We start from the raw sequence: 288,358 nt of genomic DNA, 5'->3' as shown, positions 1-288,358 counted from the left end.
TTGGAACGTATTGAAGAAAGATATATATATATGTATATATGTATGAAAAATCAACCAATGCAATTTTCACTTTTCTTTCATTTTTTCTTCCTTTCCACTTACACATCTGCTAAATCGGTGGTGCTACTGCTTTAGTAGCATCATTCTCCCCAGTGGCTGTCTGCTGCTGTGATGATCCAGTGCTGAGCTGATGATCACCTGTGAGAAGAGAGAAGAGGAGAGCTGTGTGCTTTGCCACAATGTGTTCATCAAACGCTGGGAGTCCTGGAGTGGGGCGATATAGAGAGGAAAGAGAGAGAGAGAGAGAGAGTCGGACTGCTCAAGTGCTCTCATGGTCTATGAGATGATTTCTCAGAAGAAAACTCTTCTATTTCGGAGGCCAGTTTCAGCTGCTTCATTTCAACTGCTAAAATTTTATGCAATATTCAGTTTTATCCATATCTATGTGTTCACTCTTAAAAATAAAGGTGCCAAAAATGGTTCTCTGGAGCTATGCCATAGAAGAACCACTTTTGGTTCTCTAAAGAACCTTTTAGTGGTTTAGATATTTGTAAATCAGAAACTACTGTGTCAATATGAAGAATCACTTTAAGGTAAGAACCTCCACATATAATGTAAACGTTCTATACGTATCTATATTGAAGGACTTCCCTAGAACTGCCCATCCAAGCCAAGAACCATTATGAAATCCCTTTCTTAAGAGCAAGGGTGGTTCTTGAAATAAGCTTTTTGTTTATTGCTGAAACACAGCTGAGGGTGATTGGCTGCTTCAAAGGGAAGACACTGTAGAGCCCTCCTCTTCACAGCTAATCATTTTTTCCTCTATCTCTTTGTGTCTTTTACTCTCTGTCGCTCAGCCTCTCTCTCTCCTCTACTCCCCCTCACTGCTGAAGGGTATCAGTCGATACTCTCTCTCTTTCTCTCTCTCTCTCTCTCTCTCTCTCTCTCTCTCTCTCTCTCTGAGCAGGGGCTACAGATGAATGATTGCCTGGGCTGAAAGTACATGTTTCTCAAGGACCTCTGATGGGCGGCGATAATAAAAATGATGTCGCTGCTGGAGGAAGTGTTTTCCTGGCCCCTCCCCTGTCATAATCACAGCCCTCCCCGGCCCATTATCCTGGTCACCACGAAGCCTGAGCAGCCACTGCTGGAGAGAACAGAACACCACACTATGCTTTAACACATGCTGCAGAGTACAGCTGTTTCACTGTATGTAAGACATGGAAAGCTGGTCAATTTGAGCAAAACAGGAAGCAAATCATAGTAGATATATAAAAAAATTAGAACTTTTGTAGGAAAACAAATGAATTATACCACATATTGTCAGTCAAATGGAATGGCACATTTATGGACTTTATTACCTGAACATAAAAAGCATTTGTAATTAATATCACCATAGTTTCAGTTTCAGTAAGTCAAACAGCCTCTCGGTTCAAAAGCCACATTATTACATAATAAGTGCATGTTTTTTGTTAGCTGAATAAAGAGCTCCGGAATCAGCAATATTATAGTTATTATAACTATAACTATAACAGATATTAGAGTTAAATATAGGATAGTTTAAAACAAGTTTAAAATCAAGTTATTCATCTCAGAATAATGTTATTTGCAGAATATTTCCTTCAATTTTACCCAGTCCCCCTATTGGTGTACAGTAAGTTTGGGTGCCCCTTGTCAAATTTCATGTTTTGTTGATTTTTTTATGTGAAAATAAGTCAACAGTTCCTCTACAGAGAACACACTTCTGCAGATTCTGACACAAAATTATTGTTTATTAACTGAATGTAAAAAAAGCATTGGCCCGTAATGGCACATTTTACATTCTATGTTTTGTTTTGTTTTTTTCAATGTGTTAAACACAGCAATAAATAGAACTTGTGCACTAAAATTTACAGAAAATCTGTTTGTTACCTGTAGAGGATGTGTTGCCTTTATTTTTACTTAGAAAATCAACAAATCATGTCATTTTGACTGGGGTGTTCAAACATACTACTGTTGCTAGCAAGCTGTTGAGCTAGCCAAACTTAATCAGTTGCATAAATAAACAGCCCCGAAGTAAATAAATTAATGAATAAATTAATTAATTTAAAAAATGTTATTTGCTTGTTTACTTGCTATGGTTAGGTCTCAGACAAGTTAATGTCATACTCCACCCACTAGCATCACATGTCAACCCAAATGTTTATATCTGGCCACCTATGTAAGATTTTAAAACTATAAATTATGAATGTCTCTTACTATATCTAACTTTGTTTAAGCTATTTGTTGCTTTATTTTATTTGATATGTCCATTTCATTTGTATTTATTTGTTTTTTTTATTTATTGATCAGCCACTTCTGATGTGACATAGGCCATATGAACATTGTTATTTCCAATCAGTGGTGTGATATTTTTAGATTTTAGATATAAATAAAACACATAAAAGGCACTTTTGCATTTTTTTTTTTTGCAAAGGTATTGACATTATGGTTAACAAATAATCATGTAGATAACATTGTTCTACTTTTGGTGTGGTAAGCATGCTGAACACACACATATGGAAGTCTGATAGGCCTCAACAATAATGTCATTGATTGTGTGATTACCCAATTATATTCTAATAAGTTGTAATTGGAATACCTCTGAGGGCTGAGCTAAACCCTGCTCTGCTGGTATCCTATAGCACAACAAACAACAATCAGACATTAGAATAAATTACTACCAGACGTTTTTCCAGCGATCTGTTCATCCATCATCAAACAAATGAAAAGTTAGAAGAGGTGATTTTCAGCTGAGATTTTCCTTTGCCTGAAAGCAATATGCTAATCAACAAGCTTCACAGCTGTGGAGTGGAGTTCTGTAGAGGTTGATGTTCAGTTGTACCCGGCATTACAGCTCATCAGTCCACATCGCTGGTATCATACTGTAGGCCAAAAGGAAACTACTTGATTGGGCTATTTTGCTTGACTTCCTCTTGATTTTGTGTATTTTAATTGTAAATAACATGTTTTGTTTTTGGCTGCCAGCTTGAAAGCCAGTTTGAAATATTTAGCTAGCATTGTGGTGTCCAGGTGAACTGGCTGGTAATGTTTTACAGCAGTTGTGTGGACATTTGTTAGAGGTGGGTAGAGTAGCTCACACTTATTGTTAGTTTGGTGAAATAATGACTCGAGTAGAAGTAGCAGTTAAAAATACTGTATATATGCTATGCTATGTATTATTCATGTGTGTTTGTGTGTAAACATCCTCCACAGACAATCTGTGAGATTGATTGATTTGTTTGGCCTGCATTTCTCTTCATTTCATCTTCTTTAGCTGCCTGCCTGAATGCCTGTTTGAATATTTAGCATGTGACATCAATGCGTAATGGCTAATAATGGCTCGTGTGTATAAATGATTATATGTGGGGGTTATTTTGTTTGAATTCTTCTTGATTTTGCTAAATAACTAGCTGGCTAAATGCTAAAAAATTATGTTTTGTTTTATCCCACCTGCCTGAATGTCTGTTTGAAATATAATGTTAGGACTGTCCAGGGTGATGGCTAATAATGCTTTCTAGCAAATGTGCACACATTTATTCCACATTGTTTTGATGATAGGATGCATGTTAATGCTAATATTTGACAGGCAAATGCTAAATTTGACATGATTTTCTGATATTCAGTGACCCTGAAAAATATTTTTATACTTTAGTGAAGTTTGTTAGGTAAACTTTACACAATACTGAACAAAAGAAGATCTGTTTCAAAGAAAACAATTTGAGCACAAGATCAGACTGATGATACACTCTTTGTGTGGAAAAAGCCTGAAGAAGAATTCCGACCAGACTGCACTGTGTACTGTAAAGCACAGAGGTGGAATTATCGTAAGCAGAAGTAGAAATGTATGGCAAAAAATGTCCAAATACTTTTGGGGGCCACTGAACATATGAATTGCAAGAAAAGTGTGTCCCCCAGTAGAATTCCTCTCACTCCAATTCCTCCAAAACCTAGCTTATCTAGCAAGAGGACATCAAGAGGAATAAATGAACCTATATGCTAGCCAAGTAACCTGTGTAGATACACCTTTAAATAATAATAATAATAAGAAGAAGAAGAAGAAGAACAATAATAAGAATAAGAATGACAAATTAATAAATAAAATCAGAAAAAATACAGTAAAAAGTCCATCAGACAAAACTAGTTTAATGGTAAAAGTATGTTTTCTCACAGGTGATGAAAATCTGCAAAATTACTGACATTTAATTTCTACTACCTTTTACTATAATTTAACAGTTTCACTATTTCGACTAGTTACTCTGACAAGCAATATTTTACCATAATAGTAAAAATAACCACTATTAAAATAAACACAAGCGTCTGTGAAATAAAGGTGATGATTTGTTTTTGAGAACTGACATTCTAATTCTGTAAACTATCAACAGCAGTGTTAACATTTAGTATATGTTTGGATTTAACCATTTCTTAAAGTAAAATATGGGTACTGACCAATAAATTTTATAGTACTTTGACAGGAAAAATTAATTTTTTTACAGTGTTTTTATACGTATGAAGGCATACTGTATATATGAGAGGCAAACACTGAATTTGTTTGACTTTCTGATACAGAGCTACATATAAAATATGTGTCAAACGTGATTTTGTATGTGCTTGGGCAGTGTGTGTGGGGGGGTGTAAATGTCCTTGTGTGCACAGTATGGAGTATGCAGATCTAGCTCTCTGCAGCAGTAGCACTAGAGAGCATGTCTCTGTGGAGAAAAGAAGCAGGTCAGTTAGGGAAAGAGGAGAGAGAGAGAGAGAGAGAGAGAGTAGCTGAGCAGGGCTCCAGGCCCGTAGAGGATTGAGCTGGCAGAAGGGGGTTCGCTGCAGAGCGATGTGGGACTAAACGCCAAATGTGCCAGCTCTCCTTTAGAGCTCTGAGGTCAAGCGTCCCACTGAGGCTCTTTCACAGAGGGCAAAGTTCTCCTTAAATACTGTCTCACAGCCAGACTCCGACTGGCCCCCTGCCTCGCTACACCGCCTACACATGTGTCCGCATGCTTCTTGCTGCTTTCTCCTTTCAAGCCCAGCCTTGAGATCCTGGCTCTTGTAGTGTCTGGGTCTCTGCACCCACCAACTGGCTGCAGTCCACTCCATCTGAAGAACAAGCGCTGTTCAAAATCCATGTTGAATTGCTTTCATTGGCTGCTTTAATACAAATAATCAGACAAATGGTCACACAGATGACTAAATACTCATCCAACGTCCATTTTTTAACACTACAGTCAGTCTTGCCTCCTTGAGTCAAACACCCAAATATGCTGCTCAACATCTAGTTACTGCTTTGGCCTGTCATTCAAATGTGTATATAAACATCTTTATATCATACATCTATGTGGACCCAGAGGAGCCAAAAAAAGTGCCTATATTATATATGGCCTTTTAATCTCTTCTTTTCTGTCAATAATGTGATTTCTCAGTGCTATCATTGCATTTATTTATATTTAAGGATCATGATCTAACAAACTGTTTTTTAATTTTCTGAAACAATATATTTCACACATCAGTAAACTTTTAACATTCCTCTAATGAAACAAATCAATGACAAGCTGTTAGCAATGTGAATTTGTTCTAATGTGTGTGCACAGTTGCAGTACATCCAACAATAAAGGCAGAATGGAGCTTCTTTTATGCAGTAGTAAACACAGTAGCACACATAAAGCTCCAATTTCACATGCTGATCCATTTTACTTCCCAGCACCGACATTCATGCTGCTCAACTGCCGGGGAAAAGATTTTAATGAGTTAAAGAGGACAAATTCATATTCTTTGAATGTTGTGCTGCTAAAACAGTAGGTAAAATAATCCAGTAACAGTAATTTAATCCATCTAAATATATCACTCATACTTTTCAAAGTTAACTTTATATCCTTTTTTTATTTTACCTCTGCTGGTCATTTGGCTTCTCTCTTATCCTAATTTCCCTGTTCATTGTTATTCAGTGTTTTATATATTTTCAGTATAATCACTCTAAATGAGGTCTATGGTGCGATTATAAACATAAACATTCTTTGGGCTGGAGATTCACAATCAGAAGTCATACTGTTAAAAATATTTATTGTTTTAAGGTGGCATGTAACTTATTTTTACATTGAATTCTTGAGGCAGATTTATACATACATGATGCACATAAATATATCATTGTTGAGGGTTTATGGGTAAGTGTGCCTGGCAGAGGCTTGAATCGATCTAAAATCTCAACTACTCATACTCATTATGTGAAGCTGTTCGTCAAGCAAACTGTTGCTGGACGGAGCTCTGCTGGTGACATCCAGTTGAAATAAAAATAATTAGTGGCCACTTAGTATTAACGTGTAGACTTAGTAAGGCATGGGAACAAGATAGTTAAGTCACGACCACAACTTAGTAAGGCATGGGAACAAGATCATGCCTTATTAAGCTGTGGTCAAGGCTTAATTATCACATTCCCACGGCTTACTAAGTCTTGGCCAGGCATTAGGATCTCGTTCCAATGCCTTACTAAGCCGTGGCCACGACTTAATTATCTCTTTCCCACGCCTTACTAAGTCATGGCCATGCATTATTTTTATTTATACGGGATGCCACCAACAAGGCTCTGTAGTGCTGTCGGAAGCATGCAAAGTAGAAGCATGCGAAAATAAATAAAATAAAACAAAAATATCTCTTTAATATAATATTCCTTTTAATGTAATTTATTATAAAGAGATTTTATTCCAAGCAATTTTGGAGCATTTAATTAATCATGAAATTGTCACACAATGTTAAGGGCAGCTTCTGTGTTAAATGTAGATGTAGTGATGTAGGAAAATAAAAATAAAAATGAAAAAAATACAGTGATGAAATGCTGATTGGCTACCAGGTGGTATTGGGGGTTGGATGAGATCCAAATAATACTCAATACTGAACTAGAACTAGGACAAAATCACGTTCGTATTACGGTAAGTGCGCTTGCAGACACCTTTTTGTGAACGTCTGCATGACGCCTGCACATGTTCGCAGATGCACAGGCATAGAAGTATGATTCAGCTGTTACTCTACAACAGAGTAATCTGAGCTCAGGAAGCGATGGCTCAAAGCTCAACGTTGTAGCCATCTATTCAAAGTCAGTACCCAGCCACGAGGTGGAACAGTGACTCTTAACACAAGACTGTGTATCTAGCTTTACGATACCATCCCACGAACAGGGGCTGGGGAAACAAACATTTTAGTTATTAGCATTTTTTCAATTATGCATAAGACAGAGATATGCACATTAAAAAGATGAAACTCAAATGCTCATTAAATTTACATAGAATGGCATCTAAACAGTGTGGGGTGCGTGTGCGAGTCGTTTTAATGGACTCTGATAAAACCGCATTAAAAATCAAGAGCTTGGGTATCAGTGTTCACAGAATCACACTTTATCTCGCACCATCACCCTTCAAAAGCCAAATTAATATAATTGACTTTTAATTAATCCCCTTGATATTTGCATCAGCACATCTTAGCAACAGGTGTTCTGTTTTGAGCCTATGCATTATTAAAGGCCTATTAAAACAGTGGGTGATTAAGGTGCCCATGTCTCTGCTTGTGTGTGTCACATCATAATGGCAAAAGCAAGAAAAGCTGTGGTGTTTTTCTTTTTCTTTTTTATTGTTTCTTTTGCTCTAATCCCAGTGGTGAGCTGGAGATACGAACACAAGGGCAGGCATTGTTTTAGCAGCTAAAATGTAAGGCCTTATTACAGTGAGGAATCAATTCAAAGTCTTTGGATTTCATATGTTATATTTGTATGCAGTTTATGAAATTTTCCCAGTGATGTATCAATCTTCTCTTCTGCTTTGTATTTAACCATCTCCATGGCATGTGAGAGCACCTCTTTTTACAGTTTGTTTATTTCTCACTCAAACCTCATTGTCACAAAGAAATTCTGTTTAAAATGTGCACTTTAAACTTTAAATCAATATCAAATGTATGTTTGTAGGTAGAAGAGAATGTATTTTGCATGTAAGTTATTGTTATGTGTAGTCTTGTTTCGTATAAAGAACAGCAAACACATTAGATATTTTCCATGATTTTGTCATTTTTTGACACTGAAACAAAGAAAAAAGTCCAGATCCAACAACACAGAATATAAACTGAATGTAAACCAAAGTAATTATGTAACTAACCCTGTAAATGCAATTTAATAACATGTAATAGATATAAATCATGATAAAAATAGGTATGTAATGTTAATCAAACCCCTCCCTTTTACTTCCACTAACTAGCCACTTTACTAGAAATACCCACACTACTCACTGGCCACTTTATTAGAAACACTTACCTTGTACTTCCACTAAGTGGCCACTTTATTAGAAACACCTACCTTATACTTACACTAACTGGCTGCTTTGTTGGAAACACCTACCTTATATCTACACTATGTTAATCAAACATATAGCAAAAATTGCAGTACTAACTGTAGACTTCCAAGGGTTAAACCACTTATATAACAAAATTATAAGCAAATTTTTGAGTACCCTGGTCAAATTGATGTGTTAACTAAAATAAGTTAAAACATCCACTACAGATTACATACTTTCACACATTTCAAAGCACATTTACTGTTTATTTGCAAAATTTAACATATTGGGAAAAAAAAATAAGACATAAAATGTGACCTATTTTTTTTTTCCAACATGTTAAATATTTGGTAAATGCATTGCTTATAATACTAATGCTACTACTACTACTACTACCACTAATACTACTACTACTACTACTATTAGTAATAATAATAATAATAAATAATAATAATAATAATAATAATATAAACAATAGTAAATATTTTGAAATTGTGCACTAAAATTAGCAGAAAAATGCCATTTATGCCTTACTTTGTAAATCAACAAAACATAATATAATAACATAAAACATATGATAATGTTATCAAATTAAAATTATGCTGTTTTGTTGATTTTTGGGTTAATGTACATCTTCAAACAAAGCTAAAATCTCCTTAATTCACATGTGCTGCCTCGAGGGGAACTTATCACTAACATTTACACACATTTCTCTGTTTGACTGACATGTCCGCATGCATTGGACCATGCTGATGGATGTTGATACCAACCTCGAAGGCCTTTGAGAAGGGCAGCCAAAATAAAAACTGAATAGTCATGATGCACTTAGGAAAGACATGCTTCCAGCTGCCACTGAGTCATCCTGATGCTCTGAATGAGCTTGAGTCTTTTTCCTGTGCCCTTGGGTAGGTGATGCCAGTGATGGAGAGATGGAAAGAAAGAAAGGAGAAAAAAGAGAGAGGTGATGTGATGGGCACGTTTCAGCTCCATGCCGACAGCTTTGTCAATAGCCCCAGGACGCCTCCCCGCCCAGACGCCTGCCTGTGATTGACAGCTAGCAGGTGGCAGCTGAATAGAGATGTCAGGCCGGCTGCTGATCAGGCTCACTTTGGCGCAAACGACGGAAGAGCAGGCCAGTGCAGCTACACAAGGTGATCTCTTCTTTTATGAGCGGGAGTCGCCTGCTGAGGCGCTAGCACCACAGCCACTGCTGTGTATCCCCCTACACTGTGGGGGTCCAGCCTAACAATACCATTCCTATGCGAGGAGAGAGAGAGAGAGAGAGAGAGAGAGAGAGAGAGAGAGAGAGAGAGAGAGAGAGAGATAGAGAGAGAAAGAGAGAGAGTGAGGAAGAGAGAGAAGAGAGTGAAAGAGAGAGTAGAGAGAGAGAGAAGAGAGAGAAAGAGAGAGTAGAGAGACAGAGAAAGAGAGAGAGAGAAAGAGAGAGACAAAAAGAGAGAAAGAAAAAAGAGAGAGAGAGACAAAGAGAAAAAAAATAAAGAGAGAAAGAAAAAAAAGAGAGAGAGAGAGAGAGAGAGAGAGAACGAGAGATAGGTGAGCATTGTTACCAAGTTACTTATTTTAGAAGAAATTGATCTTTTAGTCAAAGAATTTAAGTTTTCAGTAGAGAAATTTGTAGGTTTAACTCAAAACGAACTGGTTTCCCAACTGTTTTTAACACTATTCTTCAAAGCTGTGTGAAAAGAGTGTAGATTTGACTGCCTTTAATGACATAGCAACTGCTTTGCATTTCATTCATGAAACTTTTGGAAACGTGGAAACAAGCAGAGATCAAAGCTCAAATGATGAATCAGCTTCGGCGTGTGAAAACAAGTGCAAGTCTACCAGCATCTCATTTACCTCATTTATTGGAGGGTACCACCCCAGTGACAAGAGGGGTACTGCCCCAGTGACAGTTTCAGACCTTTATTTCTGAGAGTGTAGGGAGCTAATAAAAAATGACAGCATTCAGCATCTCATGAGCCAGTGACTGTGCTTGTAGCTGGAGTTTGAGGTTCAGCAGTGAGTGCACTGACCCGCTGTACTGACCAAACTTTAAAGTGTTAAAATAATGATGAATGGAAGAATAAAATGTGAAATAAACAAAATGTCTTAGCTTTTTAAAGATGGTAGAATGATGTGACTGTAATTTTCTTAAAATAACATATTTAAATGCTGTATTTTTGCATTGTATTAGATGCTTATATATAGTGGCACATTGTTCAAACCAGTGTGCATCCATTTTTGCACTAGATTCCCATGTGCATAAATTATTAGCACTACTGTTATTTTCTATTCTTATTATTGGTGTTTTAGACAATACTGACAATAGTTTTGGTAAATGTGATAAAATTTGATAATAGTTCACAGACAGAGTTTGACAGGCTTTTTAATATTTGACACCTTCTTGTTGCAGATTAAATGTATGAGGAAACCAGCTGGAGTGCTTATAAATGCAAAAAAGTCCATTCATCTCCAAATTATCAATGTTCATCTTAAATCTTTCTTTTTGCCTTTTTGTTAGCTACTAGCTAGGTGAGATTGTTGTCTGCATTGCTATGTGACCAGCAGTCTGTGTGCCAAACGTCAGGGTTAAAAGTTGCTGAATTAACAGACATAGGCTACGTTAACTTCAAACTATGTTAGAATGATCAGCAGAGCTTTATTTTACTGCAAAGGGGGATCATTTCATTTTTATCTAAGAATTTCAAATTCTGCTGTGGAGCCGCAACAGGGTAGTAAAAGAGCCACATGCATCTCCAGAGCCGCATGTTACCGACCCCTGTACTACAGCATGTTGTGGCCTGGTTGTGGATTTAATTTAATGCAGTAATAGAATGATGCTGAGTGGTGCAGTGTGGTGGTCACAGGCATTGAGTAGTGCTAGTCACCCAAGAGCCATGCTCAGGTTTCAGTGTCAAAAACAAGGTTTTCAAATGTCTTTCATCTGGAGCATCTAGAGTGCAGTGGCCTAAAGTTGAGCAATTTTGCCCACTCCTATGCTCACCTGAACATTAACTGATGCTAGAAATGCCTGATTACATCACACACTGGAGTCCTCTAAAGTATGTTTTGCTGCAATGTACGATTTGTCGAAAGGTAGGAGGAAGTTTTATTTTATTATTGTTAGTATTTATTATTTTATTAAATAAACTGGAAACCAGCAACTCAGCACAAGTCATTGGATTCTAATGCCATAAGGTTTAGATGGTGTCATTTAATCACTGCTTGGTTCAGATTCTACACATAAGATCTATATTTTCTACTCTAAATGAAAACAAGCCCCTAATCTCCTTCACTGTTCTCTTCCACTTTCATCATGTTGCAAGCCACCCTCACAGATTGTGCTACGACAGGAAGGAAGTGAATGAAGAATTAGAATCCAGCCATTGATTGAGTGCATGACCTCTAATATTGTCTAAAAAGGGAACTTCAACTGCTCTTCATGCACAACATAGCTGTGCTTTTGAAATATTAATTAAACTCTTGAACCAAAACAACAACTGGCTTTTTTTAGCCTTTATCCTTTCAGGGAATCTTTGTTTTGATACCTCAAATGAGAAGCGGTTTTTCGGTTAATGACAGTAATTGGAACCGGAGACGTCTGCCTCCACTAGATGTGTTAACTTGTGTATAAATGAGTGCATAATTACATATTAATTATCGGTACTTAAGGAAGAGTTCGAGTTACATCTGTTTTAATTACCCTGGGTAATCATATGATAGCGCGCTTGCTTCACACTGTATGCAAATGGCAACCCAGCGCCTTCGCTTTTCGGATGGGAGTTTTACGGGGAGCTAAATGGAGTCATGTGATGAAAACTACAATCCAGAAAAAATGCCACAGCAGATTGCTTTGCTCCTAGCTAATTTCCATATGCACTCAGATCTGTGCATGTTTCTGTGCTTAGCCAATGTTTAAAAGTGGTGCTTTGAATTCACTTGATTCAAATGTGTCAATCAGTTGAACATGAATAAAATGTGTTCACTGTTCTTCAAATGCCATCCTTTAAGGAAAACTTCACCATTTTTTAAAAAATTCAGCCTACTTCTATCACTGAGAAGTAAAGGAAGTTAATCAGAGTGGTTTGACATGAAGTTGTGCACTAACTCAGATTGGTGATGGAAACCAGGGTCGCTTTGTCTACAGCATAAATATAGGCTTTTTATTTGCTACCCAAAATCATCAGTGAACCTAAACATGTTCTCTACATTTTTTTGTAATGTTGATGATGGTTAGATAGTAGGAAAAGAAAAGTAAACTTTCTTTGGGAACTATTTTTCCTTTTGCCCTTGCATCCTCCACCTCTCCACCATGAAAGTATTTTTAAAACTCATTCTAGGCCCAAAACCTGATCTCAAAACTATCATAAAGCAATGTCTCAGGCATGTGTAACCATTTCACGTAACAGCTTTCTGTAAGGTATCTTATAGAGTCGTTAAATGCTTCAGACATCTGGTTCCTATCACCACCACTGTGAACAATTCTGACTCAGTAAGTTTCTCTAGAACAGAACATTTCACATCAAACCACTCTGAATGAACGTTTACATCTTAACCATTTAATTGTGCAGAAATGAAAAAAGTATTCCTCTTTAACCCCAAGCTTAAATGTCTATAGCCATACTTCAGTGTGGGGCAATATTTTTTTGATATTTTAGCAAGCATGCTCACGTAATGTAAGATATTGCACAGAACAATAACTTACATAACAATGAATTTAGGATAAAATGTGAAAAAGCCTTTCAATGCAAAGGCAATAAAATCGCTATTTATACCTTTTAATCTACTCCTCTCCTTTCATAATTGTTTTCTCAGTGCTGGCATCATATTTATTTTGATTTGTAAAGAATATGATGTAACCAAGAAGAAAATCTTCAAATAAGACCTTTATTTTGTTTGTGCTAAAACCTACCATTTTGAGCGAGAAAACAAATAGAATATACTTCACATGTCAGTCATCTTTATTTGCTACTCTGATTAAACGAATCAATATTATATCTTAGCATAGCAATGTGAATTCTGTACTACTGTAGGCACCTGCTCACTATAACACTATTGCAGTGGAGCCAACAATAAGGGTAGCATGGATCTTCATTTACAGTGATAGAAAACACAGTAGCACACAGAAATTTCCATATGTTGATCTTTGTTATAACTTTGTTATAGAGAACAAAGTCCGTCAATGTGCCTTTAACAATATATTAGATGCTTTGTAATTTAATAACATGTACAGTACCATGCAAAAAGTCATGCTTCATTAATTTAATTTCCACAAGTTATTCATTTTTTCATGAGATATTTCTGAGGAGATTAGATGTAAGATGATCCCGGGAAAAAGGAAATAGAGAAAACGTACGAAAATTTGCAAATCAAACAAAGAAGCAGCTGGTGTTCTCAGAACACTGAACTGATCACCACTTAGTCCAGACCTCACTATCAATGAATGTGTTTGGGATTACCTGGATTGTGAGAAGTAGAAAATGCAACCAACTTCTAAGACTAAATTTTGAAGGAGTAGAAAAATATCTCTGCAGATTTCTTTTGAAAAACTGAAAGCAAGACTCCTGAAAAGCATGAAGGCTGTTATAAAGGCATGGGTGGACACAGTAGACTGAAAAAGTGTATTATATTTAGTCGTTGAGACTTTTCTGTTAAATATATGATTTGTGTTTGTTTATGTTTTGAATGGAAATTGAATAAATGAAGGGGGGTGTCTGAGTTTTGCACAGTACCGTATATTTATTTTCACTGTTGTTTCCCTTCAATCTTATTTTATTATCCCTTAGTTTTTGTAGTTAGGGTCATTACGCACAATGAAAGGTCATGTCAGTTAGAGGCCTGCTCTATCTTACAGGACGCCGCTTTGACCAGTTCTCGGCTTTGATCTACACTTTGCAATCTGAACATGCTGGACAATGACTAGTCACTGTGTGCAGCAACACACACTCACACATGCACATGTACACTATTCTCACACAATCTTACCTTCAGACTCTCAAAGTCACTCATAACACAAGCACATTCTTGGTCTTCTTATGAAATAATCACAAAAAAGCTGTGGGAAAGGACAGTTCGAACATATATTTCCCTGCTCAAACATGCCAACCAGGTTCAGTAGGTGATTTAAATGAAGGAAATCAATAGACTGGACACCAGACATCAGCCATTAAATCTTACAGAATATGACTGCTATGCATGTCAAAACATAGAGGTAATCTATCCAATGTAATTTACACATACCTTGTGGTAAATGACAATCATAACCAATAGCCAATTTGTTATTTGGGTTTGTGTACCGAAGAAGTCATGATTTATTTTTTATATGACAATTTTTCAATCAGATTGTGTCATTTGGTCTGAGATATGTAAAGTACTTCTTTTCTAAACGCCTCCCTTGTACTATGCCTTTTCGGGGGGGGTTGGCACTTCTTATGACCTATGTAGACTGAGTAGGTGAGTATATGTAAATATATACATATATATATTTTTGTGACATCATAAAAACAATACATTCAAAATTAGGTGTTTTTCCAGCTTAGTCTCCATGTAGACTGACTGGGAAGTGAATAGCACATTATGAAACTTTAATGATGTTTACATACAATATCAAACTCTTTCCCATGATATGGGCCCTTTAAACAGATATGCCTTTTAAACTGAAGTCTGCACTGCAGCATTTAGAATGGACAAGTGCAGGAAAGATAGGAAAACTTTCTAAAAGCCTGAGACCCATTACTCATTTATTTTTGTCCCTGAGCTGCTGTCTCCTGCTCTCTCTCTCTGTTTGAAAAGTTGTTTTGATATTTTTTATTCACATATTTGGGCCATTAATCAAATAGGAGGGTGGGTGGGAGGGGAAGAGATGAGGGCAACTGAGCACAATCTATAGCAGATTTTCTGCAAGGTACAGATCAATCTAACCCACTTCTGTTTAACGGACACCTCATCTTACTCAAAATTCACATGGAAAAAAAAAATGTTAATAAATAAATAAATGTAGTTACTGCCATTTCAGTTCTATGACTTCTTCATTCAACAAATGATTGTTTAAAGCATAAGTGAAAAGCAACACAGTTCCACACACACACACACAACACACACACACACACACACACACACACACACACACACACACACACACATACATACACAATGACAGAAGTAAAAAGACAGCTTTGCACCTAAACATCAATAAAAAGAGGCTGTACTAAAAGCACATTTGAAATTCTTAGCAGTGTTGGGCCTCATTTGGGAAAGCTGAGGCCCTGCACTCTTAAAAGCCAGTGATATAAATCAGAGCTGCTGCCTGCTTACCAGAGACCTCAATAAAAATGACTGGGTGAGTGCTGTTCACCTTGAGCACATTTTTAAGTCCTCTGAGTCAATGCATGCACATAACTATAGCTCTGATTGGTCACGACTGCATACCTAACATCAGGGATGAGATTTAGCATTTAGCATGATTTAAGCTAATGCAAAGTAGTAGATCATCATTGATTGACATTTAGTTTTGTGTAAATTGACAAACAAACACACAAATATACATATAAAAATACATACAAAAATACACAACAGATAAAAGAAGTCTAACTCTGATACATGCACACAAATATGGCTCTGGTTGGCTGTGACTGCATGCCCAAGCATCAGTGCTGATTTTTTATTATTTAGCAGTTGGCAGGACTTAAAGGAATTTTTACTGAAAAATCTAATTTACACAGTCTTACACTTATTTACTACATACTCAGATTTAGTTCATCAGCCAGATATATTAAAATTTTGCTTCTTTAGTTTAGCACTGGAGCTATGAGGCTAACGTTGATAACAAACACTAGAAGTCAATAGACACCCAAATCTTTTGGCATAACATCTGTTGTCTAGAATGGCTGCCTACTGCATTTGACTACACAAAAGTTTTGTTTTCTAGTTTACAGTAAGCCATGATGTGTCCTAAAGCACTTTGACAAGTCTATGCTACCATAATAAAGACTTGGGTTTGGTTTTGAAGAATTTTTTTATGGAAAAGATTTGTGTGACTATTGACTTCTAGAGTTCTTTTGTTACCTTCATAGCCCCAGTGCTAAAGAAGCACAATTTGGATGCCAAACATGTCTTGGGTGATTGACTACATCTAAGAAAAGTGGACAATTGTGTACATTTAATTTCTTGATAAATCACTTCTTATCTCAGTTCTTAGATAATGGACAGAGATCCATAGCAACTGAACTTCTATTTATTTTATGTGTGAAAAGTACGTGAACAAGCATTCCACTGATGAATTGAACTAGAAATAAAAATATATGTACATTTACATCACATATATTTACATATACATATAACTTTGGTTCTGATTGGTCATGTCTGCATACCTAAGCATCAAGGATGAGTTTTAGCATCTAGCATTTAGCATGGTTTAAGTTTGGGGGTTTAAATAGAAACAACAAACATTCTATTTATCAAATAATATATAAAAAAGAAGAAATAACACTTCATCAGTGGTGAATTTTAGCTTTCAGCATAATTGAAGCCTATGATTAAATGAATTTGGGCTCAAATAAGTAAATAAACCAACATTTAATTAATTACTTTATTTATAAATAGAAAGATACCTTACTTTTCTAACGTGTTCTGATTGTCCATGAGCATGATTTAAGCTTTTAGATACACATACAGATGAAATGATAATTAATGTTAGGATTAAATAAATAAATAATGCTCAACTACATTAATATATAAATAAAAACATACCTAACTTTTCTGAAACAGCTGTAATTGATCTTCATACCAACCATCAGCCGGCGTTTGTCAAACGGCTGAAAAATACCCTCATCTCTCCAATTCTCTCTTCTCTCTCTCTCTCTGGTCAATATCCCATCAGACAGATGACAGGTGGAATTGTCTGTTGACTCTTAAAGTGATTGCAGCCCTTCAGCATTGTCCACACACACACTGAGCAGAGCCTTAACGATGGACACCTGCACAATCTCAGACACGCTGGTCGATGGTGAAAAAGACCAGAGAGCTAACAATACAGCTATACTATCAGCGTCCATCCCTCACTTTGAGCTTGATATTCCGGCAGCGATGCTTACTTCTTAATCCACACATGCACACGGACACATGCTTGTCACCCAGCATCGGGACAGCGAGGCTCACTGGGACCGGATGGGTGGCGTTTTTATTAAGCTTTGTTTCTGCAGCTAGTGCGGGATGCTAGCATATTAATGGAGTGTAATTATATATCTCAGACTGCGCTGTTCCCCTGTGCGATATACAGTCTGCATGCCAGCGAAGTCACAAACTGCAGCATTCTACCCCATTACATCTGCAATGATTAGAGATGGGGGGAACATCTGGCATCTAAGCTGTGAGAGAAAGCAGCATTCTGCACTTTAATGGATATCTGCAGGCCAAACTGATCTGATATTTTATCTGGCAGATTTAACTCTATACACACCAGGCAATGGGCTGTGGAAGAGAGCTGAGATTTGTCACGTTAGTGACTCTAATGTTTTACTGGGTCTTCATCACACGGTCATTGAGCAACCCTACGTGCAGGTACGCTAATGGTATAATGCTATAAGACCATGTTGTCTTGAATGGTGGTCTTCATGCATATGTCCAAAATACCCAGTGTACCACATATGGTCTCACTGCTCTAGAGTAGGCCTTGTTTTGATGTTCTGCAGGGCTGGATCTGCTGCACTGGCTAAGCTGACTTCAGATGGACTGCAGACAGGCAAGGTTGCTCTAGGCTAGTTTACGCTTAATCCGAAATATCTGTTCATTTGAAGATTTTTGCTCACTAGAAAAAGTGGTGCAGTGATTTTGCTTGATTCAAATGTGTACATCATTTCCACATCAACAACATATCGTCACTGTCTGACAAAAACTTTTTATCTCCAAAATGGTGGCTTTTCAGCGGAAGGCAAAACAATTCGTATCTCTCAGTTGAAGTTAATCTAATCATTTATTATTAGACATTTGGTCCATTTTTATTGGTCCTTTTATCATGAAACTTTCAAACAATGTCAAGAGCATCTGGTCTTTTTAAATTACAGCCATAAACAAAACCTCACACAAAACAGCCTTAAATGACATGTTTTGCTGATTTTCTGAAGTGAAAAAGTTAACACATTATCTACAGGGAACAAACTTGAATATGGCATTTTTTCTGCCTATTTTAGTGCACATTTTCTATTTGTATGCTGCGTTTAATATATTGGGAAAAATTAAAATACAGTATTATAAATAATATTAAATGTGTCAGAACTTTTGCCAAGGTCTAATTATATGCTTTATTCTCTTTTTTCCAATGTTGTAAGTTCAGCAAAAAATAAATAAATATAAAAAAACAATATGTGTACGTGTGTACAAAACATGTGATTTGATTGGGGGGCCCAAACTTTTGCTTACAAACTGCATATAACTTTTTGCATAAAAATGAGGTACAAGGTTTTGTTTCGATACTGATAATATATATTATCACGCCAATTTTTTCTTTCAGTTTATTTAAGCTTGATGATAACTATTTTTATGTAATTTATTTTGTTCAGAATTCAACTTTTTTTAAACACCAACCACAATGCAAACAAGTAACAGTATATTCAGCCACAATATTTATGCATTAAAACTATGCAGACTGGAAACAATGCAGTTACCTTGTGTTGTTCATGCAAAAAAAAACAAAAAACAACCAAAATATCCTTCACTGACAAAGACATTCTCACAAAACTGGCAAATGGGACACTACTAGCTACCTTCCATTTTGGAAGAGTGAAAGTAGAACGTAGAACATCATCACTTCACCCAGGAGCTGAAAATGCTCCTGCATGCTTTTGCCATAGGCCACTCTGAGAGGCTTTTGGAGACACTCGCAACACAAGTGACAAGGCCAAAAACTTACGAACTGTGCTGGGACACAGATGATCCATCATCTTGGTCGTTGCTATATCAACAGCAGAGACAACAGTGATTGGTTGAGTGATTTGTTTAAAAGTTTGCAAGTAAGATAAAGTTGCATTGTTGCCATCTGACAAATGACCTTTGGTTTACAAACTATCATAATTTATACATGTTTGAATTCAATTACTGACATCTGAATAAATCACACACAGTGTGTAAAAGTCTTAAAAAGGAGATCCATTGATATTTGAAAATTCTGTGTTATTAAGATCATTCAAAGTGTTTTGATGTGAAATGCTCCACTCTAGAGAAACAGAGTCAGAATTTCTCACAGTGCTGGTGATAAGAATCAGACACCTGAAGAATCTACTGCCTCTAAAAGCTTCATTATAGAAAGTTATTACATGACATGGTTAGGAAAACCATGATGCTTGAGATGTTCTTTTATGATAGTTTTTATTTAATGTTATTCATAAGTTTTGAAATAAGGATTTGGCACAAATCATATGTTGTAAGGTGAAATAGTACCCGATGAAAAAAAGACATGTGAAGGTCCACTGGTTGTTTTGGCTATATTTGTATTGTAGACATCATGACCCCAGTTTCCATCACAACTCTCAAATTATTATATACTAATCAAAAGAAAAAATAAGACCTCAATGAATTACAGACATTACAATCCAACAATATGAGTCTAGCAGCATGTTTACGGTATATTCGGCATCTTGTACTGTTACTAAAGTGCTGGCTCCACCTCAATCTCAGTCATACTGGCACTAATTAAGGCAAGCAGTTGAAAGTCTACCTTTAAGACTAAGGGCCGTTAATGAATGCTAGCAGTAATTAAACAGGCTGGTAACAGAGCCTTCCCCTGCCAAGGGAGTTTCAATAACGACGAGGGAACGTGGCTTCAGAAAATGGCTGTCCTCGTCTGTGATTCAGTGGAAAAAAAAGATTATAATTGGGCAACCGCAGGCTCAAATGATGGCCTTTGCCAAGTCGTGACAAAACAGCCATAATTAGTAGCGTGTGGCCTCAGGAGGAGACCATAGTGAACTGATCTCTGAACAGCAATGTTAGATTAGAGCCATGAGGAACCTGCCTTGAACTCTGCTGTAGAGCTTTGTCCAGATAGCATGACCACTAACATCACAGCTAATCTGCATAAAACATTTTTTTATGGAACTGTAAAGTCATAGTACTCTTGATGGACTGAGGGTAAGTCACATACTCTCCTTAATAATGAAGATTTGAGGTGGCTCAGCCATGTTAATATTGACTGTGGTTTACTGTTTCTGATGTACATCACAAATGACCTTTAAAGGTCTGTGATATATATATATATATATATATATATATATATATATATATATATATATATATATGAAAAAGTTCATGTGGGACAAAAGACTGAATAGTTATTCAGGTTCCTAAGAGATTAACTGGAACATAAATGAAAAAAATTGCTCTTTCATGCACACTTACACAAACAGGCACACTAAATTTAGTATTTTCATTTAAAGAATGACTCAAAAACAAGCATAACTTGTGTTTAACTGCCTCTTTGTGTTAAGATAGTTGCTGGTTTGACCACAAAAGGAGGAATCTGGGGGAAATTAGTCAATATATTCTAAAGAGAAGAGGGAAATATCACCTTAGGAAAAGCGGTGAGTAATGTACATTCTTCCAGTGTTTATAAAGAAATCGAGATCACAATAGGCATCTTATTTTTCCCCATGTTCTCATAATTACTCATAAATTAATAAAACCTGACTGCGAGGCTTTATTAGTTCGGATACAGACCTCCCAACTTTGGAAAGGGAGTGGAGAAAAAATATGAAGGGTTATACAGCGAACAATCTCTCGATAATTAACAGGAAGATAAACAAAACATAAATTTGGATATTGCGTTTATTTGGACTACCACTCAAATATGTGTGAACTGCACTATTTTAATTAAAAGATAAATCTATGTGACACTCTGCCTCGGAGTTAATTATTCAGTGTTGTATAATAGAAATAAAGGCCATTAAAGATGCCACACACTGTATTTCGCCATTAACAGTAAAAAGAGCTCGCACTGGGGACAACATTTCAAATTCAGGGCCTTTTTTAATATTTTATTTCATATTTCCCCTCCCCTTTCATCTGTTCCCTGTTCCTTCTTGCACTTTCTTTGTCTCGGAACCAGTTCTGTCAGGGAGGGAGGGAGAAGTAAGACCAGAGAATGCGGGTGGGTGGGGGTCTGTGTGGGGGTATACATTAGTTGTATGTGAGCGTTAAATTTTAACGATCATATTTTTGCATGCGGCCTGCGCTGATGACTTTGCGGGGCTTAGTGTTACAGGTGGCGCTCGTTACGGTTTATGAAAGCCATTTGATTTCATTTAGGCGCGTTCATGGCCCTCTTCGGTACCACACGTCACCAGACTATTTTTCAGTTTCAGTGCCTGCAAACCTTATGGGCGTCAGTGGCAGCCGCAGGAAAACTTCTGGGGTTTCAAACCAATTTGAACAAAGTTACTGTTACACTATGCGTCCAAAAGTTTGAAGACACTTGTTTGTCTAATGTTTCTTCTGAAATGAAGGGTATTAACAGAGAGTATGTCTTCACATTGCTGCAGCAACAGCCTCCACTTGTCTGAGAAGGTGAGGACTTGACTGCAACCACAAGACCATTAGTGAGGTCAGATACTGATGTTGGATTATTAGTTCTGGATCACAAATGCCACACCAATTCATCGCAGACGAACTGAATGCAGCTCCATCTCTTCAGAGCTCTACAGTCCAATGCTGGGGGGCTTTATACCCCTTAAGCCAATTGTGTTTACATTCCATGCATTTCAGTTGAGCAGCAATAGAAAACTCTGCCCCCACTAGTATCAATGGCTCTAAAAAAAACTCTAAAGAAAAAAAAATGTGTTTATAATAGATGTATATATATATATATATATATGTATGTATATATATATATATATATACATATATATATATATATATATATATATATACACATATATATATATATTTATATATATATATATATATATACATATATATATATATATATATATATATATATATATATATATATATATATATATATATATTAGAGTGATTGCATGAGTTTTTTTAGAGCGCCGTTTTTGTAAGAGCTTATTATTGATATATTTAATCATAGTAAAAATAAAACACACTGATATGTGACTTTATTAATGTTCTTTTTTTTTGCTCTGAATGGTTCTTCAAGGGTTCTGTGGTAAAGGCCGTGTTTCTATATAAAACCATGCAAGGGTTCTTTGCATGGTCAAATTGTTCCTCTCAATTATGAAAACCCAGTTGTATATGGGTTGTATACCTTTAAAGAACCCCTTTGAAAATGGTTCTAAATTGTACCAAAAATGGTTCTACACTCTTTAAAAAGACAGTTCTCCAAAGGATCTTTAGTAAAGAAAATGGTTCTATACAGGGTTCTTCTATGGTTACAAGCTCATATCAAAACAATAGCAGAACCCTTTGTGGTGCTATATAGAACCCTTTTCAAAAGGTTCTGTATATAACCATCTACAACACATTTGCAAATAACCCTTTAATCAAGCAGAGGGTTCTCTGAGTGTTCATGGTTCTATATAGAACAGTTTTCTTTGTATATGGTTATATACTGAACCTCTTTTGCTAAGAGTACAGTTTATGACACAAGATATATAGAACCCTTTTCAAAAGGTTCTGTATATAACAACACATTCGCAAATGCCTTTAATCTGGCAGAGGGTTCTTAGAGTGTTCATTGTTCTGTGTAGAACAATTTTCCTTATTAAGAACCTATGAAGAACCATTTTTAAGAGTGTGCTATTGTTATGTTCTTTACATATCAAATAAATACAACAACAGCATTGAGAAATCTCATTAATGGAAATAAGTACATGAGACAGCACAAATAGCTGCTTTTTGGCAAAAACTGGCTGAATTCTCTAATTAGAAGGGGTGTCTGGATACTTTTGGTATGTGTGTAAGCTTGCTTAGGCTTGCATAAGTTTAATACACTCTTCAGAATTATCCAAATAGTCACACAGCGAATGGTATTTCTTTTTTTTTCATTCATAATAACAGAGTTATGGAATTAATGAACTGATAATTAAATATTTTGGCTGTTGCAAGCACACATAATAGTTGCAATACACAAATGCACGTCCTCCACTACGAGCACTGTGCTGTGTGTGTGCGTGCGCTCAGCTCCTCTCATAAGGAGCCAATAAAACAAGTCATAAAACCGGTGCGAGGAATAAGGCAAAGGGCGCATTTTCAGAGGTAGAGGTTTTATTGCGTAAAACACTGGATAAAACTGTACTGCTCCAAAGACATTAGAACCTCTAAACAGCAGAAAGAAAACAGTCATTGCTGAAATAAAAACAACTTGTTGATACTTTATCAGAACAGTTTGTTTGTTTCTTCTTCTTCTTCCTCTCTCCTTTTGCCAACAGATGCATAATAAATAATGACTGAGAATAAATCCTTAAATACAAAGTCATCTACATGTTATGAGCATATAGTATAGCAACAAAATCCTCTACACTCTTCATGTCCTCCTCTGATATAGAAATATTCTTCATTTAGGAATGTTGGACAGTAATAATAATGATGAACAGGATCACATACTATAGAATATTATAGAGAGAAAAAAAGAACATCTTTTTTTTTTTTCCTTTTCCCAAGACAATACTTTTATAGATTTTAAATATGCAAGTGGCTGTATTGGCGACTTGTTGGAAACACAACCCAGTTACATATTCTCCGGGGAAGATTGCAAAGAGTAAATAGACTTTGTGAGGGAAACAGGGAAAATGTTAGCACCTGACTATAAGGGATGGACAAACACTATACAGAGAATGGCAAAGAAAGAGATCTTCCAGTGTCACAAATAATATTATTGCCTGTCTCCGTGCTTGAAAAGTGATCAGATTGGAAAAAAGTGCCATGAATAGAATGTCTTTTTGTGTTTTACTTTTCTTGTTTTGTTTTTTTTTTCCTCTTTTTTAAAGTTTTAATTACTGTAATCTATTTAAGTTGGCGCAAATGTACATAAACACAGAAAAAATTAAAATAAAATAAAAAAGCGACTGAAACAGTCACCAGAAAAACACAGTAGTGCGTTGAAACCCTGCTAAAGCTCAATACGGTACATACTTACTTCAAATATACAATGATGTGGCCCTTGGTAGAACAAACAGTTGCATTAAACTGATCAACTTGATTTAATAAGGCAATGAGAACTATCTTTAAAAAAAAAAGAAAATAATCTGACCAAAAGATAACAAAAAAAAAGTATGTTCTTCCTTTATGGCTGAAAGATCTTAATTACAGGACTGTAACCATTACAAATAGCAAATAAGCCCAACCGTTCATTATCTGCATTAGAAATAGAAATGCACTGCTACTCTGTATCTCTTCTTTACTGTCCTTCTCTTTTTTTCCTATCCTAGCCTGAGATGTGGCTTCTGCTCTGGGTTTTAAGTTTTGTTTGCTGATTAGTGAGGAGTGGGTTGGGTATTTGCGAGTTGGGTAAACTCCTTTGGGCAGAAGTGGAGCAGCCTTAAGGCCCTGGGGTTTAAGTGTCGAGCGTCTCCCCTCGCTGAGCGGGAAGATATCGACTTTCTTAAAGTCGGGATCATTTCTCTTTATCACAAAACATTAATATCCCCACCCACTCCCCCCACTCTTTCTACTCTGTCGTCAGACAATAAAAAAGCCCCATACTCTATTTACCTTCTTACCCCTGCTAGCCTTTAACAAAAGGAAGTACGATGAAAGTTGATACACTTTATTTTGCCCTTTAAGAGGCTTGATTTCACTGGAACTAAAGTCCATGTGTCGTTAATCTTGTTTTTTTATTTATTTCTTTTTTTCATTTTCCTTCCATGGAGAGACATTCAGAACAACGAATGCACAACAAAAATAGGAGGAGAGTGGGACTAGAGTTTGTTTTGGAAATCCAGACAAAATGCAAAATCTAAATTGTACAAAACACTAATTGAGGGGAGAGTTGAAGGTTTTCCAGCACAATGTGAATCATCCCGAAATTTCAGTTAGGGACAGGTAGCAGGGAATATGATTATCTATATACTTCATATCTACAGTATCTCCTCTTCGACCGCTTCATAAGCTCTCGGTTAGGATAGTCCTGCTGCAAGTCTTAAAACTCTTCAGAGCTCTACTTCTCCAGAGTTATACTCAAGATACAAAAAGAGAAACACATTCAACCTCTGGCTAAAGCTAGTGAAGGTTTGCTCCCTTTCGATGTCTTCAGATATGCACGCTTCATATATCCACCTTCACTCTGGCCAATTAAAATGACACGTTCCACCGTTGTCTAACAAGGAGTAAAGTGGAGAAAAAAAGCACATTCAATGTATCGCCTCGATCTTCCCCTCTCACATTGCCCCAAATGCGATACTCGCACAAGTGACACAGTGTAACTGCACAAATAACACACCTTCTGACTCTAATGGGGCCTGTAAATACACTTCATTGATTTTTTTTTCCTGTTGGTGGTCATCTTGACTTTTTTTTTTTCTCATGAGGGAGGGCTGACGGGTGGTTGCTGGGCAGTTCTAGGGGCTAACTGACCCCTTCGCTGGCCCAGCTGCAGCAGACGACTACAGTTTCTCTTGAAGAGCATCGGGGGGGGCGGGTTGGATGAGGGGGGGTTGAATTGATTTCCTCTGCGATGACAGCTCCAGTCAGGCTGGCACCAAGGCTCCCACCTCCTCCCCCTCTCCTCTCCTCCCTCATCCCTCCTTCCACCCCTCTGTCCATTCCCTGCATCCTCCCACCCGCGTCAGTGGCGCTGGGCAAATGGCCACCGGTGGTGTCATGTTCTTGAAGGGTGTGTTCAGCAGGAGCTCTCTTCCATCTATTTTTTTTCCCTCCCCCCACAGTCCGACTATCGCCGAATCGTTCACGCGGATCGTTTTTCTGATAAAAGCATTATTTTTGGGACGAAAAAGTCACTTGAAGGATTTAATGACTGTCTTTTTTTCCATTTCCATTTTTTATATCTTCAGTAAAGTCCTTTCAACTATCATTTCAGGTAACTACAGTAAGAGCTACGTATTACATTTCATACTCGTCAGACAATGATTTATATGATTCATAATTCTTCCTAATCTCGTTCTTGTCTGAAGGAGCATCCTCGCATCCTCTCCAAGCATGCTCCGCAGCACACCTGCTGACTACAGTGTACTGGTATGGCTAAAATACTGTGGAATGCTAGTTTTAGTCGCTAACATTTTAGCAGACGCTTTTAAAAAGTAAATGAGTGTGGTGTTCGATAACTGATGGTCCTTGATGGGTAATGATGTCACTACAAGCCCCTAAGGCTTCTGAGAAATCCTTGGATGAAGCTTGGGCCTTGTCACTCATGAGAGTGAACAGTGTCTCCGGATAAGCCTTCCCCCTTGCTTCCCGGGCCAGACGAGGGAGGGTTCCCATCCTCAGAGTTGCCGGAAGCTTCAGAGTCGACACGCGAGCGCTTGAAGCGGCGGTCCGGGTACTGGCTGTTGTCGAAGGGCATACGGTGGACACACAGCACGTGGGTCTTCAGGTTGCCCTTCTGCGAGGCACTGTACGGGCAGTACTGACACTGGAATGGCCTCTGACTCCCATGACCTGTGGGATACAGAGAGATCAAGTCATATCATCAGTCATGAGGAACTGTTTTGTCCTCTATCAAAGTCATCTTTGAAAAAGTCATTCTCCATTATAAACTTCAGTTACAGCTCTGATAGTGAACTCAGTATCTAAATGTCCTTTCACGATTGAGAAGCTATTTAGAGGCTAAGATATTTTTTTCCTATTTTACAGTTTTACAACATTTGAAAATGCTAGCTTTCCTTCACACAGTCTGGAATTTTGAAAAGCAAATCTTTCTGGGTTACACTAAAGGGCTCATACCTAGAAAATCAATTTTGCCACAATTTTTTAAATAAGAAAGTTTCACATATCTGTTTTAAAACATACCATTCACTAAGCAGAAGCTAGCCCAACTAAGCTCCAAAAAGGCCCATTTTGAAATAATTGACTTTGTGAGGTCACAAACACATATTAATATACACCGATCAGGCATAACATTATGACCACCTCCTTGTTTCTACGCTCATTGTCCATTTTATCAACTCCACTTACTATATAGGTGCACTTTGTAGTTCTACAATTACAGACTGTAGTCCATCTGTTTCTCTGCATACTTTGTTAGCCCACTTTTACCCTGTTCTTCAGCGGTCAGGACGCCCACGGACCCTCACAGAGCAGGTACTATTTGGGTGGTGGATCATTCTCAGCACTGCAGTAACACTGATGTGGTGGTGGTGTGTTAGTGTGTGTTGTGCTGGTCTGAGTGGATCAGACACAGCAGTGCTGCTGGAGTTTTTAAACACTGTGTCCACTCACTGTCCACTCTATTAGACACTCCTACCTTGTCAGTCCACCTTGTACATGTAAAGTAAGAGACGATAGCTCATCTGCTGCTGCACAGTTTGTGTTGGTCATTCTCTAGTCCTTCATCAGTGGTCACAGGATGCTGCCCACAGGATGCTGTTGGCTGGATATTTTTGGTTGGTGGACTATTCTCAGTCCAGCAGTGACACTGAGGTGTTTAAAAACTCCAGCAGCACTGCTGTGTCTGATCCACTCAAACCAGCACAACACACACTGACACACCACCACCACATCAGTTTTACTGCAGTGCCGAGAATGATCCATCACCCAAATAGTACCTGCTCTGTGAGGGTCCACGGGGGTCCTGGCCACTGAAGAACAGGGTAAAAGGGGGCTAACAAAGTATGCAGAGAAACAGATGGACTACAGACTGTAATTGTAGAACTACAAAGTGCACCTATATAGTAAGTGGAGCTGATAAAATGGACAATAAGCATAGAAACAAGGAGGTGGTCATAATGTTACGCCTGATCGGTGTGTATTCCGCTATTCAGCCTATAGCAGTTTAGTTCACCCACTCATGTTATAAGGAGTGTTTCAGCCTAACATGCATTTTGAATAAAGCACAATACCATGCAGCCAATCAGAACAGAGGCTATTTACATATATCATGTGTATCATTCAGCGACAATGAAAAGAGTCCTCATGTTGTACCCAGAGAGAACAAATGCTGGTGAAGCTCCAGTTTTGGGATTCATTTGTATGTATTGAAGATATTTCTGGATGTTCCTTACAAAGCAAACAACCTCAGCCTTTCAAACTGGCTTTGTGTAGCAGAGTTGTCCTGAAGAACTTTGAGCAAAGTTCTTTAAAACCAGCACACAAAATAGTTGTAGTTGGACCTGATCATGGCTGTGTTGTACACAATGGCCTTTAATAGCCCACGCAAGCCTGTTTGAGGGATGCAGATTACGTGCCTATCATATCAGCGCTCTCTTATCATCTCGGTCCACTTAGAGCCAAGCTAGACACTTTCAGCTGTGCACTACTTTAGGACATTAATAACAGTACATTTGCTCTCCATTTTGCTCAATTCAATTTGAAAAGCACTAAATCAAATTAACATGGGGTTTAAAATAGCAGCCGGCTAGGTCCACTGCATGTAAAGAGGCTGCATTAAAGGTGTGGCAGCAGCGCAATGTGAATATCAACCGATTGACCCAACCCCATCACCCCCCCAGCACACAATCACACACATATACACACGCACACACACAAACGCTGTGTGTGGCAGCAGAGAGGCAGGATTTATAAGCACTTTGTGTTTGGCTTTGGAGTCTCAGCGGCTTTCAAAGACTACAATGTCTGCTCAGGCTCCAGCACAAAGGGGATTGCTACAAGTTTTGGAGCTTTAGATGTTCCAGTTGTCTGAATTTTTCGATAAGCGAGCCACCGACACATACAATGCTGGTCCCCCTCCTTATTCATGCGCCCTTTAATTTCACACTCCCTTACATTACGCTAAGTCCAAGAGGCAGAATTTCCTCATCCCATTTTACACTTAAGAGAGAGCCAGCGTTGCCCCCAACAAGTCGACTTCCATCCCTCCTCCCCCTCATTCCCCTGCTTTCGGTCCCCCTCTTTCCTCTCCAGAAGTGCCAGCAAAACAAGGATTGAGCTTTTCGTTATTGTCATAGCTGGGTCCGTCTAAGGTAAAGAGCGCATCCATTTTTAATCCTGTATGAATAAAAGATCCACACGCACTGTATCCTGGCACGGGTCAGGAAGAGAGGGAGAAAGGGTGGGACAGACAGTGAAAATGGAAAAGGAATAGAAAGAGATAGTAGCAGCAGTAGTAGTAATAGTAGCAGTGCTGTTTGAATGCTTCTTTTTTAAGTAAAGGAATTGAAAGTAATATGTAAACATGGTTAAAGTTTCCAAACAAACCATTCACTGCCCAGTCCATAGGGTGAATATACAAAAACTAAGCTGTAAAAGTAGACTGTTTTGAATTCACTGTTTCTGTGATGTCAAAAGAACCAACACATTGACATACATCCACCTTTTTGGCCTACAGCACTTTAGCCCCACCCATTCCATTTTCTGGGACATAAAACCACACAATTGTATATGTGGCCCACACAAAAGATAAAAAATGCAATACAAAAACATTGTAAGACATGTGCTTTTAATGAATTGAGTATTAACTACATTCGGCCTGATCCAGTTCCAATCTACGTTTTTTTGTCATAACAGTGATGCAAACAGGCATTATCCACAAGTGAGATGCGTTTTCAAAAGTTAAAAAACAGATCTAAATGTCTGTAATGTAGAACTACTTTACAGTGGAATATGAAAACCTATAATATCTGCCAGTGCCAGTGTTTCCACTGTGTATGAGCCATGCTTTGTCTACACACTGTCATGTAAAATCTAAGTGAATGGCTATTACACTTCGAGTCTGTTTTCTGCCACTTACATCGCAGTATGCTACATACTACCTTCAGCATGTAAAAAATACATCCTCTCCATAATTATTAGAAAACAAAACTATTATGGAAACGTTCTGCTTTACTGGTGTCCATACCACTTCTGGTTTTAATAGTGCATTAAAACTTGAGACAAAGGAGCAGGCTACTGCAAGTATGTTAAAACAATAATAAATCATATATTTTTGTGTATTCATCATATTCTAAAATTATAATATAGTTCACAAAAATATGCCTTAGTGTATACCAATGTGTAGATGTTACTTTAGAGTATTAAGTTAAAGCTACTCTGTGCATGACTGGGGGATTTAGAGACCTCTCTAGTGGAAACGTGCAATTGCACACAACATCCAGTAGAACACTTTGTAGCAGTGGTTGTGCTTTGGGTTCCTTCCCTGAGCAGATGAATCTGATTGCAAGTGCATTAAAAGAATATTCAAAGAGAACTAAGCCAATATTAAAAACACTATAAAATGGCCAATTAAAAAAAAAAAGTATGCCAAAAACAAAATTGTATAAGTCCAGGATGTCACTAAAAAATATACTATTTTACAGTAGTATTAATTGGCAGACTGGTATATTTGACCTAAACTATTTGGCTGTATTATCTCTGAAAACATGAAGCTTTGATAGCCTCTGACTGGTTTCAGGCAGGGCTCAACATTACTTGGACAACAGTACTTGGACTGGAACATTCCTAATTATTATTAGTGCTGTTGGTGTTGTTATTAATATATTACAACATATTACTGTAAACTGTTGTCATATTTAACAACATATGGTGTGATACCAATACCAATTTATGCCAATAAAGCTATATATAGCTGAACTGAACTAATACAGTACAGAGATGAAAGCACACCACTCACTTGAGGATAGACACATCATTTGATCAAACTACATGCAGACTAGTACATTTCAAATGATCAGGGTAGAGAGAAATGCAGCATTAATCTGAATTGCATTCTAACAATCTATGAACTGAATTGCAATGATTTATTCACAGTGCTCGACAGTGGGCTTGTTCATGCTGTTCTACAAGGATATACAGACAGACAGAGAGACACTAGGAGCATAAGGAGTGAGAGATGTTAAATACCTTTACCATCTCTGTACCTCTCTGCTCATCTGTATACATTTTTTCTCTGTCTGTCTCAAAAAATGCACCTTTCCTTCCCCTTTGTTCTTTCCATGATGCACCACAGGGGTCATCAAACAGATTTACCAAATTCTCACACAAATACTCTTTGGGTCAGACCCCTTTTGTACCCAGTATACCCTGACACACAAACATGATACTTTAATCATCACTGACAAACTTCGACTGTTCAAACCAGAACTGCCATAAGTACTATGTAACTCAGTGTGAAACAGTGAATATACATCACTGTTAGCTTGGTGCTAACACTGCAAATGTCAGGAGGTCCTAGTGTAAGTAAGTAAGTAAGTAAGTAAAGTTTATTTATATAGCGCTTTTTACAACAGGTGTTGTCACAAAGCAGCTTTACAAGGAAATCAGCATTACAGAAAGAAACTAATGGAAACCAGCTTTGCCCCAAACCTGCTGTTTTATTAAAAATGCTCTTTTGTTTACTAGATACATTAAGAATATCCCCTATATGTGCTTATACAATTTAACAAGTCATGACAGTAAAACGGTGCTCAATGTTTTATCCTTTTTTGTAGATTACCCATAAAATTAATAGAGCTTGATGATCACTGACATATGATCTGTACTCCACATATATCCCAAAATATGGGGAATGAAACCCTTTAAATGTGTTTGCACTAGTAAAAACTCCATAATTCATTAGACATTACAAAAACGCATAAATATAGTAAAAAATAGCAATTTTGGGTTTTCAAAAAAGTAGCTGTTATCTTCTAAGGTAATACGAAGAACAAAGTTCCAAAAATCTCCTTGAAGCCCCCAGCAATCACTCTGATTTGTTAAATCCCATCACCAGCACACTTCATTTAACATAATGCAGCATTGATTAGCCAATCCAGATATTGGAAGTTAACTACAGATAATATTGTCTGCTATGAGGAGAGGTTTGGAAACGGTTAAACGAGCTGGTAGCACTTTACAATAAGAGCACATCTGTTTACGTTTCTTAAGAGACTAATAAGCATGACTAAATGGTTAAGTAATGTAGCAAACAACAATTAACTAATGGTAGAAATAAGGACACACATTTTACTAAGTAGTTTATAATCATTACTAAATGCTTAAGTAATGTCTCAATAATCAAAACCTAATGATAGTAATGACAACTAGCATATTATTTTAGATATTATTAAGTAGTTTATTACTGTGTTTATCAATGTGACAACAATAGGGACAGTAAAAACTAAGCACTAATGACTGATTTATTTGTTATAAGTCTATAATAATGTCAAATAAAGTCTTAAATATCTACCTTATGACAGTGATGTAACTAAGCTATTATGGTCCCCACTACAAAAAAATGTTTGGTTTGATTTCAAGTAATAAAAAAATTTTTGAAAAAAATATTTTATAATAAATAAACGTTCACTGCCCAGGTAAATAATTTTATATATAGTTCTTACAGTGTTGCCTAAGACTTGTGCACAGTAGTATGTATATTATCATACTGTTGTTTATTTACAATAAGAAGTGATTGGAACCTCTTAAACTGCATGGAATGTATCACATGAGACCATATAGCCTACCTTAATATGATACTCATTTAATAAGTATCACAGGATCAGTTAAACATTTAAGTGTAAAAAATGCTTCATTCTGTATGACACTTTGAATAAAGGAACATGTGAAGTTAAAGCTCAGTGATGCCTTTAATCTGCTTGTGCAGAAACTACAGATGTAAGTGTCTGCAGAAGGGCTATACATGATTGAAGACTGTACTGTTGTATTCTGTTTGTAATCAGATAAAGTGGCTAGGAAGCATAACCTGGGCTATTTCTGTAAACGAATGCTGAACGTGCCATTGTTAACGAAATCAGTTAGCTAGTCTGAAAATCAATAACAGAGATCATCGTGGTTGGTGGTGGATTAATTGATATTTCCTGATGGAGGTAAACAGCCTACAGTAGTGGCAGCTAATGAGATCAGGTGAGTAGAGGTGGCTAAATACTGACCTGTTGCTGTGTTGCTGAATTACATATTCTGAGAAGACTCTCTCTTTCCCTCTCAGCTCCTCCCTTCTCTCCCCTTTTTGTATCTATTTAGCAAAGTTAGGAACACAAACTGCGAAGCTAAGTCTAGTTAACGTGCTTGCCAGCTATTTCTCTTCATTCATATACAGAGCAGCTGGCCTGGATGGTCTAACTGACCGGTCAAACTAGCAGTCAGAAAATTTTCTGGTACTCCTGATAGACAGTCTGTGGGTAGAGAGACCAATAAAAACATTTCGGGGTGGGTCACCACAGACCCCCCTCCACCATGTGACCCAGTAATATGGCACCTCCTGCCCCCACCCAGTAGTTATGCCACTTCCTTAGGTCTTTGTGAACACTTCATAAATGTATAAGAGCACAGAGTAAGCCTTATTAGAAATGAATATACTAGTTATAGTATATAACTAGTATATGAATATACTATGTTTGGTTCATGATTAACTAAAACATGATTTAATATAATGAACTAAACTCCTTCTAAAATAATATTATTTCATCTGTCTATCATTAGTCAATACTTAATTGTGACAATACTTAACCTCTTAGTAAAGCTTATTATTCTCTTAAGTACTGTTAATAGATACTTTTATTGTAAAGTAACTCATTCACAAACATAAAATCACTACTTATCATACTATTGTTATGTGTATTTATTTTAATGTGAGTGTTTTTCTGGGCAAATAAATGCTTACAGACCAGATAAATTGCTTTTTAAATTGAAACATGCCTAAAACATTTGTACAGTCTTCTACACGTTAAGAAGAATAACAATAAGAAAAAAAAAAAGTAAAATTCCAATAGACTTTCAGTACCTTCGGTGCTTGGACCCCAAAAAACAGTGGGTCCACATTGTCTGCCTTTGATAACAGAGCATACGTCACAGTACCAGCATGTTAATTCATACATACTTCACACACACATACACTACAAGCTACAAGTTCAGATTTGTTTGCAGTGTTCATGTATTTCTATGTTTATAGGGGTTAGAGTGAGTTCTGAATGTGTGTGAAGTGAGATCATCTGTGGGAGCCCAAGACGTGTGTGTGTGTGTGTGTGTGTGTGTGTGTGTGTGTGTGTGTGTGTGCACAGTGTTTAAAACAGCACAGTGAGCTACTGCATTTAGTCTCTTCATCTCTCTGTTTAGCAGCATTTGGAAAAAAAGTAGAATGAATAGACTCTCTTTCTCATGTACTCTTTAATTTTTACCCTTATCCTCTTTCTTTCTTTCTTTCTTTCTGTCACTCATTGTCTCTCACTCTAACTTTCTCTTTTTCTCTCTCATTCTCATTTTTACTCTCTATCTCTCTCTCATATACTAGCTTTCATTTTTACTCTCATCTCTTTCTTTCTTTCTTTCTTTCTTTCTTTCTTTCTTTCTTTCTAACCCATCCTCTCTGACTCATACTCTCTCACTCTTACACTGTCTTCCTTTTTTTCTCTTTCATTCTCATTTTTACTCTCCTCTCCTTCTCTCCCCCTGTTTCTCTCATTATCTGTCTCGTACTGTCTTTCTTTTACTTCTTTACACTGTCTTTCTCTTTCTCTCTCATTCTCTCATTTTTACACATTTCTCACTCTCTCTCTCTCTCTCTCTCTCTCTCTCTCTCTCTCTCTCTCTCTCTCTCTCTCTGGCACATATACATCCCACAGAAATGAACTGGCAGCATTATATTGTGAGGTGTTGAGTGACATAAAGCAGAATTCACCCACCATCATTATTTTTGAAATGCAAAATGCAAAGTTTATCGTGGCTGTTCAGTATTATATACCTGCTCATGAACACTAAACATGGGTACAAATAAAGACTGTAAATTAAGACTATATATGTTTTTCCCCAGAAAGCTAGAGATATACTTGCTCTACATTTTTCTGTTGCAAGTCTTGACTGGTAGTAAATGAAACTATTTTAAAACATTCTACTTGGTACTAAGGAGCAAGCTACTCTGTGCATGTTGGAGTAAACTGAAACAATAATGTATTCACAACAATATAAAATGATTAATTCAGAGTCCACAAAAACTAAAAGTAAAACTAAAGATATGAGTTCAGTGTATATCACTGTACATATTAAAAAACTGAAGTGATTTCACAGGAGACTACTGATGTAGCCTGATCATTAGGTAAGACAATAAAGTTCAATAAAAGCCCTGCACATGACTACCAAACCTGGATACCAATAAGATTATTTACCAAAAAGCTAAAGAGTGAATGAGTAAGAAAGAAAGAGAGAGAGAGAGAGAGAGAGAGAGAGAGAGAGAGAGCACTCATTTTCATTAGTGTGCTATTATCAGGACTGCCTAATTAACCCCTGAAGGCCTCATGTAGGGAGATCAGACAGTGGAGGAGGAGGGGAAATGAACGATAACGCCCACTTCCTCCAACAGCCCGCTGCCGTTTCACTCCATTTCTACCTCCCACTCTTTCACTCGCTCTGTCCCGCTATTGCGAAATGAGTGAGGAGAGAGAGATTGAATTGTTATCCATCCGCTTCTTTGATAGTCTAACCTTTCTGGGGAGTTTAACTCACATCAGTGCTGAAAATCTCTCTGTCTCACATTCTTTCTCTTTATGCTCCCTCTTGTGGTCTTCTTGATATCTCTTTTTCCCTCTCTCTTTCTCTCTCACACACACACAGACAGATGTACACACATACTTTGACAGACACAAGAGCACATGAGCTTATATACAAACAAATAAACATGATACACATGAAGGCATACAAAAGCCATACAAAAGGCATAAGCTCCGGGTGTGTTTAGTGTTTGGTGTGATGGTATTCAAGCAAGCACACACACACACACACACACACACACACACACACAGGCACGCACGGCGGTGGTTTGGCATGTAATCAAAACCACTCTTATATAAATTCCATCTGATGCCAGAGTTACCATCTGTGAGAGAGTAGCTCTCACCTCCATACAAGAACAGCACAACAAAGAGAGAGAGAGAGAGAGAGAGAAAAGAGAGAGTGAGTAATGGGCAGAGAAAGAAAAGAAAGAGGGAGGGATAGAGATTGAGATAGAGATAGAAAAAGGAAGAGAGAATGATATACAGAGAGACCTACAGAGATAGACAGAGGCAGAGACAGAGAGAAAGAGAGAGGGAGAGGAGAGAGAGAGAGAGAGAGAGAGAGAGAGAGATTTTGATTTGATTTTTAACAGAGGCTTTTATTCAGTCATGTCAAAGATGTATCATAAGCACAGTAATTTACATATCGTCACTGTCCAATGAAAAACATGTATCTCCAAAATAGTCCCTTTTCAAGAGAGGGCAAAAACATGCTTAACTTTTAATGTCAGTTAAAGTAAATAGGTTGTATTCCAAGTGATTCTGGAGCATTTTCATCATAAAACTTTAACACAATGAAAAGGACAGACTCCATATTCAAATGATGTAGAAAATAAAGGTGGAGATACATTTTGTTTGTTTGTTTGTTTGTTTTTGTTTGTTTTTTTTTGGGGACAGTCACTTGGCATGGTCCAAGACGAGACGAAGGCTGTCCCAATCGGAAGGCAGCATCTTTCAGTTGTCTGCTAGGGTGCCTTATTTTGACCAAATTTGAAGGTAGTATCACATGTATCCGTCTAGAAGAAGGCAATCCCACATTACTGTTCACCGGCTGAGAGAGCTCCATCACTTCAATCGAAAAACATGGTGGACACAGTTGTCGTTTTTGCTGAGGAGTTTACAGATGTAAGTTACATTTTGACGTCTGCCTTTACTGTTTTGACTGATTGTTGTATTTGTGTAACATATTTAGCATACAGGTTTGTGATCGTTGTGTGTTTGTGGTTAAAATTCAAGAGTTTGCTTGTTTGATGCAACCTGACAGGCTGTGTTTGTAATTCATTAGGTGAAGCTAACGTTAGTTAGCTTAGCTAGTGGGCTAGCTGTGTAAATGTGCTGGATCTTCAAAACGAGTGCAGTTTAAAATATTGTGTAAAATGTTCACTGTTTAGTAGCACATTTTGTACATAAAATTAGGTTAATGTTGATGGCTAAAACTTCAGTCTAGGAGCTCATATGTCACGATTATCTGTATTTATCTGGGGCACCGAGCCTGTTCCTCATACACAATAAATTCCCACAACAGTGTCAATGCAAGAAAAACAGCTGCTGCAGGTTCAGGAGCCATCCTTAAACACTGAGGTAATCCACCTTTACAGTCAGAGGTGAGCGTAAGCTAATGAGTGACTGTGAGTAAACAGACAAAACACGTAAAGCGCAGTGAAAGTTATCACGTGTGATGGTTCTGAAACACTGTCCTGAATGCCTGCAAAGGTTCCTTTTTGGTTAAAATGCTGCCCAAAAAGAGACGGGCCTTTGAAGGCAGTGGTTAGTTAGGCAGCTGCCTCCAGAATGAAACACACATACTAAGTAATATGACTGACCCTAAACACGATCCAAGGACTGGCAAAGATCAGCTCACCCTCCACCAGAGTCCAAAAACCTCATCACAACACCATCTAATTCAAACAGTTCATCGCTTTTCAAAACTTAAACTCAAAACAGTTCAAGATTTCACTACAGCAATAAACAGAGAGGGGGGGGGTAGAAGGTAAGAGAGTGAGATTGAGTTAGAGAGAGAGAGAGGCAAAAAAAGAAAGAATGAGAAACAGTCAGAGATAGACAGACAGAGAGAGAGAGAGGGACAAAGAGAGAGAAGGGAAAAGAGAGAACAGAGAAAGTAAGAGAAAAACACAGATAGAAAAGAGTGTGAGAGAGAAAGAGATATAGAGATAGAGAAAGAGAGAGAGAGAGAGGCAGAGAGAGAGTATGAGAGAATGAGAGAGAGAGAGAGACAGACAGAGAGAGAGAGGCAGACAGAAAGAGAGAGAGAGAGAGAGAGAGAGAGAGAGAGAGAGAGAGAGAGAGAGAGAGAGAGAGAGAGGAGGTAGAAAATATGATTAATTTGCAGAATGCTTGTGATTTGCTCATATATTATTATAGCAGCTCATCAGCACATGACGAATCCCCAGCCCTGCACAGCAGAAAGAACCTGCAGGGCTTCAGCACTTTTGCACTGTGTGTGTGTGTGTGTGTGTGTGTGTGTGTGTGTGTGTGTGAGTTTTATGTGATTCGTCTGTTTGTAAAATAATAGCTTATGAGAGTGTCATGAGTGTCTGTGTGTGGCTTTCTGTAGTTTTGTCCCAGCATCAGTGTGTGTTTGTGTGTGTGTGCGTGTGTTTGTAAACTGGCACCTGACAAACTGCAGAACCTCTAATGACTTTCAGATGCTCGCAAACAGTAATTCTACCCTGAGAATGAATGAAAATACTGAAGAAAAGAGAGAGAGAGAGAGAGAGAGAGAGAGAGAGGGAGAGAGAGAGAGAAAGAGAAAGAGAGAGTCAGTCTGAGTGACTTCCGTTTTCTCAGTGTGTGTGATTAAGGCATATTCTCTTTGCCCACACTGCAGAAACAATTCCAGTCTGCATGTCCATATCCTTGGAAAATTAAGCCTTACAAGTCTAGAGTTATTACTGTTGTTACTATCACTATTTCAATGTAATTACACATTTACACACATGTAATTATTATGTAGTAACATACTAATACTATTTGAGTGACATTTACATTCATTCTACATTCTGCACTTTCAACCAAACATCTCTGCTTTTTAAATGAGCTACAATTATTATATAATTAATACATAGTTACAACATGCTTTTTGTATCAGTGGCAGTATTGGTGAGTTTTAAGGATTAAATACTTGCAATACGTAACATATAATCACCAATTTATATTCACAAGTCTTCAAATGGGGCACATAGAGCGAGGCCTGTATAAACAAACTCTAAAATCTTCTTTAGTTGATATATTTAGAGCAACAATGACCACAATGTATTTGAAGCCCCAGTTAATGCACTAATCTGAAGAGTTTTGGCAACAGTTGGATTTCTAAGAAGGGAAATGAAGACTAAGCCACTGCATTTCAAAGCACTGCCTAATTAACCTGTACAATTGGGAATTTACTTGTGTGCAGACAATATGGTGCATATATGTGCCCTTGTGGGAAGTTTCTGTAATAAACAAACAAACAGACAATTAAATAGATAAATAGCAAAAACTTCTCCCTGTAAAAAAAGCTAATTTCTCTTTGTGAAGCTTTATTCTCACCCAAGTATATGTGTGACTGCACGCTTTTCCTCTGTGTGTATATGTATGTGTGTCGCCCTCCTCTCTCTGAAGTGAGTGAAAAGAGAGAGAAAAACAGACAGAGTGAGAGAGTGTCTGGGGAGAGCACGAGCCACAGAAGGTGTGAGCAGTAAAATGTGATGCACCATCTGTCGGCCAATAATAACCTGTGTGTTATAAAGGCTGGGAGATTACTCAGCAAAGAGTGCCGTCCAAACATCCAAATCCCCCGCAACGCTCCAGCGCCACGCACTATCTCTCCCCACCTGCTCCCAAAACCCCGCTGAGGAAGGTACCATGCTAAAGCCGCACATTACACCCCTCCAAATCTGACCCCGCTGTAACAGTCAATACACTGTTACCAGTTTACAGCTACAGTGGGCCTTAATGCAGCTCCATTCACCGTCAATGCCATTCAAACACACTGCAAGTTTATAGTGTGAAGCTCGTACAATTTTCACAACAAAGAATTTTGTTAATTATGAATACCAATTTTAAAACCCAGACTTCCATATGGTAATCAATGAAGATCATCCATCCATCCATCCATCCATCCATCCATCCATTCATCCATCCATCTATCTGAAACAACATTCTTTGTTTGCTAGATATTTCACAGAAATCTAGGTAGTCTATCTATCTATCTATCTATCTATCTATCTATCTATCTATCTATCTATCCATCCATCTATCTATCTATCTATCTATCTATCTGTCTGACTGTCTGTCTGTCTGTCTGTCTGTCTATCTATCTGTCAATCCGTATATCTATGTATGTATGTATGTATGTATGTATATATGTATGTATGTATGTATCTATCTATCTATCTATCTATCTATCTATCTAAGACCCCGTAATTTACCTGACTGGAAGACGAAGGATCAAACTTTCAGTTGTTCATGTGGTAATTAGTGTTTCTGTCTTCCATATCAAACACTAAGGATTTTCTTAAGAGCAAAGCTACGACTGCACAAGGATCTGTTGATTTATGAAAAATCCTCATCCAGCATCCTCGGCACCGCTGGGAATTTATTTCCTTTTATTTTGATTTCATTTCTTTATTAGGAGCTTTTGTGCTGAACGCTGCTCTCATGAAAACTGGGCTGTGGATTGGGGAATTGGTGAAGTGGTCTCGCTTGCTGGTTAACTAGAAAACCAACACACAAATAACTCATAGGAATACTCACAGAGAGGGAGGGGAGGAATTGTTGTATCAAAAGAAAATCTCCAAAAGCCTCGCTGGGGAATCGGGTCCCATGCTAAATACTGAACTAGATCATTAATTGCTGCACCAGAAGGACCTGTTAACAACAGCTCAGAAATAGTCTCTCCTCAGTATTCTCTCACTCTGTTCTTTTCTCTCTGCTGCTCTCTCATGCTTTCATTAGGCTTTCTCTCTGTGTGTCTCTCTCTAGGTTGCATTTTTCTCAATTTTGAGTACACAAGTTATTATTGGCATCTTACTATACATTTCATTTACATCATTATTTTATATGCAGTTGCATCATTGCAATAATTAAATAGTCACATCATGAAATCTCTTTCCGTTAAATCTGTATTCTGTAACGAGGTTTTTCCATTTTTCATAAAATGACAAAATATGGCAAAAATATAAAATATGCTTATGTGTTTTGCAAAGCAAAGCTGCATGCAAAACTATAACCTCACCACAAACATGGTATCAATTGGAAGTTTAGGATCTGCACTTTCAATACAATGTATATGCTTGCTGCTTGTTGAGCTATAAGTGAGAGACAATTAAACCAAATGTAATAAGAAGTGTTTCAAAGCCTGTACGCCTCTTAAACTAGTAGAGATGAACAATGTCAATGTGCCATACAATGACATTTTATAAGCCTGTGTTGGTCGACTTGCTTCGTACTCTGTCTTGATCACTGTGCTTGTTACAGCATGCTGAAGACATCAAAGTTTTTATGGGAAAAGTTTTAGTCAGCACATCAGCACATCTTCAGCTGAAGAAGTCAAACCAAGAGCCTCCACAATGGACCCGAATCCAGCTCTGTGATTGGCCAAGAGTTCCAGGGGCTCATGGGTAAAGAGCAGTATATTCATCATGTGATGAGAGTTGTGTGTCAGCCGAACTCGACAGGACATGTATGTGTGTGTGTGGCCTAGGGATGTAGAGTTCATGAGTACTCGTCTTCAGCACTGTTTCTGCCTTGTCCATCCCAGCAGAGCTCAGAGCTGCACATTCTGCTGCTGACCTATCACTGCACATACATGATGGATGTCTGCAAGTGTGTGCACAAGTGTGCATGGGTGTGTGTGTGTGTGTGTGGTGTGAGGTGTGTGTGTGTGTTCATACATTTTCTAGACAGAAATGTCCTGATTTTGTAGGAAAACCAGTAGTAATCTACAATTACCTACTATTATGATCACTTTGTAAAGAGATTTTTACAGAACTTACATGTTTGAATTCTTAAAATTGATGGAGCAAAAGCTTTTCTCTTTTTCTCTTTTTCTCTATTACGGTTAAAAATTACACACATATATGTAAAACATCTGAAACTGAGAAACTGAGAACTGAGACTCATAAAAGGGCAAAATGTTTTCCTTTTAGTTAATAAGGGTAACGTTAGTGTTTAGCATTCTTTTAGCAACAGTATTGCACAGTATAAACAAGAATTAGTGGCAATAGCTAATAAAGTTTTTACAAAAGGTCCATGATTTATTGGAACTGATAGCGCAAAACCTTTTTTTTTTATACTGATTTTAAGGCTAGAGTTAGGTTTAGTGTTAGTGTATTATTATAGACACATTATATATAATACTTTCGGAACATCATTGCTGTCATTTTCATTTGTTAACAAAATGCCAGTTGCCATTTCCATTGTGAAAATGGACTAATAGAAATGGTCAAAATCACTGGGAATAAAATGTATTTTATATTAACTTATGTTGAAAGTTAAGAATGTTTTTGCTTCTCCTGTAAAGTAATCGTTTTGGAGACACAAAGCCCTGATCTGGAAGAAACAATATGTATAATGTAATAGGACATAGTAGTATTACATGTAGATATTTACAGACACACATCTGTCTGAACAAAACCTTGTATTCTTGCTGTTTTTTACTTTTTACACAATTTGAAACAACAGCTGCTGTTAATATTGTGTCAAAATTTCATGATGAACAAACATTAATTTACATTGATAATTAAGAACAAAAACTTACATTTTGGAAATATAAAGTTTTGTTCTGATAGTGAAAATATGCTACATAAAAGTAATGTAAAATATTTAAGGTCAAGACTTGTAACCCTGCAAAATAAATGTAAAAACAGCAATACAAAGAGCAATAAATGATAAATAATCACAAAAAGCAAACAAACACTATGACAAAAATCCATCTTCACACACTTCACACACAATATCAGGTTGTGGGGTCATACATATAAGTGCCTGTAAGTCATAAGAATTTTTAAAGCCTAAGCCTAAATCTAAGCCTGACAAAAACCTTAAGCCACGTTTCCACTGCACAGTACGGCTCAACTTGGCTCGACTCTGCTTGCCTCTACTCATTTTTGGTACCACCTACTTTGTTTTCCATTGCAGATATAGTACCCCCTCAACATAGCTGGTTGTCACAGTGAATTCACATGAAACTGCTGTGACATAAAGGACACAAATTTTATTCAGAAGAGGCTGACGGCAGCAAGACAAAACACTGCTAAAAAAAGAAAAAAAAAACAGGAGCGTTTGGGAAAAACTACAGTTCAGAAGACGAGATGATTCTGGTTGCTTAAAGGGGACACAAGAGGGTACGCTAATCTGGTAGCTAAGGTTAGCATATGTATTTAGGGTGATAGTGATGACTCTCTCCAGCAAATCAGTAGTCTGCAGATTTTCCACGTCACCTTTTGGTATCAGCTCAGCTCCCTTGGAATCTCAATGGAGGTGATACCAAAAACAGTACCAGGTATTAGGTTTGCCTAATAGAAAGCCTAAAAAGGAGAGTAGAGTTGAGTTAAGCTGGTACAATGCAGTGGAAAAGCAGCTTTAGTAACCCAGAATTTTTTTTTATCCTTTTAGTTTTAAAAAATGAAAACGCATGTGATGAAGTCATTGTTGGTGATCCTTGTTTGTCTCTGGATTTTCCTAAACATGTCCAAGAACCAGTACACACATACACACTCAAGCACAATAAGCACAATCTTTCTCAGTTTCTCTGAGAGAGAGAGCGAGAGAGAGAGAGAGAGAGAGAGAGAGAGAGAGAGTCAGAGAGTCAGAGAGTCAGAGTGCCCCTAGATAGCAGGTGCTCCTCAAGGTCTCTCAGCCAATTAAAACAGGCCAAACAACACCAGTCCACACATCCTCCTTTCCACTGGGCACAGGAGGAAAATATGAAGATATAAACAAAGATAAGCACGGGTGAGAAGAGGAATTCATGTGTATGTGTGAGTGTGTGTGTGTGTGTGTGTGTGTGAGAGAGAGAGAGAGAGAGAGAGAGAGAAAGAGAGTGGGGTCAGGTCAGCGTGAGCTGCTCACGTTGCTGTAACAGTTCCCCCTATCAATGACACACTGATTCTGCTTCCAGGCAGGAGAATTCACACTGCTCTTATAGGAAACACTGCATTTTACACTCCAGCACTGGAGCAGTACTGATAAGATTAGCTCAATGCAGGTGTGTAAATATGTGTGTGGATAGTGATGCATTGATTTTCCTTTACTCAGATGGGTACATCAGGTACATCATTTCACATGAATAAAACCACATCAACACAAATTTGCCCTTTCAGTAACTTACAGTTGTGATAATGCAGCAAGGATGTACTCTTGAATCAACACAGTGCGTAATTTTTTTAGTGGTAATGAAATACAAACACAAAATCAAGTAGTAAATTACATGCTAAAATGATGTATTTGAACAAGTAGGTGAAATATAACACTCAACAAATCAGATTCTGTCTGCTATTGTCTGTGTTGTACATTCCATTTTGCTATTCCACTCACACTCCACAATCCTCCTCTAATTTTTTGTTTTCCTTTCCTCTTCCATCTCTTCCCTTTCCAACATTTTTCTCTGTTTTCCTGCTGTAAGCAAAATCATTCACTTTGGAAGAAGTCAGCAAAGTGGACTTTAGAAGGTCCAGGTGAGAACCACCTGCAAATTAGCATTGACTGTGATGATGTAATATATTTTATTTATTATGCATTTATATACAGTACTATTGCTATTTTTCAGTGTCAGAAAAAGCAGAAAACATATAATATCAACTTTTTCAGTATTAGTGTGTCCACTCTTTGGCTGTATCACATCTTCCATCCCGTTTGGGAGACTTGCTTTTAGTTTTTCAGAGAAATCTACAGGAATATTTCTCCACACTTTCAAAGTTCAGTCTTAGACGTTGGTTGCACATTCTGTTTTTCACTATTCATGTAATCCTAATGATGAAAGGATACTTTTTTGACCATTTGCTTTTGCTAATTATTGGTTATTGGCCACTACATATCCTTTCAGACTCATAGCAACATCTGTGGATTTGAAACAAGAGTGGAGCTTGATTTTCTTCTACATTAAGCTTTAAGTACTATTTATCTGATGGGAACAGTTTTGGTGGTCTACCAGGTTTTGCATGGTGGTTAAGAGTCCCACTCTTTCTGCATCTCTTCCTTTTCTTCTCTTTATCACCTTTTCTTATCCAGTTTTGGAGTTTGATGTTATATATGACATTAATACTACTTAGAATTAAAGTTCTGTTAATCTATGCACTCTGCTTTCTTTTCTGACACTAAAAAAATGTTCTTCATGGCTGTTTTCACTGGAAATTAAATAAACAAAAGCACTGTACTTAACATTTCCAACACTTACCAGTGTGGTTAAGAATAAAATGTAACAGTGAATGATATTAAATGTTAAAATAATGATGAATTGGCCAGTAAATATGGCAAATATAACACATAGCAAATCAGACTCTTTCTCAATTGGTGTTGTATGTTCTCCTTTGCTCTCTCTCGTTCTTCGTTTTCCTCTCCTCTTCCATCTCTTCCCCTTCTTACTTTTCTCTCCGTCTGAGTCCTATTTGTCTGCTGTAAGTGAAATCACTCAATTTGGAAGAAGTCGGTGGAGAGGACTTTAGAAGGGGCCGACCAGGAGAGGGCCACCTCCAAATAAGTTCCATTAATCACTGCACTCACTCTAATGTAACTAATATTTTACAATTAGAGGAGACAAGATGGAGCTCACCGCCATCTATCTCCCTTATACCACATGATCATCGATTCATAAGCCCCTGCCTGAGAGCAAACACACACACATACACACACACACACTGTCTCTCACACACACACACACACTCAAAAGCACATCCCCACTCACGTACACTCACATATACAGCGAGGGAAAGGCAATACTAAGGGATCTCTCAGTGCTCCTGTGCATGCAACGATAATGCATGCGGTTACACACAGTGTATGTGTGTGCGTTTGTAGATTCCCGGTATTCACCCAGAACTCTTGGACGGTGATGGATGACCATTTCTGTGTACGTGTATACGTATGCGTGTGTGTAACACTGCGGAGTCGGATAAGATCGAATGCTGATTTCAAATGAAAAGAGATGAGAGTGCACTTCTATAGATGACCTCTCTTCCTGCATAGAGCCAGCGCACAGTGCACTATTGAGTCCCTCCACATATATCCAGATATTTTTTGAAGTATATTTTTTCTCACTTTCCAAAAAAATCTTTGTCCACTCCATTTGCATTTTTGGCAATCTCGCCGTACAACGACAATGCAAAAACAACTCAAAAACGCTTTCATCAGCATACGAGACCAGTAGAGGGCGATAACACCTCACATAGTTTGATGTAAAACAGGAATACTGTGACAAAGAACACTGGTGTATAAACACAGTAGGCTTTGGCCCGCAGGCTGTCAGACCTTCAGAATTTGAGATGTCTCACAGATTCAAAGTCTGATTTCTGCCAGAGAACAAAAGTTTAAATAAGTGAAACAAAGCCTGCTTGCTGACATGGGTGGTATACATTGCTATGGCTACATTGCTGTCTTTGAAATGTCCGCACAGTCCTGATCAGGCAGAGAAGGCTTGAGAAATTCTTTCCAGCTTTTCAGTACATTTGTATTATGAAGTTATGATTTTTTACATGTTGTGACCCCAAAATCACCCCCAAACATAAGCAACCCAATTGTGAACCATTTCAGACAGAGATCGTCATGTTTAATAAATGAAAAAAAGCAATACACATGCAAGTTAATGGTGTGATGTCAGCAATCTCCAACTCTGAGAGCGTTTACAAAATCTTTCATTTTCACTGACCACAAATGTCATTTTTGTGTGGACAGGAGGCCAAAATGCAAAGAAAAAAACTGCATTTTCCAAGAATTGTGGAAATCCATAGGGCCTTGGTTAATATACACAAAAATAGAGAGCAAATTCACATTTACTAGATATAATTCTGAGGATTTACATTCCATATTTATCAAAAACAAATGTATAACTGGGCAGGCTTACTATAAACAACAGCATTTGTGGTTTGAAACTGTAGGCTCTGTCATTTTTAAGCTCTTGTTAAAGTACAATACAGAGAGCATTCAGTGCACGCTTAAAAGTAATATATTGTACAGTATAGTCTCCCTTACCTACGTTCACATCTAAAAACTAAAAGATTACTCCAGCATTGTTCAACATAATGTCTATCTGAAGCATATGCAGCATATGACCAATTATTATGGATAATAATTTGTTTTTAAAAAAAAATATATTAACAGTACACTTACAACAGAAGAAAATAAGACAGTGTTTAAGCATCTGCCCACTGGTTTCTAGCATACGTAAATTTAATGTCTGAGTTTTCTGTTTTTTTTTTACCAAGTATGGAAAAAACACAATTTTCTTTGTTAACCAAGAGCAACAGATGAATCAGACAGAGGTTAGGCTGAAAGACACCAGAGCATTCCTTTAACAGTAGGCCTACTAAATATCAGCTTGTGTTTCCTTGTACTGCAGACAGAGCAGAAAGGAAAGTCAAGACAGAGCTCAAAAAAGGCATGAAATGGATTTCCTGGCCAGGCTCACGATAAGCTGGTCTGTATCGCCATCTGGTGGCTGTGTGCGTGAATTGCGGCCTGCTGGAGCCTGCCCTCCAAACGCAAGCGAAATGAAAGCCAGCTGAACAAATGAGCGTGAAGACAGGTTCAAGCGCAGGTCACCATCTGCCTGGCTACAAGTGCTGGCACACTGCAACCCAGCCGCGCAGTCATCTTAAACACATCAATCGCATGCATGCACACACAAGCATACACACACACACACGCACACACAGCTGCACAATATGGCGCCAGTGCAAGAGGACGAAATGGAGAGTGAGGTGAGGTGAAAGATGGGTGCAAGCTGCTGAACAGGACAGAAAGAGGGGGGAAAGCACACAGAGATTAAAGCCAGAGTGGAAGTGCCGAGATGCACATACAAACAAGCGACCACCTGGCCTACAAGAACGATTAGGCCTTCTGTGAGTTTCAAATGCGTTCGCTGTTGGCTAAACGCACAGTTTCTGTACGTACAGAAGGACTCTCTCTCCCTCTCCCTCTCTCTCTCTCTCTCTCTCTCTCTCTCTCTCTTTCTCTGTCTGCTTGAAGCTTATGCTGCCTGCACATTATCCAGTGATATTACGTCTCTTTTCTTATCCACTTCAACTTTATAGGCCCACACTTCACTTCCTCATTCTCTATACTACATAACATACATATTAGTTTCAGACAAGGTTAGGGAAAGTAAAAAAGTAAATAAAAGTATCAAAAGCCAAAAATATACATGAGTGAAAGAAAAAAATGCATTGACCTTCAAACATATGAAAGGAAACATTAATGATTTATCAAATAAATGTAAAGGTTTTCTTCCGACAACAGTGATATCACTGCTGTCAAAACAAAACCTTGTATCTCCAAAATGGTGACTTTACAGGAGAAGGAAAAAACATACTTTACTTTTAATGTTAGTCAATGGAACCAGATTTTTTCTGAGTAATTCTGGGCCATTCTTTTTGGTCCATTCTTCATGAACTTAACTCATAATGTAAAGGACAACATGCACTTTCTAATTATGTCAAAAACTAAACGGAAAAATGGAAAAAAAGGACATAAAGTACAATAATAATACATAAATAAAGTACAAAAATAGAGATATGAAGTAAAAATTAAATGTCTTACTACATGAATAAATTTTTTTTATTTATGCGTGGTACTAGGTCCAGGCAAAAAAACAAATTAGCATATATGTGAGCAGATTCATTTTACACTAGTGTTAATTTGGATGGATGTTTCAATAAAAACACTTTCAAATGTGCAGCAGCTTGGTGGTCAAGAGAAAAAAGAAAAACCTTATGGCTTTGAATTTTTTACTTCATACTGTATGTTTATTTCTCCTCAAATTATATTTGAGGTTTCAGTAACACTTGAGTAGCCCAAAGTAATACATTAGTACAATACTTGAGTACAATTTTGTACCCCTGCACTCATAGCAGTTAAAAATAAAGGTGGCAAACAGGGTTTTTTTGAGCAATGCAATAGAATAACCTATTTAGGTTACCTAACAAGCGCTTTAATAGATGGTTCTTCTAAGAACCCTTCTTAGTATTTGAAATGAGCAAATGTGAGGAACACTTTAAAGTTTAAACCCCTAAAATTACATCCTTATTAATACATCCAAGCTTGTATTCAGTAACTACAACTACAATCTAAACTAGGTGAATTAAGTTATAGAAGTGTGTAACAAAATTTTGAGCTTTTAGGACTAAGCAAGTAAAGAATGTCTATGGAAACTAAAGTTTCTATACCTACCGTCATACACAAATGTTTAAAACGCCTGCCAAATTACACATTTTGTCAATTTTCTACATAAAAATAATTCACTTCCTCTACAGAGAACACACTGAAATATGCCATTTTTATATTTTTGTGCATTATTTCTATTTATCTGCTGAATTTAAAGTATTGGAAAAAGATAAAACATAAAATATCAAATGTGTAATAACTTTTGCACCGATCACATTTTACTTTATTTATTTTTATTTTATTTTAGCTGTTTTATTTATGTTTTTACAATGCAAAAGGACTGTGTTATCGTAAAAAGTTCTAGAAGAACGAAAGTCTTAACCTGTGAAGGTTATTGGGTTAAGAGGTTAATGACATTACACCACGCTCAGATTTGGCTCTACTCTCACTCGAATGTATTTTGTGGCGCACCTCATAGTGTGGAGGCAGAGGAATGGAGGGAGGGCAAGGAGAGAGGAGAGAAAAACAGTTACATTTTTGCAGGATGTGAGTTTTATTGGGACCAGGCCCTTCTACATCTGGTCTAGTGTAGTTCATCCGTTTAAAAATTAGTCAGCCGTTGACCTCGGACGGCTCCCCTCACCGGGGTCCTGATGGAGGGTTTTAACCCAAATATGGATCCCATCAGACTAAAGGAGATCAGGTTTCCTCCCTCTGAGACCACAGTAACTCACAGGGAATGGAGGAAAATACATCAAAATAGGGCCGTGTGTTAGGGAAACGCTCCTATCAGCCACACTGGAAGTGATGTGTGTACAAGTGTGTATGTATTTAACTCTTTGTTGGGACCACATATACCCATGTTGATAGAAAACAAGTAGGGACATTTGGATGGGACTGGGTCGCTCCACCTATTTGATTCAGATAAAATTAATGTCCTCCACAAAAGTGCCAAAAGCTTTCCTTTGGGTAAATAAGTGAAGGTCATGTGCGTCTAAAATGGATAAAGGAAATATTTCTGAGGAGGTTAGATATAAGATAATCTACTGACATAAGCAAGGGGAAAATAAAGGAAAATTAGTGAAACAAGAACAAAAACAGAGCTTCCTCAACTGGAGCGAAAAAAATAAAAGATACAGAGAAAATGTGACTCCTAACAACCTGGTAGGCCACCAAACCCAGCACCATCAGATTTACAGTACAGTAGAGAAAATCAAGCTCCACTCTTGCTTCACGTGAAAAAATCCACGGGTGTTTCTGTCCATCCTTCCACTGTGAGAAGACAATTCAACGCTACACTCTCAGAAATAAACATACGAAACTGTCTCTGGGGCAGTAGCCCTCTTGTCACTGGGGTGGTACCATACATCTCGGTACCTTTAGTCAGGGAACGTAACTGCACCATAATCCACTGAAATCATATTTTCTAAGTTGTATTGACTCCACACACCCCGTCTCGTCTCCAGGCTTTTTATTTTATTGTTCTGTTTTAAAACATTAGGTTATAAAAAGATACAAATACACACTTTTCACCTGGAAAAACATATTCAAGGTGCACAATTGGACCCTAAAACCACTGTTGTACCTTTGAGGGTACATTTACATTGTTTGTACCTTGATGAAGGAATAATGTATCTGCACATAACCTTTATTTCTAACAGTGTATGAGTCTGGGAAAGATAAGTAGGAAGACGGTGATGAGAAAAGGAGAAAAGAAGAAAAAGTTTTGGCAGAACACCAAAAATAGAAATCTGAGGTGTGGAGAAAGGTTTTATGGTCTGAATTTATAATTTGTAATTGAGATTATTTGGACTGTAGGAAGCGGAAACATACAACCAACTTCTAAGACTGAAAGACATTTGTCCAAATTTATTTTAAAAAACTCAAAAGAATGGAAGCTTTTAATATATAACATATTTAATAACATATTTAATTTCTGTTAAATATGTGTTTTTCTGCATTTTTGAAAAATGAATAACTCGATGCACATCATGACTGGAGTAAAATAAATGAAGGGAGGTCTTTGACTTTTGCACAGTTCTGTATGAAATTTCATTACTGCATATAGGCACTTACACATATATAATACTTATGGGACCCCATATGACCCCATGCCTTAACATTGTAAAGAAACAAAACTGTTACAGTGTGTGTGAGGGTGTGTGTGTGTGTGACAGGAGGTAAAAGAGGATCATTTCCCTGCATTACAGTAAGAGAGCAGGCAGTTATCACTCAGAGTTATCGACACAATAGCCCCAGTGCCAGGGGGTGACAGTTATCCTTTGCCATTGGCCCATGTCAGAAACAGGATGAGTGTGTAAATCCCTCTGTGCGAGGCAGAGACAGAGCGAGGGAGTGGTGTCCTTGAGAGCTTTTCACCTACATACAGTAAATGACATCATAGAAGCATTAGTCTTGTCTGGTCATTGAAAATGGGCTCAGATGACTCAAAGCAAGTCATCGAGGGCAGAGATCAAACACTCCATCATAAGCTCTACGATGTCTATCTAATGCACTGCGCGTTAATGTTAGGCTATGATATCTGTGTAAATGTAATATTAGAGTATTACGCTACACTATTGAGACACTGTCAATACTTTTTGTTTCATTAATACTTTTTTTGTCTGGGCGAAGGTTAATTACAGTAGGTCTGCCATAGATCTGCAGTAATAACAGCAAATATGTACTTAATTTTCCTCCTATGAGACTAAAGTAAATGAATCATCATTTTTCTTCATGACTAACATTTATTGTAGTGGCATAAATCTGCAGCAGCAACATCTAATATGCACTTGATTGTCTCCCAGTAAAGAGAATAAAGATCATTTCCTGAAACTCTATTGTTATGACGGCTTGTGCAAGTGAAGTCTACAAATGTATTGTAAGTGTAAAAAGTATATGTAAATACTAGTAAAGAACTTTTTACAGTAAAGAACTAGTAAAGACGTTTTTAAGGACCAGGGTCAGTTCCTCTTTTGAGTCTTCCTTAAACTCTTAGGGAGTTTTCCTGCCACTGTCAGTGCTTTCAGTGTCACAGATTTTCTTGCCAGCCTCCGCCCCTTTCTGTCTCCTCCCCTGGCTTGCCTTAGTTCCACCCCCTTGTCATCTTAATTACTGGTGTTTAGTTGTTGTTACCCCCTTTACTCCTCAGATACAACTAGTTACCATGGAATGTTTGGTTCTACACCCATTCTCTGTGTCTATGTAAGTTATAAATGCATTATCAGCAGTAAACAAAGGTGACTGAGATGACACAAGGTGGAACTGAGGTGATGAGAAGACAAAGGGGTGGAGCTTGACTAAGGACACTGTAACATCATTGCCATTAAAATATATATATATATATATATATATATATATAATATATATATATATGTTTTGTTTTGTTTTTCAATTTTCAATTTTCTACTTTGAACACAGTTGCTGCCCTTTATATTAAGTGAAAATTTCATGATGAATGGATCAGTGGAAATGCTCCTAAGCAAGTTTTATTGCTTAGAATAAAACATTTTTGCTCTCTGCTGGAAAGTTGCCATTTTAGGATTACTTCTTTTTCTTTGGTCAGCGACAAAATGCTCCTTAAGACCACAAATGGTGGGTGGAGACAAAAGGGGCGGAGCTTGGTATAGGAAATGGTGACGCTCAGCTGTTCATTGACCCATGGTTCTGTAAAGCTGCTTTGTGACCATTGTAAAAAGCATTATATAAATAAAATGTAACTGGGCTTAGCAAGTATTGCATAGGACTACTGTTGGAAATTGTTTTATTTTGATGTATTTTCTAGTTTTCTGTTTACTTTGCTTTGCTTCAATTGTTATTCATTGTTAAACAGTATAAATGCTGAAGGGTTAAAGAAGCCATCTCCATTTCTGTTCTTGTGGTTTGAACAATTACACCAAATGGCCTTACAACACCCCCTAAGGAGGATGTGCTGGGGCAGAACACAGTAAGGTATTTACGACAGGATTCAAATGTCCCACGCTGTTCTGTATGACTCTATTGGGGGTGTGGGGTCAGTTGCATGGCATAAAAGCTGTGTGTCTGAGCTGCTGTTCAGATTGGGGTGACACTAAGGCAGGAATACTGAGCACTCTCTTTTTAATAAAACCATCGTTATTTCTGCAAACCCCGGTCTCCTGAATCTCTTCCATGGCAAGATCAAAGATTTACAACACTACATACACACTACGGCACAGTAACAGGTGATCCCTGACTGCCAGTCAGAAAGCAGAGAAGAGGAGAGTGTGGTTTGAGTTGTTGCCCGCAGTGGGAGATGAGCAGTGGCGTCTGTTGGGGTTTCACAGGTTTAAGTATTAACACTACACCAGCCCTGGGGCAGCCTGGGTAATATGAGCTGTCATGATCCACACAGCTATTACGCCTTAAACTCACAGTCTATCACTCTCTCTTCCTCTCGATTTCTCTCACTCTCTCATACACACATAGGTCTATATTCCTGTCTTTGTTCAGTGCATCAATTGACTTCACTGATTACTGTAGCTAAATGCTGCTCAGTCTCCATCTGTACTGTTTTATCTTGTTTTTATTTAATATGTATTGTTTTACATACGTGATTCGATTCTTTTTTGGATTTGATTGTGAAGTGTTTTGAGCTGCATTTTTTGCGTGAAAGGTACTATATAAATAAATCTATTATTATTAATATTATTATTAATATTATTATTATTATTTAATGCAGTTTAGCTTAGTTTTGTGTTATCTTGGGGACATTTGGTGCCTATAATGATGTAAATACAAGATGCTGAAAGCTTGTATGTTGGGTTTGTTTTCATAGATAGACAACAGGCAGAGAGATAGACAGATATTTGCATATGACAGTAGAGTGATGGATGAATGGATGGATGGATGGATAGATGGATGGACTGATGGATGGATGGATAAATTCTTTATTGTTCTCTAAGCAACAGTAAAAGCAAAAAGTATTTTTCACACGTGCTCCTTTAAGCCACTAAAGTATGCATGAAATTCACTTTTCACACCAGTGTGTAATAGTTTGAATACATTTTATTTTTATTATAAGTACAGATCAGTAGTTACAAAACAAAGCATCTGCCATGAGGGTACAGCAAACAAATAAAATTGTACAGCTCACAAGACAGTTCAGAGTTGTGGAATGCTCAAATAGTTCAGTTCAGTAAGACCCAGATTGATACACGCTGTGGTTTAGTTCCAGCTCGGTAGTACCACACTGTGGGATCTCTGATTGGTCAATATTTGCCCAATCCCAATGATCACTGAACCTCTCGTTTATAAATATCCAATCATCTTAAACATCCTTTATTGTTTCCTCCACTTGTTATACACTAGACACCTTTTATTTTCCAAACTTCAACTTTATGGAGTAAAGACTGCAAAAACTAATAAAGATTTTTGCACTGATATTTAGCTAAGAAACAAAGACACCATACTGATATCTGAATGGACTTGATTTGTTCTCTCCGCTTTGCCACTTTCATAATGTCTATACATGGTTATTTTGTGGTGAAAATACATTTGTATTTTTTTTTATTTGTTTTTTATTATTTTTTATTTGTTTTTTTTTCTCCTCAAAGCAACATGGAACTTGAGATGACCGTCACTGATGAGATCAGTCTGCCTGAAGGGACCTTGAGGTCCGCAGAGTCCACAAAGTAACGGAGAGAAACATTTCACAATGTCAAGGGACGCACAAACACACACACATACACACCTTCATTTTAGTTTAGTTAGCTGTGTACCGTATAGACTGGATTTTTAGATACTATCACAGTGCAAAATACGTGTGGGGGGAAAAAAGTCAATAGCCTCTCTATGCTTGCAAGAGGCATGGTTATATACTGTATGGGCATATGCTTGCAGCAACATGAGAAGATTGTCAGTCTCTTTTTTTAATGTTATCTTTACTTTACAATGTCGAAGGCAAAAAGTACAGTACTAGAAAAGAAAAATCCAATCTAAGGCCTACAATCTAAAACAGCTAGCTTTGTAGATGCAACAACGCATGACTGTATCTAAGGCTAGACAATATTTGTGTTTCTTGCTTATGTTTCTTTTTTTTAATCATTTTTAACAAGTAAATACATCAAACCATTTCAGTAGTCAGTAACACTCTGCAACATTGATTGGTGGCAGTATATTACAAATAGATTCTCAACACCTCCTTGAAGGAAGAAGGACTGAGATGAAAGTTTTGCGTTCTTTTCCAAAGTTCAAGGTTCACAATGTTTTTTTTTTGTTTTGTTTTTGTTTTTTTTTGCCAACTAGACCTGTTCTTCACCACAGTTGGGTTTTTGAGAACTTCTCAGCCTGTTTAGTGCTACAGTTCACTCCTGTTTCCCAGAGATCAGCTATGAACGCGTGTCCCGGATATGTTTAAGAACACAGAAAAGAAAAAAAAGGATAAAAACGTGGCTAGAAGCTCATGTAGCCAAGTCGTGGAGAAAACACCACAGTCCACCATTGCTTCCCTTTTTTTGTCTGGGGCTACCATGTGTCCATACAGCGTCATTTTCCCGTCTCCGGAAAGCACTGCATCGGCACACATTGCGGCACTGGCTGCATCGAAGAAGATGGTTTCGTGAGGAACTCTGCTGCACGTGTGCTTGGTCTCCACATCCATTTGAAGACTGGTCCAAAAGCTTGGAGATATGGTCCACGTAGGACTGTCAAGGGAGTCACATTCATGTCACGTTGTTTCATTGGGCAGTGTGAAAGGTGGAGAATTCCGTGAGAATTCCAAAAGAAAAGCTGAAAGTCCGCTTAGTTTTCCGATCTCCAGCCTGAAACTGTCTGGAAACTGTTTCTGGGTGTCGTTTTGGTTCGAGGAATGTGTTGCTCTAAGGAATAAAGTTTCTGTACAATCTGAAGCGAAAGAAACAATAAAAAAAAAGAAAAGAAAAACACAGAAGATATATCAGCTACACACTGTAGAACTGAACGGACATAAAAACACAGGAACCAAAGTCACTTTATCCTTGTTTTCACCCTGCTTCGCTTCATTCCCCTCAAGGCATCTTGCACAGGGAGCGTTAAGCCACATTCTGCATAACTTCATCTCTTTATCCTTCTGAAACTTCAGAGTTATATATATATAACACATAGAGTTGTATATATATAACACATTGTCTGTCATCTGTCATTGTCAACATCATCATCATCTTCTTCATGGTCCTCCTCCTCTTCGTCATCAACATCATCCCCCTTCTCTTGCTCTTGCGTCCAGTTGTTGAGTGAGTCCAGCCTGAGGGTGGAGGGGTGTGGGGGGGTTAGTCTCTGATTAGCGAGGCGTCCTGCATCTCAGAGTCAGTTAGGTTAGGCTCGGAGGCAAGAGCAGGGCCAAACCTTCTGGAAGCTTCCTCCTCCGCCCACAGATGAACTATGGTTGAAAGAACAAACGCAGATTAACACCAACGCCCGCTCTCTCGCACTCGCACAATGATACACTTACACAAGCTGACTGAGAATGCTTAGACACTTAACACGAGCACTGAAACAAAGGACAACAGAACATTCCAAATCTACTGTCGCTGCTTTGCTTTATTTGGCACTGAAGATTTTGGTAACACTAAAGTACAATTTCCTAGACCCAGATTAAGGCTAATCCTAGACTAAAAAGAATGTCCAATGGTGACTCACCACTGGCACTTCAGTTTAGTCAAAGAAAAGGCTGATGTCCAGGCACTAAATGTTCAGGCACAAAAGGCCAATTTTGTAGATTTTACCATTTTTATTATTTATGCTTGTTTATCTGTTTATTATTCACACCATGAAAAAATCAGCTGCACTTTACATTTAGTTTCATTATAAATGGACCAATAGAAAAGGTCTAAATTTACTTGGAACAAAATCTGTTCACATTAACATACATTACATTTAAGAAGAAAATGACTATTTATGAAATATAAGATTTTGTTACGATGAGGTTTTTAGTCTGTACTGACATTGACAGTCAAAGGTCCAATTAACAAATGCACAATGGACCTCAGTCACCAATATCTTCCCAAGCTTTTTCTTAAATTTGTTCTTGAGAAAGGTCCTGAGAAAAGGTTTACGTAAAATGAATGTCGTGTTCTTAAACCGCATAATTGTTCACACCTTTGTGTTGTTGAGTGCACATAGATTCTGTTCTTACCTAAGAACAAATCCCAAACAAGAAAACATGGGTGAATCTTTGTAAAAACTGTGTTAATGGGTTTTTAAAAAAAAACTCTTCTTAAGAACTGTTGGTGAATGAGGCCCAATGCTTTCTATTGCTGCAGCTTCACATCCTTAACCTGTCAACTGCAGCAACTGCTGATGACATTTGTAGTAACTGCAAATGATGTTCACCAATTGTCATAAAGATTCATGTGTGCCAAACAGATGCATTACTTAAGTGTTACCAAAATGTACATACACACTGATGACAATGGAGAAACATTGGTCGTGACTGTAATGGCACAAGACAAACACAAATCCATCATCATGACACTGCAAAGTCACAATGAATTATTAAGTGTCTTCCTACGGCTCATGTTACGGCTAATGTGGATCGGAATGCACCGGCTGATTCAGAATAAGGCCCATATTACCAATCGCAGTACAAGATATAGGTTAGGTCTTAGAGAGATCATCACAATTGCAGTGCCAATCTGATGTTAGGTTTAAATCAATGAGTATATATATGTACATTAAGCCCAGGTAATAAACATATTTGATGCAAGATTGTGCAATTTACATGAAGGTTATTAGAATATGACTTCTTCTCCAAGCAAGTTTGTGTGTCGGCTAAACAGAATGAGTTGCAAAAGACTGCAGAGGCATGCAGCTATTTGCTGAAGTTGGACTTGCAGTGAAATGCTTACCGTTTCTCTAATTATTCTCTACTGCAGTGAGAAGTGAGTAATACGAGCTGCTTCATTCTCCGTACAAGCCCGGAGAAAAAAAAAACGATTTGGCAATAAAACCTACACAGTGCATTTCCACGTCATGTTCTTTTAAAACGCCTCCATGAAAATGACAAAATAAAATTAAAACACGCGTTTTGTTTGAGAGGGGGAGGAGGAGGTGGGGGGAGAGGGGGCCTCGCGGAAGAAGCGTCATGGAAATGAAACGAGGAGTCGCTCCTCAGCTTAATAACGGAGTAACACATCGCCATTTAGACGGCGCCTAAAAGCAATAACGCTGACACCTCCTCACTTTGCATTATGTACACAGTCGTACCGTCACTGGCAAAGATCAAGATGTATATTTCTTAAATAGGCGCAGTTTTGAGGCTTTAGAAACTGCTGATGGAGATTAAGCAAAGAATTAAAGCATTTCCCCATCCGCGCGCGCTAATGTCAAGAGACGTGGCGATGTGAAAGGCTCGCTAACAACCGGAACACCAGTGATTAATGGCACTATTTCACACTTGAAACACCCTTTGCGCGGATTCACAAACAACATTTAAACGATCTTTTTCTGTGAAGCCACTTCTGAAGACACTAATAGCCTACTGCTGCCCTAATCTCTGAGAAATAGCCTAAAACTTCGGCTCGTCACTGAAAGAAAGGGCTCTTTCTGTGATAACCCCCCAGCTGCAAGACAACGCTCCGGCCACTAGATGGTGCTAAGAGACCCCGTATGAGTCGAGAGCTCAAGTTCACGCCGACAATGGCCTCACGGTGTTCAATGTCATCTCCCTCCAACCTGCAGATATTTCATGTAAACGTTGAGACTGAGTGCTTGTTATGTTTCTTGAGAATGTGAGGCGATTGGCAGTGCTTAAAAGGATAGGCTGCGGTCATGCTTTTACAGCTGTCTCAACGCATTTGCTGTAGTCCGAGAGGAAATGAAGATAATCATAACCATAATGATAATAAATCGTGTTCGCCAGCTTTCTTTCTTTTTTTATTTTTTTTATTTATTTTTTCTTTTTTTTTATTTTAACGCCAGTTCTCCCAAGGGCGCCTGCTCTTTGTGACTTCCCTTTAAAGAAAGTTCCAGTAATGAGTTACAGATTACGCCCCATATTTGATTTTCACTCTTCATTAACTAAGCCACCTGGAATGTTATTATTTAAGGACGCCATTCCTTCTCCCCAAACAACTGCCACTGCGAGCTGGAGACTTAACACATCAACTTTATAGTTCCTCTCGAGTCATTATGGGAAAGATTTTCTGAGTTGGTGGTTGATTTCTCTTCTCATTGGAAGACCTGTCTTTAAGAAACAGGTACATTTTGTGTGCAGTAAAAGCTTTTAGCCTAGCGCACTGCTATGTTGTGTATGTTGTGCTTGCTTTTGTGAATCTGTAACTTCGTCCATGTGTTTTCAGCGAAAAGATTACATCTAAATCCATTCCAGTGTGTAAAAGGTCAGAAAAGAAAGCACAAACTCTGACTTTAAGCTTGGGCCCCTTCTCTTACAGTCTCAGAGTTCAATGGAGAGCAAGCAGTCTAGCGCCCTCTACTGTTTCTTTCTCTTATCACACCTTGGGTGCACACAAGGCAGAGCGGGGGCCCTGGAAAGTAATACAAGACATATGGTAAGAGGACTCATAGCTCCAGGATCCATCTTATGTTAATACATGTGTCATGCTTAACAGAATGGCTAAATGAAGAGGCGGACAGAACAATAGCCCAGCACAAGGCTGGGAGCAAGCTCTGTTAACAAGGGCCAGGCCGCTCAGGGAACTGTCCCTGCTGTCTCGGCTCGAAGACCTGACATTTCACAACTGCCTCTTCTTATCAGTGCACCACACAACTAAGGCAAAGGAAAAAAAATTAAAAAGTGCTCTAAGGCCGCACGTAACCCTGCTTTATGCGCTGGGTGCTAAATAATTCTGTCTTTTTAATACATAATCAATTTTAGTGTATATCTAGCTTTGTCACAGTGGCACATTAATTTAGGAGTTTAGGAGCTCATTTTCAGATATCATTTTTAACCTAAGAGGAAAAGGAGAGGTAATTCTGTAATTATAGCCACACTCTTTTAAAAAAAAACCTCATAAAACCCTGAAATAGTAAAAACGTTCTTAACTTTTAATGAGGCAAGATTTTATTCAAATCATTTTGGAGCATTTCTATTGGTGTGTTTGTCATGAAGTGTTCTCACAATGTAAAGAGAAGCAATGATTTAAAAAAAAGGGAACATATTTTGGGTTTTGATAAGACGGTAATGATTTACAGTACTGTGTAAAAGTCAGAGACCACCTTTCAATTATTTAATTTCCAGTCAAAACAGCCATTAAGCTGAAAATGCAACCAACTTCTAAGACAAAACTTTGGAGGTAGAAAAAAACCCAAAGATTTCTTTGCAAAACTGAAATAAAGGCAAATAAAGGATGCAATAAAGGCAAATATTGAAACAAATGATATTATATTTAGTTGTTGAAGCTTCTGTGTAATTTTCTGTTAAATACATGTTTTCTGCTTTTTCCTTACGCTGACAAAGTAATATGTACTTAACAGCCGTTTTGACTCAAACTTAAATAAATAAATGAAGGGTGGTCTCTGACTTTTGCACAGTACTGTATGGAATGAATATGGATAGTGAACATGTCTTTTTTTAGTTACACTGCAGATTCTAAACTACAAATATGAGATACACATTTGCAAAGATGAAACACTTCTCCATTCAAATGCTGCTTTCGGCCCTGTCTGAATGAGGGGTACATGTAATTCACAGTATCCTGCTCGACGCTGAAAACACACGGCCCATACTGAACACACACCACACATACTGCCATGGAGAGTGGCTTTGTTCTCTCCCAGGCATCCGGCACTGTTGGAAAAGTGTTGTTTTTGGCAAAGGTAGGCCTCATTGTACAGACCAGTATTTATAAATATGTAAATACGAGTACACACACACACACAGGCACACAAACACACACATATGAACAGGCTGAGCACTAGGAAGTGCACCCAAATCATATTTTTAGAAGGTTTTAATGAACACAGGATGTTTATGAATACCATTTGCAGTGATTCACAAAGACTAGAAGGATCAGCGTGCACCACCCCCACCCCTCCCTCAAAGTGTAAAAGAAATCCAATGTTTCTGGGGGGAAACAGCACAATTGTGCTTCGGCGGTTGTGTGGGTTCAGATTGCCCTCAGATAAGCACACTGCAGTGCCGAAAGAACACAAAAGGAGCAGACAAAACTCGTACATGTGGCACTTAAAAAGGTCTCCTGCCTGCTGCTTTAACGCGGGGATTTGTGTATCCTTCTTTGTAAAGGGGAACTTGCGCTAGGTAAAACAAATAGCACATTTGTTATTCTCCTGAAACGCACCAGGCATAAGCCACACCGGATGACGGTGGGTTAGGGAACAGTACGATACAAGAGAGGAGAACTGGGGACAGGAATAGAACCGGTGCATATTCGATTAAATATACATAATAAAAATGCTTACAGCGGAACAAAATGACAGAAGCTAAAAATATAAAGGTTTCTCCATCAAAAGCCATCATCAAAAAAGAAAAGAAAAATAAAATGAAATGACAAAAGTTATAAACATAAAAGGATATCTATAGCTACAATCAAAAAGGAGAACAAATTGGGGATATCCATAGGCATATGGACATAAAATGCAATGTTTAATAAAGCTGTTGGATATTGCAATAATATTAGAAGTGATAAATTATGATTAACCCCTTACATACCCAGAAAGTTTTATGTACTTTTATAACCTAAGCTCAGCCAGTCTGCATTGAAGTCCCTTTAGTTACCGAATAATAGGCCTTAGTATGTAATAAAACTGGGCTTTTAATGGGTTAAAATAGTCTTTAAATATGCAACAAGTACAAACTCTTTTTTTGCTGTTAAATTGAAACAGAAATCTAACTAAACTCTCCTATGGTAAAATGCATAAAAGCACCATTCTCCACTGTGCGAAGAACAAAATTGAAATAAATACTAATAGCAACGTTTTCTTCTATGTAGCCCTCCAAAAAGCAATAAAAATATTTATTTTACTCCTTAAAAGCTCATTGTAGTGATGCAGGTTTGTAGTAACAGTATCCACTGTTGCGTCATACATTTTACACCCGATAGGATTAAGAATAGTCATCAAGTTTAAAGTATTGTTACAGGTTAGATACGGACAGAGCTGTATACATGTGTATACTTAGTAGTTCTATAGCAGAGTGGTTAAATCACTCTATCTTTACATTGTAGACAAGGGTTCGAGCTCATAGAAGCAAACCACCACTCTAATATTAGACTGTGACGTGATAATGTGTTCATCACAGACACTCATATCACAATAACGATAAAATATCGAGAAGGAAAAAACAAAATGAAGCAAGTTACAAATAAACTTAAGTTTAATAGCATCATCAAAAGGAAAACTAAATGAAATTTTAATGTGAAACAGTTCATTTCATTCTCTACTCTGGCATATAAACTATGCCAGAGGATCTTGGGAACTTACATAAAGATCACAAGTGAAGGCCTTGGACACCTACACTTCCTGTCTCTAAATCACACTGAGATGAGTCCATCTTGGACGAGGCCATGGACGATGGCTGGCAGGCTGGAGAGGTCTACAGAGAAAATGGAGGGAAAAAGAGTGCGGATGTGTCTGACTTCTTCTCTGACTCCATTTCTGGGGCAGAGATCCTCATACTGATAATACCTCCACAGAGCAATTTAAGCCCAAACACTGATGCTGCAATCTGTCTTCTGTGCCTGATAGCGCTTTCTCCTCTCTCTCGCCCAAATTACTTTCTTTCATATCTAATTATATTTGCTAATGATCTTATAAGGGAATAATGGAATGTGCTTGATCTATTACCTTTTTTTGCAATACATAAATACAATACAAATGGCAATGCGGCATTTGGAGGTTTTGCTCTTTTCCTACAGTTCACTGAAAACAGAAGAAGCAGAAGATATCTTATCTCAGAGAGCTACACTTACACTATGTACTGCCTTATGCTGTCAGAAATACATATATCATCACTGCTGTAAAAAAATAAATCTCTGAAATGGTAACATTCTTTACATCTGTTACAGTAACTTCTTTCTGTCAAAATTCCTGTTGTTCCATTTTTTGCGGAACGTTACAAATGCACAGTATACAAAAATAAACATAGGTTCTATGTCAATGACAATAAGTTACAGTTGTTGGAACTTAACCTCTAATCTCTTATTGGAAAATAACAAATTCTAAACTTTGATACACGTTAATGTGGCAAATTTTAATCCAAGTGATTTTAGACCATTCATCAAAAATGTTCACACAATGTAAAGACAGCAGGAAAAAAAATGGAATTACATGGTTTCTTATAACGGTGACTAGGGCCTGTTAGAAAAAAAGTCAGAAATCGTCCTCTTTTCACGTGCTGTCGCTTGCTAATCTTTAAGTCCATTACGTAGCAGGTTGTGGGCCGCTGTAGCAGAACAGCTCCACATGGGGGCGACCCTCGGGGTCACGACCTTAACCCGGACACGTGAGTCCAAAAGTGAGGACAGATGTTTTACATGAGTGCTTCACGACAAAAGAGCAGGCATACCTCATGGTCGAACCTGACCATGTCCCACTCACTGTGGAGCTTCTGTTTGTTTCTTTGCAACTCAGGCACATATATAGTTAATCTGTAATTGCAAATTTTTTATCTACAGTACTGTGCAAAAGTCAGAGAACTCCTTTCGTTTATGCAATTTCCAGTCAAAGCAGTCATTAACCCCTTAAAATCCCAGGTTTATTACCTGCTTGGCTTATTATCCAGTAACTAAGGGACTTCAATGCAAACTGGTTGAGCTATTCTTAGGTTACAGAAGTGCGTAATAAAACTTTGGGCCTGCTGGCGGGCCCTAACCATGTAAGAGGTTAAGTATGAGATATTTATTTTCCAGTGTGAGGGAAAAAAAGCAGGAAACATATATACTTTATGTTTGTACATGGAAACATACTACGGCCAAAAAACACCAAAACTAGACACCTCAGATGTGGTTTTATGGACTAAAGAGTCTTAACTTGTAATTTGGTTTATTCAGATTATAAGAAGAAAAACTGCAACCAACTTCTAAGACTGAACTTTGGAGGTGTGGAAAAATATCCCTGCAGATTTATTTGAAAAAATTGAAAGCAAGTTGTGATAAGCTGTATTAAGGAGCTGTAATAAAGGCAATCATAAAAACTTTGGAAAACATTTTATTTTAAGTGGTCCTTTTAGATGAAACAAGGGGCCAGGGTTAGGGTTAGATTTTGGATTGAGGTTAAGGTTAGGGTTAGGATTAGGGCCAGGGTTAGGGTTAGGTGTTGGGTAAGGTTAGGTTTCGTGTAATGAAAGTAACATTTAACAATACATCTACTTAATATAAGTAATGTATCAACAGAACATCTACAAGATATTTACTTTAATGTATTCAGATGCTGCACTACTGCTACTTCACTGATATGTTATTGATGTGTTACTGATACTCTGTTAAGAGTTTATTAATCATCTACAAAAGACGGCTCAAAGTGTTACCAAACTTCGATATTATATTATAGTTGATGAGGCTTCTGCGTAATTCATACTAAATACATGTCTTCTGTTTTACAACCTGTACTCAAGTTCCATTTCCACTGGAAATGAACTCAAGCACACAATTGATACATATTCACTGATTCATTGTCTATTCATCAGTCCCCCTAATCTCTCCTACAGGTTTTTGAGTGATGCGTATGTTCAACAGTTACCCCCTTCTTTCTCTCTCTCTCTCTCTCTCTCTCTCTCTCTCTCTCTCTCTCTCTCTCTCTCTCTCCTGTACTGCTGTGATGTATACGTCCCATTGCCCCCATGCCAAGTCCCACCCTGCTCTGTTCTCTCTGCGGTTCCCACAGGCCTGGCGATGGCCAGCGCATGACAGACGCTCTAAACCCCCCCGCATTAATGGAAGGAAATGGCATTCGATCTCCATTTGATCTCCTAATCATTTCTGCTGAAATGATAATTACCGTCCTCAGAATCCTCCCACTGAGAGAGAACCGCATAAAATAAAACCAAGCTCTTTCGCTCTGTACTGTAGAAATTACACCTCCATCAACACTCCGTAGTCCTGCAACAAATACATATTTCTTTCTGTGATCGCACCCATAACTGTGCAGGGTCTCTCTCTCTCTTTCTCGCTCTCTCTCTCTCTTTCTCTCTGTCTCTCACACGCATACACAGCCCCCTTGGTCTGCTGGCGACTGCTGTCTGTGATTCTTTTCAACTGACATAATCCTGATTGATTCGTTCAGCAGATAAAAACTCAGTCCACTTGTGCCCTTTACCGCGGGAACATAATACCAGGCTTTATTCTGCAACAATGTAACATAATGGCGTCGGAATGCGCGGAGGGGGAAAAAAAAGAGGGCCACGTCTTAAATGACTGTGACACTCTGTGGTCTAATGTAAAAGAAAAAGAGAGAGAGAGAGACAGACAGAGAGAGAGAGAGAGAGAGAGACAGAGGGAGAGAGAAAGAAGAGAAAAAATCATTAAGCACAGATTACCAGAGTGCCCCACTGCTAACAAGGTCAAAGCAGGGTTGCTGGTAAAAGTTGCTATTGTCTGTTTCTCTTAAACGCTGGCGCTTCACATTTCTGCTCTGATGAGATTTGGTTCGTGCAGCGCTCCAGATTCTCCTTCTCATGTCCGCCTATCACGGCAGCGACCCCCCCCCTCACTTTTTAAAAAAGAACCTTTTGTTTGACAACAGGAAGAGATGAGGTCACTTTTTGTTCATCAGGGCTCATTTGAGTATGAATCATGCTTTTTATTTTGCAGAGCTTGACGTGGGGTGAGCCGGGCTCCGCTTAAATAGGCCAAACACACTCACTTCCCCTACACACACACATACACACACAGATGGCTGTGAGGTTAGCCATGTGCCATGTTTCAGAAAAGTGTGCTCTGTGATCGAGGCATATGAAAAACACAGAAAATCATTAAAGAAAAGCAGAAAGAAGCTAATTGATGCACAAAAGTACAGCCGTTTTTACAGCATGTGCATGTGGGAAGCAAAGAGATATGCTAAGCATTTAATTTATGCATTCATGTTTTTAAATCAGTTACTAATGTTAAGGCTTTTTATTGTAACCATACCGTAAGTATTATGGATTATTCCTAACTACTATGATTTATTTAGTAACTGCTATGAATTATTCAGTAACTACTCTTAAGTATTCAGTACAGAAATATTCAATGCAAATCAACTGATATGATCTATTAAGTAACTGATTTGAATTATTCATTAACTATTATATTATTACAACTATATGGAATTATTCAGTAACTGCTATGGATTATTCAGTAACAAACATGAATTATTTAGCAACTGCTATGCAGTATTCAGTAACTACTGCACTATTATAACCACTATTATAACAAATTATTCAGTAACTACTATGAATTATTCAGTCATTCAGTCACTATTAAGATACTTCAGTAACTACTATACTATTATAATTAGTATTATAACTTATTCAGTTACTACAATCAAATATTAAGTCACTCAGTCACGATTAAGGTACTTCAGTAAGCACTATACTATTATAACTACTATTATAACTTATTCAGTAACTACTATTAAGTTTTCCTTAACTACGAAACAAATGTGCATGTTATGTAGTTGTGAGAGTTCAAGAATTCAAGTGTGGACCCACACACAGACCCTTGAACTCTAACCCTAATGGCTTAAAAAAATAAAACCCTACAAACTATGTCATGGACAGCCCATGTCAGACATGTTCCCATAGTAACACAGGGCATGTTCAGTAGACCTCCCTCTCTTTCCCTGTTTTTCTCGGTGTTTCTCTTTCTGTAGTATGTGTTGTATTTAATTGGGAGCTCTAATCTAGGAGAGTCGGAGTCCCAGGAGCTGTTGCTGGTATTATTCGCAGGAGCGTCACTCTCGCTCGCGTACTAATTTTGCTTGGCGTCGTGCTGCAGAGGGAACGCACCCCCAAACGCCATGTCTGAGTCAGTCAGCCAGCACCAGACGAGCTCCCCTTAGAGTGACACTGTCAGTCACTCACCACACAGAGAGAGAGAGAGAGAGAGAGAGAGAGAGAGAGAAAAGAGAAAGAGAGAGAGAGTAAAAAAGTGGGGGAGGGCCTTTTATCCCGCTCGGTGGGACCTGTCAGTGCCACCTTCTCTCAGGTCCCCCACCAGCACTAACACAGCAGCTATCAGAGGGAACCTGACATCCACACTCTACGTTTCCGGGGGGAGGAATCATAAGAGCGGTCCCACACAGGAGAGCAGCTACTAGCTACATACTCCCCTTAGATCACGCTCTAGAGACTTCCATAAGAGTAGTGACAGCGAGTGAGAGCACGAGCAGAAGAGAGAGAGATGTTAGAACGTTTTAAGTTAGGAGAATGTAGGTTGACAGACTTTTGCCTTCACAGTCTGTGACAAGTTAAAGGGAAAAAAAATGGTTTCCTTTCTATGTTCGTTTTAAAGTTTGGGCAGATATGAGTGACATAGCTTGTGTAGTGAGAGTGTAGGCTTTCCCGCAGATCTAAAAGCGCTTAAAGCTTCTATAGAGACATCATAAAGATGCCTTTTGGCATCTGCGATGCTCCATAGCCAAGCGGTGTGACTGTATAACTGTTCCCACTTTTTGGACCCTTAAACAGCTCTGAAGCAAATTACACACAGATTGACACACGCTGTCACTCAGGCGCACACACACGCTAACTTCTCAACGTCAGCGAGGGCTGCTGTGATGGAAAATCACGAGCACCTGGCTGAGTTTTTTTCTCTAAATGTGATTTCGCCTGCTTCCCCGCCGGTCTCCGATGATTCAACAGTTCCCGCTCCAACATCTGCTACTTACTCTTACTGGGTCTCAATTAAGACGGCACTATTTATGAATCCCCCCCTCCTTATTTACGTTCCGATTTTTCTGCATATGTGCCGCGAGTGGCGGCCAAAAACAGGCCCCTCTCCGCGCTCGGCTCACAGATGTTTCCAGAGAGGGGCCAAAGGGTGGGCGTCCCTCGCGCGCGATGCTAAAGGAGAAGCTAAAAAGAGAAAGAGTGATTTAGGACGACAAGATTTGCAGATCTCCTGAGCTGAGGAAGCACAGAGAAAGGAATGGCTTGATTGTGAGAATGGTGAAAGCAGAGCAGTGGAGGGATCTTCGGACAGGGCTGCTCCAACTGATTTAAGAGGCCTGTTTTAATTGACTGGAAATTCTTTCACTAACTCGACATCTGTACGGCACTTTCCAGGCACTGTGTGTAAGCCACACTCATACAAACACATTCACACAGATAGGTTTACCATACATCTGCTCTCTGAGTGGAAATGATACTGTTCTTAAAGCAGCGGTAAAGTCAGGCGTGGATATGTTATCTGTAATATATGGATCTTATACGGTCAATCAACTTTATAGGCCAAAAGGTCTGCCAAAGAGCACGACAGTGGAGGAAAATATTGATTTTCCAGCTAAGATGCAGGCCTAGGACCAATGGGCCTCATTCACTAACCTTTCTCAAGAAGACATTTCTTCTTAAAACCCACTTATGCAGTTTTCACAAAGATTCTGACATTCACCAACGTTTTCTTATTTGGGATTTAGCGCTTTAAGAACACGTTGTGAATCTGAAGTAGACTCTTTTCAGGACCTTACTCAAGAACTAATTTAAGAAAAAACTTATAGATATTGGTGAATGAGGCCCAGTGATATTAAGGATAATGAGATTTGCTAATGAATAATGGTGAAAAGTACTTAAATAGTTGTAAAACAAAACAGGTAATTCAGGTAGTCCATACAGTCCTTATATGAAAACTAAGCGACAAAACCAGCCTGTCTTAAATGAACTGTTTTCGTGATATCATGGAAGCCAACACATGCATACATCTGCCTATTCAGTCTACAGCAGTTTAGCTCCCCCATTCACGCTGAAGTTGTAAGTTGTGTTTCAGCCCAGGCTGCTTTCTGAATGAGATAGAGCCAATTAGAACAGAGCTCATTTACATACATCAACCTTAAATGCACAGTAACAAAAACAGCCTGATTAATTCTAGGGGATTAGGAAAGGTTGGAAAATGGTCATATAAAAATTAACATTTTTTCACTGTTTTTGGTACATAAACCCAAAAAATACAGTACAAGAAAGTATTATGGCCATTTTAGTGCTATTTTGGAAGATCTGTGCTTTACTCAACACTTACACTCTTGTTCAATTACACTTCCAAAAAAACTTTATAATCCTTCAATATTTATTCAGACCTTTAACTCTCAGATAGTCTTTTCGCAAGTCAAGATTTTTTTTTTAAATTTTCTATCAATGTAAATGAAACTGCTCATATATACAACTATAACTCAACTTTGTTCAAAAGCTGTTACCACACAGTAGTTGCACCAGACACAGAGTTTGCTGACACAAGTTAAAACAAGCCAGTCTGGGTCACGCAGAACGTGATCAAATTGTTCCCAGTATTAAAGTAACTTTAAAGGGCCAATATCATGGAGAACTGTGTTTTCCACGCTTTTATTTTTTAAATAAAAGAGTTTGGAGTAATATTGTTCCAAAATGTACTATTCACTACTCAGTCCATATGGTTCATATATGGAAACAGTCACAAACACATCCTATTTTAAATAAATTGTTTCTGTGATGTCACAAGACCAATACTCATTTACTTCTTTCTGCCTATTCAGCCTAAAGTAGTTTAGCCCTGCTCATTCACACTGACGTAATGTTTTAGCTCTGAGTGCTTTTGAATTAGACACAATAAAGGTTAGCCAATCAGAACAGAGCTCATTTATCTTATATTAGTCTTAAAGGTACACAGCTTGTTTAACTGTAAGGGATGAAGAGAGGTTGGAAAATGGTCACGTAAAAATATATTATGACCATTTTTGGTACATAAAATCACATAAATCCACACAAGTGGACCTCAAAGGAAAAAATAACAAGAAAATCTACATTATGAGCCTTTAATGAAAAAAAAGGCCTAATTTTATCTGCTAAAGCTTTACTTTTAACTACAGATTGACTTTAAATGTAGACGTTTGTAGACATCACACAATGCTGACTTTCACTCAAGTATGGTGTTGGTTACACACTTGCACTTTTAATTGGGTAACATTTAGATGCTATACTTTCACTTAAGTGCAGTTTTTCTGCACTTATATCACAATAAGCAAATAAATAATCAAGGCAACTTAGCTTATGTAGCACCTGTTGCATCTCTTTATAATACTTGATTCTGTGGCCTTGTTTGGTGAAGCCTGGGCCCTTTCTAATCCATAAACTCATGCAGCAGACACTTAAAGCCTGCTTTGTTAGTGACATAACACAGCACTCCCAGATCCTCTACTTAGCTCCCTTCATTTGGGTGTAATTTACAGGCTCGGAGTAGAAGAGTGAATGCATGTGGAATTGTATCACACATTACTCAGTGGTGAAAATATGCACTGGGTTAAATACAGGGCTGTGGGGTCGTTTAGTGGCGTACACATACATACACGCTCCCTTAAAATAGACAGAGCTTAAGAAGTGTGGAGAGGGTGGCACGGTTTGATTTAATAGTCCACGTGCGCAGTTAATACGTTCGCTTACGCACTTGTGGACTCGCCAACATGCCTGCGCAAACAATAGCAGACTACGATTTCAAGGTACAGAATAAACATCTGGTCATGTTGGAAAGGAAAAAATATGGAAATAGAACTAAGAAAGTACAAGCTTAAAAGGGAATAAGGAGATTTATATCCCCCCATCACCCGTGGAACCTGTTTACTTTTTTATTTACTCAAACTATGAGAGGTAAGACATTGTTAGAATATGAAATGTCAAACTATTTACGCGTCGGCGTAAGCACTTACGGCTATGACTCTTTGGGTTTGACACAACCATAAACAGCGCGAGATCAAGCTTCTTTGTCTAAGACCATCCTCCGTGAAGAGATGATGGATATGGCAGCCTTTTCCCAGGCAAAGAGGGATACATCCATTCAGGGAACACATGATTCAATCAAAGGCACTTTTTTTTTCAGAGATTTCCCAAAAGTGAAGATCCTTAATACAGAATGCAGCGAGGAACAACAACAGCTTCATCGCTTTCAGCTGCTTCATGAACTCTTACTTTTCAAGAACAATATCAGATGCAACACGCTGTCAAAAAGAAGTTATCTCAAATGTGTTTTTATTAATAATTCATCTGTGAAGGCTGTTTATGACATTGGGGAGGTGGTTCTAATAAGCACGGATGGAGCAGAATATGGCACGCACTGGCCAAGACTTTCTTTCTTTCTTTCATTTTTTTTTTTTTGGGGAGAATCATTACTTTGTGTGCTCCTCTAATTGAGGCTTCATAAATTACCCAGAAGGCCTGGTCTGGCTGCTGATTGCTCTCTGTCTTGGCCCACATTGTGCCCTTGGTGGAGAGACACGAACTACGAGTGTTCTCTCGAGCAGAGTGATTGTTTTGTGTACGTAGAGATGAGAGAGGCAAGAAAAGAATCACTGCTCTGGAGCTAAAAAGTGCCTAATTACTAACAATTAATTGTACATGGAATAAAAACAGCACCATCATTATTGCCCCGGGATATAATAATAATAATAATAATAATAATAATAATAATAATAGCTAAAATTGACCAATCTTTCTTGTTTCTCTTTTAGATTCCAGAGTGATTCCCTCAATTTTCTTCCTTTCTCACAACTCCCATTGTTTTTGGCAGGCGAATCTATAACATTCTTTTTGTTCCACTTCAATCTCCTCCTTTTTCCCAAGCCTGAGAAACTTCAGACATGAGAACCATTAGCGGCCTCTAATATAAAACCAGCAAAATTTACCTGGGATTATAAGTCATTGACAAATAACCTTGCTGATAGATGCGAACTAGATTTTGTTCAAAGCACTCCGACAGCCTCAAAAGAGATTAGCGGAGTTCTTATCAGGTCAGCGGTGTCGCGGGGGAAATGTGTTTAAAGTCACATTGATTTATTGAAAGATTTTCCAATAAGAATACCTCTCTCAACTCTCCAACAAGAAAGCCTGTGTCTGTGTGTGCGTCTAATGTAATGAGTGTGAACTTTGCAGTGCTACGAAATTACAACAAAAAGATTTAAGAAACGAAAATTGCGCAGAGAGAACACATTTCAGATGACCTAAATAAAGCAAGCATGAGAGATGTTTGATTGCTGGGAATGTTAACCTTCTCAAAACATTGTTTTCTTTCTTTCTTTCTTCTTTATTTACTTGTTCCTCGTCTACTGTTCGCAACTGATCCCGGTGAAAGCAATGATAGCACATCAGTGTGCACAAAGTCCTCTCGCATATACACTGACAGTATAATAAAGATCTTTTATTCCTCCAGACACTCATTTCACACTATTACCTTCTTAAGAGTAATTATGAATGCTTTTGGAGAGCTTTCTGTGGGAACCGGTGGACCTGACCGTTTTTCTCAAACGGATGAGGGAGAAAAAAAATGCAGGCTGTCACTCCACAGCCATGTCAGAGAAATGTCGTCTTTACCCCCCCTCCTCTTCTTCACGCCTTTCTCCCTCTCTCTCTCACTCCTGCTGCTTCGTTTGATCTCAGAGGTCCGCTGGAACCCTGGAAAGCTATCCCGGCATTCTCGGGCCCGTCGGAGCCCCGTGGTGAACCTTCTGGAAGCGGCCGTGTGTCCAGGCTGTAACCCTAGCCACCGACATCGCTAACTCTGCCGCGCAATCTGTCAGGGACTGCACCTTAACACACCGCGCTCAACTCACCGCAGATAAGCCAAGCCACGGCACGGCGGTAAACCGACACAAATCCCTGCCTAAGCTAGCGCCATGCTCTAGCCACAAGATCCTGTAGAAGGACGTGTGGTATCCTGGCCATAAAACGGTCCAAATGTGCGTGGAGTAGTGTGTCCACTAAGAGACACTGAAGATAATTTAGCGTTCCAGGTATATACACACATACAAATGTTATGAAAACATAAAAAGTTCATGGTACACTTCTCATTTACTGTAACAATATGACCAATTTCAGACACCTGAGAGGTCAAGTGAACACAGCTTACCTCCATAAATGAACACTACAGTGTTTATCTCCCTTTTTAGCATACAATCAATTATCACTGACAAAAATTTGGATACATTTCCTGCACTTAGCAAAAGAACAGAAAAACTGTTGACCAAAGCACCTGCCCACTGGTCTAAACACTGGGGCCTATATACCAACAAAAAAAGTTTTTTGTCATGTGAAAGTACTGAAACTCTTTTTTGGTGCTATAAAGAACTATTTTATAGAGCTGCATACAACAGTTTCTCCAGCATGGAGAAGAACCATTTAACAAAAAGAACCATTTAAAGCAGCACCGGAATGCACCTGAATGTAAGATATTTTTGTTCAAATTCTGCAAATCAACTTGTCAAACCCGAAATAAGAATCTGAAAGTCAGAGGTGTCAGGTTGGATTTTGTGGGTGTTTTTTGAACAATGTCTTTCTTCTTTACTTATTAACATCACAAACACAGGTCAAAAAGAAGGTCCAGCTCAATGTTTAAGTCTCAAATGCAAAATTAACATTATACTGATGAAGATATGATGAAAATAGAAGATAAATTCACTTACATCCATGTTCTTTACCAATTTTTGACTATGTTCTCTTTGAATACTCTTTCAACACACTTATACTCATCAGATTCATCCACTCGAGGAAGGGGCCCGACTCATAACCAACATTACAAAATGTTCTTCTGCACGTTGCATGCAATTACACATTTCCACCAGAGAGGTCTCTAAAGTTTCACAACTTACATAGTGTAGCTTTAAACATTGAGTTGTCATAGTTGTAAATATACCCACTGCTTTTACTAAAGATATATTTAGGGAAATTTCTGTGCATGGTTTAGCGTGTACAGATTAGGTTGAATTAGGATATTCTTTTAAGACCTAACTACTTAGTTACTGAATAATAGGTTTAAGATTAATAACTGAAAAATAAGCCTCCAATTTAAGATAACCCAGCTTAAGACAATGGTAAATTTTATCAACCCATAAACCAAAGCCATGATGCTTCACACAGCTCACTTCTCCACTTTCCCAGCATCATTTTTTCTCGAATCAAACCCACTAGATCAAACTGCCTTCCTCACACAGTAATAGCTATTCTCCAAGGTACTAGCACGGTCAACAACAGGAGCGGGATAATATTTTTATGTTATCGGTAACACTCCCACGTTTGTTTTCATAGCCACTCAAAGGCCGGAGCTTGGGGATGACAGGAAATGGCAGCGTTTGTTTGAATCCCCACACGCCCCCCCCCAAACACTCTCCCCGGCTGCAGAGGAACGTGGGAGGACCCGTCGTGCACAATGATCTCTTGTTCAGATGGAAGGGCTTTGTGCATTCATCTATAACTGCCCGCCATGCAAAGATAACCAGGCAGTCCGATGATCGATAAATAAATAGCAGACAGAGAGAATAAAAAAAGAACGAGAAAAAAACAATAAAAGGAGACGAATGGAGATAGATGGAGGGCTGTCTGACTCTGGCCTCTTTTTTTCGCTCTGTAGTAGATACTGTTGTATGAAAGTGAACACTTAATCAAAAAGCCTAATATTTCACCTTTGTCATTTATTTATAAGACACAAAATATTTACTCTGCCTTTGATGATCCGCTGTGGTTTGCTGACATGCACTGAGCTTTGCTGACTGAGAAACAAAAGAGCTAGAATGAATGACCTCACCAGCGTCCAGGAACGCCATTCACACATGAGGTCACTTCCAACACGTTTATCGAGTTACTCCATACTTTATACATCAGGCTAGAACAATACATGGCTTAAAAAACCCTCATTCAAAGACTTAAGAAAAAATACTCATTGAAGGGCTGCAGCCAGTGTAGTTTAATTTCAGTTAATAATTCAGCTTTATAAATAAGCTGCCGAAGGAAAAGGCTTTCCACGAACTCTCGTGTAGGCTTTGTAGTGGAGATATGGGGAGCACAAGTGCGAGCGTGAAAAGTGAATGTTGGAGCAGTTTGAAGTGCAGAGATGGAGAGCCTGGTTCATGGTGAGGTTATCACAGGCAGGCAGCAGTGGGAGCCGGGTGGCCGCTCTCCACACACACACACACACACACACACAAGCGTTTGTTTTTATGCCATGTTGAGACGTCTTTTTCCAAATAATTGTAGACCTTTTCTATGATATATATCTCCATAATAGTAACTTCACAGGAGAAGGCAAAAACACTCTTAGCTTTCAATGTAAATCAGTGTAAAGAGATTTTATTCCAAGTGATTTTAGAGCTTTTCTACTGGTCCATTTATCATGCAATTGTCACACAACAAGGACAGCTGGTGTGTTGAAACAATGCAGAAAAATAAAAATCGAGATACATGGTTTTCTTGGGACAGTGACGATATATACATGTGTGTTTGATAATTATATATTCCTAACATTAAACAACAAATATAAATGTAATCATACTATACTAATATTATTAAAAATGCTTCTAAGCAAGTTTGGATTTGGCTCTATTGGTCTATTCATCATTACATTTTCACATAATATAAAGGGCAGCTGTTATTTTCATTTTATGTCAGAAAAACATATACATATACATTTACATATACATATAAAACTACCTACATGTATTATATGTGTGTGCATTCTCAGATTAAAAAAAAAGGCACTGAACTGTTACTGGGGTGGTAACCCCCCTCATGTCACTGGGGTCATGCCCTCAAGGGTATGTGTTCGGTAGCTTTAGTCAGGGAACATCATTTTACCATATCACCCTGTTCTCCACGCTTATGTTTCTGTTTTAAAACATGAGGATGTGGATGAGGTTGTGAAAAGGTATAAACATGCCCCTTTTCACTGGGAAAGTGAATGTAGTGTACTTTTAAAACACATTTAAGGTACAAAATTGGATCACTGTTGTATCTTTGAGGGTCCATTTACATCGTTTACACTTAAAAATGATCTGATAATGTAACAACTTACACTGAATATGAATTGTCTAAGCCTAATCCTAGCTGTAAGCCTAATCTTAACCTCAGTAACCAAAGAGCAAAGTTTTTTTTTGAGGTTTAAAAAATGAAACACAGCTTTTGTGAAAAGCACTTTAAGCAAGCAGGAAAATTGTGTGGGGCCTGTTTATTTCCGGTTTTCCTACAAAGTCAGCAAAGTCAGATTTGTGTGCAAATGACAAAAGTCATTTGTGTTCTGATAATGTCTAACCCACCAGCCTGTCCCCCAAACCCCCACCCAAGCAAGCACACACATTCGCACTCACACATGCACGTATAAGCACAGAGGGAAAAACAGAGCCTCTGTACGGCTGTGTATCGCCGAGCAAACAGCGGCTTCACTGCCTCAAAGCCTGGCATCCCGAAGAGAGGATCAAACACACACGGCGTTTGGGTGAAACCACATCGACAGAATGTCAAGCACAACAGGGGCTGCAAGGAGGGGCTTTCTCTCTGTCTCCCTGCCTCGCTTTTCACACACACGCACTGCTCATAGTGACAATCAAAAAAGCAACACTACGTGTCTCAATATCTAATCACTCAGATGAATTGAGCCGGGATAAATGGACAGACAGGAGGTGGAGTGGAGAGGCGGATGACATTTGAGTATCTGCAATAAAAGAAATGACAGTGAACAGACACTTTCATTTCTGACGCAGTCTCTTTGCGAGGAAAGATGTGGATTTAGCAAAATTGTGACTATGCGTTATGTGGGAAAGTAGCTTTCAGACTCAGGATATGGTACACTGTTCCAAGCAAATATAATTTACAAAAAAGTGCTTGTATACTTGATATGTTTTAAGTCAAATCAGATATCAGGACCACATCGAAATCAGGAGAAAAAAAAAGATACAGCGGAGGTGAAAGTGCTTGCATTTGTGCCGCAGGGTCTTTAGAAGCAGAGACATGGATTTAGCCAAACTGTGGCCGAACGAACTCTACACAATATACTTGTGTGAGAAAATGCCTCCTTGACCCAAAACATAGTACTTTGTTCTGAGCAAATATAATTTGTAAAAACTGCTCGCACATCGGGGATGTTTTAAGTAAAATCGGATATCAGAACCACATCAAAATCAACAGTTGAAAAAATAAATGTGAAAAAAAAGAAAGAAAAAAGAAAAAGCCCACTCTAAACAGTGAGTCAGTGGTGTACAAATGATTTTGCGGTTCCACCCACCAGGCAGCCGCCAGCCCCCACACAGGGGAAACACAAATCCCCAGTGACAGGATCCGTACACGCTGGGCAGCAGTGCTGGAGCAGGCCGGAGTGGGCCTGCGTCTTGTCTGGAACCAAACATGCCCAGAGCTTTGCTGATGAGGTCCAGAGCTGTGTCACATCACGCCATGCCTGATTCTGCCGCTAACAGGACATAGGCCTGCTTCACTTCCATTATCAAATGGATAGGCTAATGTAGTGGTTCTCAGTTCCACTTCTTCGATGTCCAATCACGAGTATGTTTCACCTTGCTCCCTCACAGCTGGTCCAACTCTTTATTTGATTGACATGTCAATGCTCCGCCCACAAATGTTCTCTCATATAGCGATGTGGTTGGAGGTTGGTCAAGCTTTAGCACTCTTAGTTTTTGTCAAAATATAGACATTATTAATTTCAAATGATATTATTTTGTGTAAAATGGCTTTACCCATAAATACAGATCATAGTTTACTGGATTTATTTGTCATGTAAGCCATCTGAAAAAAAACTGCTTAATTTCGATTAACAACATAGTCTAGCTCAGTAGCACAGCATTTTAAACTGGGATGTTATATAGCAACTCCAATTGTCCAAGGCAAATAATTTATTTATTATTTTGATGAAATTTTGATGAGTATTTTGATGAAAAATTAGTTTTTCATTAGGCTCAATAAGATTAAACCTTCTCACAACCTCACATAAGTAGCTACAAAAGAATGCTGTCATGGGTGGAGCATGGATAGTTCAATTATCAAGCTTTTTAGAGTGGAGAGGATGCAAAAACGTGCAGTACTCAACTGCAAAGAAGTGACTACATAGGTGAAGGCTGGGACCTGCTGTTTCACTCCTGGTGGAGTGGAGTAGCACTGCCCTGCACAGTTTATCATACTTATTTTATAAATCACGGCTAAAGGTTAAACAAAGTCATTCAAAGTGATTTCATGTGAAATGGACAGTTCTGGATAAATGTACGTGGGTGAGAATTGTTTACAGCTGTAGTGATGATGTCTGAAGTGTTTGATTCTTCTGAAAGCTTACTCACAGAAATTTATTACATGAAATGGTTATAAATATACTGATTGATGTCTGAGACACTGTTTTAGTTCTGAAATAAGTCACTGGTGGTTTTGGGATAGTAAATAAAATGGCTATATTTGCACTGGTTGCAAAGAAATCTGAGTCAGTTTCTCTGCAATGAACCACTTCAAATTAAACCACTCTGAAAGGCTTTGTTTTCATCTAATCGATTTAATTACGCTGACATTTTAAAAAATCTGAGGCCTTCCTGAGTGGAGGTAGGTATGTTATAGCAGATGAACAGAGGAATATCAGAACCAGGGTTGATCACCACTGGTCAGATATTGCTCTGATGGAGTTGAACAGTCTTTACCAGCAAAGTAAGAGCTAACAAGTAGGGTAATGCTAATCATACAAAGTACCAATGTGTCTCCTTTTTTCTCCTCAAGGTCCTGCCGGTTATGGTCAGTGACCTGTAGGGGGAGCTGCTCTTTTACATGTTGTGGGGGTGGGTGTGTGTGTGGGGGGGTGTATTTGTGTGAGACAATAAAAACATTAATTTGCCCTGAAATCATTCCTGACGTAAATGTAAAATGGTGCCCATTGGAACCCAGTAATGAAGCATGCTGCATCTCTGCAGCTCCTAATTTGACTAGTTAAATGACTCCATTACGTGTCTAACAGACAGAGGCAAATCATTTCTGGTCAGTTGAGGCTCACTTACCCGCGTCGCGTCGCCGGGCTGGGGGGAGAAATGGAGAAGACGACGGGGCCTACTTCTCCTCTTTCCTCCTGCTGGCTTTTACACTTGGCATGTTATTCCAGCCAAACATGAAGTGGCAAAAGAACAGCTCCGAAATAAAGGTGTGCACAAGCAATGCCTTCTCTCTCTGTATTTTTTTCCTCCCTAAATCGCACTTTTTTCCCTCCCTCTCCCTCCCTGTGAGTCTATGTGTTCTCATGTGTCTCCCTCTTTGTGTTAATTACATGTCCAGTCTGAATGATCAAAGCATACATAAATAAAGAAAACAGATAAATAAATAAGTGGAATGCACATCAGGGTCTGCTTTTTTTCCTTTTTCCCCAGTGAATTGGACATTTAATGGGGATTTGTGCAATCATAACCCTGTCAGCGAATCGCATCCTCACTCTCAATGCAAAAGGGATGGAAAAAAATGATTAGGAAATAGTGAATTATTAAAGAGGCTGCCTGCTGTCCGTCACTGTCACTTAGCGCGGAGAGATGGAGAGAAATGCTACTAGAGGAGTGCGCGTGGACATCTGTTTCCAACGCAAATCCCCTCAGCTCTCCCAAGCACCCCCCCAAAAAAAAATGAACTTAATTAATTTGTTTGTTTGTGTCAATAGTTGCTAGGAGCACAGAGTCGAATGCACGCACATACCCTTCATTTGAATGATTATTCTGACACAGTGCTGATATACTGATGGGCAGACAAGTCTCTACATGATAAAGAATATCACTCTCAGTTGCTTTTACTTATCCATTAAAGTGGAAATGTCCAGAGACATGCAGTCTATAGCTTATGTAGACTCATAAAGTAGGGTGCAGGCCGTAGGCCTTTAAATAGACTTTTATTCTGGAGACAAGGACAATGTGTTGTTTAGGGAAAGGGCATGCAGTAATTACATAATGTAAAAGGAAGGATAACGAAGCAGGCTCATGCTGTCTGCTGATATAACTAATAAGGGATCATCCCCCTTTCTCTTCCTAAACACAGCCTCAAACGCATGCACACAAACTCAAAGTCTTAAGCGATGCGGTGGGGTGATAAAGGCATCTGCGTGTGTCTATGTGTGTGTGCCAGGCTCTCACACCACTGGCTTTAAATATGAGTCATAAGGAGTGGAAAGAGTTAGCGTGGACTCACTGCTTCCTGATGCCTTCACTGGCCTCCACAAGAAGACCTGCACGTGGCAGGCTGGAACGCTTGGGGTTGCTGCGGGGACAGTCACCACCTCGCTTTTGCTTTTCACATGGAATCTGAATTGAATGGTGACACTATGCTTGACCTGTCTCTAAAGACAGTGTCTTGCCCTTTACTCCATCCATTGTTTTCAAATGAGTGACCAACTATAAAAATCTATTAAATATTTATGTCCCAAGACTGTACTTTTTTTTTTAGGTGCATTTTTCTTTTTTCTAAAAAAAAGGCATCCAACGTGGCTTTATACACTTCTGAGTTTATGATCCCATTAATGAACACAAGCTTATCAGCATCATTATTAGAAAAAAAAATCATTAAATTTTACCATTAAAGTTATCAATGGCCAAATGTTTAAGGTTTCCTAATACTTTTTGGGTCACTGCAAGTGCCAGGTTGCTCACAACTAGTTAGTTTAAGACCCTTGTATTTACAGGGTTAAATCAAGGGAATTCAATTCAAGTTGGGACTTTGTGGATTTTGTCAATTATTCATTGTACAACTGCAAGAACAGAGCAAATCCATAAAGGACTATAAAATTGGTGACTCTCTCTCCAAATCATGCACATCAACACACACACACATGCTCTCACACGCTCAAAGGGGGTCTGGGACTTGTTGCCCCTGGGCACTTTTTCTGTGGCACTAATGCCCACAGCTGCTACATGCTGGCTTGTCGGCATGTGTGTGGGTGTGTGTGTGTGTGTGCTTAATGCGATAGGTAATTATGTAGTCTGATCTCACAGACGAGGGATTTAAGAGCTAAGTATACTGTACCAGCTCTCGCGATGTGACACATGTCTAGGCCTAATAATAGTCAAGAGTGATGAGCAAACAGATGGACAGATAAGTATGAAAGCACTAAGGTGAGGCTGTTATCAAGAGACTGACTGTAGCAAGTTACAGACTACCGCAAGGCTTGTTTTCTTGACACACATTAAGCCTACAGTTCAATGGAGAACTGACACCAACTCAGTTGTCTTAGAGAATCTTTTGTCACTCAGCCTGGCCAACTGCCTGCTTTGACAGGAAGGCCATTAACCAATCAAGAACTGTCAGTTTTGCATGGTATGTATAGGCAGGTAATTAAGAAAAAAAAACACTCAGGTAAAACAAAGTGTTGTACAATGGCTTAGCGGCCACCAAGAAATGGATAACTTCACAAGACCATGGCAAAATGCCATAAAGTTCACAAACCATTTTCTACATCTTGCTCCAAAAGGACTCATTCTGCAGATCAGGCAACTGCTTATGACTAGCATTTTAGAGCTAGCAGTCAGTTTGAAACATAAAAGTTTCTTGTCAAACTGATAAAACAGTGCAAAGCAGGCTACACATGCATACAAAAGTTACAGCTGCCAACTCAATCTGAGAGCAGTCTACATATGTTGTTGTTAAGAAATACAAAGAAATTGCATGGATTGAATTTTTGTAATTCTGGAGGCCTCAAGGTCAGTCCTTTAGGTTTGGCAAACCTAACAGCAGTCCGGAGTACTGACGAGAGCGTAACTGGCAAGATCCCGCAAGCTTAAGGCTTTTTAGCATACAGCATTCATCAGACAGTCTGTAGGCGGAGCTTCTGAGGCTGGAAGTATGTCCAGCGTAACAGGCCGCGTTCAGAAAACTGTCACTTAGAGCTTCACAGCCTTATAACCGAGGACTAGAGAGAGACTGCTGGGTTTGCCTTTAGGCAATATTGCCTCAGTGTCTGGTCTCATAGCCAGTAGAGCGTAAGTCAAACGCTGATGAACCCCATGCTGGGTAAGTTCCTGAAGAGTGGAGCTCCTTTTACCACGTTACTGTCTCCGCAACCCAGCCTTTTGTGGAACGACTGAAGTGGATTTGGAGTGTTTTTGTGCTCACTCGGCCCCCTAAGCGCTGCCCTTCCTTCGTCTCTACGTCTGCCCGCAGATTTCTGTCTGTTGATCCTCCTGAAGAGGACAGATCAAATATTCCACTCCAGTTGGAGGAGCACGCCTTTTCCGTTTTCGGGGGTGCCGATATGATTAGGGTTGACGGACGGGGCCGGGGGTTTGAAGTCTTAACAGACAGAGCGACTTTGATATCCGCTCGCAGTGTGTATCACCAAAGACACAGAGAGAGAGAGAGAGACAGAGAGAGAAAGAAATGAGTGATTGAGTGAGTAAGAGAGGGTAAGTGAGTTACAGGCAAGTGTGAGTGAGACAGAGAGAGAAAGAGTGAGTGAGTGAGAGAGAGAGATGAACAAAAGCATCTGTAGAGTGGTCAGGGCCAGCGGCAGCTTGTGTCGGAGGCTTTTTGAAGTTTAACCCCCCCCTTTCCTCTCTCCTCCTCCCCTCCTGTATTCCTACCCCCAAGGCCCTCTCTCCCTCGCTCGCGCTCGCTCTTCCTGCTCTTTGGGAGAACCCACTGGCGACATACACTCACACACTAGATGGTGCTGGTCCAAGAAAACAGTATGTGATCCAGCAGGCTAGGATTCTTTCACAACAAACGAAGCTGAAGATCACAAAGAAATGAAGCTACAGCGAGAGAAAACAAAACACACCTGCTTAATACTCTAATAATTAACACCTGGAGTCAATCCAGCGAGAATTCTCTTTATTAACTAATGCCTTTTAAAGCATTAACCCTTTCGAACCTAGGCCTAAAAGCGGCTGGCTGGGCATGTTTTGATGGTTTTGACTGTAACTTACACTGTTACACTATTATCAAGGGATCAGTATGCTCTGATTCAGCACAAACTTCTTATACCTTATACCTAAATAAATGTACAATAGTAAGTAGCCTGAGTTTTGTTCATAACTTTGTCATGGCATTTCCGAAAATGCTAAATAGTGGGATACAAGACTTGTTAACTACATTTCTATTACTTGTTAGCCTTGAAACACAACTGATTAAGCAAAGTGTGAAAACCAAACATGTCTTAGCCGATCAACTACATTTGGGCTAACAGCAAAGTTGATATAAATCTGATTTTTCAGCAAACTGTTCCTTTAAGGGTTTGAAATCTTGCACACCGAGCACGAAGCGAGAAAGCTGTGGAGATGGGAAGCGTATCTTTTAAAACGTTGCGCCACGCGGGCCATGCTTTGGAGCGGTAGGATGAGAGAAAGACTAAACAGATGTCGCAGCTTGGCGGGAGTGAGGGAGTTAACAGGCTTTATTTTTCCCCCTCTTTTTAAATGTCTCCCGTATAAACAGATTTTGTTGCCGCTTAAAGTGGGCTCAAAATTAAAGCATATCGTTTTACACACATATTGCATGCATATTAGCGAGCCCCAGCTGCCAGTGTCCTGTTCTTAAGAGCCATATGATTGAGTTAGGGGGCCCCGCTATCAGATAAGATTTAAGCCTGCTTTTCCCCCCTGTGCGCTCCCCCCTCTGCATTTTACTGCTAACTTATTAAATGGAGAGAAATGACATTATTTTTTTCTGAGTGTATGTGTAATTATTGTCACACACCTGTGACTCCCGCCATCTTCGGCAGGGGGAGAGGGAGGGGAAAAAAGGAAGGGAGGTGGAGAGGGGAGGGAATGGGAGAGGGAGAGAGGGAGAGAGAGAGAGAGAGAGAGAGAGAGAGAGAGAGAGAGAGAGAGAGAGAGAGAGAGAGAGAGAGAGGAAGAAGAGACCTCGTCTGCAGCAGCGGGAGTTCTCGTTTAAAAAAAGAAAAGAAAACACTGAGAGATAAAAAACAGAAAGCTTGTTAATCAGATCGTCTCTGTCACTGGCACTACACTGATATCCTAATGATTCACACAGCAGCTCCCACATCACAGTCCTACTGATGAGAAAAGACCCCTCCGCACCTCCACTCCATCAATTAAAACCCCCAAAAGCAAACAACCTTTTTACTTTATTACACTAGACAACAGCTCTTCAGACTGAGGGTCCTGAAAAGTTGTGCTTTTGTTGTGTGTTGTCTTTCAGCAATCTGCCAAACAGACTTCTTCCCTTCCACAAACCGGGCCGTGCTGGCAGCCCTCTTCGAACAAAACGGCTCGTCAAAAAACGCGCGGCCAAGCACGCTCTCTTTTCTTCCCTTTTCTTTTTTTTTCCTTTTTTCTTTTGCCGAAGACCACCCCGAGGAAGCAGAAACATGTGAAATAGTGCTCAGAAAGACAAAGGAAATTACCTATTAGAGAGGGAGAAATGATCTTCCTTTGCCCTCGCTCCAAAAAGTGACTCACGATGTTGTAATTGTTTACCTTTGACACTGGCCATAATTCTTCGCCGATTCACTGTAACAGAATATTTCAGCATCTCTTTTTCAGGCTCTCTCGCCCACTTTGTCTCTCTCTCTCTCTCTCTCTCTCTCACTCTCTCTCTTTTTCAGTCTCTCTTTATCTCTCGCTTTTTCTGTCTCTCTCTCTTTCTTACTCTCTTTTCTTTCTTTTTCCCACTCTTTCAGTTTCTCTTTTACAATCTCCCTCTCTCTTTTTCGGTTTCTCTCTCACCCTTTGTTTCTATTTTTCACTCTCTCTCTCTCTCTCTTCAGCTTATCTCTTTCTCTTTTTCCAGTTTCTCTCTTTTGAGTTTCTTTAAATCCCTCTGTTTAGCTTTCCTTCTTTTTTTAAGTCTCTCTCTTTTGGTCTCTCTCTCTGTTTCTTTTCTACTTCTCTATATTTCAGTCCATCTTTCATTTTTCTTTTCACTCTGTTTCTTTCTCTCTTGTTCAGTCATTTTCTCTTATTTTTTAGTTTCTCTCTCTCCTTTTTTTATCTTTTTTCATCCCCCCCCCCATTTCTCCTTTCAGACCCCCCCTTACAAATCAAGGCCTCAAATGTCATCAGACAACTCTGAATTTATTCCATCTTTGCTGTTCACTTGTCACACACATACACGCTCGCCCACCCTTCTCTCTCTCTCCCATCAGACCAGAGACCGGGTCACTTAAAACGTGACCTCCTCTCCTTTCGCTGTCTTGTGTAAACACGTCTATCGCTTTTATTCTTCCGCCGCCGCTCGGCAAAGGGGCCACGAATAAGAGCTAATCACATCGGGAGGTTTTACACTGTCACTCTTGCTTTCCTGGGCTGATCTAAAAGCGTGGAAATAGCGATGTTTTTTTGGGTGTAATGTTTTAATAGAAAACAGATGGCCACAGATGTAGGGCCGCGCCGAGCTGGGTGACATGTCTTTAATATTTTAGAGTGGTCTTGCTGTAAACGTAGAAGCAGCTGTTTCCTCCCGTTGTAAATTTGGAGTTTTTAATTCATGATTGACAGCTATTGGATTTACTGTAAATTACAGAAATGAATATGGAAGCGATGAAACCGGCAGGTTACGTGCGGGGAGGGTGTATTTGACGTTGTTCACGGCTGAATAGATTTATCGCCAAACGTGGGGCGCTTATTTTCCTTTACTTTTTCTCTTCCTCTTTTTTTTTGCCAAGGAAAAGTATAATTCTGTTTAAACGCACAGCTGTCTCTCCAGCTCTATATGCGGCTGATATTTAAATGTACATGAATATTAACTTAAAAAATGCAGATGCGGGGGTAAAGTGGGCTGCTGAGAGGGAGGGGGCTGCTAAAAGAGTTCCATTTCCATGTGTTTGTTTAGCCGCTGTTCGTTTAGTTTTAATGTCAGCCGCGAGTACGGCTCCCTTGACGCTTATGGTAGAGGTGATTGTCATCAATTCGCATCTTGGCATTTAAACCACCTGCTTCAAATACACATATTTGAAATGCAAATAAACTGCATATGCCCAGACAAATTAAAAAATACGGCGAGTAAACACTTTTGAAGTCATAACTTTTCCTCTTTTTTTCTTCTTTTTTCAGTGGGGAGTTGCACTGTCAAATGTTCTTTTTCTTGAGAAGGCAATGCCAGGCAGATAATGCCTTTCAGAGCAAACCTGCATAATACTAACTGATTATATATTTATTTGTGGTTTTGTTCACAAGGCATAGAGAGCGTGTATTTTATTTATTTATTATTATTTTTTTATCTTACCCTCAGCATGATTTGTGTGCCTCTGAGGTGTTTTCCATTAACCATTTCTACTGTTTCCTCTTATTTTCCCCCCTTTTGTCTGCACAAGTGAACATATAACAGTTTTTCCTCTCTCTTTCTCATTGCTAGACGCTACTGTTATTCAAACATCAATAGCCATATGTCTTCTTTAGCATTGACCCTCTTTCCTATTGATATTTGTATATGATCATTACTTTTCCTCTCCATGCTTTGTCTCCTTGCGTCAGCTCCAAGGTGTATTATCCGATACTGCTGTCTCTGCATTCAAAGCAAAAAGCCAATGGCCCCCAATGTTCCATGGGCCGATCCATGGCATTAGGCTGGACAGCTTTTTAATGAGCCGAGCGCATCATTTTTCATAAAGTGTCTATTTGGATATTATCATGTTGCACTAACCAAATCAGGCCGTAGCACATCTCTCTAACTTTTCCCTCCCCACCCTCCCCCTCCCCCATCTATTTCCGTCCAGACGGGTGTGTAAGTGAATACACTGATAAGCAAGAGCGTTTTAATCAGGCAGATGGGCAGCATGCTAAAACGTTGCTCCTGCGCCGTCTCATCATCATCATCCTCATCATCGTCACCGGGATAATCATCATCCTCATCATCATCATCTTCATTACCATCATCATCTTCCTCCTCATTGATGAAATGACAGCGGTTTCAAGTTGACAGTCTTTCAAATCGGAACTCCACAACTAAACATCGGCGCTTTTGAGAAGAAGAAAAAAAAGAAAAAGAAAGAAAAGAAGAAGAGCAGAAAAGCAAAAGAAAACAAAAAGTTCCCTCCCCGCTGCCTTTGCCCGCTCGTTCGCTCACTTTTGATAAAAGTTGCTGAATGTTGTTTTTCAAATTAACGAGAAGCCTTTTCATTTTGTCACATGAAGAAGAAGTTGAAGTGAAAGATGAGGGAGAAAAAGAGATTCATATGAAAATGCTTCATTAGTGTTAAGGACCCCCCTCCTACAGCAACACACACGCACGCACACATGCACGGGCACATCCACACGCTTTCAGATTCAGATTCACGTTCGAGAACTTTATTGTCTATCATCATATGATCAAATTCTGTCTTTGATATGCTGCAACATATTTACAAACACATACAAGCATTTCCATCCATCCACAGCAATCATCCTACATGAATGTGGCTGAATACAATAAATATACTAATGAGGTGCAGTACAAAGGTTTTAAATGTCCTGTATGCTTCATTGTGTATTTTTTTTTGTTTGTTTTTCTGATCTACTTATGATGCTTTTGAGGTTTAGTGTTCTACAAACAATTAATTTTTACATGGCTATTTTTTAAAAATCTCTTGTTATCCCTTTGTATTAAACAGGCTATATTCTTGTAACTGTTTAAGACTAATATATCACTGCTGTCTGAACAAAACCTCAATTTTTATTGTTTTTTTTAGTTTTTGTCATAATTCGAAAATGCCTGTTGTCCTTTACATTGTGTGTACATTTCATGCTCAGTGGACCAAAGGACTTGGAAAGAAGTCTGATCCCACTGACATTAAAAGTGCAGTATGTTTTTTCCTTCTCCTGTAAAGTTACCATTTTGGAGATACAAGGTTTTGATCCGACAGCGGTGATCAGTCTGGCCAGAAACACTCCTTATAACTTTACTGTCAGTGGGTGGGGCTAAACTGCTGTAGGCTGTATAGGTGGATATATGTAAATGTGTCAGTTTTCAGGATGTTACAAATACAATGAATTCAAAGTGAACCATTGTTACAGCTTAGGTTTACATATGGACTCTATAGACTGAGAAGTGAAGAGTACATTTTGAAACAATGTTTACACACTGTGTCAAACTATATAAAAAAAACAGTTTTCCGTGATGAGGGGCCTTTTAAGTAAAGGTCTTCTTACCATGTTTGTGTATATTTTGCACAATTAATTTTTTGTGTGAACTAATTAAGAATAATTTTAAGACTTACTTAATGAGTTTTACACTGTGACTGATATATAAATGACCTCTTTGCTGATTGGCAACCCTGTACTGTGCTTCATTCAAAAGGCATTCTGCGCTAGAACATTCCTTATAACTTCAACATGAGTAAGCCACCAAAAGCAGAATATATGATGATATACGCAAATGTGCTGGTTTTTGTGACATCATAAAATCAATGAATTCAAAATGTGAATTTTTGCATATATGGACTATAAAGAGTGAAAGGTACTTTTTGAAACTTTATATACTACATCAAACTTTTTTTATTTGATAAAAATGAAGAAAATTCAGTTTTCCAAGATACGGGCTCTTTAAACAGAAATGAACAAAGCCATGTATACGGTTATGATGTAAATATATCTCGGCAGAATGGTTTGGGCTGGAGAAGTGGGATGAGTTGAGTACTGGTGATCGGGACGTGTGTGCGTGTGGACAGGTGAGGGTGAGGATGAGAATCACCTGTCAGACACTTAACGAGCGCCTCATCAAGCATCTGCAACAGCGTGTGCATCGGCGACGCTGTTACCGCTAACGTTCACGCGCTTGTCAACCACAAGCAGACAGAACCCCTGACGAGGTGTTACCTAATTGTGTTTTAAAAAGCGATGACACCTCGTCTGATTCGTTCTCTCTCTCTCTCTCTCTCTCTCTCTCTCTCTCTCTCTCCCTCTCTCTCTTTCTTTCCTCCATGACACATCTCTTAATGCAATTAAACATTATGAAAAACAAGATATGGTGGAGTGCTGAAAGGGTGGGCGTTGTTTGGCTGAGGTAGGGGGGGGGACTACCTGCAGTGAACAGGCATTCAAAAGAGACCATAATAAGAACATCACAAGCAGGGGAGTATTGTCTCCAAGATGACAACGACGTTAAAAACAACAACAACGGAAAAAAAACTCAGGTAATTAAAACATATTTTGCGTTTTGTTATCATTGTTGAAGTGGCCATCATTGCTGAAGTTTTTCGCTCCCCCCCCACCCCCTCCCTGCTATAAACGCAAATAATGATTGGGGAAAGATTGTGGAAACATCAAGATAAACAATAGCAAGCAGGAGAAAAAATAATCAATCAAATTATTAAAATGAAAAGTTCTGTTCTCAAGGACACTGAGTTCTCGGGCATTCTGCTGGAGCTGTCCACCAGGAGGAAAAAAATAACAAATAATAAAAAAATAAAAACAAAAAAATGAGACATAACTTGGATGAGACGCCAGCAAGAGGGGAGGGAGGGTGTTGAGGGGGGGAAAGACACAGAAATAAACCCAACTCCCATCTGATGACCAGCTTGTCTATAATACTGAATCACCGCGCCGTGCCAAGATGCAGGAACAGGATAAGTCCAGATCAGAAAGATTTGAGGCAGTCGCGGGGCCTGTGAGCGAGAGAGTGCAACTTCTTCCACACCGTGAAAAATCACTCCTTCAACCTGCCCACACAGAGCTCCATCCAAAACTGATAAGAGCTTCGAGCAGAAAATCAGTCTGGATAAAAAGTACATGGCACAATACATGGCAAATATACATGGCATTCATCTTATCATCCCCCGAATCCCCCCACCCCACCCCTCAAAAAAGAAGAAAAAAAATACAGGACAGATGATGCGGCCATCTTGAGATCGTTTGTCAACTGTCAGCCTGAGTTGACCTTGCAAAAAACAAACAGGGAGCATGGTGGCAGCCATCGTCTTCTCTGAGAGAGTGGGGGAAAAAGAGAGAGCTGTTGTTTTTGCTAATAAAGAGACATTTTGCCTTCCATTTGCAGCGGCAGTTAAAAGCGCAACAAACATGGAAATCCATTATGGGACGCTACTTAAAAGTGTGACCAATCCTTGTGCAGTCAATTAGGGACTGGCGACTGAGTACGACGTTTGTCTGCCGCATTCCGATCAGCGTGGATTTGACGATGGAGAGAAGAGATTTCCCTTCTTTCCTCTCGTTTGGACAGGATGGATAGAGAGAGATGGAGGGATGGTGCGAGAGCGAGGGAGCGAGGCCAACGCAGCCAAGCTCTGCTTATCTCTTTTCTTCTTGCTTTTTTTTCTGCCTCTCTCTCTCTCTCTCTCTCCATTTACAAAAGCATTAATGTGCTCAGCTATGTGCTTGTCCATTGTTCTGTGTTTAAAAGCTTAAGGAATGTGTTTGTGTAGCTGGCAGCAGAAAAGAGTGGTGGATTGTCAGAAAAAAAGGCGCTGCGCTTAAAGTTGGAGGGAAAATGGGTCACAAAGGGTGATATAAAGTGGGTAATAAGAGAGCTTTCCCAGAATGAGCGGGGATGAAGTTACACATTAAAAAAGATTTATCTTAAAGTATGGTGTTAATCCACTGCTTAAGCCCTCAAACCTTTTTTTTTCCTCCCCCTGCCGGCTCTAATAAAAACTATAAACTATAAAGTTCCTACAATTTCTGGAAACTGCGGCGCACTGGATGTGATTTTACAAGAGTTGCTGCCCACTGAATCATGCCGAAAAATTCATCTTTGCTGAGCGCCTCGCCTTTCCAGGACAGATAATTAAACAGCAAAACAAGTTTTCCAAAGGAAGAGGACAGGAAGAGGAAGAGTAAACAAGGAATGATCACATGGGCATCAGGCGCCAGACAAATATTCATTTACTGCTTAGTGTTTATTAATTGAATTAAAGTAAGCAGTAAAAATTATTATTATTGTAATTATCATTATTACTGATCACACTGTATTTGAAGGCTACCTACACTGGGACTCCATAGCATGCATAAGTAATGAATAATATACTTATTAAGCAAAATTTATGCTTATAAAGCTTGTATCATTCTTCATAGACAACATTCAATGTTTTACAACACATTTATAAATGATGCATATCAGTTTTACAAATTATTATAATGTCCTCTAACTAAAATGGTATATTTACCATTTATTTCGCTTCTATTGAACTGTGTTCACTACTCACAATGGATTTAAAAATTAGTCTAAAATGAACTGCATGCATAACCCACACAAAAATAAAAGAAAGAAAGAAAATAAAAGGAACAAGTCATTACCGTCTATTACAACATGAAAGCACTGTAAGATAAACAACTCATGCCATCTTGTAAACACTGATTTAGGCTATACAGAAGCACTCTAATATTGCTTTTGAAATACATTATTAATGGTCACACATGTGTTATGAAGTCCCTCTATATGCAGTGTTACACTGGTGCTTACGTCAATACAGTGTCAGTTACATAAAACATTGGAGGTCATTGTGCGACTAATGGCATACACTGTTCATAAATACTCAATTTGTTGTTTTATACTTACGTTATTCATTGCTTATGCATGTGTTATGAAGGCCCTATGACTGTACTCTTCAAATAATGAGTTACACTTTAGTTTAAGATCCCTTATGTCAATGCAATGTAACTGACTTCATAAAACATCTTGGGTCATCTTGCAACTAATGGTTTTAAGTTGTGTATAAATACTCAAGTATTGCTTTATAAATTGTTATTCAGTGCTTATGCACGTATTATAAAATACATATAGGTATATAGGTATATATAGGTAACTTTCAAATAAAGTGTTACTCCTTTGTTAAGGTCCCTTGTCAGTACAATGTAATTTACTTCATAAAACCTTTTAGGTCATCTGACATAAGCTGTTCATAAATACTTAAGTACTGCTTTATAAAAATGTTATTCAGCGCTTATGCATGTGTTACAAAGTCCCTCTGTAGGTAGCCTTCAAACAGTGTCATTTCTTTACTGCGATTATTATTGTTATTATTAATATTAAAGATGATGATGATGATGATGATTATTATGAATATTATTATCACTCAGTCTCATTTCTAGTAACAGTCTTCTCTTTCTGTGTGTTGGAAATTCATCACATTAGCGCGCTGCCTGTAAACTGCAGCAGTGATGAAACATATGGGTGAATGCAGTCATCAGCCCACTTCATAAATATTTCATTCATATTTCCTGTTTGTGTGAGCGGGACCGCGCGAGTGAGTGCGTATGCATGTGTGTGTCCGCTCGTTTTTTTTTTTCCTTTTCTGTTTGTAATTAAATCTCACTAGATTTCCTTTGAAACTGCTAATCATACCAGTAAAACACATTCAGATTTATCTTTATGACAGAACCGAAAATAACATCTGAACGCTGTGCTGTGAACTAGAGCCAGGAGGAGGCGAAAGGTGAAAGACGTCACATTCAAAGAGCCTCTGACCGAGATCAGGAATCTTCAGCCTCAAATTCACTTCAGTTCTAATACCTTAAAGCGCCAGCGCTCCGTCACACTGCGAGTTTTCCTGTTTGTTTGTGTGCGAGTGCGTGTGTTGGTGAGGGAGTGAGCAAAGTAAAATGGGATTAAGAGCCAGTTATTGAGTTTGTGTGGACACAAAAGACCTTCTGTTGGAGGCAGCTAAAGCGGAGGCAGTTACTGTACCTTTCAAAACTAATATGTAACCATATCTGTTTTAAAAGGACGATTCATATTACTGTGAAAGCACGGGAAAAGTTGTTCCCATCTCCTAAAGCCCTGCGAAACTCGAGTCTCGCCCCTAATGGCCCCTCAATTGGAAGGTGGCCTTTTGTGGGAAGCATCACATTTGAAGAAAAAGAAAAAAAGGGACAAAAAAAGAGTCACATTAAATTTTTTGCAATGATGTAAAACATCTTCAGCTTTTTTGACAGCACAATGGTGCTTATTGTGCTTTATGGTCGCCGTGGCGACTCAAAGGTCATTTCGTACATGACTCGGCGGACAAGGGCAGCACTGAATGAAAATTAGGTTATATGTGATCAACTAAGTTATTAATCAGATTAAAATGGATTCTCTTTGCTTCCTATTTAACAAGGCTTGGAGAGAAAAGAGTGAGAAAGGGAAAGAGACAGAAATGGAGAGAGAGAGAGGGAGAGAGAGAGGGGAGAGAGAGAGAGAGAGAGAGAGAGAGAGAGAGAGAGAGAGAGAGAGGAAGAAACAATAGAACATTTTGTTTACTAATGCAAAGAAGAGTGGCATTGTTGCCAGAGCTGGCGTCATAGCACAGCATTTGTGGAGAATGCAGGAGAAAAAAATAAATAAAAGATCATTTTTATAAGCAATAAAATGCATAACATCTAGTTGTATGTGTGTATTTGTGGATCTTAAAGCATCTGTGTCCTTGCTGTGTCGCCTCATCCAGGTAACCTTTTCTAATCCTGATTAAATTACTGCAATTAGAACAAGAGCTCTCCCACCTCCCCCCATATTTCCCTAATAAACAATACACCATTCTAAATCCAGTCGACGGGATTTGCACGGAACAATGCGCGAGCGCGTGCTATTTATTTCCATCTCTACAGAGGAATTAAGTGCATTTTTTAACAGCTAATGGTATAATGTTTTTGGCTTATTTCTATATGCAGTTTTTTTCCTCCCTTCATTCTTTAGAGGAACTTTTTTTTTCTCCCCTTCTTCTCCTTTTGATGTTTAAATCAAACATGGCTTATTGGACCAGCTCTTCCTTTGCACGACAGCCAGTACATGGAAGCACAAGACACATTTTGTCTGTAATTGCTGCACTACCTCTCAAAACACACCCCTGTCGCTGCTGCCTCGGCTTCCGTGTGCTGTTTGTTTTGTTTTATTAACTTCGCGCCGTTCGCCTGCCATTGATGTGGAATAAAAGACAAAATAAAAGTTGACATAGTTGTGGTTTTTTTAGACTATGTTCCTGCACCCGCGCTTCCTCGCCGCATTGAAGTTGGGGCATATTCGCTCATTACTCTTTGGCGTGCGGTGTGTGCAAGCATGATTATTTTGTGTGTAAGTATGTGCGTGTGCCAGGTGTACCTGTGCACTGGCAGGAAGTGTTATTTTATCAGAACAAGCCCTCCGAGACTGCATCCTTACATCTAAGAGCGCCTGAGGAGTGGAGTCGCGGAGCTAAGAGGAATATTTCAAACCGAACAAAGTCGGCGGCGCCAGCGCTGGGAAAAACAAACTCGGAAATAAAGAGAGCAGCCGCTAAATTATATCAAACCGTAGTGGGTCACAGGGCCAGTCTGTGAAGAATAACTTGCGGGTGTCGCGACAAAATATTGCATCTCTGAAATAGTAACTATACAGGAGAGGGAAAAAATGCTGCTAGCTTTTAATGTAAGCCAATGCAACAAGATTGTATTATTATCTAAGTCATGTTGGACCACTTCTATTAGTCCATGTTCATACAATGTAAAAGACAGATGGCATTTCAAATTACGTAATAATATAATTCTTTGAAAAATTTGCAAGTTGCAAGTTGAAGTCTTTGATATGACACTGAAAATATGTTATTATATCACATTGCACTGCATACATATGTTGTCAGTGCTGTATTAAAACTTCATATATCTAAAATGGTAAGCTTACAGGAGAAGGAAAGAACCTTCTTAACTTCAGTGCATGTTAATGTAATAAGATTTTATATAAGGAGTAATTTTAGGTTTCTCTTGGTCCATTCATCGTGAAATGTTTACACAACGTAAAAGGAAGCTGACATTTTTAAATTACAAGGTTTTGATATGACAGGAATAATATGTTATTGTAATAACGCTACATTCATCCTAATTAAACCTCATATCTAACTGGCAACTTTCAGTTCAAAGGAAAAAACGTCCTTAATGCTAATGTACGTTAATGTGACGAGATTCATAAATTAATTCTGGATCATTTCTATTGGTGATGAGTTCTTGAGACAATGTAAAGGGGAAGTTTTTCCAAGGTAAAAAAAAATTATATATATATATGTTTTGATACCACATAAGGTGGTACGGTATTGATATGACATGACATCATCGATGATGTAAAAACCCTCATTTCTCTGAAACTGTAACTTTATTGGAGAAGGAAAAGCATTTTTAACTTCACATCTACATAATAATCCTTAACGCTAATGTACGTTAATGTGACGAGATTCATAAATTAATTCTGGATCATTTCTACGGGTAATGAGTTCTTGAGACAATGTAAAGGGGAAGTTTTTCCAAGGTAAAAAAAAATATATATATATATATATGTTTTGATACCACATAAGGTGGTACGGTATTGATATGACATGACATCATAAATGATGTAAAAACCCTCATTTCTCTGAAACTGTAACTTTATTGGAGAAGGAAAAGCATTTTTAACTTCACATCTACATAATAAGATTTTATGGCAGGTCAATTTTACTACTCTATTGGTCCATCGTGAAATATTCATACAATGTAAAGAGCAGCTGGTGTTTTACAAACTGCATAAAAAATATGAAACATTCTATTTGCATTCTATGCATAGTTGATCAATGTTACAACAAAACCTCATTTCTCCAAATGGTAACTTTATAATATGCTAACGTAACAAGATTTTATTACAAGTATTTTTGGACTATTTCTATTGGTCCATTCAGCTGACACTTTGAAATTATACAAAACATAAATAAATAAAAATAAACAAGGACAAGTCAGATCACATATCATTAATGTCATAACAAAACTCATATCTCACATTTTATAAAAGCGATTTTAACTCCAATGTATGTTAATGTACACTGTAAAAAGTGGAACAGGGCTGAAGCTGATTTAAAGTGCTTTTGAGGTTTGAATTGGTGTAAAGTATCACTTTTGTTCATCTAAACAAAAATGATCTTTGCGTCATTCAAAGTATTGACCTGAGTTAAATAAACCCAGTTACCACACAAAATCATTTTTAGGTTGAACTGGAAAACCATTTTTACAGAGTAACATGATCACATTATAAATAATTCTGGGCTACTTATATTGGTCCCATCATCATGAAATATTCACACAATATAAAGGGCAGCTGACGTTTATGAATGGTGAAAAGGAATTCTGACAGGCGATACATGGGCATCTACAACAGCATGCTGTGATTACAGTATCGGTGAGAATATTCTCTTTTCCCATCTCCCAAGGTCTGTTTTTTCCCCTCTAATATCATGAATAGCATAATTGTTTTGCTGTCATTAGCATTGAATATTCCTTTTCCTTTCTTTTCAGGGTGGAACCTGATACTTTATTCATTGACTTCTTTTTTTTCCCTCCCTGCCAGAAATGATGAAGCCCACATCATCAAGGTATTAGACAGAGTGAGAGAGAGAGTGAGAGAGAGAGAGGGAGAAAGATGAAGATTATGAGGCCTTTTTCAAAGGCTTTCACCGCCCCGGCAGAAGTTGATATCAGGGGAAATTAGCAAGGGAAAAATATTTTTAGAGCCTCGCACAGCTGCGGAGGGAGCGCAACAGGTAACCATCCAGTGGGCTTGACAACAGCTATTACAATTAATTGCTCTTTGAAACTAGTATTTGCTCGACTGAGTGACAAGGTGTTAATTCACCTTGGTGCTAGTTAAAATGGTAATATTGAACATGTGAAAATAGCGCCTTGCCTTCACCCGACAAGCGGCGCCTCGCACTCCGCACAATGCGAGGAGAGGAGAGGCACAAACACTGTCTGTCGCTTCAGAGAGAGCTGGAGAGAGAGAGAGAGAGGTTCCCTCTGGCAGTGTGCTGTGAGAAGGGAGAGGCGTGGGAGAAGAAGAGAACGGCCTGATGTGCCTTGTCAGGAGTTTGCCTTTAGACTACAATAAGAGTGTTTGACAGGTTTTAAATGTAGCACAATAGTCTGCTCTGAGGCTGACACTGTTCTTACTGGCAGACATGAGTAGAATAGGCTAAGGATAATGATATGACCAGGTAAGCGCTACTATTGTCTGACAATGCAGTAAAATAACTCCGTATCACGCTTTGTGACCTTACAAATTAAAGGGCTCATCCTTCATTTTTCTTGTATTTTATTTTTCAACTCCTGAAGTCTGTTTAAAACATTTGTGTGGTTTTATATACCATATACAGTCTAATTTATTTGTCTAACCATTTTCCAACCCCAATTCATCCACTGGAATTAAACAGGCTGGTTTTGTTACTGTGCCTTTAAGACTGATATATGTAAATGAGCTCTGTTCTGATTAGCTGATTTATATTGACTCAGTCCAGGTTGAAACTTTACTTCAAAAAGAACGGACAGGGGTAAGTTACTGTAGTCTCAAAGGGCAAATATATGTAATTGTGATGTCACAGAAACAAAATTCAAAGCATAAAGCGGTGGAGCTAAACTGCTATAATCTAACTATGTGAATATATCAATATGTGATGTCACAAGAAGAATATTCAAAACATTTATAGGTTGCCCAAAACTGCTGTAGGCTAAATAGGCAAATATACATAAATATGACATCACAAAAACAAAAATTCAAAACCTAAATCGGCAGGGCATAACTGCTGTAGCTGTGACATCACAAAAACTCAAAACCTAAATGGGCAAGGCATGACTGCTGTAGGTTGAATAAGTAAATATATAGTGTTTGCACGCTACATTTCTACAATATTGTAGTTTACATGCTATTTTTTTTTGTTTAAAAAAAAAAATCATGATACAGGCCCTTTAATAGTCACATCATATTTGCCTGTCACCCAATTGCAACCCCATTCTGACCTCAAATATGAGGAGATAAAGATTAAAAAACTGCCCATAGACTGCTTAACGCGGATTATGTGCACATACACATGTACTCACTGACCCTCAGGCCGCACGCATCATCAGTGTGCGACAGGCCGGTCCCAGCTCTCCGCAGTAGCCCGAGCAGTGGCTGTGTGGATGCTAGCACTCTAACACAAGCCATATTACAGCTAATTAGCCACCTGATGAGGACACTATTACTGGCAATTATCAAGTTGCATCCTAGCACCGCGTTTTAAGTCGCCGTATTTCTTTTCACCACGAGGGAGATGACAGTGAGAAACGAAGGGAAAATAAAAACAACAACAAAGAAGGAATCAAAAAATATCTTTGTTTTGACTCATCTCTCTTTCTCTCTCTCTGTCTGTCTCTTTCTCTCTAACAGCTCTACTTGTCTGTGAATTAGGAGACTGTGGTAATTACTGGGTAGTAAATTGAGCAAGCCGTTAAGATGACAAGAAGAGGCAATAATGAAGTTGTGTGTTTGTGTGTATAATTCAATTTCTGTACCTGTGAGTGCTTCTTTGCTTTGTATTTCTAGCTTACAGTACTGTGTATTTGTTATGCAGATACTGGAAATTTATTTGAATGTATGGCATACATACAGCCCTGTGCAAAAGTCAAAGACCACCCTTCTTTTATTTAATTTTCAGTCAAAACGGCCACTGAGTACCAGTTATTCGATTTTGAGGAATATTTCTGAAGAGATGACTGAGTGAAAAACAGGAGTTTCCAACACTGGAGTTCAAATAAATGGTTAAAAGATACAGAGAAAATGGGACTCCTAACAACTGTGCAAGACCTGGAGGACCACCAAAACTGTCCCCATCAGGAAAAAGCACTTAAAGCTTTCATCTTTGAAAAATAGGAGAAAATCAGATTCCACTCTTGCTTCAGTTCCGAAGGTGTTTCTGCGCATCCTTCCACTGTGAGAAGACAACTCAACGCTATGGGTCTTAAAGCAAACCAAAGAAAGAAGCTGCTGGTAACTGACCACCCCAGAGTCCAGACCTCAACATCACTGAATGTGTTTGGTATCAGTTGGATTGTGACAAGCAGAAAATGCAACCAACTTCCAAGACTGAACTTTGGAGGTGTGGAAAAATGTCCCTGCAGATTTCTTAGAAAAACTGAAAGCAAATCTCCTGAAAAGAATGGAAGATGTTGAGACTTCTGTGTAAGTATCTGTTAAATATATGTTTTTTTTTTCTTTTGTTCTGAAGATGAAAAAAGAATAACTTGTACTTAATGGCCATTTTACCTGGAAACTAAATAAAGTAAGGGTGGTCTCTGACATTTGCACAGTACTGTATGAAACAAGTATTTAAGTACGTCTCTCTCAACCAGCCTTGAGAGAGTGCTTAGCCAGTCAGCGCATTCATTCAAGTGTACTACACACATCCAAGTAATAGCGTTTGTGTGCACACTGAGCTGCGCATGTACAGTACAGCGTGGTGTGAATGTGTGTGTGTTTGCATGTGTGTATTTGTGTGCGTGTTTATGTGTGTGCGAGGCACATGTCTCTCTGTTCTCACTTCTGGGTGCGAGGAGAAAGTAAAGGAAGATCTAATGCCGCCTCTGATCCTTTGCATCTGTGAGCACACTCCGCCTGGCACAGGCACCATATGTTTTTAATTATCATAATAGCTTTAAAGGACCTGTTCAGAGGGACCTACACATATGAGGCTTTTAGTACCACATTCACTGAGTACTGTAAAAGACAGAGAGAGAGAGAGAGAGAGAGGGAGAGAGAGAGAGAGAGAGAAGAGCATAAAGTGAGAGATGAGGAGAGAGAAGGAAAAAAGAAATGAATGAGAGAGACAGGGAAGAGAGAGAGAGAAAGAAAGAGAGCTAGTGAAAGAGTGAGGGAAGAAGAGAGAAGAGGAAGAGAGAAAGAGAGAGAAGAAGAGAGAGGGAGAAGAAAGAAAGAAAGAAAGAAGTGAGGAAGAAAGGGTGAGTGAGAAAGAAAAGATAAAAAAGAGTAAAAAGAAAGAAAGAAAAAAGAAAGAAAGATTGAAAGTGAGGAAGAAAGAGAGTGAGTGAGGAAGAACTACGTGAGTGAGGAAGAAACAGGAGAGAAAAAGATAAAAAAGAAAGAAAGAAAAAGAAAGTGAGGAATAAAGAGGGTGAGTGAGGAAGAAATATGTGAGTGAAGAAGAAAAAGAAGAGAGAAAAAGAGAAAAAAGAAAGAAAGAAAGAAAGATAGAAAGATAGAAAAAAGAATGTATAATATATTTATATATATATATATATATATATATATATATATAAACAAACTGAACATATGTACAGTGAGAAAAAGACAATGAGAGAGAGAGAGAAAGAGAAAGAAAGAGAGAGAGAGAGAGAGAGAGAGAGAGAGAGAGAGAGAGAGAGAGAGAGACTAGAGGCTGACAGTCTAGCAGAAAACACAGCACTGTCTCTGACCTGCACCAGGCTGGGGTCGTGACCTGCAAAGGGAGAGAGTCTGATCCCACAGCCTCCTGACAGTGATAATTGGCCACTAGTGACACGAACACTGCTTACAAGTAAAGAGACAACTAACCACCGACCCCCCTCTGCCTCCCAAGACACACACACACATAAAAAGTAGTATGTGCGCTGGCAAGCAGATTGGCAGTATCGAGAAGCAAGAAAATGCCACAAATTCCTTCAGTACATTTACGCATCTGTGGTTTTCTACTTTTCCATTCTTCTTTTTTTTTTTACAGTGTAGTTTGTGGGCTTGACAAATGCTGTGGATTTACTGTCTCCTTTTTAGCGCTTGAGCTTTTGCACTGGAGCACTTGAACTCAGTAAGCGTGCAATGATGTATTCAGGAACCACTGAAAATTGATAAACCCAGAGAGAGATTCTTCTCTTTAAAAAAAAAAAGAGAGAGAGAAAGGAAAAGGATCCTTTATGTCTTTCCCAGTCTCACTCCTTCTCCCTCCTGTATATTAATGCATCAGTCTCTATGTCCCTCGCTCCCAATATGTCTGTCTTCTCTTGCATCTCCTATAACCCTTTCTCTTTTTACATGACTTATTCCCCCACTTTCTCTCTCCCTCTCTCTCTCTTTTTCAAGTGCGTGCATCTCCCTCCATCGCTCTCTCTCTCTCTCTCTCTCTCTCTCTGTCTTTCTCTCTCATTCACTGCTCATCTGTCATTCTCCTTGAGTGAACTGGAGAGAATGGGGACAGGGTTCACTGCTTTTCCACCAGGGGGTGTCATGGCCTTATGAACTAGGATCATTAGACAGAAGATACACCCCCCCAACCTGAGCCCCCCTTTGCTCTCTCTCTCTCTCTCTCTCTCTCTCTCTCTCTCTCTCTCTCTCTCTCTCTCTCTCTCTCTCTCTCTCTCTCTCTCTCTCTCTCTCTCTCTCTCTCTCTCTGAAGCCGTAGCTAGAGGAATGTCTTGATTGGGTGGCAAAAGTGGCACCTTCTAGTTCCTAGCGGTAAACATCTGAAAGTGTTCCTCTGATGGAGGTGCCAGGACCTCACACAAACTGTTAAAAAAAAGCAGCCAGTGCTTATGCCACAGCGTGCCACAGCAACTGACCTCATCCCAGACACAGCCTGAACCATCACCTCCACTTAGTCCTGACCTTACAGTGGAACTAAACATAAACCACTGAAGAACAGTAATGCACCAAATGTACTTGATTCAAATGTGATCCTTTCCACATAATCAGCAGAATGAAAAAATTTACAGCAACAAATTACATGTTTTGCTGATTTAATAAGTTATCACATCCTCTACGGAGAACAGAAAGGCATTTTTCCCAAAATGTTAGTGCACAATTTCAGAAGTTTAACATATTGGGAAAATATATGTAAATTTCACACCGAATGGACCAAAATTAATTGCCTAATTACCTTTTTTTACTGAGAAAAAAACTGAAAAGCTAAATTGTGTTGATTTATTATATGTTATAAATGTACATGTTTGAATCAAGCAAACACAAAGCATCACTTTTTGCAAGTCTAAGTGCCTCATTTGTTTCACAGCACTCACTCACTGTAACTATGCTGCTACTGAAGTGGAATTCACATTTTTTATAACATTTAAAAATTTCTGTGTGATTCAATTGCCAAGATGTAAAGTGATCCAGAGTGGTTTGATGTGAATTTGCCATTCTTGAGAATCTTATCAGGTCAGAAGTGTTAATAGTGTTGGTGATAGGAACCAGACATATGAAGACTTAATGCCTACAAAGTCGTCTTCATAGGGAAATGTATTACATTAAATAGTTATCATTATGCCGCCTGATGCTGGAGACACTGGTATACGATAGTACTGAAATAAGATTTTGGCATATGACATATTTTTTATAACACATTTTATATATAAAACTCATACAACACGTGTAGGTCATGTTGGATAGTTAATAAAATGTATTTTCGTTGTAGACATTGTGACCCGTGACCACCATTGTAAAGTAAATCTGAATGGGTAAGTTTTGCAATGAGTCTGCAATGAACCATTTCACATCAAACCACTCTGAATGATTTTCTTTTACATCTCAAAGACTGAATTATGCAGACATTTTTAAAAAAATCAGCAGAATTCTCCTTTGGAATAATATGGCATGTTTATTCTGCTCCTAGAATCCTATGATAGTTTGCCATAGAGAGATAAACAGCAACGTGACTGGTTAAACTTGAATCGGTGCAGAATCTAACCAATGACATTGAAGCATTACAAAGAAGCACTACAATTATAGTTTTAAGCCTGTAACAGAGGCATTCATGTAACACAATAATTAGAATAAATTAAACCAAGACAAGAATATAAATGCAGAACAGATTTGGATTTTATGCAGTCAAAGATTGGTGGCAATCCTTTGACCTACGTTTAAGAAACAGGCCGGACCCCAGGCCCTGTTCTGCGGTCTGTCCATGTGTGCCAGTACTTCCTTTACACACACACATACACTGGCAGAGTCAAGTGTAAGCGTGAGAGAGAGACAAAAGCAGGGGCATTTTTCACTGCGCCTAATGGAGCCGGCGAGGGCGAATCGAGATAACGGTTTACCTAGCAATCAACAACAACAGCAGCAATGACAACGACAACAACAACAGCGGCAGCGGGGCGAGGGCAGAGTGGCCTGGAGAGCTGCGGGAGAGGGATGGAGCTAGAACGAGTAAACACTGACACGAGAGAACACCAATGATCTCATCTGTATCTCTCTCTCTCTAACTCTCCATTGCTGTGAGTGGCACTTCACTATAACTATCAGAGATCGCTTTTTTCTGTTAGCCAACGTAGGCCACTTTGACGGACATAAATTAAGCCTAGTATTAGGCTAAACTGCACCGTGTCCACTGGGATTTTCTTTTAGTATAATGGTGGACCTCATTTGAGTCCTACTTACTTGTCACCTATAACAAATCTATGATATTTAAAGTGACTTGCAGAAGCCCTTAAATTTGAACAGGCATTTTAAACATGCTCTTTTTGCATTACTTGTTTTGTATTTTGTAATAAAATATATCAAAGTTAAATATGTCATACATGATTTGAATACTTTCCCAAGGCACTGTACAATTTTAATAATAAGAGTTCCAAAAAGGCTTTGTCTCACAATGCATACCATAGAAGAAGTGTACATATATATATATATATATATATATATATATATATATATATATATATATATATATATACACTTCTTCTATGGTATGCATTGTGAGACAAAGCCTTTTTGGAACTCTTATTATCTATATATAATATATATACATACACACACACACACACACACACACACACACACACACACATCACTATTGCCCTTTACATTGTGTCTAAATTTCATGAAGAATTGACCAAAAGAAATAGCCTAAAAGGACTTGGAAAAAAGTCTGGTTCCATTGACTTAAATTAGTAAAGCATGTTTTTTCCTTCTTCTGTAAAGTTACCATTTTGAAGATACAAGGTTTGCTTCTGACAACAGCAATACGCATCATATTAAAGGTGAGAATAATCTTATATATATAATCTTATGTACTCTTTCTCTTCACAGTGAACAACATATGCATACAGTGAACATTAGCTCCCTTTCTTATCTTCAAGCTTGGGTGAAATTTATTTATTTTAACAGCTGGAATCATTAACGCTCCAATCAGTGGCTCTGTGGTTTTGGCAGGCTTTTCGTTCATGCATCGTATTTGATATATGAGGTACCATATATCCTCATAGTATAAAAACTTAAAAATTATGAACTACTTGAGGTATAGTGGTTGTCATGTACAGAGTTTTACTTTAGACCCTAAACAAAACAAAAAAAGTTGCAGAATGTATACATAAAGATATACCACTGACACAATTGGGTATTGATTATATGATAGCCTTACACAAAGGCTCCCCAGCACAATAGAATGCAGCCATTAAAAGATCTGAACAATACATGTCTAATCGACTGGACTACAAATAGGCCGAGGCATCAGAGAGAACTCAGCACCAAGCTGTAGAGATGCTTTTGATTAATATGCTTCGTGTTATATATGAGGTGGTGTTAACAATTACCATCATCTAAATGCCTACTCACACAGAATGCATGCACCGGATGCAAATAAGAGAACTTCTCGTCTGCTTGCGCTTGTGCTTGTGTGTGTGTGTGTGTGTGTGTGTGTGTATGAGATAGAGAGCACTAGGGAGACAGACAGAGAGAGAGAGACCCATATACTATTAAGAAGAACACTATATAAGCAGCCTGCTGTATGATGTAGTATCTACTCTGCACATAAATGCAAAAATCTGAAGAATCACTTTAACGCCACTCAATTGCCTGCTAAGCTCAGACGTGGACACCTACACAGATCGTATTCAACATTTTCAAATATTAATGATGTATGGTCTATTTGCATACAAACTCAATGCAAAATCTCTTAGCTAATCACATTTTGCCTCATTTGAATTGAAATTTTAGAGAGGTTCTTATCCCCGCCTCTCTCCAAACTGCAAATAACTGCACCAGATAGGTTACACTTAATTCTGCGTAAGGAGCCTAAGGGGACTGCGGTCAGAGGGGTGAGTATCCATAGTCATCTACAATACATAATATCAGCCCACGACGCACAATGCAGAAAAAGAATATGTACAGAATACATTATATATATGGGTGTTTCTGCAACTACAGGCACTTTTATGTCCTTGCAATATTTTTTTTTAATTATTTGATATTTTGAGCATAGCCCAAAGAAAAATACGTTATTAGTGTTATAACACATTGAAATTGTTGCTAAATTTAATTAGCTTATTTAAAGCTTTTTTTGCGTCAAAATACCACTCTTATTCATGTCCCACACCTGTGATTTCAGGCTTCAAATACTTAAAAAAATACAAAAGTACATCTTTTTTAAAGCACTTTTAAATAAATTCTGTTGCTGATGAGTCATTTTATGTACTTTTTTCTATAAATATGGTCCCCTATTTAATGTTCTTACTGCTGCACTGACTTTTTTTTTGTTTTCACAAACCAAAGAAACGCATCTTAGGTCGAAACATAAGGTAACCAAAGACCAAAAGAACAAAAGTGTGGGAAACTAAACAAAGATGTCTGTGGATTTACAGAAAATTCATGTAAATTTTTAAATAATCAATATTTTTTGTATGTCCTTACTGTACAGATTATAATGTATGTTTTTTACAAACTTCACAGACTTCAAAGACAAACCATATTAACATTAAATGCAAATATATTAAAAGTTGTCAAAGCTGCAAAAGCTAATGTAACAGGCCGTGCTGTTTGACATTTATACTGAAAATCAGTGGAAGTGTCTTTACTGTGACAACACTCTGTAAGGTAAAGACATCATGGTAAAGACGGTTTCACTGTTTTGTCTAAAAATCTGGACAGCCAAAACTGCAAGTAGGGGCAGAAGCAACTGTACACTGTCACTGTTGTGAGAAAAGTCAACAGGAAAAGGAAAAAGTGACCTAACATTGACATCCGTTAATGCACCATTTCTATTGGTTCACTTGTGATTAAATATTCATCAAATGTAATGGGTAGCTAGCATTTCTAAATGGTGTAAGAACAAGCAGCACTGAAAAAAATGCTATTATTTTTACAAATTTTACAAAAAAAAAGTATTCACACCTTAGATATTTACAAGGATTATGTTATGATTGTTTTCAACCCAAGGCATTAACTGAGATAGTAATAAGCTATAGAATCATTATTTATAGGGTACTTTTGATTGGGAAAATGAAACCTTTATCTCAATGTTTTTTCCAATGTTGTTTTTTAAAAGATCATTTTGATATCTTTTAAAGTGAAGTTGAGAGATTTAGATTTATCGTGAGTTTCTTTTATATAAAAAAAGTTTTATTAAAACTGAAAATGCTGTCCCACATTTTCATGTCACTACTGGAAAACTTTAGTCCATAGGTGGAAACTTATTTTAGCCACACCCTTGCCTTTTAGAGCAGGAAGTGAGACTATATCCCGGTCCTTCATGGCCACATGGTGAGCAGTTAGATACTAGATATTGTTTTCGAGTAAATGTGTTCCAAAGTCTGAAAATCATCATGCTCAAATTTAGCTAAAATTGTCACAACTGAAACAGTCACTACCAAAACAGTCACTACTGAAACAGTCACTACTGAAACAGTCACTACCAAACCGTTTGGTAATTTCGAAATTACAAGATTGTGCTGCACTGTCAGAAATAAAGGTACTGTTCAAGTACATTTTTTGTTCTTCAAGGTACAAACAATATAAATGTGCCTTCAAAGGTACAACCATGGTTTTAAGGTCCAATTGTGTACCTTAAATAAGTTTCCCCCGGGGGAAAAGAACATATTTATACCTTTTTATAATCTGATGTTTTAAAACAAAACAATAAAATAAAAAAAGCCAAAGAGCCAAAACAGAGTGTGTAAAGTCAATACAACAATACAAAAAAAAAAAAATTTAAAAAAAATTAAAGCCTTACGGTACAAATATGTTCCCTAATTAAAGGTACTGAAGCTATACCCTTGGGGGGTCCACCCCAGTGATAGTTAAGTACCTCTTTTTTTCTGTGTACTAGTGACAAATTGGAATGTTCAATCATTTATTTTATCAAAACAAACAGAAATAGTCAGTTAATCAGTCCAAGTCAGTTAAAAGTCTGAAATACATTTTCAACTCTGAATCTAATAAAATGATCCATATATTCTTCTTATATTCTTCACTGTATATTTAGTTACGGTTCATATTGATTTACTTCTAATGCTTGTGGACTGTATAAGTGGAATACTTGTTGGTCAGTATTAAATGTCTATTGACTGTTGTATTTGCTTGCTATTGTGCTACTGTGGTCGAACCTTGTGAGATACGTCAGTGGTTTTGATTGGGGTGCCTTTGTCCAGCTTTGTCCAGCTGTGTTCGCTGGAATGAGTGATAGTAAGAGTGAGAGAGGTATATGAGGCACAGTCTGTCCTTCTATTTTGTTTTTTCTTTTACTCCCTTTCACACTCACTTACACCCACACACTGCAAAGCTGAAGTGCCAAGCCTATTGCTAACACTAGTACACATCTCTTAGCAATGAATAAACTGTGCCTTGTTTGTGCCTCTTGTTCTATGTGTTTACTGTATATATTCCTCAGACGTGCCTACACTGTGTCCCAGTGCACGTCACCACCACACGTGCCTCTGACCACCAGCACCAAATGGGCAGAGTCAAGCTTTTAAAAACGCTTGACAAAAAAACTTTTGTTCTAGAGACAAAGCCTTATCTCTAAAGGTCAGTCTCTCGCCGTTGCGGCAGGAGGAGTGTACGTCACAAGGGCACTTTTCAAATGTCTTTTGATTAAAGGAGGATATTACAACACAAGACATTCACCATGCAGACAAAAAACTGGCATTCATTTTCAGCCCAGTGAATGACCCCTTCTGAATATTAAAAATGCAACAGGTTCCTCCATGACAGACATATTTTCCATAATTGAAAGGTCAAAAGCAGCATTAATTGTTAATGTAAACTGTTTTGACGGAAGAAAATGAAACGCACACCACTCTCATTCCGCCGCTTTCCCTACTGTACAACACCTCCTCATTCGACATGAGAGACAACACTGACCTATCCACGTTCTCATTACTTTCCACACACCCTAACTCACTTTGAACCAAAAAAAAGACCCTTTCCTTTTGGAGAAACACATGGTCACCGCTCCAGTTTTTCCATCTGCTGCATGTCTGTGCATTATAACAACTCTGAAAGTTAGCTGTTGTCCTGTGATGTACTTATTGACTCAGAATCCCTGCCACTTCTACTGACGCGAGCGTGAGTGACTCACGTTCACTTGAAAGGAATGACGAATAGTGACCCAAATGTTACAGAATAACAAAACTCTACATGTAATCTTCACTTACATATGCTTCCTATATCAAAACACCTCTAATGAAGAACAATAAAGGGTGTGCAACAATGCTGGCATAATCGCTCCATTTCCGCCTTATATCGTAGTCAGTGTTGATTAATTCCTGTTTACTAATCAAGCACAATGCACAATACAAGCACAAAGTACAGTATCTTAAACAAACCATCCAATTGTTCCGAATTAAAAAGAACAAAAAAAGTATTAAGGCATATTTGTGCAAATGAAGCTGCTTAATAAAACAAGTCTCTTAGAAATATGCTCGGCTTTCTTCCCTTCTCCTTAATCTTACATCTATTTGCAGTAAGTTTCCTTGGAGCAAAAATAAAATGTCTGCCTTGCTCCTCCGTGTTTGCAGACTAGAAGCAATAACACTAATGTAAAGCTTCTAAACTAAGAGCATGTGTCTCAATACGCCGCTTGAAAATTAGACTCTGCTCTTAATGAATAATATATTAAGACAGAGAGCAAAATGGAATATACATACATTATATTGGCAGACAGTTTTATTCCGGCAAAATGAATAACGTTAACTGCTAGAAATACCTGCCTGATATTTGAGAGGGAAAAGAAATACCCAGAAGCAGAATTCCGCAGGCTGTAGTACTCACTTACCTTAAACTACTTCAGACCGACCTGCGCTACAAGTTCAATTCACCCAGTATTTTTTCATTTGCAGTTTTCTATCACCGAAATGTCTGAAAGGGCATAGTGAAACACGGTAGTCTCAAGGAGGGCCAGTAACGTTCGCAGAGTCATGAAAGCTGACAGTTCATTTTTCACAGGGCCATAGATCTTTGGTTCTTATAAAGTAATGGGCTTTAGGGAGAGGTCTTATGAAAGCTAAGATAGTTAAGTGCTGTGTGCCAGGGATGACACGGGAGCGGAGGTCCTGCTCGGCTCTGAAGCAGACACCTTTAATCCCAGTCAGGGGAGGGAGGGAGGGAAGGAGAAGGGCTGGAGCTCGGGTAATATAAAATAGTAATAAAGATTAATATGTTGCTGCTTGTCGGCCTGATGGTCTCTAAACTTGCTTGAAATAAGGTTGAAATCACTCAAAAGCAAATCTTGCTTTTCTACTGAGAGGGTCTTATTGGTTTGCTGGTGGCGAGAGGAGTGATATTGTGCATGAAGGTTGCTACGTGCAACCTTATGGTGCAAATGTACAACACTGCAATTTGGAATACACTAAGAAAACTATGAGGTGCGAGACAAAATGTGCCTAGCATATACTGTACTGCTCCAGAATGTGTGTCTATATAAACGTTCTGAGGCTATAAAGAGGGTGATGGATCACTCACCGGAGGGGTCACTTCTCTTCATGCTGGAGCTGCTTGCACTGCCTCCTCCGTTGGAGTTGCTGGTCAGGCCTCCGTTGAAGGCTGCAAGGTTCTCGGAGCTGTAGGCCCGCAGGACAGACAGCATGTTCATCTGGTGCTCTAGGTGGGCCTGCTCAGGCTTCAGCAGGCCAGGAGGACCACTGGCTGGGGAGAGAAGACCCAAACCAGGCTGCTGTTGCTGCTGCCACTGCTTCTCTACGGAGAGTGGCTGAGTAGGAGATGGACCAGGACCCTGAGCTCCCATGGACATCTTTGCTCTCGGAGCATCCTTTCCAGACAACGGAGATTCAGGATGCATCCGAATGGCCCCACGATCTTCATCTTCCATGTCTCCCACCTCCATCTCTTCTTCCTCCTCTGCCTCTTGTTCTTCATCATCAGAGCGTGTCTGTCGCTCTGTGGTGGTGGGGTTGGATGACGGCTCTTCGCGGCCTGGCTCATCATCCTCAGACTGACCTCCCCGCTCCTCTGATGCTTCCATCTCACCGCAGGAAGCCTTGTCAGAGAGCTCATCCTGACCACCCACATCACTAGCCTGATTTGTCTGCTGATCCAAGTATCCAGTAGGTCCCCTGGAGGTGCCATCATATATAGGGCCAAAGGGCTTGTAGAAATCACTGGAGAATGCACTCATGGAGGTTCCATGTGGGTTCTGCTCCAAGTGGTTGGACCAGCCAGCCTGGCTCTTTAACTCTCCAGACTCTGACTCTCGCTCTCTAGAAGGGGGGCCCTCATGCAAATGGAGAAGGCCTGGAGGAGGAGGAATCAAGCCAGAGCCTTTGCCTGTATGAGAAGATTCGCCTAGAAGGTGCTCTTTAGCCTCTTTGCCTTGGCTGTGCTTGGCTTTGCCTAGGTGGTTGGCTTGCAGGTGAAGGGCCATCAGCTCAACAGAGGCAGTGGTAAAGGAGCAGAACAGGCAGCCATGCCAAGCCACATTGTCTTGGATGGTGACAGAAGCTCCTGGTAGGGTTCCTGCATCAGGCCTAACTGAGAGGTCCAGTGGCTCGTACTGGGAGCGGCCACCCTCAGCCGGCTTGACATCACCATGATTCTCTTCCTGATTTCCATCACTGGCTCTCTTGATCTTGTGGTCAGTGTTTTCCAGGCTAAAGTGCTGGCCATGCAGCTGACTTTCCCGTATCTCTTTCTCCTTCTTCATGGAGTTTAGCACAAAACTGTCCATGAAGGCTTGCAGAGAGCCCTGGAAGTTGACTCCATTTCCCACCATGCTCTGGTAGGCTCGGCCCAGGTCTGAGAAGCTGGCTGGGCTGTCTCCTCCAGTGGTTGGTCCCTCAGGGCTCTTCATGTTCTCAGAGTTAGGTTCTGGTCCGTGGCGGTCTCGCTCCCTTTCACGATCTCTGTCTCTGGGGGAGAGCATACCAGGAGAAGCCCACTGGTGCGGGAGCACCTGGCCCCCTCGGAAATCAAGACTGGAGGGCATCATCCCTTTGAAGACCCCACGCAAGACATCAGGCCGTGCAAAGACCCCACTGCCACTGCTTGTCTTGCTGTGGTCGTCTTTGTGATCAGAGGATGGGGGGTGGTTGGTAGACGAGGCATTGCCATTTTGACGCTCACGATGGTGGCGTTCAAGGTGATACTTCAGGGAAGCAGACTGAGTACCAGCATAGTCACAATGAGGGCACCTGTAGGGCTTCTCACCTACAGAGAAAGAGGCAAGGGAAAAGAGACAGAGATCATGTAAGTATATTGCAGAGAAAACACCAAAGGAAGAAGAAGAAGACTGGTCACTGATTAAGAAGACAAGGACAATGTCCAATCATTCTAGTATCCTCTATCCCCACCACAACTCAAGAGCATCCATCACTCAGAAAACAGCCCATCATGCTCTTTGGGAGAGAGGGAGGGAAGGAGGGAGGATTTCAATACGGGTCGATCCAGCTCGATCCAGCTCCACCAAGTGAGCCATCACTCACGTCAGCGCCATAAAAAACATTTCACCATATGGTGCCTTCAGTCCACTACAGAGATCATATTTTCAACTGACAACACAACTGTCTGGATGTTATCTCTGTTCGTATGGGGGACTGGAGGCGAGTGGGGGCTGATGGTGGCTGCTTTCTCTCTCTCTCTCTCTCTCTCTCTCTCTCTCTGTCTCTCTCTCTCTCTCTCTCTTTTGGCCTTGCTTGCTGTCAGCCTTCTGCCTTGGTGGTGAGGTAGTGATTCCTTGGACATTCTCTATTTGGAGTTTATCATAGAGCAGATAAATCAAGCTCTGCAGAAGCTCTTCATTCCTCCCTGAGTGGAACTCTGACCCCACATCCCTGAAGTATAATGTAGTTATTATAAACAGCACCCATCTGAAACCCGAACACAAGTCAAATGACACAAATGCACACAAATGTGCATATGTGCAGCATATGAACATTCCTCTTAAAAGGCAGCTTTAGAATGAGGATTAAGGAAAGCCGAGCAGAATGGAATGTGCCGTAAAAGAAAGCATGCACAAGCATTTGCACTAGCACACAGCAAAATGGGAGAAGCGTGAGGCAAAATGGTTTCAATTGCATTTGCATGATCAGTTCAATATCTTGATATAAAATGCATCCTGCCAGCAATTATAATAGGCCTGAAATGAAAGACAGATCCGCAATCAATAAGCAATAAACAAAATGCTAGGCTTGATTTTTTTGAGACCCTGGAATGAATCGCTGTAGCGGTGCAGCTGAGAAAGAGAGTGCCGAGAAATGGAAAAAGCCAAAAATAAAGGGATGTTTGTCAAGTATTGTGTGTGTGCGCACGTCCGTGTGTGTGTATATATAGCTATAAAATGTTTAGATTATACACATGGAAACCATTTTTAACCAAGAAAAAAAATGTTGCATTGTTACGCAAGACTGAACTGAATGATTTAAGTCTGGCTCTGTAGTAAATCATGGATATAATTAGCAAATGGCATACTGCTCAAGTAATTTATCATTATTTGGAGGGCACCATTCCAGAAAAAGACTCAAAGATCCAAAGACCCACTGCACACAGCTTCCCAAATAAAGGGCCACAAATACCAACTCAATACTACATTGATATGAGAGAGAGAGGGAGAGAAAGAGGGAGAGAGAAAGAGAGGGAGAAGGAGAGAGAGAGAGAGGAGAGAGAGAGAGAGGAGAGAGAGAGAAAGAGAGAGAGAGAGAGAAAGAGTCCCATTTATTCTTTTACACTAGAATGCGTTTGAGGCTTATATTCAAAATAAACCATACAAGATGAGCTTTTAACCCAATAAGTGCTTATCCTCTGAGCAGGATAACAGGGGGTTGGCCTGATTCAATAAGGAAACGTCCCTGATGCAAATGATCATTTTCAATTCCTTTAACTGGACAAAATGATATTCTGTGCCCAAAATTAGAGCCAAATTAGAGTGATCTGCTTTTCTCCCTTTATTCCTTCCACCCTTAGTATGCGTTTTTTGTTCACAACGGCAGCGATGCCATCACCGTTTTAAAGCACCGAGCAAAATAAAGGGAAGAAAGCACAAGGACGTCGATACTCTGCGAAATGTCAGAACTATAAGCAAAAAACATAAACAAATCTTGATAAGTAATCAATGCCTATAAAGACAATAAGTGAGAACGTTCCTCTGTGAGTGTGTGCGTATGTGTGTGTGTGCGCGCATGGCGTGTTCTTTGTGCACCATTTGGACTCAGTAAGACATCTGCTCCATCATACGTCAGGGGCATGTGTGACATCTGGGGAATATACTGTATCCTGCCTTGCAACATTACACACAATTTACTGCTAAAGGTCATTATGTACCCGTTAATCCACTTTTAATTGATATCCGCACAAACAGCACAACCTCTGAGAAACATAATGGATCGCCAAGGCACAGAGGTAGAGGAATTATTATTTTTCATCATTTAATATGAGAAAGAGCTGAGAGAAAAAAAAAAAAAGTTTTCCTTCCAAAGCTTTGTCTCTCTGTTGATGGACTGTCTTAATAAAAATAGGGGAAAATACACATCAAATTGCCATCTGGTACTGTATGACAGTCTTGATATAAATTACAGAAGCCTCTTGCTGAGAGTGGTACATATCTATTATTGTTTCACAAGTTCACTCCCGCTTTTAAACAGAGTGCCTTTCGGTCTCTCCACTTGAAGGAGTCCGGCTCAAACCGATTTCATCTGGATTTGTGCGATTTGTCACGACTCCATAGTAACCATTCCGAATAAACACCCAGAGCCTCTACAGAAGGGCAATTAAAATAGTTAATAGATATGACATACTTTAAGATGAATTTCCATATGGCTTTACATAATGGTGAAACGGCAGCCCGTGTACCGCAGGGAGGGAGAGATTGACTGGCCTGGAAAAATAGCTGTGTCTTTTATTTTCCTTGCCTCTTTATGCTAGAGTGTGGTTTATCTAAGTAAAAAAAAAAAAAACACATGTGGAACTAAGAAAATCAAGGTGCTCCAGTTCTCAAGCCTCATTCTCTTTAACTCTGTAACTGTTGTTTAGTTTCTAAATTGTCCTTTACTGTAAGGACCATTACTCCAGCTCATGCGTTCATTTTATTAAAGACTTTGAGAGAGTTCGTTCACCATTGAGTGGCAAAACAAGGCTCAGGAGAAGAACTCATTTCATTCCTGCCTAGAACAACAACAGCAATAACAACAACATCAAAAACAACAACAACAATAACAATAATAATAATAATAATAATAATAATAATAATAATAATAACAATAATGGAGACAATGTCAGACAGAACAACAATGTTAAACTTCCTGTGACACTGCTATGGGGCTCTGAACTGGAGTCTGCTGGGTGACCTTTGCAATTTACAGTGCTTATGGTTTGGAACGGTAGCAACTGACCACAGACCAGTGCTTAATCACTCTGCCTCTACGGAGTAAACCTTCAAAATGCTGCTTGATACGACCATAAAACTCCATCCGCTGGTGTGAGCCAAGCCTCTTTTGGCTCTTGTTGATTCTCTCGGAGGACGTGTAATGGCCTTCCATCAACAAAGTGACTTGACGCAGGCGATGGCCATCTTTCCCCAGTTCCTCTTTAAATAAAGGTGATTCGGTCACCGCGTCAGCTCGCGCGCACCCTCAAGTTATGCGTAGTCGTTGTCAGGAGCAAGGACCTTTTTATTTTTTATCCACAGCTGCTTACTGCTAAATACTGCCTTGTCCAGAAGGGGACAATCTGTGTCTCTAATTGCTGTCACTGAAGCCTAGATTCATTATGTGACTTTCCCATTAAAATGTGAGCATTAATTTGTATAATGAAATATCACCCACTGCAGTGTTCATTAGCTGTGGCCCCACACTGTATGCCGCACAATGTTAGCTACCTAGAAAACTGCGCTTAATTTCACTAATGGATATTTTCCCACTCACTGTTGGAGAGGAAATTAATACTGTAACATTAGCTCTTTAACTTTTGGAGAAATTTAAATTCACTTCATTCCTTTCAAGCCAGCGTTAGAGAGTCATTAATCTAACATTGTGTTGCACAATGCCCTGGTCCTCGCAGTAAGCAACGCCATTGTGATGGGCTCACGGAGCACCGATTGAGGGTCGCTTTGTGTCATCTGCATGTCTGATTGTTTTAAATCAGGGAGGGGTATTTGTTTAATGTCAGAAGTATTATTTGGCTTCCGATAAGGAAGGAGGGGTATGAGTGCAGGAAGATGGAAGGTGGCCATCACTTGATGATCAGAACCATCACTCGTCTAACTGATCAAAATGATTTAAAGCTTTGGTCAGGATGTTTTTGGCCTTTTTTTTGGCCCGTTTGAATTGCTGCAGGCTTTATTTTTCATGCTTTTCACACCAGATTGACAGTGGAAGCAGCAGCATATCTGAGCGTTTTCATTCTGAAAGATTTCAGCTTGATTATTTTCACCTCAGAGTTAAATTTGATTTTAAAGAGGAACTCGGGCCAAAGTGAAAAATGTAACCGCTGCTTCAACAGTTGTAAATATGCCCAAGCGGCCCACACAGTAATGCCACCTCATGTCTAAAGTAAGATTTTCCAGTTTAAAGACTAGGAAAACCCTCCTCCGATAATGTATTTTGAAGGTGGATGGACCCTTGATGGACCCTTGATGACTTTTTTCAGCTAGCTGTTGAATTACTGCTAACGTTACTATATCACGTCTGTATTTTTTAGCTTCTACATCACTGGCTAGGCATTCAGGATTTCTTCCTTGCACTGGGGGGTGAGGTGAGGGGGTTCCTAATAGTTGTATGACATGGGATGCAATGCTGTGCTGCAGAATATTTCATAATATTACAACATATCAAATGATTTTAGTTTTAGTTTTAGGCAGAAATGCCCCCTTTAAAACATACATATACATTCATTAAAGTCAAAATTCACAACAAAAACTTTAACTAAGCTGATCTTTGTTCTGTGTTTAACAGAAAATCTCTAAAATGTACTATAAGGGCGAAGCCTAGGGCAATCATATAACTGATCAACGTGGCTTACACATCTTGCAAACACATCAGGGCTTGTGTAAATTGCTGTATCGACAGACTGTGAGGATTTTAGCCTGTAAATACACACACACACGCACACACACACACACACTCAGGCCCGAGAGTTGAGTGAGTGAGTTAGCGGAGGCTCGGGACGAGGGCCTCTACTTCCTCTCTGGAGAAATATGGCTCTTCTGGGGACCCTTACCCTCTTCTCAAAGCAGGCATAACTCAACCTCCCTCGGCTAGAAACATATTTCCCTGCTCCATCCCCTGCTCCCCTGCTATGGGGACATAACCAGGCTGCCCCCAGCTTAAAGCAATCTGTCTACAGCAGCAGCTGACTCAAACACTCTGCTCAGACCTGCCCATCAACGGGCCATGCTAGCCTCCACTTTTTTTTCACCTTTTTCATTTCATCAATACACTAATTCTTTTCTACTGTAGTGCTAAGTTTATTTGAGGGGAGCCCCAACTTTCTTCAATCTTGTACTGACCTTAAAGTAACTCTTACAGGAGACAGTTATTACTTCTGTTTTGCAATTTGAAATGTAACTGCACAATTGTCTACTTAATTACATTGTTTATTACTGTTCTCTGTTCATCCAAAATAACAAGAATCTAGCAAAACGTTATGTAAAAAAATTTAATTACACTACATATGTCACTATGCACTACTCACTATGCAATTCACTTCTCTTTTATATGAGCAAAAACATTACAAGTGAGAAGTAATGTAAGCATGGTCTTAGATTTGTTGAACTAATAATGATGCAAGCCAGATGAAAAATACTTGACCAAGAGTTTTGTTTTTTTTTTAAAAAAAGATTTGCTGTATTATGTTTTATGTTCATATTCTATCAAATATGGCAATATAATCCCCTCACCCACACCATCTTCATCATGGATCACAGCCAATTTTGCATTAAAATCTGATGGCACACCCAAATGTTTTTTAAAGGCAAATAAGAACTATTAACCATAAGTGTTGCCTATATGCAAATAACTGAAATAATGATGAGGTATATCAGTTATTTTAACAATAAAATGTATGACTGTCCTAGTAAAGTAGATGGCATGCATCAGTATAAGTAGCAAACAGAATCTAAAAGTTAACACTAAGTTAGACCATGCTTTTGTTCTCACCAGCAATAACGGCATCTTCTAATGGAAAAAACAAACATAAAAAAATGTACGGCTCTATACTGAATGCTTTGCGATGGGTTTAAAACATGTTACGAAGAAACGGTACCATATTGGCTGGCCTTGGCCTTCGTGTGTGTTTAAGCTGGAAGCTCCAATCATCGGCTCTGCTCCTAGGCATGCCATACAATCAGGCCTTAATTCCCCAGAACAGCACAGCTATGTGCTTCTTATTAAGCGGGACGAATACTATTTGGGTGGTCTCCCTTCTTCCTTGTAAGCGCATACCAAAAAAATAACAACCATCAATTTCCTGAGCGGAGAGTGATTTCCATTTTAAGTTAAAGCGAGTGCATGGGCTGCCCTCATAGCACTTGTTGAATAGTTTGCTCCTCTTTTTTTTCATCTGTCCCACTCCAGATGATATTTTAAAGGTAGTTATAGGAGCCAAAGGGATGAGCTCGCTGGAAAGGTATTTAAAGGGCTAAAGCATGAAATAGCTCAGATATACTGTTAGCTAAGAGACTACAGATGTGTGATGATTACACCAAGAAAAAAAAAGCTTATAGGCATTTATGGTGCACATAGTTTCATACAGTTTCCACTTACATTCTCTCTGACACACATACACACGCATAGTTAATGACAGTCAGTAAGGTGACCCTGCAGTGCTTATCCCGGTTATCCTGTGTGTTAACTAGGCCAGCTGTGCCTGCCAGTGAGACTCAGCCTTGCTGAGGGCTACGACAGCAGGGTCTGACCGCAGCCACTCGACCAGCACTGTCCACATCATTACTCTGGACTGGGGCTAACTCACCGTTACCTACAGCACAGTGAACCGAATGGGAGCCATCACAGAGTAAAACGGCATGTGGGGTTAGGACACACTCTGAAAGGTCAAGCACGGCCAGACTCCATATAAAGCATACGGCTGCAGCATTTTAGGAAAATGGGAACTGCATGTGTGTGTATACAGTCCATTAAAAGTTTGGGTACACGTTGCTCTTTTTGGGGTCTATCTTTCAAATTTATTGGTAAATGTTTTATTAACATGAAACAGCTATTTGCTATACTTTAGGTACTGAAGAGCAGATTTTGCCTAACTTATGATTTTCCCAAACTATTGTTAAAAGTGCATACATTTTCATTCATTTGCTCCAAACAAGCAATGATGAGTGCTGACATCACAACAAGGGGAAAAAAGGTAGAACTTTTGTCAGCTGCTCCTTCAGTTTTGAGGTCTTTTTCAAATAAAAATGGCGAGCTCTAGACAGCTTTCCATTTTACAGGTCACATAATTGCAAACCCACAAAGAAAACATGCTCATTAATTAAAATGTGAACTGTGAAAAAACTAAGTGGCTCTAAACTTTTGAAAGGTTTTGCATCTGATAACTTGAATGGACATGGTATCTATAAAGGCCCCAAATTCTGGTGCGAATGGGACGTATGTTGACGAAACTTGCACACAAGACTAAATGAGCAGTTTATTGTATGGAAAAACGCAAAATGTGTTTCTCTTTCTCATGCATATGCAACCAAACGTGGGAGGATTGAGCAAAAAGTGGGTAGAGATATTACGGCTAGATATTTGCGGCTACATATTCCCCTTTATCTGCTAAACTTTGATCAACTTGTGAGCAACTTTTATAACCAGCCATAATGTTCTGATAGGGTCTCTGAAGAAGTGTTGTTGAAAGACTTTCTTTAACAATGACAACAGTAACAAAGAGTATTACCATCATAACACTGTTTTAACTGTTTGTACATATGTGAAAAGAAGCAGCCAAAACATACACTCACAGTTTGTGTTTAACATTTTGGTGGGACAGAACTTACACTGCTTAACACTTTTATCTCTATGTCGATGTACTTTCATTTTCTGTTTAGCCTCCAACTTGTTGATTGCTCCATCGTTTCACTGCCTCATTTGTACCCTGCGCTTCATGAGCAAGCAGTTAGTAGGTGGAGCTTTTTGCAGTTTGAGTGATAGTAAATTGAAAGTTAAATACAGGTGCAATTTGGCTGCATACTGTGGCCGCATTAAGGTACATTTTGCATCGCATCTGCGCTCGTTTATACATCTGGCCTAGGATTTATGCAATAACATGAATGGATAGTGATTTTTTTTAGTTATTTGCCACCTGATTTAAAATGAAATGGCCTTACACAGTATCACTTTGAAGCCATATATATGATTGTACACACAAGGAAGAATGGAGCTCACCTGTATGTATTCTCAGATGGACCTTTAGGTGGTGAGAAGTGCGGAAGGACTTGCCGCAGTAGGGACAGTCCTTCATGGCTGTGCCCACACTTCTCTCTCGGTGCTGGGTGGCGGGCGGCTGGGCAGCCCCTGGAGCCTTAGCCATCTCATCCCCGACATCTGAGAGGGAAAGAGAGAGAGAGAGAGATGTAACTGTGAGTATTCAGTTTCACTTCAAACCAGCCACATGCCAGGCAGCTTTTCTTCCACTTGTTCCTTTTTTCCTGTCTTTTTCTTTTCTCCTTTCAGCCTTTTGCCACCCAAATCTGCTAACACCACAGAAAGTCAAACACATCAATGGGTTCACGCGCGCCACTCTCCCCCCCCCCTCTCTCTCTGCGGTCTGACAGAACGCTGACAGTTCAGAAGCTTTTCAGGTTGCTTTAGAGATGTCGCCCCGGCTCCTACACTACACTCCCATTCCCCCGCTTTATCCCTCCTATCATCATCTTTACCGGGTAGCATATGGCGGATTGTGTCAAAACGAACAATAAGGGAAAGGAAACAGCTATGTCAGCAGTAGGTCTGTGCCTCCGTGTGGCGCCCTGGTTTTGACAGGTGACGTCGGCGGCGTGGCTGATAGCGGAGGGTGATAACGAAGGCCCCGCGCTGATTGAGCTGCTGTCATACCAATACTCTAAACGTGTCAAGACCAACAAGCCCCCATTCCGAGATAATTAACCACAGCGAATTACGTTATTACAGGAGATGTCAGCAGTGTTAGGTTGTGGCGAAGCAGCATCTCATGTGGTCCAACTGATCAAGACCTCATGGTGTTATGCGATGCCTGGACCCTCAGGTCAGTTTCGAGCACTGTTCGAGCCGGATTAGTTTTATCAGTGTTTAGGTTTATGGTTCTGTGATGCAATTTGTAGGATTTGACTGATAACATATACGTATATTTCACCATAATTACCACAGATAGCCCACACTGAAACGCCATAGCCTGGATGTTCAAAAGAATTCCATGAAGCATTCCATGAAGACTCAAAAACGGTAACTTTTTTTTCACCAAAAATGAAAAAAAGAAACATTAGTGTGGCACCCATATAGTATCATTTATATATCTGTGCTCTGCTCATAAATGCTTTCTTTCCTACACTTTTAGAAAAAAAGTTACAAAACTGTCACTGGTGTGGTACCCTTCTTGTCACTAGGGTGGTACCCTCAGGGGTACATTTTAGGTGCCTTTTGTCAGGAACAAAAATGGACCTTATTTCAAGGAAATTAAATTTTTTGGGGTTGTATTGACTCCACACACTCTGTCTCATCTCCAGGCTTTTTATTTTACTGTTGTGTTTTAAAACATCAGGTTCTGAAACTTTTTAAGGTACACAATTGGACCTTAAGAGCACTGTTGTACCTTTGAGGGTACAGTTACATTGTTTGTACCTTGAAAAATGAAAAATGTACCTACACAGAACCTTTTTTTCTGACAGTGTAGCAACTACTGTGAAAGGCTTTACAGAATTCACCATAATCCTATTCAATACAATGAGAATTTGTTGCATAATTCTGTGTTTGACAAAATGCTACATTTAAAGTGTGTTAATAATCTGAATGTACTTTTTTGAATACATATGAAAGGGTGCACTGTAAGGATAGATTTAGTGTAGGTTTTTGTTAAAAGCTAATTAGCATGATGGAAAAATGACTGCTGTTTACCTAGTTAGTCAATTAGCTACAATATTATAGTCTAGTTCAGCGGTGCAATCATTTACCCCTTAAATGGCCAGGACTAACTGGTAGGTCCAAACTTTTATTACATACTTCTGTAGTTTAAGAGTAACTGTGCCAGTTTGCATTGCTTTCCATGTCACTACTGAATGATAAGCCTTGTAATAAGGATGTAATAAGTCTGGGATTATAAACTGGACTCTCAATGATATGTAGTGACTTTAAACGTACTGTGCTACAATTTCTCATTAAATTGAATGGGACAGCAACATCTGTTGCTATCAGTAACCAACACCGAGCTTGCAGTGGGCCTGTATTGAGGATAAAGAAAGTGTATCAGTTGTGTTATTCATCAATGCAATGCTATACGTCTTGTATTCTGGTCACCAAAAAGAAGTGCTGTTGTTGTTTACCACTCTACAGTGAGGTCAGTTAAAAAAGAGTTACTTTTAATCAAGGAGGTTTCTGCAAAATACAGGAGGCAATTCAGTCTGGAATTACTATTAGTCAAACTATGAGCATTATAGATTTTAAAATCACAGATCTTATCTGTAATAATTTAAATTAATGCCAGGTAAAAGTGGTCCACCGCTAATATATCTATAGCTGCCCAGCCTTGGGGACGAAATCTTCAAACATGTGCTGCTATATGTGTTTTTTTTTCTTTTAGTACCAACCCATCTAGGCACACACAACAACATACACCCTAACTCTAACCACAAAACTACTAAAGTAACAGCGTTTGGCCCCGCGCCCCGACTTGTGTTGCAAGTCAGTAGGCGCATGACCCGCTGCGGCTCAAGTAAAGTTTAAAAGGGCATTTTTTTTTTCTTCTCCGCCACATGATATGGTATGTGTGTGGGGAGAGAGAGCGTCTGAATGGAGCAACCCACTTAGGCAACCATTCCACTCAATCAAAAGCTTTTCTTCCAGTAATCTTTCCTTTTTTATTTTTCCACCCCCCTTCCCTTTTAAGAATCAAATGAGATTTAAGAAGTTAAAAGAGAAAGAGTGAAGTCAGCATTCTCTTCCGTTCTTATGACTCGATCACGTGGCTGTGATTTGCTTCCCTCGCTTTGCCTACACACATTACATTGTACTGGATGCCCCATTTTTTGACCCAAACATGCACACAAACCATACAAACACAAACACCTACTCTGACCTAGTTTGGGTCTGTATCCTGACAAATTAGCCTTAGTGGCAAATGTGAGAGCCTTTTAGTGCGGAGAGGGGTGTTTGCATGTGTGTGCACAAAACGGCACAACTGTGAAGCATTTAATACTGAGTCGTACCAGTCAGTTAAAAAGCGGTAACACTCTATTTAAAGCTTCACAGGGACTTCATAACACATGGGTAAGCACTGGTTATCTTTTTAATACTATTTAAAAATAACTTATGCTAGTATTCATAAGATGACATAAGATGTTTTACGGCATAACAAAGGCCTCAAAACTAACGTGTTCTGTGTATAACGCTGTTATGTAGCATCATTCCAAAGTAATGGAACTTACAAACTAACAGAAAGCTATTTATCAGCCCTACATATTTTAACTTTTGTAAAAGTATAATTTCTTTGAAGGGGACCTGTGTGGCTTAAAAAAAGCTGTTTGTCAAAATCAGTTAATACCTACAACGAGCAGGTAAATACTTTTACTTTCAAAAAGTACATTTAATAACAAAAAAAATGTACTCCAGTATAAATACAGACAGAGATGGTCTCCTTTTACTGGGGTAACACTTCACCAAGTGTTTCTACTTTGACTCAAGTATTAATATATTGTCGCTGTCCAAAGAAAAACAAGTATCTCCAAAATAGTAACTTTACAGGAAAAGGCAATGGAAAGAGATTTTTCCTAAGCAATTTTGGAGCGTTTCTATAGGCCCATTCATCATGAAATCACACAGTATAAAGAACAGCAGCTATCATCACTTGAGCTCGAGGTCATCAAAATGTTCCATAGAACTAATAAATGCTACTCTTAAATAGGCCTCTGCCTTACAAGTTCTGTTACTTTATATCAGTGTTATAACATTTACTTTGGTTTAGTAAGTACTAAAACTAGCTGTTAATAAATCTTCAAGCATTGATTTATAAATGCATTATCCAATGTTCATACAGGTGTTATGATACCCCTATATAGATAGCCTTCAAATAAAGTTTTACTAAAAAGAAAAAAATGTACATGATAGATTATATTTGAGTCTAACACCTTGACAGACTCATAAAACTGTAGGTTTAAAAGTGCACACACACAGACACCCCCATCCCCCACCCCATCTCTCCATCTCCCCATCTTCCCATCCCACTCACACAAATACTCTTTATGCTTCACATTCCCAGAATGCTTCAATAATGCATACATTGTATCACCCTTTTAGTTACCCATGTAATTTTGCACACATTCAAACATAGACCCACCCCCCCTCAACCCCACACACACATAGGCAGCCAACAGCGCTGTCTTTAATCAGCTGACTGCTCCCCAGCTTTTAATACGGCTGTTCCAATTACTGTAAAAGTCATCCTGCGCTGTATAACCACAAATATTGACAGTTTATTGCACAACACATTTATGACATTTGAAGGTCACCCCATATATTACGCCCCATCCTTCTGCCCAGGGTGTCTGGAACAGAGAGATTTCTCGATAACCCGCCACCTATAACTATTTTCTCCGTATTGATTTTCCATTCCTCATCCCCCCTTTTTTATGCAAAGGGAAAATCTGTAAGAGACACAATATTAAAATGATTGTCACAAGCCAGGTACGGCCTTCATATATTATCCTGCTAAGACGGAGCAACAATAACTCTCCGGGGGTGGCTCTGCAGACATTGAACCACAATAATCTTATTCCGTGTTGCGCTTTATAGATGTTTACTGTCTAAGTAATTACACTTGGGGATAATGAAGTTAGATTCATAATTTATGATTAACTTGTTCATTGTGACCATGTTAGAATCAATCACGTGCACTCATGTGATGCTAGCTGCTAACGCTGGATTAATTGACTAGAAGTAACAGTGCAGTAGCAATTTTGGTGATATTTTGGCGCAATTTTGGTACAATCCGTATTACGAACGAAAAGTTTGCTGCGTTTGGTGGCACTGGACTCATGCTAGCACTAATGCTAGTGCTAGTGCGCTATGGCAAGCTGGAACAAAGGGCTGGGATCAGACCAAGGGCCAGTGGCATGAGCCATCTGGGAGGAGGTGGAGTATCAGTCATTCACCCTGCTGTCTGCACGTCTCACGCGCACACAAACACACATGCTAACCACTCACCAGCTACCGCCAGGGTGTGTATGTGTTTACTGTAAGAGAGGATATGGACTGTATGTGTATGTGCGACTGCATGTGTGCATTCTCTGGAGTCTCTCCAGATGGACCACACCCTGTTCCCATTAATGAAAAGAAAGACAACAAAAACAAAGAGCTGTTACGCTCCCCCCCCTCCACCCCCCACCCCCATTAATGGTGTTCTCACAATCATACTCGCCACACCAAATCAGGCAGTCCTGTGGTTTTGATTACTCTGATATCACTTTCAGGAAATAAAATAATAAAAAATAGAAAGAAAAAAGCAATCATAAAAACACAAGACGTCTCCCATCTCCATTACAATAATGTGTCACGTGCCTCAGTCAAAGCCATTGACCTCTCTCTCTGCTCCAGCACCAGTACAAGAAAATGTTACAGAAACGTTTGTATTTAGGGAGAGAGAGACAGAGAGAGAGAGAGAGAGAGAGAGAGAGAGGTAAATGTGATGACATCATTTGAAAGGCATTAGGCTTTTAAAAATGCGCCCGGGGGGAGTTGATTTCCTTACGCCGGAGCAACACAACACCATCCGGCTGATGCGCGGCGCGCTACACTCTCTTTTTTGATTTGGACCTGTGCCATCTTTGTGAACGGGGCTGGTTCAGGCGAGTTAATCAATTTGAGGTTTAGTTACACTGCTGAGGCTAGCATTCTACCCACTGCTAGAAAGTAATCGGAACTCGCAGAATTTATTAACCAAACACCAATTATCATTAAACACCACTGCATTATCCCCCCTCCTGTCCCTACTTTTACTACCTGACAAGGACTACTTAATGAAATTTTAGATTAAAGTTATTTAGCCCGGTGATTTATGATGGCCGAAACTCCTAATGTAGCCCCACGGCGCAGATGCCAGCCCAGTAGGTGTACACCAGGGACCCCCAAACCCTCCACGGTATCACAGCAACCAAGTCTTGCCCAGAATAGGCACAGCACTCCAAAAAACAACCTCGGCACAAGGAGCGAGCCCCCTCCGCCAGTCTCCAAACCCTGACCCGGGTGTCAACGAGGAAACAAAATCACGAAAACAAAATGAGAATTAAAAAAGAGAGAGAGAGAAAGAGAAAGAAAAGGGAAAAAAACCCCTCCTAAATTCAAAAATGTTTACCCCCGCTCTGTTTGTGAGATGAAACAGCCGCAAAATGTGTTACATATAAGGCATGTGGGTAAACAGGGGCACCAGATGTTCTTTGATGTTAATAATGGCATTTATTATTAATATTAATTAGACTGCATTCAGCAATACATTTGGGCCATTTCCAAGTCAATTAAGCAAAATGGCATTCGGGAGATGTTGAAACGACATTTTAAGGCAGGTGTTCGGCGGTCCCCTAATAAAACATTTTCGCAACCACTGAAAAACAACCCATTTTCAGCAGATTTTCTTTCCTTTGTCTGCAAGAGAGGCAGGATTTTTGTTTTTTTTTTGTGTGTTTTCCTTGCTCCAAGCACAGGCATCTTTTAAAACACTTCATTTAGACATGAATAGTTTTGCCCTGGAAATCGGCCACATTTCATATGCATTCTAGGTACACATTAAACATGTGTTTGAATGAGATTGTTTTCCTGTGCATCTCAATATATTTGCTTATATTAGATAGGAAAAAAAGACCTTATGGGCTGAGATTAAGGAGAATGTAAAATAATGATGATGATCGTTTGTGAACACTGCGGATTAAATCTAGTGTATGGGCAACATAATTTCAACAGCTTAATTCCAGGGTACGACACACAGGGCCAAATGGGTGCTTGTGCACCAAATGCCACGGTCAGAATGCTAGGCGCCCATGCACACGGACCAGTGCTCCTGCCTGCAGAGTAAATACCAGCCTAAAAAAACTAATTACTCAACACATGGTAGCAAACCCACAGCAGGGGAAATGCTCTGTTGTCTATAATCCTTAGATCCTATGTGTAAGTAAGAAACACATGCATGGACACAGATAGATAGAGACGCAGAAAGAGAGAACGAGAGAGTTTTAATGCTCCGTCCTGGACCTTAAAGAAAGCGGCTGCCTCCATACTACCTCCAGCTAGCACCGATTTGGCAGGAGGGCCCTGTTTTTTTTTTTTTTAAAGCTCGGTGAGGCTCAGCCATACAATGGTACATTAACAATCTGTGCATTCATTTATCAGCCGATGCGTTTTTGGACTCTGCGTTTATGGCGCAGTGCACTTTTCATCGCTGAAAATTAATGAACATGCCTCCCCTCGCAACAAACATGCACCTGTGCCGCCGTGATGCTAATCACAAACATTTATATTTATTAGCGACGGGCTGAGCGAAAGTGGGATTATAAAAGGAGGAGGGAAGACTGTCCTTTTTTTCTGCTCGCTGAACAGAACGCCACATTTCTTTTCTTTTTTCCTGAGCACATTTGTTCTGCCTGGTAGCGAAGGGGTCAGGTGAAATTAAGCTTCAAGCGTTCTCTCGTCGATTGTAAGGAGTTCGCAAATCATTCATGGCTTGGCAAGCTTGACTAAATTCTCTCTACCAATAACATTCTTTCTCCATACAGTTTAATAGGACACATAAAACAGAGAATTTCGCTATGAATCATTCATCTCAGTGGATTCTCGCACTCTCTCTCCCCTCTCTTTCTCTATGTCACTCTCTCTCACTGTCTTTCTCGGTACAGTCACAAATTACTCCCTCACACCTAAAATCTGACCATGATGTCTCAAGGTCTTCATAACGCGCCCTTCCCAAAGTGCCACGTGCCACACACCAGCACAACAACATGACATTGTCTCAGGAGGTCAGAGAGGTGACAGTAGCAGAACCGTGCAAATGAGCCACATTGACAGCACTCTTGACCATGGAGAACCCCCTCACGCTCTGCCTCTGTCTCTCTCTCTCACTCTCTCTCTTCTCCTCTTTCTCTTACGCTTTCTTTCTCCCTCACTTCTTTGACCATGAAGATCACTCTTTACCTTGTCTCCCCTCTTTCTCTCTTTCTCTCTCTCCTTACACTTTTCCTTTTCCTTTCTCTCTCTTTCCTTACTCTCCCCCTTTTTTCTTCTCTCTTTCCTATTATTCTGCTCTTTCTCTTTTTTCTCTTTCCTTACTCTCCCCCTTTTACCCCTCTTGCTCTCTTCTCTCTCTCGTTACTTTCTCTTTTCTCTGCTCTTACTCTTTTCCCTCTCTCTCTTTTTCTCTCTCCTCTCCTTTTTCTCCCATCTCTCTCTTTCTCTCTCTTCTTTCTTTTTTTCTCTCTTTCCTTGCTCTCCCCTTTTCCCCCTCTTTCTCTCTTCTCTCTCCTTACTCTCTCCCTTTTCTCTGGTCGTACTTTTTTTCTGTCTTTCTCTCTCTCCTCTCTCTCTTTTTCTCTCTCTGCTCTCTCCTTTTTCTCCTATCTCTCCCTTTCTCTCTCCTCTATCTCATTTTTCTCATCTCTCTCTCTCTCTCTCTCTCCCATGCTCCCTCCCTCCCCTCACCAGTGACAGAAGGTGCGCCTCTCCCTCTTTAAAGGCGAAGCCTCTGCCGAGCTGGGGGAAACAGGAATGGTGCCATAACTTTCCGGCTGGCACGCGCCCATCTTTGTTTTCTTCTCCTCTCTCGAGTCGCTTTCAGGCTTCAAAGAGCACCAAATTAAAAAAAAATTAAGAAAAATAAATTAATAAACAAATCTTGAAAAGAAAGCAAGGAGAAGCAGGGTTTGCTGAAGAGGAGGCAGTGAGGTCTCACTAACTGTATTATTCTGCAGGGTGATCACAGCGTGGATGGTGGGGGGGATGGGGGGATTTGAGGGTGGTGTTAGAGAAGAACGCTCGGTCCACTGCTGGCCCGACGCAGGACGAGAGCCAGGCGAGAGAGCCGTCCTGGGCGTGATCGGGCCCCGGGGGCGGGCATCTCATAAGGAGCTCCGCTTCACCAGGGCCGGCTGATCTTAATAGTGGTAAATATTCATCGGGCGCCCACTTTTTTGGCAGGAAGGGAGTGTTTATCATTAGTGAAGCCTGAGCAGATTCGGCATGCACGGGGGACGCTTCGTTTTCTACGGATCCGCCGTGCAGATGGGGAGAGACAGATACGCAGCTGATTTTAATATGTTAGAATCTACATTGCTTATGTGCATATCAGCCGCCATGGCGATATTAATAAGCAAATGAATGGCACAGAAGAGTCAGCCTTCGATCGGAGTCATCCGCTGCTTAGTCACACTGTGCCTTTAAAACCCTTTGGAGGGTGGGGTGGAGGGGGTGAGCAAAAAAAAAAACATCCTCGCCTGACATTGATTTCCTATTCATTTTTCTAGCCAACCAAATCAACAACAAGTACAACAGGCAATCATAAAGCTGACTTACAGATCCATGTCTAAGACACAGCTACAGCACCTTCCGAATCCATTACCTTCCATATAAAGCCATTAGCTTTCGAAAGCACCGCTCTGATTCTTTCATGGCTTTAATGTGAATTAAAACAATACAGAGGTACTTGGGAGAAATTACCATAAGGGCTGTGACCTGATCAATAACAGCATTATGAAACCAGACTATGAATCCAGAGAGACTGCTTCAGTAACACTGACGTGATGAACACCATGAAGGACCTGGGTTAACAACCTTCTTCCTTTAATATCTGACCTTAAGCAAAACCTCTTTTCTTAGAAGAGATGCATTATGTGTCTTTTTTCCCCCTTGTTCTCTCTCTCTCTCCTTCAGCCACGTGGCCTATAAATTGTGCAGCCAAGGACATCCCCCTGTTTTACTCGTATATGCACTTGCCCAGTGTCTCGGAAAATGAAATAAAAAGATTTATCATGCAGTCCCAAACACAGCGGTATCTCGTGAGTGAGCTTCTCTGTCCGAATAAATTTCGCAAAGCCGAGACTCGGCCTGCGACACTTTAAACCTGCCTCTAAAAGTATCCTTTCCCTCTCTTCTCCTTGTTCTCTGTCAAGGTTGGGCTAATCCATCACAAATAATGTTGGACATCATTTATTTAACCTGCATTAATCTGACTGAGGAGTCTAAAGGAAGTTTCGCTAAATTTAGATAAGTAGTAAAGTACCTACGAGCTATGGTGGGCTGAAAAGTCCTAAAAAGGACAATGACTGATAAAATCATACTTACAAATGCATGTGCATTACAGCCCAATTGATAACTTGGTTAGCAAATAATATGGGCTAACATTGAGGCCTCCTAGATTTATCATTGGTTAGTCATATCAATCAGTAAATGAATAAATGAATAATATGATCAACATTATTGGTTATCGGACCTCTTTATAAAGGGTATCGGTCATAAAATCACCATATGGGTCGAGGCCCAGTTTGTTACATGTGGGTTTTTACGATCCAGCCAAAGTATATATGCTAATATGACTTTTACCACTTTGCCAAAACCAATGCAGTTGTGTGCAAAAGTTGGGCACCCCTGGGTAAACTACGAATAGAACATAAAATGTGGGCTGTTCAAAAGTCATGGCACTTTTTTATTTTATGTTGTATTTTTTCCAAAATGTTAAATAATTGTGCACTAAAATTTGGAGAAAAATTCCTTTTTTTACTTAAATTTATTATCTTTTGAGAACATGTTAACTTATTTTCACTTAGAAAATCAACAAAGCATAGAATTTCATTGGGGGTGTCTGAACTGTTGCTTACGACTTTATACTGTTATGCAGATAACAGCCAAAACTGAGGCCCTGAAGATTTATCATCAGAGAATTTTATCAATCAGTAAAGCACAACTCAACTAAAACTGATAGTGTCTGTTTTATTTCTGACCATATAAATTATACTGGCTGATATAACTGGTTACATGATTTTTTGGCCCCTCAAAATATGCATTTACAAAGTTCTCATATCTTACAACACAATACTGTTTGTAAAAAACATCTGGGCTTATGTTAGAGCTTGACTTATGTAGAGGGTGGCAGATAACATCGGCTAATGTTGAGGTCCTGTGGATTTGTCACTGGACAGATATATCAGTCAGTAAAGTACTGTTTAACTATTGGAGTCTAAATCCTGCTCAGAAGAAATTATATCAAGTAATACTGCTGAATATCAGAATTCTTAACTTCTTATAAAAGGTATTGGTTACATAACTTTCATTTTGGTCATGCACTTCTTTAAGTAAGCATGTAACGTGGGTTTTCATGCTATCTAACCAAAGAATATTTGCTAACATGACCACTTTCACAAACTGCTATACTGGTTGGCCAATATAGAGGACTTGTAGATTTATCATAAGACACTTTAACTAAAACTGTCTAATTTTTGCTCAGTATTAAATTATATTGGATGATGCTATTTATTATCACAATTTATAGCTCCTTAAAAAATTGTTTTTACAAAGTTTTTTTTTGCATCTTTCGACATAATCAGGCTTAAGAATGTGGGCTTGTGTAAGAGCTTGACCAATATATAGAATGGCCGATAATATCAGGCAATATTAAGGCCTTGTGGATTTATCATCAGACAATCATATCAGTCAATAAAGCACTGTTAAAGGATTTACATTTGTTTCATTTCTGACCATAAGAAATATCATCAGCTAATATTACTGGTTGATGTAAAATGTAATATAGGTGTCAGTCACAAAGTTTTCAAATCTTTCACCATAATCTTGCATAAATACATGCTTGTGTTAGAGCTTGATCAATGTATTTGATGTTCAATTTCTGGATGTAAAATTTTTGACCGTATCAATTACATTGGCCGATATGAACTTCTCATGAAACGTATCGGCAACAAATTTTCAAATCGGTTGAGCCCTGCTACGTGCATGCGTGAAACGTGGGGTTATTTTGAGATTTAATCAGAACATGTTGGTAATACGACTTTACCACTTTGACAGAACCCTCTCTGGTAAGTATCTCAGTTTAAGTTTATCTGTAACATCCTTCTCTCTTCCAGCTATAAGATCACAGCGATCAATGCGACGCTTTATTTGTGCCTGCCCCCCAACCACTGCCGCAACCTTTCTCTTTCCATTCCTCCTCCCACAGCTTCCATTCCTTCCAGTTTACTGTGCGTCACCCCCAACACATGTCTGTGAGAGTAAGCCTGCTTCTATCTCCTCCACAGCCGGAATGTTAATTTGTTATGAAGGTCATTGACAGAGAGTAATAATCACCATTGGGGATCTAACAATTTGCCATTTCGGAACATTGCAGCGCAGATGACTCAACTATTAATAGACTCTCCCCCACCCCCCCTTTAATATGACTAAAAACTATTCTGGTGATTCCACAGGCCAGAGAAGAGGGAGCCTTATGTCTTTATTTCTCTTCGTCTGTTTTATCTGTGCAGAGATATCTGACATTTGGAGCAAATTAATGTGAACCTAAGCCTGGTGAAAAGTGCCGCATGACAAGATATTGAAAATTAAATCACACTGTTACAGAGAGAAGGGGTTGCTGCCCTATCTTCTCTTTTTCTGCTCTTTCTCTCTCTGTCTCTCTCTCTCTCTCACACACGCGCACGCTCTAAAAGACTGTGTTTGTACAATACCACCAACATGCTGACACTTAAGCACGACCCGGGATTCCATTATATGGATCCGATGCGCCGAAAATGTTTACAACTAAACAATAACAGTTTATTTCAAAACTCATTTACAGGCGGCCTCGCTGTTGCCAGGGCATTCAGACATATGTGTCTGCATTTGTCAGGCGAATAAAATAATTCTGGCTTAAGCTATTTTTATCAGACAACCCGGCATTTGTTCTTTTTAAGTGATCAGCATTTATGGAACGGAGCAGGCAAGTTGGAATCCTTTATCTACAGAGGCTCAACATCTCAAGACTAATTACAAATTAATCTGAATCTGTATATCTGCAGTAAGAGGGGCAATAACTCCTCGCACTAAGAACTATCTCTTATATATTTATAAATATCTTCGTATGGCGGCGTGAAAGGGGATGAGCATGACATAATTGCCTGCCTTCTACACTCATGCGGGGATATCAAGGCCAGAGATTGTGAATATTAATAATTGATCATTAGTTCGATAAGCGCACTGGAGTTTTTGGCTGGCAGAGTCGTACGGGCTCCATTAAGGCCGTTCCTGGGCCCCGGAGAGCGGCGGAGGGAAGGTCGTGCGTGTCATCACCATTTTTGTCTCCTGCTCTGTCCATTTCACTGTGTGTGGTTGAGCTGAACATAGGCCTTTACTATTAGGAGCAAGTGTTCATAGCAAGTGTTTGGATGACTCATGTTAGGTTAGGGGAATTGGAAAGCATTTCTAATTATAAACATACATTGCCAAAGTTTAAGGAATTCAGAAGCACTGAAATTTTCCATGCTACTCTGTAACTTTTCAATTAAATATGGCAACAAATGCTAACAAAACAGCTTTTTGCTTATACTTTATGCACTCAGCTCACATTCATCAAAGTGTCTTCCTCTGTATAAAGAACAGATTTTGCCTAAATGATTTGATGCTTTTCTTTTTCAAACTATTGCTCAAGGGGAATTCCACCAAATTTTCAAAATATCTGCATTATCAAGGAGATGTACACAAAGTCATTCAGAGTTGTTTAATGTGAAATAGTGTCTTATAGAGAAACTTACTCACTCAGATTATGGTGACGGGAACCAGAGGTTGAGATGTCAACTCAAACATAGCCATTTGATTTGCTATCCACAAGAAACCTACACATGCTTTTTTATGTTATTTTTATATGTTTTTTGCCATATGGAATGTTCATAATGGTAGAACAGAGTTATTATTTTGTTTTACAATGCCTTGCATGAACCTCTCTGCCATGATCAGATTTTAAAAAATAAGTTTTAGGCCAAAAGGTTTGCCTAAAATGACTGTAAAACAATGTTTTGTGTATCAGGCAACATATTCATAAACATTTTGTGTGCTAACTTTTTGTGAGAGAGCATTTAGAGACATTAAACACTTCAGATGTCTTGTTCCTATCACCACCACTGTGAACAATTCTCACTCTAGAACAGCACGTTTCAGATCAAACCACTCTCAATGACTGCGCCATTATGACTGAATTATATTGAAATTGTGAAAGAAGGTAGAATTCCCATTTAAAAGTACTCTTTTGGAACAATGGTGGGCTTAAAGATTTGAAAGATTTGAGTATTGATAAGTGTTGTCATCACAGCAAGGAGATAAAACATTTGGACATTGGTTTTATTCTCAGGGCTGCACTTTTCTCAGTTGTTCCTTCATTGTTGTTATTATAAAGAAAAACAGCAAGATCTAAACAGCTGTTTAATATGTCAACCACTGATAAGCAACAAAAAAAATATTCATTAACGTTTTGAAAAGCTTGGTGTCCTCAAATTTTTGAAGAGCAGTGTACTTCTGTATCTCCAAATATAATACAAAAGCATATTAGACGTAACGTAAATTCAGACTAAGACAGAAGAAGATGACAGTAAAAGAACATATTACTTCCTCCTCATCTGGTTGTCAGCTGACCATGCACCTGTGACCCCCCCCTTCAACCCAACCCTGAACATGCATGCCCCCCAAAACTCCTCCCTTCACCCAGAGCCTGGCGCACTCCTGAGCTGGGGAGAACCTCTGGGCACCTTGACTGCTGTTAACTGCTTGTGGCACGAGCGAAGGAAATGGGTCATTAAACGAAACGAGCCAGGGCCAACCTCCCAGACTCCCAGAGCTGTTTCCAATCAGATAGCTTCCTTTAGCAGGAGCCAAAGTCTCACACAGCATTAGCGTCATTAAAGGGCCCTCTCTCTCTCTCTCTCTCTCTCTCTCTCTCTCTCTCTCTCTCTCTCTCACTCTCTCTCTCTCTCTCTCTCTCTCTCAGCTCCTGTACACTACACAGCTGGAGTCTTTGAGGAGGAAAAGGGCAAACGTCTTGTGCAGAGGTGAATACTTTGAATGTTGTCCACAAATGAGAGACACCACAGGTCTCTCTCCTTATACACACACACACACACACACACACACACACACACACACACACACATATATATATAAAATCTCCCTCATAGCTGTCTCTTCAGGTTTCTTTCTCTTTCTCAATGTTTTCTCTGTCTTTTTCTCCATCACCTCTGAGACTTTCTGTCTCTCTTCTTGTCTCTCTCTAGGTCACTTTCTCATTTGTCTCTCTCTCTCGTTCTGTCTTCCTCATCATTATCTATCTATCTATCTATCTATCTATCTATCTATCTATCTATCTATCTATCTATCTATTTCTTACTACCTTTCTCCTTCTACCTCATCTCTCTCTATCTCCCCCTCACTCTGTCTCTTTCTCTCTCACTCTCTCTCTAGGTCTCTTCCTCATTTTTCTCTGTCTCTCACTCTGTCTTCCCCATCTCTCTTTCTTCCTCTCCACATCTTTGTATTTCTCCTTCATCTCTCTCTCGTTAGGTCTATTTCTCATTTGTGTCTCTCATTCTGTCTTCCTCATCCTTCTTTCTTCCTCCTCACATCCTTCTATTTCTCCCTCATCTCTCTTTCTCTAACAAGGTATCTCTTTCTCCCTCATTGCTCTCTCTAGATCTCTCTCTCTTCATTATCTCTCTCTCTTGCTCATCTATCTATCTATCTATCTATCTATCTATCTCTTTCAACCTTTCTTCTTCTCTTTTTCTCTCATATCTCCACCACCGCTAATTTCTCTTCCTCGTCTCTATTTGTCTATCTCTATCTCTTTCTGTCTCTCTTTTTCACTCTAACTCTCTCACTCTCTCTTTATAGGTCTCTTTCTCATTCGTCTCTCTCTCTCTCTCACTCTGTCTTCCTCATCTCTCCCATTTTTTCTTTACCTCTTTCTATTTCTTTCTCAGCTCTCCCTCTCTCCATCTCTCTCTCCCTCTGTCTATCAATCTCTCTTTACCTTGTCCTACTGCACACACTCTTACCAAAAGTGTGTGTGTGTATGTGTGTGGTAAGGCTTCCTGACAAGTCTCTATATTTATACAACTGAAAATAGAATTAGTCCTTGCTGCCAATCAAAGCACAAAATATGTAGCAGAGAAACACATTTATCTGAAACACAGGGAAGACTCGGCTCACACTTGTTGCCTCCGTGTCTGTATATTCCTCTTTTTTTCTTTCATTTTTTCGCGAGCGAGATAAACGAAGCGCATGCGATTCTCACACCTGTCCTAGCATCCTTTCCCCTCCGCCACGATAAGGGATTTCATTAACGGCAGAACGCTCGGGCTGGGGGGAAACGTAATTGCTTGGCTGTTGTTGTTGCTTCTGCCGACGCCCTAATTTCCTCCTTCCCTTACTCTTGACTGTTAAGTGATCATTATATCAACAGAGTGAAGGGAGCAAGGTTAAAATATCGACACGCTGCAGTCGTGCTCAAAAACCCAACCCAGTGGAGAGGTGCTGGTGCTGGAAAGAAGAAGAAGAAAAGAAGAAGAAGGGGGGAAAAGGGGAATGAATACTGAAGAGGGAGGAGGATAGGAAAAAAACAGACAGATGAAGTGTGGAATGACAGTGGAAGTGAAAGATAAGATCAATCGGGAAAGATCACAGCATTCGGTAATGATTTAAGCGCTCAGACTGCTCCCTCTAATAGTCCTTGATGGATAACTGTATGAAAAAGATACATAATTTTTTGACTTGCCATTTACACAGCATTGCACCTGAAAGCCGGCTGGAATAATAGACAGTTTAAAATGTCAGGGAACTAACTAAGAAAGAGAGACGGATCGGCCAGCAGAATCTTAATTAGGAAAGCCAGCTAATGGTCCTGGCAGCTCAAGAGGGAGGAAAGAGAGAGAGAGAGAGAGAGAGAGAGAGAGAGAGAGAGAGAGAGAATGAGAGATAAAAAATAAAGAAAAAGGAGTGGAGGGTGGTTAGAGGAAGTGCTCCTCTGAAATACACAACACTTCCCAGAAATACTTTGGTCCAATTAGCTTAGGCCTCTTCTTCTCATTTGTAGTTCTTTTTTGCCCCCTCTCTCTCTATTCTCTCTCCAATTCTCTCTCTCTCTTTTTTTTCAAAAGGCTGACCAGTCATATTGCAAATATATATCTAGTTGTGAACCCCATCAAGAATACGCTCTGTCTGGAAAAGCATGTATAGGATTTACCTATCTATCCCAGAGCAGACCTGCATGTTGAGCGCCAGCCAGAAGCACATGATTGTGTTAATTAATCTGCCATTGTGAGCAGGGGGAACAGCTGCAGTGGCTCTAGTGGCTGCGTTGTCAAAGCAAAACAATGCCGTGTTAAGCTTCCCCCGCTGAATCTTCCCATTACAAAGCAGCTCCAACACAGGGGCTAAATTCATAAAAACCCACAGATCAATTTTTACCAGCACTAATGTCTGACCTTTAAAGGGAAAAGGGTTTTTACATGCTTAATTTCGGGCTTGAAATATGGTCAGATATGTGATACCTAGGATTTGGGCCAATACCTCAGGCTTTGAAAACAAACAGAGGGTGAGGGGTGTACAGAATAAGAGAAAGAGAGAGAAAGAGAAAGAGAGAGAGAGTGAGAGAGAGAGAGAAGGGAAGGTGGGAGCTAAAGAGGTCTGATCTCTTAAACAGAGACAAACAGAAGAGCACCAGGATTCACCAGCTGGGCGCTGGTATTTTAAAACAATACGTCTAACGCGATTAGGAGGCAGCCATCGATCTCTGTTATGTGGATTTAATTTACGACGGGAAGAGAGGGAGAGATGGGTGGGGGGGTACCGACGAATTCCGTGACAGCTCCAGATGCATCCCTAAAAGGCAAGCTAAGGCAAAAGTGGGAAGAGCAAGAGGTGATGGTTTAGGAAGGCCACATCTCTGGACTGAATTCGTTTGACCCGTTATTCTATTCTTAGTCTAAAGTCTTCAATTATCTGTTATTAGCATGTATAGAACTGTAATGGATTTACAGTGGTTATATCTCACATATTTCTTATATTTAATTCTTTACTTTGTCCATTTAGAACATCTGTGTTTGTTCATGTACCAAACCGTCATGTTTACATGACAATTCTATGACCTATCCTTTAGAAAACAGGCTGTTTTTGTTACTGTTCCTTTAAGACTAATATTATGTAAATGAACCTATTCTGATTGGCTGCCCTGTGTTGTTCCTTGTTCAATCAGCATTTTCAACACTTTGCATAATGTCAACATGAATGAGCAGTGCAACTGTATTAGGTTTCATAGCCGGATATATATTAATGCATCAGCTTTTGTGACATCACAAAAACAGCGAATTCCAAATGGGCCGTTTTTGCAGCTTTGCTTACAGACTGAGTGACTGAAATCCTTTGAAATTTGATCAGTAATATTTGCACTTAATTCAAAAAAGCAAGAAAAATGAGTCATTTCATGATCCTTTAAAGATAATTTAGCATTACAAATACGCACTAAACATAAAAAAAAAATCACAAGGCAACTTGAAACAGAAAAAAAGCATCTAAATTGATGTATTTCAGCCTGGTTTTTGCTGTTCGTTTAGAGTTCACTAGCGGGCTACAGTAATTTTCATTAAGAGCTCTGTTAAAGGGCAAGATAAACAGATAAATAGGGGGAGATAAATAAATGAGATAGATGTAATAACAGAGAGAGAGTGGTGAGTGTGTGTGTGTGCGTGTGTGGACTGACTGAGGGCTTTGTGGGCTATTTCTGTCAGGGACTCAGGCAGGGTTAGACAAACACAGAGTTGGAGGGGAAGATTGTGGCGAGCTTCGCTGGAAGCACCATAGGGGGGAAAGATGCCGCTTTCTTTGCGCACTGGTTTCCAGAGAGACAGGGATGCGTCTCGAGAAACTCATGCGGCTCCCTGGACCTCGACCCACTCTGAAGTAGGAGACCGTCTGTTTAGGCGAAAGCCCCTCCAAAAAGCCCACCAAGCGTGCAGAGCTTTTAAAGGGGGAAAAAACCTCCCTAAGACTGACTCGCAGTAGTGCTCTCTGTTTAACCAACATCACCTCAGGTTGAGAAAGAGGACACCGCATGGCAGGAAGGAAGCCCTGTCCAAGAACTGAGGTTATGAATGTGCGCTCTAAGGCATTATAGTGGTGAGTCTGGAACAGGAAAGCAAATCAGGTCTGAAATCCAAGGTAGCTCCATTAATCTAGTTGCAGATATCGCTGGCGATAACTTAAGTGTGGAGTAATTCCTCATTTATTCTTTTTCACGTGTAGTTCACTGAAACAAGCAAACTGTGTCAGAAGTGCAGATTCTAAACTTTCAACTGCTTGTGGTCATAAGTAGAAAAGGAGATATTTCAAGTGAACTGAATTCAATTCTAGTTTATTTGTATACCACCAAACAGATATTTATAAATGTGTATAATTTTACTTTGACGAAAAGTTAGAGTTACCCCTGCAGTCTCTTTTTGAAGAAAGAAAAATAAACTTTTTAAATTTAACATTTTTTGTCATTGCTGACATCATTTGCTCATGAATGGAACCTTCTTTTTCTTTTTCCTATTTTACTAAATTCTTTTGTTGAAGATATGTGAATAGAATAATTCTCTACTCTTTATAAACTTCCCATAAACTTATTCAATGTTGTAAAAATTAACACATTTTTTAAGAAATCTAGAATGATGAACAGTGCTACAGATGATTCCATAATACCCAGAATTCAGAAATAACTCATATTTGAATTCCCAGAGTGGATAACTTATACAGAAATAGCTATACAAAAAAATTAGCATTTTTTTATCATTTAATAACTTTTTGGTGTTGCCAAAAAATTTAAAATGAACTTCTACACAAAAGTGAATCCAAACCTTTGAATGGTAGTGAAGGAAATACATTGTGCAACTTGCTATGTAATCAAATAACTACATACTTACATTAAAACAGTAAAGCAAAATGAAAGAAACAGTTGTCTACTTATAAAGAATCGATCAACAAGAAGAAAAATACAGTCATTATGTAATATAGACACTATTTTTTCATAATATACCAACATACTGGGGGATGGGTGTCAAATGGGTGATTCCATGATGGGGGTGCCTTTTGTGAGCCTCTGAAATTGCATTTACAAATATATATGTAAAATAAAGGTAAAGGACATTTTAAACATAGTTAAAGTGTCCTTCACAACAACCTAGGCTCACGTTTCAGATAAATAATTTAAATCTACGGCAGCCTATAATAATTACACTCTACCTTTATATATAAGCAAATCTTATTATTTTCACTCTAATATGTGAATCCATTTAACATCTCATGCTTCAAACATCATCTGTCTTTAATCATCTATTACAGGTTATGAAAAAGTACATTTTAGGTGTGTCCTTCACCCAAACTTAACCTAAACTCTTTCACCTCTTTAAAATATACAAAATATTCCACATTTTCAACAGGAATTTGCATCATCTAAATTTCCAAGCGATCATGGGATGAAGAAAAGAAAGTTCTGTCAGTTTTTTTTTCAGTGATATTGTGACACTGACTAATGAAGTCAATCAAATTATAGACTAAATGTAAACTATTCATTTGAAAAAAATCTCTTATGTAAAGCATTAGAATGTCATTAATGTCCCAGTGCCATTACCATACATGCTACTTAACCATAATTTGTGTATTTGCTAATTCTGTGCTAAAAAGTCAACCCTCTTACTCTTTTAAGCTGTCGTCCACAGAGAAACAATATTTCCCGAGATAGGTAAATAAATTGTTTTGAATGATTAAATGCATGTTTTACGAGATTTAATGTTGAAAAATGATGTTTAATTATTAACAGTTACAGGGACTAAATGGTACCCCAACCATGGAATCCCTAAAACACTACTAAATCTACTATAAAAGACAAATGCACTCTTTTTTTTATGGCAACTTTTCAACATCTCTGCATCTAAGTGATGACTCTAGGAGGAGCTTTGCTTAATTCGTGTAAGAGTTGATGAACATTGGCCAACGAACTGAACAACATCCTTTGCTGCTGCTTGTACATTAGTGTGTGTGTGTGGCAGAGGCGAGCTGAAGGAGGATTTTCTGAAAGCTTGCAGATGGAGAACGGTGACATGGTGTGAACACGCGTCTCCAAAGTGTCGCTTGCTCGCGCATCTCACCTGTCCGCCAGGCAGCGTCACGGCGAGCCATCAGATGTTCCACTTACCGCTACAGTAAGCATGAGATAAGAAAAGTCTGGCTGTTAGCGCGCGTCTCCGCCGCCGCGCCGCGCTTTTCAACACCGTCCGCTACGTTCGGGAGACTGCCGGGCAACCTTTTGCCAATGATTCATTATCATGTCTCGTGCTGGATGATTGTGACGAGACGGTGGAGTGTCCTCTTTTTGCGCGGTTCACGTGGAAAACAGGTTTTCGGCAAAGAGAGCTGTCAGAGGCGCTTGGAATCAGGACGTGTTGACTTAAGATCCGTGCCTACACCAACTTTTTTTTCTTTTTTTTTGTTTGTGCCTAACTGTGCAGAGCCTCGTGGGGAGTAAAAATAAACTTTATGGAAATAGATCCTCATTGACACGGTGCCATGTTCAGGCTGCGAGCAGCTTGTGTCTCATGAACATAATCCAGAAACGTCCTCCAAACTTTTTTTTTCTCCCTCTTCTCTCCAAAGTTCAAGTTGTTCCTTTTTCATCCCCACTTCTCCTCTCAACAAACATGGGGAATGAAAAAAAAATGACAGAACGGAAGAAAGGTAAAATCCTGTGTTCTTGGGGCCCAGAAGATACCCATGAAATTTGAAGCAGGGGCTGAGAGAAGAAAGAGCAGGAGATGGAAGGGGAGCAGGAAAAAGCCAGATTTGATGTTCTTTGCTGAATCCTCAGCCCTGTGTCTAATAGGAAATACCTGTTTCTGGCTTGGGGAAGTGCTTCGGCAGCGCGATTACACCTCACCTGCGGCCCGAGCCAGGGAAGGTGGCATTTGGGTGCTCGTTCCCCCGGCGAGGGGCTCACAGAGCTCAGGCGCGCTTTAGCCGGGCCAGGGGGAGCAGCTTGAGCCCCGCGGTTAAAGCCCTGCTAAATCTGCGGCCTCTGGAGACCACAGCCCGAACTTGTGCAGGGGTCGAGGCCTGCTTTTCCACAACCAAACTGACTGATGGTATTTCTCCTAGACTTTTCGATGTCTGGGCGCAAAGTTCTTGAGCCAAAGTTGCCTCTGAGTTACAGTGAGCAAAAGGCCTTGGAGTTCAGTTCAAGCGAATTAGAGATTTCAAAGTAATGCAAAAAGACGGCTAGTTTAAAGGAACACTCCTGCATATTTGAGCCTAACCTGGAAATTGCTGGTCAGTAGCGTATGGTCAGGTACCACTGACAATAATTTTGACATGTTTCCTTGTATTTGGTAACAGCCCACAATGACTCGAAACACATTTACAATGGAAGTAAATAGGCAGGTGCTCTAACACATTCCCATTTTTCAGTTCTATTAGTCCTTTTAGTTCTTTTCTACGTACAGAGAAATTACTGTCCATGATAACTGATTATGTGCTACAGATGTGTCTGATATGTTGAAATCAACCAAAGCATTCTTTTAAAGAGAGTGACCACACTCTCATAACTTTCATATTAGTTTTACTGCAGTGACCAAATCATTTATTACTAAATAATAATAATTACGGTGAATAACTGATAATCCTTAAGTTTAAAAGATTTATTTTAAATGGATGTAAAATACTTCAGAACAAGAACAGAGTGGAAAAACGCTGTCAGTGTGAGTCAGCTATAGAGCACTACAACCACCTTTTCTCGCTCGGCAAACCTATAGGACTTGCTCCAGCATGAGACATCTGTGACATTTAAAGAGCTAGGTGGAAGTTAACCTCGTCACCTCCACTCCCTCCTGTCCCTACGTGTCTCTGTTTTACTGCTCGTCTCTTCAAAGAGGAGGGAAAAAGACGTCCACTCATCACAATAGCGAAAGATTAACATTCCTCGTTAAATATAAATGACGGCTGCTTTATCCTGTACAGGTTTCTATATCTGGAGGTATGAAATAACTACTGATTGCTGATAAGCACTGATCTTTCACCATATATTTTGATGAACACAGACAGAAAAAAAACATAATAATGCGAATGATCATGGGAGAAAACCTTCAGGCACAATGCTTAAATAATTACAAATGTGTTAGCTTAATGAAGCACACACGTTCCATTATGGTAGACTAAGAGGAAGAAAGAGCACAGATGTAAGCTTTTGCACTGTTCTTTAGTTCCTCTGCCGTGAATTAAGCGTGTTTGCTATTTTGTAAACAAACTGCGCTAACAGCTCTTTTCACATGAAAGTTAAAGTCAAATAACATATGCTCTTAACAACAACAATAGGTGTTAACAGACTAAATTGCAATTGTGCTAGATCTTATACAAACAAACACCAAGCTTTGTTACCAAGACAACTGAAACAATGCGATTCCCATGGCACGGTCGGCGCTGCCACTTCTTGCCTGCGATGTGTGAGGAACCGTAACGCAGCCATAGTGTGAGGTGTTTTAAGCGAATTCCATTCCCTCAACAATACCACACCACAGTTGGGGCAGACCAATAAAAACTCATATCCTGAGGGGCAATCCAAATATTTCCCTATGAACTGTGAACAATTGAACTTTCAGCTCACTCAGTTTTTTTTTTTCTTTCTTTCTTTCTTTTTCTTTCTCTCTGCATTCCAGAGTAGCAAAATGAATTCAACTCCAAACCTAATTAATCCACAAAGGTTTCATGTCTTAATCCCCAAAGTCAAGGGGGTTATTGTCCTCACAAATGAGGTCAATGTTTCTCCCAGTGGAAATACACGAACAGCAGTGCAACTGAGAGAGAGGGAGGGCGAGAGAGATTTCTCTCTATGCGTCTACAGTAGGAGTTCTGGAGTGGGTGACAAGGGCCGAGCAAATAGGGTTAGAGGTGTAGTGACCGCTCGTGGCTGCCTCTTTACCTGTAGAGATTGGCCAAGAAACCCGCCCCTCCTCAAAGCGGGCCAGAATGCGAATAAGGGCTATAAAACTGACCACAGGCCAGAAGGACCCAAAGCAAGCTCACATATCAGAGAATAATGCCCTGGAGGATGACCAAGGAGAAAAGAAAGATGGACAGACCTTTGTAACCCTCCAGTCAGAGCACTTGTTTCCACGGTAATTGTCACTAGGGCAGATTCGTACATCTCGGATACTAAGAACCCTTTGTGCGACACATTGATGACAGTGATAGATTTGTCATCTTTCTAACATGAGGATGCAACATACTCAAGCCCACTCAGTAGCCCACTCAATCATACATGCGCGGCGCTTGCCAATGGGTGCAGAGATGAGCTATTTGACCCTTGAGAACGCCACCAAAGGCTGAGCGAATGATTTGAGAAATAACCAAAAGTTCGGGACCTCCCGCAAAACAAGGCCAGCCAACGAGGTTTGAACCTCCAAATGGCGGCCAACAAGCAGATGAAGGGTGAGCATGGCAAAGCCGACGCAACAGCTTGGAGAAATCTGCCATCTAACGCTATGTACAGTAGCGTAAACCGGGGGTAAAAGGAACATACTGTAAAGGCACAGTTTCAAATTGGCAAAAAATGGGACCACCACAAACAGAACAAAGAGCTGCTTCTTCTTCTACCCACACTAGCGAAGAGGGGCTCCGTATGAACCCAACATACCACACAGTCTCATTAGCAGGAGCTCCGCTGTTTATGATTACCCATAATTACCAGCACTCGAACGAGACCTAAGAAGAGGGGAAAAAAAGAAAAGGAGAGGAAGGAGGAAAAAATAAAGCGAGAGAGAGAGAGAGAGAGAGAGAGAGAGAGAGAGGAGAGAGAGAGAGAGAGAGAGAGAGAGAGAGAGAGAGAAAGAAAACAATGCGACTGTAGCCTCGTTACAGGCATTTTCATTTCAAAGTTCTTTCAAGCTGGTGAAATGAAAGAGGTTTACATTGTCATGCCTACCGCTGCGCTTGACACTTTAGTTTAAACTGACAGTGGGAATTAAAATCCGTAAATGGTTTTTATTTTTGATGCACAATGTACGAATCAGCTGTCAAAGTCAGTGTTTGTTGATTTTTATCAGGAGGGTTATTACATTTGGAGAATGTGACAATTAAAAAGCCCTCGATCATTCCGTAACTTTGCCTCAGGGTGCCAATACCGCAAGACACAACGTGAAGCGGGAAGACAAAGAATATACTGTATGTATGTCAGAGGAAGAGCTAACACTGCACACGTTTACTTAATCTCTGCTGATTTCCAATATGGCCTAATTTGTGCTTTTAAAACATACACTGGTTAAATAAATAAATAAATAAATAAATAGATAAATAAATAAATAAATAAATAAACAGAACAGGTACGCTTGATCTGCTTAAAAAAAGAAGCTACTCTTCATAGGCTGTTATGAGAGATGCAGCATTATTTAACATGATTATTAAAGCACCGGGTCTTGGAGATGGCCTCAGGTTACTAGTGCTGTCTATGAAAGAGCATTATTGAATAATGACACAGGACGTGACAGGCCAATGGCTTCAACTCCAAACTGAGCTTGCTTTAACAGACAGGTTGTAGTGCTATTACCTTATTACCTGCAAGTGGTATAGAAAGAGAGACAGAGAGAGAGAGAGAGAGAGAGAGAGAGAGAGAGAGAGAGAGAGATCTCATTCTCCTTTCCTATCGCAGAGGATGTACAGAGGAGAAAAAAGATTTAAAGGAGAAAAAAAAGCACAATTGTTTATTGATTTTATAATAGGCTTAGTGCCAGAGAAATAAAGTGGAGGTCAGCAAGCAAGCCCCAGCAAGAAGCAATGGCGTGACAAACACGAGTCTACATGCAGGTAACAAGGCCTGTGTCCGAACGCTCAGATATTACTGGTCCCGTCTTTCCAGCCCCACAAAAGCACAAAATGACACTTGAAGACTAGTAATTCTTTTTTCTTTCTTTCTATTTTTTTGCTGGATAATGTCATATAATCACTTTTCACTTTTGAAACGTCACAATTCTGGAAATACACTACACTGTCAGAAGAAAAGGCCACTGTACAGGTGCATTTTTGTTCACCAATGTACAAACAACATCAATGTAATCTCCAAGGTACAACAATGGTCATAAGCTTAATTTTCAATTATTTCTTTTCCTTTTTTAGTAACATAAAAAGCCTCCAGTCAAGGCAGGGTGTATGTAGTCAATGCAACTTAAAAAAATATGTATCATTATGGAATATGGTATAATATGGTATAATTATGATTAAATATATACAGGACTGCACAAATGTCAGAAATCGTGCTGCATCTGTTTAATTTCTGGTCAAAGCGCCATCAAGTTCTTCATTTTTCAGCCTTTACACAAAGGCCTGAACAACGTCTCGTCTCCAGGCTTTTTATTTTATTGTTCTGCTTCAAAACATTTGGTTATGAAACGGTACAAATATGTACTTTTCACCAGGAAAAACCTATTTAAGGTAAACAGTTGGACCCTAAAACCACTGCTGTACCTTTAAGGGTACATTTACATTGTTTGTACCTTGAGGAATGAAAAATGTACCTGCACATTTCTAACCGTGTAGAAGTTGGCTGCATTTGCTTCTTGCATTGAAAATAAACCCAAACACACTCAATGAAGCTGAGATCTGGACTCTGGGGTGGTCAGTCCACTGCTCTGAGAACACCAGCAGCTTGTTTCTTTTCAATTTTTTACAGTACTGAAGCAACAATGATTTTCTTGTATCTCAAACATGAGCTTGATTTTCTTGTATCTCAAACATGAAAGTTTTGAGTGCTATTTATCTGATAGTAATAGTTTGAGTGGGATACCAGGTCTTGAACAGTTATGAAACTTAGTTTTTGTTTTACTTAACGTTTTCTCCTTATTTCCTTTTGACTTTGTCCTTGGATGTCCAAGTGGATTATCTATCTAATCTTGTCAGAAATATCCCATGAAAATGAATAACGTATTTAATGGTCATTTTGATTTAAACAAAGGAAGAATGGCCTCTAACATCTGCACTTTGGCATAGTATTGTGTGTTTTTTTTCATTGTGGCAGTATACTAAATTCATTTTCCACACTGAGTCAGATGAACTTGCTGAAACGAGAGGAAGCACATGCAAAAGCAAACAGTCAAAACCACACATTTAAATAGCCTCTGTATCTCTTTGTGGTTAGATTTACCTCACTCATCTAACACAATGCATATCAGGTAGGAAATATTCAAATGATATCAGATCTGTTCTCTTAATGACTCAATTTTAGCACCAGTCACCTTTGATTTGATCAACAAAAAGATTGAAAAAAAAAAAAATCAGGTGAGCGACACCTCTCTCAGCAAATCACCCTGAGGTGCTGGAACATGACAGAGCCTGGATCAGCCTCTGTGCTGACAGAGAGGCGGTGATGCTGTGCGTTAGTGTGTGTGTGTGAGTAAGGATCAGTGTGTATGTGTATGGCCTGATATATGGATGATAACACTAATTAGCTCATTTTGTTTGGGGCACAACACTCATTAAAAACCCAGTGGGGCCATTAACGCTACCGTCCCCTCCAAAATGCTGCAACCGCCATATTAATCTCCCCAGCTCACGCTTCTAATGGTGACTGCTTCAGGTTGGGTTGAGGGAGGGAAAAAAAAAGATTTGTGGGTTCAGAATTCTGCTTTTTCCTACTCTCATTCTTACGATGAAGCCACCCCCCGCCTTTCTCCTTAATTCAGAGGGAGGCATACACACATTTCTTTCCCATTCACCAATTACCCAGTACACCTCCTGCTCAGGGCCATGCTCCATGATGGTGTACGCATAAGAATGGAGGATTCATGCACGCTGGGTTCGACAGTGTTTTCAGCCTTGTGTGGTAATGTACCCGTAATACCACTGCTTCACCGAGGCTTGCGATGCCATAAGGCAGCACTTACAGTCAGGCAGCGGAGGCTGATAGCACAGGCCTGGTAGGATTAGCTCAGGAAAAGTAGCATCCTGCTAATAGACGAAACATGGAAGCCTTACTCTCAAGGGCCAGGCACGCCGAATCTTCAGTGTGTCTGCTTTTCCTCGCCATGTTTTAAGCATTGCAACCTGTTCTGGGATTTGCATTCAGCTGCAGTTTCGGGAAGGAACGCGCACCTAGCAAGCTATCAGCAGCAAAGGCACAGTACATGGCAAGTATCCATGCTGGAAACCACAGAGCCGTTCCCTACCCCAACAGAAACGCACTCGTCCATTTTAAACAGCTTGAGAACGCGGCGGAAAAAAAAAAAATGAGCGCTCCGTGCCGGCTGGGCACCCACTCCTCCACGTCCCAGCATTGGATGGAGGAGGGTGAAAAGGCTAATATTCTCCATCTTAGAGCTGGATATTAACAGTGTTGATGAGATATATGAGTTTGCCATTTGCCCATGGAGCGGCGAGGCTCCGGCAGAACTGGGTACCATATGGCTGGTGAGAGATTTCCTCCCTCTCTTCCTCCTCTCTGAGCCTGACAGCTGGATGCCTGCTAACAGGGGACGAGGAGCTTGGCAGCTGCGAGCTGAGAGCAAAGCTTTGATGCAAACGCAAACTTTCTACAGGTAGGTGAGGGGAGGATGAGACGTATAGCCAGCGAACGGGGAAAGGTGCGAGATGGAAGGGGAGCAGGGAGAGAATGGGGAGGAGAGAAAATGCTTCTGGGAGCACATTAAAATGTACAGCTGGCGAGTACAAAAGTGAGAGCGCTTTTTTTCTTCTACAATTTTTTTTTCTTTGAGTCAAAAGAACCTTTCATCATCTCAAAAAAACAGCTTCCTTTTGGATACAATGATGCAGGTATGATGATGTTTTGTAGAAAATGAATAAAACACTCCATCTCACTTTTTTGTTGTTTTAATCAATGCAGAAATGGAAAAAAGGCACCTGGTATAACACGATATTTCACACAGTGACGGAGCTGCCAAAGGAAATCGGAAAACTTAGTTTAACCCTTGGAAGTCTCAGAAGTTAGAAAATACTTTCATTTTGCTACACCCTTCAAATTATGAGATAACATACTTAATCATATAGTGACTTATTCAATGATTTACACTCTATATTGACTTCTGACATGTACAGTGTTAGAAATAAAGGTTCTGTGCAGGTACACTTCTCATTAATCAAAGTACAAACAATGTAAATATACCCTCAAAGGTACAACAGTGGTTTTAGGGTCCAGTTGTGCACCTTAAATAAGTTTTTTTCCAGTGGAAAAGTACATAAGTGTATGTTTTCATAACCTAATGTTTTAAAACAGAACAGTAAAATAAAAAGCCTGGAGATGAGACAGGGTGTGCGGAGTCAATACAACTTAGAAAATATCATTTCAATAGATTATGGTACAATTATGTTCCCTGACTAAAGGGACTGAGATGTACCCTTGAGGGTACCACCACAGTGACAGGAAGGGAACTGCCCCAGTGATAGTTTCATATCTTTCTTTTTTGAGAGTGTGTTCACTTGCTATGAAGTCAAAGAATGACAAATGTGGCAAAATGTAAAGAAAGAGTATCATCAAAACTCCTCAAATTTAAATTATAACAAAATAACTTCTCTACTTATGAACCCAACTGTGATATTCAGTGAAAGTTTAGAATCTACACTTCCAACATAATCTCTCTGTTTGTTTCAGTGAGCTATGAGAGAGAAATAATTAACATCAAATCACGCTACACTTTTGTTGCCACCAGCGATAACTGTGACTTCTAAGGGTTAAAGGTAGAAATGCTTTCTGCCTGTTGGGTTCAAGTGTCCCTGCGTGTGGCGGGAGTAAATAACTCAGCCCGGTTGATGAGCTCCATGGCTTTCCTATTGGGGCAGCTTATCAGCCCTCCCCTGCGAGAGAGGAGGAGGCGACGCCCGGAGACGCTGCAGTGTCCTCCACTCCAGATCAAATAATTCACCTCTTATTAATCACGAATCGGCCACTCAAAACACAGGAGGTAGTAATGTTCCCATGGCCACTTGCTATCACTGTCAGCAGCGATAAACAACGGATGCTGTACGCCTCAGTTGCTGAAAAGGGCAAGGGATCCTTATAGGGGCATTACACCGCCCAAAATGCCTGCCGCAGAAATGATAAATGCCAAAAGTACTTGTAACAAGTGAGGCAACTTCCTAACTGACTGGTAAAGATCAGGAGGGAGGATAAGGGAGATGGAAGACAGACAGCTAAAGGTTATGTAACATGGAGCATTGATAATTTGTCTCCAACCCTACTCGGCTCTGCTCCTAGCGCACCGAAGGGCCTATGGTGGCTTTTCTGTCACCTGCTCCCTCTTTCTCCCACTTTAAGATGCCGGATATTCCGTGAGCCTCTTGGATACACATTCAAACAGCATGTGCTCCTTACTTAATACACAGCTTCCCACTCAAAGCAGAAGGGATGGCCATGCCTTAAGGGCTTGAGGCAGTCATTGAGGGAACAGAATGAGGCATAATGGGATAGGCACACATTCTAGCCCATCTTAACACTCGTAACAGCCATAGCAGGTTTGAGGAGATGAGCAGAGGAGAGAGGGGACGCTTTAGCAGATCGGCTGTTATCCCTCAAGACATGAACAAAGAAGGAGTGAGGAAGTCAATGGCATAAAAAATAGTAAGAATACAAGCTGATTTGTATTGTTAATCATTTACTAAAAATTATGAAGCTACTCAAGTCTGTTTATCACTTGGAATGAGAAAACCTTGTAATTTAGAAATGACAACTTTAAAAAAGTAGAGCTGTTTATCTTCTCTGCGGTAAGAAAACCTCATATCTCCCATTAAGTAACTTATACACTCTCAGAAAAAAAGGTACTACACTGTCACTGTGGTGGTACTCTCAAGGGTACATCTCAGTCCCTTTAGTCAGGGAACACAATTGTACCATAATCCATTGAAATGATATTTTCTAAGATGTATTGACTCCACATACCCCGTCTTCTTTTTTAAAACATTAGTTTAAGAAAACTAATTTAAGAAAAAATTGTACAAAAATGTTCTTTTCCACTGGGATAAACTTACTTAAGGTACATAACTGGACCTTAAAACCACTGTTATACCTTTGAGAGAACATTTACATTGCTTGTACTTTGATGAATGAAAATGTACCTGCACAGAACCTTTATTTCTAACAGTGTAAGAGAAGGAAAAGGTGTTCCTAACATGGCCAATGGAAGAGATTTTAAGTAATTTTGCACCATCTGTAGTCAGAGTGAAAGATCAACACAATGTAAATGGAAACTGGAAGTTTCAAACAGCAAAAAAATAAAAAGCAGAAATAAATGTTCTTTTGACAGCAGTGCCTTTTTTTTTACTCTAGGCTCAACTTTCCCCCTCTTGTTAGAAATGCCCATGAGCTGCCTTGCCTCAGCATGGACCATGTTTTGTGAAAATTTGTAAAACTGAATATATTTTCACCCGGGCTGCTCTTCCACCATGTGTTCATCTATCTCTTTGTGTCTGCGGTGGAGGAGGCAGGATGAGTTTTTGCTGAAGCTGCCCTGTCTTACCCCCGCCTGCCAGAGGAGGGATCTGCAGGGGGAAAGGTTTGCCCAACCGGAGCACTATCCCTATTTCCCCCGGTCACGTTCCCATCCAAAAGTTTTTGCCTCCATAATCTTAGCGTTCGGCTCCAAGAACCATATGAATGATTTTTTAATTCTCTCCCAGCACTCTGTCTCACAGTGCTTGTCTCCTTCTGTCTCCCCATCCTCTTCTCCTCCCTCTCTTTCTCTCCCTCTCTTTCTCTCCGCCATCCGTCTCGCTCCCGTTTCAATACACCGCCTAGCCTCCCTCTTTGTCAATCTCACTTTTTACCCTTTATTAGTACGATGTGACCCTCATTCACTCGTTCCATTCTTGCCCTCCCCGACCATCCCTCTCACTCCATCATACACACTGTTCTGCTCTCTCGCTCTTTCCCGTCTTTCTCTCTCTCTGCTGCCAGTCCTCCCTCCCTCTCTCCCTCCCTCTCTCTCTCCAGGCCCCCTGTTGCTGCCTGCTACCCTGAGCCGTGGTGTCGAGTTTGGCTAGAGTCGAGAGGAGCAGCTGGGCCAGGCTAACGGGGAATGATAATGACCTCAGAAATCTGCTCTTCGCTCCACAACAATAGGGTGCTCAGTCTAGTGGAAAATTGTGTTCATCAGCTAGCTCTGCTCTCTTACTAATTGACATTGCCAAATATTTTAAGAACAATTGGAATGCACAGGCGAAAAAAAAAGAAAAAAAAAACGAAGATCTTAATCCGTGGACATTTTTTTTTTTTGCTGACCATTTTTTTCGCCCTCTGTCCCTCATCTTTTGCCTTTGATTAGAAGATAACTATCGCTAAAACGAGGGGGGAAAAAAGAAGAGGCAAACTTTTCATGTCATTATCTGCCTGATGTCAGTGTCATGATGTTGACACAAAGGCCTTTTTTATGTGGCCTGTCAATGGGGTTAGAAGAGGGAGTGAGAGAGAGAGACAGAGAGAGAGAGAGAGAGAGAGAGAGAGAGAGAAAGAGGAAAAAGGAGGGGAGAGATACTCATCACTGCATGATGAATGCCCGCCAACCACCCCCACCCCCCCACCCCCCCAACCGCCCTGTCCAACACAGCATGGCTATGGGAGAAAACCGGATGAAACTGTGACGAGTGCGTCTTTCTCCAAACGTCAGTTTTATAATCTTTGCAACGTCCTTATTTTTCATTAGTTAAGCAAGTACATAAACAGAGCATAAAGCAAGAACAAGCAGAAAAGGGAGAGAGAGAGGTGGAGAAACAGAAAGAGAGAGAAAGAGAGAGAGAGAAAGAGAGAGAGGAGGGGTGGGGGCAAGGAGGATTCTTCTGTCATGGTATCATATGCCTGGTCCTCCATTTTTAATGAGACAAAGGTCAATGTATTCACTTGCTCTTTCACACGAAAGGCACCCCAATCATGCCCAAGTTAACTTGTTCAAACAAAGCCCCCTCCCACCCAGCTCCGCCATTTGTATGCCTTAGTTTGAGAGAGGGCGAGCGAGAGAGAAGCTAAGAGAGAGTGAGAGAAAGGGAGAGACACTCATTCCAGAGGAATTCAGCTCTGACAGAGTCAGACAGCTGTCACCCTCCGCATTCCCATCACACAAAAAAACCAGCGCGCCAACCAGCCTTTCAGCAAATAAAGTTTCATTTGAACTTTTCTGAAAAGAAACTTGTGTCAACAACCAGACTTCGCTTTGACCGTGTTTACCGGTTAAGCCAACCCAGAGAGAATGACAGGGCTTAGTGTTGATGGACTCGCTTTAAACAATCTATACAACCGAGCACAGTTTCATTAAACATGCAGTAAATATGGCACAAGATCTCCATTTCTCAATTAAAGCGGTGACATCTTCCAAGGCAGCTGAAGAGATGTCATATTGATGCATTTAAAATATTAATATTCAAACAGTCTACCTACCCCAGCACAGCAGCCTTCTGTTACGGAAAGATAAATATTATGTTTTAATTATAAAAACATAAAACAGAAATGGAGAGAGCGATGATGAAAAAAAAGAGCTCGGGCCTTGCCAAGGAGGCTTGTACAGGAGAAAGGTAAGCAATGTTTTGGCAAAGACATGGAATTAAAATCTGGTTGGTATACTGCATGCAGTTTACTTTCTCCTTCCCCTGCTCGCTCTCTCTCTCTCTCTCTCTCTCTCTCTCTCTCTCTCTCTCTCTCTCTTACACACACACACTCTCTCTTGCTCTCTCTAGTACATTGCTCTGTGTTGTCTCCATAACCAAGCGGGGAATCCTAACAGGATCATTAAGACATAAAACAGACTGATAAATGTTTCATAAGGACTGCCCGGTGACAGCCTCAAAGGAGAACGGGCAGCACAGAGAGACGACACTCGCAGCCTCTCTTTCATATACACTTTGGAATACAATTGGAATTTTAAATATATTGAAAAAAGCAATGCTAATTCCCACTACGGGTAATATTTACAAATTGAGTCTAAGAGAGAGAGAGGGAAGGAGGATAAGAGAGAGGAATATAGGGGGAAAAGTGGGCATGCGAGAGCGAGAAACCAAATGAGCTACTGAGGGGAAAATAAATTGGCCTTTTATATTGTTCAAGCGTGCACAAAAATACTAAGTCTACATTTATCCAAGACGTGTCAATCAGGCGAGCATACAGACAATTAACGCGTTGAATAGAACTTTTATCATTTAAAGACACCAGAGCCCTGACCTACTGTACTGAAATACAGCAGTCTAATGAATTCGCCTCACACGCTAGGACATCTTTTCACTTTTTTTTTGATGACACCAGCCTCCCTCTCCAAAAGCTGCAGAGAGAAAGAAGCAAAGAGACAGGTTAGAGAAACATGCATTCACATTCAGCATTAAATAATGAGGCGGCTTACGGGGAAATAAATTAAAGAAGGCGAGGAAAGGACAGAGATATTCAGAGAAGGAGGATGCGAATTGTTTTAGTTTATTTCAGAAAGATAAAAGGGAGAAAAAGAAGAACGTTTTAAACGTTCTGGGTGAGAGACAGAGACAGATAAATGTGCAGATGGAATATTTAGCGATAGATTTATTGCACCAGACAAGTAAATATATGTTATGATTGTCCTTCGTCTAAAGCTAATATGAGGTTCCAGAACTTTTATCTGATTTTCATCAATTCTATCTCATTCCATCTGCCTTTTGATGCTGTATAAGGTGCTCAGCTGGGGTGTAAATATACTAGAAATAAACAGACAGGACAGAATTGTGCAGAAAACACTGTACACTGTGCTGTCTGTATGCTTTAAACGGCTGTGAGTGAGAATATTTTACTGCTCATGGCCAAGCGTTTTGAATGAAATGAAGCCAGAGCATTTCGTTTTATTTTGACTTTAATTACACAGCAATTACATTGTAACAGTAAGTTTGCATGTGTAATTACCCCCATTGTAATTGCGTAATTAGATGAATATCCATGCTTTATAACCTAAGGCATCCGTTGGCAAATCCAATTTCAATTTGTATGGCGCGAGTGTTTCACCGACGACACGTTGGAGAGCTGTGAAGACCTAGGGATATGTGTCTAATCCTCGCCACGTTAAAATGTCGCTCCTGTTAAAAATATTTAGACATGGGGGATTCTCGAATGGAGGAGAGAAAAGAGATAGGGCAGGTTTTACAGCCTTGAGCAAGAGGGATCAGAAAGGGACAAAAAAGAGGACTAAAGATAGAGGGGGCTTCTCAATATTAGTACATTCATTCTTATTTTAAAATGATAAATCAAAACCTTGACATTTCTTCTTCTTTTTCACACAATTTGGAAATGCCAGTTAGCCTTTACACTTTATCATCAATCGAAATGGTCCAATATTATAGAAATAAAATGTATATCTCCCACAGAATTACCATTTTGAAATTGTGAGGTTTTGTTGCCACAGCAATAATTTGATGATTTAAAAGAACCCAGATTCTACAAATGTCTTATACTTCTTTTTTCCCCCAAGATGTCCAGTTGTGATGTTTTCTGAGTTTTATAAACCAAAAAACATGATACGTACTAGTCTGGTTATCCTTTGTGCTACATTCACAAGTTTCCATCGTTCCGTGCCTCACAGCAGTATGTGACTAAAGGCAGCATACAGAATTTATAACGATGGCTTGGTGGTCAGTGGACTGTTGCTACTGGCAATAGCAGAATTTTCCGTCATGGTTCCATTAAAAACAACGGAATACCCAGTTTGTCATTAACCATCTACCACCAACATGTAAACACAGCATTAGCATTAACAGACCGTTTATGATACTGTGCCTTTGTAAACAATTTATTTATAGAGATTTTTTCATTTATCAGACGAGACTTTAACGCCAAGATAAATCTGTATATAGAAGAACAAGGAATACCGAACAGACACAACAAATAAAACCAACAATCGAGGGAACAAAAACAAAACATGCATCATAGTGTATTTAGGGTCAGATCACATCACCAGTAGAGATATGAGTCCATAGTTCCGGGCCAGGTAAACTATTCACATAGTTTATTAATGGGCCCCAGGTTTTGTAAAACCTCTTAATGGAGCCGTTAAGGGTGCATCCGATTTTCTCCAGCTTGATATTTTGCGTCATATCTTTGATACATTGGTTGTGTGATAGAGGAGTTACATTCTTCCATTTAAATAAAATTCAGCATGTAGCTAATAGATAGAAAAAAGCAGCGACCATCTGTAAGTGAGCAGGGAGACTGGAATCTTCTAAAGCTGAGAATCTACCAAAAATAGTAATTGTTAGAGAAGGCATAATATTATAGCCATAAGTCTTAGAAATGGTGTCAAAATAAGATGCCCAGAAAGGGGCAAGTTTTGAGCAAGACCACAACATAAGGTAGATGGTTGCTGGGGTCTGTTTACACCTGTCACACATAGAGCTTAGGTTTGAGAATATTCTCGCAAGTTTAGCTTTAGCGAAATGTAGCCAATGTAGCACTTTGAACTGCAAAGTCTTGAGCATAAGGAGGAGGAACGAAGCCTAGAAAGAGCCATTTCACATTCCTCATCTGACAGCAGGCCCCCTAGATCATTTTCCCATTGTTCTCATAAATGAGATATTGAGGGATTATATCTATTCATAATCTGAGTATAAATCATTGACATTCTACCCTTGTTTAGCATATTGACCCATAACAAAGAATCCAGGCAAGACAATGGGGGTTTGGAACATTGGCAAACTTTTTATGTGTAAAGTCGCTGATTTGTAAATAATGGAAAAAATGAACACTAGTAAGTCCAAATTATCTTGATAGCTGTTCAAAGCTTGCAACAGTGTTATCAATAGACAAGTTTCAGATGCTACGTATACCCATGTCCTGCCACGTTTGAAAGCCTTTCTCTAATTAGGATGGTAGAATAAATTAGCTTTTTTGTGATTGGCTACCCTGTTTTGTGCCTAATTTAAAAAGGCAGTCTGGGCTGAAACTTCGTACTCCAATACGTTGATAGGTGGGGCAAACCTGCTGAAGCCTGAGTGTGTGTGTGTGTGTGTGTGAAGAGGGATTTAAATGTGCTGTTTTTTGTGACTGGTTTTTCAGACAATGTTTATGACTACAACTTGTACTACTACCACAACTTTACATACTGTTTTAAAAATGAGGAAAATTCCTCCATGATTTGAAGAAAAATAAGGAAAATTCCTCCAGTTTTCCATGATAGGGTCCCTAAATACTGTATAAGTTAAACTACAGAGCGTTAAGTCTGAACCGAGAAACCTCAGGATGAAGTCTTCAGAAATGTGTCGAGAGAACAGGTGCATGTCAGCTTGTCACCAGGGACTAAGCTCTGCCTCACCCTAACCCTCCGTCAATCAGCCCCCGCCACAGCCTTCTGATAACAACGCTGACCTCTCCCTTTATCCGTCAACCTCTTTGCTCTCTCAAATGGACAAAATGCGTTTGCAGTGCCGCCCTTTTTATGCCCCCCTCAAGCCCTGCTTTACATAGTATTACATCATGTTTCAATGGTGTCTGTTCTGCCATTCAGAATAAGCCTCTGTTTAAGGCAATCTCTGTCTCTCTCTCTCTCTTTCTGTCTCTCTGTGCTGTCGCTCAAAGGCCTACCATAATGAATGCAGAAACACTATCAAAAGTGGAGCCCCCCCTTGTTTATAGAGCCCAATTCAGAGCGAAGAATCTGAAATAACAATAGATCTCTTCCCCAGTCAAACCAATCTTGTAATAGTAATAAGAAATAAAAGAGGGGATGGGAGAAAAATGTAATAAAGGAAAAGATAGAGCAGACGTAAAAAGGGCTAGAGATTCCATTGAATGAGAAGCATATTTAAGGTTGATTATTGAGAGGGAGAGGAGAAAGGTCTTTAAAGGACGTTTCTGAGGCAACTCTGTCTCCTCTCTCTCTCTCTCTCTCTCCCTTGTTCGCTCTCTTTTTCTCTCTCTCTCTAAACAAGTGCGGTGTTAAAGACAAAAGCGATTGTGTCGACCTTCTTTCACAGTTGAGATGTTATTGTTGATTACTGTAATTCAAGTTTAACTCAAAATTGCAGTGGGTAGGTGGTTTAGAGGTTGGCAGAGCTTGTTGAAGGGAGGCTGCAGATGAGGCCGCTGTGTGTTAAAGGGAATTAAAGAAAAAAGACAAATAAAAAAATCTACAGATGAGAGAGGAAGTCTGTTCTCGGAGGGAGAGAAGAACGTGTGAGATATTAAAAGTAAAAGAGAGGTATAGCATGCCACATCCTGTTGCATAATACGCAAACACACATAAGCTTGCAGACACACACACACGCGCGCACACACACACACATAGATTAAAAAGTTACAGTATGATTACTTTTCCTTACAATAATTTGTTCACACTTCTGGAAATTAATTAGAAGTAAAAGAAGACATTGCATGTAAACCGTGCAATTCTTACAACAGGGCGATTGCATCTCGCTTTTTACTTGCAGTTAATAAAGTGCACACCACATTATAAAAACATGGCCAGTGCGTCTAATGCTGCTGCACTTCCTCCCTCCTGTATTTCACCTGTAGCTTTGTTGTGGCATAGAATAAGTGTATGATTTCCGTTCACAACTTGAACCTGTAGCTACGAAGCGTGTTGTTCCTGCACCGTGAATATGCACGTCGGTTTACACTGTATCACAGAACGTGCCGACCTTCTTGCTCCCTCGCAAACTACGCCCACTCACAGGGCAGAGAGCCCACAAGGTCAATTTTAAGACATGGCCGTGGTTTGGTGGGGGGTGGGGATTGGCATCATGCCTACAGCACAGCGGTCCCCCGCTGCCCTCTCCACCTAAGCTGGGCAGCAACATGGGGATTTCAGCTGGTGATCACACTCTACTTTAACACCAGCTCTCCAGAAGGAAGAAAGAAAAATGAACAAGAAAACCTTTTTTTTTAATGAAACAGAGGGGTTCTAAGAGGGCTTTTATGCCATCATGAAATATATATTAAAGGGGAATTCTGTTGATCTTTCAAAATGTCTGCATAATTAAGTGCTTATGACACAAACAAAGTCATTCTGAGTGGTTTAATATGAAATGCTCTGTTCTGGAGGAATCTACTGAGGCAGAATTGTTCACAGTGGTGGTGATAGGAACCAGATGTCTGAAGAGTTGCATTTAAAAGCTCCTTCACAGAAAGCTATCACCTGACATTATAAATACACTGCATGATGTCTGAGACACTGTTCTGCAATAGTTTTAAGGTAAGGTTTTGGCCTAAAACTTATTTTTGTATTCATTTATTATGGAGAGGTACATACAGGCATTTTTTCCAGATTTAACACAGTTTTACCATTATTAACATTACTCATGCAAAAAGAAACGACATGTGTAGTTGATTTTGGATCATAAATAAAATGGCCATATGTGCATTGGAACCCTTGCACCATCACTGTAGTCAGTAAGTTTCTCTACAGTGAAACATTTGACATCAAACTACTCTGAATGACTTTGTTTACACCTCAAAAAATAAAATTATGCAGATTTTTTTTTTTAATTGGTAGAATCACCTTTTAATTCTCAAAACATACTCGTGCTCTTCTTACCCGACTGGTGTTTACACTTTGACAATTTATAGCTAAAGATTTCACAAGAGTTCATAAAACGCCATGAGCTAAATCTCGCAGATTCAAAGTACTTGTAAAAGAGATGCAAAAGAAATAAAACTTCCTGCATTAAAATTCAGAAGATAATTACTTCCGTGACATACCCCCTCTCTGTTGAGATGTGTTTAGGTTTAACAGTCTCTATAAAGAAAATAGGTTTTATCTTCCTCTCATTTTCATTAATTCCTAATTGGGGTGGGGGGTTGTCTGTTATTATTCCTTAGATTAAAATAAACATAGCCCACTGCATGTTCAAACCGATCTCACTACACGAGGGTGATAAGGACTGGGAATAAATAAACAATTTCTTCTGTACTGTAGAAATTAAGTTGCTTAGAGCCTTAAGCTAAGCCACAGCTTTTTTTCTCTCTCTCTCGACAACTTAAAAGCATATTTTACCCGGCAAATGAAGTTCACATTTTTTTGACCTGCTTTATATGTATATCTTTAATTAGTGTCTTGTTTAGCTTAAACCAACTGATTATCACATAGTCGTGACCTAATTAACGGATGGGCTGCTTAGCTGTGGTGTTCCACCCCGAGGAATGAGAAAGTTACCTTTAAAACTTCTGTAATCATTAGCTGCAGCTTCTCTTAATCCCACTAAACACACACTTTATCTCTAAAAGCTCCGTGTCCCTCAGCTGTGGTAGGTTCACTGTCTCCCTCTCTTCACGAGATGTTTTAATCACTTGTAACGGGTGCTGTCCATGAAGCTCCTTCATGAGCTGTTCCACAGGGAAAGCAGTGCCATCTATGTGCTGCTGCCAAAGCACTGCAAAGTTAAAGAGGACTTCATGGATGGGTTTGTTCCGACACTAATTTGTGTGTTTAGCAAAGCATCTAGTCTACAGTAAAAGCACAGTAAATAATAGAGAGCTCTTTGAGGGTGTCTGATGGGCATTTGAACAGAGGCGTTAAGTATCCAAGTTATGCGTGGAATGCGGAGCTAGGATTTGTAGTGGCTTTTATTCTTTGAACAAGCACATTTGACCAGGCACAGTTGATCACCTCACCCTAACACACACATATGTACACATCAGTGGTCCTTGTTGTGCAAAAATATGAACTTCACTTCCTTGCAACTGGTTTCAAAGAAGAAAAACATACCACACAGAAAGGAAACCTAAAGCAGCATGTTACGATATTGCTTGTTTTTTACCATAGAGCTTTTTGAGAACGCTCGTAACACATTGTGTTTAAACTTAAATAACTTTACAACTGCTTAAGATATTAGCACACTTTAAATTCCACATTAAACAAGATATGCAGAGCTTTCTGTCAGTTCTTTTCCCCTCTGAAATTCCAGGCTTGACCAAAACAACATCAACAGAGTCAGCTATAGTGCCCGCCTGTTAAATTACAGTGTGCCGAAGTTCAGCAGCCATTTATTCTCGTCAGTCTTTTGGTCTTTTGTTGTCATTCGGTGGCCAGTCAGAGGTATAAACATATTATCCAGAACATCTTTAGAGCTTTAGAGACCTCTACCAAATTACTACGCTTTTGTTTTGAAAATGTGACTGCACACAGAAGCAGTGCGCTCAAACTTTCAGAACATTTGCAGAACTACAAAGTATTGGACATCAGACATTATTAAAATATAAAAGTATTTTCTTGAAGATGAGAGCTGAAATAAGTTGAAGATGGAGATGCTTGAGAAATGTCAGGAGAACGGTGTGGCTCTATACAGGTAGATGGGCAATACATCACTAATAAGAGCGTTAAGTAAAATGTGTACTGAGAAATGGCCACAGACCCATATATACATATAGCAGAAACTTCAAGTGACCTGTATTTATAAAATAATAAAATGGTTTACTGTGTGCATAATCATTTACATTGTTTTGTATGTGTTTGTGATTTTTTGGCAAAAATGTGAAAAACTGAATTTCCGAGTGTGATTGCTTCATGGTATTACATATAATTTCTGCCTTACATATTGCATTTGTTTAATAATTGGTATAAATAAGCTACATTTGTGCTGAACATATAAATAAATTGGTAATACTGCAATATATCACCAAGACACAGTCAAATATGTGTGTGTGTGTGTGTGTGTGTGTGTGCGTGTGTGTGTGTGTGCGTGTGTGTGTGTAAGATATGCCCAGCCAGACATTTGGAATTAAGTTACAAATGGTTACACGCTAATATATCCATCATAGAACTAACTATATATTATAACTAAGTATATGTTATAACTAAGTATAAGCTTTAGAAGGAGAGGCCTTACCTGAGGAAGGAGAAGAGGGGTGAGGGCTATCATCTTGGACACTTCCTGTCTGGGAGTGGCCTCCTCCGGCTCCACTCTCCTCTGTCACATTGGAAGAGCCTGGGGTGGTCGAACGACTGATAGACTGAGACTCAGGGTCGCTGGCAGAGCCACGCCTCTCATCAAGGCCATGCTGGAGGCCATCTTCTGGGCGGCGGTCCTTGTTGTGAACCCGAGAGTGGACCACCATCTGGTGGTAGGTTCTGAATACTCTGCCGCAGTCAGGGCACTCGCTGGGCTTCTCTTTCAGGCCAGCCAGGCTGTACTCAAGCCCTTGGCCAATGCCCAGACCACCATGGTGAGGCAGGAACTCACGGTGACCATCAAAGCCTCCTGCTTCTTCCTTCATGGGCATTATGCCTCCGCTGGTTCTTATACTATGGAGGGCATCAGAGTGTTGCTTCTGCTTGGAGCCATCATTGGAATCAAGGGAAGAGTGCTCATGCTTATCTTTCCCAAAGGGCACCATCCCAGCAGCACTGGCCATCTCTTCCTCTTGCCCGGGGGCTCCATGGTGCTGATCTTTCGGCATGAAAGAGCGCTCCATAGCCATGCTGCGTGCCATGATTTGCCAGGCCTGGTAACTATTGAGTGGGTCCATTTCTGCCACTTTAGCTGCAGCCTGCAAGCGCTCCATGCAACTAGACTTCAGTGGGGGCACGAGGTTCAGGCAACCCAACAGCGATCGCTTCTCATTCTCCCCCAGGCCATGGCTCATGCCGGCCATTGGGCCCAAGAGCTTTCCAAGCATTTCTTTCTCCTTCATAGCTATGCCAGCCTTGGCCAGCATCTGGTGTTGCTGTTCAGCCAGACCCTGCTTGTCAGGAGTGAGGAATCCACCTTGCAGACATGAGATGTACCGTGAGTACAGGTTGGCATGGGCTTCTTGTGCTAAGCTGCTCATGCTGTTAACAGAGGGTCCATCCTGGTCAGCTCCACCTCCAACTGGAGGCTTGCTCTTAATGGCTAGCTTGTTGAGATGTACTTTCATATGATTTTTCAGGAACCATGGCTCCTTGAAGCGACGTCCACAGATCTGGCAGCAGTGCTCGAACGAGTCCTTGTGCTTGCGCATGTGACCCTTCAGGAACCAAGCCTGGCTGAAGATCTGGCCACAGACATCACAGCGGAACTCATTGGCAGGCCTCTCTCCACTGCCGGCTCCTGTACCCTGCCCTTGGGCCGACTCAGCAGTAATATGGGCCTTCTCCACATGGCTGATAAGGTCCTCTTCCTGGGAAGCAGCAAAGTCACACAGAGTGCACTTGTAGGGCTTATGAAGAATGCGAATATGGCGATCCAACTCCTCACGCTTCTTGAACTTGCCTTTGCAGAAAGTGCACCGGAAACCTGTTGCTGGGTTCAGAGCCTGTTCATCTTGCTGGTTGGTGCTGGTTGGCTTGGGTGAGGCAGAGGGTTGTGCGAGTCCTTCAGGTGTGCCTCCTACACTTGTAGGAGTGAGGAGGCCACATGCAGACCCAGGCTGCTGCTGGTTATGGCTCTGCAAGGCCAGGTGAGGTGGAAGTGATTGTGAAGGCTGCAACAAGCTGCTCCTCATTTGCTTGTCACGCAGGATGGCACGCTCTTCGAGCTCATGTAGAAGCCTGTTTTCCTCACGTACACGACCACGACCTTTGCCCAGACTGCCCAACTTGTGGGTGCGGAGGTGGATCTTCAGGTTGCCTTTCTGGGCTGCCCGGTGGTCACAGTAGGGGCATTTGAAGGGCTTTTCACCAGTGTGGGTGCGCATATGCAGAGAGAGGATACTGTTGAAGCGGAAACGCTTGCCGCAAAGTGGACACGGGTACTTGCGGTTCTTGCGAGCATCATCTTCTATGTCATTCATTTGGGACATGATTCCCAAGTTCTGTCCATTGAGGAACTGCTGCAGGTCAACACGCCCGTTGAGACCACCCAGGGCACCTGCATCCATGTTACGGTTGAGCTGATTGGCTAGCAGAGCCATTTGACTGCTGATTGGCTGGCTTGCCAGGGTGGCATGCGTTTTCTCATCCAGTGGGGTGGCGGCCTTTTCCTCTGGGATTTGTTGGCGGCTCTGTAGGTCAGGGAAGGCGTGGCCAAGCTGAGCAGTCAGCTGATGCAGCTTCTGACTGATTGGGTAGCGGCCATTAAGCACTGCACTGCTGATATGGGTGTCGGCGTCTGGGACCGCTGAGGACACGCCAAGGCACAAACTAGAGTCTTCCATCCTGCAACAGTAAACAGGAAAGAAAGAGATGACATTAAGTCAGTACCCGCCTTCGGATAGTTTAAAGGCACTACCATTGTTTGCAACCAACAGGAAACGTTAAATAATAGGCACGAAACAAGGAATGTAAAATGATACAAGGAACATTAAGAACATAATATATATCAGTTAAGGATGAAAACATCCGCACTGCTTTGGTTACTCACGAGTCAGTGCTGTTTTTTTATAAACTATTCATTGTGTGTGAGCGTTTAGGTGTGAATACCCTTTCTACAGTAGTTTCTCAAGTTTCATGGGGAGAAAAAAGGCACTTCACTTAAAGAACATTTCAGCATCCTGGGTGTTGTGTGAAAGGTCATGTTTCCCAAGCAAACAGTGTCACAAAACTGGCTTTATTAAGGGTTTAGCACCAACACAGGCACATTTCCTTGATTACTAAAGGGAGTGTAAGTGTGAAAAGGCTTTATTCCTTTGCTAATATGCAATCTTATTGTGAATATTATATCAGCTTATGTGACAAAGGTTATTGCATGTTAAGAGAGCTAATTCCTCTCACACTTGAAAATTTCTTTGGTGTTTCATGCAGTCTGTGTGGGGAGAAATGGTTATTAACGATGACTGCGCTACAGTGACGAGTGTGAAGAAAAAAAAGTGAGTTTATCTCCCTCTGGTTTATGAAGTACTACATGTACTCTCACACTTGGGGGAAAAGCTGTAACTCTCAGAACTTTCTCTCAAACAGTAACACAATTTTGGAGGCAATAATTACCCAGTAAACACGGCAAGGCGCCGCATAATTAAGCTACTTGGGCCCATCCTATCAGAATTCCTCCAATTACACGCCTTAATGAAACAGAGCAGTGGCATTGTCATGAAGCCGTCGCAATACTACAATTATGATATTAACAATAGCACTTAAAACCAAGGGGTTACTCCAGTAAACACACACTCTTATCTCACTGCTGCGACACTTGTCTTGGCGTAATTTTTCATTAAGAGGCACATTACGTTTGATGCGAATCACTTTGCTCTCGCCTTCTCTTTTTTTTCTCCTCTCTCGCTCTCATATGGCTTCCGATGAGGAGAAAACAACAGTTGGCGTTATTGAAAGGGTTCCCAATGTATCAGAGGCTTCCCAGGCATTTAAAATGGCCACAGAGCAGCCCAGTGCACCGTCAGGATGAAATGAATACACAAGCAGAGTCTGTTGTTATCTGGCATGGTCGTGCTAATTTAGGATGCTGCGCACTGTCTTAAGGAGGGATAATGGTGTTGCCACATTCCCCTGTGACCGACAGGGTCAAGCTTCAGAAACAATAAAGTGAGTTTTGCTTTGGTCAACAAAATATCGTATAATGTCTCATTAAGCTGATTAGTATGCTGCCTAGTAACAGTGGCCATGCGCTATAACACATGATTATAATTATAAAAAATCCTTTCAGGGCTAGTCGCTAAGTATTAGCATGAGGTAGGTTCGTTTTCAAAAGGCAAACGCAGGAACAACTGGCCGTCGGATTTTGTCCGGCATGCAGGAAGTGAGGAATGTTCCTCTCCACTTTTATTTAGAAACCAAATGCGCTCCCTCAATGCCCTTTTCCTTTCTCAAACACGCACACACACACACACACACACACGCACGCCTAAGGGAAACAAGTGCGCTAGGGCAGGGAACCCATACCTTCTGGTCATTAATAAACCTTTTAAATGGAGCCGATTGACCCAGTTTACCCCACAGGAGAGCAGCTACCTAATGATTCAGCATCTGCAGGCTACAGGCTGCTGACGCACTCTATCCCAGTCTCCTCTACAGGAGCAAGACGCTTCAGGGTGGCACCTTTTGTCTCATATAGTGGTGCACCATGTAATTACACTGCAGATTAAGTGTTGCATTTTGTTACATTGCAAACAAAGTGAATGGCTTGTCCCCACCATTTTCTCACTGTTCTCTGACTTACAAACCTCGATTCCAAAAAAGTCTGGGCCGTATAAGAAGATAGAAGTAGCGATTAGTGCTTCTTGTTTCACCTGTATTGCTCATTGAGGAACATTGGGCCTCATTCACCAACTGTTCTTAAGAAGAAATTTCTTCTTAAAACCCACTTACGCAGTTTTTACGAAGATTCTGACATTCACCAATGTTTTCTTATTTGGGTTTTTTCTTAGGTGAGAACAGAATATTCACACAAAGGTGTGAACAATTCAGCGGTTTAAAAACATGTCATGAATCTGATGCAGACTTTTTCTCAGGATCTTTCTCAAAAATAAATTGAAGAAAAACACTTTCTTAAAAGAGGATACTGGTGAATAAGGCCTATTGTTCTTAAACTGTTGCATTATTTTGGCACCAAGAAGTGACAAATGGCAAGTCCCAACCCATCCTTGCTCATAAAAGACTAGACATTTTTTTCTTTTATACATAAGCATGATTGCCTCACTTGTTTAAGATTTTTTTTGAACATTTCCCTTGTCTTTCCTAGTCCTAGCCTTGAACGTTCCTAGCCATAAATTACCCCGTACCAACTTTTTTGGAACATGTTCCAGGCATCAATTTCAAAACGAGCGTACATCTACAAAGACAAATAAAGTTGATATAGTAAAATCTTGTATATTTCATCTTTGTGCTGTGTCCATTTAAATACATGACAAAGTAGTAGTAAAATCACAGCTTAATGTTTTTATTCACATTTCACATACTGTCATTTCTCACCTTATTTGTAATTGAGGTCATCCACATTTATACACAAACACAAACACACCATTACAAAGTCAGACACATGCCGTGAGTGTTGCGTTAGGCAGTGGGTGTGGAGCACATATTTGCTGACACACTGACTTTAAGGGCTCTAATAAGGGCTGCCTGTTTGTTAGCTATTTGCTCTTCCTACGCTGTGTTGCTTGTGGACTCTTATCGCTCCAACATGAATAAAACACTGTGGTCACTTCCAGTTTCTGCTGGACACATTGTGTTGTGGGCCGCTACTGAATGTCATTTTGCTTTGTCCCCAGCTACATCGCTGAAGAATTTAAAGAAAAAAAAAGAAAAGAAAAAGAACATGGTCTGGACGGAACAATGCTCTGTAGGTGTATTATGCATTTAATGACTGGTTATGTCCTCAACACTCACGCATACTGCAATTCTTCATTGCTAAGCAATTCTGTATGAATTCAGGCATTCAGCAAAACATAGCTCAAAGACAAACATAAATCAGATGCACAAATTTAAGGACACTCAGCTGGTCAACTAAATTGAAATCACACTAAAATGGAGCAAACGTTCAACCACAGCCAATAGCGCTAGCCTGAAATTTAGCTTCAGACCTTTGCCTTATGACTTTGAACTTTCTTCATCAAGGGAGCTGTTAAAATTGCTTTTACGTGCCAACTCGGGTTCGTTGCGGCCCCTGCAGATATCAGACGAAGGCCCTTTTGAAAGTGGCTGGCATGCACGCTGCCTTCTGCAATAGAAATCTATGATTTAAGCAAGGCCTGATGAGCTGTTGCTCATTTGGAGAGATAGCAGCTTGCCCTTTTCTTCAATTTGATTTCCTGCTTTATCTTTACCATATAACAAAGGCAGATAGACAAAGGAACAATGTGAAATGAACTGACGAATCCAGTTTGTTTTTGAACGTCCCCTCGCTGACGAGTGTATGCAAATGAAGGGCATTAATATGCTTTCCTTGCTCTCAAGTCATTCCATTTTTTTCTGATTAAAAAAAGGACATTTCATATGGTTAAAGATGTGACACACTTGTGGAAGCATTCAAACTATCACCCTTGCACACACACACATGTGCACGTGCACCCCCTACCCCCACTTACACACATGCACACAAAAAATGCAGCCTTTTAAAAGGCCATCAAAAAAATGATACTGGGAATACTCTGTGAGAGGCATCACTATGGTACAATTATCTGCAAAATGCATATTTTTCCACAGTATAATCAGCAAAAGCCCTATGCCAAAGAGCCTTATCTCTAAAGAAACAAAGTAATTAAAATCTAAATATTTCTGCTCTTAAATTCTGCCATACTGTCATGGTTAACACATATCTGATAATGAACCCAAAACTGAATTTTCGTAGTACACAAAGCTCGCTCAGGGATGAAATGTCAAAAAAAATCCTTAAACTCACATCCTTAAATCTATCTTTTCTTTCACCTAATCACACTTAATTCATTCCATCACAACCACAGCAGTAAAATTAAGACTTTCATTCCAAAATGCTGCGTATTCATTTGTAACAGTTTTAAATATATATAGACATCTCCAACAAATAACATCTGAACTTTAACGCATTTTGTCAAAAACACATTCGGATTTTGGTAATAAAGTTGGTATTATTCATAACAAAGCACTAATATTTCCAAAGAACACTCCCAACAACATATATATCATGAAAATTCATTAACGCGTAACCGGACTTCGAACAAAACCCTTCACATGTAAAGCATCAGCTCAGCAGTTTTGCTGTCTATATAGCACATGTAGTGGTTTCTTCCCTCACAAGTTCACAGACTATTGCTTAGATCCATCAATGTAGCACTGTTTCTTAAAAATGAGGCTAGAAATACAACTTCTCTTAGAATTGATGAGAAAATCATGGCTTGCTTATTTGCTTATTTAAACAAAAAAGCCACAAGGCCGGTAGTCTTAGGCCGGTAAAGCACATCAAACTCGTCTGTATCTATAGGGTGCCATGCAGGTTCTTATTTTCTTGTTTACTGTACCAGTTCACCTATTTGGATGAGTGCCATTGAGTGGTAGCCCGCGGCATGTAGACCCGACAGCAGACACACGGAAGCCGTTCCTTGCTCTAGACCCCCTGGACCGTCTCTCTCTGAAGCCTGGGACACCTGCTTAGCCTGTGTGCGAGACTGTGACAAAGACGTCCTGACACTACTTGCCACACATAGTCTAAGAGCAGCCACATGCTCTAATTAATGCTAGCTGTGTCACAGAGCCTCAAGAAAGCCACCGAGACTTCCTCTGCTGGTGCGTTCTCACACGGGAGCCATGTGGCATGCATCTCTACAGTCTGTGGTTAATACACAAGCCTTTCAAGCAACCCGGCAAAACAACCGGATTCATGTCTTTCTTATCTTTGCTTAACTTTCTATCTTGCACTGCAAATTGCTCTGCACCCTTCACCTTCATTAGAAAGTAAAACTGACACCTTGTATAGATGACTGTATATACAGTTAGGCCTGTATTCTGTTGCATGGATACTATTTCAGAGCCAGTAACTGCTAGCAGATGTGTATAATGTGCCTTGACCACTTATATAATAACATTGTCCTTTGAGGATTATGCATGGCAGATGTCATTTGTTTGCATTTAAGGCCTTCCAAGGGCAACATCAGATAGCTCTATGGCACTCGAAACAAAGGCCTCATAAGACTTTCTCCTTTACAGACATGCTGACTGTGCTTAGCAAAGGTGTCGTGAAGATATCTAATCTGATTGTGGTTTCAGATACAGTCTGCAGTATGCATTTACAAAAAGACGGAGGAATTTACGTTGCATTGTCTAACAAAATTAACTCACTGACTTATTAAACAAAGTTCTATGGAGGAACAGTAACACTTTAGGCAGCGTTCCTAAGACTACATGACACCTACATAAAGACAAGAAGACAACTGACCCAGACCTATATACATATTCATAAACGCTTATTCCAATTGGTGCCATTTGCCAGCTTTGATGTCAAACTGACATGACATCTCAGGTGGCGTTCATTTTTTTTCACACATGAAGTTGTGTCATGACACTTTCTGTGCTTAGATGACACACACTTAGTAGCTTGGTGTAAGTCACAGTGACATAATGCTGATAATGTGACATAGCTTGCCAAGTCAGGCAACAAAGCTTTTTCGGTGGTTCCGTTACATAATTTACAAGATAACATACACATAGTTACAATATGAATTTTTATAATATTCTATGTCATTTCACCCAAAAAAGTGTCATGACACAATCCAATATCAGAAAAAATCAATGTCACCTGACAGACGTCATATCAACTTGACATCAAAGTTGACAAAAGCAGCCTTTATGACAACTTTTTGAATACGTCTTTATAATGTTTATGTAGGTCTATGTCAGTTGTTTTGTTGAGCTTATGTAGATGTCATGTACCCTTATGAACAATGCCCAACAGTACAGTGTTACCAAATAAACTAGCTAGCATTTGCATACATGTCACTGTGAACATGTTTAACTCCATGTAGATGAAGCAATCTAGAAATGTAACATCATGATCAACTTCAGATGTGTTTCTGCACTCATGTCCCTGAACTGAACTCCTGGAAGATCTCACAGAGAAGAGCGTGTAACTGCAGCTCTATAAAACAAGCACTGCCACAATCTAGCCTTGAAAAGGATCTGTAAAAAGTAAAAAGCATGGCCTACCTCTTAAAAGACATAAAATATATCTCCTTTCTAAAGGTCTGACATGAAAGGGCCCATATTCTCCATTTTTCATGCACTTTATTTTTTCCATAGGTCAACGTCTGATGTTTATGTGAGTTTATGTACCAGAAAACAGTTTTAATTCATTTTCATATGACCTTTTCCCGACCTCTCTTTATCCTTTACATTTAAACAGACTGGTTATCTTACTGTGTCTTTAAGACTATACATGTAAATGATCTCTGTCCTGATTAGCTATCCTCTATTGTGCCGCAACTGAAAAGCAGTACACGCTGAAACACTCCTTATAACTTCAGCATGAGTGGGTGGAGCTAAACTGCTGTAGGCCGAATAGGCAGATGTGTAATTGTGTTCTCTCACACAAATAACTAATTCAAAACAGCTGTTAAAAATATTGAAAAACGGGCTGCTAATTGTTATTATATGGACCGTACGGACTGGAAGGTGTATCATATGTCTTCATACTTTCAGGAAAATTTGGTTTTCTGTGGATATTGCCCTTTAAATGACATGAGCATGTTCTAATGTGGAATGTATTGTCACCTTATTTTAGTCTGATTTTTGTATATATTTACATCATGTTTACATTATATTTGCAACATGTGCAAATAACTGACTACCCTAAACAAAATGAAAAGGAAGAAATTATTGCCAATGAGCTGCTTTGTTATTGTAGGTTTCTATAGATCAAAATGCATTGACTAATTACTTATGCAGTGCCTCATTAATTAATTACAAAGGAGGTCATCGTTATTAATAAATCAATCATTATTTACTCAGAGTGCAAAAAGTCAGTCCTAGTTCCACCCGATCATTAATGGCTTTGATATTAAAGCAAAAAAAGGGCTGAAGTGTATGGAAATAGTTGCCATATGTTGCATATTTAATGTGTTGATATGGTCATGCATGCTATGTATTTATGGACAGAAATGCACAATAGCTAAATCACAAGCAGACCGTGGCTCAAATCCCACTGTGTGCATATCAGTGACTCAGACTCAGATCTGGCCCGCGCTCTCTGTCTCTCTCTGTCTCTCTGCCTCTTTCTCTCTCTCTCTCTCACTCAGTCCCTGTTTAGTCTATTGCAGGTGGTCTTCAGAATACTTCTAATTAATCCAATAAAACGTGCCTTGTTTTTCTTCCTCTCGATGCTCTTTGACTGAACTGGATTATTAGTGGCTGTAATGAGGCATTAAGGGAAGGTTCCCAGCACAAGAACTAAACCGAGTCAAACGCGAGGCTGAAAGAACAAAGCCATTTTCGGCGTGCCTCTTTCTACAAAATGGAGGTGGCTGTTCTTATTTGCGGTTAAAACAAGAAGACAGTGCACGACCTAATTATAGGAGCATGTTTGAAGACTTCACATGCACTACGTTAACGGTCGCAAATATATTTAGGTTGAGTAACCTTGCTCTTGATTAACCACCCCCCATCAGTCATCTCTCTCTCTCGCTCTTTCTTTCTCTCTCACTGTGTCTTCTCTGTCTTGTACAATATGTCATTGAAGAGGTCTTAAGAGAACTTTTCAACAGGTAGTTCAGCTTTCAGCTCATCTCTACAGATCAGTATGAGCCCGCAAAAAAGGAAGAAGAGAAAGAAAAGAGAGAGCGAGAGGGAGAAAAAAAAAATGCTGCTCTTTTCATCCTGTGTGTCAGACAGGCTTGTTGGGATGCCAGTGGAGGGAAGATCAATGGGAGACCACAGAATTCCCACAGTTCATTGTCCTGCTCCGCTGCATCATCATCATCATCATCATCTTCGGGGCCAGCCAAAAGCTCAAAGCCTCCTTTTATGCTAGCTATTCACGGTGTTATCTTGAAGTACAGCAGATGTACTGTGTTTGTGTGTGTGTGTGCGTGTGTGTGTGTTGTGTGTTATACAATGGTACTCACAGCAGTGTGTGGGGACTCCTGCCTGTAGATTTTACGCTGTATGTAGGGAGGAAGATTAATAACTCTGGGCGTTTGTTAAGCAGACAGCATGCTGGAGAGGAGTGTTAGCGGGGGTCTCGAAATGAAGACGTGTGGGGCGCTTCGAAAAAAAAGGTGTTTATCGCACATGCAAACATGTAATGAATACACATGTTTACTGTTTTCTCTGATTAACAGCAAAGATTTACTGAGCTTGATTAAGAGTTTAAGGGTTCTAGTTTATTGATTCTCTTTCTAGAGTTAATTTATTATTAATTAAAACATAATAACATTATTATTACATTATATTACACACTGGATTACACCATGGATTACATTTAATGAACATTCTGCCAGCTTTGATAAAAGTACTGGGACACCCCTCCTAATTACTGAGTTCAGGTGTTTCAGCCACACCCATTGCTAACAGAAGGATAAAAAACATGCCGCCACTGGACTCTGAAGCAGTAGAAACACATTCTGTGGAGTGATGATTCACGCTTCTCTATCTTGCAGACTGATGGCCAAGTCTGGGTTTGGCAAATGCCAGGAGAACATTACCTACCTGACTGCACTGTGCCAACTGTGAAGTTTGGTGGAGGAGGGATAATGCTACGGGGTTGTATTTCAGGGGTTGGCCTAGAAATCCTAATGCTTCTGCATACCAAGACACTTTGGACAATTATATGCTTCCAACGTTGTGGGAACAGTTTGGGGAAGGCCCTGTTCTGTTCCGGCATGACTGAGCCCCATTGCACAAAGCAAGATCTACGAAGGCATGTTATAGTTACAAGTGGGGACAAACTCCATGTTAATGCCTATGGATTTAGAATGGGATGACATGAAAGCTCCTGTGGGTGTAATGTGTAGGTGTCCAAATAGTTTTGTCCATATAGTGTAAGTACAAAATGGTTTTCTTTCCACAAAACAACACTTTACACAAAACAATAACTTTTCACCAAATTCAAATAGTCTGTTCTTTTACTTGCAAACACAAAGTGGTGTCAACTTAGCCCTTAGAATACACACTCCTCTGTGTCTTTCAATAAGCTACAAGTGAGAAATAAATAATATCAAATTACACCAAGCCTTATTATTATTATTATTATTATTATTATTATTATCATTATTATTATTATTATTGCCAAAGCTGCAAAGACACGTTTATGGGCCTACATTTCAATTCCTCAGTCTTATAGCTACATAATACATGTAAGTTTCTTAGTTGTTACTGAATATATTAGAACTAAACAGACAGGCAAAAAAACACAATGGTAACAAAGATGCACGCATCAACCAGAAAGAGAAAGACAAGCCATTATTTTGTCCAGTTCCATCCAAGCATGGACCATGTGGTCAGCAGTGCTCCTCTTTTCTCGGGTCTGTGTGTCAGAACACGGAGCAGTGTCCTAGTAGCAGAGCAGATCAGGTCATGGTCAAATCCCACATCACGCATGGCTAGTCCACAGCACAGAACAAGCCTGGGAACAATGAGCTCAGTGTGGCCTCTCAGTCCAGGCCTTACATCATCCCTGCTCCAAGCCTGGTACAGGGACAACCCGCACACAGGACGGAGAAAATAGTGCATCGTGAAAGCAGTTAAAGAAAGAGGAGCCCATGTTTACAGCACAAACCTGCCTGCATGTTTCAGATGGACACAAAGAAAATGCAAATGTTAATCACTCTTCTCTTCTTGGCTTTGAATAGCGTGTGATATAAAGTTTTTGTTTTTTGTTTTTTTAATCTAAACCACCCATTTGGACCGTCTGTTCTCACACAGGTAGCTGCAAACAAAGCGTACCTTTTCCTCAAAACTTCAAATGTCAGTATAACCCCTGAATAAGTGAATATCAGAAATAATTGCTGTTTTCTTTTCGCTCACGCTGGTTCTGTTCGTATGAGTTTTGCATAATGACTTCAACAAGGGGTGTTGTTTTGACAGGTGGTGAAATCAAGTCGGGAGGAGAGGGAGACAAGGTTCAATTTAGTTTGTGAATCTTTTAATTGTTGCATGGCTAATTAAAATAAAAGCGCGAGAGAGAGACAGAAAAAAAAACACCTTAACACGCTACACTATTTACTGTTGCTTGTGTGCATACATTGGGCTCTAAATTGTGTCTTCAGGCAGCTAGAGGTATGCACAAGCGATGGAGAAAAAAGCAGGGAGGGAGAGAAAAAAAATCTGGTGCTACTTCAACGTACTTACTCGCGCTTCACAACTGGAGTCTGTAGTTTGGAGTTTTCACAAAACAAATGTATGGCTAATTAGAGATACTCATTACGGAAGGCAAGTCAAGTAATTATTTTACATCATGCCGCCGTTAATTGAATGATTCTTCAATGTCTTTTGAAAATATCTTCTTTTTTTTTGTCTCACTCTTTCTTTTCCCTCTCGCAGAAAGACGATAAGACCATAAACAGGTAGAGGAGCCATATGCTCTTGAATGAAAAAGCGCTTCTGTCGTGGCAAATGGGCTTTTTAAATATTGAACTGCTGCATGTCTTTTTAATACGGGTGATGTTAAATCTCCTTTATGCCGTCACTTTGATAAACTCCCCGGCTAATCTGAGAGAAAGTTTTACTTCTGAGAGGAGCTCTCTGTCAAGGCAGTTATGCAACTGTGCTGGGTATGTCCATAAAGCGTGTTTTTTAAAAGGCAGCCCTTGCACATCCTGTTTAAGAAAAGCCACTAATCTTATCAAAGCCATCAGGAAGTCAGACTTGAGTGGAAATGCTCGCAATTCTTTGCATACGTTACAATATTTTTTTCTTTTTTTTTTTACTGCTATTGTTTGCAGCTGTGAGTGGCACTGAGGGAAAATCATAAGGCTGTCTTTCTCTTCTCCAGGAGGTTCAAAGTCAGTCGTAACATTCGAATCTGTCAGTCAGAGCTAAACAGTCGAAAAGAGTGTAAAAGAAAGAAGCGTTCTCTTATTAAGAGCAAAGTGCGTTTTACTGTAGGCTAACGGCGGGGGGGTGGGGGGGTGAGGGGGTGGTGGGTGAAATGGGCAGACTCTGGAGAGAGGGTGGAGGACCTGAGGGAGAGCAGGGTCCATGTTTATTTATCAGCATTTGTCGGAAATGGTGTGGCCTGTGCTCTCTCTACACTAGGATCAGAGAGAGAGAGAGAGAGAGAGAGAGAGAGAGAGAGAGAGAGAGAGGGAGAAAGAAAGAGAGAAAGAAAGAAAGAAAGAGAGAAAGAGGGAGAGGAAAAGATGAAGAGCGCAAGAGAGAGACATAGAGAGCGCAACAGAGAAAGCAAGAGAGCGAGAGAGCAACAGAGATAGCAACAGAGAAAGAGAAAGTGCATTAAAGAGTGACAACAACTTAGAGACAGAGCAAGAGAGAGAAAGCAAACATATAGAGAGAATGTGATAGAGAGAGAAAGTGAGAGAGAGAAAGTGAAGAGAAAAACTAAAGGTAGAGAGACAGAGAGAGCAAGAGAGAGCACAAACAAGAGAGAGACAGAGAAAGAGAAAGAAAAAAGAAAGAAAGAGAGCAAGAAAGGTGAATGCACAAAGGAAGAAATTACAGAAAAAAAGGAGAAAAAGAAAAAAAAATGGAAGAGAGATAGTGAGAGATAGAAACAAGAAAGAGAGAGCAAAGAGAACGAGATATAGACAGATCAAGAAACAGAGAAAGAGACAGTGAGAGAAAGAGAAAGACAAAGACAGCAAGAGAGAGAGAGAGAGCAACCGAAAGAGAGCAACAGTGAAAGAAAAAGCATAAGAGAGATAGAGTGACAAGTGAGAGATAGAGCGAGAGAGAAAGCAAAGACATAGAGAACGCAATAGAGAAAGCAAGAAATAAAGTGAAGACAACAACTTAAGGTGGAGAGAGAGAGAGAGCAAGAGAGAGAGTACAAACAAAGAGATACAGAGAGAGAGCAAGAAGGTGAGTGAAAGAAAGAGAAAAAAGTGAGATTTAAAAAGAGTGAGAAAGCTAGTAAAAGAGAGCAGAAGAGAGAGTGAGGGACAGTGAGAGAGACAGAGAGAGAGAGACAGTGAGGGAGAGAGAGAGAGAGAGAGAGAGAGAGAGAGAGAGATTCCAGCATTACACAGGCCAGACAGACTCTTTGCACTGATGCCAGCACTACGCTGACACACGGCTAATGATTATAGGTCTAAACGAAACTGGTCAAACCTCAAAGACTCCTTAAAAACAGAGCCTTTCTCTGAAACCCACTACAAACAGCTACAGCCGCTAGCATTCCCTCTGCTTAATGCCTGATGAAAGAAAGCAAGCAGGTGCTTCACAGAGAAGTTTACGGCCTGATTTGATATCAGTCTTTACTGATATCATGCAAATCAAATCAGCGTGTGAGGGACATATCTGGGCTAAGAGACATAGATCCTGGCTTTCACTCCACATTCGTAACATTCACCCGACCGTCAGCTATCCTGCAAAAATGAAATAAATGAAACCACCCAGTCAAACTGCGCTGGCCAGATGAAACAACCGGCTTGACCTGGAAATCCCATCCCGCCGCACAATGGCCCTTCCACCTGTGGCCTTTAGGCCGGCTACACTTGATCCACTGCAACTGAGAGACAAGGGGATAAATGGCCAAGTTTGGCCAGAAAGCTGGAATCCAGACATCTCTCCTCACTCAATCCTCTCTCGCTCTTTCTCTCTCTCCACATTTTTATCATTTCTCTCTGCCCTCTCTGACCTTGAACATGATAATGTGCTCATCCTCTCTTAGAGGCCTTTGCTGTGGATGCCAATGACAGAAATACAGGTCAACACAGCAAGAGAGAGAGAGAAAGAAAGAAAGAAAGAAAGAAAGAAAGAGAGGCAAGAGAGAAGAGAAAAAACAAAAGGGAGAAAAAAGAGAGAAAATATTAATGAAGAACAAAAAAGGAGAAAGCACAAAGAAAGAAAAAAGAGGAGAAAAAAAAGAATGCGACAAGAGAGAAAAAAAATAAAAGAACAAAGAGAAAAAGAAAGACAGAACGAAAAGAAAAAACGAAAGATGAAAATAGAAGGAAAGGTGAAAGCACAAAGAAAGAAATTACAGAAAAAGAAAGAAAATTAAGGCAAGTGAAAAAAAGAAAAAATGAAAGGGAAAAAAGAGAAAAGAAAGCAGGAGAAAGGATTAAAAACAAGAAAGGCAAAAGCACAGTAAGAAATTACAGAGAAAGAAAGAAAAAGAAATAAAAAGAAATTGCAAAAAAAGAAGAAAGAAAGAAAGAAAGAAAGAAAGAAATTGCAGGAAAAGAAGAACGGAAAGAAAGAAAGAAAGAAAGAAAGAAAGCAAGAAAGAAAGAAAGGTGAAAGCACAAAGAAAGAAATTACAGAAAATAAAGAGAAAATTAAGGCAAGGGAAAAAAGAAAAAATGAAAGGGAAAAAAGAGAAAAGAAAGCAGGAGAAAGAAATAAAAACAAGAAAGGCAAAAGCACAATGTAAGAAATTACAGAGAAAGAAAAAAGAAAGAAAGAAAGAAAGAAAGAAAGAAAGAAAGAAAGGTGAAAGCACAAAGAAAGAAACTACAGAAAAAAGAGAGAAGAAAAAGAAAGACTAAGCGTGTAAAGCTGTGGATGTTAATGAGAAAGGTGCCCTGTACGTCATCCTCTCTGAGCCTGTCAGTTTAGATGGAAGCAGTTTCAGACAGCAGCACGTGGCTCAGTGCGGCTAGCGTGTGCTAAGGGATAACGTATCCTCCTCTCATCTGTTTTCGCCGGGTTTCGGCTGGCATGTTAACATGTTGCATGTGTTACCATGGCGGCCACACGCCCGCTAGCGTGTTTGACAGTACTGATCTCCGCATGAGCTGTGCCGGAGAGGTCATGACCTTCTTGTTCTCTCCCTCTGTCTGAAGCTACACAGCAGCTGGGAGAGGAGATGGGAGGATTTTATAGCATGTTTATACAGCTCACATAGAGATTAATTACAGCAAAGTCGCTATAAATTCACTACTAGTCTGGACTGAGAAGTAGGAAAACCTGAGAAAAAATATTGTTAAACGTAATGACTACAAGAAGATTTCAAATAGAAAGTGTCCTGATTGTTCCACCGCGTCACTCCTGCCATATTGGATAAAGTGTACATGGCAGTCTTCAGTGAACAGTCAGTGTGACTATGTTCAGAAACTATCTGTGCAAACCTGCCTGCCTGAGTAGGTAGGGTGCTTCAGTAAGCTTTGAAAAGGGGTCTTCTTTGCTCCGGCTACAGGAAATGTCAGTAGAATGAGGTTGAGGATATTGTCATTACTGTATTGCCACTCCTACAGGACTAGATAATGTGGAAACAGTAGTTCTTCTGTAGTTTGTACTGTAAAGTCAAAACGCGCAAATGTCAATGCTTCACTAAGAGTAGCAGGTAAATGGAGGCGAGGAGTCAATATGATTCAGAAAGCTTTGAAAGGAAGTCTTCATCAGCTTTAGCCAATGATAAACACAGAGAAAACTCACCTTCACACATGTACATTAGTATGGACTGAGTATTGAAAAGGGAGAAAACTGGCTGCTTACTGTTAAATGTAATGACTATATGTCACGCTTCCCAGCTGTCAAACTGGCTCTCACTATCTTACGGACTTCAATTCCCAAGATGCATCAGCCAGTCACATGACCCAGCCATCCAATCATCAGTCAGTCAACAGATACCAGTCACCTGAATTATAATTGTTTTTACCTGTTTGCTCTTGTATATGTACCTGTCTGTTTGCCTCTCTCATTGTAAAGTACTGCCTCTGTTTACCAGTGTGTACTGAGCCTTTTGTCTGTAGTTTGTTCTCTTGTTATGATCCTGTTTTGTCTACTGTTGTTGATTCTCGGATTTACCCCTTTGGCCAAGGTTACGGGTTGGTTCGATGTTTGGTTTAGACCCTTGCCTGTTTGCTTGTTACTCTTTTTGTCTGTTTCTACATACCGTGTTTGGCTATTCTTGTTTTTGAACTGGTGTTAAAACTACTGTTTCATATCATTCTCCTTTCAAAAAAGCATGACAATGTAGTAGCTGGTGAAAAATATTTTCATGACTGTTTTTCAAGTCATCATAAATGGTCATTCTTATTTATAAAAAAAATCTAATAAATAAATATAATTGTAAATAAATGAATAAACAAGAAAATAAACAAGAAAATATCAATCAATCAGTGAATAGAAACGGCAGTCATTCACTGAAAACAGAGAATCTATGGGAGCTGAGAGGTCAGTATGATTAGAAACCTCCAGGAAACCTTCTGTCCACACACTAGTTTAGACTGAAAAGTAGAAATACTATAGGCCATTTACTTTTAAATGAAAGGCCTACTACTGGGGCTCAGTATATTGTCCTGACTGTTTTGCCAGGTCACTCCTTTCACACTATATAATGTATAAATGAGTCTTTCACTTGTTCTGACTGAAAAGGAGATTTTTTAAAGCAAAGATGGGAGGTCGTTTACTGTCAAATGTAATGACTACAAGAAAACTTCAGTGAAGTGGAGCTAAGTATAGGGTCATAACCGTTTTGCAAAGTCACTTTTACCACACCGGATAATGTGTAAACTGTAATCCTTCACTGGAAGCAGCTGTGGGGGTCAGTGTGACTGAAAGCCCCTAGAAAACCTCTCCTTTACACACACACTAGTTTTGACAAAAGAAAAGCAGAAAACTGGGGGCTGTTTACTGATTAACTTATATTTTAGTGGAATAAGACTAAATATCTCATCCTGACTTTTTTAATCAGGTCCTTCCTATCACATCGGATAATGAGTAAATGGCAGCCTTTCACTAGTTCCAGCTGCGAAGTAGAAAAATTTAAGGGCACACTGAAGGTCATTTTCTGTTAAAGGTAATAACTACAACATTTCAATGCATCTTGTCCTCAGAGCTTTGTCAGGTTACTCCTATCATACCGAATGATGTGTAAATGGGAGTCTTTCACTTGTTCTGACTAAGAAGGCTAAGAGTCTGAGAAGAACGGAGGTCGCTTACTGTTAAATGTAACGACTGTAAAAAAAAAAAAGAAAAATCAATAGAAAATGGCTAGGTATCTTTTCGTGACTGTTTTGCCAGGTCACTTCTACCACACTAGATAATGTGTCTATGGCAATTCTTCAACGAAAGCAGCAAATGTATAGAAGCTGCAGGGGTCAGTACGTCCGAAAAACCTCTAGAGAATGCTTCCTTTACACAGACACACTAGTTTGCACTAAAAAGTAGAAAAATGGAGTAAAAACTGGAGGCCGTTTGCTGTTATAAGAAAATTTCTATTGACAGGGCTCAGGATCTTGTCCTGACCATTTTGCCAGGTCACTCTTTTCACACTGGATAATATATAAATGGGAGTCTTTCATTCGTTCTGACTGAGAAGATGAAAAAGCTGAGAAGAACTGAGGTTGTTTACTGTTAATTGTAATGACTGCAAGAAAATTTTAGTCGAATGGGGCTTGGTATCTTGTCATAACTGTTTTGGTGGGTCAGACCTACCACGCTGCATAATGTGCACATGGCAATTCTTCACTGAAACCAGGCTGAAACCTCTAGAAAACCTCTCCTAGTTTGGACAGAAGAGTAAATAAACTTGAGGAAAAACTGGAGGCTGTTTACTGTTAAATGTAATGACTGCAAGAAATGAATGGAATGGGGCTAAGTATCTTCTCATGACTGTCAGGTCACTCCTACCACACTAGCTAATGTACAGCAGGTGTATTCCAGTTGAGGGGTCAGTGAGAATGCGTTCAGTTGCTGCTGGTGCAAATCTACTGGCCTGAGACACTTCAGTGAGATCTGAAAAGGGATCTTCAGCTCCAGGCTCTGATAGAAACGGGAAAACCTCTTCTTCACACACACACACACACACACACCCGCACGCACACTTTACCACCCCCAGGGGCCTGACACCGCCACCCTGCCGACATCATCCCCGTAGGTAGAGAGGCTTAATCTGTCTCACCCTCCGCCATTTCAGAAGACCCCGACTTGTTTGCACGCCCCCTCCTCCTGCTTCTTTCTCTCCATCTTTCCCTTCTCTCCTTCCCTCTCTCTCTGTCTCTCTCTCTCTCTCTACCCTCCCTACTTCTCTCTCCCTCCCTCCCTCTCCATATTTTCTCTCCTGCATCTGATTAAGTTAACAATGTGGCGTTATTTGCATGCTGATTTGGCGAGGTCCCTCTCGTCGCTGCTCACTCGCACAAACACAGGGATGGCAGTAATGTGATACGGCGCAGCAGCCAGCCAGCCAGCCAGCCAGCCGACGCAATCTCTCCCCCCCTTCAAACCCAGGTGCGCGCTATCCACTTCCCCCTTAATTCCCTCCCTGCTCATATTTTACTCCTCTTTTATTTTTATTTATTTATTTATTTATTTATTTATTTTTCATTCCCACCCCCCATCCTTCTGAGTCGTATAAGGGCTGTATTATAATCAAATCTGGTTGCAAAAAAACAGGGGGGTGGGGGGGAGAGAGACGCACTGTCTTTTTTTATTAATTATAGACTGCGGCTGATGCGAATGCATTCCGAAAGCATCTTCAAAATAGGTCGGCGTACAGTTTTCTATTCTTATCACATTTAAATGTCAACATGGTGCAAAGCTCTACAAATTAGTTCAGGCAGACTTCAACCCCCATTTAACATTTAGAGCTCCGTTCCGTAAGCCCCCAATGTGTGATTCAAATCAGTTTACACACACGCGCGCACAAAAAAAGAGAGAAGCGGTGCGTCTTTCAAACTTCTCATTTCAATACTGATATTATTGCCAACCTTTGCCAAGTAATACGCTGGCAGAGAGAGGAAAAAAGGAGGTATGATATAAAGCAACAGAAACAATGCATTAGCTTTCATGAATTATATATCCGCCGCCATTCCTGAGCGAGATCTAGGATTTTCTGCGTCTCTGCATACAACCCAGGAAAGAGATGAATAAATCAAAATGCCGGGGTCATTCTTTTTTACACGTATTGAGAGACGTATCCCGATAATAATGTCCACATAAAACTCACACAGTGGCTCATTTGAAATGCAAGCCATGCAAAATCCTTTCGGAATCTCATATGTCATAGGAAGCATGCCCAAAAGAGCTGCTGTATCAGGGGTTTTATTTGTTATTGAAGAAGTCCAAGAACTTTTGATAAAGGAGTCGATGGAGAACTTTTGAGAGCACTAAAAAGCTGGATCTGACTTGATATATATACATATATACACACATACACATTATCTGAGCCACTTATCCTTCTGGGTCGCTGGGGGGTGCTGGAGCCTATCCCAGCGGTCATTGGGCAGAAGGCAAACACCCTGGACAGGTCGCCAGTCCATCACGGGTATATATACTTTACTGACAATCTACAATCATTGTAATAACCCTTTTCATATTAATATTTGAGTTCTGTTACTATACTAAAGTCTATGTAGCCATTAGCACCTTTACTCAGTAAACACTGTCAAAAATAAAGGTTCCTAAATGATTCTTGCCATGATTGTATGGTTCTAGGACCTTTACATTACATGGAGGTAAACTTTAGAAAGTTTCTTCACACTCACATGACTCATGTAAACTTATTAAAAGAGTCTTTAAGGAACCAAAAGTCGTTCTTCTATCGCATCACCTAGAGAGCGAAGCTCTACATATGTTACATTTCTCTACCTAACAGTCTCCACTGAGGTATTCTAGTGACTCAGCATTAGAGGGTAAGGGGGGCTCCGAGCCTAAAGGAAGGCTTTCACACCTCGAGCTGTTTAGAGGCGGTGAGCTAAACATGCAGGCTAAACGGCAGCTGACCCTGCAAGTCAGGTCCGGACAGCCCTGGAGGAGCGTGGGGTTTGGCGCGTGAGGATAGGATGTGCTTCTCATGCCTCATTAACCCGCACTCCCTATCTGAGTCCTCCAGTCACCGGCACTGGGGCGGAAATAGCCCCCGCTGCATCTCCCACCGCCTCGTAAATCCACCCTTCAACCTGAGACCAGTGGCTCACAGAGAGCTAACACGTTACATTCCCCTACAGCAAGGGGTTTCTGAGGCCTGGGCCTTTTCGCCAGGTTCGGTGAACGTGTCTTTGACTTCAAAAGGAAGAACCGCATGCCTTTGAAACATCAGCTCACACTGAAAGCCCTTCATCCTCGCCAGTTAGCCTCCTCTCGGACACTGACACTGAACACCTTCAAAATCGAACAAAGCTCCGGTTATTTTAAACGAGAAGCAGTTTTCTGAGCTAGTACCTCTTGCCCTTCTACCTCAAACTATTAAACTACTGCTGCTGTAATCTCACAGTTATATCTCCATATAACCAGAAATCCTGAGCAAAAAACCAAAGAGTACAGATGCAAATCACCAACCCCTCGGTGACTCATGTCAAGCCAGGGCCTTTTAAACGTGCTAATGGAGCCATTCTCTCCCCGTGTGCTCTGGGTGTGCCTAATACGGCCGTGGCCAAATGTCAAAAGAGTTATATATCCCTTTATGCACAGATGGGGCCGGAGGGGTTTAATTGACTATGGTGTAAAGTGAGTTGGAGACGGGCATAAGAGCAAGATGAAGATGAATACCATCCATTATCAGACAAACAGAGCCCGATGGCGCTCCTCAAATTGGCAGGGAGCTAAGATTCCCCAAAGTTAAAGCACATTTGTCCGCAGAGTAATTATCTGAGTGAACTTTCCGTGGCATTGTTTCAAAATTACGGAGGGTGGTGAGATATAATGTGTGCGTACAGAGGAGGGCTGGTAATGGAAATGTGTTCAGTAAGTGTGTCAAGTGTGCATTTACGGGGAGTGTGTGTGTGTGTGTGTGTGTGTGTGTGTGTGTGTGTGTGTGTGTGTGCGTGTATGCTCACATCTCTGTGGACAACTATATACTGTACACACCTGAAAACTTATAGCCAGTATGTAGATGCTGAAGATCATTCAGTAATTAGCAATACTCGTGAACCCTCCTAGATCCTCCATGGTGTGTACCATGAAAAGCCTCTTCTTACATTCTGTTTGATTATTTCTCACTTGTATCTCACTGAAACAAGCAAAGAGATTCTGTCAATAGTAGAAATTCTCAACTTTCAATCTATATCACATTTGTGTTAGCATGTAGAAAAGAAGCTATTTTACTATGTGGAAAATTAGAAAAGAATATATATAAGAATACCCTTCACATTTTTCATCATGGTTTCTGACATTGAAACAAAACTTGATTTCATCAAAACAGAATGCGAACCCAATAAAAATGACTGAATAGTATCTAAACTATGTAACTACATAAAAACAATCTATAAACTGCAATGAATAAGCAAAATGACATCCATATAATGTAAAGGTCCTACACCATAAAAATTAGTTTGTTTGTTTTTCTAATACTGTACGTGTTCTTTAGGCCTTTATAGGGCTATTCACACTGTGGTTTTTGGTTTTGATTAAAACAAACCCTGGTGTGATGGCTATGTTAGTGCGGTGCGTTAAAGAAGTGAGAACACTGCCATTCGAACCTTTACGCGCATCAAATGAGTAGACCAAGATCCCCTGTGGAGGTCCATCTCAGTCCACTTGGCGTGGTTTATTTGAAATATGACTACAGAATGGACTAAATGCAGAATTAACCGCTGTCTCTTCGCTACACGGCTTCTTTGGAATGTGCAACAGACGGATTTACGCTGCTGTTTTGACACCAAGATGCATGTATCATCTCTTCATGAGCTCTGAATCAGTAGTTATAGAACAGTGGCTGTGGCACATTCAAAGCATTATACAAGATGCTATATAAGCTATACACAAAACATCTCACACATCATGCATACTATATATCAATACACCAAGATTTGACATATTATAAAAGCAGTATGACACTCAAGGCCATATATTTTCAACAATCTGACCCTGCTCCATGTTGTTAGAAAACCATGGTAATGTGCAGATGGCTTTTTGCTCTAGAATGTCACAAGACATAGACACAACAAAACATACTTAAAACCCACAAGCTCTGTTTAGCCAGAGGACAGCATGGCTCAGAACGTTTCTTGGATATTTTGGATATTATCCCAGTTACTGCCGCACAATGTGCACCCATTCGGTTCTCCATATGACTTTTGTTTAGTTCAATGTACAGTGTGAACACTAAGTGAACCAGAACTAAAATGCAACAGTTTATCATTTTCTGCTTGGGCTGGGCCTCGCACTCTAAAATGTTGGACATCTCATTTACAACAATTTTTTAAAAGAACCATTCACTGAAAGGTTCTTTGGTGGTTCGTCCATGGCACCACTCCAATGAACCCTTTTTGGCACCTTTATTTTTAAGAGTGAAGCTATCTAAGAGTTAAAACCTTGCAACATTTTGAACCGCTCATATTCTCTGTACCAGGGTGATGATGCTGTAGGTTCTAGCTGCTCTTGGAGCTGTTCTCCCGGCCCGAACTCTAAGCACTCAGCTCCACGACTGCCTGGCGACTTCAAATATTCATCAAACGGAGGAGGAGAAGGGAGCGCCCTCTCTATCCTGCTGCAGTCATTTACCAATTATTTTGAGTACCTGCTGACAGGTACGTGCCACACTCGGCTACCTCCCCCCAAAGCCCTTCTCCAAAGCCGTTCCAGGAGAAGTGAGAAGAGCAGAGGGGGAGTGAAGGGCTGTATGCCCCAAAACTCTCTGCACTTTGATTTTTCCCAATAGTTTCCTGTGCCAAACCCAGAACCCATAGAATAAACACTGCCTGTCAATCCACGCAAACAGGAAAGAGGAAAAAGAATCACAGAATATGCAGCCAAAGTGACAAATGTGTCCAAAAAGAAAACGAGTGTAGAATAATGGCTCATTAAAGAACGGAGTACGATATACCAACAAAGGCCTTTACCAAGGTCTGTCACAAACAAAGCAACACACACGTGAAGTATCACAAAACTCCCGCCGCTTTTACAGTGCACGTCAAGTCTATGTTTCTGTGGTGACACGTTGGAAGGCGGATGGGTGGAAGACTGCTGTGCCTCTTTGCTGCTAAAGTAAATAAGCTGTCTCCTCTTTAACCAGGAACTCTGAAACAAGGCTAATTCAATCACAATGTGTGTCTGCACTGTGTGTATGAAGCTGGGCTATGCAATGGAAGACTGTAAAAGAGGGCACATGATAGAGCTCTCCTCTGATGAGGGAGTAAATGAACACCATTAGTATGTGTATGTGAGTGAATGTGTGTGTGAGTATACTGTATATATTAGTGTGTTCGCAAAGGGCCACTTCAAAACACTACTAACACTCTCTGTGCTCTTAACTGAGGGGTGTCCTTTCTCATGAGCGACAGAGCTTGAGAAAACAAGTGGGAAAGAAAGGGAGGGAGAGAGGAGAGAGAGAGAGAGAGAGAGAGAGAGAGAGAGAGAATGAGAGTCTGTACATAGAGTCTGTGTTATAGTCGAACACTGCACTGTTATAGTTATATAATAGTTATATTGAAGCACATTTTTAAATGTGTGCTTTATATATATATATATATATATATATATATATATATATATATATATATATATATATATATATATATAAAATCATTGCTGTTGGACAAAAATATCATATCTCCAAAATGATAACTTTTCAGGAGAAGGAGAAAACTTAAATTTCAATGGCAAAGATTTTTTTGCAAATAAAACATACATAAATGTTTTTTTGTTGCTACGTATATATATATATATATATATATATATATACATATATATATATATATATGTATATATAGTTTTGTTAATAATGTTTTGGTTTTTATATATATATATATATATATATATCATATATACATATACTATATATATATACTATATATATATATTTGCTTTTATATCAGAATAAAACCTGGTATCTCCAAAACGGTACAGGAGAAGGAAAAAACCTTCTTTACTTTTAATGTAAGTCAGTGGAACCAGACTATTTTCCAAGTCATTTTGGGCCATTTCTCTTGGTCTATTCATCATGAAATTTACACACAATGAAAGGACAACAGGCATTTTCAAAATATGTCCAAAACTGAAAAATGACAAAAATGAAGATCGGTCTAATATGCATATTCCTTGATCAGTTAATTTGGCATGTTGTAATACTACAGTCTACAGAAATGAGTTCATGCTATGTAAGTTCAGTTGTGCATTCAGCAGCAGAAAGAAAGCTGTGTTAAACTCTTGCACCAGTTCCTCTTTCCCAGGTGCTGGTGTACAGCTGTCTATGAGAGGGTGTGTAATTTGGCGGGGTTTATTCGGGGATGGGGCGAATGGGCCGCGCCTGGTTAGCCGTTTTGTGTCTCTCTGCTCTGGCAGAACCGCTGCATGATTCTAATCCCATCGGCCGCCAGTGACCCGTCCCGCTGCACCGCGATGCTATCGGCCTGCATGCGAGCCGCCTCTAATTGAAAAAAGTCCTGCACCATGTCTAAACCTCTCCTTGCAACTCCAGCGCGTGTTGTGTCTGCACGCTGAATCAGATCCCTAAGAGGCTTAGGGGTGTGTGTGTGCATGTCTGCCAGTGTGTATAGGAGTGTAGGCATGTACGTGTGTGTGTGTGTGGGTGTGCGTTACAGTTAAAAGAGAGAGGCGGAGTAGATTATGATTGGCCAGAGCCAGGAAAAAGGAAGGTATTAAGCACCTTTACTGGGTTTTAATTACATGAAGTCCACCTCTGTAGCAGCGGAACTATAAATACACCAGCATTCCCCTGTGGCAGTGAAGTTAGCAAGCCCTAAAGCAACTCATACCTCAGCGCAAAGGGAGAAACACACACACACACAAGCACGTGCATTTGCTCCTATCTCTCTCTCTCTCTCTCTCTCTCTCTCTCTCTCTTTCTCTCTCATAGAACCTGTACTATATCACCGAAAATTGGGCCATATGTCGTCCCTCTGTATTTTGGGATCTCAGTGTAATTTAACTGGAAAATACTACAGCTTGATTAATTTGTCCGAACCTGACTGGACGCTACTGCTCTAGTCAGGTTCAATCAAGTTTGGACATCATTTACCAAATATGTATCAGGTTTCAATTTCATGTTTGGATTCTCAGCCTCCTGCCTTTAACAAATTTGACCCTGCATTCTCTGCTTTAGTTGCTTTATTTTTTCTCCTTTGTTCTTTATTTTAGTGCACATGTGGAAATTAAGCTGCAAAACGTGCCTATTTTGAATTCATTCTTTATGCGATGTCACAAAAAACAACACATTGACATATATAAGCCTTTTCAGCCTACAGCATTTTAGCTCCGCCCATTCACACTGAAGTTATATGGAGTGTTTCAGCCTGGACTGCATTTTGAACGAGGCAAAATAACAGGCAAACAATTTGCCATACAGCACATTTCACCATTTAAGGCTGACACAAAAACACAGCGATTTCTGCTGGTCAATCTACTCTTCTAACATGATTTCTCAATGCGGTTGGAATTTAGATGATATGCAAAGAACATGATCTAACAAAGGTAAAAATAAAGAATATATATTTTTTTTAGCTTGTCTCACAAAACTAACTTTCAAACCAGGAAACACATAACTAGGTATGCAAGCCACACATCAGCCATGTTGTATTGTTACTCTGATTAAACAAAACAATAACTGATCCGAATAACTGCGCTCAGAAAACATTACAGGTGCATCCTTCTTTCACTACCTTAAAACAGTTTTTAAACTAGCATGCTGGAGTCACCCATGTATGTTCCTGAAAGAATTTAGCCACAAGGCCCACAAGGCCTAATTTGTTTGTTAAGTATTTTTATATGTTGACTGTTATACACAAGATTTTCTACGTAAAGAACTGGAGTTTTAAGATTAAACAGGTGAAGTCATCTCATTATTGCAGCGCCATCTAGCGTGACATCACCACAGTATGGGAAGTTTATTCAGACTAAAAACATTTGGGATAATGTTCAAAAGCACTGCTTGATAAATTGGTTAAAGTGGGATTAAACCAACTTGGACAGCTGATTATTTTCCTATGTCATTATTTTAAATTCATGTGGTAATTTAAGCAGTCTGATTCTGTCAGGCTTTATTTGGCACTTTGGTTCATGATGGTCCGGTTCTGGCCATTTTCTGACATAATTTTGGGCTCTGGTCAGTTTCGGGCTTAAAACGTAACGATCGGGCTAGGCTCTCTTTGTGGACTCAAAATGTGGCGCTGTGTGTCGAGTCAGGCTTGGACAGAAAGTTCAGTATTTGGGTTTGGACCAAAATTTCATCCCTGATTAAAGCTCTAGATAAGCTCTAGATACTGCAAAAAAAGAAATAAAAAATAATGGAAGAAAAGAAGCAGATGCAGTAGAAGAAAAAGAGAAAAAAAAAATCAAATTTGAAAAGAGAGAGAGCAAAAGGCACAGGGGAATATGAGATGAATCCAGGTCTTAGGGGTGTTCCAGCACGTAAAATAAGGTTGAACCTCAATAGGATCAACATTCAGGGCAAAACGGCAATAAAAGTAGAAATGTGACAGAGAAAATGATCTGTAATTAGGACAAACAGCACTAAAAGCAAGTTCAAAGATAATTGTTTTCGGAGGGGTGTGCGCTTGACTGAGAGGAATCCCAGGGTGGCCAGTTTAGAGCGAGAGAGCGAGTCAGAGAGAGAGAGAAAGAGATGAAGGAATGAAAAGGAACGAGGAAAAGCAAAGCTTTCGTTGGAATGCTGGAAAAAAAGGATGAGAAACTCCTCAACGAGTGTTAGAAGAGTCCACACTGAGAAAGAGGGGTGAATAGAGCCAATGAAGAATTCATCCATTTACGTTTTTAAAAATATTTATATAAATAATCAAAAAAAGAAAGGGTAAGAGAGTGAACAAAGACACCCTACTGAATGTGTACCAATCCATCATAAGACCAGGCATGAAAAAAACAACAAGTGTCTCCAACATACTTATCCCCTCACAAAGACCTCCATTGTTGCTGTCTTTCACAATACTCGGCCCTTTGATAGACTCTGCTATGAAAAAAAGCACCACAATGCATTGCAGGGGGTTTTGGTCTACAACACGTTATGAATCATGATAATTAATGAAATAGTCAGAACCCCAAGTTTGTGAAAAATGGAATGGATGATCTAGAGTTGATGTACTGTCTGAGAAGGAAGTCTCTCAAAGAGGCAGTAAAAGTCTGAAATAAAAGTGTTCGTAGTATGTAGTATATAAATGTTTCAAAATTTAAAATTTAAAATTTTGGCCTATATATGGAAATTAATCCACACAGCATACAGTGGTTTAGTTCCTCCAATTTACACTAAAACTGTAAGACATGTTTTAGCATGGATTGCTTTCTGAATGAGGCATAAAACAGCACAGCCAATCAGAACTAACGTCAACTACATATACAGTCTTAAAGGCACAGTTAAAAAAAAAACAGCCTGTTTAATTCTAAGAGATAAAGAGAGGTTGAAATGTATTAGTTTTTAAAGTCTTTTATGTGGGCCTTTTTTAAAGTACAACTCTTTTATGTGGGCCTACGCTTTAGTGTCTCACCCATATAACTATATAACATATGTTTCATTGTAGTTACTGAATAATATGTAGAAATGACTGAAAACGTGTTGTAAACTATTCATTTTTGACAACAATAATAAGCCTGGTGCTCAAAAAACATTGTCAGACAAATGTCTTTTTGGCCAAAACAATGTAGTAATCTGAGTTTGTATGGTGAGGTGTGCACTTGCTGCTCCTAATGACCACATTGTTTGTTCTGAGACCTTCCCCTGGTCCACTGAGCAAGATTCTAGAGGTGCTGAGATGTACACCAAGTTCTTTTTAAGGGTGCGTGTTTAGCAGTAGTTCAATTTCAGCTTTACTCTTTACCTCTTTGTAGGAGATTTGCATGGTCAAAAGTTCAAACAGTTATATTTGCTTTATAAACAGTATTTGACTGACTGCTGCAGTTGAAGCATGACTGACTGATATTTTTGGGGGAGAAACAAACAAACATAATGAAACATTTCTATTCTGTTCCCATCTCCACCTGTCTGACAAAATATGATTTTTTCCCCCTCTCTTCTTTCCCCTCTGTGCTCAGGATGAAGTCACTCTTGGCATGTGTGAAACATAAGCATAATTGTGTTTGAACGGACTCCGACAAGGCCTAAAAATACACACAATAGCAGAGAGATGAGCAGAGACAAAACGAGAGCGTGTGAGCGCTTGTCCATCAGCGCTGCGTGTTTTCTCTACTTTCCCCCTCATGCCAATAACAGAGGAATAAACGGATATATGAGTTAAACCCTATTGTCTTCAAAAATCTCCCACTATATTTAGCCCTTTTTTGTTTTAAGATGTGCTGCGTTGCTTTACTAAGACAGTAAATCTGATGTCGGGTTTGAGGTTGAATGTGCGTGCGCACGCGTGTCTCTTCCTGAGCATGTATAAGGAAAAAAAATAATAAAAAAATGAAAGCAGAAAAACAGTTCAGCCGTGCTATTTTTGCAATTAAAAAAGACACAAAAAATAATTATTCCACAGCACACTTGGGCGACACATCCTGAATCGACGATGCACGGATCACGTGTTTAATAAAAAGGTTAATCAGTTGTTAATCAGAGGATTAATAACTTGATATTTTCTTTACAAAACCATTAATATTATGCCATAAATATTTAATGGTGATGGGTGTGCTTTCTTTTAGGGTGGGGATGAGGGGAAAGGAGCGCTAGAATGAGCAATACACGGCCTAATGTGCATTAATCATGCTTTGTTAAAGACAAATAAATTCATTCATGTTTATTAATACAACCTCAGAGACAACAATACTCTTTACATTATTTAGAAAGTTATTAATACAGTATTTATCAGTGGTGCCACCAAAGGCCAAAAGAGGTTACAGGCGGCCTAATACGGTCCAGCATCGCAGACCCTCAGGCCAGAGTTCATTAAGATTTAAGAGGAAGTATAAACGCTCCGAGGAGCAGTGTGTGTGTGTGTGTGCATGTGTGTGTGACTGCACCTTCAGGACTCACTTCTTGGCCAAAAAAGAAAACCTGAGTTTGGGTTGCAGGCAGAGATTTTCTGTCCCTCTCTTAACAAATTGCCCTGCCGATTTGCTAATCAAAGCAAAACAAATATTGCTTTTCGTTCGCTCCATTTATTTGAATGAACATACCATGTTCCCAAAATACTCGTTCCCAGTTCAAATGTAATTAAATTGTGCCTTTAGTGAAAACATGCAGTGGTACTCCAATTAGTTCTGTTTTTGTCGTTTGAAAAAAAGGGGAAAAAAAATGAAATATTGGACTCAGGCTCGCCCAGGGCTCTGTGGCGTCCCGGAATGATGCAAAGCTTTTATGGTGGGTGGGTTTTCTGCTTTTATCATGTTAGTTTAGTTTCAATCTTAAAGCTATTGATGGAGAGGAACGGTGCATTCACTTGTATGTGCATACGCACACTCAGTGTGGGTGTTTTGACTGTTGTGAGACAAAAATACATTTCTGTTGATTCGCGTCTGAACAATGAGAAAGTAAGAATGAGTAGCGCTGCACAATGGATTCAGGGGAGTGACTAAGATGGTATATTTGAATAGTTGATAAACAGAATGTGTAAGATGAAGCAGAAAGTCAAATATACGGCATATTAAACTGTAATTGTGAACTTTGTATGGATTGATTTTATGGAAATTTTAGGGATTTTATCCCTGTTGAGAGATTCGATGTGAGGAAATGGCCACTACCGTGCTGCAGCACTGAAAGAGCTGAAATGGGTTCTTTGAAGCAATAAGTGAACCAGGTATGGTTTCCTAAAGAACCTTGTAATGGATGGTTCTTTAAATAACCATTATTGTAAATAACATCAAGAATTGTGGTCAGGACCCCAAGTTTGTAAAAATTGACCAAGAGTGGGTGGTGTATACATGTGATGTTCTGCAATCGAAGAAATGCACTGCAATAATATCAGTTAAAGGGTACATATCACAGAAAATCAGATCTGATGTATCATGATGTAGTATGTAAACATAACTTTACATGGTCAATCTATGTAACCTAAGCTGCAAAAACAGCCTGTTTAGAATTCACTGTTTTTGTGATGTCACAAAGACATTCTCCTATATTTTCATATTCAGTCTACAGTTTATCCCTGTCCATTTATGCTGGAGTTACAAGGAGTGTTTCAGGCTGGAATGCTTTTTGAATAATGCGTAATACAGGGTAGCCAACCAGAACAGAGCTCATTTACATGTATCAGTCTTAAAAGAACAGTGTGTAAGATAGTATGGGATAAAGGGAAGTTGGAAAATGATGATGTAAAAGTTAATTAGGACTGTTTTGGTACATAGTGGCCCTTAGAAAGAAAAGTAAATACATTTCTTTAAAGATCCATTATTGTAAACGATGTGTGAGTGTGAAGAACTTTGTGCTAAGATTCTGTCCTAAAGGTTTTCCCTAGAATCTTACATCCAAGTCATTATAGTTGCAAAAACACTACACTGCAAGCTTTAAAAAAAAAAAGAATAATATCAAATATCTCTTAGAATAATTCTGAGGTCTCAAGACACAAAACTGTAAGGAGACAGGAGGGTATATCTTACCCAGGATTACTTTATCTCTCTTTGTTTCTATCTCTCTGCCTTTAATTTTTCCCTTTTGCTTTACTATTCACTGTGGGCTTCACAAAGAAATTAAATTGCATTAGCAAGTCTCTTAACACAGCACTTAAGAAGCCATCACCGAATTGACTAACTAAATTGCATATTTTCAGTCAAACCTGGGTTGCGCTTTTATTGAATAAGCTCATGGATTTCTCGCAATATGCTATCCATCTACCTGTCGATGTATCCATTCGTACCTTCAACGATCCGGCGCTGGGGCCTATACCTGATATACATATTATGCATGTTTGTGCGACTATAATGGGGATCAATTGAGAGCGGGCAGATGGAAACTCATAAACCTGTGTGTGCCTGTGGCCATTGTTAAATAATTGCTGAATAAAATGTTTGCCCTGACCGTGGTCAGTCTCAGTCTTGCTATCTTGGGGGTGGGGGGGCTGACGGAATGAAACATTTGGGGTAGCTGTGGTTGAGAACCCGACATGATCTAAGAAGTGATGTTTTTGGGTGGCATTTTCTGAGTAGAGAAAATTCTTCATGGCAAAAAACATTAATAGCTCCCACAACATGATATCAAAGCATGTAATTGTGCCAACTCGACTTCACTTACTGTAAAAAAGTAGCTTGGCTGCCTTAAAAACTACAGAAAACAGGTTAACTTGCTATTTGATGTTCAATACACTTAAAAGGGCATTTTTAACATGTTTATTGTAACTGCAAACGTTACAACTTATGATGTTTGTGTAGATTTATGTACCATAAACATAATCATGATCAATTTCTTTCATGACTAGTTGCAACCCTGACCGTAGAATTAATCAGGCTGTTTTTGTTGCTGCGCCTCTAAGCCACAAATATAAGTGATGGACTGCCTTGCAATGTGTCATATTCAAAAAGCATGGCTTCAACGCTCCTTATAACTTCAGTCTAAATGGGCGGAGCTAAACCAATGTAGGCTGAATAGGTGGATGTGTGTAAACATTTTCCTGACACCACAAAAACAACAAAATGAAAACAGGCTGTTTAGCTAGTGTGGTTTAGTTTCCGTTTATGTATACTGTATGTATTGATACGTGAATGTTCTGAAACTTTAACAATGTTTATATACTACATCAAACTATTTTTTGTTCTATGATATTGACCCTTAAAGGTAACAAAAAGTTAAAATCTTTTTTACAGTGCTCCATTTTGTGGAAAAAACTCGAAGAATGAGAAAGGCAAAAGCAACGATGAGAAGGAGGGGAAGGAGGAGAAAGAGGAGATGGAGGAGCGAAGCGGCAGACAAAAAGAGACAAGGAAAAAAGCGAGGGAGCTCCATTTTGCCGTTCGGTTTTTTAAACACTGATTTCATCATCGGGCCAAAGCGCATAACTTTAAAACCGAAAATCAAATATTAAAAATGACAGGCGGTATAAGTGCGGTGAGTGAGCCGGGGTCACGGAGGGAGGAGGCGCGGGCGGCTTGTCAGCCACTATCTGTCAGAGTGAATTAGAAACAATCAGGGGCGAGTGAAAGGGAAGGTGATTGTTATTAAGCAGCGGGGCTGCGAGCAAGCTCCCCCAGATGTGGCCATGCATATAAAAGAACAGGAAGCCAGCAGTTTAATTCAGGAAGCGCTAGCGAACATGGCCTGCACAAAGGAGGAAGGGGAGGTGGGGGTGGAGAGGGGGGGAGAGGCCCTTTGTCGCTAATAAGCTGGAAGTTACTTTGATAACAGGCAAGGGTTAGGCTCGGGAATAAAGGCACTCTTCTCTCTCACGTTTCTTTCCCTCACCTCCTCAATCTGCCCGTCAATATCTGGAGGGGGAAAATAATAGGAGTGGAAAAATCAGAGGTGATATGTAGATAAGTTGACCTTAACATGGACGGCAGGAAGAGACGGCCAGGTCCATATATCAATTACCCAGCTGCTGTCACATACACAGATGATGAGGGAGGAAGACGAGGGTTTGGGACAAATCCTCCCTCCGCTGTCCCTTAACAATCTCTCTCTCTCATTGTCTCTCACTCTCTCTCCTTTCTGGAGGACCTGCTATCTGTCAGGGACTTCGTAGGCTCCTCTGAGGCAGCCATCACGGCCGCAGATTGTCGTCAGGGGCGACAGAGGGGACGGAGGGAGGGGATGTGTACAATATGTTTTTCAAAGGGAGCGCGGGCTTGATTTGAATGATAAGGAGAGACGCTAATCTGCTTGGATATGGCCTCAAAGGCACATCCACTCCGACACTCCAGCAGCTCTGCCACCAGGGGAAACTGCACCCATGCTAAAGCTCTTCGCAACACACACACACACACACACAAACACATACGTACACACATAAATACACTTGTTTTCATACAATGTCAGGACACGGGACCATATATTTGCCCATATTGTATAGACTATATGAAATACTAATGTCTACCTAGGTAAAAAGTATACTGTCACTGTGAATGCTGGCTTCTTTTTACACTGTGTGAACATTTCCTAACCTGTGGTCTAAACCTACTTGGGACAAACTCTATTTACAATAACTTCAATTTAAAAAATTGAGAATGTTTCTCCTTTTCCTGTAAACTGTATATCAATTTGGAGATACAAGGTTTTGTTCCGAGGGCTGCACGATCGGAATCAAGATCAGAATTGTCAAGTTTTTACTTCATATACATTTTGCCAATTAGCCAGTTTGTTATCTTATTTTACCTGATCTGTGTTGCAACTGTGTGACATAAATAACTTGAGCTAGACAAGAGCAGTTGCACCCATTAAGGAGCAAATAATATTATTTATATCAGGATTTTTGCTGATATAAAGTTCTGGAAATGCACAAATGTGTTTGAAGTGTTTATTTAGCCTAATAGCTGCCTCATCCAAAAAGCAGTCCAAGCTAAAACAACACACCTTATAACCTCAGTTTGAATGGGTGGGTTTAAACTGCTGAAGGCTGAATGGTGACATCACAAAAACAATGAATACAGAATGAATTAAGTTTTTGCAGCTTTGTTTTCATACGCAGACTGTGTGGACTGAGCAGTGAACGGTACATTAACAACGTTTAACAGCATTTACATCAAATTCTTACTTCAAGAAGGAAAATATGTTTTTCCACGATGTGGGCCCTTTAAGAGAAATATTTTTTGAAAACGGCAAAAAACAAACACAGACAAACACATGCAAATGCAAAGGACTATCAATATGACTGCGTATGCATACGTACAGAATTAAACCCATCAAACAAGCACACCTCTATACAGCTCCACACACACAGAATGCTGTCAAATTCTCCACTCAAACACAGTTGAGAAGCTGAAGCTTTTGAACAGAGTGTTCTGTGTGATAGGGAGCTGGTGTAAAACATGCTATCAGTGCGCGTGTGTGTGTGTGTGTTTATTGTCTCCTGTGTGGTTTGCGGAGGTCTCAGGAGAGAACGTACCTATCCCGTCATTTCCTCTGTCCCGTCTACCTGTCACTGGTAGCTGCTAACTTCAGCTCTGCCATGACTTTACAAGCTGAAAAAATGAAGCATGTTGCTGTTTCCATCGTCATTTAAGCGCTCTCTCTCTCTTTCTCTCCCTCTGTCTCTTTAAATGGCAGCACTGCTTTGATTTCCATTTTTCTTTGTAGTCAGAGATATCTGTGGAAATTATCCGTGCTTTGAGTTTTTTTGTGATCCTGTCTGTAATAACTATAACTGTTAAATAAAAGCCTCTTTTCCCCCCTTTAGAGATGAAGCTGCATACAACATGCTTACAAGTACATCTACACTCTCTGCCTTTAAGGATGATGTGAGGAGCTGTGACTGGAAGGCTATGGTGTTAAACATGCTATCGCTAAATATTACCCAGAGGGATCAGAGTGGATGTATATATATATATATATATATATATAAAAAAACACTCGAGAACAGGGAAGAGCGAGGCGAGGGAGGAATAGAAGAAAGAAAAAGAGAATATGTGGATAAAGGTAAAGCAGTGTGAGGAGCATTGGGAGAGGAGAGAGACAGAGAGAGAGAGAGAGAGAGAGAGAGAGAGAGAAATAAAGGAGGAAAGAAAGGAAGAAGTGTTGAACAAATAAAAGGAAAAAAAAGAAAGAGTCTGGCAGAAATTAAGAAAAGAGGAGGACCCTGAAGTATTTGATAAGGAACAGAGGGAGAGCAGGAAAAAAAGATAGAGGGAGACAAAGAGATAGAGAAAGAGAGAAATACAAAGAACGAGATAAAAGAGTAAGAGAAAGCAAGAGACATAAAAGGAAATGAGGACGGCAAGAAAGCAAGAAAGAAAGAAAGAAAGAGTACGAAGGAAATAAAAAAGGAAAGAAAAAGAGAGAAAGAGAAAGAGACAGAGAGAATAGAGAGAGCTACTGGGGGAAGGAAGAGGAATGAGAGAAAAAGAAGAGAGACAAGAAAAGGAGGAAAAGAAAGAAAGAAAAAAGAAAGAAAGAAAGAAAGAGGGAGAGAAGTAGTACAGACAGACAGACAGACAAATACATTGAGAAAAAAGAGAGCAGCACAAAAGGAGAGAAAGAAAGAGACTAAGAGCTTGATATATAAAAAGTGTTTGATAAGGATTAGAGAGAAAGAGAGAGACAGAGAGAGAAAGAAAGAGAGAGAGAGTAGCAGAAAATGAGAGAAAGAAAGGCTAGGAGCTTGATATATAAAAGTATTTGATAAGGGTTAGAGAGAAATGGAGGGAGGGAGAGAGAGAGAGATAGAGAGAGCGACAGAGAGAGAGTCCTCCTCTCAGGACATGTCTTAGATTTCAGTGTGATTAGATAGTGAGGGATAGGGAGATGTTCTGAGGGAGCATTAGTAATTAATCACTGGAGAAGCTGGGATTTCCACTCTCACTGTCTGGCCTATGTAGCTCTCTCTCACTCTCTCTCTCTGTGCGTCTCTCTCCCCACACACACACACACATACACACACACGCACACATACACACACACGCACACACACACACACAGTAACCTCCACATCCTACCACTCAATGATAAATAAAAAAGAGCAAAACAATAACAATGAACAAATCTCTAAACAAAAAACAAAATAAAAACCTTAAGCAGAGGCTTAAGCAGCAAATCGTTTCCTTTGTGCAGAGTGCTAATTATTACCGCACCATAATGAGCTTCAGTCTCTGAGCATTACCACGTATCATTACTGAAGCAAAGGCTGACCATAAAAAGAGAATGGCCTTCACTTACTGCTCTCCCACCACCCCTGCTGAAATCTTCCACCCTTATTTTATTTATTTTTTTTTTTCCCTCCTTCTCCCCCTTGCACTATGAATAAATTTAGTCTGTCCCGGACATGAAAATGTCAAATACCTAAAATACACCTAGGCTAAATAGCGTATTAATTTTTAATGCTCGCTCATCCTATGCTGCTATTCTCATATCTGCCCCTGTCTGCCAACAGCTGTTGCAGCCTCCCTCTCAGGGAATTTATCATCCATCTAAAAGAGTAAGGGAGTATTGTTCTGCAGATAAGAAGGAGGGGGGGGCATTTTTTATCCAAGGATTTTTTTTTTTATCCACTCTTTTTTCTATCCTTTATTTATCACGTTTCGACACCTTCTGAAATTAAACGAAAGACATAAATTGTTAATGTAGGTTTTATTTTTGTTATATTTATTTATTTTACTTCGTGCATGTGTCGTGGCCGTGCATAAGCATTTACATCATCCAGCTGTTCGGAATGAAAGTTAAGAATAGAAATGTTCCTATACCTTTGAACATATACAGATTCTCCCATTTAAAAATTCATAGTAGCTGTGATAGTGCTGGACGATGAAGGCTTTAGCTGAAAGATTAAAGGGTGTATGGTGAGGCAGGTGATTTAGTGCAAGATTTTATATGTCATTTATACGTTTTTTTTTAGGAGCCATGTGACAGATAAAGATTACAACTGCCCAGCACTGAATGTGCCAAGCTAAATGTACCTAGAGATGTGAGCGAGGGATCAGCCTTTGGGATCAGTTTGCGTTAATCATACTGTGATCACTGCTCTGAGGCCTGTGGGGAAAGACGAAGAGGTACATGTCTTTTCTTACATGTTTTACAAACATGCTGATCTAGAATCAGTGATTTGGAGAGCAAATGTTTTGTAACTTGGATGTTGTAATAAAGCTGGTCTAGGGACCCTTAAATGCCAAGCTTGGGATAGCAGTGACCAGTGACCTCATTCTCACACCTTTGTTCATTTTAATTTAGGTACATATGTGAATGTGTCTTTCTACTGTGTGCATGTGTAAATGTGTACAGTGTGTGCAATTGCATCTACTATGTGACGTCTACTAAGTACAATGAGTTTGAGCACAATTTTGTGTGATTAATCGCATTTATCTTATTTGTTGTAAGATGTCCTTCCCCATTTAAAAAGCAGTGCATTTAGTTGTAAATATATGTGTGGACAAAATAATCAGAATGTATATATTACTTTCAGTAATTTACACATGGTTCATATGAAACTGAATGTGAAAATCACACCATTTCTTCAGTGAATGCAGTTTCCAACTTTCACTAAAAGAGAGAGCAACAGTAGCTGCATGTTCCAAATGATGACCGTATATCGCTGTTGTCGGAACAAAACCTCACATTTCCAAAATTATAACTTCACAGGAGAAGGAAAAACACATTTTACTTTTAATGTCAGTGTAACCAGATGTTTTTCCAAGTCATTTTGGACCATTTCTTTTGGTCCATTACCCACAAAATTTACACATAATGTGAAGCACAACAGGAGACGGAGATACAAGGTTTTGTTCCAACAGCAGTGATACATTATATATATATAGATCACATGTATTATTGTTGCAGAAGGTTATTGAGAGGAACTAGAGCTTCCAGTTCCAGATTACTTTTGTTGGTTTGCTGCTCGCTGATTTACTCATAGGTCTTCAATAAACACTGTCCAGTATAGCCTACTGAAAGTGCTGAAGGTATTTAAAAGCAATTTTAAATCCATATTTGAATGAGAGGGCTACAATTACAGATTCTATCATAGCAAAATAAGGCACACGAGCAGCTGGGCTTCAGCCTGTAACAACTATGATGGTTTGAAAGGTCAAACTAGGAAAATGACTTAGCAAATGTGTTAATGATTTAGCATGTTTATACATTATAATTGTGTTACCTTTGAATTACATGGATTATATATTTATATACATATATATATATATATATATATATATATATATATATATACATAAATAAATATAAATTGGTAATGGTTGGTAGTTGATAGAATGGAACAACAGTTTTACACTACAAGGTCAGTTTGCGGATCAATTTATTTTGTTTACGAGTGCTGTGGTTCTAATGTCCTAAGGCAGGGGTCGGCAACATGCGGCTCTTTTACTGTCCTGTTGCGGCTCCACAGCAGAATAAAATAATAATCCTCCTTTGCAGTAAAATAAAGCTCTGTTGATCATTCGAACACAGTTTTAACTAGAAAGAGTCTTAAACACTGGAGTTGCGTTATGTATAACCGTTAATTCACCCTTTAACCCTGAAGGTTGGTGTGCAGACTGCTGGTCACCCATAGCAATACAGACACCCTCGCCTAGCTAGTAGCTAATGAAAAGATAAACATCAATAATTTAGAGACGAATGGATTTGTTGTTTATAATCACTCGAGCTGGTTTCCTGATACATTTCATCTGCAATGAGAAACTGTCGAACCCTGAAAAGTCGCAAAGCTAAAGTCAGCTTCTCGTTCACCAGCTTCTCGGTTGAATTGTCCTTTTCCACCTTAAATGGTGCAGCAGATACATTTTTGCACCTTGGGCAGCATTTAAAGTGGAACAGGAAAATTCAAATAAGATGTTGGTGAAAGAGATGCTGACTTCAGCCTCGTAAAAAGTCAAACGTTCAGAGAAACTGTTCTACTTTTGAGGAAATGTTTCCTGCTGGAGATGTGAGAAAAGCGGCTATAGCTGAGCTAAAGTTTACAGCAGAGCAAAACTGGTCTGATAATGTACAATACTAGTACATTAGCGCAGACTGAGACATGTTTACAGCCAAGATGGTAAAATGTTGCGGCTCCCAAGGTGGTTTGATTTTTACCGAAAGGACAAAATGGCTCTTCTTAACATTTTGGTTGCCGACCCCTGTTCTAAGGTATGTACAGTTTAATAGAGGGCTAAAAAGACACTTCAGCTCAATCTCAATTCAAACTTCTATCAGTGATTATATACATATATATATATATATATATATATATATATATATATATATATATATATATATATATGCATGTGAAGAACCAGAGTCCATCGATAAAGAACTGTAGGACTGGGAGTTCTCTCTCTCTCTCTCTCTCTCTCAAACATGCACATGCGCACATACTCTCACACACTCTAAGGGGGTCTGGGTTCATATGTGTTAAATACTGATCCGAGAACAGTTTCAGAGGTGAGTTGTTTGGGCCTTACCTGATCACTCTAACTGCATACTGGTCTGGGGCCTGTCAGGATGAAGACAGTGTGGCTCCCCCCACCACCACTGGGTGTGTACAGCCTGACGCGATGACCAGAGGGATGTGGTTACTCTGTCAGAGGGAGAGCAAGGAAGAGAGAGAGAGAGAGACAGAGAGAGAGAGAGCGGTGTCAAGCCAAATGTAACAAATTCACTGAATCACGGCAGTGGCGCAGAGGTCAAGGAAAAGCAGCCGAAAAAGGTTAAAGATGAAATCAAAGCCGTGCCTCAGAGCGGTGCTGAAAATCTATCCCCTGCAAAGGCAAGGCCACCGCTGACGTGCGCTGCAGACAAGGAGCTAAATACTGCACGCCACTCTGGGATCTTTCATTTTCAGCCGATCAATAAGAGCTTATATTTATCAGGATTCCAAGCAGCTGCCACATCTGACAACCTCCACTTCATTTTCTCACTCCTCCCTCTCTCCCTCTCTCTCTCTCTCCCTTTCTCTCTCTCTCCTCTACTTCTTTTCTCTCTTTCTCCATCTCTCGCTCCCTACTTAATCTCACTCTTTTTGCTTCTTCTTGCTCTTTTCTCTCTCTTTGTCTCTCTCTCCTGCTCCTGATATCCCTCTCTTCCCTCCCTCTCTTTCTTCCATCTCTGTCTCTCTATATCTCCCTCTTCCCTTACATTCTCTCACCCCTTTATGTCTCTTTCCCCACCATCCCTTTCTTTATCTCTCTTCTTCTCAGCCTCACTTCTCTCTCTGTGTCCTCCATCTATTTCTCTTCATCGCTCTCTGCATTTTTCTCACTTTCTTCTCTCTCACACTCTTTCTCTCTTACCTCGCCTAATCCTTTTTGTCTCTCTCTCTCTCTCCCTCTCTCTCTCTCTCTATCTGTCTCTCTCTCACCTCCCTCTCTCTCATCACCCTTTTCTTCATCTCTCTTCATCGCAACCCCACCTCTCTCTCTCTCTCTCTCTGGCCTCGTACTAAATCAGGACCCATCGACTGTAAGAGCGAGAAAGCAGGCCTTCGTTCTGATTTTTTGTGAAACATGCTTTTGCTGCCATCTTGCCCCCCCACCTTCTAATACTGGGTTAAAGAAGCATGCATTTTGTCATTAGCCCATTGGCTCGGGCCCCACGCTCCCACTGCCTTTGTTCCGTGCCACACCACTGAAGCCTGCCAAAAAAAAAAAAAGAAAAAAATGGTGCTGTAAACCATGTACACTTTACCACTTTATTCCTCCTGTGTGCTTGCTTCAAAAATAGAGATGCGTTTTGGAAAGGAAGAAGGGAGGGAGGGCAAGTGGAGGGGGGAAAAAAGAATATGAAACTCTCCAATTTACAGCATCCAGAGACGCAGAAGATTTGCTGAGAGGGGTGGAGGAGGCCGAGTTAAAATAGCTCAATCTCTAATCATCTGTACGACAATATTTGCTGTGAGGCATTCTAAATAGATTATCGCTGGTCCATCTGTGTCATCATTGATTTATAAGGCATTAAGCCGCTTTCCAAAGGCAGGCCTTTCCTTCGCTTTGCTCGAGTAGGAGGATTCTTGTTCAAAATCAGGGCCAGTGGCAGCTGAACAAGCCCAGAAGCCTGTCTGCTCAGAGAGAAGTGCGGCGCTTTAAGCGCGAGCGCCGCGGCCGAGAGGAAATAAAAATAGGACAGCGCTATCCGGTTTGGAGTCGCCACAAGAAAGCAGTATGAATCCAAAAAATTTTTTGTATCTCTTATATTTTTCTTGCAGTACAAAGACATAGGGAGGAGGGAAGGAAGTGCCAAATACACACACGCACATACACTCGCATGCACACACATGCATGCACGCACACACATGCGCGCACGCACACGAACCAAACAAGGAACATCATTAACATATGAATACTATATGCAAATGGTTAGAGGAGAGCAGATGTTGGTGCATTTAATTGACCTATATGTGAATTGCATCCAAACCTTTTACACAGAGTACACTGAATGCATGCCCAGCATGTAGCACTACTGCTGCAGTCACCACACACTGCCTTTCTTACCCCAACAGAAGAGGAGAGGAGGAGAAATCAGAAGAGAAGAGGAGGAGAAATCAGGAGAGAGAGAGAGAGAGAGAGAGAGAGAGAGAGAGGAGAGAGGGATGGTGAGAGAGAGGGATGGTGAGAGAAAGAGGGGAGAGAGACCAAAAGACAGAAAGAAACAAAAAAGAGAGAGGAGAGAGAGAACAGAGGCAGAAGGGTAGACGAGAAACAGAAAAAGAGAGAGAGAAGAGAGACAGAGGTCTATGCCAGAGAGAGCAAGAGAAAAGAAAAAAGGAGAGAGAAGAGAGAGAAAACAGTGGAGAGAGGGAGAAAGAGTGAGAAGAGTGAGAAAGAAGAGAGGAAAATGTAGAAGAGAGAGAGACAGAGAGAGAAAGACAGGAGAGAAAGAGAGCGTGAGAGAGAAAGTGGGGGAGAGAGAGGGGGAGAGAAAGAGACATTACAGTTGAGCTCTGTATGAGCAGACAGCAGGCTGTCAGAGCCGCTGCAATGCCCAAAGACGGCGGCTGTCACCCTGCACCCGCTCACACCCGCCTCGTGTCTCTTATGGATGACATCACTGCGTCACAGTGGAAATCGATCACTTAATGGCCTTCGGGGAGCGCGGCTGTCACTGACAGGTTATGTGCCACAGCCTATGTTGCATCCTCTTTATCCATCTCAACAACATCTCGCTCTTTCCTCTTCTCTCTTTCTACACTCTCAAAATTAAAGGTGCCAAAAAAGATTCTTTGGAGCGATGCCATAGAAGAACCACTATCAGTGACTGGTTCTTTAAAGAGTGCTTTTTTTGTATGTGAGATATGTGAGTGTGAAAAACCTTATATAGGTTTTTGAAACCTCCACATAATGTAAAGCTTCTATACTAATAAAACCAAAACCAATAAGATCCTCCATTTAGGAATGGAGATGTTCTGCTTCTTTAACTCTTTATGGCTAAAAGAAAAGACTCTTCTTTACCAAAGAGGTCATTTCTTAACGCTGTTGTCTCATTTATTGTCATGTATAAAGACAAAACCTACCAAAGCTGAACAATTTGTACTTTTTTATTGTCATAAACTCCCAAAATAAATGAATAGGAATACACTTTACACTTCAGTTGTCTTTTATTATTCCTCTGATGAATAATAAGCCTTTAGTGGTGATCAATGATAGCCCTTAGCGATGTGAACTGCGTTCTGAATGTGCTTGCAATGCATCCAACAATAAAGGCAGCGTCACGCTTCTTTTAAACAGTGATAGGAAACACGCAACACACAGAAAGCTCCAATTCCACATGCTGTTCCATTTTTCTACCCCACATGGACATTCACACGTTCCAAACACTCTGGGGAGGATTTTACCAATTTAAAAAATACAAAGTGAAAGTATCAGAACACTCAATAACGATACATTAGGGAAGATAGGGTTAACTTGCTAACTTACTATGCTAAGCTATGAGAGCGCCATGAGAAACACCAATGCTATTTTAATCTGGCCTCTTTTTTCCCTTGTCGCCTTTTTTTTCTCCTGCTTGGGAATGTCATTAAATTGTATTAAATAGCCTTTTGTCCACAGGGCAAGGACCACCCGATATATGATAATACATTAATGCCCTGGTGCTCCAGCCACTGAGCTGAGACGCTCTTTAAGGCCAGGAGCGGAGAAGCACACACATGGAATTCCATTGTGCATGTGCATGCGTGTGCCTTCGTGCGTATGCGTGTGTGTGCGTCTGGGTGCATGTGAGCGAGTGTATATGAGAGGCGAGAGAGAGAGAGAGCGGCTCGCTAACAACTGTGACACATACTAATAGAAACATACCTAATAAATTACAAGCTTTCAGGGTCTGGCAAGCTGACATTTTCTCTGTGAGCGGGACAATTTCATATCTGCGGTGCGGGGAAACCAAATTGCATCACATGGAGATGCCAGCGGATTAGCATAAAAATTAACACTTAAATTTCAGCTTATTGTCAACCCCTCTCCTGCTCCTTCAGCCAGACCAACAATCAATTCCTCTTAGAAATCTGATTAGCTTCCATGATGCTTATTATCCTAGTCATGTCCCCCTCACCGCCATGCGAGGCTCCGGGACTATTTGTTTAAATAGAATTAAGAAGCTGATAAATCTATAGGTGTCTCTTAGATGCACGTTCCCCCTCCCCACCTTCCTCTCTCTCTATCTCTCTCTCTCTTTCTCCCTCCTTCCCTCTCTCTACCATCAAAGCTTGTCCTTCTCCTTCTATTCTCTCTCTCTCTCCCTCTTTCCTTTTGTCCTAGCCTTCATCAACAGTTGCTGATTAAAAATGCTAATTAATATGCCATAAAGCCTCTAGAAGTAGTTTACATTTAGATGGTTTATTATTTACATATTTATTCACCGTGGCCAGCTAAAGCAGTCGCCTTAAATACAATATCATTAAAACTATAACTCAGCGCAAAAGAAAAGCAGGAAATATATTACACCAATTAACTACAGGCCATAAATGATGTCAACATTTCTTTGTTTTTCTTTTCCCTTCCATTGTATTGTTTCCTTTTCTATTCATTTCTTGGCTATTCTTTATTATTATTATATACCGTATATATATAAAGTATGCTATATTCCAAAACTTAAGCCCTTGCTCCAGTCCTCTTCGATAATTCCACCAAGTTTTGTCCCAAATGTCTGCATAATCAAATGCTTATGATGTAAACAAAGTCATTCAGAGTGGCTTGATGTAAGATGCACCATTCTAGAGAAACTTACCAAGCAAGCATTGTTGACAGTGGTGGTGATAGGAACCAGACATCTGAAGAGTTTAATGCCTCTAAAAGCTCCGTCGCAGAAAGCTATTACATTAACATGGTTAAGGAAATGCTGTCTGATGCCTAAGTCATTGTTTTGAGATAAGATTTTGGCCTAAATCGAACTACTCTTGGCAGAGAGGCACATACAAAGAGGAATGGTAACCAAAGAAGCCTTTTTTTCAGATTTACTGCTATTTTACCACTAACATCATTCCATATGATAACTCAGAAGACACCTGTAGGTTCACTGGTCATTTCTTGACGGTAAATAAAATTGGTATATTTGTAATGTACTCATCATAACCCCTGGTTCCTATCATCATCACTGCAAAGAAATCTGTGTCGGTAAGTTTCTCCACAGTAACCCATTTCTCATCAATCATTCTGAAGGACTTTGTTTACATCTGATTGAATTATGCAGAAATTTTAAATGGAATTCCCCTTTAAGGTTTATTATTCAGTAAATGCTATGAATTATTCAGTAACTATCATGTAGCTAAAATGAAAGTTATGCATTTGGAAATCTGGAGCTATTCCTCGTTCTTTGGACTTAAAAGGGTTAATGCTCATGAATTTCCAAGTGGACATTTACTGTAAAATGCTCTGATCCACTTTGACCTGCCTGGTCAAGCACACCCATGTCTTTCAGAAGAATGTGCAACTTTATTATATGGCTACCATGTATGTGCAATATGTTGATATCATAAAAAGAGCCCTGGTGTTCTCCTTGACAAAATATCTATACTCAAAATGAAGGAAAGTCCTTTTTAGGCGATTTAGGATTTTGTATTTTCTACTCCACATTCTGACATTCCTAGTAATGGTATTCCTGTTTACCCTCAAAGTGACAGCTATGGAAGAAACATCACATTTTCAAAAGGCTTGATGCTGTTCTGGTGAAATATTTGTCAATATGGCTCTATTGAAAACATTGCACAAGTGCGTTAGCAAAAAGCAGTGCACGCTTTGGGTGGCTTTCCAGGCACTGAGAGTGGAGTTCCTTTTTGTTTAGACAAATGGTATTTCATCGCATCCAGATGTCTTTAAGCACAGTTCATCCACCATGCGCACACTCCAAGATATACAAAAAAAAATGTATACAAACATTTATTCATAACTGTGCGCCTCCACTCGTACTTAAGGGGTTGTCATGGTTCCCCTGACTCCTGCCACTTCCATGCGTTTCTCTTTTTTTCAGGAGGCGAAGCAAAGCGTAACATTAAACAAAGACGCCGTAACGTGATTAGCGTCCGCGTTCGGTCCTGTGACCGGCTGCCTTGTTTTCTGGCCAGCAAGAGGGGAAGGCCGGGGGTCTGTGAGCACGTGTTTGCCGTGTGGCTCACAAAAGCGTGTTGGGCCGAGGCGCTGGTGGGTGCCAAATCCGGCTAGCTGCTTGGAAAAACGACATCATCGACGTGGACGGCATCAGCCAGGTCGTAACCTGGAATTCTTTTACTGAGGTTGAGGAGGGGAGACAGAGAGAGAGAGAGAGAGAGAGAAAGAGAGAGAGACTAGGGGATTAGGCATAGAGGACAGAAAGAGAAAGAAAGACAGATAGAGGGTAAGAAAGGTCACATTATGCTTAAAAGGAGAGATCAGAAAAGAAAAAGGAGAAAGAAAGAAAGAAAGAAAGAAAGAAAGAAAGGAAAGAAAAGAAAAAGAAAGAAAAAGAAAAGAAAACAAAAGGAAAGAAAAAAGTGAGAAAAGATAAAGAGAGAGAAAGAGAGCAAGAGAGAGAGTGGGAGATAGAGAGAGACAGACAGAGAGAGAGGAAAGAGAGAGAGAGAGAGAGAGAAAGAGAGCGAGATAGACAGATAGAGAGAGAGAGAGAGACAGAGAGAGAGAGAAGGAGAGGGTGGGCAGTGAAATTGCATGTACGATGTTGTAAGGGGATAACAACAGTCCCTGCTACGCAGCAGAATAATTTAAACCAGTAACCCCCCCTCCACCACCCCTCTCGAACACCCCCCCGACTCTCTATTCTTATGTTAACATGGCTAAAGAGGAATGGGCCACCCAGCAGTGAAATCTTAAGTCCACGCTCTCAGAAAAATAATCCATTCCTCTCCGTCCACACACTAACTTTACTCACTTAAAACTGTATATGCCCCGGCCGTACATCTGCTGGCTCTGTACAGCACATTACTTTGCACACGGTTTAAGAATAATAAACGTGTGCTTAGCCGAGCTCTATTTTCTCGAAGTAATGCCGCACAATGGTGGGGGGAAGAATTCAAAAAGTCTTTAAATTCTGAGTAAACACTGCGCTCTTTGTTGACTGTAAGACCTTTTCGTCTCCCCCTCTCTCCACCCCCCCTATTTTTTCTTCTTTTCTCCTCTCTCTCCTTCTCTCCGAGCTTGTTGTGTTTTTTCTCCAAACAATACATCCTCCTGCACATCTGAGGAACACACCTCGCTGCCATTTTATAGGTTAAGCCCTGTAGTATGGAGACTCATATTTTATACCGCTGGTTTATTTTTATGAGCGGGTGTAATTAACGCTGCGTGTCCTATCTCTCAGCCATCGATGCCAAGGCCTTTATTTAAACAACTTTATTGTGAAATGTTTGCGTTCTCAGCATTCGCCGGGCCACACACAGATTATTATTTCATACTTCTCGGGGACGTTTTGAAACGTTTACGCTTTCGACTGGTTATTGTTTTTGATTACGGCTCTTTGGATGAATCACCCGGGGGGGACCGGCTAGAAAACATGTTTACGGAGGGCCGAGTGTGAACCTGAAGGCCTAGCCCAGGCCAAATCTCCGCTCACTGCCTGATTTATGAAGCCAAGATTAAACTATTTATGTCCGAACGGCTTGAGTTGTTTAATTTCTCTGCTTGGGGCCTTCACTATTTTTTTCTGGCTCTCCTTTTCTTGGGTTGCAGGGCCGCGTGAGTGCATCTGTTCTCTATATTTACTGTAATGGAACAAGTAGACAAGTGAGAGCGAAGACCTCAGATGCAACGTGTTAATGGGCCCCTGATGGTGAACGTTACAGCCTTCGAGAGACATGGGTACTGAACTAGGCCATTAAAGAAGAAAACTGCTGGCTGGACGCGCAGGCGAGCTAGCATTTAGGCAGTCGCTAAATTCGAATGGCGTCTTTGGATAAAATATCCCATTCTATGAGACTGCGGATATTTTTCTTTAGTTCCCTTGTTAAAGACAATGGTAAAAGTGAATTATGTTCATGAAGACAAGACACTGAGACAGATCAGATGGGCGAGCAGATGTCCTTTAACGAGGCTTTCTGCTGAATGACGCCCCCTGCACCACCACACACGTTTTAAAAGTTGACTTTCAATGTTATACAGGTGTCAGTAGTGTAATACGCCAAACAGAAAAACAAAGCCTTGAGTCACCACAGCACCCTCAGGCTAACGTGCCACCCCAGCCAGGATACTCCTGAGTCCTCAGGTTAATATTAAGCCTGTCTAAACCTCCAGGGTTCTGAGGTAAGGAGACTGGAAAAGATGAGACGCTCCATGAGGCAGCCCCACTCCAACACATGGCAAGAATCTACAGCCCCTATTTAACCTGCCAATCAAACTCACTGTATTCTTTACCCTCAGAAAATGAGTCGTTCACATGCAGCAGAGTTCTAACATTCTTAGCACTAGCATCTTCCCGTCTTTGATGCTTTACTTATGGAGAACACTCAAACGCCCTCTTCCTGAGTCGCGGAACATCCATGCTGTGGGAATTAGCCCGGGAGAAGCCCGGGAGAAGCCCTGTCCCAGCCGATAACCTCAGTGGTCGATATCGTCCCATCATCTCGCCCATCTTCAGAAGAGCGCCGTGCTCTGCTGTGGTGCGCAGATGGGACTTCTGAGTCTCGGGCTTGTCATCTTTTGATTAAGAAAAGGAAATGATTTCACTTTAAAGACATCCCCCACCACTCCATGACCGCACCAGCCACCCAGCTGCTCTCTGTCACTCTCGTTCACTCAACATGCCGTAATCCTTTGTTTCCTCTGCATTTAGGATCATTACAGTATCATACCTGTTGCCATATGCTCATAAACAATGGAACATCTCCTCAATCCCCACTTTCATCTTGGGTGGGTTACATGCTTTTGTTCCCCCTCTTTTTTATCAACAAAATAATTGTGTGAGCACAAGTTTAACAAAGTAAATTTTTCATACAATTTTAGCAACTTTTATCATCTTCCTCAAGCAAAACAAACAAAAATTGATGCTTGAAATATGCTAAATAGCTAGTTAATGCAGTGTAGTTTTTATCTAGTGTTAGCTAGTTTGCAAGCGCTAACAAGACTTCAGAGTTGCAAAGATAAACTCTATTTTTTCACATCAACCTTAAAAGTTGCTTGAGGTAGAACAGCTAGCTAGTTAGTTAATGTAGTGTAGTTTTTTTTAGCTAACATTAGTCGGCTAACTAACAAAACTGTCGCTTGAGATATGCTAGCTAACTAAGGCAGTGCATTTTTTAGTTTAGCTAGTTAATGCAGTGTGGTTTTTAGCTTAGCTGTTAGCACTAAATAGTGTGCAAGTGTTGCTGCAAGTCAGAAAGTTGTATATAGGATTGTTTGTAGGTCTCAAAGAAAATCATACAGTCTAGCTCAGCTTAGTGCTGCAAGCATTCACTCAGTGCTCTTTTCCACCTCTTCAATTTTGCTCCCTCCACAAAATAAGGTACCCATGCCTGTTGCCCTCCAGTTTCATTAGATAAAGACAAGCCTTGAAGGCAGAGAAGCAAGTAAGTTCGTCTGTTTTCATATGAAAATGGGGGAAAGTGCCAGATTGTGACGACAGCGCGGCTCAAGTCCGCTCTGGGACCTGACCTCAGCTTAAGTGGAGCACTGTGCATTTCTCTATGACCTCGGGCTTGTTAAGTGGTGAGATGGGGAGCTTGGGAGAAGGAAAGCGGGGGGGGCTCAGGGGGTCTTCGAGATCGAGACACAGAAACGGCGGCCCTCCATAAAGCCATGGAGACAGACACAGCCCCGTCTCGCCTGTCACATTAAACTGTCTCTCAAAAACACATCTGTACACACGCCACAAATCACGGCCGGGTCGCACCAGGAGGGGGGGAACTGTAAACGTTTCAGAAGAAACAGATAAAAACATGCAAAACCCCCCACACTGGTGCTGAGCATGTCTTTGAGAGAGAGAAAGTCTGGTAGTGTTTCAAGATATTTCTAGAGTCTGTACTCTCTGGATACACTCCTCACTGCCAAGCTGAACTCCCTCACCGAGCATTCATCCAAGAAAGGGCACGGGAGCTTTGTAAATGGTCTCTGAAGGCTTTAACTCTATTGGTAAGATACCTATTCTGGATATGGCTTAGCAGTAAATAAGAACAGAAAAAAGCACTTGGATACATAACACTTCACATTGCACAGAAACTGGCAAAGATGGGAATCTCTGAACGCTGTCGTGTGTCCTGTGTTCTGGCGTGTGTTTGCTGTGTGTTATCTGTGGCTTAGCTCCTCATGTCAGAGCAGCAGCTGAGACCACCCTGACTGTAGTCTTTAACCTCAGGCCAGGAGAAACAGATCGAAGCGTTCACCTGGCCACTGTTGACTAAGCGTTTTCCCCAGCAGGCCGAGGAGTCACTTCAACACTTTAGTGGCACATTAATGTAGATCATGTAGGTTTCAGTTGTAACCCTTAAATGCATGTGTATTTCACTGACTGTCTGTACATAACTACATAACTTACATATTAGGTTTAGAATTTACAAGGTAACTCAATAAGTCTTAAGGTTAATAACTGACAATTTAACCCTTAATGTTGGTTCTAGGATCATTAGCTCTACATTAGGTCATTACATGACGTTTTATAGGTCATGTGATCTACAAACTGCCACTACAGAGTAAAAATGCCAGTATATATTTTATTCACATACCCTACTTTTCAAAAGTTTTGAATCACCACAAAATTATTTATCATTTAATAACTTACTGTTGTTCCCAAAAAATGAAATACTGAATAATTTATGAAATTATTAAATTTGTAATTTAACAGTTAATATTTATACAAATATTTTATTTAATATTTAATTTAATATTTCACTCTACACTGTATTTTATTATCTCAGCTTTAGAATGGTAGCGTAACAAAATAATATAGACATGAAATATAGCTTATTGGAGTCATATTGAAAAGTTTTGGCAACCCAGACACTTACATGTTTTTTTTATTTGATAAGTGAAATAAACACATATTCTCCGCAAACTTCTGCAGATTTTATTGCACAATCACTGTTCGTTTGCTGAAAAAATAATAAACCATAACATGTGGCCTGTGCAAAGGTTATGGCATATTTTATATTTTCCTTCCAAAATATTAAACAAATAAATAAAAATCATGCATTAAAATTGCCTTAAGAGGAAAATCAACAAATCATGTTTTTGGGGTTTTCAAACGTTTGCATTCAACTGTATATTTTGTTTTTTTGTTTATCAGTTATTTGAAAAAAAATGGAGAATGTAGAGGAGTGGACAATATCACAAGTCAATAGTGTCCAAAGGTATGCCATTTAAGGGTTAAGCTAATAGTTGGTATCTCATAGGTGGCAGCTAGACAGATGCAAATCCAAATGTGGTTTTCACCAACGAATAGGAGAAATGCACTCCTATGTGTTTCCACCATGTTAATGCTAAAAGACTTAATGAGAAAGAGAGGACTGGAATTCCTGCAGCGTAAATGTCCCAATGTGGCATGAAAAACATTTTTGTGGAACCCAGTGTGTTCCAGTGCTTTGAGTTACTGATGTCATGCTTGACTACCTTATCGATCGCACCTGGCTCCAACACATTCTCACCGGTATCATTCAGACCCTCTCAATTTTTAATCACCATCTCAACACCAGATCCAGCTCTGCTGGATCCCCCTGAACACACACACATTCTCTCTCCCCCACACATACACGCACTGTATACACACATAAACACAAAACAATGAACATATGCATATCCAAAACAAAACAGCCTATTATCCCGAATGCATAAATATACATGTATCTATATGCATTTGTATTTTTTCTCAAAAAATAAAAAGGTTTACAAACCAGCCCACACAGATTAACACTGAAATTACCTTGTTAATATGACAAACGTATGAACATGGAGCTAATTAAATGTTCTCAAACTCAGAATGTCGCAGTGTTCATTAAAACACACACAAACACACCCGGACGAGTGGTGTAGCGGAGCTTCACCCAGCCCACGCCGGTTCTGTTTGACCTTGCGCTGCCATATTCATTACATCATTAAGTTACCTCTTCATTAACTTTTCATTATTTATGGGGGCTTTTGGGGAGGGGGAGCCTTTATCAAATACTATCTTTTGTTGAGCTCACAATGCGGAGGCAACCACTCTCCCCCCCCCTACTCGCACCCCTCGGCCAGACTAATAGCCGGCCTTGCCTCAGTACTAGCAGAGGTAGACTGCCACGCATGCTGTCATTTAAGGGCAGTGAAACCCAGCTAGCCAAAACAGAGACAAACGCAGACAGACAACAAATCACATATTACAAACCCAAAACTCGCTCAAATAAACACAACACACATAAACAATCTTTGAGGTTAAGATGTTTTTAAACATTTGTTTTTAAACATTTGATTCCGCCGTGCAATTCGAGCATTAAAATATGATTTTTCGTTAATTTGCTGTATATGTCTGTCATTTGCAGGCGTAAACGTTTGCAAAAAGAAATCAATGGATAATGCCATTTGAGTCACGCAAACATCGCTGACTGTAGACAAACATATTTGTGTGCTCTACCCTTACAAGAGCGCCATTCTGTTCCCAGGGCGTAGCGTGCTAGCTGTCATTAGCGAGCCATCGGCCCCTCCACCGCCACAGATTGCCTTTTTAAAAAAGTCTGGCTGCGGACCATTTCGCATCGTAGGCCAATTATAAATGGCAAATCACAATCACGCCGATTTTTTCCTCCCCCGCCCACCCCCCGCCCCCCCCAACACTCCACTCTGGCCGGGCTCCATGGCATCTCTTGAATAATATGGTGATAGCCCTTTGTGCGACAGCCTGCCCAGGCGTCGGGATATTTTACACATTCATGTGTCGGATGCTGGGCTCAAACGGGCCCGTGCTTCATACAATGCCGCTGCCGGGCCAAGTGTCTACCCTTTAGCTGGCCTGTGTCGGACCCCTGACTGTTCGCCACATCAGAATGCTAATAAATCGCTTCCTTCCCCAAAACGCCTCAAATTGGCTCGCATTAATCTGCAAACAGCCGACAGGTGACAGCAATAAATCCCGGGCAAGTCTGCAAAGCCCCCTCCTAAAAAAAGGAGTGAAAAATATGATTTCAGATCAATGCCGAAGAAGAATAGGAGACGAGCAGAGGAAGCTATTAAAGTGTATTAGGAAGGGGCATTAGCCTTGACTGATAGGGACCCTGATTGACTTCCAGTATCACGGTCTTACCACACCGAAGAGTGTCTGTGTCTGCTTCTATGTGTGTGTGCCATGAGCTTCCTCTCAATCCACACTCCATCCCATGATCATTCGCCAATTACGGCGAGCTAATGCATCCAGAGCCTGGAATCCCACCCCAAAAGCAAGAGGGAGAGGTCTCTGGAGGAACGCTAATAATATAACTTAAAACATGCTGAGAGAGAGCATTATGCGCAAAATGGAAATCAAAAAAGAAAAACACAGTGTAATTTAAACTGGGGCAAGGCTGGAATGGGTTTATCGTATAAATGGTAATCTCCTGCCTTCTCTCTCTCTCTCTCTCTCTAATATCATCATGTAAAGCATACATGAGAAGGGGTCTGAGGCCTAGAAGAAGGGCTTGTGATTGCCAACGAGAAGGGGAGCGAGACAACACGGAGGGCCCGGTAATAGCCTGTGAGCAGGGTTCCACAGGGCAACACACTTCGAAGTGTGTCCCATATACAAAGCCAAGTCTCCAGAGAATGAGCCCATTATACACACCTTATGTTGTGACTGACCGGCACTACCTCGCCTACATACACATACACTCACACTTGTTTCTATACAGTGTTAAGGCATGGTGCCCTTTCAGTTCTATACACTGAAATAGCTTTTGTAAAATGCATTTTAAAAAGTCAGACCTAATTCCTCTAGTTTTCCTACAAACTGGGGACATTTTTGTCCAGAAAAGTACAAACACACACACATGGGGCACTTTTGACACTTCTGTTTGTTTTTATACAAAGAGTTTTTAATGTTTGTAGTGCCATTTTCTTCCTTATCTACGCTCCTGAAAACTTAACTGAGTAAATGTCAAACATCACTCGCTTCATGAATAAAAATTAGAATATTCCTCATGTTGGAATAAAGACACATATTTGTGTAAGAATAAATAAAGACATTGTGTAAGGATAACACACCAAAAGAAAACCCTCTTTATCTGAAAGTTAGAAAAATGAAGCTGAAGCCGAATCAAGGCCACTGACATTATTCAGCCGGCACTCAGGAGAGGAAAACTGAGAGGAGTGACACATAACCTGTTTATCAGCGCTGGGACTCGAGTGAAAGAATAATGCGAAACATTTTGAGTCGAAAGGCAAAAATGCTCTGAAATGAAAACTGGCAAGAAACACTGTTGTGTGCACACACTTCCCAACACGCGCGCAGGCTGGGATCTACTGACGTTATGCTGTAGGACTTGTGTTTTCCAAGCAGCTGCCTTGCTGACGAGAGGTGTGCTGATATATTCTAATCACTGTTTGTAGCCTGGGTGATCATCGCATCCAATGGACTGTGCAGTAGTCTGCTGTCTTAACGTCGAATTTGCTTGGCAGAACAGAACGTTACTGTCCTTTTTCAACATCTTTGCATCCCTTGTTGCTTTCATTCTTTACCATGAAGCTGCATCCTTATTCCTTCCTTTTATTATGTGCTTATAGTTGCTGTCATTGTCTTTGTTAAAGCATGATATAATTTATTAATTATTTCTTGCTCGTAACTCACAAAAAATCTGTGAAAACTGCAGATTGTAAAGTTTCAATCGATACCACATTTATGGTTGTAAGTAGAAGAGGAAACATTTCATATAAGTAACAGAACACTAGATGAAGTACCTTATAGAGAATTGCACAACAGTTCACACTGACGCATGATCCGATTGGTTAAGAAGCGTTCCACCTGTGCTGTTATCACAAATCACTTTTCTCACAAAAACTATGGCACCAGTTGCTAAATAGTGACTGCTTTGCCGCTAACAATTAAAAAGTTTCTACCTTGAAAGCAGAACAACTAAACAAACTAGAAATTTCCAGAAATCAACAGAATGGGCTGTGAAATGCTTTACAGACTGACTGCAACAAGCTGAGCTGAACCCAAGACTGGACATTTCACTGGATCTGACTAATCCTCAAATTCATCTCATGAAATAAACTTGCAAAAATGACTAAACCTACATTTTTTTCACTCTTGAAAAGAAATATATTTCAAAAATATCTGTTATTATGGATATCACTGAACATAATAATTTGAAAAACCAAGCAGTGGTGCAATAGTTATTAAAGGGCCTAAACTACGAAGTGCATATCACCGACATCTTTCTTAGTTTTATTTCCTATTAGCCAAAAGAAGGCAAAATCACATCAAATCACTTGCAGTAAAGAGAGTGGCTGACATAAAGCTTACCACAAATCCCGGGTAAGAGAAGCCACCCTCTTTACTACAAGTGATTTGATGTGATTTTTCCTCTGAACCTTAAAGACTAAAGTGTCAGTAATCTGATATGTTTAGCGAAATTTAATAATGGACATTTTCAAATATATTTATTTTTGAACATTTATGTCATGAGAAATCAAGGAGAGAAAGTCAGATATCCAGCGAAAGTCCATACAAAACCAACTTTACTATGCTATTCGTAACGCAAAATGATACTACCTTTTTTGGTGGAAGGAAATGAAGTTATTAAAGCACATTGTATATAATATTCAAGGCTTCTTTGCTTCATTTTTTATTTACTTTGCTGTTGTATAAAAGCAATGGAATACTTAAAGTTGTGTGTTATCATGAGAAACTTAATTAATTGTTCATTAATAAGTTGTCATTTTGCATATTAGGCACAATGGCATGTTCAGAATTTGATGTAGACCTGCTCTTTACTATCGGACCAAACGTGCTGCAGGTCAAACATTATATTATAGAGGTTATCTAGTGTGTCCACTTTCTGTTTTTATATATCATCACTGTCAGAACAAAACCTTACATTAATTTCTTAATTTCTGTGTTTTTTTTCTTTTTTTACAGAAGTTGAAAATGCCAACTGACACATACATCATGTAAAAAATGCCCAATAGAAATGCTCCAGAAATATTGTTCCATTAACCTTCACGCATTTAAGAAATAAAAAATCCTTTTCCTGTAAAGTTTCCATTTTGAAGACATGAGTTTTTTTCATGACAGTGACAATACTACAGTAGAAGCTTAGTAATGGTTAGCTGCAGTGTAAAGCAAGTCATTACGTATCAACTGGTGCTCAGTGGAATGATACTGTTATTGTGAGAAAAACGTGCTATTAGTTATTACTGTCGAGTTTTGTGAAAAATACATCCATTTTTTGCCAATCTTGACATCAAAACAAATGAAAAAAGCCAGAAGTGCAGAACTGATCCTGTCAATGCAGAATGTATATGTAATTACTGTGTAACTCACTATGTAATAAATATGTAAGTATATTGGAATAGTTAACAAAACAGGTGTAGCAACTCTCCACAGTGTGAGTTAACCAACATTTCAAATGGTGTAATTTATCAGGTGTGAGGAAAGGTAAAGAACACAGTATATCCCTGTGTGTGTGTCCATACTTAGTCTGTCCAACTATATTCCTTCATCCACAGTGTAACAAGACTGAAGTTGCGTGAGTACATCTTAGAGGATTACGTCTCTCCTCTCCTCCTCTCTCTCTCCACCTCTCTCTCTCTCTCTTTCTCCATGTCTCCACAGTGCTCAGTCACATCGTGAGACATAATCCAAGGGAATATTGGAGAGTTGTGGCGGAGTTCAGATTGGATCTGTGTAAACGCTGACAGACTACATCATCCGGCAGGGCCGCTAAGCCCCTGTGAAATAGTTGTGTCTGCCGCGCGGCATTACTGTCACACTCTCAGGCATGTCCCCCCTCCCCTACAAGCCTGCTCTGCCTTCAGGGAATCCACACAGGTCCACAGAACTGGAGCTAAACACCGCTGCACTCCATGCTACACACACACACACACACACACACACCACTGAGGTACTCGACTCTGCTAGACAACACAGAGAAAGACAGGGAAGAACCGAGTCAGAGAAAGAGAGAGGGGGGATGAATGAGCAATTGCAGTGGGTCAGATAAGTAGGTGAATAGGTTAAGAATAATAATGAGAGAAGAATAATGCAGAGGAAAACCGAGCTCAAGCTAATAAAAACCTAATAAACACATCTCTGACTTACACAAAAAACAAAGAAGTGTATAACAGCAGAATTACTGTCCCCATCAACAAATTAGGCTGAGAAAAAAGCTCATAAGCACACATTTGTTTCTCACAGAAGGGAGAGAATTCTGTAAACCACTAATAGTATTGATTTAATGGCAACAATTTAGTTGGTATTCCTTTGGTTTACAAAAAAGTTATGTCAAACATGAACTATACAGACATAAAATCAAAATAATCAGCGAAAGAAAATCATAAGCATACATTTGTTATTATAAAAACAACAGTAAAACATCATAATGACTTAGTTAAAAAATAAGCCAGGAAAAGATAGAGCACATCTTTGCTTTAGACAAAAAGGAAAAAGGTTGTGAAAATATGTCTCTGCTTTACAAAAAAAACTGAAAAAAGACTCAATATCAGCAAATAAATAAACATTTTGCTAATTAAAAAGGGAAAGTGACCAACAGTCAGAAAAACTACATGTAGGATAAATATATAAATAAATAAATAAACAGAAGAAAGAAAGAAAGAAAGAAAGAAAGCAATGCACAGACTAATTCAAGGCTTTGCTAATAAGAGGGTAAAGCAACGAACAGAAGAGAATTAGTTCAACTTAATTAGTTTAACTGGCCTTAAATGGCCAGGGTCTGCCAGCAGGCCCAAAGTTTATTACACACTTCTATAACCTAAGAATAGCTTAGTCCTTTTGCAACGGAGTCCCTGTAGTTACTGAATAATAAGCGTTAGCGTGTAATAAGCCTGGGATTTTAAAGGGTTAAAAAAACATAAGTAAATAAAAAAATGAAAATTACACCTTTGGTAACAAAAGAGATAACTAAGCAATCGATCAATCTATCAATCAATAAATAAAAAGTGAAAGTGAAGAAATCAATAGTGGCTCAGTATCAAAAATGTAGGCTTTTATTTTTTTTTATTTGATCACCTTTGCGTTTTTATTTAAAGGTGAACCAAAGATAAAACCGGCTGTAAAACAGCAGCAGTAAGTGACTCAATACCAAAAACTCAGGCCGCAAAAAATCCTGTTAAGCACACCTTTGCAGTAAGACTGTAAAACTCCAACAGTAGCGACTCAGTATCAAAGTAAAAGATCTGACGCGAGCGCGGGTAAGAAAATCACAGTCTATTTAGTATGATAAAGCCTGGGCTTCAGACAGCCCGGCCGTAAATGTTCGCTTGGCTGGGGGAATTTCCTGTTCCTCCTCGAGTCAGTTTGATCAGTTAATAACATTAGATCACTCCAACTCTCCTGTGCCTGTTCCTGCTCCGAATCCCCTCAAGGTAGCACGGCTGCAATAAGCACAGAGTCACTTTGATTGTGCGCCTGTAACGCTGAAGTGCATGTTGCTCCACTGTTCACGATTACTCATGAGTGAGTGATGAATATGTATGCACCGGGATAAATGATGTCATATCGCATTATGGGGAGAATAATGAGAGAAGGGGAGGCGAGAGATGGAAAGAAGGAGTAAAAGAAGAGGAAGAAAGCGAGGGATGGTGGTTGGAGAGGCTCTGGGGGGTGCAGGGGTGTCATATGGGCTTCAGTGTAAGAGGCCTTTATCAGACGAGGCATGAGGAGTGGCCTGACTGTCCCGCTCAAATATGGCAGCCACCTGCTCAGGCTCGCTCTCTGTCTGCAAAGAATTAATTCGGAGTTTGGGGTAATTGCTACGAAAATACCAGATCTGGCCGCGTCACATTCGTTTCTTTCTCCCTGACGGAGTTTAATTTGAAACAGGCCTTTCAGCGGACGCTCTGTGCTCCGCTCCTGCGAGCTTTGCAGGGATTCAGGTGGGCTATTTGCTCAGGAGGGACGTCCAGCAGGACTTCCATAAACGCCTTATACCATACTGCCTTCACATTCCTCACATCTAAGATACACACAGAGTGCCATGCCAACGCACCGGCCTCCAGAGACGAGAACGAGCAGCACGTTCAGGCCCAAATCAGCAACCGCTTCTTCTTCAACCAGATACGCCTAATCTTTTGTTTTCTACAACATATCATCATTACATATCTTGGTTTTTTGTTTTAATTTTGTTTCACACCCCTATATGAACATTTCATGACCAATTCTGAAAAGCATTAGGTTACATCAACTCTTAGAAGCTGCAGTTATCACCACAATAGCAAAAGCATGGTGTAATTATTTCCCACAGCTCACTGAAACAGGCAGATAAATTCTGTAAAAACTTTAAACTGTGACCACACTAGTGCTGAAAATTATAACAGCAGATATTTTATTAATGTTTGGATTTTATTAAAATTTCTAGTTGTGTGTACAGTCTCGTTTTTCAGAAAAAACATTTTTCAAAAAGAAAGTCAAAATAAACAGATGGGGAAAAGATGTGAAGCGCAGATCCACAATTGTCAATATAGAAGGTAAGTTAAATGTAAATGTAATTCATTATGTAACTACATAATTAATCAAGGAAACACGTAATAACATTTAAATTTAGCAAAATTATGATAACTCCAATTCACAGTACTGTTGAAAAGCTTAGAATCATTTATTATATTAGTTACTTTACATTAAGTAAAAACTAATAATATAACATCACATAAATCTTATAAACTAGACATCAAAAGATATTTTTATATATCTTTTATATATCTTTTATATTTTAATATCTCAAGGATTTTAAATCATTTTATACTGTATATACTGTATCAATCTACACTGTTAGAAATAAAGGTTCTGTGAAGGTACATTTTTTGTTCATCAAAGTACAAACAATGTAAATGTTCCCTCAAAGATACAACAGTGGTTTTAGGGTCCACTTGTGTACCTTAAATAAGTTTTCTCCCAGGTAACAAGTATATTTTTGTATTTTTTCATAAACTAATGTTTTAAAACAGATCAATAAAAAGCCTGGAGACGAGACGGGTGTGTGGAGTCAGTACAACTTAAATATAATTTCAGTGGATTATGGTACAGTAATGTTCCCTGACTAAAGGTACTGAGATGTACCCTTGAGGGTCCCACCCCAGTGACAGTTTCATACCTTTTCGTCTCTCTGCTCATCATTCTTGATAACTCCTAAATGTGTTCTTATATATAAATATGTGTTCTTATATTAAGTTGCACAAGACTGGCATACTAAAAGCTCATTTCACACATTTATCTGAACATATGGTTTAAAATTTTTGAAAACACTGATTTCAAGCTTTTGAACAGTGATTCCAAAGTTTTGATCAGTAGTATAATAGTGATCTCTAACCAGACTCTCTAATAATGGTGAGGATCGTCACGCACAACACTCAGCTATAATATTTCACAGCACCTTGTGCATTTGTGTGGATATGCATGCACTTATTCACTGTCACCGAGTGTGGGATGAATTATAGTCCCTGTGTGTGTGAGATCTGGAGTATGAATGTTGTGTATGTGTGTATGTGTGTGTGTGTGTGTGTGTGTGAGTGTGTGTGTGAGGCTAAATTCAGACATGTGTGTGTATATCTCCTGATTGAGATTGGTTCAACTGGCTGGGAGGGAACAGATGTCAGTGTGTGCTGACTGCCAGCGAAATTGAACAAAGCCAATCACATGGCCTTCCTGTCCAGGAGCAGTAAAACAGGAGACCTACAAAAGCAAGGCCTGATATTAAGCATCAACAATGCACATATGGACCAATACACACACATAAACACACAAACAACATAAAAAAAATAAAAAAAAATCTATGTTTACTAATCCTTACAGCAAATTAGCAGTAGATATTTCACACTGATTTAAATTGGATTTGGAAACGCTAGAACTGTCCCTCACTCTGAGTAATAGTGATGTGTTATTGCTATCCCTCGTGTTATTTATAAGGTAGTACAGAATGATTAATTAGTACAGAACCGCAGACTTCGTTAAGGCCCAAACTGGTAATTTATGGCCTCATCTCTCACACACAAACAAGGTCTAAACAAAGCATCAACAGTTGTGGAAAATGTGAGTCACTGCGAGGTCCATGTTCATCAGATTCAATATGTGAGTTTTGAAAGCACAAGAAAAAAGAACATTCAAATTCTCAAGAGTACTGATCACAAATGGATTTGTTACATGGACACATGTTCACTTTCTTCCTATCATACATGATCAGACCTTTGTACCCTCATACATACTTCTCTTTTGTTGAATTTGATGAAAGAACTAAAGCTAAAATACAAAACACGTCATCACTGTTATTACAAAACCAAGTATCTCTGAAATGGTAAATGGTTTGTATTTTTACCCAATTTTCTTTCTGATTTAGTTGTTACCACTTCTACTTGCTAGCTAGGTCTCCACCTAACATACATTGCTGCCAAGATGGAATGGTGAAGACTAGCTCATACTTTCTCAGAGACATGTGAAGCGTCACCTTATCTGTTTAAAATGCTGCTAACGCAGCGATATTAGACAGCTCAACATGCTTGGAGGAGAACACTAAACTGCAGATTTCAAAACTACTTCTACTATCATATAAGTTTCTAAAAACAGACCACCTGAATTAAATATTTCTTTGAAGTATTATAGATTTATTCAGCTAGAATATTCCTAATTTATTTTTTTCCTATTTACATTATAATCTAATAGCACACATTCCCACTCAAACAAGCTATTTTTAAACTATACTTGGCTATAAATATGGGAAAATGCTCCAAATAAACTGCACCATGCATCCAGTAAAGAAGAGTGTCATGGCAGCTGTAAGTAGCACAAGAGGTTCCACAGTTCAATTCAAATGGAACTACGTAGACAAATCTTCACTGCGCGCTGAAAATGAAAAGTCGCCTTTACCCGATTGATCTGTCGCTTCCAATGCACGTAAATTTGAAACTAACTCAGCTTTTCTCTCTGTGTGGCTAATCCAGTTCATGCTTTGACTACTTACCACTGAATAGGGGTGAAATTTTGGATAATAAATTTGCAAATTACAACTTACAATTCTTTTACGTCAGTTAAGAGACGCCTGGCTAGTGTTGTGATGGGGGAAGAAGGAAAGACCATCCTACCTACTCAGAGAGAGCAATTATGACCAATTATGCTCTCTTGGACATCCGGCCAAAGAAACATTTTTAACTTTAGTGTACATCAACATAATGAGATTTATATTCCACTCACTTTTCTATTGGTTCATTCATCACAAAATCTTCACCCAATGTAAACGACGGCTGTCATTTTCAAATGGTGTAAAAAATTAAAAGCTTTTAAAAAACTGAGATTTTGATACAACTGTAACAATATACAATCTCACTCTGGCAGTAACTCATTTTTGCATTTGTTATTAACCCATGTTGACAGCTAGTGAGGTATTTTTATTCTTTCCATGTAACCAGAGGTACGGATCTTAATAACATGCTTTGCAGGGTTCACAGAATTCTCCCTAGACTTTCCTCATGGTCAGTTTCTTGAATGGTTATGATTGTATTGATTATGACACCACTCTTCTGCATCAGAGGACATGCTGCTCAAAACACATGCACGCACACACTCTCACACATATAAGAAGACAGAGGGCTATTACTCAAACATACAATTAAAAAATGTATTTCATGAACTCAAAGCTGCTTTTTGAGGCTTTTTGTTTTTTAATAATCCCAGGCGCCAACGTGTTTTGATTGCATTATGGTTTTGATTTCAGCCTCTGCGTGGTGGGTGTGAATACAATATCAAGGAAGAGGTATCGCAGAACCCAGACCGAAGAAACTGACACCAGAGCGACATGAGGAGAGAAGAGGTGACAAGAGCGAGAGAAAGAGGGTGAGAAAGAGAGACAGGGAAAGAGGGTGTGACGTGCCATGACAACAAAACATCAGGGGAGTTTAGCATGTATAAAGGTGTGCCACGTCTCCCTCCACCCGTCTTTGGCTTTGTGTTTCGTGGATTGGGGGGATGAGAGTTTTTTAATGAGAATGGCTTATTATTTGGCTAAATATATCATTGTATCAGCAGTTGTCCTGTACATTGTCTGAAAATTTCATCATGAATGGACCAATAGAAATGCTTCAAATTTACTCAGAATAAAAGCTCTTTAGATTCACTTACATTAAAAGCCAAGAACTTTTTTGACCACTCCTAGAAAGTTAGCATTTTGGAGATACTTGTTTTGGACAATATGTAAGTTTGGAAATAAAATCTTGAATAAACGCTCAGCCATCAAGAGGGTTATAGAACATGTAAAAAAATAAATAAACAGATTTAACCAGTTCTAAAATCTGATTGCTGAGCCAAAGGTGATGTAAAATACCCAATATATACACAACAATGGCCACCCACATCAACTGCATTAAAAACACTTGTGTCGATCATGAAATAATCCTTGAGAGTTATGTTGTTTGTTCATCCATTACCTACTGTCAGCAAACTACACTGCTTGCTAGAACTGTTCACTGCAATTTTTATTAATAATAAATTACAATACTTTATCATACAGTATCTTGTTAGCACTCCTTTTAAAGCAATAAGCCACTAAAGACCATGCATTACATTATGCTATGCTACACAACACCGTAGCAAAATCACTGTGATGTATGGCCTCTAATGGCTTATTGCCTTACATGTTCAGTTTTACACCCCAATGCCAGAAAGTTTAATTATGTGATTGATTATTTAATTTAAATAATCAACCCAGATCAAAATTATAATGCATTTGAAAAACATAAAGAATACAAAAACTTATTTGTGTCATGGAGCTCCTCAAGGAACCTGAAAATAGGTACCCTTGTATCATAACCCAACTGTCCACTTCAGAGACCCAACTCTTTTACCCCAAGTTAATCATGTCCAATTCCACCTGTTTGCTAGGTCTAACACAATGCTACCAAGATGGGAGGGTGAAAGCTAGCACATCCTTCCTCAGAGACACGTTCGATCTTTTCGAATTGCCACTAACACAACAACTCAACATGTTTGGAGGAGAATGCTAATAGCAGATTCTGTCAGCTAACGTGTGCCCACAGTCCAGCGATGCTCTCTTGGACTCCTGGCCACATATGACTATGATGACACGGCCAATGCTTAGATGGTTTCACCACTCAGGAGACCCCTGTTTTTATTTTCTCATAGTCTCATAGTGACAGCAATCTTATACTTATACTTATACTTATATATATTATTATATAAGTATTCTAAAGTATTATTCCGTATAGTGATAGAGCGTTCTTTAAAACAGCAGTCTGGGATGGGGCTTTGGAGTTAGACTGCGGGGTTACACACCAGTCACGGAGGGCCACAGCACTGTAGAGTTTAGCATTCCACCTTATTTAACACCTGATTCAACTCATCAGCAAATTACAAAGATGTTCATTAGTTGAAATCTGAGAGTTGAAATTACATTCCAGGAGCTGAATTTAACAACCTTGGGTTAATGGCTTAAATGCAAAGAGTACTGGTCAGGCCCAGGACACAGATGGACTTAGACTCGTGGCTTGTGTGGTAAGAGAACGCAGAGTATTCTCAAAAGTCCTCGTCCCGGCTGTCGCTTTGACTGTTGCGCATCCAGTCGAGCATGTTTGCCGTGACATGCGAAAAAGAGTGAAGCAAAAGCAGGAGACCGGAATAAAAAAAAGAGAGAGAGAGATAGAAAGAAAAGAAAGGAACACCAGATGCTTTGAAGTGACAGATTGCTGGAGAGTAACCCTCTCAATGTCGTTCTCTTTCTAGGAGTGTGTGAATAGTGTGTGTGTGTGTGTGTGGGAGGGAGTGAGTGAGGAGTGGAGGGAGGGTGTAGCGGTTGAGACCACAGGCTGCGGATTTGCAAATTTACTCTCTTCAGCCACGTAAAGTTTCCAGCGCTACAGAGCAGCCGCCACTAACGCTAAACCACACACACAGGCGCACACGCCAGGCACCCCTGGTGTTACAACTCTGGTGACCTTTCCCCCTCCCGGGCTGCGTTGTAAACCGCACTCCATTTCCCATAAGACTTTAACAGGCTGCGAGGGGGTGCGTAACCCTAGGGTTAAAGAGCAATCTGTAACCAATTAGCCGTTTGACTGCCGAGGAGAGGCTCCGTCCTGAACGGAAGGAATGTGAGCACAGAGGAGTGAGGTGGGGGGCAGCGTGAGGTGGGGGGGGGTTGGACTGGTGAGGGTGGGTGTTTGGTGGCAGGTGGAATCTCGGGCTTCCTCTGGTAAGACCCTAGGTTTAGCAAGGTCCTGACCGCAGAACCTGGTTACGGAGGCATCAAACGAGAGTCGCTAACAGGCCTCCTAGTGTGGTCCGTAGCTAATGAATGCCAGGCCTGGTGTAGACAGAGTTCACATTTTACCGCCCATACTCCACTGAATACAGCATAGAGCAGGGATACTGTATATAGCCTGGAGAAAGAAAGGCATAAACATAGAGAAAAATAGAATGAATGAAAGCATGAAGGGTAGGGATAAGGGGGACCGAAAGAGAAAGAATAATGTTGTTAGGCTTCAATTACAATGCAGGAGTTATTGCTCAACTTTGATGTATTGTTTACTTAAAATCTCTATAACAGAGGGCTTCAACAATGGGGTTGTTACAAAATCCAGGACTGGGGTTCGATTCCCGGCACAGGCAGGCACCCCACACTACACCAATAAGAGTCCTTGGGCGAGATATCAAAAGGTATATTTGCCTACCTTGGCAACATGATTAAAATGACAGCATCTGCAATAATGCCTAAATTAAATATAATAAACTATACTTTGATTACAATACATTACATGAACTGTTGAGGACAGTATAGTTACTTTTGTCCTTCATAAAAGAAAAAATCACTTGCTCCACAGAGAGAAATTTGATTGATGCAGGCACTTCGATGGAGACAAAGTGAGAGGAAACAGCAGAAGGCATAATGGTTCGATTGGGTTATTATAACAGAAATAATGGTCTGCCCCACTTGATGTTTCACATTTATGTTTGTAAGTGATCCATATATGTGATCCATTAGTGTGGACAGACTTTTGACCTGAAAAGACCCACATGAGCACATTTTATCAAGTTCCAATCTCATTATAGACACAAGATCACATATTAGATATGTATTCACTCTAGAACGTAGCTTGAATCTGATTTGAAAAGATCCTATTTATGTTCACACAGCTCTGAAAAAAGCTGATCCGTTTCAAATTCAGGCCACTTGTACCCTGCATCCTTAGAAAGCAAAAGAGACGGGATGGGGTGAAAAGAGAAAAGAAAGTGAAAAGGTGAGGAGAAGGAGAAGGTTGAGGGGAGAGAACGAAGGCACTGTTAGGGAAGCAGAAAGATGAATATAGATGGAGGGAGGGAGAGAGAGAGGGCTGCTCGGGGTCGGGTCCCTGTTCCTCATCCATCAGTGTATCTGCAGAGGGATCGGGGCCGAGTAATGAGCCGTGCGCCCCTTTACACGTGTTGACGCTCCGCAAAATAAGATCCATTTACCTTCGGCCTGCCGTTCCGCCTGCTAGCACGCCCCTCAATCGCCCCCCGCCGGGCTCTCAGGTGAAGACGCACTCCCCACCCCCCCACCATAACCACGGCTAAGACGCTAAGACCATCTCTCTGTAGCAAGAGGGAGGATGAACGAGAGGATCTAGGAGTATGAAGGATGGGCCATGCTGGGCCCATAAGCTAATGATGGCCAAAGTTTTGGAGGCTATCGAGGTAAGAAAAAAATACCTTTTGGATAAGGTTCTGGCTACATTTGCAGCGTTATCGTGCTCCAGTAAAATCCATTACAGCAGGCTTCCAGAGAGGGATGTATAGGCTATCCTGATGCTGTTGATACAGGGACTTGGATTCTATCTGCATGGAATATAATGAGTGCAGAATTAGCTCGGAACTGTTTCGCATTGCGTCCGTATTCAGGCCTGATTACTTTCATTATCATAGATCTATGAGGCTTTTATTTTTCCTCATCAAGTTGCAAATTTGGGTCTTCTTGTCCACTGTCCAGCCACTTTCACACCACCCTAAATGACTAATGATGCATTTAACTGGAGAATTAGCAGGAGAGGGAGAGAGGCAGAGAGAGAGAGAGAGAGAGAGAGAGAAAGAGAGAGAGAGTGCTTGCATTAACGCTACGTCATACTGCCCTCGGAAAACAAAAGGGCAAGTGAGAGAGGAAAGGAGAGAGAGAGGAAAAAGAGAAAGAGAGAGAGAGAGAGAAAGAGAGAAAAAGAGAGAGAAAGAGAGAGAGAGAAAGAGAGAGAGGGCTGTTGGGTGAAAGAGAATGCGTTAGATAATGAGACATTTCTTTTACCCACCAGCCCTGTGTGTGTGCGGCACCGCGATGATACGCCTGTTTTCCCCCGGCCCCCATTATCAGTGCACTTGAACCCGGGCTAACAATGAGTTCATAGAGATTGAGAAGTGCCGGGCCCTTAATTGTATGTATTTAGTCACGCAAACAGAGGCAATGGCCTGAGAATGGCTAGTTAGCCAATGACATCATTTGAGCTGCGCAGTCGACTCAATGGGCCTGTTTCAAATTCATGCCGCTGTGAAACGTCCATCCTTCGCGGCTATGGAAGCAGAGCCTCACGTATTCACGTTAGCTCTGGAGCTCAGCATGTAGCGTGTCTTGAGTCGGTTCCGTCTGTTGTTTTAACAGCACGACTCTGTTAGACGATGCACACAGCCTCTGAGCTCTCCCAAGTGATTTTTGATTCCACCTCTTCATCTTCTTTGCGCCTTTCTGCTTCACGAAGAAGTGGCTTTTTCTTCTTTTTCTTCTTCTTATTCTTCTTCTTCTTCGTAAAAAGCAGTCACTGCGTTTTGTTATGCGTGTGGGGCTGTGTCGCTGTGAGTGCGTGATCTGTCAATCAATCGCGCTCGTTGGCGGCGGCGCTCCAGAGCCGATCATCGCATCATGATGTTAGTGTGCCTGACTTCCTCTGCACAAAGGGAAACGGGCGAGGGAGCCTTTCTCAAGCAGGGATGTCAGCACTCGAAAAATCAATCACCATCTGGCCTCCTCTCTTCCCCGGGAAGAAAGAGAGAGGAAAAAGAGACAGAGAGAGGGTGAGAGAGGGAGAGAAAAGAGGGGAGGGAGGGCAAAAAAGCGGAGGGAAAGACCTGGTAGATAGGGGCACAAGCTCTGGCAGAGTCACGGCAGCGCGGGCAGTCCATCCTAGTCGACCATTAGGCGTTGTGAGAATGACGCGCATTAGCCGCTAGCAAGGTCACGCTAAGCAAACAGAGATAAGAGGAAAGAAAGCAGCGATTTGTCTGCATGGCTAACACCTCGGGACCGAGCAGGTCATTGGGTTTACCTCAAGTGTATGTGTGTGTGCCACAACAAGTCTTTTACAAGTCTCTTTCTCTTGTCCTCGTACCTCCATCTGCTAGCCTCCTTTATCTGCCGCATTTGAACATAAACTTCTCTCTCTTTCCTTATAAATACAAAGATAAATACAACGCATGGGGCACAGGCTCTTTTACAGCACCCAATGGGTGGCTCTGAATTTGGAGGGAGGTTTGTGTGGGATGGGGGGGTGGGGGGGGTGACATGATTTTTGCTGCAGCATTGCCTCCTTTCAGTAGCACAGCTGTGTGAAAAATACCAGTTCGAAAGGGTGCTGAGGCAGCAAAAGCATTTAATACTCAACAAACAGTTATCTAAGCCCATGTCCAATAACCCGACACCACTGTAATGTGACCTACATACTAAGTGAATAAGAATTTTTTACGTCGGGGAGGGGGGCGAGAAGAACAGCGCCGAGCACACAGCTCATTCAGCTGACAGTAATTAAATAGCAAGTATTCCTTTTCACTGCCCTTTTGCCTCTCTCCCAGCTAAGAAAGTATAATGTAACAGAACATATTGTGCCCTCCTCTGTGCCTCCTCTCGCTCTCTCTCTGGCTCTCTCTCTCTTTTCTTTTAGGACCTGGTCGCATTTAATTAAACGATGAATTGGACTTTGATTTTGCATTCGATCTCCTTTTTGTCTAACATCGATATATGAAATGTAAATTTATGTTCCTGGAGCTTGTCCGAGAATGAATCTGAAAAAAGAAATATTTTTAATCGATTTAACTACGTGGCTAAAAAGGTAAGTTATGATATCGAACTCAATGTGGTTCGGCCACATTTAACATAACGACAGAAAATCCAAGTTCGATTATGAATAAAAGAATGAAAATTAGATGTAATCAAAAAATATGAAATAGCCACTCTTGTAGCTAAAATCAGATTTTTGCCATATCTGACTTGACAGGAGAGAAAAGATTTTTGCAGTCTGAACAGCAAAAAGCCACAGGAAATCCAGCTTTTTTAAATCAATGTTTAGCCTCATTTGAATGTGAATTCAAATCTCATTCAAATCTAAGTTCTGGACATTGTGGTTCAGATTGGATATAATGTTTTTTTTAGGCAGTTCTTGACCACAGTCAGTGGTGCACATTCACATATTACAGCTCAAACACAGATGTATAGTAAACAATAAGGTGTTTGTTTGATGTTTTACAGTGACTGCTTCAGTACGGATTTAAAGTCATTGTGTGTTCTCCAGCATTTATTGCCCTTGGTTCATTTTGTTATGGAGTCTGACTGGAGAGGGGGGTGCTAGGAGCCGACCCAGTGGTGTGTGTATTTGTGTGTGGAGAGAGGGAGACAGGGAGACATGAGATGGGCGAGAGAATGAGTTGTTTGAAAGAGAAAAGCTTTGCTTGAGTATAGCGTGGCTGTGGCCGACAACAACTGGACAATAAAGCACCAAGACTTGTGGGAAAGCAGCGCCTCTTTTAAAAGAGGTGAGTGCTGCAATATTACTGAATCTTACTGGAGGAGGCTGGTAGCCTGGTTATCTGCTGACTAGGTTAGCCTAGAGTAATGTCATATTCTGTTCAAGTTGCTGATAAAAAGTGCAATGCTGCTGTGAAATATAGCAGATTGCTTCTGTTAGCTAGTTATAGCTGTTAAGTAACGGCAAACATCAACATCTAAGTTCATAAGTGCAACTGGTTTGCTAAGTTTTCCCTCTATTGCCAGTGTACTTACACATGCTTCCTAACTATGGCAACCAAAGTGGATAAGTACAAATCGGATTTGTCCCCTCGTAACTTGAAATCGGAACACTCAGCCTGAAAATTTGATTTAAGAAACAAGATTTGCCCTTCAGTGTGAACAAAGCCATAAACCTCCATCTAAGGAATAACTGCACAAAATTCCATCACTGTAAACTAAAAAAGACATTCTGTGACATTTTTTTGAAGTAAATTTAGTTGTTGAACCTCACAGTGTCCATTACAAGCCCAAAACGTCAATGTTGGGAGATTATTTAGCTCCACATAACTGCAGCCACCTTACCAAATGGAAAGGAGGTAAGGACCTTGCTGACATCACACACACACACAAACTAACGCACATGCTGATACACACGCAGCACTTCCCTTGAAGATGAATGGGCGAATGGTGAAAGCTCAGCTCCGCTGTAAGATCAGGTAGGCCCTTTTGCAAGGCAGACCACAGGAAAGATGATGAAAGAGTGGAAGAGAGTGCTGCGGATCGCAGGCCACCAGAAACAAAAGCAGATGTCCATATTAATGCGGCGGCGCACTCTTGAAAGCCTCCGACACAGGAGAGAGGAAAGCGCGAAGAGCAAAGTCAGGGAAAAAACAGAAAAAAAGTTTCCCCCCCAATTAGATTAACAAGAAAACAAGTCACCGGGGTTGCGGCGTGGTTCAGCAACATCATAGACTTTCCATCAGGATGAATCACTGCAACAGATGTCCTCACTTTTGGGTCTCTCCAAACAATGACATCCACGTCCAATTATTTCGGAGTTGCACAGATACATAATGAATAGTGCGCTTTCGAATGCATCTGGGGCCCTCTTGTAAAAAAAAATAAATAAAAAAAATTAAAAATTCAAGAAAGCAAGAAGACTGGTAAGGGTTTGGAATATAAGATGCATTCAGCACAAATCACGTATTGAGAGAAAGAACGAAAATGTACTTAAGTTGAAAGCCTTAGAGTCACAGATGTATCCAAATACAGCACTGAGTGATGCAAATGATGCGTTTAGCGCCGAGGCATAGCATGCTCCCGTTTGGAAAGACTGGGGATTATATAAATAACTACAGATGAGTCAGCCTCCCAGTCTCAGGCCGCTACTCCAAAAACAGGATTTTGTTTTCATTAAACAACAGTGGTGAAAAAAAAAGGAAAAAAAGGAGGGGAGAGAAAGCACAAGAAAGAAAGAAGGAAAGAAGAGAAATAAGAAAAAAAAAATTCATGTGGATCAATTACCACACCTCAGGGGTGGCTTAATTGAATTCTCGTCTACAGCTGCCACACGTTCGACTGGATGTAGGTGTCTTCTTCATTTGCATGAATGTGCCTCAAACAAGAGGCAGGAAGAAAAAAAAGGATGCGGAGAGTCAACCTGACAACAAAAAAAAACAGCCCAAATGTTGAAAAAGAAGGCGGGGAGGAGAGAGAAAAGGAGCGCTACAATGGAAAAATGGCTCAAGCCCGTGCTATTTAAAAGAGGATTAAGTTAAATCTGAGGGTAAACCTAAAGTTAGGGAACTCTCTCGGGCAAAGCCGGCCGCAATCCGCAACAACGCCGCTTTTGTCGAGGTTTGAGCAACTTTGAATGTTAATGTCGGAGGCGAGGTAAGGAAAGGAAAAAAAACGGCATGAAATTTCTCGCGTAGAAGTTCTCCACGCGCCTTCGTCGCGGTAATTCAATTACGAACACTCTTGGGTTTCCTCCTTCCTCTTCGTTTTTCCCCTCCTCAGCATTACAACACAGTCCGCAGCATCTTATTTCTCTAAAACCCTCATAAATAGAGGAACGGAGGGAGAGACGAGGGAATAGCATCAGACTTTTCTCTCCCTCTATCTCTTTTCATTCCTTCTCAGAAAGCTTTGTTGATGACCGCTGTTTCACGGCACTCCTGGTTTTAAGCTCCTACCAATTTTAAGCTTCCATGTAGGAACCAGTCTCCATAGAGGAGAGCTCTTTTGTACCCTTAAATACACCCCAATGTGTCCCTCAACAAAAGCGTCTCCCTTTCCTTTTCTCCCTAGCTTTTTTAATGCTTTAAGTTTAGGTGGTCTGTGGGTGGTGGATTTTCTTTCTCTCCCCCTCTCCCTCTCTCTGTCTGCTTCTTACTCTCACTCTCGTTTTAATCAAGCATTAGCGGTGCTCCCCATTCAGCGGCACAGCGACTATAAAAATTCATCAGGATTAAAATGACCTCACAAGCAAAATTAAAGTTCCTAAAGTACACAATGGGGGCTGTATCTTTTTTAACATGTCCTCGGGGCCTTGGGAACAGAATTGTTTCCTGACAAAGTGCTCCTGCCTTGACAATGAGCACCTTTCAGGGCCTACACATGGACTGTCTTTAGACTGCAGGAGAGGGACTTATTTCACATATCAATCAAAGAGCCAAAAAGAGAGAGAGAGAGAGAGAGAGAGAGAGAGAGAGAGAGAGAGAGAAAGAGAAGGGCAGAGAGAGAAAGCGAAAGAGAAAGCCCCTCGTCTAGCGCAAGTGGCCCTTCAAGAAGTGAACAGATCAAAACTGAGTATATGCTGCATTTACAGAGGCCATTCACTGGTGTTTTGAGAAGAGAGATGGAGTGAGAGGGAGAGAGGAAGAGAGAAAGACTTCTGCACATGAAAAGAGTGATTTAATCTGGGGTGAGAGTAGATCACCACATATCTGACGCCCCAGCGGAATGAAGCTGAAGAAATTGGGCTGTGTGCGCGCATGCTGGTGGTAAAAACAGCTCTTACAGTTCAGCGAAGTGAGGACTTTCCCTAATAGAGAAAGCACAGCACTCACCTGCAGCTTCATAACGTTCAGCGTCGTAAGAAAACCACATATCTCCGAAATGGTACCTTTATACCTTGATATAAGATTGGGTGCTGGTCAAATGACCTGTTCTTTTTTAACTTAAAATAAGTTAACACGTCCTCTACAGAGAACAAATGTCTGCACATTTTAATGCACAATAACTGTTTATTTACTCTATTTAACATAGTGTAAAAAATAAATTAAACTTTTTTTTCAGAGTTTTCAGAGACTGTTGGAGAAAGAAATAAAATGCTTCTAACTGTTAATGTATTATTTTGCACTCCAGTGTCGACCAGAGGAGGATGGGTTCTCCTTTTGAGTCTTGGTTCCTCTCAGTTTCTTCCTCTTGCTTTTAGGGAATTTTTCCTTGCCACTGTCACTATTGGCGACGTTCATGGGGGCTTGGACCCGGAATTTTCTGTAAAGCTGCTTTGTGACAATGCCTGTTGTAAAAAGTGCTATGCAAGTAAACTTTGATGTGACTTGACTTGTATGTTAATATAATGCAATTTTATTTCAAGTAATTTTGGAACATTTCCATGTTCAATTCATTGAGAAATGTGCAAGCAATGTAAAAGGGAGCTAGTGTTTTTGAAATCATGTGAATAAATAAATAAAAAACTAAAAAGATAAAAAAAATATTTTTTACACTTGCATGTTTCTTTTTCAAAAAAGGGATAGTCAATACAACTATATTTATCATTGCTGTGCCACATTATATCAAAATAATCTTTTCTGAGCTTATGATGGATTTTATCATTACTTAAAGAACAATGACCAACTCCATGTTTCATTAGAAAGAGAGCATAATTAGGCCTGGATTTACTGCAGTGTAGTATATGAAATGCTGAATATAATCACTGTTTGTTATGGTATTTTTTAAAAGTAGCACTATTGGTTCTTTTTTGTCAGTTCCAACTTATCAAACCTCAGAAAATTGAAATATCCTCCATCCTATAATGTGTTGTAAAAATTTCTAAAGTTATATTTTTGCCATATCGCCCACTGGCAACCTTACTTTTGAGGCCCTACAACAGCAGTAACATTCAAATGCTCTACACTTCCACATGCATTGTCCCGCACACTGGGCTAGAAGTGTACAAATACAGCGAGTCTGGCTTCTCCACCGAAAGCCACCCAAAGCGGCTCTCGCTTGGCCCCCATCCCTAATCACACTGGAAATGAATTGGGTGTGGGAGGCAGTAATTCTGGATCACATTTGACCAGCTCAGGCCCGTATTGGAGAGAGAGAGAGACACATATAAATATAGTGTTCCTGGACAGGTGGATTAATGAGGCTCCTTAAAGGCCTCCTTTATAGGTCAGTGCTTGCACAGCTCAGCCACGGCCGTCTAATCCCCCAAAAAATCATCTCATCTACTGCTCAATTCATTACAGCGGGGAGAGAGAGAGAATGGGGGGTGGGCATGCAAAGCAAATCCTACTCTCAGGGGTGGATATACATTAGAATGAATCTCTACAGGTCTTAGATCAGGTAGCCCATAATTCACAATGGCTTGAAGTTAGAAGAGCTGTGCCCTATGCTGCTGATTATCCGCTCAGTCTTCCTCATCTTAGTGTTGTGTCTGGACAATATAACAGAAGTAATTGAATTTAAAATGCCCCCAAACACATCTTTACTAGCTTAAGGTATTGCTGTGTCATCAATGAGTCCCAATATTGCAGTAATTTCTGTGTCTCTTTTAGCGAGGTGCACTTAGCTTTGTGCTTAGAGAGAGAGAGAGAGAGAGAGAGAGAGAGAGAGTGAGAGAGAGTGTGAGAGAGAGAGAGAGAGAGAGAGAGAGAGAGAGAGTGAGAGAGAGAGAGAGAGAGAGAGGGAAGGAGAGAGAGAGAGAGAGAATTGTCATGTAACCTACCTCATCATTTCAGCAGGAGATGTAGTTGTAGAATTGGGGCAAGGCTTCTTTGGACAGGGCTTTGATAGGGTATTATAATAAACCTAATTAGATCATAGTAATAGCTTTAGGGCTCCTATGATAGATGCTAGCCTCTGGACCTTACTGTACATTTTCTTAATATTTCAGCTTGTGTGCAGAGCGCAAATTCATCTTTTCACATGGGGTTGTGACACAAGACCTCTGTGCTCCTAAGGACGGAAAGGCAAAGGAAGACATGTGAAGTGTGTGTTTCAGCGTGTGTGAGCATGTGTGAGAGAGAAAGAGAGACAGAGAAAGAGAGAGAGAGATAAAACCTATCAATGCAATAGAAAGAATGACTGTCTAAGTGGCCTATTGTGCAAGTACTTAGGCCTACAGTACCTACAGGCCTGTAGTGTGTGCATGACAGCTCATTGTGTGTACGTATGTGCATGTTCACTACTTTCCACCATCCTCCAAACGCCATCTCTGACTACCTCCCTTCTCTCATAGCAGAAGCGTGTGACTTCAGTAAGTGCCATGGCAGAACCCGCAGGGCCAGCCTGATTCACAGCACATTAGCGCTGGGTCATGCTGCTGTTTAGGGGTTGCCTCAGTCCTGTCATGAAAACCCTCACATTTTACATCTAAGGGTGGGCAATATTGCAAAAGTACAACATCAAAACACACAGACTCCTTTGCAAAGCACCATATGTATCGTATTGTTGCTGTCCAAAGAAAAACATGTCTCCATTTTTTCAATTTTGACTTTTCTACATCATTTGAGCATGGCAGCTGTCCTTTACAATGTGTGGAAATTTTATGATGAATGGACCAACAGAAACACTCCAAAACTGCTTAAAATAAAACACATTAATATTAACTTACATTGAAAGTAAAGCACTGTTAAAAATAAATGAATATACGATAATTAGGATGATGTCAGCATTGGCTGAAATCAAATCAGCTATAGTCATATGGAAAAGTTTGGGCTCCCCTGGTCTAGTCACATGTTTTGTTGATTTTGTAAGTTAACACATCCTCTACAAAGATGCATAATTACTGTTTATTTGCTGAATTTAACGTAAACAAAAAATAAATGTGGTCTGTGCAAAAGTAGGTACATTTTATATTTGATGTTTTTTCCCCTCCAAAATATTAAAAGCAGCAAATAAATAGAAATCGTTTACTAAAAATTGCAGACAAATGGCAAAGTTTGTTCTCTGTAGAGATTGTTTTATTTTTTACTTAGAATCAACCAAACATGTCATCTGACTAATGGAGTTCAAACTTGCGTATGACTGAACTTGTTACTATGCAGATTATGCAGCTACTGTATACTCACTGCTATTGTTGTTTATGCACCTTCTATAATACACCTATCCACGGTCTACAAACAATTGTGCCTAATTTACCTGTCAGTGGTCCATTCTGTTTTGTAGCAATTGCTGCTAGGTTGTACAAGCTTTACAGAGTACCAAAATCTCATTCAACCCAATGAGAAATTGTGGCTTTTGAAATTTAGTGTGCGTTATTAAAGTAAATGATATTTATTCTGTGAAAAGTCTATTAGGATAGGCTAAGTATAATAATTTTGTTATGTAATCAAGCTATTGTTAACATGGTGAGAAATTTATTGACATTTCCAAACTAGTTTTGATGAACTACAACAACATTGTCTAGACTCAATGTAACTCAAGGCTGTACACTGTAAAAAGTGGAAAGCGCTTTGATTTCAAATGTTTTTGAGAACGGAATTGATGCAAAATATTACTTTTGTTCATCTGAAACATTATTTTACTGTCCATTGTTTCATTCAAAGTATATATTTGAGTTGAATAAAGCCATTAAAATTGCTTGACACATGAAGTACTTTTTCAACTGAACTGACAAACCATTTTTACACTGTAAATTCATTCATTCAACGTTCTATTGCTTGTCCAGTCTAGCAACAGTTGCTTTAGAAGAAAGCATCTGTGGGCTGAACAGAGATAAGTCAGTTGGCTTACATCTGTACTTTTAATGAAGGATGCAGTTGTTTAGTGACTCAATATGCATGATAAAAGCTTATCGTGATGCAATTTATCATAACAATAACATTGTTAAATCACCCACACCTAGTGCACCTCTCTCTCTCTCTCTCTCTCTCACTCTCTCTCTCTCTCTCTCCCACCTTTTCAGTTTAAAAGCATGCAGGCTCGCAGCCCGTGCTGGAAACTTTCCCCCTTGTACAGTGTGCCGGGTCACGATGCATTAATGTGCGGCAGGGCCACATCTATCTCTGCCGCACACCTTGAGGGCATCTCTTAAATGGCGGAATTTGGTCATTATGTGGCATTAACCTCATTAGAAAACACTCTTTAGAGGCTGGGAGATAAAATTGATTTACAGCTGCCATTCCCACCACTGCTCCTCCGATCAATTGTTAAAGTATCCTTTTTATGGCCTGCAATGCTGCATTTCTCTCTGCGACAACCTCACAACCCCTCTCCCTGTTCCCTGTGTGTGTGTATGTATGTGTGTGTGTGTGTGTGTGTGTGCGTGTGTGTGTAGGGAAAGCGCACAACTCAATGTGGTTAAAAATTGAAAAATACCTTCCATAAGTGAGACTCAGCCATCCTCTCACAATAGAGCAATATGATAGCTTTTTAAAAGCCTCTGTGTGTGTATGTAAGTGTATGTGTGTGTGTTTGTGGAGAGGTAAATCCATCTGCCTGGTCTGAGTGAGTATGCGTATTTGTGTGTGTGTTTACGTGTCTGTACGTGTGTGTAAATGTCACCGCGTCCAGTCTCTGACAGCTGGCTTTGGTGTGGCCGTTTAAGGAGAATGTGGCGCTGTATTTCTTTGATAAATCGATAACGCCACCCTCTTTACCCACCGTCCGCCTCGCGCCATCCGCGAGATTGATCTGTGGCCAGCACACTTCAGACCAGCACGCTTGTGAAGGATGAATAAAATATGGGTCGCCTTTGTTTCAGCCCCGGTCCTGTGCAAGATCCCAGCTAGCAATTTTAGGTTAGCAGAACGTATGAATGGACTTTTCCTAGTAGAAGTTCAATCTGTCAGGTTTTCTGGGTGTGCTAGGAACGTTTCCATGTAACATTTGTCAATGCTCTCACAACAGTGTCATAACATCCTAAAACATTGTGAAACTACGTATACACTGTGGAGATGGAAAAGTTTTCTTGGTTACACTTTACTGAAGGGCAACATTCATAAAGTTACATCTACATAAGCCTTTTATGACGACTGACGTAAACTTGGAATAATAATAATAATTATAAAGACTATCCCATCAAGTATCACCCCAGAAAAATCCTTGCTGTAATAAGCCTTTATAAATGTTCACACAGGTGCAAGTCAGTTGTAAACTGCTACTGTTTTTTTTTTTAATTCATAAGAATGTTTTTCATTGTTTTGGATAGCATAACTGGGGAATGCTGCATGTTAAAAACACTAAAGCAGAATGTCTTCATCTCATTTAATCAACAGTATAGAGGAGTGTGGAAAGGGAACATTTTCTTTTCATTTTATAAGAATGTTCCTCATTTTGTTGGCTAGGAATATTAAAGGGGCACTCTGGGTAATATTAAAAATGTAACCATTACTACATCTGTTGTAAGCCTACTGGTCTTCTACAGTGGCACCAGAGTAGTCTCCAGAGGGAGATTTTCTGATTCAAAAACTAGGGAAACCCCCTTCTGATGATGTATACTGAAGGTGGGAGAAACTGTTTTGGGGTGGACACTTGAAGGAGGCCTGCTTGAAACAGTCTTTAATCAAAATCCAGATAGTTACATCATTGGCTATGCTGGAAATCCATGTTTCTTTATTGCAGTAAAGGAATTCCTAATGATTGTTTTTAATGTGTAAAGCATGCTGGATATTGTAGTGAAAGAACACTGATAGAAGATAACACGAAAAGGATACAAAATCATCAATTCTGTCACACCAGTGAGGCTTACTGATGCAATGCTGCCCTATAGAATATTACACATCGCAACGAATCACACATTAAATGTGAGTTTTAGGCTGCGTTAATCAAAAAAAGTTCTTTTTCGATATGTGTGTGACTGGGGAACATTAAGTTTAAAATGAAGTGTAACATGGGAAGCATTAAAAAGAAAGCATGTCTTTATCTCTTGTCATTTTTGTAACTTTTCAGCCTAACCTTTACAGAACCTGTTGATAACATTACTGGTTGCTCTAAACGTTCTGTTAGCTGGGATGTTGCTGGTCATGTGAGGTCCTAGAGGCAGAGCCAGACGGATGCAGCCTTGGTCATCCTTCTCCGTCAATGGCAGCTCAATGACAGAATTCCAGCCCCCGTGTCAGAGGGGGAGTAGCCAAAAGGATGATGTGGGACGCAAGCCCAGTTTGCATTGCTCCTTAACATTTTGCAGTATTTCAAATGCCTTCTGGAATAAAGCCACTGACTCCAGTGCAGAGAATGGCATTTCAAAATAATGTGGCTTCTCAATTATTCAAACCTTTACTGTGCCATACGGCTCTAGTTCATAACCACATAGCCCTCTTTCTATGTCTCGTCTCTCTCTCTCTTCACACACACACACACACACACACACACACACACACACACACACACACACACACACTCACACAGGAAGACATACACTGAATATCTTCCCACTCTCCCCAGAATTATGACACATTCATTTCACGTCATCTTTCTGAGTTTGGCAAGGGTAAAAAAAAATGAGAGAGTTAGAGAGAGAGAGAGAGAGAGAGAGAGAGAAGGGAAAAACACCATCACACCACTGTATTTAGGTGTCAAGATAGCAGGCCATCTTGACTTTAATATAAATAGATATAAATCAACATGCTGCTAGCTGCACTCTATCAACAGACGCGCGCTACATTTTCACCCACACCTCTCCAGCATATTCACGCTGAGGTACACGGGCCATTCCACCGACTCAGTTACAAGTAGCTGCTAGGTGAGCTAACCTTGCCCAGGCCTGACTTCCATTGGCCTCCTTCTCTCCCTCCATCTCCTCCAGGCCTTTAGCAAACCAACACTTCCATCTCATACTCCCCATCCTTTAGCGATGTGTGTTTATGACAGTAGATGGACAACAGCAAACCGGATATTTTTTAGTGGAGCAGCAATGGAAAATTGTGCTACTGCCAGCACCAACAGTGTTTCAGTTTTTCTGACTTTTCTGTCAACTGCAGCAGTGAAATAAACTGAGGTTGAGTTTTTCAGTGCTGACCACTTGTAGGTGAAGTCCAGGTGTGACTGTTCATGTACAAGGAAACCAAACTTGACTAAAAACACATCATTTCAGTGTGAGTTAAAACGATTTTTAGGATAAAAAGTGTCTTACACCATCACCCCACACATAAGCAGGAATGCCACTGTTACTCTAATAATGCTATCGCCATGGCAACAGTTACATGGCTGCATGCTGCTGTCAGTCAGGTAACATCACTGATTACGGAGTAGTTCTACAACAAGGCAATATGTCAGCATGTGTATGCAACATTATTAAACACCTGCAATATTTTGCACTGTATTACTAAAAGAGATGTCCCACCTGATCTGATCTGAAAGTCAGGTGTGAGAGCTGGTCCAGGTATATTTTAATGGATTGGTATTGATTATATTAAGTCCTGTCCAATTCCAATCCTATGTTGTGGCTGTTTTATCCCATTGTGCACTGATTACATGCCTGTTGTAGAAATAACATAAATGAACATTATTCACAACTTGTGGCAATGAGGCATGTTTCCACAGCATGGAACCATTTTAAAGTGAGAAAAGCAACAGGCACTTAAAATATCAGTGTTACGGCTGTGGTACAGTTAGCTGCTTTGTTGTCAAAACATAGCTTAACAGGTTCCAAAGTGGTGCAAACGTTTAAGCATAGGCCTTTGCATCAAAAAACACTAGATGCATTAAAGATGCATCATTTAAAAAGTAGTCCAAAAACACATCAATTCAGACAGTGTGACAAAACACACAAACTAAAAATGTAGCTTTTTAAAGCACTCACACTAGCATGTACCTTTGGTTTTACAAACTACTTGTGGCTCTATTATCTATGCAAAAACAAATATCAGATCGAGGCTTGTTTTCCTATGTATGAAAGTTGCCACATAAATAACGTTTAAAATATTACATTTATTGGTAGATACTCGATACCTAATAATCAGATCGGAATCGGGGGCAAAATAACTCGGACATATTTTACACGATGTAATAACTAACATTCATTCCAAATGTGTGGATTGACATAGTGTGTGTGAGTAATGTGCTGGTGCATGTTTCCTTTGTGATACTCTTAATGTCTTATTTAAGCAGCTGCCGACAGGCGCCCGACTGTCCTCTGCCATAGCGGAGCACTTATGAGATTAAAAGGGAATTAGCTTCGACACAGATCCTCTGCATATTCACACGTATAGGAACAGATGATGTAAACCCCACAGAGTGGGTAGTCATCATAATCATCTTCATCATTACGGTCATCATCATCACCCCATACGGATTGCATCTCGGGAATTACAGGCAGGCACTTGTGCCACAGGCACCTAAGCACACAGTCACAGCTCAGCTGAACGAAGGCTTATTCAGCGAGAACATCTCTCTCTCTCTCTCTCTCTCTGTTTTCTCAGCTATGGCCAGGGCCCTTGGAGTAAAATGCTGAGCTCATATGTATTCCCTCCTCCTCAGAAGGGTTTCCCTCAGTTAAAGAAAGGGAAAAGAGGAGAGGGAAGAAAAAGGAGACAAAGAATATGAATGACTGGCCCTGCCCACCTCTGATCCACGTCAATCGCTTGCTGTACCATAGTGGTCCATTCTCTCTGTCGCTCTCTTACACACACCACTTTTCCAAGGCATCTGCTACATTCATAGCATGGCATCAAACAGAGATGCACCATTATGGAATTTCTGGATCGATAAAGCTAACCGATAATTAACACCTCGTTGTAGCTGATATCAATATCAAAAATCACTAACCAATAGGTACAAATAAGTCAGAGATAAAACAGGGTGCTAAATTATCAGTTGTGATTTTTCATTGTAATTACTGGACCAATGATAATTGAACTTCCTAATCTATCTGCGAATAAAATATCGGCCGCCGATACATCGCGCACCCCTATCATCAATACTTCTTTTTTTAACTGCCTCTTTCCTTTCACATGAAACACAAAAATCACATGCTGCTGACTGAGAGGAAACAGTTCTCCGGTGCCTGTTTATATGTTTCTTTGCTGTTTATTTAGCGAGCTTCCCCTCCGCACAAGATCCCCCCTTCCACGCCTTGTCTTCTTTACATGCTACATGTTTGATCTCTCCTTGGCCTGGCTGACCACAGCTATCATAACTTGAAAATGTGTGGTCTGGCACGTGTTCTCAGTGCATAGTGCAGAAACACAATATGTCTTCCCTGTGTTGTTTGATTGTGAAACTTAATTTTGTTTCCCTCTTTCTTTTCTTTCTTTTTTCCATAGCAGATTGACACAGTACACAAAAGAGGACAGGAAAAAAAATAGAGCATGAAAGAAGTTCAGGGCTAGGTCTAATACAATGAGCAAAGAGAAAAGAGAGAATAAGAAGCAAGTGAATCAGAGAGGGAAGGAAGAGAGAGAGGAAGAAGAGAGAGAAAGAGAGAGAGAAGCAACAGGGAGAGAGAAAGAGACAGAAAGAGAAATAGAGAGAGAGAGAGGGAGAGTGAGAGAGATTGGGAGAGAGAGAGAGAAAGAGAGAGAGAGAGAGAGAGAGATGAGGGGGTGATGTTTGAACTAAAGTGATGACAGCTGTGGATGGTGCTGGGTGTGTGGGGGTCACAGTGTGGTCTAACTTGTGGGTCAGCTGCCCCTTGCTAAATGAAGACTGGATGTGATATTGTTCTAGTCATCACGACCATCTGATGTCAATTTCACACAGCGGTGGGACCCTCCACAAGCTGGTCTTCACCACCAACCACACGGGTAATAAACAAAACCGACACACATACTTACTCACACACTCACACACTGACACACACACTCATCACCCCAAATGTACACATGTACAAACACACACATACCATGGAGCTATACATACTTATATACACACATGCATAATTGTTTTTATACCTTATCAGGACATGGGCTCATATATGTCTCGTCCTATTATTTTTTGACATATTTTAATATTTTTAAATACCAGGTCTTTATATTGTGCAGAAATTTCATGTCAAAGGGACCAATAGAAACTAAATTACTTACAAAATCTGATCACATTAACCTTAACATACTCAACCTTGACCTCAATAACCAAAAGGAAATTGTTTCCATTTTAGTTGTTTTTTTTTTTTAATTTATTTTTGGAAGAACCTTTGCCATTTATGTTGGCTTGCCCTGTATTCTCTGGAAATTTTAAAAAGTCAGGACATTATTTTGTCCCAAAAAAGTACAAAAACAAACACAAACAGACACAAACCCACGAGCACATTTTAATGTACAACTACTGTTTGTTTGCTGAATTTAACATACTGGACAAATTAATAAAAAATAATATTAAATTAAATGGGGCCTGTGCAAAAGTTATGGCATATTTCCTATTTTTGTTATTTTATTTTTTTCAATATGTTAAACTCAGCAAAGAAACAGAAATTGCGCAATAAAAACAAAAAACAACAACAAAAAAAGAGTAAATTTTTGCATATTTATGAGTCTTCCCTCTAGACGTGTTAACAAGACATCTAATTTGACCAAAGATGTTCAAACTCTTGCATAACGCAAAATGAGAAAAATGAACATTCTGCATCTGTATGTGGCAAAAAGGTGCATCTATCGCGTCTACAGGTCAAAAATCTCAGCCTATGATCAGCCTTGATGCAGCATCAGTGACAAACATGAACCCCTCCACCGTAACACGCTCGCTACACACCCTGAGCATCCTGAAGCATCCTGAGCCACAGGAATCAACATTAACACATACAGACACTAATTCATTCTGAGACACACCTCCCAATCTCTCATCACACACACCCGCACACACACATACACACGCATGCACCCAACACAAAAACACATCATCTCATCTCACTCCCAAAATGATGCAAAATATGAAACCATATTCACAGAAGCCTCTCCACAATCATCTCCTGTGCGAAAATAGCAATCTTGTCTTTCAGCCGAGGAAAGGCGAGAGCCATTCTAAGAGGCTATGAATTTGGTTGGAGCTGAATAGGATGTTGGTACATGTTTTACTAAAGGAAATATAATGGCACACTATTATTAGATCACATTAATCATGAGGGTGCCAAAGGCACTGACAGCAGCCCTGAAAGGGATTGAAAACGTTCGTAATGGATATAAATTACCCATTGTGTGATAAAAGGATTTTTTCCACTAAGAAGGTGGGAATAAAACACAGAGCTTCCAAATGCGCGCGTGTGTGTAAAATATGGACTAATGCAGGTTATCTCAGCCGGATTAAAATTTTAAGGGAATCAGATAGTGATGGAGAGAGGCCTTAAGTTAAAGGGGGGAGGCTAGGAAAGTATAGGAATTAAAAGCTGATTAGATCTGAGCTTCAGTGACATATGAGAGAGAGAGAGAGAGAGAGTGGGAGAGAGAGAGAGAGGGGGGGGGGATAGATAGAGAGAGAGAGAGAGAGAGAGAGAGGGCAGAAGGCAGGAGACTTGTTTTGATAGAGGTCTGTCAGTTGGCACGGCGATAATGAGTCACGTCTCTCTTATTCGGTTATTTATTGCCGACTTGGCTGGCAAACAAAAGATCAATAATTTTGAGCAAATCTAATGTTGTCCCTGCCGCTAATGTGCTCGTCCATCTCCGCTGGCATCCTCACATGGGAGCAACACTGAATCTGTGGTTATTTCACATCAAATGCAATTATATCATATGGCTTTAATAACACAGGGCCCCCCATGAATATGTGGCGATACTTGATAATGCCCGTGCATATGTGTGCGAGCGATGTCACACGCTAGTAAATTATAATATATGTCCGCATATCAGATGCATTTTTCGCATTCCCACTGAATCAATCTTCATTTGCGGCCTCGGATTTACAATGAAAGATGAAGTGCTCGAGCAGTCCATCCACCGACTGACAGCAAACACTCACAAACACGCAAACACCCGCGTACACGTGCACGGCATGGAACCGAGAGTCCCATCTGTTAACTATACGCACCTCAAGATAAGATCCTTATCACTTTTTTCTTTAATAAGATATATAGGGGTGGCTAATTGTTCTTCACATATACTACATTTCCCATGATCCAAGGGCTGTGCTTAGTGCAGTCGCTGTAACAGATGCCCCCACCCGCCAAGTTGCTGGTCTCTGCAGGTATTATTCAAAAACATAAGCGGACACCTAGAGATAAATGAAATAAATAAACACAGAGGTGGAAAAAACACTCTATTCAATAGCCTAGCCTACTTTTCTTTACCTTTTTGTAATTTTTTTGCAGTTTTTCCAGTTTTGATCTCCTAGTAGGGACAAGCGATCTGACAGTGTATTACAAAGGCTAGAATCCTGATCTCAGTACCAATAGAGATTTTAAAAGTCTTTTTGTGCCCATAAATTTAGCACTCTTTGTGATTTGTTGAAACAACTGCTACATGTTGCTGATCACACTTCGTTCATCTACAGATGCTCAAACTGTTAACTCATGGTGAAACTCAGTTGATTGTCAGCAGTGCTAGAGTTGGTTTAGGTTTTGGGTTGAAGTTAAGGTTAGGTTTAGGTTTATGGTTAGATTTAATAAAATCAATAACATTCAACTTAAAGTTCAGTTACATAATAGACGTATAGTTGAATGCTAGTTAAAGACAAGCTGAGCATCTACAAACCATCTACAGTGGACACTGTTAACCACATTCCTCAAGAAATAACAGCTATTTTAAGAAATTGCACATGTTAAAAGATTAAAACAACACTATGGGTTTCACTATATACCTGTGTTTAAGTTATCCTACACATTAATTTGCTATATTAAACCAAATATATTAACATGAAAACCTGGTATGCATATTTTTATCACTTTTCAAACAGAAACGGTGTGAAAGTCTCGATACTTCCATATCAACACATCCATCCCTATCTTCTCTTTGATCTGCTCAAAAATGCTTCTGAGCCTCACGTGATGACCTCAGAGTCTAGGGGATAGACAACGTGAACACACATGCTCAATTTGTACTGTTCAATCTTAAAGGTGACTCTCTGATTGCATCCTGTCTCATTTTCTCCCCACTCTCACCCATCTGTTGTAGCGAACCTGCTGCCTCACCTGCCGCGCGGCCCCGAAGGGAGCCTGACTGACATCCGCCGATCACCGGCGCCGCGCGACAGTGAAGTGGAGCCGAGTGGCGCGTTAATAACTGCCTCAGCTCCGCCTCGCGCAGGAGCACGGGAGATACGGCGAAGATCGGATATCATTAGCACGAGCGAGCAGCACCAGGTCTGCACGAGTGTCAGGAATCACAGCTCACGCACACGATGCCAAAACAAGGCTCTCAGCCCAAAATACCACATCTCCCCATACTCCCACAGCCAAGATGGGGGCTAAAGCTGCATGCATATTACAGCGTTGAAGTGGCACAAATCTGATTTTTGACACAGAAATCTGATCTATTCAAACCTGATTTGAGCCACTTTCGTGTGGGGTCCTAGAAAGGGTACGTATGCGATGCGGAGTCATGCAGCCGTGATGAAAATGTTCAGACCGAAATGGGTTTTGTTGAGCTTTTTACATTGAACTTTATTATGTATGCACATATCACTGTTATCTTTCCATGCCTTTTTATTATCCATCAGCATGTTGCTAGTTACAATTTAAAAAAAAAGGAAAAAAAAAAAATCTGGAAATAACTTTTGGAAACGAAGGAGTTTTACATGCAGAAAGGCGATTACATGCAGAATGTGACAATTTTTTTTTAAAATATTTTGGCTATGCACACTGGAAGCAACGTGATTAAAAAATCATGAAATGGCGAATAAAAGACACAAACAAAAGTGACAAGCAAATGGAGAGTTTCACTGCCTCATTCAGGAGCTGAAACTTTGAGTGATATCACATAACTCTGATGTCCGTAATCAGTTTAAGCTGATTTCAGAGATGCTAGCACTACACATGATAAAGCAGAAGACAAATTAATCCTTTTGACGTTTGTCAAAAAGTTCTAGCTGCTGGGCGAGCTGGTCAGTTTAGTTGCAGCCACGCTAGCACCTGAGACAACAGTGACTGTCTGAGTGAGTTTATGTCATCTGTGAAAGTCTGCAATAGCGGAAAAGATGTGAATAAAATACTGTTGCATTTTCATCATCCAAAAAGTTTTAGTGTGTAAGATGTCATCAGTTCACGTTTGATTATCGATTTGCAAATAAACAGCAGGAATAAAGGTTTCTAGAAACTTTGTGCAGTTGTCCATGGATATGGATCATGCACTTGGCTACTGATTTTAAAATGTGCACATGTGCATCCTTTCAGGATAGAAACATTATTGCACTAATGACACATATGGGTCACTTACAAACACATATATGAAACAAAAAAAAATCAGTTTGCAATGTCAATGTAGCCTGAAACATCTACAGTAGCTGACACTGTGAGGTACCTTATCTTTCCTTCAGAAACAAAGTCAATCAATACCAGACACAACCAGACTGAAACGCTGAGATTCATTCATTCGGACCTTCTGGACAGTCGATGAAGTGGCTTCAACAGGTCTGTACATTTAAGCCAAATGATACACCGGACATATGGTGCGCCATCCAGCGCTGTCGCTGTACCTAGCTAAGCAGGGTATACGTTACTGTTAAAGTTGGCCTAAACGCTGCAGACTAAAGTGAGCTGTGTGTCAGGGATATCTCCAGGGATAGAGACGATGTCAAGCTCACTGTAACGGAGCCCGTCTACTCTTTTCAACAATACTCTCATCTTCTTTCTGCTTTCTTTCACCCGCCAAGCCCTCCACACACACGCACACTATGCAGGAGAAGAGCTTTCCCTGAGCATTTAAAGATGTCATTTTTTAAACATACATATCAAAGTGCTGGGAAAGAGGGGTGCTTTTTCGAGTGTCTGCCTTTGTGCTTGAGCACAATGTGGCTTTGAAAAGAGAGAGAGAGAAGGGGGGGAACAAACCGAGAGACATCCAAAGATCTCTTTGCCATCCACATCCCCCCGCGCCGACTGGCAATACATCATTTGTATTGATGCAATATTAAATTTCAATATCACATGTCAAAAGGTACAAAATGATAGATCATAGCCTAACTAAATGAATTATTAAAGGGGCTAGACTGCGCTCTGCTATCCGCTTCTCTCCCAATCAACTGTGTCTGAAAAGTACAGTTTGATACTGGCAGCATTTCAAAGCTCTAGCGAGAGAAACACTCTCCCTCTCTCTCACTCTCTTCCTATCTCGGTCTGTCTGTCTCTCTCTCTCTCTCTCTCTCTCTCTCTCTCTCTCTGTCTCTTCTCTTTTTTATTTTTCCAAAGTTTTGTCCGTCATAATGAATCTGGATTTGTGTCACCCCTCTCCACCCCCCACCCTACCAAATCCTCCCACAATGCAAAGCTGCGTGAGCGTGGCTTCCGATTGTGGGGAATTTCAGTTTGTTTGCTTTCTTTTTTCCGTCCTGTTCGCTTCACAGAATGCAAACCGTTATCAGATTACTCTAATCTGTTGCTAACGAATTTAAAAGCAGGCCTGACTTTGTTATATGGTTTGAACCGCTGAGAGATGAACTTCAACGGCTGCTTTTTTCCCCTGCAAAAGGCTCAGCCTGGAATATAGCCTGACCTGGCATTGTCTGTTTGTATTTCAGGAACGTTAAAACGCAATTCCATTAAGCGAAGACCTACAAGGCTTAACAATGGTAGATATACAGTTAGTAATAAAGCTGAAGGAGCATTTGCTGGAAACACTGAAGGAGTAGAAGGGCGGATCAAAGCGTTACAAGCAGCAACATTTGTCCCACTGTATTGACACACAATGTTCCAGCAGTTTCCATCTATAGTTGCTCAAGATAGGTGCCAGCCAAGTACATTTTATCGCCTTAATGGATTTAATTACTATTGGAACATATAGTTATGATGATTTCAGATCCCCGCATTGATGTGCAAGTACATCATGTACTATGATAGCTGCTAATTTTGTTAAAATGATCAAATTAAAACATTAATTTGTGTGTAAGAGTGCGACGACTATGTGTGTGCGTGTTTCCATGTGTATGTGTGTCTGCGGTAATCATGACTCCAGGGGGATTTAATTGGAGGGTCCAGATTGTCGGACTGGTGACCCCACACAAGTCACGGCCACCATTAGCGTCCGGCTCGCATGTTAACAAACACAGTCCCCGTGCCTTTTACCGTTGCGAAAATTCAATTTCAGCTCTTTGTCTGCCTGCTGCCTTCGCCCTAACGATGGTCTCTCTCCCTCCCTCTATCTTTTTTTTTCTTAAACAACAGAACACAGAGGAGTCGTTAGGACCCTCTCTTCATTACTTCAAAAAACCAATCATTAGACACCAGAGTATATACGTAATTAGAAAATCACTTCCTTTGCAATCCTGGCTAAGTAGTTTACATACTGTAATTACAGGGACAAAATCAATTTTTAATCATTTCACTGATTGGGCTCATCAGCTCAGTAGGAACATTGTATCCTGCTTGTTGTGCGAAAGCAACATCTGGGCTAAAACAATTACCCTTTTGTGTTCCAAAACTATTCAGAGCAGGGCTTTCTGCAGCACCCGCCGGCTGCCACTGAGCCCCTACGTAGACGTGTCTTTCTCTTTCTCTCCGTCTCTCTGTCTCTCTCTCTCGCGCTCTTTCTTTCTCTTTTTCTGCCCTTGACGGGCGCATAGTGGATCACGTTTAAAGCCTTATAAATCAATACGCTATAATAAGCCGCTCTTGAGAAAACGCAGCATATTGCTTTTTTAACACCTATTGTTTTTTCTCCCCCTCCCTTTTTTTAGACGTCGTTGTTTTTCGTGTTGTTGTTTGCGCCTCAATCAGGGAAAAGGGAACAGATTTTGTTTCGCCTGAAGAAATATCACCTTATTAATACTACGTGTTCCACTCAGCTACCAATTAGAGTACTATTTAATGCCCAAGTACGACGTTCGCAGAGAAAAACTGTGAATGCATTTTAATTATTGTTGTTTTAGAGGACAATGCAAACAGAAGTCGCGTCGCACACCGGAAACTGACAGTACTGCCTGGGTAAAGTTCTGCACAGGCGAAAAAGAAACTAAGACGTGTTGTAGACAAACACATAATGAACTTTGAAATCAAAGTGTTCCTAATATATTCTACCCTTCAGTGCATAATAAAACACTTTGCATTCATGTCCGCACAGCAGTGGATCGATGGGCATCAGGCCTGCCTCCCTCTCTCTCACTTCAAAACAGAGGAAATCAGATTTGGGGGGAAAAAAAGAAATCAGTTAATGCATTGATCATGCCTGGTGTATGCAAATCGCATTTGCCTCTATTTTTGGACTGATCGATTGGGTTAATTAACAGATTCGTTTTAACTGCACTCTGCGACGCCTTTAGAGGCGGCAACCTCAGAAATCATCCCGGCGGCCCGCCGTAGCCATGGAAAGGAACAGCGGAGCGTGCGTGGGGCCATAAATCTGGAAATCCAATTCGGCCATGAGCACGGGCGTAACTGTAAAATATGAACGGCCAGACAGCACTCAGGTAGATCATCAGAGTGACAGAGAAGAAGAAGTTTCCAAAGTTCTGTCCAATCCCTGACTTTTTCCCTGGCTAAAGACAACCCCCCCCCACACACACACACAGCCCTCAACCAAAATAAAAGGGCAAGATAGTGGATTTCCCTAGTGTTTCATTATTGGATTAGGTATAGACTTGCATGTGTAGTGGAGCCTCTTGTTAGCATTAGCACTGCTCTGCATGTGTGTGGCATCAAAAACAGTGGCGTGTTTGACGCTGGTGGTGGGCGATGTTGTGCTGCTCTGGTTTAATAATGGACGCTTTTTGAAATTATTATTATTCCCAAAATGCTCTTTTGTGATTTACTTTGAAGGGTGGTGGGGGGAAGCTCTGGGAAGATCAGGCTTGCTAAAGGGGGCCGCTCATTTGGAGAGCTTTTTCCAATTATACAATTAGTCAGGAATGTAGGGCAGCCGCCTCGGTGTGCCGATCGCTCTGACCCTGGAAAGCGAGAGACGTTTTCTTCCTCATTGGTTGTATACAGTAGAGGGGGGAAAAATAGATGCTAAAAAGCACATAAATGTTTGGGGTTGGCTCAAAGGCTGGAATAGTAAGCAGATCCTGCAAAAGCCATAAAACAAAAGCTGACCTTATTCACGTCAATTGCGTGCAAACAGGGCAGCGCATTCTAACATAATGGGCAAAATCGCAGGGTCAGGGCCTTAAGAAAGAGGCTTTGTAGCACAGGGCAGTTTTTGTTCTGTTACTGTTTTACATAGATTGGTCTGATTAGTTGGCTCTGCAACTATTAGATGATTAGGACTGTATATGCATACATACACATATACTTCCATTTACAAACGCATGTATAAAGATTTTAGTGTTTGCCCTTTCCATTGTCCTCGTCCTCAAGCTCCTATAATGCGTACTAGTTTGAGAATGAAGGGAGGGGGGACACAACAGCTACCATCTGCCTGCCTGTGGATTTTCTGTAATCGCTCTTTACTGATTACACTGCTGACTACATGAACCTCTTAAATAATTATCCTGCAATAAAAAATGCTAAATAATTATTATCATTAACTCCTAGCAAGACGGCTGCCACTCCAACTAATGCCGCCTAAACTGTCAGAGGCAGAGAGGCTGTGTTTCATGTCAATCATCAGATTTGCACAATGCTTCACCATGGAGATGGAGCCCTGATGGATAACATGCGTCTAAACTGCAGATTACACTCAAATGGGAGAGCTTTTTTTCTTTTTTTTTAAGACTTCACAGTGTCCGAAAACTTCCAAGAATTAACACAAAATTCACATCGGATGTAGGCCATAAGTGAAAAAGTGTCATTTTCTCTTTAGTAAATGGCCACACGTCAGCTGCTGTGATGTCACACAGGACTATAGGGAACAGTTACGTGGTAAGATATACAGTATGTTACTATGAGTAAGCATGTGGAACAGCACATGTTTATGATGGAGTCATTATGTCTGCAGATGTCATTTAGAGTTCAAATTCCAGTCTAAGAAGCTTTGTAGTGCATTTCATCTGACAGAAATCTTAAAAGTAATTTTATTCTCAGAGGAAAATTTGTCAAAGGGCAAGAAGAAAATGGGCAATGAAGGGTCAAGCTGGAGTCAAGATGTGTCAGAAATTCTTTCCGCTTTAGTCGTTGCACTTTGTCATTTCGCCACATCTAGTCTTTAGGCAGCCGTCACACCGTGTAAGTGTGTGTAGCTCAGCTTCCCTCTGTTTTTAATAAAACGTTCTACCTTTTACCAGCTTGCGGAGAAAAGGTTCTCATTGATTAGCACTTTACAAGCAATCAATTCTTACAAACCGGCCTGACCTCGCTCGCAGGACGATGGCCTGTTATGAATTAAGAAGTTCCAGTCTCTGGGAAGAATGTGTTAATAATTGTTCACAGGGGAAAAAGACAAGGAGAAAGGATTAAGAAGAGAGGAAGTGGGCCTTGATAAATGGAGAGCGGTGAAGGGAGGAAGATGGACAGGGAAAAAGACGCATGTATGCCAATGATACAGATGCGCTTTTAGGCCTCGTCTACACATATCCGGATATTTCCTAAAATGTCGTTTTTCCCTTCCAAAAAATCCCGTCCACACGAACAACTTTTCAAAAAACCTCTCGGTTCATGACATTGTGAAAATGACATTTTTGAAAATGAGCATAGAAATCAGAAATAATAAATCATAAAATGTGACTGCCTTGAAGCATGACATTGTTACAATGGCTATTTCCAAAACTATTAAAGAAAATAAAGAATTACAAAAAACAAGGGAATGTGTTCAGGTGTGTAAAGAATAAGTAATGCTAAATTAAGAAAAGAAAGAAAGAAAGAAAAAAACACACACAAACCACTTGGGCTTCAGCAAGCCTATTTCTGAACATTTGGGGGCCAAATATGACATCATACTTGTGAGCTCCCACACCCCACCCACGCTAAAAATATTTATTCTCTGAGATGTAAACAGTCATTTAAAGTGATTTGATGTGGAACAGTGCATTGTAGAGAAACTCTTTTTTTTTTACAGTGGTGGTGATAGGAACCAGAGGTTATGACAACTATAACAAGAATTTATTCACTTTCTCATTATCAATTATTATGTCTTCTGTGTGTTTATATGTAACGTTGATAATGGTAAAACAGCAGTGAATCCGAAAAAAAAAGAAAAAGTTTTCTTTGGATACTATTTCTCCTCACAACACCTGCATGTACCTCTTTGCCATAAATTGCTTAAAAAATACATTTTGGGACAAAATCCTATCACAAAACTCTCTCATAAAACAATATCTCAGGCAGTGTATTCATAACCATTTCATGTAATAACTTTCTGTGAGGTAGTTTTAGATGTATTAAACATCTAAACATCTAAGCACCACCACTGTGAAGAATTCTGACTCACTAAGTTTCTCTAGAACAGATGATTTCACATGAAACAACTCTGAACAACTTTCTTTAAATCTTAACCACTTAATTATGCAGAAATTTGGAAAACAACTGGTAGAATTCCAATTTAAGAATATCTTCATGATTTTATTTTGCTGGAAGTTTGGCAAATGGATGGAATTGATCAATTTTGCTGAAGAAACATTTTTTGACAAGTGATATTAAATAAATTTGCATTAAATAAAGTACACATTTGGGGCCTCATGGTGGTTCAGGGGGCCTAAGCAACTGTATATACCACTTATAAATAGCCCTGGTCTTCAGCCATGTCAGATATGCTGAGATGGATGCTCCATACGTGACCATGTACAAGTTGACGCCATAAAGTTCTCAAAAAAGATGTGTTTTACACGGAACCACAAAAAGCATTTTGAAAGCTCCATGTTAAGCGACCTAAAACGCTGTTTTTCTGTGGACAGGAGGTCAAAAACCACAGAGACACAGAGGAAAAACTGTTTTCAGAAATATCGTATACTTGAGGACGGGGCTTACAGAGGAGTTGACACACAGGAAGAAAACGGATGGAAGAGGGAAGTGAGGGGAACAAAGTGGTGAAAGAGAAGATAGCATGCAAGAAAAGTGGAGTTGCAGCGTAGTCTCGTTCTGAGAGTTTATTAGGAAGACGTCCTCCCATCTTTCTCTCAAATGCTCTTCGTTCGTTTCTTTTTTTTCTTCTTCCGCGGGTGAGAGAGAGGATGCTGGAGTAAAACGGCAGGCAGACCCAATCAGTCGAGCCCTGATGCAGACAGATAATTCACCCCTCCTGTCACATGATCGCCCATCAGTCGGGGAGATGGGGATGTATCGCCAGCAGCTCCTGGAATAATGGCTGCACCTGTTTACCGTGTCACCTCTGTTTGCTAATTGTCTCCTTGAGCTACATTGGGGAAGTGAGCGCGTCTCCTGCCTCTGACAGACGGGCGTTTATTTGGAAATCACATTACTTCCAGCGTGATTGTTCTTTTTGCTGTTTTTTCTCGCCTTCTTTTCTACCTCCGCCTATTTATTTATTTTTCTTTTTTGATGGCAAGGATGCGATGGTTGATGGTTGGGGTTGAGGGAGGGAGAAGATAGTGAAAGTTAAATGAGTGTGCCGGGATACAGATTTCACATCCTGATTAGTCGAGGTGACAGCGCGCGGCTGAAAAGTTCACATCCACTTGTTTCGTTGAGGATGGGGCGCGTGACAGACAACTTTAATATCCTCCTCTTTTGGCGCCATCAGTCGGCATGCCAGCCAGTTGTACCTGCAGCCGGCGCAGGAAGAACACAGACAGGTTCACACGAGGGGGTAGACAAGCGCCTGTAAACAAACTCAGCCCAAGCAGGAGATGCAGCACCCATGTGTTTGATATACCTGTAATTACAGCTTCAAAAGTTGAATGCCGGCTCCGCACGTCCGACTGTGATGAGAACAAAAGCGAGCAAAAAAGAAAAAATCCTGTCTGATAATTGTCGTAATTTTCTAATAATTTTCACGACCCTCTTTTCAATATTTCAGTCATACATGTAAGGTCTTTACACACTGAACTACAGTGATTTATTCAACATCAATACATTTATTCGAGTATGTGTGTAAGTGATGGCATCTCGCCATCACGCTATTTTTCAGAAGGCAAAAAATGCAACATTGCTTTATTGGCCCACATCTGAGTGTCACAGCTGACATGAACTCACTCGTCCAGTCACTGTTGTCTCTGGCATAGGCACAGCAACAACAAAGACTTTGTAACATCTGTGTCCCAGTAACACTACATATCACGGTAAATTACATTTTGATGGTCATGAGTTCGATCCATAGTGATGCCACAGTCATCCGTGGCTAGGAGTGGTCTAGCTGTTTAAACTGAGTGAAATGTTTGAGTTTGAATTCCAATGATGTTTTGTCACATCTGTTTCTCCAACACTCTCAAAATTAAAGGTGCCTAAATAGTTTGTGGCTTGAATGAATGGTTCTAGGAAAAAAAAAAATGTAATTGGTATAGAACCTTCATGTGTGAAAGTTACCTAAAGCTACATTAGATTTGAGGATTTAGGAATTTGGAGACCCCTTTGGTGGAAATGTGTAACTGCACACAGCGTACAGAAAAACACTTTGTAACATCGGTTCTGCTTCAGATCCCTTCCCGGAGTGGATGAATTTTACGATCACAAGGTGTTGAAGGCGTATTCGAAGGGACACTTCTGAGGATGTGAGTGAATTATTTACTGTTGTCAACATATCTTTATCAGTATAATGTTGATTTTGCATTTGAGACCTAAACATCGAGCTGGACCTTCTTTTTGAGCCTGTGCATGTGACATTAATACATGAAAACACGGAATCCAAAAAACCCGACACCTCTGACTTCATGATTATTTTCGGCTTTACAGAGTGACTCGCAGCAGTGCATGCACACCATATTTAAGCATTTTTTGTCTTAGTAATGCAACTTTTTCCAATTACTTGCATAATGCAGCTTTGAACTTAAAAAAATTTGAACACACTCTGAGTTTTCATTTACAGAAATGGTTCTTTCAAGAAAAAAGGTTCTTGAATTTTTTGTTACGAAACCAAGAGTGGTTTTTCTCTGACTCTTTCACTGTTCCAAAGAACTTTTTGGCACATTTATTTTTGAGAGTGAAGGCATCTTAAGAACTGACACATGAGATACTCCAAGATAGGATGTACCCAGTGTTGACTTTTGCACCTTCTTGTGCCGAACAAAGAAACATCATTGGCATTTGAAGAAGACAAATAATTTTTTTTTCATTTTTTGTCCATGTTTTTTTTTTCCCAAATTGCAGTGTGCACATATTTTTACACATAAGAAAGGGTTCATCAATATTTTGCATTTTAGTATCAATAAGTCACACTGCATTCACCATGTAACAGCCTTTGCTCTGCTTTCTGCACCACTTAAATACAAGAAGAACGTTTTCGGTGCAATTTGTGGCGGAAGCTTATCTGGATGGGATGGATGTAATCGAAGCCTATAATGTTGCTCCACACTGGTTCAGGTGCAATAAAGACAAGAGCTGAGGCAGGCCAGAGGCTGCGCATGTGGTGAAGGGGACAGGGACACTTTGATGATGGGGGAAAATATGACTCCTGCCCCAGGTGACACTTTCACGAGAACAAAACATCTTAACATCTTTTCTTACCCAATCCACTCCATCAGCATCTATGGTAACACTGGTGTCATTGGGTTTGTTGCATAACCCTCAATGTATATAACATACAACATGAACACGCATGTTAACACAAGCTCACATTGATACACACATAACAGGATTCCGTCAGGCATGCGCACAGACACATAGGTATTGTCTACACTGGCTCATCCTACAACAATACCAATTTTTTGTTTTAGTAGTATTGATACACAACAGAAACTTAAAGGAGAATTCCACTGTTTTTCTTAAATGCATAACTAAATGGTTAAGTGATTTATTGTAAAATGCATTGTTCTAGAGAAACCTACCAAGTCAGCATTGTTCACAGTGGTGGTGAATGGAACCAGATGTCTGAAGTTCATAGAACAGCTACCTCACATTTCCCATTAAACCACTCTGAATGGCTTTATTCCCCTTTAATTGCAGGGTATGTAATTTATTTTGTTTTTCAAATTGTTCTTAAAGAATATTTTAAAATAAATAATGAAACAAACAGTAAACTTTCTAGAAATCTGTCCTTTGTGACTTTTAAAAGAAGCAGAAATCACATCAAAATAAGCTGTAGTGAAATTATTTTATCATAGACTTCAAATTTGCACCACATAGTATCATTAACTTTATTAATGCAAAATATCACCTGATACCTTAATATATTTAGAAAACACTGACACTGAATTTCAGCAATGCCACCCAGCACTACATACACACACACACACTGGAGTCATAAACACACACTCACTAGCATGCTAGAATGAGCTAATACACTAAATAATCTCGGACATTTATTTTCTTTGCAATAATAACAGACGCAGGCTATTACAAAATGATAAAAGAAGGGAGGGGGGTCTGCAAAATGGGCCGCGGCCCCTCAAAGCAGCGAGTGTTACCCGATCCCGCTTTAAAAGGCTCCCGCTCAACGCTAGACAAATAATCTGGCCGGTATAAACTATGTGAACTACACGGCCTAAACTTGCTTTAAAGTAGCTTCTAACCCTGAGAGTGCAGGCCTCCCAAAGAGAGAGAGAGGGGGAGAGAGAGAGAGACATACACAGAGAGTCAGAGACGGGGCAGCCGAGTCGGGGCAGGGGCACAGATGTGGGGCTCTAAGAAGGCCACCCCCAGAGCCTGCAAGGGGAATTCTAATCACCCTGTACTATTTCAATAGAGCGCCAAGAGGAGCACACACACACTTGCACACGCACACACACACGCGCATGCACACAAAGGCATGCTTGCCTTAAGTCACATTCTAAATTGGATCCCAGGAGCTTTTTCTCTACCTTGTTCACCAAAGGCATTGTGTATGTTCTCAGAGTGCTTAGCATATGCTGGGTAACCTGAGCGCTCTTCTGCGCACACACACTTATATTGTTTCCAGAAGTTGTTGTGTGTTGTGTGTGTGTGTGTGTTTCTCCTCCTCCTTTTCTTTCTTAAAGGCGTTTCCCATCAGGCACTTAATTAGATTCAAAACATCGCACGTATATCTATTATGATGCATCTCAAAGAAAAAAAAAAGAAAAGAAAACAAAAAAACACCCACCCACCTGGTGCGATTTCACAGAAACGCAACTTCAAGAACAAGGGAAGTTGAGAGAGAAATTGGGGGGGATGAGGGGGTGAGGAGGGGGATGTTTGTAGAAAAGTGTTTATTTTTTCGCTTCACAACATTGTGAGAGTTTACCTAAAACGAGCTCTTCTGCCATTTTGTGTTAAACTTGATGAGTGACAGACGACAGTTTATTTATTCAATTTTCTTAAAGCATTCATATGTCTCTGTTTTACATCGTAACAATTCTAGAAAGTACGGGCGCGTGATACGGCACAACCATAACATCATATTCATGGTACATGGTGTATCACAATATTTTGTTTTTCTCTAAGCTTTGTGAACAAGTTGGAAGGAACAAAATGCACCAGCAAAACAGCAGTGCCGCATGAAAAGAAGGCCATACAGAAGAATTTTTTTTTTTTTTTTTATGTAACTTTTGCAAAAAATAAGGCAACTAAAAAGGAATAGGTTGAAAAATTGAAATTGCTTTACATAGACTATACATGGGCTCTCTTTAATTGTATTTTTTGTTGAGTTGTTCAGTGCTCTGGAAGTACTGACCATACCCGCAATATAACTAGAAAAAGATATAGTGGGGTAATTTATCATGATAATGACAACATATCATCATATCGCCCACCCTTACTTTGATACAGCCTACTATGTCATACCAGCAGCCCTACAACTACACTCAATTACACTCTTACAAATAAAGGTGCCAAAAAGGGTTCAGTTTAGGGCAATGCTATAGAATAACCACTCTTGGTTCTCTAAAGAACCTTTTAATGCATGGTTCTTTGAAGGACCATTCTTGTAAATGCGATGTGCAAGTGTAAAGAACTTTTTTAAAGTTTAAGAACCTCCACAAAGGACAAATTCAACACCAAAGAAAGTTTGTTCTTACACTCTCAAAAATAAAAGGTGCTAAAAATGGTTCTTTGCAGGATGCCATAGAAGAACCAGTGTTGGTTCAATAAGACGTTTTCAGTGGATGGAACCATCTTTCTAAGTGAGATGTGTGAGTGTGAAGAACCCCACAATGTAAAGAACCCTTAAATTGTCAATTGACAATGTGAAGGATCTTTAAACTTTTAAAAGGTTCTACATACCCACAAATCTCTCTTTCAGATAAGGTTCTTTAGTGAACTAAAAGTGGTTCTATGACAACCTCGAGGAATCTTTTGTTGCACCTTTTTTTAAGTACAATTAAGTCCAATCCAAACCATTTAGGACGCCTTACGTTTTACAGTATATTATTTCATATGGAGCAATGTTGTTATAGGTGATATACAGAGGTGCTGTAGTGGTAGCTCTTCCGATGACTACATTACCGAAGCATTCTCCAGGCTCACACACGACATGAACCGAAGAGCAAGTGATAAGTAGGCATGATACAGTCAGTAAACTACTCTCAATATTTGCCTTTCTGAAGAACCTACACTTTCTTGGGTGAAGACAGGTCCTATTACAACAATGCGCGTGTGCAGCAAAACACTAAAAGTAATAGGCAAAAGCAGTGAAGTGTTGACTTTACAAAGGATGCAAGGGGGGGAAAATACACCCTCCCTCTCTCCTAACACCCCCCCCATCCCACTCCCACCACTCCCCCCCACCCCTCTCTCGCCCGGCTCTCCAGCAGGCTGGCAGCCGAAGTTAACATTTTCACAGAGAATATTCCTTCCCTCCAATAGTGGAGCGTAATTCATTTTCCATCTCTGTTCATTAATCATTGTTAAAATTAGTGATCCATTTCTTCCACTCTGCCATCTGCACTCAGCTTCGTTACAAACATGACACCTTCCCGCATAATAAAAGCTGACAGGCACGAGGATGCCTTTCCAAATAGCTTTCTGCATATGTGCACCTCTACAACTGATGCCGTTGTCAGACAAAAGTAGGTTATTTAAGCAGCACTCCTCGCTTTAACAATGCACAGGCACACACACATACAGATCGCGGATAGCCACATCGACCAGATGCACATGCCTAGGAACCAGACATCTATTTACATTTAGGCCAGATTGATCTACATACAAATACAAATAGTACGCATAGGTTTAAACACACAAACACGCCGTATATCTTAGAGACAAACATGCACATATGGAAATACACACACATAATCTGAAATGGAATGTTCTCGAATGTCACCTCCGCAACGCCTGGTGAATTCCCTATGGCAGGTAGCTAAAGTCCTGTAGTCCTGTACTAAAGTCTGTTTTAAATCAGCTCGAAGCAGTGAAGCACTTCTATGATAATGTGCACATCCTGCACTTTTCTTGCACTTAATTTAATTTAATTTTATTTTACTTTTTTGTGATTTACCTCATTTTTAAACATCTATGTGGGTTTATGGAGTCATAATGAAATTTCACATTACCATTTTTCAACCATCATTCATCCTTTAGAATTAAACAGGTTGTTTTTGCCTTTAAAACTGATCTATGTTCTGACTGGCTGTCCTGTATTATGCCTCAAACACAATCCAGATTGAAACACTCCTTATACCTTCAGTGTGAATGGGAGGAGCTAAACTGCAGTAGGCTGAATGGGTGGATTTATGTAAATGCACTGGTTTATGTGACATCACAAACACAATTAATTGAGAACGGACTGTTATGGCAGCTAAATTTTAACAGACTTAAAAGTGAACTGTACATTTTTGAACAGTGTTTTTGAACTTTAAACTCATTTCAAGGAGGGAAAATTTAGCTTTTTTCATGATATCTACATTGAGGTTATATTTGAATTTTTTTTACTGAGACCAGCTTGTTTATTTTTCTTGAAGTAACTTTAGAGGTCCAAGCACTTTTTCTATTTCTACAATTTCTATTACATTTATTTATTCATTTATTTTAGTTAGTTAGGCTCATAATACATTGCCTATACCAGCAACACGTGTATATGTGTGTGTATGCTTGTGTGTGTGTGCACTTGCACTTGCATGTATGTTTTCTTACTTACTGCATCATGTTCTTATTCCAGTCCAGATGTGAACTAAAAGGAATGCGAAACTGCGCTTTTGTGCAAAGAAATTATAATAAAATATGCTTAATACTTCCACCTACTCTTGAATGATATTTCCATTGGATATTACATATCAGAGTGACCTATTCTCTAGGCAGGTGGAGACAGACAAGCTCTTTGTTCTGTGCAAATGAGAGTGCATATTAATGTTACATTGTGTGCGCGTGCGTGTGCGGCTGCCTACATATTAAACTCAGAGTAGCATATGTGTAAATATGCCAGTGGATTGCGTATGTTGACGAGTGACTAAGTGTGCGTGTGTGTTTGTGTGCCTGTGCTGTGCGCTCGTGTGTGTGTGTGTGTGTGTGTGTGTGTGTGTGTCAGTGGGTGTTTAGCGCGGACCGTCTCAGTTGGCTGAGGAGAGCATGGTGGTGCTGATATAATGAGCAGTTTGGAGCAGATGATGCTCGTGCGTTAGCAGCCAGAGCCTTTTGCCTCCATCCCTCCAGATCCAGAGCAGAAGCCTGTGTTTGCTTTCAGCAGGCCTGGGCTCCGCTCCCTCCCCCCCAGTGCCCCCCACTCTGTCCCAGGCCAGTCCACGGCTTCCCTGGAGCCTCCGGCCCACACTATTAATCTATATAATGCTCCTCAAAGAAGGGGCTTTTTCACACCACCCAGAGCTAAGCTCAAACAGGGCCAGGAGCCACACCGTGGAGTCAGCTGTCTACCCAACTGCTGTCTTAACATTGAGTATGTAAACACATACATACATGCAAATACGAGCAATGCTGATGTTTGACAGTATGGTTACAAAAAAGTAAGGTTGCACAATATACTGTTGTAATATATAAATGCGATATTGGCTATAGATGCACAATAATATTGGAATCATGTTGGTATCTTCACATAATTGCTTGAAAAATATTTTCGGCATCGGACAGATGTTTAGATCTGACCCGTATATCTAACTGATATTTCTTGACATATTAATTGTACTCCAGAAGAAGCAGCAGAACATTTAGGTTCGCTTAGATTTAGTCCCAATTTGTATATTTTATAAATGTTTATGTTATGCATAATATATCAGATATCAGTATTGGCCCAGAATTCCTCTAATGGTGCTTCTCTAGCATAGGCCTATACAATAGTGATATTGTAGAAGGCTACAATTTGCATATGAGCCCTCTAACCAATCACAGTGCACTTTACAATCAACTATGCCACATAACTGATTTACCAATTCGCTTTTAATTTAATGTAAGGTGTATCACAATCATGATATGTAGTAATGTAATCACAAAACTAGTATTTGTCCACATCATGCAGCCCTAACAACGAGAAGTGCTAGAAGCACATGTATGCAAACATGCAAAAAGTTGGGAAAATTACAAGTAAAAGAGGGCAATATGATGATATTCATCATTATTGTGCTACATCACAATATCATGGCTGTTATCAGTACTTATAGAACACTGACCAAGTGCATGTTTCATTAAAAGGAGAGCCTAATTAAGCCTGTTTAACCGGATTAGGGCAGCACAGAATGTAAAATGTTAAATAAAAATCATTGTACTTTTACACTTTTATCACTTCTGACATACAATAGCTGAACTGTCAGCTTTATCACCAGCATATCTATATGAAAATGACAGCTTCTCTGTTCTCCTGTTAACTAATTTGATTCACGTTAACACCTTAAACCCCAAGGCTACCTATGTCGACCTATTCTTCAATTCCTTTCTCATAACTATGTAACTTACACAGCTGTTTCATAGTACCAAATACTATAAAAGAGTTACTGAATCGCAAGCCTTAAGCTTAATAACTGACTAATAAGACTAAGGTTCAAGAGGTTAACCCCTAAAGACAACTACACACGTACACATTAGCACACACACGCCATCCTGCACGTGCAAGCACATTTAATTTCAGGTTCTCAGCAGATCTGAATTCCAGAAAAAAGAGGGATAGAGGCCAGGCCCCTCTGGACTGATTAGCATCATTTAAGAAAGAGCGCCGTGCAGAACAGCAGCAGCCGAGCCGCCGAGTTGGGTGGCCTCTCCCCGCATTACAAGTCAATACCCAGTAAACTCATTTGAATTGAACACAGAACCACTCCAGCACCCCGGCCCCCGCGCACATTTCTCCTTTCACCACAACCCACCGATCTCCACATATGTACTTATGTATTCTCTTCTTTTCCCTCTCTCTTTCTTTCCTTCCAAGAGCTCTGAACGTTGGTGACCGCAGAATAGTGGCTAAGGTATGCATATACATTAAAAGTCGAACAATGCTTCTTTTCAAAAGGTATGAAAAAATTAACAAAAGAGAAAAGCACCACCACAACCAGCTCCCCCCCACCACCTCCCCCCAAATTAGATAAGCCATGCAAATGGCTTAAATTTTTGTAAAGCTTTTGAGAAAATCCTACTTATGGTTGCAATTGCGTGCCAAAAAGTTCATCTGGCCTGTAAATTTAAGCATGGATTACAAATATTCAAATCATGAGCTTACTGTTCAAATAAACATTTCCAACGGGGAGAAAGTTGCAAGGCATACACTTTCAATATAATTCCTTCCCTGGCATGGGCCGGCCCCTCGGCCCTAATAAAACAAAACCTCTCCAAAAAAACAAGAAAACAAAGAAAGGAGTTAAAAGTTCGCCTCCTTTTTTATTTTTATTTTAGTTTTTTTTCCTCTCACCGTCAAACCGAGTAAACAGTCCTGATGAAATCTGTAATAACTGTAATTGTAACCACCTATACAATTACAGTGGACTGGGTGAGAGAGAGTGTGCGTGCTATGCCTGGGACAGTGAAAGAGACACTAACGGGTTATCTAAAAGAGAGAGAGGGAGAGAGAGAGATGGCTTAAGCGGGTCAGCTGCTAGCCACATGCTTTGTGTTGCACCTCCTCTCCAAATCTTATCCTAGCAAAGTATGATCCAGTCTCAACATAGACTTCAACAGTATATCAGTGCTGATTAGAGTGGACCAGGCTAGGGGTCTTCTTATAGCAGTCCTACACGGGACATATGAGGGTCCAGTCCTTTTATGACTGACCTCATTTATCATGAGTCCCCAGCACTTTTAAAAATAAAGGATCCTAACTGGGTACAGTTCTAGGAACAACCTTAAATTTACCTAGAACCTTTACAGTATGTTGTCACTGTCAGAACAACCTTGTATGACATTTTATAATCATTTTTTTTATTTTATTTTATGAAGATTTCATGATGACTGAACCAATGAAAATGGTCCAAAATTACATAGGATACAATCTTGTTACATTAACTTGCTTTAAAAGTTAAGAATCTCTTTTCCTTTCCCTTGTAAAGCTATCATGTTGAAGATATAAAGCCTTGTCCCACCAGTGACAACATGCTTAAAAAGGTCCTTCATGTTATTTATAAAGAAATATTGATTGAAAGGTTCTTTAAGGAACAAAAAGTGGTTCTTCTATGGCGTATGACCCATTTCGGTACAATTATTTTTAAATCTGTGAGTCCACCCTGAGACGTTTCTTCAAAACTTCTTTTTAAATTTTTTATTGAGGTTTATTTTTTCCTGCTTTTATTTTGTGATGACAGCATGGCAGCCGGTGTTACCCTGGGATTAGAATAGCCCCCTCGCTCTAGACCAAGAGCGCCGCATTAAAGTCTTCCACATTTGCGAAATTGCAAACAGATGCAACTCAAGTACCTGCAAATAATCTGCCAAGACCAATTTCAAAAGGGAGATTTCCAAATATGTGGAAGTCATTAGGACGCGTATTATTTTTGCGATGAGCAGGAGGCTCGCGCTGGCTCCAGAAGCAGATGGGTGCTGCTTTTATTTAGAGCGAAAAAAAAAGAAAAAAAAAAAAGGCTAACATGTTATTCCGGCATAAATGAAGATATATAATGCTTATGAAACAATTACGCCCCAAATATTGAAGTTTCAAAGGCAACAAAAGAATGTCAAATTTCTTTTCATCATTGCCCGCCGCAATCTTTCATCTTCTACGAGCCTGTGCTTTTTCTTCTTGTTGGTTTTTCACCACAGATAAGAAATGAGACAAAAAGGATCTAAGGATGATGTGAAAAGTAAAATATTAAAGGTAGAGGTATTAGGTGCTTTTTCTTCTCTTTAAGTCAGCTGCTTCATTTTTGCTTTTTTTTCGCTTTTTTCTTTTTTTATTCTAGTAACAGCTTCTGAAGTTCTTGGCTCTCTCTCTCTCTCTCTGTCAGAAAAGCTTTAAAATACTGCAACCCTATGCCGCATTCTCTAATTAAAAATTTTTACCACCCAGCATTGCAACAAACTTCATTAGAATATACATCAAACAGGCTCCTTCCACTATTCGGCACACACCCTTAAGAGGAAAGGGAATATTCCATTCAAATGCATATTATTCTCCCTTGTCCTGCTTCTAATTTCATCCATTACCATTACTTTTCTCAGATCAAATAAATATTTAGGAAGAATAAAACAGGGTGATTAGCCAGATGAAATATGGTCACCCTCAGATGGGTAGAGACAGTTTCATAAAAGAAGCAAAAAAAGGAAAGATCGATCGAAATCAAGCTTCTTGAAACAATAAGCATTCAATCAGATTCTTCATAATTGTAACAGTAGGAAGCATTTTAGGCTTTGCACGCACAACACACACACACATGCTCTGTTCGAAGGCTGACAAACAGAGGGAGGGAATGGAGGGGGGATCAAGTGTATGAGAATGCACTGAATTCAAATTTTGTTTCCCTAGCCTACCTTCCTCTCTCTCTCTCTCTCTCCCGCTCTCTCTCTCTCTCCCTCTCTCTCTCTGGGTCGCCCATATTATTCGTTTCCTGTCTCATTGTGGCTGGCAAAAGGAAAATTCTGTAATTGAGCGGTACAGAACATGTGCCCTCCCCACTCGAAGATGACAGATGGATTATAAAAACTTCAAAGGCTAGCATTTGGAGCACCAGGGGAGAGATGGTAGGTATTTGAACTATCATTCTTTACCCAGGAGACAATGGCTGCCTGACATGGTGCATACATCAAGGAACAGTGCAACCACACAGACATAATCTCTCTCTCTCTCCCTCTCTCTCTCTCTCTCTCTCTCCTTTCACTATATATTTAACATCCTGTTATGAGCAACTTTCAGTCAAGCGCAGAAAACAAGGCGTGGGGAGAGAGAGAGAGAGAGAGAGAGAGAGAGAGAGAGAGAGAGAGAGAGAGAGAAAAGGATCAAGAATTACAGAAAGAAAGGGAGGACAGAGAGACAGAGAGAGATGAAAAAGAGAAAAGGAAAGAAAAAGAGGCAGGAAGAAAGGAACAAAGAGAAATAAAGAACTGAACTGAACTGAGAGGGAGGGAAAGAGAGAGAGAGAGATAAAGAGAGAGAGGGAGAGAGAGAGAGAGAGAGAGAAAGAGAGAGATAAAGAGAGAGAGATAAAGAGAGACTGAGAGAAAGAAAGAGGGGATGGAGAGAGGGAGGGACAGAGAGAGAAAGAGAGACAGAGAGAAAGAGAGAGAGAGAGATAGGGAGAGAGACAGAGGAAGAAAGGGAGGGAAAGAGAGAGAAACATAGAGAGAGAGAGAGAGAGATAGCGGAGGGAGAGAGGGAGAGATATAGAGAGAAAGACAGAGACAGAGAGAAAGAGAGAAACAGAGAGAGAGACACAGAGGAAGAGAGAGGGAGGGAGAGATAGAGAGAAAAAGAGAGAGGGAGCGGGGATAGAGAGAGAGACAGAGGGAAAGAGAGAGATAGGGAGGGATGGAGAGACAGAAAGAGTGACAGAGAGAGAGAGAGAGGCAGACCAGAGGTCTCATAGCGCTTAATACCACAGCACTCAGGTTTCATAAGCTTCATAACACACTTCCTATGCAGCCTTTATAAACAGCGAGCAGTGAGACACAAACGCGCCACCTAGAGTGAACAAGCATCAGCATTTAACATCAGCGTACAGCGGAAAGTATGTATTCATTTCAGAAACTATTTCATCTAATTATCCAACCATGCGGGCTAAGGATAGCAGCACATTTGCACTCTGTGAGACCCTTCATAACAGAGCCGGTGCTAAGCGAAGAGCGCTGGTGCCATCACTATCCCTCATCCTCTGCCTTGCTTTACTTATGGCTGTGATCTATTAAAAAAACATGGCCATCTGTCCAACTTCCTTCAGCACACAAGCAGCCTATGGGCAAACTACTTTTAATAATATAGAGACAAGACGCGTAGATGCCACCACGCATACCTAATGGGCGAATATGGGACTAGGCCTGCAAATGATTGTTGCTTTCTATTAAGTAATGTCCCCTTCACTAGGAAAAAACGAAAACACAACAAACTAAAACAAAGAATCAAAACACACATATACACTGCTGCTGAACAGCCCCAGCTCTTTACACACAAAGGTCATGTCCATAGTAATGATGCCATTTTTAAATAGCTTTTAATAACCACCAAATAGAGTCTTTATACATCTAGAAAATGATGTATAAACAGAAAATGTTATTAACTTCTAAGACTGAATTTATGGCAGTATGGAAAACAATCCCTGCAAATTTCTTTCTTTAAAAAAGAGCAAGCAAGTCTGTGTGTATGTACATACAACAAAACCTCGTATCTCCAAAATGGTAACTTCACAGAAGAAGAAAAAAACACATTTTCAATGGAACCAGACATTTTTTCAACACACTTTTTGGCCATTTCTTTTGGTCCATTCATTATGAAATTTAGACACAATGTAAGGAGCAACAGGCATTTTTAAATTATGAAAAATGACAAAAACAGAGATACGAGGTTTTGTTCCGATAGCAGCAATATATTAATATTCATATAATAATGTGGTTAGACTTCATTCCAAGTTATCATTTCTATTAGCTAATTCATCAAAAAATGTTCAGTCAAACAAAAAAATGTTCTCAAATGTGTTAAAAAAGAATGTTACTAAATTTCAGCATAATAGTGACTTTACTTCATTACATTTCTTATCATACATTATTGCTGATGTCAATCATTGTGATAATGAACATCTACAACATGTAGAAACGTCTGCTACATGCACTATATGTTTATACTAACACACACTAAGGCGTCTGCACTTGTAAGCTGGTTGACACTGAGCCTTGACTTTGAGCTGCCCTTTGACCTTTAGTTTGACCTCGGAGAGCATGTGTCTGTGAATGCCCTCATGGATTTGCACTCTCGTATGCTGGTGTCTGTATGTTCTTATGTGTGTATATATAAGCATATGTGTGTGTGTGTGTGTGTATGTGTGTGTGTGTGTGTGTGTGTGTGTGCCATCTGCAGCAGGGCTTGTTGTGCCGCCCATCCTCCGTGTGGTCACCTTTTCAACGTCCATCAGGATTTCCCACTTAATCCCATTGGATCATCCCATCACTGCTTAAAGGGTGTTTATGTGTAATGGATTCCATCTTCCTCTATTCACCCACCCAAACACACACTCTCTCTCACACACACACACACACACACACACACACTCTCTGCTTATTAATTCATCTCCCTGTGTTCCATCAATCAGAAATATGATTTAGTGAATGATTTATTTTCTAGCTTCTACCTTTGAAATGATACTCATAATATCATGTGTAGTATAGTATAGTATAGTGTAGTTGAATGCAGTATAGTGTAGAATAGAATAGTTTAATATAGTATAGAACAGTAGGCTTAGGGGGAGTGGCCTTGCAAAATAACTCTGGGAGTGCGCCTCTCTTCCAGTTAAGGTGCTATTGCTAATGTTGCTGTTGTTCGCGTAAGATGTGTTTATGTGTTATTTGTGCTTTACTGTGCTGAGCTGTGGAATAGTTAGAATGGGTGTTAGTATCTACCATGAAGTGAAGTTGTATGGCTATTGGTGACCTTCCTATCCTATCCTCGCGATTTCCCTTACTGTTGTCCCTTGCCGACTGTTCAATAAAAGAGCATTTGCTTGTAAACACAATGCTTCATATGACTCTTTCTACGCTGATGCCACAGTATACTGTATATAATGTATACTGTAGAATAGTACGCTTATGATTAGTGCTATCAAAGTTAACTTGTTAATGCCATTAATTTTGCAAACTTTTCAATGCTTTTTCCCATTTTGACCCTTCAAACCATCAGTGGTTGCAGCCTGAAGCCCAGCTGCTTGCATTCTGTATGTTGTTATGAATCTGTGACTGTACTCTCCTCATTCATGTACAATTTTTAAATGGTAAGTTTCACTGATGGATCTTCTGATAAAACCAAAGTTGTTTCCAGTTACTACCATGGTGAGTTTGTTAATCACTGAAATGCATCTAGTTGCATCACTAACATTAGCACTGGAGAACGCCTTCTGAAGACTATGCTGGACAGTGCCTGCAAGAAAACTATGGATAAATCAATGAGCAGCAAAGCTAACAAAGGAAATGTCAAAGTGGAAATGTCAGGTTCCCTGAAAATGTAATGACGTCAGATGTAATGTAGCGAAAAAAATTCTAGTTGGAACATGCACCAACTGTTACTAGACATTAGTAATCAGTAAAACTGGAAACCTTACCTACCCTGCATCCACACAATGAAAATAATGCTATTGAACTACTGAAAATAATAAACATTAAGCACATTACGATGAAACTTATTTTATCCACTCAAATAGCTATAACAAAAACGCAATGCTTTTTAAAGATTCTTCTTCAGCAGGAAATCTGAGCGAATAGGACAAATGTCATTAACTACAATGAAGTACTCTAAATTAATTCGAAATAATTGTGACTACTTTAATATTCTGACAGCCTTACTTATAATAACAATAATGTATAGTATAGTACAGTACAGTATAGTACAGTATAGTATAGAGTACAGTGCAGTATAGAATAGCTGTACATAGTACAATTCTGTGGTGACAAACCATATAAGTTAACTTAAGGTATATTAATAAACTAATTTAAAGGAGGATGAAAAACATTAACGTGTTGCTATGGCAAGTTATTCTAAGTAATTTTCTATTGGTTTTCTATTGGTATTGTCAAGAAATGTTGACATAATGTAAATAAAAAGTAGTATTTTTAAAAAGTGCCACATTCCAATAGCGCTAAAAAAGAAACAATTGGACATATTAGGTTTTGATATGACAGTGATAAACCTAAATGAAAGCACTGTTTAAGAGCTGATACTAACATAGCACACAGAATCACAGCACAAAATCTGGAGATCTTGAGAATGATATTCATTTTCCACATCAGGTATCAGCCACTTTTCTCCTGATCATTCCTCCATATTTCTCTCTCAGCTCACCTCATCATGATGGCCAGCACTGTGTATGTGTGTGAGTGTGTGAGCAGTCTCTAAGCCCCTCCTTCCCTCTCATTACTAACTAACTGCGCTGTTTGATTAAGAGCGTGTTAAGGAAAGAGAGAAAAAAACACAGGCTGAACCTCCATAATTAAGATCACTCCCAAGATTACCCCCGACAACAAAAGCAGCGAGAGAGAGGCGGACGAGCGCGGCGGAAAAAGAGGAGCGGGGAAGAATGTGACCCGCTTCTCCGCACGCTAACGCCAGCCGGCCCCGGATCAATCATCCAGCCCAGCGGGACACAAGGACCCCCACGGCACACTCACTCGCACTGGCACACACACCTTCACTGCACTCACATTCGTATAAGACCCTTAAACACAGTCAAACATGTACAGTGACTGCGCCAAAGTCAGAGTCCACCCTTCATTTATTTCATTTCCAGTCAGAGTGGCCATTAAGTACAAGTTATTCATTTTTCAGGACATATTTCCTATGAGATTAGATATAAAATAATCCACTTGCAAAGACATAGAGAAAATGGAACTTGAGACCTGGTAGACCACCAAACCTTTCACCATCAGATAAACAGTTCTTAAAGCTTTTATCCTTGAGGAGAAAATCAAGCTCCACTTTTGCTTCACATTTGAAAAATCCACAGGTGTTTCTGTCCATCCTTTCACTGTGAAACCACAACACTGTCAGTTCCTGAGAACATTTGCAAATCAATCAAAAATGCTGCTGGTGTTCCCAGAACAGTAGACTGGCCCCCCAAAGCCCAGATCTCAATATGATCAAATGTATTTGGTATTACTTGGATTGTAAAAAGCATAAAAAAGCTAAGACTGAACTTCGACAGACACTGAGTTTTAAGAAGTCAATAAGTTTTAATAAGTTTTCTGTTTTTATTTTTTTCCCCTTACTCTGAAAAAATGACTTGCACTTGTCCTTAATGGCAATTTTGACCATGAATCAAATGAAGGGTGGTTTCTGACTTTTGCACAGTGCTGTATATAGAGAATTCAGTACATGCTTTGGTACAAACATTGGCAGATTCAAGCAGATGCATACGCGCCCACGTTTCGGTGGATAAAAGGGGAAAAACAGCAGATAAAAGGCGGCACAAAGATAGATGATCAGAATAAACTCAGTCCTAAATGAAGGAACTAACACACAACGGAAAATTAGACGCAGACAGCTTTCGTATGCAATAACACAAATGCATACACACTCATAAACACGCACGGTGTGTGCACAAGGCCGCTGCAGGTGCTGTGGGACTCTAATGAAGACAAATAAAGGCGCGGGAACGCCTAGAAGTCCCATAATAACAAATAAAGATCAATACTGTTCAAGGGAGAATTATTAGCCAGCTTTGTGAGTTTTAGCCAAAAGCCTTTGGCTCTGATTTGCCCGTCTTGCTCATAACTTCCCTCGTTTTGGAATACGGCACATCTTTCTTTCTTTTACCTACCCCTCCCTCTGACGACGACAACACCATCCAGCCTGTACTACGGCTGTGGCTGGGTGCTCAGCGAAGCATTGTGGGTTAAGTGGGAGGCTCAGAGGGATCGTGGGGGGCAGCGGTGCCCCACCTGGGCCCTGAACCAGCCACCCCTGCGGTCAGAGGTCCACCTCCCTGACCATGCAGCCGCAGCGCCGCGCATTAGCCAGGCCCTCCTCTGCCTCCAAACTCAGCGCAGGAGGCCATTAATATAATCACAGGGATGTAGCGTGCGGCGGAGAGCCCCCGGGCTACAGCAATCAGTAGGGCAGAGAGAGAGAGAGAGAGAGTGAGAGAGAGAAATACATAAACGAAAGAAAAACTCTCCCAGAGCTTTCCCCGTCCGGCTATAGTGCTGAAACTGAAACGAGATCACAGCGGATCATTGCTCCAGTAGAGGAGGGTGGTGGCACAAGGTGGGGAGGGGGGGGCGTGTGGATTTGGTTTGAGGTTTTTTTGCGCTTTAAAGGGGACCTCCCACGAAGGACTGATGGAAGGAGGGGGGGTATGGGGGGCTATGAATCTTCCTCTCTGACCTTAGGTCTATTCTAGCTGGTTGATCTAGCGATGACTGGTCACAGTACCATCATCATGCAAATTTAAACAGAGACGATCTTTTACCCGCCTAATGACGGCCCACACGTACAGTAGAAAGTGTTAATTATCAACACCAGAGCAGGGGCCCCCCTCGCACGCACAAGCCATGTCGTCACCAGCTAAACTCGTCATAAAAATGTCTTTAGGAGCAGGCGATGTTCATGTCGCTCTGATTCAGCCATGTATCTGAATGTAAGAGCTGAGTATTAGCAGAAGTGTCATTATTTTTCACTAAGGAATGATTATACACAGTGCTCAAAAAATATGTCCTGCACATCAAATGTCTGTGGGCACCTAGCTTTTTCAAAATGTTTTAATAAACAAGTATGCTTTGAGATAACTTGTTAAAGATGAAGCTTTGCCATTTGCTGCAAAACTTGGGGAATGGCTGACTTGTCTGACCTTAAGAACACATAAGTTATGCACTTTATCCCCTTGTTGTGGTATCAGCACTCATGAGCATTCAAACCTTTCAGCTGTTTGAACCAGCTTTGGGCTAAGAGAGTTTTAATATGTGCTTTTAGGCAAAACCTATACTTCAAACACAGGAGTGTTGCAAAATATGCCCAACAAATAGCTTTATGTACTTGAAAATGCAACATCATCCAAAACAATCCAAAAAGAAAGTAAGGTGGCCTAGGTGGGCAATACAATGATATTAATCATCACTGTGCCAAATAATGTCACAAAATGCTTTCCTGAGCATGTTGAGGAAATCATCAGTACTTAAAGAATAGTGAACTGCATGTTTCGTTACAAAGAGAGCATAATTAGTACTGTTTAACTGGATTTAGTTATGCTGAACACAAATAATTTCACTCATACTTTTTGAGATAACCTGCCGCTGTTAGGGCACAGGGCAAAAATCTTGGATCTGAAACTTCTACCACTGCGTTTTTGGCTGTGCACAGTATCCAATAGAGTGGGCAGGGACTCAAGGGAGGGAAGCCTAAATGATACCTCCCGTACACCATGGCTTGACCTTGGGAGCCTCGCAGTGATTTGGCTATTTTTGACACGTTGTAGCATAACTGCAGCTAAAGTCTGGGTACTGCATTCAAACACAGGCAAAATTTCTTTCATCCTCATCCGGTTCTTCAGCCCAGCGTGAGGAGGGGTGGTGATTGGATCGTCCACATACGTCTGGGCTGATCCATACTGACAGCCTTATTTACCCAAACAAGGGCGAGAAGAACGAAGCAACTTTCCCCTCGCTCGCCCTCTCTTCCCTCACTTAACTTAGCTTTCTCCCAATTACACCGATTGGCACAAACGCCATAACAAAGAGATGAAACAGGCAAAGTAAGAGACAGACAATAACGCCTAGTGATCAAGGCTAAAAAGAGAGAGGGAGAGGGAGAGGGAGAGAGAGAGAGAAGGGGGAGAGGGAACAAAAACAAAAACAGACAAGAAAAGGAAGGGGAGGGGGCTGATTTGCGAAAATCGTCTGAGATTGCAGGAGATATGTTAAGGGTAAGCTATAGCAGGAGGGGGAAGGAAGCATCTTAAGACTTTAAAAGACGTGTAAAGGAAGCCGCGCGTCGGGGGAATTCTCTCCAAGAGGCCTTTTAAAATTCACCTCGGTAATAACGCAGATAAATAAAGGCAAATTCCCCAAAGTAAATACTGTTTAACTCTCACCTTCAGCAGCAGTTACTTAAAACACTCTTCACAGGACTGACAGCTCTCCACAAACAAAGCAGCCAGGCTGCTACAGTATAGCAATGGCAGGTGAGATGTATGTGTGCGAAAGAGAGAGGGAGAGAGAAAGAGAGAAGGATGTGTGTCTGACAGAGAGAGTGAAAACGGCAGCCATTCCTTTGGAGGCCTACATCAACATTATTTCATGTTTGATATGATAATTCCTATCCTTGATCCAACTTATCTAAACAATGCCATGAATTTTCGAAAAGCCTTCAAGCTAACTTTCTACTGGTAACAGTAACCCATACAATAAAAACTTTTTTTTTCCTGATTAACACCTCCATATGGAAGCCCACACTTCAGATCTCCACTATTAATAGTAACATACATTAAGGTGCAGTTATTTATTAGTTTAATAGTAGTTAGCAGATCATTTAAAGTAGCAACTGATAATACGAACTTAAGAAAACTGAACAGGAAAACTTTTCTAGATAACACTTTTCTAGATAAAATGACAATCCTTTTTTAAAAGTTCTTTGAGTACTATTTTGCTCTATAACAGTTTCTTTTAGTGCTATTTTGCCTTATAACATGTCTTTGAGCGTTATTTTGCCTTATAATGCTTTGCATGTTCATCTCTGTCATGAATGTATTTTAAACATTTATGCACGTTTTATTAAAAAAAAATACTAATTAAATAAAAAACGTTGCCTGTCTTGGACTTGGCTGTCTGTTCACCCGAACTGTGAACAACTCTTGACTCAGTAAGTTTCTCTAAAATGGCACGTCACATCAAACCACTTTGAATGACTTTGCTTGCATTTTAATTTAATTATGGAAGATCAGTGGAATTGTCCTTTAAAGAGCCTTCACATAATGTAAAGGTTCTAGATCATACATCCAAGCACCATTTAGATTTACAATAAATTCTAGGACATTGAAGAACAATCCAAAAAAGTAAGACATTGGTTAGTGTGTCTAATATAATGTCCGTATATGTGGTAGTGTATATGTGTATATGTTTCATTTGCACACACAATCACAGGAGCATGTCTCCTACATACTAAATCTCCTCAGAATGCCTCACTCAGCTGTAACGTTTCTGGACCATCGCTTCCCCAAACGCACACAAGGCCTGGCATGACTCAACCGGACAAATATACACATACCTATATACTTAATATTTGTTCTCAAAAAAACCCTGCTAGCGTGTTGGCGCACCCGAGTGACACTGCGGGCCTGAAAATGTGGGGTGAGGAGGGAGCCTCTCACAGAAGAGCATGTGTTCAAAGCTTGGAACGTTCATTAACATTCAGACCTACTTATTTACTTTTGCTTTGCCAGAAAAACAGTGATACTCTATTAGAACTCTCAGTAGGGCAAAAAATCATGTTTAAGATGCATGGTTAAATGCCATCTTTCTTTTTTTTTTGTTTGTTTGTTTTTTTTAACTTAAATTATATTTTCAACTAGGCACTTGAGAGAAACATGCACTTATATTTAGGTATATTAACGGTAAAGTAACAAAAAATGGAATCAGGAAAAACAAACCACATTAAGTGAAGCAAGTGTTCAAGATGTTCAAGGTTTTGCGTAATTTGCTAAATTAAACATTTACTTGGACATTTTTAATGTGGGACAGAATACTATTAACAAACTGCACCATTGCATCATACTGTATTGCACTGTGTTGTACTCTTCTATTCTATTCTGAACTATTCTATTCTATCTACTCTGCACTACTCTATTCTAATATATTGTGTTCTATTCTATTCTGCCCTATTCTATTCTATTCTATTCTACACTACTCTATTCTATTTTATTCTATTCTATTTTATTCTATTCTATCCTATCTACTCTGCACTACTCCATTCTAATATATTGTTCTATTCTGTTCTGCCCTATTCGATTCTATTATACTCTGGACTCCTCTATTCTATTCTATTCTACTCTACTCTATTCTATTCTATTCTATTCTATTCTCTTCTATTCTATTCTTAGACAGTGTTATTGTTAAGGTCAGATAAGTAGATATAGACCTGCTGTCCTCATGTTTCACTTCAAAGCTCAGAGAGTGATGTGGCGAAGCATTAAAGAGCTTTGCAGACAGCCGGTCATTTCACTGACTGCTATCGAGCAGCAGCTATCACCACTGCCACACACACACGTCTTTAGCAGCTTGTTCAAGAGCACGGCGCAGATACGTTAAGTACATCACCCCCTCTTTCTGTCAACGTCTCTATCTTTCTCCCTTTCTGCCACCACTCGCCTCTGTTCCTCTGTAAACCATCTCTATTTCTCTCTCCCTCTCTCCCGCTCTCTCTTTCCCTCCTCCCATTTCTCCTCCATCCTCACATCCTCTCTCTCCCTCTCTCACTCCCTCTCTCTTTCTCTCTCTCTCCCGCTAATTCACAGGGTCTGATCTGTCTGTGCGGCTGGAGACGCCAATGCTATCATTATCAGCCAATTCAGCCAGCCGTTAAATGGTGGAATCAGGAGACATTTGCTCTCCTCCACTATCGCTGTGACATCATTACCGGGAGAATCAACAGCACAAGCACTCTGACCATGTGTGTGTGTGTGTATGTGTGTGTGTGCACTCGTGCTTTTGCTGGTATAAGCCAGAGTGTGCCTAAATGCAGGGACAAGGGATGGTGTTTTAAGTTGGGGGTGCCAAAATTTTAGGCAACATACACAAGTGATGTTCACAGTAGTGTGATGCTGTATGATATGCTCACTCTCTCTCTTCTTTCTCTCTATAATGTGGTGAGGGACAATAAACATACAACTGACATATCAAACCACTGAGGCTCACCCTGCTGACTCTCTTCCACTCTGAATGAACTGTATGCAAATGAGCTGAGCAGCATCCAATCAGACTGTTGATATATGGGATTCTGTCACACCCACAGTCGCACTCTGAAGATTCAACACGACCTTTCATTTTTTTCTGAGTTTTGATTAGTTGGAACAGAAAAAAGCACAACCAGTGCCACATTAAAAAAAAAAATACTAAAACTATGTACAATTGATTTTGTTCAATGTTTCACATACTGTGCTGCACTAAATCCAACTCAACAGGAGTTATGCTCTATTTGCAATGAAACATGCAGTTGGCCAGTGTTCTTTAAGCCCTGATGATGTCCACTATATACTCAGAACAGCATATTTTGAGGTAATTTAACACAATAACAATACAATAACAACATACTGCCCACCTCTGCTCCAGCACACATGGAGCAGGCGATATAATGGCTGAAAAAAAGTATTTATTATTACATTAGTTACATTTTTTACAATCCAATAATATGTCGCACTAAGTGATGTGAATCGCTGTTAAAAAAAAAAGTTGCATTAATTTAAAAAGTGCATGGCTACTTTGGTCATTGAAAAATGTTAAATAAAATGCAAACTTCACCCTAAATCAAGAGGCTACGTTTTTAATATGCTCAGATTATTATATATCTCTTTAGTAGCCGCAGTTACACTGTTCCAACAACTCCCCTCCCACGTCCCTGTGTGTATGTATGAATGTGCATGTGACTGTGTATGTGTGCAACATAAAGGGAGATGGTCAAGAAACATAACAATAACGAGGGCCTACCTGTGAGATAGAAAGGCTGTAGCAGAGTGTCAGCAGAAAGTTCCCAAGTGAAGAACCTAGAGAGAGAGAGAGAGAGAGAGAGAGAGAGAGAGAGAGAGAGAGAGAGAGAGAGAGAGAGGGGGAGAGTTAGAGAGCCGTTTGCCCATGCAGGCTAAATGACAGCTATGGCACTTCTGCAGTTTCTTTTTTCATGCCTCCTTCCTGCTCTCGTTGACTCTCTCTCCTCTCCATAACATCGCTCTAATAGCCACCTGTGAACCACGCAGCCACATGATCCACTCGGAGGCTGCTGCAGAAGTGTCACCCCTGTGTCTCTGGCCCTCTCCTCCTTCAAGGATAAATCATCATCGTTTAGCTAATATCCATTTTTAACCTTGCTCTCTGATTAACAGCACCCATCCACAACCTCCACACACCACCCACCCACCATACAAATCCCCCATGCTACACTGCTGCTAAATGGCTTTCCACTATTTTTATATTGCTTTTGCTTTCACTTTTAAATGATAGGTCCTTCAAAGGCAGGACAAATAACATTTCATTAACCATGACTGTCACGTCGGATTGAAAGTGCCACTATCAGCATTTTAACCTTCACCTGCACGAGTCAAGGAAGAAGAGGGGAAAAAAAAGGAAACGACATGTGCGCTTTAATTAACCAATAAAACAAAATACCCTCCCAGCTCAAAACAAGAAGGAGAGTAAAAACAGAGGTTATGGAATACCAAGCGTATGCACTCTAGGAAACACATAAATATTCTCAAGCAACCAGTAGCCTTTGCAAACATCAGGAGCATAATGCACATGCAATAGGTAAAACGTCATGCTGACAAAACGTGGCATTAAGTGCAAAGAAAGACAAAAGTCTGGCCAAAAAAAGAACCAAACATAACACTCTGGATCCAAACAGGCCGGCGCTCTTCTAAAATCTGACTGCTCCCGATTAGAAATTGTCAAAATATTTGCGACAGAGGAATTCCGACAGGCCCATCTTCGGCGAGTAACAAGTCGAGAGAATGAGTGGAGACAGAAAACCTAAAATCCCCCAGGCTAAAGAAATCCAGCTATTGTAGTAATAACCCGCGAGACCTGGCTGGGAATGTACAGCTTTCAGAAGCACTTCTCATCCTATTTGTAGCACAGCTACTGATGTGTGTGTACGTGAGTGAGCGAGCGAGTGAGTGGATGTGTGAAAAGAGAGAGAGCATGTGTAAAGCACAGGTCACTTTGCTGCTCTCGCTCTTTTAAACATCACTTTTTTTTCCAACTTCTCCCAACAAATACTCGCGGGGGTCTGCCTATAATTCCAAAATGCCTTTTTTTCCCTTCCTCTCCTCTATTTTTTTTCCTCTTTTTTGTTCCACAAGGCAAGTTTCATTAAAGATCCAATTATGCAAATCAGGTCCTGAAGAGCCAGTTGAATATGCAATATAATAGTGTACAGTAATAGTTCAACACAATATACGGCATCAGGGGCAGATTTACGAGGCAACATAACTGCTACGCCTCCGTCCTTTGGAGAAAACCTCTTGATCATAATTAAAGGTGCAGGGGCCCTCTTTACTCTAGCCCCGGCAGCCATCTTGCCCAGACCCCTCGAGGGGGGACCCCGCGCCCACGCTGTGGGGGCCCACCCGCCGGGGTTGCGACCCGGAAACGGCTTAAGAACAGGCACCATTAAAGTGCCCCAATTATCTTGGGACGTCTCCTAGTGCATATACCCATTTGCTTGGCTTGGCCGTCAGAGGTATCTAGCGCTATCTGTGGCCTCCCTGATATTTGCCGGTATTTTAAAAGCTCTGGCAAGAATGCAAACTAGCATAAGCGCTACACGCCCGGGGCTGGTGATTGACAGACAGTTGCCTGGTTGCGCAAAAGCCCTTGTCTGCCGAGATGACATGGCTGTAATTTTGTGCTTCTCGCCCGCTCCGCGGCAACTCATCCTGTCACCCTGCCACGCACAGCAAATTTTTATAAACCAGCTTTAAAAAAGTCTGTCCTCTAAATTTAAGAGCAGTGAGTGTGCATACAATCTTAAAAATAAAGGTGACAAAAAGGGATCCATTTTTTTTTTTTGGTAAATATGCAAAGGTGAAGAACCTTTACCTCCAAGTAAAGGTTCTATACAAGTTAAATCTTTTTTTCTAGAACTGTACATCAAAGTCAATAATCATTCAGGAATCTTTCTTTTAGAATTGGAGCACTAAATGACCAAAACCAAAAAGCTGGCTGGTGAAGGTGGACAACGGATTGATTGGGATGGCTATCATTGGCAAAAGGACAAGGTCCAAATCGAGGCTGCCTCTCTCAAGGCTGTGTAAACCCAAGTCACTCAACACACTCTGCTACTGAGTAGATGAGCAGAGCGACTGCACTCGGGTCGCGCCACAGGACATCCCTCCAAGTCACACCTCCTCACACAAACTGTCCAGACGGTGAAGGGCTGTCATCGAGGTCCATACATTTTAGGTCGCTTTCACAGATCAGATAAGATACAAATGTGCTTCTTATGTACTTCATAAGCTCAAATAGTCTTTGGTGTAACTAGGAGAATCTACAAGCTCATAAAAAGTGTACAGTGCAGCACCTACACTGCTCAAAACTGTCCACAGTGTTATGTGATTTTTGGGAAGAGAGTTCAACACAGTGCTAGATAAACTGTTTCATGGTCACCTAACAACAGGGCACTTACAAGTGTGAGCTTGATTATTTGGCAAGCTAAAAAAATGGAAAAAGTATGAAAAAGAAACAAAAGTTTGGATTGAAAAAGGACTTTTTTTATTTATGTATTTTTTTTTTTTCAGGGTTGGGGGCTGTGCTTCATTATGACAAGAGGCACTTAAATGGTTCTGAACTATTTAAAAAATCACGCTCAGTCCTAAGGGCTTCAACCGTAATCCATCAGGTGTTTATGTATATGCTCTCTGTATGATAAACCCACACTTCTAAATTCCCATTCGGCTCTTTCTGTCTGTCATTCAAAACAGAATAGAGCAGAATTGTGAGAAAGAGAGAGGAAGAGAAAATGAAATAGCGAGAAAGAGTGATTTCTGCCCAACCATTCTCTTTCTCCCAGAGGAGGGAATTAAGAGGACGGGGAAAAACTTACTTGAATATGAAACATCTGCACACATCTGTTCGGCTCTGTCATCTGCGCTCAAGCTAGGTTTTTAGCATGATGCATGCTTATTCTGCATTTCTACATTGTATTCCTGAAAGCTGCATTACTCGATACATATTTTGCTCATGGAAAAGTGCCTCAGGGTGGGGTAGAGCACACTGTATTATCTCTGGCCCCTTGTATCTCGCTCTCTCTCATTCATTCTCTCTCTCTCTCTTTCTCTCTCTCTCTCTCGGCAGACAGACAGACGCTCCTTCTGGTGGCACCCTGGCATGAGGCAGTGGAGACAAGCTCATCCGTCACCACCTCATCTGTCAGGGCACTCTTTATTCTTAGATCACACACTGACGTCTGTGATTAGCCTGCTCAAAAACTTCCACTCTTTAGACCCCTCTCTCTCTCTTTCTCTCTCTCTCACACTGTCTCTCTCTCTCTCTCTTCAGCACTCGTGAACACATACAGAATGCCTAACAAATCAGCACTCAACTATAAATGACATGCACAGCATTAAATGTTCTTTTTTCCAACTATAATTATTTGCTAAAGACAAAAGTTGACAACTGTCAGTAGTTACAAACTAACTCCCATTTGTATGTTGCACGCGATGACATGATGAACTGTGTCTTCTGCACCACATGACGGATATTGAATGACGGGTCTTACAAGCTTAATCAATTGAGAAAGACAGGCCTAAGAGTAATGTAAGGCACTCCAGCTCAAAATGTGCGCTGCTGAGACAATACTAAAAAGGATTTCTACTACAGATCAGTGCTGAGCCACACCCTGACTTATAACACGCTATTCAGAGATGCAGAGCAATAGCTGTAACTTTGAAGTGACTGGCAGCATATTTGTGGATGGAAAATGTATTGTCACTGAACAACAACAACAACAATGCCATATATAATAATAATAATAATAACAATAATAATAATAATAACAATATTATTATTATTATTATTATTATTATTATTGTGTTCAAGTTTTCCCCCATGGATTAGCTGAATTTGTGAATTATAAAACATAACCCACCTATTTAAATATATATTATTTATTTAGACTAATCACAGTTATTAACACTTTTTTTAATGACCTACCATCCTCATCTCCCAGTGTTATTTTGAGTAGGGATAATATATCACCCCCCATTTTCCCTAAAGTTAACTTAACCTTGCTCATCAAGGTTACTAACAAGCCTGAGCACATACTTGTGCCAGTCTGTGCGTATGTTAGCCCCCGAGCACCTTGCGAGCGCCCCAAACAAATAAACACGGCTCTCGGGGCGTGTAGGGGATTCTGCTGCCACTCGGGGAAAGGCCTTAGTAGTCTTCGGAGCTAAAGAGGAAAGGGAGGGAAGCCGAAAGGGAGGGGTGGTGGGGGAGTGAGGGTCCGGGGGTCTCCACAGCACATATCAATTAATACCTAATCGTCCCGGCCTCGCTGCCACCCCGTCCTCCCTACCCCCACCCCCAAGAGCAGCCTGGCTAGGGCCCGGGCATCTGGAAGACAATTTCCTCCAATTAAAAGGAGCGGAGAAGCATTTAAGTGTGGAATGGCTGTTTGATCACGTCTCCAAGGCTCCAGTGCCGGATCCAGTCGGCTGAGCCGGAGACTGACAGGCCCGGAGAGAGGGGGAGAGAGAGAGAGAGAGAGGTGTAAGCAGGGGCCACTCGCCCCACTGGCCCCACTGCCCCCTTCAGCCATGAGCCATGGCGCTGGGATGAGGAGGTGTATCGCCGCACACCGAGCGAGCGCACGGGTTTTGTAGCAGACCTGAGGACACGCTTGTGTCGCCTGCTGCTGCCAAGTTCTAGTTCTAGCATGCAACAAACACTACGCTCTCCTCCATGACGAACGAGCGAGCGCAAGACGCATATGTAAATGAGAGCGTACACACCAGGGAGGAGACATTTTGACAGGATTGGCTTGGTCTGTTTAGCCCCGTCGAACTGCTATCAGTTCCATTGGCAGAGCGTATTCACAGGAGTCTTCATAACACTCCCTCCTTCGCTGCATTTAAATGACTTGAGCATTTTTCAATTTTTTTTTACCCCCCTCCAAAAAAATTAATATCTGATCATGGAAGGCATCAATCTACTAAAACTGTTAGTGACAATACACTTGCAGTGACAGTGCAATTGCTGCTTTTCTATTTATATAATCAGCAAAAGTACCAATGTAATTAACAGCAACATACTTTGTATCCCTTAAAATTAGCATAATACATTTATGTTAATTGTTCAAATATAGGTACACATTTTCCCCCTAAATTAAGTATAGCACTATAGCTGTTATAATGTATTATGATAAGGGAACAAATGCATAAAAAGTCTCATCCCTGAGTTTTTGAAGTTCAATAAAAGTGCCATGAATTAAAACTCACCAGCCTAAATATGACGGCCTAAGCTCAGTTCAGACACACTTTCATATCAGCATACAGCACTAGTCTCTCTTCATTAATTTGCTTCTGCCTTATTGTACTCCACTTAAAGCATCAGAATGCAGAATGCAACCCTTTCAACTGCATCTCTAATTCTATTTCATTCGCTCCGTCCCAAAAAACTGGGGTCACGTCACGAAGGCGACCCCTCAAACAAACGCACTCTGCAGGTTTTTTTCAGGGTCTGCACCTCAAATCAAAAATGAAAAGAGCTGACAAAAATGTCTACGCCCAGACACTATTACAGACATAATATCCGCCCTGCAAATACCATTAAACAATGACGCTCTCTTACACATTGTACATCTGCACACCCTGCTCCTGTCTCTTCCCTTTAACAGCGAATAATAATAATCCGAGGGAGGAGGTAAACAGTCCAAATCCAAAACAAACAGCTCGTGTTTCAACCATGGAATATGCAGAACTATACAGTTTTGAAACAGAACTGACATTGAAATTGAGATAAAATAAAGTGGTGGTCACTGGTTATTAACTGTTTCTTGTCTAAGTTGCGGTCTCCTTATTTGGGCTCCTGTCTTTTTCTTTAAAAAAAAAAAAGAAAAGAAAAAGAAAAGCTCAGCCAGGATGGTAGAGCACCTGCAGCTAAGAAGTTGGAAGAAGAAGTGGATTTCTGCAGGTGTATACTGACTTTTCAGAATATTTCTAATGAGTAAACTGCCTGTACTCACTACTGGAGTGAGAGCACATCCTCATCGTCCACGTTATGCTTTAAATGCCCATAATGGCATTAAAAAAACAGATTATTAAATATGAATGCACTAAACCATACCACATATATTACTGCAATTACTAATGACGTGGCCACATAGAAAAACACAGCGTTAAATAAACGCCTGTACTTAACTGTCATATTTCATGCAGTTAACATCGCAGCTCTTAAGCTGAACACACTCAACTTTTCGCTATAACTCCAAACCTAACTGTCCTTTCAATAACAATATTAATAAAAACCAGTATTTTTTTTCTGCACATTTCTATTATTTTTTTAAACACCCCCCACCCCTTCATCGCTTATTGCATGGCATCGTTGCTCAAAAGCAAGAAGAGGTCGATCAGAGCACAAAATGGCAGAATGGCAGCTTTCACCGGCTCCTCCATCACACGCGCACACACTTCCACACACACTCACACACGGCGTGCAACTTTTGATCTGAAAAATCCACACGGAATAACCTCACCCCCCCAATCCACCCTCCCACCCACCCCCCACGAACTCCTCGTGGAGGGAGGGGGCGCTGAACGGAGAAAGTTTGAAGCTCAGAAAAGTTTGGAAGCTCCTTAAAGTCCCGCTGCTTCCCCCCTCCATCCACACACACCGCACGAGAGACTCGTGGACTTGAAACTAAATAAAAAAAAACCGCAGCGTGCTGACCTTAACACTGACCACTTGCTTTTGCATCCTGCCCTTTTTTATTCTCGCTGTCTCTTCTCGCTGACAAGCCTTACACGAGCCACTGGGACTTAATCAGCCCTCGTCTTCCTCCTGCTCTTCATCACCGTCATTACAGCAAATCATTACAGCAAAGCTAACGGCTGCTCACGGGCAAGTAGCAGACCGTCCTGAACACACACACACACACACACACACACACACACACACACACACACGCCACTTCTTACCTTCACGTGTGAAAGAAAAGTGCCTGAAAGCTCGCAGTAAACGCAGCCGTTCACGTCCACATGATTGAACTGATCAGTTCATTTTTTTCTTCTTCTTCTTCTCTAACACTGAAAAAAGAGAGGAGGAGAAGCAGCAGGAGGAGGAGGAGGAGGAGAGGTGGTGAGGGAGGGGGTGTTAAAAAAAAAAAGAAAAAAAAGTAGCTGCTCTTCAAGACCTGTTAGGGGACGGTGCGCTCCGGGATCCCCAAACAGCCAAAAACAGGACCGGGACGCGCAACGAGTTGAGAAAAAACAAGCGCCAAATAAACAAGAACAACAGCGACGACGACAAAAGCGCGTCTTATTTTATTCTCACCGCTTTTCTCTTCCAGCCTAAATCAAATCAGCGGACAGTGGACAGTGGGTTCCCCCGAGCATCCCGAAGCCATCGCGAGACTCCCCCTATCTGGAGGCTCCGGCGTGCCGCGTTACGGAGCATTGTAGCCGAGCCGGCTCGCTTTCTTTCTCTTTCTCTCCTTCTTTCTTTTCTTTTTTAGCGCGTGTCTTTTCTAGCCTTCGCCTCTCCGAGCTTCACGTGGGTCAACCTCAGCACCTCGAAGCGCCTCACTGACCTCCTCTAACCCCCTCTAAAACACTCCTATTAAACCGTGCCCGTGCTCTCTCGAGCTCCTCTACTCGCTCTGTCAGTGCTGCTGCTCCACACACACACACACACACACACTCATCACACACATACACACACGCTCGCTCGCATACGCTTCGCGTGCGCGAAATAAGAGCAAAAGCGCACGGGTGGGTTTTTAGGTTATTCCTAAAAGAAGTACACGCTCTCTTACCTTTAGTGGAGTGCTATCCCGAGCGGTGGCTCGAAAGAGGAAAAAAGAGGGGAGACAAAAAAAGAAGGGGCCAAAAAAAAGTCCGGGGGGTGAAGCAAAGCGCGAGCTGTCCCGGGCATCCGCGAGCGCTCCGTCTGCTGCTTCCGAGCAGTAATGAGTGATATAAAAACGAACGACGCGCTGCACTGGAACCTGGTGGCGTGTTTTAATGGGAATAAGCTCAGTTAGGATGCCAATGGCGTGCATACGAATGCACAATGCCTTTTTTTTCCTCTCTCTCTCTCTCTCCCTCTCTCTCTGTTTCGTTTCCTTTTCACCCTCCCTGATTAGAATCAGGAATCTGACCTTTGTGTTTTTAAAACAGATGCATAAAAAATAATAATAAATAAATAAAATAAATATTAAAATGAAGCATATATAATTTGATGTGAGGAGCACCCAAGTTCATTCTCTATTTAAGAAGGAGTGAGGAAGGAAAGAAATAGATAAATAAAAGTATGCATAGAAATAAAAAGTGTTTTTTTGGGGGGGGGTACAAAAAGTGCAGGGATGAGGGTGCGCAAACTTTTTTGTGGGTAAACTTTTTGCACTACACTAAAGATGAGGATGAAGATGGTCTAACAGCTTATGCTGCTGGTACAGAAGTGGGCTGGTGGGGTGGTGGTGCTGGTGCTGGTGCTGGTTGGGGGGGGGGTGACCAATAACACAATCATACATTCAGTGTGTCCGAGTTGACAAAAGCTGCTGCATCAATGGACTCTTTGTTGTGGGATTATATAATGATTGTGGTGTAATTATGGGAAAGGTTTGGTGGTAATAATAATAAGGAAAAGTATCAAATGCTCTCGTGGGTTGAATAGGAGTTGCGTGTGACTTTGGGATGCTGATAGGGGGGACTTCTGGGGAGGGGGGGGTGAGGAAAGCTGGACAATGAGGAGAGGACAGTACAGTGAGGATGAGTCCGGCCAGTGCAGACGGACTGATTGGTCAAAAATGGCCTGCGATGTAATATGAAGGCAGTGGGAGGTGAGTGTGGTTACGGAGGACAGAAAGACTGGCCACAGACAATCAGTATGACCATGTTTATACTTACTGATCCCACCACTGCCCTTACGCCAGGTCAGGGCAACCAAAACACCCACTGCACACTCATGGGACCCTCCTCCCCTCCCTTTTCTAATTAGCCCACATGTTGTAGCCTGCTGTAGATCTACTGCTTTACACCTCTCAAAACAATCGGAGTGATGTATGAAGAGTTATTAGGCTTCAGACGTGGTGGTT

At 40.1% G+C, this 288,358-nt stretch overlaps 1 protein-coding gene across 3 annotated transcripts; it reads right to left on the bottom strand.

Moving 5' to 3' along the window:
• Nucleotides 1–54,217: 54,217 nt before the first annotated feature.
• On the bottom strand, nt 54,218–287,247 carry znf536 (zinc finger protein 536). 3 transcript variants are annotated; one of them, XM_036584278.1, is made up of 7 exons: nt 287,078–287,247; nt 279,040–279,095; nt 201,307–201,422; nt 160,865–163,113; nt 119,231–119,389; nt 109,368–111,068; nt 54,218–56,582 (listed from the first exon to the last, which is right to left on the bottom strand). In XM_036584278.1, exons 4-7 carry the CDS (start codon nt 163,110–163,112, stop codon nt 56,473–56,475), a joined length of 4,218 nt encoding a protein of 1,405 aa, XP_036440171.1. In that variant the 5' UTR covers nt 163,113; nt 201,307–201,422; nt 279,040–279,095; nt 287,078–287,247; the 3' UTR covers nt 54,218–56,472. The 3 variants fall into 3 exon arrangements, with proteins under 3 accessions (XP_036440171.1, XP_036440172.1, XP_036440173.1); XM_036584279.1 differs by lacking the exon at nt 287,078–287,247 and adding an exon at nt 286,242–286,917; XM_036584280.1 differs by lacking the exons at nt 201,307–201,422; nt 279,040–279,095; nt 287,078–287,247 and adding an exon at nt 167,852–168,014.
• Between the last annotated feature and the right edge of the window lie 1,111 nt (nt 287,248–288,358).

The sequence above is a fragment of the Colossoma macropomum genome, unplaced genomic scaffold (genome assembly GCF_904425465.1).
Source record: "Colossoma macropomum unplaced genomic scaffold, Colossoma_macropomum, whole genome shotgun sequence".
NCBI lineage: Eukaryota > Metazoa > Chordata > Actinopteri > Characiformes > Serrasalmidae > Colossoma > Colossoma macropomum.
The sequence above is the reverse complement of the archived record's forward strand: the minus strand, read 5'-3'. Positions and strand labels throughout refer to the sequence as shown.

Bases quoted from the DNA above. Each gene is read 5' to 3' on its own strand.
- znf536 (XM_036584278.1), bottom strand. From the start codon at position 163,112: ATGGAAGACTCTAGTTTGTGCCTTGGCGTGTCCTCAGCGGTCCCAGAC. The intron at 111,069-119,230 runs GTGAGCTCCATT...CTTTCTCTGTAG, and splicing joins CCATCTGAGAATACATACAG to GTGAGAAGCCCTACAGGTGC. The intron at 56,583-109,367 runs GTGAGTGATCCA...TTTCAACCATAG, and splicing joins GAAGAGAAGTGACCCCTCCG to TTCATCTGTGGGCGGAGGAG.